General features: G+C 37.2%; 5 protein-coding genes across 11 annotated transcripts in view; 4 read left to right on the top strand and 1 right to left on the bottom strand.

Moving 5' to 3' along the window:
- Positions 1-7,069: 7,069 nt before the first annotated feature.
- On the top strand, positions 7,070-42,537 carry LOC149800129 (uncharacterized). Of its 3 annotated transcripts, none has more exons than XM_089959732.1 (7): positions 7,070-7,138; positions 21,694-22,483; positions 24,727-24,803; positions 27,087-27,209; positions 27,817-27,945; positions 35,353-35,578; positions 39,522-42,537. In XM_089959732.1, the coding sequence occupies exons 2-7, from the start codon at positions 21,710-21,712 to the stop codon at positions 39,684-39,686; spliced, it is 1,494 nt and encodes a 497-aa protein (XP_089815858.1). In that variant the 5' UTR covers positions 7,070-7,138; positions 21,694-21,709; the 3' UTR covers positions 39,687-42,537. The 3 variants fall into 3 exon arrangements, with proteins under 3 accessions (XP_089815858.1, XP_089815860.1, XP_089815859.1); XM_089959734.1 differs by lacking the exon at positions 7,070-7,138 and adding an exon at positions 9,891-9,964; XM_089959733.1 differs by lacking the exon at positions 7,070-7,138 and adding an exon at positions 13,148-13,267.
- A 48,410-nt stretch (positions 42,538-90,947) lies between these two features.
- Positions 90,948-129,208, top strand: LOC149800128 (uncharacterized). The gene is made up of 7 exons (XM_089959731.1): positions 90,948-91,105; positions 108,588-108,717; positions 121,268-121,440; positions 122,373-122,490; positions 124,813-124,940; positions 125,743-125,757; positions 129,039-129,208. The coding sequence occupies exons 1-7, from the start codon at positions 91,072-91,074 to the stop codon at positions 129,071-129,073; spliced, it is 633 nt and encodes a 210-aa protein (XP_089815857.1). The 5' UTR covers positions 90,948-91,071; the 3' UTR covers positions 129,074-129,208.
- Positions 129,209-147,059: 17,851 nt separating this feature from the next.
- On the top strand, positions 147,060-163,754 carry LOC149800127 (uncharacterized). Of its 2 annotated transcripts, XM_089959730.1 has the most exons (8): positions 147,060-147,181; positions 148,694-148,823; positions 150,116-150,282; positions 151,215-151,332; positions 158,744-158,871; positions 160,314-160,328; positions 161,964-162,010; positions 163,584-163,754. In XM_089959730.1, exons 1-7 carry the CDS (start codon positions 147,067-147,069, stop codon positions 161,966-161,968), a joined length of 678 nt encoding a protein of 225 aa, XP_089815856.1. In that variant the 5' UTR covers positions 147,060-147,066; the 3' UTR covers positions 161,969-162,010; positions 163,584-163,754. The 2 variants fall into 2 exon arrangements, with proteins under 2 accessions (XP_089815856.1, XP_089815855.1); XM_089959729.1 differs by lacking the exon at positions 161,964-162,010.
- A 4,433-nt stretch (positions 163,755-168,187) lies between these two features.
- LOC149800126 (uncharacterized) lies at positions 168,188-202,746 on the bottom strand. The gene is made up of 3 exons (XM_089959728.1): positions 202,430-202,746; positions 175,836-175,893; positions 168,188-169,824 (listed from the first exon to the last, which is right to left on the bottom strand). The coding sequence occupies exons 2-3, from the start codon at positions 175,866-175,868 to the stop codon at positions 168,772-168,774; spliced, it is 1,086 nt and encodes a 361-aa protein (XP_089815854.1). The 5' UTR covers positions 175,869-175,893; positions 202,430-202,746; the 3' UTR covers positions 168,188-168,771.
- Positions 202,747-264,244: 61,498 nt separating this feature from the next.
- Positions 264,245-288,358, top strand: part of LOC149800125 (uncharacterized) — a 25,475-nt gene continuing 1,361 nt past the window's right edge. The window contains exons 1-5 of one of the 4 annotated variants that reach the window (XR_016421329.1): positions 264,245-264,420; positions 268,400-269,685; positions 275,674-276,617; positions 280,940-286,093; positions 286,134-288,358. The exon at positions 286,134-288,358 is cut by the window's right edge and continues 1,361 nt beyond it. Coding sequence is in view for 1 of the 4 variants with exons in the window: in XM_089959726.1 (XP_089815852.1) it covers positions 268,407-269,685; positions 275,674-276,617; positions 280,940-281,230 (2,514 nt within the window). In the remaining 3 variants the exon portion in view is untranslated. Of the gene's footprint in view, positions 264,421-268,399; positions 269,686-275,673; positions 276,618-280,939 lie in introns of all 4 variants that reach the window. The other 3 variants (XR_016421331.1, XR_016421330.1, XM_089959726.1) reach the window with 3 other exon arrangements.

Here is a 288,358-nt window from a genome sequence, read left to right as displayed (position 1 = left end):
ATGGAGCTAGGACATCTTGCAATTTTTGCATCTCAGGAATGCCACAGGGTGTGTCTTTGGACAGTCCGGCTTGTTGTAACAGGAGTTCTGCTTCATTTCGTTGTTTGGCTCGGTCGGATTGTTGAATAGTTTTCCAGGTTCTTTTCCATTCTACCGTGTCGTTCTTGTTGGCATAGGTTCGTCCCACCACGATGGCTCGGGCTAAACACATCTGGTCTTGAGAATTGTGAATTTGGACGAGACTCTTTTTGGTGCTGCGAAGGTCGTTCACCAATAACACCTTAATGCGTTGTCCGATCCCTTGAGGAGGAGAGACGTGGGTCATGTCCAGTGTGGCTTTTCCATCGGTGATGTCAAACTGGTCATTAGATTGTTGCACGTGTTGAATCTTGTCCATGACTTTGGAAGCAGTCAATTCTGCGGGTCTGCTAAACTCGATCCAAACAGGGGATTTCAAACCGTCGTGTTGTATGGAAAGTCTCAAGCGATCGTCTTCTTTGGGTTGACATTGTCGCTTGAGTGCGGTAAGCAAAGAATCCCACACCCCAGTGATGAACCCTTCTGCTTTCTATAACGGTACTTCAGCCTTGAAATCTTTAAACTTCACTGAATATTTGTAAGCCGTGGTTCTAAATTTTCTAGAGGAGCGCTTTTCCATCTCTCGAATGGAATAGTACTTTTCAGGGTTGACTAAGGGTGGTGAACTTTGTTTAGAGGGTTCAGATTCTGGTTCACTCATGTCCTCTTCAAAATCACTGGCATGAATTTGTGCCAAGACTTCAGCCCTGGTACGAGGCGATAGATCACGTTTCTGCCTCTTACTTTCTTCTTCTTTCTTCTCGAATGAATAGGATCGTTTCATCTTGAGTGCAAAACGTCAAATGACTCAAGTTTAAACACCATGGGCTAATTTATAGTCATGGCAAACCAGAGGATATAAAAGGGTGTATGTCTTGTCCTTTCACTATTCATTTCACTCTCTAAGCGAGCACAACGATGGAAGAGACTAGCCAAATCGAACGTTTCATCAGAGCTTTGCGAGGGGTCATTAGAAAATTCTCTTCAGACCAGCCCACGGACTACTCTCCTTCCTTTCGAGATAAAAGTGAAGATACTTGCTATATCTGTCAGAAGAAAGGGCATTGGTCTTCAGAGTGTCCAGACCGTCAAAAAAGAAAAAAAGGGGCTAGAAAAGACAAAAGTCAAGATACCTGTTATTATTGTCAAGAAAAAGGACATTGGTCTCCAGATTGCCCAAAAAAGAAACAAAAGGAGTCAGAAGAAGAGAGAGATTCTTCAGAAGAAGAGAGGGATTCTTCAGAGGAAGAAAGCAGACAGGTGAAGAAAAAGAAACAGGAGAAGAAAAGAAGAAGGGAAGAAAGTGAGGAGGAAGAAGAGGAAAAGACTGTGACGGTGAAGAAATTGAAAAAGCAGAGAGAGTAAACAATGAGATAGAAGAAGTCTATGAACTTTTTAAAGTGTTCTGTTGTGAATTGTAAATTGGATTGTAACTATAGAGAAAAGAATACATTAATTATATAAGGTAAGTGTCTTTGAGTTTTGATTGTAAAATAAGAAGCTACACTCACGCACTGATATACACGTACTATAGGGGTAAAATGGTTTTTTTTTTTTAGTTATTGGCAATTGAAAGTGTATCTCTTTTCGAGAGACGTGGGTGGCCCTGAAAAGGGCCTTTTTTGGTGTAGGGATGAGTTTAAGCAATCAACTTTAACTGCCTTAAGCCTTTGCCACGGCCAAGGCCTACTTCTGGACTGCGTACTGTTGATGATGATGATGATGATGATTTGGTTGAAATCACTAAAGGTGGTACGGTAGGCTTAGTCACAGGGTTGACGTGTTTAGCTCGGGAAGGTCGTATTCTCTTCGGTCGTAATAAAGAAGTCTGATACATTTGTTTCAGACTTCTTAACTCCGCTAAAATGTCCAACAGTACCGTGACCGTTTGATTTTCACCCTCTTGTTTCTTTGCTGCTACTTCTTCTTCTTGTTTTTTTTCTTACCTCTTCTTCTTGCTGCTGTTGCTGTAGGAGAAAAGCTTGTTTCGCTTCCTTTTGTCGTTGTATAAATTTCTCCAATTCTTCTTTCTGTCTGTGTCTAAAATTCTCCACGTGTGGTAATGAATAAGGAGACGAAGGTTCCGGAACAAATTCTTGCGAGGTAAGAAAATCCACAAAATCCCAGTTTACCTCTTCTGAAAGTAAGTCCGGGTTCCCTTGGGCGGTCTCCACAGCTGGTGCACCCCAATGAATCGTTTTCTGAGTTTCCGTCATGTTGAATCACTGTCGCATAGATTGACTGCACACAGGCGCTAGCGAATCTATATAGACCACGTGACGTCACAGACTGCTCTCTTAGGATTGGATGAGGGCTGGCTGAATTTTGTAACGCGTGTTTGGATTGGTCAATGAACTCAATCCATTTCAATCCTTCCTACCCCTATAAATAAGCGCAGTTCACTGCATTGATTCACCTGTTCTCGGCGCCTCAAGATGTGGACCACAGTCGAATCATCCACCCTTGTGTCTTCAATGATGTTTAGGACGGACATGCTAATGTATGTCCGATCCAAGTGGACAGTTGTCCACAAGTCAGACACCAGTCTGTGGATACGTAGGATCTACGTAGAAAGACAAGGATGCCTTAAAAGAGCCCTGATTTACGGTCCTACAGTGAGACGCAGCTTAAGGACAAGAAGAAGACCAATGCGGTGCCCCTTATGTTAATGGATACATTAACATAAACCCAAAGGCCCTTTTCAGGGCCAACCACATTTCTCGAAAAGAGATTGACTTTCCATTGCCCACGCCATTTTTTTATTTATTTTTTTTTAAAATAAAAAGAAAAAAATCCCATGTTCAATTTCCCTTGAGGCTATACAGTCCCACCCTGTTTAAATTCCTTTGACGCTATACAGTCCCATCATGTTCAATTTCCATTGTTCAATTCCCCTTGACGCTAAACAGTCCCACGATTTTTCGTCCATGTTAAATTTCCATATTCCCATGTTAATTTCCCTTGACGCTAAACAGTCCCAGGGTTTTTCGTCCATGTTAAATTTACATAGACGCTAAACAGTCCCAGGGTGGTTAATGTTAAATTTCCATTGACGCTAAACAGTCCCAGGGGGGGTCTGTAATGCTAATTCCCATTGACGCTGAATCGTCCCTATTAACTACTTATGTAGCTTCTGTAAGCTGTATTGGTTCTTTCGGGGGAAAAACCCTGCCACTTATCTGCAACGTTTGCTACTTCCAATGTTTCATACACTTTTAAAGAAGTATCACATTCAAGTATTTTGTTTTACTATCTCCTGAACAAATGTTAGTTTGAATAACTCTTTAACTTTCAAGCGAAAAAGCTTTCAAAATTAGCTCTCTCTTTCCTGTACAGACTTCATGTGTTTTAAAACAGATACAGTTTTTATGTTGTCCCTCTTTATTTGGTATTTTTTTCTGTTAGATTCTCAGTAGCTTAATTTTTAATTTCCAAGCGTATTAAAGCTTAGCTCACCGTACTGTATGCTACATATTGGTATGTATTTATATTTTGTTAGATTTTCCAGCAAGGTCGCTTTTGCTGCATAGTGACTTCACTATCCATAAGGAATATGTCCATTAAGACGTTGGGAACATTTTCAGTATTATGTTGTAAGTTTGTCTGTATTGTATTTAAAATATAAAAAACAGCTCATCTTTGTCAGCAATGGTAAGAAAGCCACACAATTATACAAAGGATCGTGGGGGTAGGGGCAGGGGGGTAGCAGAAAGGTCAAGCAAGTGCACTTAACCGAGTTACAAATACCAAGCTCAAATTCGTTGAATTCTCAATAAACAACTTTTAAAAGACTATTTCTTCAGAAACAAATACAAACTTAAATTTGATATCCTCACTAATTTGGATGCAAATAATGGGTCAGTTCCTTTTAATTTGACCTCTGTCGTCGATTCGTTGCAATCTTGTAATATGTGCCTGATGTAAAAAGTTACTAAAATAAAACTAACCGTTTAATAGAAACATTCAGCTATACAGGGGGACATCGTGCTGATTACAAAGTGTGAAGTCAAGTTATAGTTTCTAATGTACGTGAATATAAGCAAGAGTCCCTAAAAGCGACTGACGTTTTTGGGGCTGAAAAGAACGTTTAGGAACTGTAGATAAAACCATTTTTTACTTTTAACTGTTGACAGTCGAAACCATTTGTGGTATTCTTCAGCGATAACAAGATTTACAAATCAGACGCTGCGGTGTACATTTAGAACAGTAAGACATCAAAAGAAGTCTTCTGGTGGAAACGTCATCTTGATAAGACCTTTCGTTTTGGTGGGGTAACAATGCATGCCATGGTGGGGGGCCCCGAGTGGCCGAGTGGTCTAAAGCGCTCTCCGTTACGGATCACTGTCATCTCACCTCTGTCTGCGTGGGTTCGAGTCTCGGATTCGGCTAATGTGGGTAAGTAAGAAAGCTTGCCAGTAGCTTCTCGTGGGTCGGTGGTTCTTTCCGGGGTTTTCCCGGGTTCTTCCTCCACCATTAATACTGGCCGCCATGTATAGCCTATCGTGTGCTGAAAAATGGCGTTAAACCCTACAGCAACAACAAGAACAACAGCATGCCATGGTGGTCATATTCGATATCATATTGGTACCATTTCTATTTAGCACCAAGTCGATGTCAAAACATACCTTATGGTGAACGCTTAATGTTAATTTCACCAGCATTCATCGAGAAGTAGTGATAAAAAGATTGTAAAAATGGTCATTGTGTCAATCATATTATAAGCCAGATTGGTACCAGTTTCATTAGGACCAACTAGACACAATAAGAAGTCATTTGCTAAAGACACCATGATGGCATGACTAATCATTCAGGAGAAATGTTGACAACAGTTTCAAGATAGCCACTGGCAGACAAACTGAATATCTGAATGGGGCCTTTAGAACCAGCAAAACACCTTAAAAAGTTATTTAGTTAAATCCTTCTATTGATATGACCATTAATTCAGTAGTAGTAGTAGTAGTAGTAACGGTATTTTAAGATGGCCGTTATGGTGGCCATATTGGATATCATATTCACACCATTTTCATTTTGGAACAACCAGAAACAAAACGTATGCTGGGGCAATAATGCTTTACATTCAGGGATATTAGCAAAAAACAAGAATTTCACAGATTGCCAACTGGCAGCCATATTGTACATTTTCAATTGAGGATCAAACAGACATCAAAAGAATAGTTCGGGTGAATCCACGTGTCAATATTAGTTTTCGTTCAGGAAGAGCAGCGATAACTGGATTTTCAACATATCATTGCTATTCTTATTTAGGACTAAATAGACATAATAAGACTTCTTCTGGCGAAAACCCCATGGCAATATGACATTTCGTTCAGGAAATGCAGCGACAATTACTTGTTAAGATTAAACTTCTTATTGGCCTCATTTTTACTTAGAACCTACTAGATATCGTCTTTCAGCACAAAAAAAAAACCATGTTGATATGACCATCCATTCAGGAGGAGTCGCAACAAGATGTTCAAGATGGACGCTGTGACGGATATATTGGATATCATGACTAACTAGCCATTATAAAAATCGTTCTGGTTCAGATCATATTTCAATATTACTTTCCTTTCAGGAAGAGCAATGATTACAACATTTATTAGATGGCAAAGGTCGTGGCCATATTGGTCATCAGATTTGACTCATTTTCATTTAGGACCTACTAAATATCATAATAATCTTTTCAGAGAAAACCCCATGTGGACATAGAACACAACTAATTTTACTATATGTTCTCTACATTTGTTTCTCAGTACTGACCTTTCCACTGTGTTACAATCAATACAAATCATATGTTCATCTAAAATACCTTCAAAGATGACTTCACGGTGTAGTTCTCGTCAAAGGTTGACCTGCTCTTTTTTGAGATGCCCGGACTGTCAACATAGCAGCATATAAACAGAACACAGATTTCACTTCCGGATCATCACCAAGGCCTTATTACTCACTGTGCACTGTCGCCGAAATACACACAGACAACAACACCCTGAGCTCATATTCTCAAGAATAAACAATTACCTTTAAATCCCTACCAAAAAAACATAAATAAAACTCTGATATCACCACCAAAATGAGAGAGGAAAAAAACTGTTCTAAAAATAGACTCTAACTACATTCGTGGGTACTGAACTGGAAGTATTAATTGTGACCCGATTCCATGCTGATATGACTATCCCTTCCGGAGTGTTAGCGAAAATCAAAAGAAAATCAAGATGAACACTGTCTGAGTGGCATCATTTACATGTATGACCAACAAGACCATATGAAGACTATGTGTGTGTAACGTTTCATGGCAATCCTCCAGAAAGTTTAGAGAGGATATCATAACAAACTGTATCTAGTCAGATTAAATGGAGGTGGGGGAGAAGCATAAAATAGACATGAAAATGTCTAACTTACATTTTCCTTAAATATAAATTCAAAACTTCCGTCAGATATATACCGTCTTAAACCTGCCAGGAAATTCCGTTAAGAAGAAAGAATTTTTTTAATATTTTTTTTAAATTATTCGTACGAATTGATATAATAAATGTTCCTCCAATGGTGTTTGCAATTGCTTTTGCAAAGACACGATTCAGAAAAAAAGACCGAAATTCAAAGAGTCTATAATAATGTTTCCTCTCTTAAATATTCTCAGCATCTTTTTTAATGTTTTCTAATGTCGTGGTGTTTGTTTTTGTAATCATAGCATTATATGTCTTTTTTTATCTCCCAGGTGTTGTCTAATGTTGTAAAGCGATTAGAGCTTCTAAAGATTATGCGCTATACAAAGTCCTCGTTATTATTATTATTATTATTATTATAAGCCGACATTAACAAGGATTTTTTTACGTAAACAGTATAGCTTGCTTGGTACTAATAAAATAACAACTTTGTGAAATGTACTTTTTGTATATCAGTTTTATTGCAAGTAAAAATAATACTGTAAATGAACTGTCTTAATTACGATAGGGATCCACGTCATCGCCTTTATCCGGAGCGAATCATACCTGTTAAAAACGATACTTGTATTTGGTAGATGATTGGCATCCGGTCAGTTTACTCGTAAAATCTATATCTGGTAAGTTCAAACGTCAACAAGTTAGTGGATTCGTGAACCCAACATTGATATTAATAGAAAAATGCTATGGATGTTGAATTTATTTAAATATTTATTATTTTCTCTGGTCAGGTCAACCGTTTGTATTTTATATGATTATTTTGAAATTCTCGAAAGTAGGGAGCTTCTTTCCTTTCTGTAACAAAATACAACTTCCTCTTTCCTGAAATGTACATATAATGAAATTTATGTTCCCCAATGCAAAAAGCTAACGCATATTTATCAAATTTTAATTAAGCTTTGGATGATAATATAGCTGTAACTCACATTCACCATATTAGTTTCCCCAGAATCATGTGCCTGTGATGTAACTCGAGTCCATAATCTCTCTCTCTCTTTCTCTCTTTCTCTCTCTCTCTCCGGAACGCACCGAAACGCCGTAACGCAACGAAAACACCGAAACTCAATATCGTATGTACCATAGCTGGAAATTGTGTAGTTCTACATGTAAGACATAACACATTTTGATTTTGTTTAGGTGCTATGTCTTACTATCCAAATAACGGCCTTGTACAGTGTGTTCCGTTGTCGTTGACATCGGAATGAGTAATCAAAGTTTCAGGAACATCACACACACTTGGCAGCCAATATCGACATTTTCCCACTAATTTATGTGTAATTAATATACTTACTGTGCTTTCTTTATCCTTGTGGAATGAAAATATGACACTACCAAATGGATGCATTTTCACGTTCCTTTGACATACATTTGAATTTGTTGCAATGCGATGGTAGTCGAGGTATGCCGAAGTAAGTTCAAGTGGGTTCATGTTGGGGACCTGTTTCTTGAACGAAACGAACCGTTGCTTACAGTTCCAATAGGCATAATATATTTTTTATTCATTTCATTAAAAATTAATATCTCAACTTTATCTGATTTCGGCATTCTCGGCTTTCATCGCTTTTGAGCCAACTCAAATGTAGGCCAAAGAAACTTGAAAACGGGTCCATTTCTTTAGTGAGAATTTGAATTTATTCGAGAAAAGGCATCATAGTAAGTAAAGTCTGACTAAAACATTATAACTTTACTTTGTATTAAAGCGTCGTTATTTTAGTTGTCAGTTGTTTGAAATATTCCTGAAAATGTGACTTTCGTAACGATGTTAGTCGACATCAAAACACACTACACAGAGCCGTTAGTTAGGATGTAAGACCCTAATGCCCACAAGATAAATATTAGTGTCAGGTCTTACAGGTAGGACTAGAAATTGTGAAATCTGCAACATTCTTGAAAGTATATAACATTTACTGTTAATAGTGTCTAATACAATTTTTACATAAGTTTAATGCTTAATTTATTACTAATAAATACATATTAGTAATGATTTATTAATAATGCCAAGATGTATGAACTTTGTGAAAATCAGCAATTTAAATAGCCGTACAGTGTAAGTGTAACTATCAAGAATTATGGGCGGACAATTATTTTAATGATCGCAATACCAGACAGTGACATACCAATGAATAACAACCATCGCATGAATCCAGTCCAGTTGAATTAACCTTTATTTTCACCATTACAGTCATAAACCCATTCTGCTTATGTAAATCATAATCAAAATTTTATTTCACTCTGCTGTAACCAGTACATGTATATTGATGTGCCATTATTGTTTCTTTCTTTTTTAAGAGATTATGATAATTAATCGTTTTGCGTCATCTGAAATACCGAATATTTACTGGGGTTTTTTATGATACCCTTTTGAAATGCTTTTAACCATTCAACTGAGGATACATATTAATGCAGCATAAAGAACATGAAACACTTCTTTCATTCATGCAACTTTGTCATTTTTATTCCTTTTATTGTAATTTTTGTATTTTTCCTTCATATAACTAACTTATTAATTGTTAATAAATATAGATAAAATGTATCAGCAATCATAAAAGTACTTGGTTTTTTATTCATGTCTGACAATTATACAATTATGATATAAATTTAACAAGTGTGAATACATAACAAAAACTTTATTTTAAATTTTATAAAAAGATTGCTTAAGTCAGTCAAGAAATCCTGATTTAGTTAATGAACATACCCAACTTTTCAAGAACAGAAAAATTTATTTTGCCCTCTTCTAGTGAGATGTCTAGTTAAAATTTATGAGTATGTTCTTTCCCAGATTGCTAGCAGCATGTAGCAACTTTAAGTTGATTTTGCCATGGAAAATCCAAATTTCATAAATATATCAACACATGTTCTGGTAGATTCTTGCAGTCGGTAGAAAAGTTTTAGAAACAACGTTTGGAATATTTTTAAATGAATCTGTGGTTGAGGCTACTGAATCTGCTATTTTGACAATAACTTGTGACTCAGAGCAATGGTAACTTGGTAGATTTATCATTTGATAGCAGAACTATGCATTGCAGCTGAAAGCAAAAATTTTGAAAGTTTGCTGGATTGAGCCATGTGTCATTTTGTCTCAGAGAGGCACAATTTATATTGATAAATTATCCAACAATGTCAACCATGTGCATTTCCAAAATAATTTTAGCTCACTACTTAAGGAGGAGTACCAAAGTAAAACGTTATGAGGACTAATAGAATTTTAAACTAATTAATCCTTGTTGCCACCAAAATAATCATGCAGACTTTCAACCCGTGATAAGTTAGGTCCCTCAGTCATATGAGACATCTTGCATCCAGGATCTTGACTTTAATTTTTTTTAAATGATCGACATATTTCTGTATACTGGACTAGAATTTCTTTTATAGACCATCTGCTTCTAGAATCCTACTGAGCGGTCATTGAACAGAGGAAGCTCTAGTTACTGTCATAGCATAGTGAGGTCTGGATCACAGTTCTTTTTGTAATGTTTACAAGGGTTATTAAAATTATAGATGAGCATTATATTCTTATTATGTGTCGTCATTTAGTTTCAAAAAGAATTATTTGAACAAAGTGCACAGTAAACGAACAGCTCATTAAAATATCACTTCCCATCTTGTAACGACAAGAAAATGTTTATATTATCTATTTGCAAAGTACTTTGTATGTATATATGTATGTGTGTGTGTGTGTGTGTATATATATATATATATATATATATATATGTGTGTGTGTGTGTGTGTGTGTGTGTATGGATATGTATATATATATATATATATGTGTGTGTGTGTGTGTGTATGTACTTGCTTATAATTGGAATCTAACTGCAATCTTCAGATATTGTTGGGAGTATTAAGTAGAAGAAACAACTCGGACAATTTGCAATAGCAGATAAGGTTCTGTTTTACTTGTAAGAAAATGTAAATGGTACATGTAATTTTCAGAATAAGAAATCATGTAACCTGACATGAGAGATTAGTGTAGGATCAAGACAGAATGATATGATTAACAAACAAAATACTTTATACCTGGATATAGTAGGGGGAAATGTTGGTACACTGTATATATGGGGAAGAAAGATGTAGGAATAAAACTTTTAATTTTTCATTTTATTAAACTGAAAATTTCTTTCAGCCAAATATGAATTGGTGGACAAATTTAAATATTTTGAATTTTCCTCTTAGACTGTAATTGGGAACATAATAAATGTAGATTGTAATATGGAATATTCTCATTGTAGATTGTAATATGGAATATTTTCATTGTATATTGTAAGAGGGAACATTATCATTGTATATTGTAATGTGGAATATTATCATTGTAGATTGTAATATGGAATATTATCATTGTATATTGTAAGGTGGAACATTATCATTATGATGTGTTTTACTAAATGTAGCATTTTTCATTATCTGCTTATATAAAGAGCATAATTAAGTCAACTATATCCCATGATGAGTCGAGCATCCAAGATTTGAACATGGCAAGTGTCTTTGTTGAAAATATTTAGGAATATTATTTAATTCTTTACATAAGTAATGTTTGAACATGCTGAGTATGGACAGTATTTGATTTTATCAGGGATAAAATTCCAGTTACAGCTGTCAGCATGAAAGCTTATTGATGCAAATTTCTTTTCTACAAGACCTTACCTGCAAACTATTATTTTTTCAATTGGTTACCATTCATACTTGCTTATAAGTCGAGTCAAACTGCAAACAACAGAGATCCATATCTTCCATAGCATACTGTGCCTGCAGATTAGAGTCTGTGTTGATTGTTTTACTGATTAGTCTTTGTAAACTGTACAGAACTAGATCTGCTGGTGTATTATGCGATGACAGATCTGGATCTCTGCAATTTGCAGATGGACTCGTCAGAAAAATGAGTATATATGGTATTTTGTTAGGAGGTAAGACATGGACATCTGTTTTGATCCGTTTTGAGCACTCACTGTTCTGGATCACTGACTTCTCAGCTCTGTCTGTGTAGGTTTGAGACTCAGGCTTGGCTAGTTAAGGTGTGTGAGAAAGCTTGCCCAGTAACTTTTTGTGTGTTGGTGGTTCTTCCCAAGTTTCCTTGGGTTCTTCATCCACCATTTACACTGACTGCCATATATAGCCTATCTTATGTTGAAAAATGGCATTAAACCCAATTACAGCAACATTTTAAACCAAAAGAAGACCTTGTGCTGGCACCAGTAAGAATGTGACTTGCTGCAGTTAGTAATTCCTCTATTTCCTCGTTTTTGATACTTCATTTTTACTAGTCAGCATTTTCTGAAACTGGTGTAATAAAAGCAAACTTTCAATCTGAGTTCGTGGAGGTCATTAATTTTTTTTTGTCACACATTTTTACATACACTTGTTTCTGTTATACATGTGTGCAGTGTTATTAAAGTGAACCAAGAAGCTTGTGACAGTCATTGTTCTGTATTTGTATAAACCTGGGGGACATATTTTTTGCTAACAGCATGCTATCAGTTTTGTTAACAGCTGTCTCACACACAGGTATTTGTATTTAGATCATTATTAAGAATTTTGCATCCTTGAAAAAATTTCAAGTACTGTACATAAGGATGAATAATCTGCAACATGTATGATACAAAACTGAATGTCATCAACATTTTACACATCAGGTATCCTGAATTTGTCATATTCAACACACGTGACAAACAAATGAGCTCAAATGGCTAAAAACATAAGGTGACCATAATAATCCTGTTTTCTCTATTGTATAAATACTGTAATGCCACACGGAAAAACCGGTATGAAAGCTTACATGTACCGGACTTTTCAAAACTATGTAGCTGAATGTTTGCCCCAGGGTCCATACTTTGTGGGATAATGCCTTATCACATATAGGCTGTACATGGCAGCCAGTAAATTTGGTGGATGAAGAATCTGGGGGAAACATCATCAACCCATAGGAAGCTGCTGGAAAAATTTTCACATTCCGTGTTAGTCAAGCCAAGACTCTAACCCACGCAGATAGAGTTGTGATGTGTGCAATCTGTAAAGGTGAGCACTCAGCCACCTGGCACCCCCCCACACACACCCCACTGCATACTGTTGCATAAAAAAAACCTATTAAATCTCATACATACATTATCATTATTCTCACCATTTTTGAGGCTTACACTTGATACTGCTTTCGGAAGGTTTTCAGCACCCTCTATCTCTTCAAATGAAGATTCTTATTTAAAAATTTCTTCTTTTTTTAAAACTGTTCATAAAAATGGAGATCTACAAATTTTTGGACAAATGTTTATGGTCATAGTTTTAAAAAATCTATTACTATTGAATATGGAAAATTATACAAGTTGAGCAGACATATTTCCCATTGTACTACAATTTACCTTTTAAACAGATCAGTTGGGACATTTAAGTTAGACAGGCAGTTTTCCTATTTACTATAGTGTAGCAAACCATCTCAGACTACACTGAGTCTGTTATGGAGTTCTCCCATGCACAGTACCATGAGCGTACCTATTACACAAACCAGGAGAGACCTTTGAGTTGAGTCAGTGGTGCATTTTTCCATGTACAGTACTACAGTATATCTATGACACTAAGCAATTTTAGTGGGGGGGGGTCTTTCTTTAGGCAATATGCAGCATGTGGTTGCTCAGTCATGCCCAACTGTTTGTCTCCATCACTGTCAGGATAGTTACATGTAGGTGTGTATGAGGGCTAAAACAACTTGGATCAGGTGTATGTTGAAGTCTGATCAGTAGGTCTAGTTGGATTTCCTGGTTCAACAGGTATGTTTTGAATTGTATGGATATAGATCTGAAAGACTGAAAGATATATATCTAACTCAGTAGCCTTTATACTGTACTTAACATCTCAAAGCTTCTGCCATCTTGACTGACCATATTTATACAGGCCTGCCTTATTGACTGACCATATTTATACAGGCCTGCCTTCTTGACTGACCATATTTATACAGGCCTGCCTTATTGACTGACCATATTCATGCAGGCCTGCCAGATCTCTTTGGTCAGAAGTCCTGAGATTTGTATTTACTAAGTCAGTTAGGAGCACATTTGGCACATTTTGGAGTTTAACAGTGGTCAGCAAATGTAGTTTAAAAAAATTTTTAAAGTTCTAAATTGTGTTAAAAATGTATTAAGTTAAAACAACATTATTGTGGGAAAATATATTACAACTACATAAACTTTGTCATTTTTTGTATTCTTTTCATACAATCACCACATTAAAATATTAAATCTTTAAGGCACATTTAGTTACTGTACTAGGAATGTCTAGTAAGTTGTCATTAAATTTGTTGACAACAGATGGCTTAATAGAGCAGTTTAAAACAGTTTGTTTAGAGATTTTAATTTCTCCATCATACAAAATGCAAATTGTCTGAAATTTTTTATTAAATGTTGTGAAGTTTGTTAAATAGTATGTTAAAAAAAACCAAGTATCTCAATCAATTCATTGTTCATGATGTTTTTTTTATAAATTTAACGATTTTGTCCATTGCCTGTTTTTCTTAACCTATTGCCTTATGTGCCTTCTTCATTCAGTCTTTTCAAGATTTCTTGCATGACCAGTCATCACATGTCAAAAGGTTTCAGTAACTTGTGTCTCATTACTCCACAAAAGTCCTGCATTTTAACGACTTCTTGAAGTAATTAAAGAACTGGAAGCCCATGCATGTATTTTTTAAACACATTTTATTGGAATAATAATAATAATAATAATAATCCTTTATTTATAGAGGGTGACTCATTAGTCAAGGACTATTCTCCCTTGAGGCCCTCTTAAGGAGAGTATAGCAATGCACATTATATGAAGATAGGAATAATTACTGTGTATTTTAACATGTTTAGTATTAAAATACTAAATTCCATTATCTATTAGAAACACATACATGCTCATGATATCTTTTCTTAAATACTCTAATATTTTCAGCAGATTTTACGTGTAGTGGAAGCTTATTCCACAGAACTGTACCAGAGTATTGGAAACTCTTTTTAAATTGCTCTGTTCTTAATTTTGGTGCTAGAAGGTTTCTATGTGATATTGATCTCAACTGGTATTGTGTTGAAAAAGGCCTGAATATGTCCTGAAGATACTCTGGTGCAGTTCCATGCAGACATTTATATAAAATTGTGAAAATCTATCCTGTCATATATTGTGAACCATTTGAGTTCTGTAAACAATGCTTTTGAGGGATGATCAATAGATACATCTAAAATTATGTGTGTTGCTCGTTTCTGAAGTTTTTAAATCCTGTCAAGCTCAGATTTAGCACAGTTTCCCTGTACATTTGAACAATAATCCATTGTTGGAAGAATATATGACTTGTGGTATAGATTGCGAATTTCCATAGGTAAATGTCTTGATTCTGCTGAGCAGAGCAATTTTGGATGACAGTGTTTTACAAAGCTTAACAGTAAGGTCATCCCATAATAAATTATTATCTACAGACGTACCTATAAGCTTTCATGTTTGACATTTTCTAACAGATGATTATTTTATTGCAAGAAATAGTTCTAAGGTTCCTGACTTGTGTAGCTTTTGTGATGTCCCCAAAATCATACATTTTGTTATATCCTTCATTATTGTTGTGCCCAGTTTTGGACTCTACTAAGGTCTGTGTTTAATCTCATTTGGATAACTTCAGTATCAGAACTAGATCTATACAAGGTTGCATCGTCTGCAAACAAATATGTATTTGTGGATTCATTATTTAATGGTAGATCATTGACATAGATAAGGAAGAGGGGAGGGCCTAAAACTGAGCCTTATGGGACTCCTGAATGAATAGTGCGAGTTTGAGAGCTAATATTGCCAATGCTTACTTGTTGAGACCTTTGGTTTAGGTATGATCTAAACCAGTTTAAAGAAGGATTGTCAAACCTGTAACAGTATAACTTTTGCAGAAGAATTTCATTATCAACAAGCTCCAAGGCTTTCTTGAAGTCAAGGAAAACAATCCCAGTCATATGTCCATTATCCATTTCCTTCAGCCAAAGATCAATTAATTTGGTAAGTTCTGTTTGGCACAAGTGGTATTCTCTAAATCCTGATTGTGCTCTATAAAATAGAGGGTAGGTTTCAAAAAATTAATAGACCTGAATGGCTGCATGCTTTTCAAATAATTTTGACAATACAGGTAGAATTGATATTGGTCTGTAATTCCCTGGATCCTCCTTTTCTCTTTCTTAAAGATAGGCGTGACCTTTGCACATTATAGTGTTTCTGGAAAATTATCACTCATCATACTTAAGTTTATGATATGTGTTAATGATTGTTATTACTGATGCAGCAGTTTTATGAATTCATGGACCAATACCATCCAGCCCAGAGGATTTATTAATATTCACCTTAATTAGCATATCAAAAACATCACCTTCACTAACATTAGCTATTAAAAAATAATTATCATCAGGAATTTTAGCTTTTATAAATGACAGAAGAGCATCAAGTTCAATTGGGATGTTAGTCTGGTTCTGAATACTCTTACTGGAGATACTTATGTTGAACACTTCCACAGTGTCTTGTACAAATGTTGCTATATCATCATTTTGCTTAAGTCTAATGGGAAAACAACTGTTCTTGGGTGGGTTCATCTCTTTTAGATGCTTCCACAATGTCTTGGTACTCTTACTTTCATCAGTAGCCTGTTTATAGTAGTTTTCTTTTGCCTTATCTATCAGGTGCTTAGTTTTATCCCTCCACTTTTCTATAGCTTTTCATGTCTTTTTTCTTGTGGAAATTATCTCTTAGGTGCCTAGCCTCATTGATCTCAGGGGTAATCCACTTGAGTCTAATTTGGTGTTTAACCCTTTTTGTTTTAATTGGGGCATACTTGTCAAAGGCTGCATTGAACATCATACCATATGTCTAAGGCAGTGTTGACATCAGCTATATTGCAGACTGATTGGAAGGGTTTGCAAACTAAATCAATTAAAAACATTTCCTCATCAAACTGTTTAAAGTCCCTCTGTTGTATTTCAATGTGTTGATCATATTTAGATGATTTTAGAACATGTCTAGTTATACAGACTGGGTAATGGTCACTCTGCGTACACTGGCACATTAATTTAACTTATGTTTTCAGGTTTATTATTATAGACATGATCAATGATAGTACATGTAGTACTTTTATCTGAAACTCTAGTTGGGGTGTTAATTAATTGAGTAAAGTTTTTTAAGTTTCAGAGTTGTTTATCCATGTTAATGGTGGAGTTTTCATGTAGTCAATGTTAAGATCACCTAATATGATAGTTTCTAAATCTTCCTAAAGTTTAGTAATGCTTTTTGAATTTGCACCTCAGATCTATCAATCCAATCAGCTGTGGAACTAGGTGGCCGTAAACTGAACATTAGAGTATTGGCTTTCATTGGGCAAGGGTTACTTCGATCCAGGTAGTACTGTGGCTATGGTGGCCAAGTAGTTAGAGCATCCACCTCAGATGCAGTAGGTTGTGGTTTCGACCCTCAGCCGAGTCATGCCAAAGACTTACAAAAATGGTACTAACAGCTGCCTCGCTTGACACTCAGCGTTAAGAGGTTAGTGTTAGGATTGGTCGGCCTGGTGTCAGGATAATGTGACTGGGTGGGACATTGTGCTACATGCAGCATGATGCCCCAGTGGTAGACATCGCTATAAACTGTCACGCTGCAGACATCATAGCGATATGACTGAAAAATTGTTCAAGCTACATTGAAAATCAAAATCACTTACACACACATATCAAATCAATCCAGATACTCTCTAACCCAATAGTGTCTAGATAAACACATCTGTTATAACTAATGGAACTGTCTACATACAGAAGAACACCCCCACCCACCCCCATGGATTTCCTATATTTTCTTTCAAAGTTGAACCCCTGTATTTGGAGAGCCAAATCATCAGTATCATGAGAAGAAAGGTTTCACATAGACCTAGAATATTGACTGATCTACTTTGCTTAATATTAATTTAATCTCATTCAGTTTAGGGAGGATGTGTTGAATATTGAGGTTGATTACTTGCAGACCACTTTTGAGGAGGCCAAAATCATGACAATTTTGATAAGAGGATTGATTTTCAGACATGGTAGTATGCAATGTATTGTTTTTAGACTTGACATTTCTTTTCATCACCTTGATTATTTACATAAACACATGAAGAGTGGCCGAGTGGTCTAAAGCGCTCTCCATTACGGATCACTGCTATCTCACTTCTGTCTGCATGGGTTCGAGTCTTCGATTCGGCCAGTGTGGGTATGTACAAAAGCTTGCCAGTAGCTTCTCGTGGGTCGGTCATTCTTTCCTGGATTTTCCCGGGTTCTTCCTCCACCATTAATACTGGTCACCATGCAGTCTGTAAAGCTGTGTTACTGGTGACTGGATTTTGAGATCTGTGGTCTTCAGGGATGGGTTTTAAAGACCTTAATTTCAGACTGGTGTTATCTACCATTTTCTGGCAAGTGCTGATAAAATAATTTACCCATTCTGTATAGTCTGGACTTTTTACATGAATGTTACCAGTTATGTAGAGAGTTACTGTGGCAGAATCTGTATCCATAGATTTATAGATCAGTCCGTCATGTGAGTGTCCCTGCTGGAAGTGTAGATTCTAGTCTGAGATTTTCTTGATTGTCGTAATTTTGTTTGAGTCAGTTGTGTTTGTTATACTCTGCATAGTATTTTAGATTTTAAGAAAATTTGGAACTGAAGAGGAGGAGTCAGCCATGTTTGATTTTGGTGTTACACAATCTTGGTAGGTTGAATCTATTTCAAGTGAATATTTCTCTTCATTATTGAGTGTGTCTATATTTTTTGCATCATTTAAGAGATCCTCTTGGGTAAATCCTGCCAATGAATCTGATGAATCTGATTTGAAATATGAGTAGATCCACTGAGACAGTGAAGAAGTGGCCATATTTGTTTTACTGTTCTTTTGTCTGAACTTGTAAACATGCAAATCTGTACTTATATCCACAGACTGAGCTTACTAAGTTACCCTGACACTTTTTGCACTGCCTAAATTAGTTCATGTAGCACTTAGAACTAGTATATTTTCTTCTGTACAGCAGTATTTCCAAAAGTTTCAGGAGCTGGTTAAGAGTCTTATTGTTGGCCATGTTTTGATCACATATGCACCAAACAGACACTATGTTCAACTGAACAGTCTTCATCCTACCAAATACTCTTCCACTAGTTCTGGTCATGGTATTCACACCATCAGTACCCGTGGCTAGTATATTTTTTATAGGTATATTGTCCAACTACAAAGCATATACTGTCCTGTCAGCTATACTGAACCCAGTGGTCAATGTTAAATTTAAAACTTCATAAATTTCCTGGACAGTTCCAAATGTCTTCTCATATAACCAAACTAAAATACTACAGTGTAGTTACATATGTTTCATCATCACTTAGAAGTTCTAACTTTTCAGTTTTCATTTTATCATTAACTTTTTTGATTCTGATGTGTAATCTAAGCCCAAATAATTGTCCACACTTTGAGAAGATGAAATCAAGACAATTTTATACAAATAGAAAATCCTGTGATGTTGCTAAAAAGCTGGAGAATCTGACTTTTTTCCAGAGATTTGTTTGGCCAGTACATGTAATTTTCAGAGGCTGTGGTGGGGTCTGGGTGTTTCTTTTGACCAACGATATTGTTTTCATTTACCTGAAGACCATTTGTTTTCAACCAATAAATTGCAAAGTATTAGATTTTGTTCCTACAAATCATTGTAAGAGTATGTTTTTTTCTTCCCCAAATCAGTGTAAGAGTATTTTTCAACTAAAATAATGCATAGAATTAGTTCTACAAATCAATGTAATAGTATTGTTTTCTAGCTTTTAGAGGAATGACAATTATTGTGTCTTCAAAACTCATGTTCCCCCAACCCCCAAAAGGGGGCCTGCTTGGCAAGAGTGATCACCTTTACAGATCATTCACATTTCACCTATATTAGCATGGGTTCAGGTCTCAGGTAATCCATCCTGTCATGTGCCAAGAAAAAGGTGTTATACCTCACACACATGCACACACACACACACATGCACACACACAAATGTAATGGCCAGTATCTAATAGATCCCTCAACCTTTAACTACTGTCATTTATTTAGAGCAAGCTAAAATCAGATGGCTTCATGACCAATCTAATCACCCAACTTGGTGTACACCTCATATGTTACTTTAGTATGTCATCAGTCAAATGTCTCTCAGGAGCTAGATGGGTCACCTTCAGTATGCCATCAGTCAACTGTCTGCCTCTCAGGAGCTAGATGGGTCACCTTTAGTATGCCATCACTCAGATGTCTGTCAGGAGCAAGATGGGTCACCTGTATGATATACATGTAACATATACAGTTTTAGATCGTCATAACTTTAACATCTATCTTCCATTTTGCATTACATTTTTACTACATAAAAGAACTCTGCAATCATGAATTTATTCAAAGGAAATATTTATTTTAAAGAATTAGGTGCAATTTAATTGGCAGAGCATTCCTGTTGATTTGTGGTCAATTAAACCAATGTCTAGTATTTTTAACATTCTAGGACAGTCACTCATGTTCCCTGGAAGTCTAGTATTGTTTACATTTCAGACACTGCTTTTCAGTACAGTTGCATGTTTTGTATATTTTTTAGTGTGATTACATTCTCAGTTAATGTATTTGGTTTTGATTAGTGATTAGTGTAACACGACACTGGTTTAATTATCACAAAAATTTAAATATGCTGGAACAGAGCCTTAAAGGATGAAATTTAGTATGTATTGAGTAATTACCTGTACTGGTCATAGACCAGAACAGCGTGCGGGGTGGTTTATTGTCCATTGTCTGTCATCCATCCATCTATTATTATCAGTACTCCTCCTAAACTACTTGGAGGATTGCCTTGAAACTTTACACACACATTTGTCCCATGGTCTAGTTAGTCTTCGATGAAAATTATGCTGCTTTAATGCCCAATATGGTCACTTGGAGTAACAGTGTTGAAAATACTGTTATCACTACTCCTTCTGAATGGATGGTTATATTAACACGTGGTTGTCGCTTAAAGACTTCTTATGATGCCTGCTTGGTCTGAATGAAATCCCTTCTGATCTTATGCCAATATGTCCACCACAGCAGCCATCTAGACAGTATTTTATTGCTACTCTGCATGGTCCTAAATGAAAATGACTAACCATCAACATGGCCACATTGGCCACTATATTAAAAATATTGTTAATTTATATCCCAAATAGATGACTATCAACAAGGGTTTTTTCACCTACAGGCTTCTTTTCATACCTAGTTGGTTCCAAATGAAATTGGTGCCAGTCATACACTGAGCATTTTTGCCATGATGGCTGTCTTGAAAATCTTTTTGTCAGAATGCATCTACAATGGATAACATTGTGACATGTAAGAAATGGTCTTATTTTGAATTCTTGGAACTCCTTTTCATCCAGCGAAGCATCAGTTCCTTCGAGGGACTCTTGTTTGGATGATTAACTTTGAGTGAATACAATGTAGCAGCACTATATATGTGTGGGCTGCATTTTGTTTATGGTTTGTGCCGGACAGCTTTCACTGTATATACATTTTTAGATGCTGTAATTAAGGAATTATTGCAAGATAGATATAAGTGAGACCTATTAACAGTCATAGTATTACAAAGTAGCATTTGTAATTACATGATTAAAGCTTAACATTTTAAATTGTATGATACTGTACATGTATATGTGATTAAATTATTGCCCACTACCATGTCACAAAGCCCTGAGTGGCAGAGTGGTCTAAAGTGCTCTCCGTTACAGATCACTGCCATCTCACCTCTGTCTGCGTGGGTTCAAGTTTTGGAATCGGCCAATGTGGGTATGTGAGAAAGCTTGCCAGTAGCTTCTCGAGGGTCGGTGGTTCTTTCTGGGAATTTTCCGGGTTCTTCCTCCACCATTAATACTGTCCGCCATGTATAGCCTATCTTGTGCTGAAAAATGGCCTCAAACCCTACAACAACAACAACTACCATGTCACATTAGCTAGTTTTTGCTCTTTTAAACTAAACATACCACTGGTTCCTCTTATTATTTACAACACAACTTAAATTCACAGTACATGTATTTTGATTTTATATCATTATTAATGTCTGTTAAAGGGATAAAATAATGGGATAACTTGAAAAAAAAACATTATTCACCTGTCTTAAGATTCAGTCTTATTCTCCTTTATAGATTACATGAAAGGAAAATGTCTTCCAACACAGTCACAGTGACCCCTAAATTAGGGAGGGCCATGTTACCACCTACCACCAGACAGGAAGAAAAACTACCAAAGGAAACTGTTTTAATCCGCAATCCTTTGCCGAAATACAGCTTCCAGGAACAGGCAGAACATAGGAATACCAAGAGGGAGAATAGTTCTGTTAACACAGATAGAAAATCAAAAACTGATCTGACACAACAGAGAGATGTGAGTGTCATCAGATCAGGGTCGTTTCATGAGGGAGAAAGATTGTCTGTTATTTCAAATCTGACAGAGTCTGGTCCTGCAAGGGTTAGATCCGATAGCGACATTCTGAGAGAAAAACCTGTGAACAAAGTCGATCCTCTAAAGAGCAGCCGAGTGGATGATGAAAGGACTTTCGTTTCACATTCAAAACCATGTAGTAATAGTCCTGTCACATCCACTTCTACTTCCATATTAGTATCACAAGTACCATCAAAATGCAATCCAGTGGATACGTCACACCTGGAAAATAGTATTCCACAATTGACAGACAGATATGATGAACTGTTTACTGGTCAGTTTAGCTTGCCAAATACAGCCTCGTTGAACTTAATAGTGAATAATTCTGGTCCACCATGTACCTCTGCAGAAGCAGTCTTCAAGTCAGTGGTTTCTAGTCTAAGTCAGCCATTACAGGTTTCAGTGGCAGCAGTTGCCCAGGACAACAGTGAGCAGATCAGAAGCCTAGAATCCGAGATAAAATCTCTTAAAGCTCAACTTAGTGTTCAGCTGCAGGTATTTATCATTGCTTCAGGTTGGATGAATGGATGTATTGATCATTAAATGGATCATTAGACAGACAGACAAACAGACAGACAGAAAGGCAATGTTATGAGTATAAAGTCTCTTGTCAGAAATTATAGTATAGTATTATTGCTATGGATCATATGGTGTACACATGTTAGGCCCAGAAATATTTTCCCAAGCTTTTGACAGCTTGTCAATATTTTAGTAAGGGATAGTGATTGTAACTGATACAATCAGCACTCTGGAGTTGAGATAAAGAGTTATTGTAACCTTGAAAAGTCAGGAAAAACATGTAGATCATGCTAAGTGGTGGGGGGTGCAGCATTAGAGGACTGTCTCAGGGTTACACTGACAGATAATTTAAGGTCCAAAGCGATGATTATGTAGTTATGCTATTCAGGTTAAATGGGAAAAACATGCAGATGTCACCTTGTGTTTTACTTTCAATATAAATATTTTGTTGATGATGATAACAGATAAGATTGTAAGAAAATAGAAACAAACCGCATAAGATTTTGGTTAATGTTTTTAAACTTTTAGGATATAACCCTTGGGGACTCAATAAATTGTGCAGTAAGGTTTTCCAAAAAATTGAAAGATGTATGTTGTCCAGTTAAACAGGTCAAAGATTAAGGTCACTTGAGTTACATTAATTTTATACTAACCCAATGTGATTTGATCCATGTTTACTTTGTTTGAAAATATTGTCTGTAGAGACTCTAGACATCTAGTCTTTTCTCATTACCCATTCTTAAGTCAGGTATATATTATGGGTGTCTGTCCGTCTGTACACATGTCCATTGGAGAGATTTATTAAATTTTTCCCAAGTACATATCATGACTTGATGTTCAGTCGAATACCATAGCCAGGGCCCTTACCTCAAGGTTAGGGTCGTAACAAGGGAAAACATGATTGTCCATAGTATAATTTTGAATCACAGAAGGTATTTTAATGAAACTTTAGCCACTTGGAGATTATGTATAAACTGTATGTCTCATTTCATAGCCATGGCCCCTGTTGCAAGGTCAGGGTCGTGACAGGTCAAGATGTATATTTTTGGCTTAGGTGGCGCTCTACAGTTTCATGTTTTACATAGGGTTAGAATTTTAAAGAAAAAGAATTTCCCTGGATTTCCTCACTGGTTATATTGGCTATTTAAAAAAGACCTTGTATATCTTAGATGTAGTTCAAAGAACCTTTAATTCCTTTTATTTTGGTGATTGATAGGTGTAATATGGGTTCTAGAGTATACAGTTTGTCCTTACTCCAGATGTGCATCTTTCAAAAAAGTGCTAGCTCCACTTGGTCAGTTTCACTTCCTGAACTTCAGAGGTAAATTGTAAAAAAAGTGCCAATAACTTTTTTTTACATTTTATATATTTGATAATTCATTCATTGCACTTTCAGAAGTTGGTATTGTCTAGTCTGGCAAAATTCATTTTCCCTATTTTAATCGCTGTTAAGGATAGTGTACTTTAGACAAATTTAGGCTGATTTTTGGAGCACAAGGGAGCAGTCATTTTAGTTAGCAGTGTGCTCAAATCATGTACAGTTTCCAAAAGTACAATATCCAAAGAAATGTCAGCCCATATTACATTAAAGTAGCATAGATGTATGCCAGCATTCTCTCCACTGTTAATGTTTTAAATGCAAACAACTTCACCTTACATATGTCACTCTCAAAAGTACATAATAACTGGTGAGCACCGCCTTATATATTTATGTGTCCAAAGTATAAGTTTTTAACTACTAGAGATATTTTTATGAAAGTGTAACCAGTTATATATTATGATTAGACAGTGTGTCTCATGCCATTGCCGTGCCCATTGCCTGTAGGTCAAAGTCATAGTAAGGGAAAATATGATAAATCTTTTTGGGTATCATTATTTTAATGAAACTTCAGCCTTTCACAGCTTGACTTGACACATAACTTAGTCAGATCCTCTGCTTCAAGGTCAAGGTCACAGCATGGGGTAAAGTAAGTCAACATCCTGTATCCTTATCATGCTGTCACTTTTTAACTCTAGTATATACTTTGATGAAACTTGTTCTAGGTAGACACCTTATCATACATTAGACAAGCTTCTAACACAAAGGTCAGGATCATTAGAGGAGTCAGTGTCATGAGACCGGTGTATCATGTGATGTTTGCTGTATGCTTGTTTAATTATTTTTTGGAATATTTCAGCATTAATATCTCATGTTTCAAATGACAAGCTTTCTATTAAAGGTGAACTCAGAACTGAAAAAGCTTCTGGTGGCATCTTTAGGGGAAGATCTTCAGAATAGAGTTGAGAGGCTGGCCAGGTAAGAAGCTGGTAGCTGTATATACTGTGAATTCAAATACTTTTAGCATTTGTTTCAAACTGAGTAATTTAGCATTTATTTCAGTGTAAAATGTAACATGTTTGTGACCTTAAATCTGCATATTTGATATTTCTAAATGTAGACCATGTTGCATGAAGTTTCATGTAAGGACCAGTGTTTTATATGCGTCATGCGTCAAATATGCAAACTTTTCTGATTTGATGCACAAAAATTGTCGCCGCTATGTAAATTGATGCAACCCAATGTTGTTTCTCTTATTAACACAAAACAAAGGTTTGGTCTAACTACTTTAATGGTAAGGTCACAACTCTCCAAAACAGAAAACACGTGCACACCGACTTTCTTTCGTTAATTTTATCATAACACATAGGGTTATAACTGAGTTGACCTTATGTTACCTGTAACTGTCGGATCATTTGTAGAAACAGTATGTTAGAACAGTATATTACCACACCGAAGAAATAGTCAGAAAATAAACACGTGGATTCTCACAAGAAACTTTTATTTTATGCACACCCTTGTCATGCAGTGAAACAACGATTTCCATTTGCTAAATTGTATGCCTTGCATTGTTTTAAAATACTAACAGCATTCGACTGAAAATGGCATCAAAGGCCCCCAAAAAAACTGAAATAGATCTGAAACAAATTAAATTATCTTTCGGACCCCGTTTACAACAAACCAGTAATGTTACCAAACCAATGGAGCCATCATCATCCAAAGATGAGATAATGGTTACTTGTAAGATAAAACATAATTTTGTGCAGCAGTGGTTGAAAACACAAAATATACAGCAGGCTACATTTTCAAAAAGACATCAAGCCTATTATTCTCTGTCCAGAACAGTATATTTACCACCTTTAGGAATAGGGTTGGGATTCAGAAACAGAGAAATCTAATGCTTATCAAGATTGATAGGGAAGACAGAAATACTTCAAATTTTGAGGAAACTTTGGAAAAAAATTGTTGTTATTGTTGTAGGGCTTAGTGCCATTTTTCAGCAAAAGATAGGCTATACATGGTGGCCAGTATAACTGGTGGAGGAAGAACCCTGGAAAACCCCAGGAAGAACGACCAGTCCATGAGAAGCTACTGGCAGGCTTTCTCATGTACCCACATTAGCCAAGCCCGAGACTCGAACCCATTCAGACAGAGGTGAGATGGCTGTGATCCGGAATGGTGAGCACTTTAGACCACTTGGCCACTTGGGGCCCGAAGCTTTGATGAAATGGAAGAAAACAAAAGATAGAAGAATCTGTGAACTTATAAACGTGAAATGATTTGTTGAATTGTGAAGAGTTAACTGAGTCAGAGTTAGATTCAGAAGACTTCCTCATTAAAAACATTGCACGATGTGTAGGATCAGCTTTTCTATGCCAGCTAGTCAGATTAATACATTCAAGTTGCTACTACCAACTAGTGTAATGTTTTCTTGTATAAAAATATTTAGAAAACTTGCCTTGGCTTTAGTACATTATATAACTAATACTTTTGTTGTGTATTTAAACAATATATAATTATTTTTAAAAACTACTGAAGACTGATCATCTGCTTGATGGGTTTGGATTTTTGTTCACAGTTCTTTGCCTTGATGAGTCAAATGATATACATGAAGCCATTTGTAGATAAAACACTGAATGACATCAGAATAATTTGGTGAAAAATTATCACAAACTGCTATTTTGCTATACTCTATCTTAGTCATAATTTTCCCCACAGTAAATACTATATTGGTATGTATTACATTTTTGCTTTCCATATTTAGACCACTCCAGTGGCTTAAGTGGTTAGAGTACCCACCTCAGATGCAGGAGGTTGTGGGGTTCAAACCCTGACCGAGTTATACCAATGACTTTAAAAAATGGCACTGTAACAATGGCTGTCTTGCTTGGCACCCAACATTAAGAAGTTAGGACTGGTCAGCTTGGTGTCAGGATAATGTGACTGGGTGGGATGTGATGCTGTATGTCTAGAAAATAATGCCCCAGTGCTAGACATCACTATAAACGGCCACACTGCAGACTTCGTAGCAATATGACTGAAAAATTATTAAAGTTACGTTGAAAATCTAAATCACACACATACATACACATCAATATTTGCTACGATAGTATTAAGTGAAAAATATTATTAACACTTTTGAAGTTATATCAGTTTGTCTGAATATCATAACAGAATTCAAGAAAACTATCAAATAACTCAACCTTAATGTGTATTCATGTAAGTAATTCATTTTAAATTGGTGTTATTCATACTTTACAGAGACAAGGCTGAATTGTCCCTGGAAGTGGGTGGGTTTGGGAAGAGATTACTTGAGGATTATGAAAATTTTGATAAAATCTCCATCCAGGCAGATATGTGGAGAAGTAAATATTTAACAAGCAGGTAATTGTTTTACTTTTTATTGTTGTTTCAAAACATTAAAGATTGTACTTTTTAAGTTTTTGCTATAGCCATTCTGTTTCTTGTTAAGTACCAACAAGTTTGGAGAAACTACATCTTTAAATCCTTTTGTTTGCCATCTAGTGCTGTTATTGTTAAATTCAGAATGTTGAACATACATTGTTATGAAAAAAGTGAAACTATATAATCATTTAAAATCTAGTTAGTAATTTACGTTTTTGCAAGTTTTTTTGGGCATAACAATTATTCTCAGTAATTTTATCAAAATTCGCATGAAATTGTAATAAATTCAAGGTGTGTACCAGCATGAAATAATCAATGTTCTTACGTCTGAGTGTTCTTTCAATATGGTTTTTTTTAAATGAGTTAAATAAGATATGCCACAAGCAATGAGTGCCATATTGCATTATTCAAGAATTTAACACGCTAAATTTGAAAGGAACATTAGTTAAATATTCTGTTGGTTTTTCTTTTCACATACAAATATGAACCTTTCATTACTCTCTGACATTACTGTCACTTCCTCATAATTATCTTAAGAAGTTGTGTCCTAAAGACTCAGCTTGTCATTTGACTTTCTTTTATCCAGGGTGATGGTAGATGAGCTTGCCAGTGGAAAGGCTTTCTATGCCATGAAGTTCCAGGAATCCCAGAATGCCCTAGAACAGCTGTTGAATGAGAGACATGAACTTAGGGCCAACCTTCTGGAAACCAACAGGTACAAATTGAACTTGCTGGTGACTTGTGTATGCCAAGCTAAAGCTCTTTTTATTGTGATTTATTCTTTAGTTGTTAATTCAGCTTGAAATATTTTTGACATAGCTTAATAAACCTAGACCATATAATACTATACAAATTTTATCTGAAAATATATAAAAATATAAACGTATAAATGACAATTACATTTTATGAGGTTTTTTTCTCTGTCCATATATATTTATTTGTCAATAACAATGAGAAAATGTCCAAATTATTGCCAGTTATAATAGTAATAATATTAATAATAATAATGACCTTATTTAAAGAGGGTAACACAATTAGCTAAGAACTAATCTACCTTGAGGCCCTCATACAACAGAATTTATTTATTTTAGCTGCATCTCTGAAGCCACTGGATATATTGGGTTTGAAAGAAGGAAATAGAGTGGGCATTTCTACTCTCAACTGGAATACTATTCCAGAGCAGAGTTCCAGAGTATCGGAAACTTTTGTTAAATAACTCCTAATTTGGTTTGGGAATTTTATACTGTTTGGTAGACATGGATCGCAGGTGGGGAGTATTACCAGGTAGCCTATACTGGAATAGTGAATGTAAATATTCAGGAGCACTATTGCGAGATATCCTGTACATTAATTTGGCTTTTCTCAAACAGATTCGATCTTTAATAGGTAATATTTGTAACCTACCAGCTAAATTTTCCTTGCTTTCTTTCTGGATTTGATATTAGCCCACATTCTCTTTTTTGAAGATGTGCCAGCTTTGCTGTTTTTATGATTCGAGTTACCCCATTCTGTATTACAGCAGTCTAAATAGGATTGTATGTAACTGTTATAAAATAGTTTTCTGTTCCTTTCAGGGAGAAAATGTCTTATCCTACTGAGAAGCCATACACTTGAATTTACTTTTTTACTGATATGTTTGATATGTTCAGTCCATGATAGGTTATTATCTACCAGAACACCAAGTAGTCTATCATGACAGACCATTTGCAAATTTTTTTCCTTCCATGTCAGACATAGTTCATCACTATCAAGATTTGTCCTTCTTTGCTGTGTTGAGATAAGTAATGTTTTAGTTTTACCAATATTTACCACCATGCCATTGCATGTGCACCAGTTTTCCAGTTTGTTTAGGGCATTCTGTAAAGAAATTTTGAGTTCATGCTTTGTGTTTTGGATGTCTGACAATGTTGTGTCATCTGCATAGAGATCTGTAGATGATATTGAGTCTCTTAGTAAAAGTGGTAGTTCATTAATAAATAAAATGAATAGTAATGGATCTAGAATTGAGATTTGTGGTACTCCATATCTAATTGTTTCAGGTTCAGACAAAACATTGTTTATGTAAACATGTTGTGTTCTCTCACTTAAGTAAGAAGTAAACCATCTAATTGTTCTTTCATCACACACATTTATCAGTTAGGGAGATCAAGGCAGTCTCACAGGAATGTTTCTGTCTAAAGCCTGATTGATTAGGGTGTAACTGCAAGTGTTTGGTTAAATATGACATAAATGAGTCAGGGACATGTTTATCAGTCAGTGTTGACAAGTTTGGTAGTATTGAGATTGGTCGGTAGTTATCAGCATCATCCTTAGAAGAATTGATAGCATATTCCTTAAGAAAGGTCAAATTAATACATTTTTTTTTTTTTAACTGTCCATCATATGGGTTTCTATTTTCCAGGAGTCAGTAGTTTGTTGTGTACAAAGACAAGGAACATAACTCTTCTTAAGCCTACATGCAGCCTCTTAAAATTCTAAAAAGCAGTGAATATAAACTAAATGAGCCAATGTCAATACGTGCAACATAGAATAAAACACTATAACTCATGAGTTAACACCATAATGCTTGTTAAGGGCCAATTGTTGTGTACTTTTGAGAGAGTGACATATGTAAGGTGAAGTTGTTTGCATTTAATACATGCACAGTGGAGAGAATGATGGCATACCTCTATACTACTTTGATGTTCTGTGGTTGACATTTAGTTGGATATTGTACTTATAGAAATTGTACATGATTTAAGCACACAGTAGACCAAAATGGCTGCTCCCATGTGCTTGATAAAATTACCCTGAATTAGTCAAAAGTGCACTAACCTTAGCAGTTACTAAATTAGGGAAAATGAATTTTGACACAGTAGGCAATACCAACTAATGAAAGTGCACTGAATCAATTGCAAAATACCTGAAAAGTAAAAAATGTTATTGGTCTTTATTTAAAAGTTTCATATGAAGTCCTAGTGGTGCTTTTTTTTATACAAGTCCATCTGAAGTCAGCCTAAGCTGTATATTCTAGAACCAAAATTACACCAATTAATCATATACCAAAATAAAGGGAATTAAAAGATATTTTAACAGTGCCTAAGATATACAAGATCTTTAATAAATAGTCCTGTGTTGCATGTTTAGGCTGTAATAGACAGGTACAAAAGAAAGAGTGAAAACAACAAGCTTTGACAAATTTAACAAATAATTTATTTCCTGAAAACACAAAGTAAAAATGAAATAAATAAGAACTTAACAATTTTAAGAATCAAATCCAAAATTAATCCAAGAATAATCCATGAATTAAATTTTAGAAGTCCTAGTAATGAAATGTTCTAAAGAATTCAAGTTCATGTCCCACCAAAAATTCCAAAATAGAAGGCGATGGCATATACTGTAGCTAGTATTCGTGCTGTTGTGTCTACAGCTCTTTGTATATTCACAAACAATATTCCGGTGTTTGATTTTCCGAATAAAATTTAATAAAAATCTTTGTCCAAGAATTCTGTATGAGCACACAAATATTTCCAGGAAAAAGAATTAATCTTTTAGAATCCAAATAGCTTGAATAAAAATTAAAATATAACTCCAAACTGGTCACAAACAAATACTTTCCGTGTCTAAGGTAAAAGCGCAAAATGCCTAATTCCTCTATAAACAAAGGCTATACGGTAACTTGAGACGCAAAACAGATTCCTGGATGAGGGTCAAGTGATCACATTCTAGAATGGTTTAGAAGGTATCGACAAGTGTAATTTCATGTAGTCCAGTACAGCCTTGATTTCATTATTATCATTCACACATTAAAAATTAATTAAAAATAGAAGTTGTTTACTTGATTCTCAATCAAGGCCAGGAATTATGTCAACATAAGATACAAAGTTCGATGTTCACAACTAGCAATCAGGTCAAACTAATTTTCTGGAAAATATCAAATTCCTAGTTTTAAAAAATTACATTACTTTGACATATAATGAAATTAAAAATAAAAAGATTTTTAAACTTGCAAAAAATTAAATTAAATCAAATATACATAACAATAGCCACTATAACCAGTGAAGAGATCTTGGGAAATTATTTTTCTTTAAAAATCTAACTGTATGCAAAATACAAATCTGTAGAGCAACACCTAATTGAGTAAATGTACTTAAATTTCACATTCTTGGGTTTTTTTTGTTGCATTTAACACATTTTTTTTTTACATGGTCTAAATAATTTTATTCCAGCAATCATGAAATTTGGCAAAGGGATGCCCCTAGATGAGTACTATAGCCTCATTGCAAAAGTAGGTTACCATGACCCATATTTCATGCTGCTCTGATTTTGGTTAAATTTTATTTTGATTTTACTTCTCAAGCTCAGTTCATGCTGCAATCATCAAACTAGATGATTGTATCTATCTCTGTCAATACCACAACTTACGATAAAAAAAGGTCTCTGTGTCTCATTTCAGAAGTAGGTCACTATGACCTCTAGTTGACTTAGGTTGAAATTTTGTGTTTTCATGCTTGTCTCATTATATTTGATAATTGTATACATCTCTCTTAGTACCATGCTCATAAAGAAAAGGTTAGTGTGACCTACATTTCATATTTTACTTTTTTTTTTAGGTTACTTTGTTTTGCATTAAGCTCATGTCCACATCAATATTTTGCATGCTTTGTAGATATTATCCTATTTAGACTCATTAAACTTGGTGAGGTATTACTGCCCAATTTTTTTAAATTTGACCAACATGGGTTAAATTGTGTGTTTGATGTTCATTTCTCAGGCACTGTCCATTCTAAAATAATGAAATTGATGATGATATGCATCACTATAACTACAACACATTTACATTAAAAGAAGCTCATTGTGACCTGTATTTCATTTTTACTGGCTTTGTTTAAACATTTGTATTATCCTATGCCCAAATGAATTTTTTACATGCTATATGCATACTGTTCTAACTAGAATTGTGAAACTTGGCAAGTGGGTGCATTTTGATAAGTTCTGCGTGCATTTTTTTAATTTTTATTTTTGTGTGATGTTCATTTATTGAGTGCTGTTTATTATCCATGCATCTCTTAGTATTACACTCTTACAACGAAAGAAGTTACTGTGACCTACATTTTATGACTTTCAAAACATGGGATAAGTATTTATGCTAATGACCATAGATTCATCCTTGATGTATAGGTCCTAACCAAAACAGAAGTTATGTTTGACCAAAGTAACTGGAAGTAGGCAGAAAAAATGTTTTGTTTTTGTCCTTTGCAGGAGAGATTTAGTTATTTAGTAGTACATTTTCTATATTAATGTTTTTACATTGTCTATTGTCACAGGTAGCTAAGTGACTCTCAGCAGAATGACTTTATTGTACAAGTTAATGGCTGTATGAATTAGAGTTCCAATGCTATGGGGAAATCAGAAGAAAGTTGGGAGAAATTATAATTTTTTTCTCTACTGTCAAAAGACCTTGAATTTTGCAAATATTGATGTTAGTTGGGGAAAACCCGGGAATATTCTGCCTGAAACAGTTACGTAATTGAGTCGTAACTGAACTGATCATGAGTTAAATTTATTGAGTTCTGACCAGAATATTCGGAGGTTGCAGTATATTTCATTTGGGTGCTTGCCATAAACACATTTGTTGAATCAGTCCAAATGCTCAGTGGATTAGATTTTTCTAGTAGGCTTTTTTTCTCCCCACATGCAGCATGATATCCATATTTTTTCTTACATGGAAGATATGAAAACCTGTCTAGCCTCACAAGAGGCCAACAAGGTGTCAGCAAAGCATAGTCACTTACCAGATGGACTAGCAAACTTAAACGTTGTTAAATCAAGTCAGACCCACATTAAATTGATATGAAGATTATTTATTTTCTCATAAATTATGGGTAGTAGACTCAGGAGGTCTTTAATCTGCTGAATGATAAAAAAAACAAAAAATTTTACCTGGTACTCACGCTTAGCATTGGTAGTCGTACGAGTACACAAGTTTCACAACCCACCTGTTCATGACCTCATGGATACCATAGTCACATGATATCTAATATCCCATTTTAAATGTTGTAGAATTTTTTTTTTAAATGAAAGTCGCATGCTGGTTGTAATGAAAAATACAAAATCGAAAGAACCCAAAATTATATATATTTATTCCAAGAAAAAATGCCAGGATTATGTTTTCTCACCCATGTGGCAGAGAGATCTAGCTGTTTTGCTAACCTTACCTTTCTTATCTCAGTCTAGTCAACTGAGACCAGTCATCTCAATCAAGGTGTCCATGTGCTCAAAACTACTTTAAGAAAAAGAAAACCTTGTTGTCTTCTGCTGTGTCTGATGTAGTTGTTGTAAAAACGAGCAACAACATAACAAAAAGCATAGTAACATAAGGTCAATCCATCTTTGAGAACATTCAAGAGAGACACACATATGCACATGATGTCGAGTTATGTGGTATTTTGCTGGTTTCACACAGCATAGTCAATTTTATCCTCTATGCAGGCCTAACTAAGTACATTTTCAGGTCAGCATCATTAAAGGTAGCTAAAGCCACCTAACTAAAATACTTCGTGTGAAACATATTATATCCTGTTTGCTACTTTTAAAGACGCTGACCTGAAAACACTCAGGCTGTACAAATTACTGGCCACACAAATCCCAACTCTCAACAACTACAGCAAACTTAGTAACAGCCAGAAATGTGTTATGTCAAACACGCTTTCTTCTAATTTTGTTAAGCATCTGAAATTGTGCCCCATTTCAATCAAATGTATACCTACAATCTTTAATGATAAATAATGCACTTACCAGCCAGATGGACTCATTCATCCGTCCACACATTACTCCATAAGCAAATTTTACAATAGCACTTGCCATATTTCCAAGACAGAAAAAGTCATTTTCATAGACACAGTGAACTTGAAAGTTCAGCACATTGTTATCTGCTAGGGTCCAAATTTGGAGGGTCTTTTGGGGTGTGTGTGTAATTTTGCAATCAATATTAATTACAACACAAGATTGTCACAGAACGTTTTCACCTCCTCCAAAGAAAAGGAGAGTTATATACAATAGTGACACAGGGCTCTAATTACCCATGAATAATCTAATGCAACATGTTACTCTTTGTTACAGCTTGTACTAAATATAACTACAGTAGAGACGTGTACCCAGTATCATTTCATTATATACAATATAAATTTTCAAAAATTGAAACTTATGAAATGAAACATTTTCTTGTAATAAATATTAATTATTTTTTGCTTATTTCATATAACATTCATAAATTAAATGTGATTATACCTCATTACTATGTGATGTTTTATGTTGTTATTTTTCTTTGCTCACACTTATAAAGTGTGTACTTCAAATGCAACGTCACACCACAGTCCTCATTAATATGTTTTTATTAATGAGTTTCATGTAAACATTTGGACATGAACTATATTACACTAGTGAAGATTTCTGAGAAAATAAGTCATTTTCCTATCGATTTCTTGCTGGTATGAATCGATGTAACATCGTTTAAATTTGCAAGGCCTGCTAGTAAGCGACTACCACATGCCACTAGGCCTACCGCATGGTGGTGGCAAATTCCAAATTTTCAATGTGCAATTTCTCTGACCCCACAGTGGGAATATGTGGAGGAAATCTGGATCAGAAAATGGACTGCTATTTGTTTCAAGCCAAATTTGTTGTCTGAAATGTTGGATCTGAGATGAAATTTGTTGAGAAACTATTACAGTGACATGTGGCTGTAAGCACTGGTTTTAGATCTTAAACGGAATGCCAGAGAAATGGGTAAATTATTGTCCCTTGTATTAAAGTAAAAGATGATATGCCGGTATCAATACAAGTTTGGGAACTGGTTTATTGAATAACACGAAGACAAGTTGATTTTACAGAAAATTCAGTTCTTTTTAGTACAGTAATTATAAATTTAAAGGTCTTCTGTCAAAATTTAAATCAACCCTTTTGTAAATGTTTTTGAAATGATGGATGTTTGGCCAAATTTCTTAAGGGGTTTGTTTGCAAAATTTTGTTTGGGATTTTATTGGCACAGAAAAATTCAGGGTTAATCTTTTCCTTACAAGATAAGATTCTAATACTTTGCATTTATTGTTTATTATCTAAGGATTATTCATTTGTACAATAGATGCCTCCAGCAGGTGAAAGGAGCTTTCGACCCTCTGAACAGTGAAAACTCCCATGCCAGTTCTCTCCCATCCACCAATGTCCTTGACCTTGCCCATAGCAACCAGCACCTAGCAGAGGCCATCAAATACAGATTATTACCAGGTCATGTGACAGTTCCAGTCTCTGCACTCAAGGACACGGACTGGCAGGACCAGTTAACCAAGGCAGAGGCTTTTGCAAGAGATGTGAGTACTTTATGTATTTTGTAACTGCATTCTGCAAAGTTCCTGAATTTTCCAGATCACAAGAATGGTTTTCATCCCTTCAGGTGTGAATTTCTTTCCTATGTTTCCACAAAAGTTTGAACTCCTGAATGTATAATCTTATGTAATTTTGTTTCCCATTGAAGATTAACACTACAAGAAAATGCCCCAAAACAACTACAGTCAAACCCACTTATCTCGACCTCGGTTATCTCGACAACCCGCTTATGTCGAGCGTTTTGGTCCGGTCCCGAAAAAATTCTTCTTTGTTATGCTATTTTTTACCCGCTTATCTCGACCTCTGTTAAGTCGATAACCCGGTTATGTCAGGCATAAGTTTCGGTCCGAAGTAACATGTGGACCCGCTTAATTCGACGAAATGCAACTTTTTAACGTCAATCTTACAGAAATTGTACAAGAAATAGTCAGCAAAAGCGATCGATTTTCAGGCACAATTTTGGTCCGTTACGGCAGTAGTCACATGTTTATTTCATATTCTTTCTATTTTTGGTTCGTAAGAGTAGCTTAATGTTTTGGTTTGAAAGCTTTCTCTTTTGGAACATTTTTTTCTCTCTCATGAAACAGCATATACTGTACATGTACTTGTCAACAGAAAATAAACAGAACAGATATATTTCTAGGCAGAATATCACCCTATATATATGCTCGTATATATGCACGCGAATGGATAATCTCAGGCACTTGGCTTCTATACAATGGCAGTCGAGGCCCCATAATTTAGTTCTCATGCTTGAGGTCTTCTTAATTTTGTTTTGTTTTCTTATTTGTAATATATGTTATTTAGGTCTGGCAGAAAAATTGGCTTCCATTGTTTTAATTTATTTTCAAAATTCCTGTGAATACCAGTAAAGGGGAACCCAAGTCGGCAAAAAGAAAAACAGAAAAGAAAATAAGAATCGGCACACTTGAAAGAATCAAAAGTCAGTTTCCAAAGTCGGTTTGCTTTGCAATAAAATAACCTTTGTATTTGATATCCTGCCGGTAAGTTCAAAGAATTAGTTTACTGCTCGCTACCGGATGTGTTTATTCACCACCCGCGCATCTATTTATTTGCCATCTGGAATCATAATTGATACAAACTCGCATTGATGCCTGCGGGGTAAGTAGTCTACTCAACATTAACTTGCTTTAATAAATACTCTTTGTAACCCATGCTAGCGAAAGGAGTGTCATTTGCACTCACAGTCAATGTACATGTACATGTACATGTATTTTCAAAAACATTTATTGATCTTTATCTGCGAAATACTGTCATATATTAACCTGGATATAATACAATCTTGGTTATTTTGCACCTAACACCGCGTTATGCGTGAATGGCGGGTGCCTGAAAGCAATCGGTGGATGTTTCTCTCTCACTCTCTCGTTTGTGATTTTCTTTGATCCATTTTTCAATCTGATAACATATTCAAACCTCTGAGTACAACCAAACATGATTTGTTTTTCAATATTCACATCAATTATAAAAATGCGTCGTGTGTTATCTGACATAAGTGATGCACACTACAGTAATGGATGCATACGCTACATGTGATATAAGGAGTTCATAGATATATTTTTTCTTTAATAAATTACTTATGATGATAAAAAAGGAATAAATGATAACAACACCAGGTTAGTTCATTTCATTTTATTATCAATTAAGCGTTTTGTTTATTTTATTGTAACATGCAGTGGGAGGGGATTCCAGTAAACACCAGCAAGAGACAGGAGTAATGCTCAAGGACATTTTTAAAATTACCGGTTTTTATGAACCCGGATATCTCGGGACCCGGTTATGTCGACGATTTTTTTACACCCCCGACGTAATCGAGATAACCGGGTTTGACTGTACTAACAAAATAACAACTAACCACTCCGGTAGCCTAGTGGTTAGAGTGTCCGCCTTGGATGCAGGAGGTCATGGGTTCAATCCCTGGCTGAGTCATACCAAATACTTACAAAAATGGTACTAACAGCTGCCTCGCCAGTTGTTCAGCATTAAGAGGTTAGTGTTAGGACTGGTCGGCCTGGTGTCAGGATAATGTGACTGGGTGGGGCATCATGCTACATGTCTGCAGCATGATGTCCCAGTGCTAGACATCACTACAAACTGCCACACTGCATACATCGTATTGATATGACAGAAAAATTGTTAAAGCTTAAGTTAAAAATCCAATCATACACACACACAAAACAATTCACAAGGTTGCTTCCCTGCTCTGGATAATTCATGATCATTAGCAATTTCCCACACAAATTTTTCTTACATTGTAGGAGCCCATCCATTTAGTGTGCACACAAAAATCTGGCAAAACTTTACCCCTCCCCTCCCTTCATCATGCACATGCATACTTTTTTACAACAACCCCCTTTTCGTATGTATGCTTGACCCCCCCCCCCCCAATTCTATAGAGCGTACTATATTTAATCTATGCAGAAACAATCAAAGATTAATAATATTAACATGTTTAATAAAACAGATAGTCCATCGACATTGAATATCTGGCTGCATCAAAGAAATAAGCTGCCTAACTTTAAAAAGTTTGCCTAGTGTCCGCTAAAATTCAAATGCAAACTGAACCCAGTCGAACAGGTTACATATTAGGCAAATTATTATCAAGGTTTCAAACACACACACCCCATTTCCTATGCATATGTACATTATCAATAGACCCCCCTCCCCATACGCAAGCATATGCATTTGGGTTAACCCCCCTTCCATGTGTACGTACTAAATGGATGGCCCCTAGATGCTCAGAATTGACATTATGGATGTACCACTAAGCTAGGGACAGTGATATACATTTATTTATATCACCCAGGTATATACTACACTTGTTTATGGTTTTTGGTGTATTTGTCAAGTGTGTCTGTCTTCCATGAGCTAATTTCCAGAGTGTCACTTTGAAACCATTTAGAGTATTACAACCAGACATGATGTACTATGCATGTCAGGTAAGTTGCATAGATGTGGTATTTGATGCTTTTATGTTGCTAGGATATGGTAACTATTGCTATATCTGCGTGATAACCAGGTGCAAGAGGTGTATGATATTGGGCCCATCTTGTGGAATCTATTGGATAAGGTTAGAAGTCAGATACTCAAATAAATATATTACTGTCATATTTTTCAAATATTTTTGCACAAAACATTGTATGCATGTAGTTATAACAAGTAGATACGGTGTAATATATGTGATAATGGATTACATAATGCATTGGGGGAGGTGGTAGGACGAGATCAGCTGGGTAATAAATGTGATGGATTATGACCACTGGTTTAGGGTTGGGGGAAGAGGTACAGAATAATTGGGTGAGTAATGTATGGGATAATGGATTATAACCACTGGTTCATGGAAGGGGGGTAGTCTAAAATTGAGTGGGAAATGTGTGTGATAATGGATTTGACCATTAGTTCATGGTTGAGGGATGTGGTGGAAAGAGATCAGGATATGGGAATATGGAATTAAAAGCGTGGAGATTTGCCATGGTGAGCCAAGGAAAGTAGCTATAGCTTTAAATGAAACATCTTTTATTGGAAATTCCTTGGGAGATTGATTTGTTCTAAATGACAGTAATGTTTATCATTCATTAGGCAAGTTTAATTAAATTTGTCACCAAAAGTCACTTATATCATAAAATATTAGTTACAGTATATAATTATATCATACAATATATAATTATATCATAATATATAATTATATCATACAATATATAATTATATCGTACAGTATTAGTTACAATATATAATTACTGCCCTTTTTGACAAAAGAAAACTTAAAATTCAGTATCAGAGGTTAAAAAAAAAACTTTTATTAGAAAAGCCTTAATACTTCACATAAATATGGCACCTGCCTAGAAGGCTGCATTCAAAATATTTTTGCCTTGATTGATTGTATGTGAACCTTTTTATCACTTTCAGATCCTGTCCAAAAGAGTCAGGCCTGAGAATTTCAAGCATTTTGTTTCCTCACAGCTGCAGGCTCCTTCCAGTCCAACTGTGGATAGATTTCATCCATTCACCAGATTCGATAATCTCACCGTCAATGTTTGTTGCAAATGCAAGGGAGAAATAATTGTTGTTTGACTGTTTAAACAACACTGCCAGTGAGCATTGGAAATGGAAAGGGGAGATAACTTGGATTGTTAGAACCTAACCCTTCGTCAATGAATGTAAATACAAAGGGGAAAATAGTTGTTCTCCATGAGAGAAATATGTTATAGGAGTTTCAGTCAGCAGGATAGAGTTCCAAATTCTGTTCTTGATCAAGGGTAGGCAACAATGAAAGTGTTACAGTGAGAAAATAAAATTGGAAATGCCCATTAAACATTCAGTTACTTGTTGTTTATGGGCCATATCATTTTCCTCATACAGTTTATGTATGACAGGTACTAAACACAAAAATCATAAAAAATTAAATTTAAAAGACAAAAGACTAATCTTACGAATCACTGATCTGAAATATGGATCAGTCCAAGATTTTGTGAACAGGGGATTTAGGCTGGAAACAGTATGTAAACAAACATTTACTCCTGTTATTTCAAATGCTGTTCTTAATACATACTAAATAAGTATGCTACTTACATACTGAAGAATACCACGTCTTCTACTTGCAACAGTTGCACAAATCTATCAGAAGTACATGGGTGCACGTACATAAGCTGTATACATAAGCATTTGATACACATATGGAAAATCTGTTCACCTAATTTATTGGACTATTCCATGCTTGGCTAACATAAATATATACATTTATGACAGACAATATATGTATCTTCTAGTATTTGTAGGTTTGCCCATACAATGTTACAAATTTGATTTTTTGCTTTATGACATTAAGGTTCCATTTCAGTAGGTTATGTTTAGAGGAGTTTAGGGGATTTGTTCTAGTCAAATTGCTACACTTTTCAGTGTAAAACTTTTACCATTTTATATAAGACGATCCATCCCTTTTAAACTTAAATCCCTTTTAGAAATAAATCTTTGACAAGCTTCTGCTTTTGCAATTTACCCATTGAAAAGAGGTTAACAGATTATCTTGTATATATTTATATAGTAGAAAGCATAGAGTTGACCAGGTTGATTATTGTATTAGTACTATCCCCATTTCTTTATAATATGTTTATGAATGTTATTACACTTTGAATCATTTTATACCTCAGCTAATAATCAAGTTATTGGTGTAACCCAGCTCTTATTCATCTCCGAGTGTGTCCCTCTTTTCACCCATTTTGTGAACAAAGCATTGCAAATCATTCATACATAATACCTGATCTAAGCTTTTTGAAACTTGTTGTACCTATATGCTTTGTGACTGCTACTTGTCATGGAAAATGGTTACTTGATGGAGAGATTGTCGCTTCAAATAAACTTATGGTGTAGCACTGTGTCTAGCATCCATTGTCTGCCAGCATTCACTTCTTTGAACTTCTAAAGATAGATACCACTGGGCCATTTCAGTCAAACTTAGTGGGAATGTTTCTGTGAACATACTCTGCCAAAACTGTGTTTATGGTGGCAACCTTGGCAATGGTGTGTGTTCCATATCAGCCATAAGAAAACATATATTTAACTTCGCTAGATAATATTGATCAAGTTTGGTAGGAATGCGTCTCTCTCTCAAAACATTTCCGCCTTTAACTTGTGTTACACCTTTGACACATGTACCACCCTTGACACATGTACCACCCTTGACACATGTACCACCTTTGACACATGTACCACCCTTGACACATGTACCACCCTTGACACATGTACCACCCTTGACATATGTTCTGCCGCATTGTCTCTGCTGAAGTCCCCCTTTAACAGTGTGGCTTCCTTAGTAGCCTGTTGGAAATTTTAATTTGGCTTCTTCCAGAATAGAGGAGACAATTTTGATAAAACTTTGTTCATTAGTAATGTTTTCACAGAAATGCAATATCATAACTTTTCCTTGGGTATCTCCCCTAGCAATGGTTCAGCTTCTTAGCAACCAGATAGGGAAACCTACTTTGAGTTTCTTCAGAATTGATCAGCTAATTTTCATCAGACTTGTTAGACACATTTCTTAAGATGTGCTCTGGTAGTATTTTTATGGAGTGGATCCCTTGACATTGGTGTGGCTTCCATAGCAACCATTAAAAAAATCTGCAAATAATATTCAGCAACCAACAATTATAGACATTATTGCTATTTTACATGACCTTATCAGACTAAATCTGATTGGTAGAGTCCTGGCATGAATCTCTTTTAAATTCATGCAAAGATGACAATGCACCACCAAGTCCAGCTGAAGTTACCCAGAGTATAAACACTTTAACACAATGTTACATAGTTCAAATTTCAAACAAATAGCTGGTTTGTAGGGGTTGTCTTAATACTACAGTGTAGTTGCCTTTTAGACTAGTGTATGTCAGGTGAGTGACATTATTTGTTGAATGCACTTGTAGAATTCAAGTCATAATTGATATTTTGGATTTGCTTTCATTTGCTTCATTTTCCTTTTTTTATATATATTTTGCAACACATTTTACTTAACATATGTGTGTTTGTGAGATGTGCCTTAAAATCAGATATATTTGTAAATTCTAAGTACTAAGTTCTAAGTGGTTTGGGAGTAAATGGATTTTCGGATGAAATTTTGTTGGATCACAATGTTTACCGTAATGACCAATCAACATGTGTTTCTTTTAGTATTTGTCATCTGTGAGAAAAACAACAAATTGTCACATTTAATCTGTCTAGTTTTGATGCAAAGTAAAATTATTAGCCATGTTTTTAATGTGTATGAACTAGAAATTTTTTGTTCTTTATTCATTGTGAAGCTGAAGATTATGTTATAAAAAAACTGCAGAGATTCAGTGCTGATGAATTCATTTTAAGGTCAACAGCTCTTGTTGATAGGGATCTGCATGGGGATATTTGAATATTTTTAAAAATAAAATTTGTATATGCATTTATTTTTATGTTTTTATTTTATTTAGATTCAGATTTAGATCTGTCTTTTGAAAGATTCTTACATGATCCAGTCTTGGGTGTCCCGTAGTACTTAGAATCTCATGACAGATAGACATATGATCCAGTCTTGTGTGTCCTGTAGTACTTAGAATCTCATGACAGATGGACGTATGATCCAGTCTTGGGTGTACCGTAATACTTAGAATCACATAACAGATAGACGTATGATCCAGTCTTGTGTGTCCTGTAGTACTTAGAATCTCATGACAGATACACATATGAACCAGTCTTGGATGTCGTGTAGTACTTAGAATCTCATGACAGATACACATATGATCCAGTCTTGGGTGTCCTGTAGTACTTAGAATCTCATGACAGATACATACATTATCCAGGCTTGGGTGACCATTGTACTTAGAATCTCATGACAGATACACATATGATCCAGTCTTGGGTTCCCATAGTATTTAGAATCTCAGGACAGATACACATATGATCCAGTCTTGGGTGCCCCGTAGTACTTAGAAACACATGACAGATACACACATGATCCGGTCTTGGGTGTCCCGTAGTACTTAGAATCTTATGACAGAGACACACATGATCCAGGCTTGGGTTCCCATAGTACTTTAAAATGTCAGGACAGATTCACACATGATCCAGTCTTGGGCATCCCATAGTACTTAGTATCTCAAGACAGATTCAAACATGTTCCAGTCTTGGATTCCCATAATACTTTAAAATGTCAGGACAGATTCACACATGATCCAGTCTTGAGTGTCATATGGCAGTTTAGAATATAAGGACAGATGCACATATGGGCCAGTCTGTTGTGTCCCATAGTACTTCAGAATCATGTTAAAATCATAGTGAGAAACCTTATAAATGGATATTTTTGTGGAAGTAAAATTTGGCAATCTTTGTTGTAAAATAAGGGAGTTTACATTTTTACTTCTGGCTTCCATATTTACCAATTTATAAGTTAAGTCGAACTGCAGACAACATAGTCCTAGATCTGTCATCCCATAATGTGCCAGCAGAATTATAAGGTTCTGTGTTTGTTTTCTACTCATAACAAACTAGATAAATATCTGCTAGAGGATTTTAATGAGGCAGATTCGGGTCTATGCAGTTTGCAGTTGGACTTGTGAGTAAATACACTAGCTACATTTTAGTGACTGTGGATCTAGACTAGAAATAATATTTAAGGTGCAAGTTTGACATTTCGTTTTGCAATCTCACTCTTTGACCACTAAATTACTAAAATGTGTCCAATGCTCCAGAAAAAATATCTAACATGCATGTCAAAGGCAATTAGCTTTTGAAGATGAATGAATAAATCCAGATGACCTGAAGAGTTTCCTTCTGTTACCTATTATAATTAATTTGCACAAGCGCAAGCAGCACTCAGGAATAGGGGTCCATGCAAGATTTAAACAGGCCAAGTAAGAAAGAGAGTAATTTATTTTCACAGTTAATCCAAGTCCCATTAAAAGTGGTTGCTGCAAGTCCTCTGAGTCAGTCAAAGATTGTTTTCTTTCAGACCTTGCCAAGTATATTTTTGCTGTAGAATGTTGCCCATTTATATCTCTACAGCACTATATAATAAAAAAGCTGACAGGAACTGTTGGTATAATGGCCAAACATTTTTTGTCTCCCTTAGACCAGATGATCATGTGGGATAATTGTTATTCATCATCTGTCTTCCGAAACTACATGGATGATTGATATAAAACATTACATACATTTATCCCAGTCTAATTGGTCCATACATTTATCCCAGTCTAACTGGTCCATACATTTATCCCAGTCTAATTGGTCTATACATTTATCCCAGTCTACTTGGTCCATACATTTATCCCAGTCTAATTGGTCCTAAATAAAAATGGTGCCATTTGCTCCTCACGTATGACCACCACAGTGACCATCTTGAAAATTTTGTCACTACTCTTCCTGAGTGGATGGTCATATCAACATAGTTTTTTCACTAAAAAACTTCTTATGATCTCTGGTTCATCCTAAATGAAAATGGTGCTGATCTTGTAATCATCATGACCACCAATATGAAAATTATGTTATCACTATGCCTTTTGAATGAAAGGTCATATCAGCATTGGGTTTTTGCCAGAATACATTTTATGGTATCTAGTTGGTCCTAAATGCCTATGATGCCAGTCTGACATACAGTATGGCTCCCATGATGATCATCTTGAAAATCTCGTTATCACTTGACCATTTGAATGGCAATACCAATGTTGGGTTTTGACCAACTTGTTATGATATCTAGCTCATCCTAAATGAAAAGGATGTCATGCTCACATTAAAATATGATTGCCATGACAACCATCATGAAAGTCCTGTAATTGCTCCTAAATGCATGGTCATATTGAAGTGTGGTTTTTCAGCCAAAGCATTCTTATGATGTCTCATTGGTTCTAAATAATATTTTCCGATATTGAATTTAATATGGTCATCCCAAGAATCTCGTTATCACAGGAATAGCAGATTTGGATTAACGATAAGGCAGTTAAAAATAAATTGTCTTGGATTTTTTAAAAATTTTGATCAATGTAAAAGTACTTACTGAATGGTTTCCATGCAATACCAAGAAAACATTGGCAGGCTTCAAAGGGAAGCAGTAGGCAGTTGTGTTTCAAAATGGTGGACCAGGGTGATGAAAGAAAATTAGAATAAGTTGAAAAGCCTAGTGCTATCAAGAGTTTCTTAAGAGTTTTACAGATATTTGGCCATTTACACAATAGTCTAAAAAGAGGGAATTCATTATGTTCACTGTTGTGTGTGTGAATGGTGGTAGAAGTGATGGAAGACCACGTGTTGAGTGCAAATCCCACAAGGAATAAGCTTAAATTAATTCCACAAGTAAGTCTCTGTCCTCATTTTGTAAAGTACATTGTCAGACATTGAGAAAATGCACATTATCCATGGTGAACTGATGATGAGTGAGCTTTTTACTATGTTGAACTTGCTGTCAAAAACAGCTGATTCATTAAGCGAGAATTTGAAGATGTTTCAGACGACAAAATCACTACAGGGAATGTAAACTATTTAAGAATTTAGGTAGAAAAGCTAGAGTATTGCTGGTTTTAGAAAAGGTTGTTTTTTATTGGTAAAAGAACATAATTATGTACTTTGTCACTGTCATACAAGACAATAAATGTATTTTAGGATGAAGTTTTTAATATCATTGAACTCTTAGCTTTTTAGCAATATTTCTGACAGTGGTCAAAAACTATTGACAGATGGCTGATGGAGCTGGGAAAGGGTAAATAGGTCTGGATCATATATGTGACAGAGCCAGTACATCAGACTAGTCAATTTAAAAGAGACTTGAAAGAAAGCAACTGGACTCTTGTTTACATTTCTCTAAGTTTTTTTAATACAAGGTCAACTTTTAAACATGAATGGGATACTAATGGAAAATGTTACAGTAATGATAAAAGAATATGTCAGTGTATGAAAGAACAATTAGATGGTTTACTTCTTACTTAAGTGAGAGAACACAACATGTTTACATAAATAATGTTCAGTCTGAACCAGAAACAATTAGATATGGAGTACCACAAGGCTCAATTCTAGGTCAATTACTATTCATTTTATTTATTAATGGCCTACCACTTTTACTAAGAGACTCAATATGATCTACAGATCTCTATGCAGATGACACAACATTGTCAGACATCCAAAACACAAAGCATGAACTCAAAATTTCTTTACAGAATGCCCTAAACAAACTGGAAAACTGGTGCACATGTAATGGTATGGTGGCAAATACTGGTAAAACTAAAACAGTACTTATCTGAACATGGCAAAGAAGGACAAATCTTGATAGTGATGAACTACGTCTGACAAGGAAGGATACAAATTTGCAAATGGTCCGTCACGATAGACTACTTGGTGTTCTGGTAGATAATAACCTATCATGGACTGAACATATCAAACATATCAGTAAAAAAAAGTAAATTCAAGTGTATGGCTTCTCAGTAGGATAAGACATTTTCTCCCTGAAAGGAACAGAAAACTGTTTTATAACAGTTACATACAACCCTATTTAGACTACTGTAATACAGTATGGGGTAATTCAAATGATAAAAACATAGCAAAGCTGGCACATCTTCAAAAAAGAGCATTTGGGCTAATATCAATCCAGAAAGAAAGCAAGGAAAATTTAGCTGGTAGGTTACAAATATTACCTATTAAAGATCGAATCTGTTTGAGAAAAGCCAAATTAATGTACAGGATATCTCGTAATAGTGCTCCTGAATATTTACATTCACTATTCCAGTATAGGCTACCTGGTAATACTCCCCACCTGCGATCCATGTCTACCAAACAGTATTAAATTCCCAAACCAAATAAGGAGTTATTTAAAAAAAAGTTTCCGATACTCTGGAACTCTGCTCTGGAATAGTATTCCAGTTGAAATTAGAAATGCCCACTCTATTTCCTTCTTCCAAACCCAATATATCAGTGGCTTCAGAGATGCAGCTTGAATAAATAAATTCCTTTGTATGAGGGCCTCAAGGTAGATTAGTTTTTAGCTAATTGTGTTACCCTCTTTAAATAAGGTCATTATTATTTATTATTATTATTATACCAGTCAGTGTATTGTCAATTAAATTTTACAATAATAATAGATGAATACCAGTTAGTGTATTGTGAATTAAATTTTACAATAATATCAAATGAATACCAGTCACTGTATTGTCAATTAAGTTTTACAATAATAATAAATGAATACCAGTCACTGTATTTTCAATTAAATGTTATAATATTAGTAAATGAATACCAGTCAGTGTATTGTCAAGTGAATGAAAAAAAATAGAAGAGTTGCATATATTATCGTTCACTGTAAATATACATTGTTTTTTTTTTTATAAAAATCCACAAGCATTTTTAGTTAATTTGATAAGATATGGACTAGTGACCACTAATGTTACTCATCATGATGTTTAGTCCATAGTATTTTAATTGGCAATGACAAAACAACCACACTCAGCCAGCCAAGAAGTTTGTTTTCCCTTTGGCTGGGTTTTTAAGGCTCCTGACTGGTGTCCAATACTTCTCCAAGGTAAAATCAACCAACTGAGGAAGAAAGTTCCTCAGTTCGACTTATATCTATTCCTAGGTCTAATATTTCATAGCGGGGTAGATATTTTAGTATTTGGAGAAAGCGTATGTTTCTTCATTTTGACGTGAAATGTATGAGCTGCCCTAAAATATTTCTCTAAAAACAAACTGAACAATGCTGTAAGGATTAGACGATATAAAAATTCAGAATACTAACTCCAGTGTTTCAGCTGAAACTGAGTTTTAGTAAGTTTCTCCTTGTTGTCTCACCTCCACCAAATGTTAGCCAATTTGTATTCATTGACTTGAAATCCATCATAAACCAACATTGATCCCTTGTTTCATTCACACCTCAAAATAAATTCCATATTTGGCCTTCAACTTCCCAGATTAGGATGATGAGATAATCAAATGACAGCTTGTATATTACACAAGCACATCATTGCACAGGTATATTTCCAGTATGTTAGTTAACACGGGTTGCTGTAATGTGTGAATAGAACTTATAAAAATTCCATTTTCATTAAAGATATGTTTTTTAAGTGGTGGACTTTAACTATAAAATGGTGATTGTGATAGATGGCCATTTAAACTGTATTTTTGTTGTACTTGTCAGTAGAATCTTATGATCTTGTCATACTTGGCATAGATAATTAGGAAATTAAGATAACTCATACTACAACATACATGCTTGCTTCTTTGACTTTCAGGTCAAGGTCAGTCATACAAAAGTTGCATTACAAATTTGGTAAAAGGTTTTGACTCACTTACACCAGTATTTCCAAAACCCTTGGATAGCTTTTTTTCATCTTCAAACTTTGGTTGAATTATTATCAAGCAATAACGATTAATGCTCTGAGCTGTTGAGTTGCCCCTTTTACCTTTTGATCAAGGCCACGGTCCTATAAATATTAGCTGCTGGTATTTTAAACCCCTTGATTTCTTTGCCCTTTTAATAAGAAAGCTGAAACAATTAATTCTGCAACTTGCTAACTCAACCTTTTGACCATTAGACTAGGTCACATGTTTTGTAGCAATTCTTTGATACCTTTTACAGAATTTTAACACCTTTACCTTTTTTTCTTTTAATTTTTGTTGTTGTTGTATGGTTTAACGCCATTTTTCAGCACACGATATGCTATACATGGCGGCCAGTATTAATGGTGGAGGAAGAACCCGTGAAAACCCCAGAAAGAACTACCGACCCACGAGAAGCTACTGGCAAGTTTTCTCACATATCCACATTAGCCGAATCTGAGACTCGAACCCACGCAGGCAGGGGTGAGATGCTAGTGATCCGTAACGGAGAGCGCTTTAGACCACTCGGCCGCTCGGGGCCCCTCTTTATTATTATCATGTAGTAATAGTACTACATCGTTGTGTTATCTGAAGGCTTTATTTTCATAATTTTGGGTTGAGGCAGCGGGCAAGTCTTTACCTTTGCATTTTTAGAACTTTGCTTTTAATTTTTCATTTCCAATTTAGAATGGTTATCATTTCCTTTTTGAGTGAATAACAGGATGAGAGATCAATTTATTGGACATGTTCAGTCCCTAATATCAATATTGACTTGAACACTCGTTAGTATGACATTATTGCAGAACTAAATATATCAGTACTAAAGGAAAATAATGAGAGAAAAAAAAAAGAAGAAAAAAACATACACATTTTGAAATTTATAATTTCATAGACGCCCTCACAGTAATCATGACTTGGTTAATCAGTATTGCTCTTTATATATTTAATCAGAACACCACCAATCCGACCACACTAATCTTGCTCTCTCTCTCTCTCTCTCTCTAAATATATATATATATATATATATATATATATATATATATATATATATATATATATATATATATATATATATATATATATATATATATATATATATATATGTAAGTTAGCAGTCTCTATTTATACACTGTACATACAGTTACATTTTTATATTGTTAATTCATCCATATCCAGAACTATGACGTTCAAAAGAAAACAATAGAAAAGTGTGTCTCTTTTTCTCTATTTATACATGTAAGTTAACATCTACTTTTTGCTATAGTTAATTATCCATGCCCTCATCTATTTAAATCCAATATGAAACATGAAAGTGATATATCTTTATACATATACATACAGGCAGGCAAGTCTCTCTCTCTCTCTCTCTCTCTCTCTCTCTCTCTCTCTCTCTCTGACCACTCTGCTGATGGCCTAGTGGTTAGATCATCCACCTCAGATGCGGGAAGTCGTAGGTTTGAACCCCAGGCCAAGTCACACCAAAGACGTTTAAAAAATGGTACTAACAGCTACCTCGCTTGGCGGTCAGCATTAAGAGGTTAGTGTTCGGACTGGTCGGCCTGGTGTCAGGATAATGTGACCGGGTGGGACATCATGCTACATGTCTGTGGCATGATGCCCCAGTGCTAGATATGACTATAAACTGCTACACTGTAGACATCGTAGTGATATGACTAAAAAATTGTTCAAGCTACATCAAACATTTAAATCACACACACACACACACACATCAGTAGTAAATGGGGCCACCCTAGCGACAAGGGACTTTACCACGCAAAAACGGTCCATGCACTCTGGCGACAATGGGAATTTAACATGGGGCATTTTAACATGGATGGGACTGTAGAGCGTCAAGGGGAATTGAGCATGGAAATTGAACATGGGAATGTCACCTGGGGATCAATGGGAATGAAACATTGGTAACGTCATAGGTTTATAGGGTCAAAACCTTTTATAGGGTGAAATGTATTTGTAGGGACAAAGGGTTGATAGGGACAAACATAGACATACAGAAACAAACAAATACACATTCAAACACACAGAAAAGAGGACAGAAATATTCTAAAGAAAGACTCACAGATAGAATAGAGACTCGATAAAGAAAAGTCTGTTGTATGGGTTCAAAACATTTATTCAAGTACATATATACATGGGCTCTCTGACCTGTGCTTTGGTCTAAGCACTATCCATTAAATACATAAACATTTGAACATAAAAGAAACATATTTACGAGTTGTTTAGTTATTGACTCTAGTAAACTAATGTTTAAAATTAACGTTCACTCCTTTCTAAAATCACTTCATATGCAACGAATTTACATTAAATGTTCGTTTATAAGAAAAAACTAAAACAAAACAAGTAACAAACAATCAAATAAGAGAAAGTTCGTGTTTGTCTCTCTATTCGTCACACACGTTGTTTAAAATCTGGTCAGCTACCACTTGTGTCCCAGCATAGATGTTTCCCATCTCGTATTCCCTGTCAGTCGTAAATCTGCTGTTACGTCCATCGTGCTAGATACACTTATCGGTAAGCAGATCAAGAGCAGTGATCGTCTTCTTCCCATGGAGGTACAACATATGCCATATGAATAGTCACTTTTCCATCGGTGATGTCAAATTTTTCTCTCACCGACCGCACGTCTTCAATAGCCCTCAAAAGTTTGGAAGAAGTTATTTCTGCAGGTGTGCTAAATCCGAGACATACAGGCGAGTTCAAACTGTCGTGATACATAGATAGGCTCAAACGACCTTCATCTTTGACTTGGCAATGACATTTGAGTTCCTCTAACAGCGAGTCAAGTAGATCCGTAATGAAGCCTGATACTTCCTCGGCTGGAGCGTCAGACGCGAAGTCTTTAAATTTCACCGTGTAGGTGTAAGTTTCGTTCTAAATTTTCTCGAGGTCGCTGTCTGGGTCATTTGGATGCTAAAATACTCCTTTAGGTCTATTGAGTCCTTTCTCTTCTTGAACGCACTTTGCTGTGACGGTATGGTGGTGAAAGAGGTCAATGATGTTTGTTCCTTCTCTTTTTTCTTCTGCGTAGAGTTATTCATCTTTCTCGTCGCTTGTCCTCGCAATGAAGTGTCGTTCTTGGAAGTCGTCCCTTTTTATACTGGGTGATATCAGCATGTCCATAAGGTAAAGTTTTGTGGTCTGGAAGTTTCACTGGTTGCACGTAGTTTGTCATGGCATTAGTACAGAACAACTAAGATGTGGTATTGCATTGGTGATGTGATCGTGAGGCATAGAATCACACCCGAGTTTCTCGTTGGACTTGAGTCTTACGCTCTATACTTGCTGTTTGAAAGGATTCATTTTTGTCGATTGGTCCTGGTAGTGACAATGAACTATTGGTCTTGGACGTTGTCCCTTTTTATATGCTGACCAATATCGATGTGACCGTACGGCAACGTAAAGTGATTGGGAAGTCTTATTCGCTTCTGGTACACGATTTGATAGATTTTTTCCAGGGGTCGACTGACGATGTGGTGAGTGGGTAAACGTACTATCTTGTTCGGTTGGTGAGTGGTCACTTTAAAGTTTCCATCCTCTCCCGATTGCAAGGCTTCTTTCAATACCCCAAAGTTGACCACTCGACTGGTACGATAATTCAGAGTCAGTCCTTTCACTTTGCACTCCGTGTGCATTTCTCCTTGTTTGTCCCGGTATTGGTCGCCGTAATTTTTAGGACCGCCACTCGCGAAACTTAGAATCTTGTCGTCAGGGTGTTCGTCTGTCCAGGCTCCTAAACGGTTTTCTTCGATGTTATGGTGTTGCTGACCCGGTCGATCGATGTAGATGCAACTGCCCGTGTCAAAGTACAGGACACGATCCCCTAACAGTTCTAAAGCTTCGTACAATTTTAAGCGAGCATGGGCTGTCACATAAGCCGCAATGATGACATTTCCAAATTCGTCGGCTTCTACAAAGTCCAGATCTTCTTCGTAATTGACCAAGATCAAATCCTCACGAACGAAGTCCACGTGTTTCATGTATTTGGTTTTGTCGTGAATCATCTGGAAGTAGCGGGAAGGTTCTGTCAAATATTCCGTCATGGGTAAACACGGTCGTTGTGCCATTTTACCCCACAAGCAATTTAACATCACTTTGGCAAACGATCGCCTGCCTTCGTTTTTCTCGATGTGATCTAAAGGAATACCTTCTTGTTCATAGTATTTTTCTTTGAATGTCTTTTCGTCTTCGAAAGTGTGACACCAGGAAGGATAGCCGCTGGCTTCTTGTTTCAGTTTCAAAAAAGGCATCCACGTAGTCTGCGAAAATGCCTTTCTGACTGGGGTCACCTTTGTGGTATTGTTGTGTCTTGGGAAAGTGGCAAATTTCGTACACTTCTAACAGTTGGTATCCCATGTCCAGAGCTTTGAACAATTCCACGCTAACCCACGTCCCCGTCAAGGCACGTTCTTCCTGGGTGTGCTGACAAGGCTGATCTTGGTTGCACGTTTCGGCACAAGTACGGCACAAAGGAAACATCAGTTTGCCTTGGCAATGGTGAGGTAGCACGGGATGGTACAAGTCCGTGGGAGGCAAAACTTTGTACTTGATCAGACCTTCGTATTGTCGAATGTTTTTCAGGTCGATGTGTTCCGTCAGCAATTGCGGGTGCCCTGCAGGAAAGTGACAATATTTGCACACGTAAGGATACAGCGAACACACGTCCAAGTATTTGATTTCTTCTCCTTTCTCTTCGTCGGCTTGGTACAGCAAACAGGTGGCATTGGTTCTACCTCCGTACAAACTATTCCTTGGGTTCAGGGGGTCCACCCACTGGTAACTTTCTACAATGCATTTAAATTCGGGATCGATTTTTGCATGTAGCATTGGTGTTTCAAGTCCACGATGTAATGACAAATGTGACATTTGTTTTACTGAACATACGTGTGCCTTGGTACTATTGGTACGTATGCCTTGTCCACACGTAGGGCACAATCTCAGGAGTTGACAAGCACATTTCTGCTGTGAACCTTGCGTCTTCAAATGTTGTTGGTAACAGGTAGGGCTGACAAACGTGCGCAGATAAGTTGAACAAGGCACTGGTCCTTCGCTCAGACAGGGTTGAGAGGCCAAACATCCTGAGCATTTCAATCCACAATGCTTGTGTTGCTCTCGATTATTATAACCATGGTCACATTTCTCACAATAATAAACATATCCCTGGGATGCAAAAATTACAAGATGCCCTAGCTCCACGATACACCTTGAAAGTGCACCCTCAAGAAGTGCGCGGACCTCTGTTATTTCGTGGCCAAGACTTTAAGGACGGAAAATACATTCATGTCTATTATCACGATGAACATTTCGATACCATTACCGCCATCCCCGGATTCCTGTGATACAGCTATTACTGTGAGAAATGTGACCGTGGTTATAATAATCGAGAGCAACACAAGCATTGTGGATCGAAATGCCCAGGATGTTTGGCCTCTCCACCCTGTCTGAACGAAGGGCAAGAACCAATGCATTGTCCTGCTTGTCTGCGCACGTTTGTCAGCCCTGCCTGTTACCAACAACATCTGAAGACGCAAGGTTCACAGCAGAAATGTGCTTGTCAACTCCTGAGATTCTGCCCTACGTGTGGACAAGGCATACGTACCAATAGTACCAAGGCACACGTATGTTCAGGAAAAAAAAATGTCACATTTGTCATCACATCGTGGACTTGGAACACCAATGCTACATGCAAAAATACCAACCCCAACCAGAGAAAGAGGATGGTCACAAGAAGAAAAGCAATTTCATCTTTTTCGATTTCGAATGCATGCAAGAGACTGGCATTCACATTCCTAATTTCTGCGTGGCTCATCGAGCGTGCGAGAAGTGCATTCAAGAACCTATCTTCAGTCATTGCCCTCACTGCAGCAAGATTCCTGGAGGACGTGAAAAAATCTTTCGGGGACCGAACACGCTAGCCGATTTCGCTCGATGAGTCTTAGACCCCATCGACAAGACGTGGAGCCAAGAGGACATCGAACGTTACGGAAATTGTCATCGTCATGCCACGTTGATGGCTCACAATTTCTCCGGATACGATGGACAGTTTCTTCTCAGATACTATACGGAACATGGCACCGAACGTCCTAAAGTGACTTTGAACGGAGCCAAAATCATTTTCATGCAAGTGGGACAAGTACAGTTTAAAGATTCGATGAGCTATTTGGCCATGCCTTTGAGTCGAATGCCTAAAACGTTTGGAATGACAGAAATGGCTAAAGGGTACTTTCCACACTTTTTCAATACGGAAGCCAATCAACACGCCGTTCTACCCCATTTGCCTGAGGCTCACTATTACGACCCCGACAACATGCGTACCGAACAACGAGAAGCTTTCTACGCTTGGTACCAGATTCACGCCTTGGACCCTTTCGACTTTCAGGAAGAAATGCTAAAGTATTGTCGTTCCGACGTGGACATTTTACGGCGTTGCTGTGGAAAATTTCGAGAACTGTTCATGGAACACGGAGGGGTCGATCCTTTGAAAGAAGCTTGCACCATTGCCAAAGCGTGTTCCTTAGTGTATCGACAACGACTCATGCCTGAAAACACCGTGGCTGTCATCAGCCCTCAAACGACCAACTTTGTCAAACGTCAATACTCGGTCAAAGCCCTACGTTGGTTACATTACTTGTGCGACAAGGAAAACAAATGGATTCAGCATGCCCGCAACGGAGGGGGTGAAAAGACCATCGGAACGTATTCGGTAGATGGCTGGGACTTAGAAAACCCCAAGATCGCGTACGAGTTTAACGGTTGCTTATTTCACGGATGTTCCGTCTGTTACCCTGATCGTAGCACTAAAAATCAGTTTTTACAACGAACCATGGAAGACTTGTACCAGGACACTTGTCAGCGACGCCTAAAGTTAGAACAGCAAGGATACCAAGTGGTGGAAATGTGGGAACACGAGTATGATCAACGTTTGAAAATCGATCCCGAATTTAAACGCATCGTAGAAAGTTACCAGTGGGTGGACCCCCTGAACCCAAGGAATAGTTTGTACGGAGGTAGAACCAATGCCACCTGTTTGCTGTACCAAGCCGACGAAGAGAAAGGAGAAGAAATCAAATACTTGGACGTGTGTTCGCTGTATCCTTACGTGTGCAAATATTGTCACTTTCCTGCAGGGCACCCCAATTGCTGACGGAACACATCGACCTGAAAAACATTCGACAATACGAAGGTCTGATCAAGTACAAAGTTTTGCCTCCCACGGACTTGTACCATCCCGTGCTACCTCACCATTGCCAAGGCAAACTGATGTTTCCTTTGTGCCGTACTTGTGCCGAAACGTGCAACCAAGATCAGCCTTGTCAGCACACCCAGGAAGAACGTGCCTTGACGGGGACGTGGGTTAGCGTGGAATTGTTCAAAGCTCTGGACATGGGATACCAACTGTTAGAAGTGTACGAAATTTGCCACTTTTCCAAGACACAACAATACCACAAGGGTGACCCCAGTCAGAAAGGCATTTTCGCAGACTACGTGGATGCCTTTTTTGAAACTGAAACAAGAAGCCAGCGGCTATCCTTCCTGGTGTCACACTTCCGAAGACGAAAAGACATTCAAAGAGAAATACTATGAACAAGAAGGTATTCCTTTAGACCACATCGAGAAAAACGAAGGCAGGCGATCGTTTGCCAAAGTGATGTTAAATTGCTTGTGGGGTAAAATGGCACAACGACCGTGTTTACCCATGACGGAATATTTGACAGAACCTTCCCGCTACTTCCAGATGATTCACGACAAGACCAAATACATGAAACACGTGGACGTCGTTCGTGAGGATTTGATCTTGGTCAATTACGAAGAAGATCTGGACTTTGTAGAAGCCGACGAATTTGGAAATGTCATCATTGCGGCTTATGTGACAGCCCATGCTCGCTTAAAATTGTACGAAGCTTTAGAACTGTTAGGGGATCGTGTCCTGTACTTTGACACGGGCAGTTGCATCTACATCGATCGACCGGGTCAGCAACACCATAACATCGAAGAAAACCGTTTAGGAGCCTGGACAGACGAACACCCTGACGACAAGATTCTAAGTTTCGCGAGTGGCGGTCCTAAAAATTACGGCGACCAATACCGGGACAAACAAGGAGAAATGCACACGGAGTGCAAAGTGAAAGGACTGACTCTGAATTATCGTACCAGTCGAGTGGTCAACTTTGGGGTATTGAAAGAAGCCTTGCAATCGGGAGAGGATGGAAACTTTAAAGTGACCACTCACCAACCGAACAAGATAGTACGTTTACCCACTCACCACATCGTCAGTCGACCCCTGGAAAAAATCTATCAAATCGTGTACCAGAAGCGAATAAGACTTCCCAATCACTTTACGTTGCCGTACGGTCACATCGATATTGGTCAGCATATAAAAAGGGACAACGTCCAAGACCAATAGTTCATTGTCACTACCAGGACCAATCGACAAAAATGAATCCTTTCAAACAGCAAGTATAGAGCGTAAGACTCAAGTCCAACGAGAAACTCGGGTGTGATTCTATGCCTCACGATCACATCACCAATGCAATACCACATCTTAGTTGTTCTGTACTAATGCCATGACAAACTACGTGCAACCAGTGAAACTTCCAGACCACAAAACTTTACCTTATGGACATGCTGATATCACCCAGTATAAAAAGGGACGACTTCCAAGAACGACACTTCATTGCGAGGACAAGCGACGAGAAAGATGAATAACTCTACGCAGAAGAAAAAAGAGAAGGAACAAACATCATTGACCTCTTTCACCACCATACCGTCACAGCAAAGTGCGTTCAAGAAGAGAAAGGACTCAATAGACCTAAAGGAGTATTTTAGCATCCAAATGACCCAGACAGCGACCTCGAGAAAATTTAGAACGAAACTTACACCTACACGGTGAAATTTAAAGACTTCGCGTCTGACGCTCCAGCCGAGGAAGTATCAGGCTTCATTACGGATCTACTTGACTCGCTGTTAGAGGAACTCAAATGTCATTGCCAAGTCAAAGATGAAGGTCGTTTGAGCCTATCTATGTATCACGACAGTTTGAACTCGCCTGTATGTCTCGGATTTAGCACACCTGCAGAAATAACTTCTTCCAAACTTTTGAGGGCTATTGAAGACGTGCGGTCGGTGAGAGAAAAATTTGACATCACCGATGGAAAAGTGACTATTCATATGGCATATGTTGTACCTCCATGGGAAGAAGACGATCACTGCTCTTGATCTGCTTACCGATAAGTGTATCTAGCACGATGGACGTAACAGCAGATTTACGACTGACAGGGAATACGAGATGGGAAACATCTATGCTGGGACACAAGTGGTAGCTGACCAGATTTTAAACAACGTGTGTGACGAATAGAGAGACAAACACGAACTTTCTCTTATTTGATTGTTTGTTACTTGTTTTGTTTTAGTTTTTTCTTATAAACGAACATTTAATGTAAATTCGTTGCATATGAAGTGATTTTAGAAAGGAGTGAACGTTAATTTTAAACATTAGTTTACTAGAGTCAATAACTAAACAACTCGTAAATATGTTTCTTTTATGTTCAAATGTTTATGTATTTAATGGATAGTGCTTAGACCAAAGCACAGGTCAGAGAGCCCATGTATATATGTACTTGAATAAATGTTTTGAACCCATACAACAGACTTTTCTTTATCGAGTCTCTATTCTATCTGTGAGTCTTTCTTTAGAATATTTCTGTCCTCTTTTCTGTGTGTTTGAATGTGTATTTGTTTGTTTCTGTATGTCTATGTTTGTCCCTATCAACCCTTTGTCCCTACAAATACATTTCACCCTATAAAAGGTTTTGACCCTATAAACCTATGACGTTACCAATGTTTCATTCCCATTGATCCCCAGGTGACATTCCCATGTTCAATTTCCATGCTCAATTCCCCTTGACGCTCTACAGTCCCATCCATGTTAAAATGCCCCATGTTAAATTCCCATTATCGCCAGAGTGCATGGACCGTTTTTGCATGGTAAAGTCCCTTGTCGCTAGGGTGGCCACATTTACTACTCACATCTCTCTCTTTCTCTCTCTCTCTCTCTCTCTGTTAACAATTACTTTTTGATATAGTTAAATTTGCTTACCTTTGACTATAAATGTAATAATTGATATGTTGACATATATTTCACCAAAGAATAGTCTATCTCCTAACATTCTCTCTCTCTCTCTCTCTCTCTCTCTCTCTCTCTCTCTCTCTCTCTCTATATATATATATATATATATATATATATATATATATATATATATATATATATATATATATATATATATATATATATAACAGTGTAACCCCCATGGGTGTAAAATTGAGAGTAAAAGAGAACCCTTGGTGTCAGAACTGGGGGTCAAATAAAATAGGTGGGGGTAAAAAAGTATACTGACAAATCTTCATATGACTCACACTTTTTCAGCTTGAAATAGAATATTGCAACTTGCACAATATACTCTCTCTCTCTCTCTCTCTCTCTCTCTCTCTAAATCTAAACATACAAATAAACCAACACAGTCTCCTTTCAATCAGTATGAAGCCATATTATAGCCCAACACATTACATACAACCCAATACAAAAAGCCAAATAAATCTTTTTAACCAAATGGCAGTTAATTTACTGTCTTTCATAAAATTTGTACTATCATCGGTTTCATTGTATTTCCTCCAAAATATAATTAATCAAAAAATTAATGAGGCTAATGATTCATCTTGTTTCTAATAAGTTACACTTGAACTTTAAGCTCTTTCTTTTAATGCAGCAAATTTAAAAACCAACCAAATCTGCAAATGACCCGCTGACTTTGTAATCCAAATAACGCATTTGTCTCTGCAAGTTTACTGATTTCTTTGTTGTGAAAGAATGTCTTGGGTTATAATGTGTTTTCCAGATATATTGTGGCGAACGAGGACAGATTTTTTAAAATTACAAAACCCTGTCACGAAAGGATTATTCACTTTTGCAGTCTTCGCAATCACATGATCAGAAGTCACACCGGTAATCCTAATGATTGTGCCGTATTCCAGTCAAGGGAATTATTTTCTCCATTTTTCATTAAAGTTAGATACACAGTTACTCTTTTGTGTTCTGCTTCTTTCACTTTCTTTGCTAATGATTTTTTTGTGCATAAGGTTTTAATCTGGAGATTACTTTCTAGTGCAACAAGCATTGAGGTTAAACATGAGATATGGGGAAGCTACTCCGTCATAACATTGACTATGCTAGTCTGATTCATTGTATCATATGTTCCTTGCGTTGCACTCTGCTATAAGAAAAGAGTAGTGCAAGTCAGGGAGCAAATAAAGCGGGGAACCAGTCAATGCCATACGATGCCATCCATCGTCCAATGCATTGGGTATTAAATAAATCCTGATCACATTATGAAAATCCTTTGCGTCAAGAAAAACATAAAAAAAAACGCACGGCAACAAAATATGTGCGTCAATTTTCTCCAGCGTGCGCCCCTCACATAAAGGGAAACACTGTTATGAACATGTGCAAGGCTGCGTATCTTGAGCTGAGACGCATCAGCTCCATTCGCAAATATCTTTCAGTTGATGCCACTAAAACACTCGAGTGTTCATTAGTACTTTCAAGTCTGGAATATTGTAACTCAATTCTGTGTGGTTCATCTCAATATCTACTCCAGAAACTTCAAAAAGTTCAAAACACAGCTGATCGGATCATACGTAGAATACCACGATCAGAGCACACCTCCCCGCTGCTCTGTACCCTACACTGGCTATCCATTCGATCCAGAATCAAACACAAAATCGTTTCTCTGTGCTACGTTTCACTGACGGACTCTTGTCCAACATACCTATCCGACCTCACCCATGTGTACACACCAGCAAGATACTTACGCTCCTCTTCTGACAATCGTATACTCATTATTCCCACTATGAAAATAAAGTCATATGGACAGCGTTCTTTTGCATACCAGGGCCTAGCAACGTGGAATGAATTGCCTGCTGAAATTAGACACAAAGACACACTGATCCGATTCAAGAGTGCTCTCAAAACTCACTTATTTCGACTGAAAGAACAAACTTAAAGACCTAATAATGTTTTCTACCTTAAATATTGTCTAATGTTGTAAAGCGCTTAGAGCTTCTAGAGATTAGGCGCTATACAAAGTCCTCATTATGTATATATATATATATATATATATATATATATATATATATATATATATATATATATATATATATATATATATATATATATATATATATATATATATATATATTCATGTTAATTAACATTTACCTTTGATATAGCTGATGATTTATACCCATATATGAATCAATTTTTAGAGATACAAATCTATGTAAAAAAAAAAAGCACCAAAGAAAAAGATCATGAGATACAAGGTTGTGAAAAGTTGCTTTGAAAATGGCACTAAATGTCGAGAGACTTAGAGAATGAGATTCTCTCTATTAAGTTACTTCTGATATGACACGTAATGCTTATTATTTTAATTTCAAAGTAAATCACAAGGTCTTCTGACAAAATAGTTTATAATGCATAGACATTTTAGACTTAAACTAATTTTGAATGAAACTTATCCACTTTGCTTATCCACCAATAAAATCAAATACTGAATGCTTCCTCACCCATTCTGGTTTTTCAGTTTCATTTGAAACAACACTGTCAGAATTCAGACTCACTTGATTTTAAATTGATATTTATATATGCCATCTTTGTTGCTGACATCATCTTTGAAGTAGGTTTTAAATTGATGTTCATATATTCCATCATTTTTGCTGAAATCATACATGAAATAGGTTTTAAATTGATGTTTATATATGCCATCTTTGTTGCTGATATCACACTTGAAGTAGGATTTAAAATGATGTTTATATATGCCATTTTTGTTGCTGAAATCATCCTTGAAGTAGGTTTTAAACTGATGTGTATTTGTGCCATCTTTGTTGCTTAAATCATCCTCGAAGTAGGTTGTAAATTGATATTTATATTGATATTTATATATACCATCTTTGTTGCTGACATCATCCTTAAAGTAGGTTTTAAATTGAAATTTATATATGCCATGTTTTCGTGTGAAATCAGACTTGAAGTAGGTTTTAAATTGAAATTTATATATACGTCTTTGTTGCTAAAGTCACATTTGAAATAGGTTTTAAATTAATGTTTATTTCTGCCATATTTGTTGCTGACATCATCCTTGAAGTAGGATTTAAATTGTTGTTTATATATTCCATCTTCTTTGCTGAAATCACATATGAAGTAGGTTTCAAAAAGGTATTTATATACGCCATCTTTGTTGCTGAAATAACACATGAAATAGGTTTTAAGTTGATTTTTATATTATGCCATCTTTGTTGCTGAAATCATCCTTGAAGTAGGTTTGATATATATATATATATATATATATATATATATATATATATATATATATATCTGTGTGTGTGTGTGTTATGACATGACTTTGTATCATACCCTTCTTCTCATATCTTGCTATGAGAAGGGATTACTCATACGTTGAGAAATGTCTTTGCCCATGTTCACAGAGAGAGAGAGAGAGAGAAAGGGAATTCAGACTCTCTAACAAGGGTATCATCAATAACCGTGATGATACGACTACATCTTGAGGAATGAGTTACGGAATCGCTGTAAGGAAAAGACAGAGCTGCTCTGACTGGAGCATCGAATCAATTCTTTGTAAGCCTGATTCGCTATTTATACAGTTTTTCGTTTGCTCAGTGTTAGTGAGAACATGCCCTTTGAACTTTTCCATTGCGATCGTGTGTACCATCTGCGCAACGTATCCAATACTGATACATTAATAATTTGCATGTTCTGCAGCTTCACTCCAAATCTAAATTGATGACATTTAGATACGAGCGAAATGTACTTTGTGCTTGCAATTGTTGATTTTAAGTTACGAGCAAAATGTACTTTGTGCTGATAAATGTTGACATTTAGTTACGAGCGAAATGTATTCTATTATTGTATGGGTTTCTGCACCTGCTTGTAAAGTGCGATCTTTATAAAATAGCATACATTTATATTTCACAGATATATAAATTTTATCTCCATATATTTTAGTGGAAAATTATTTTCAATATAAATTAATGAAAAAATACTTTTAATACAATTTGGAATAAATTTCAATCGTAATACTTATATATATATATATATATATATATATATATATATATATATATATATATATATATATATATATATATATATATATATATATATATATATATATACCATCTTTGTTGCTAAAATGACACTTGAAATAGGTTTTAAATTGATATTTATATATGCCATATTTGTTAATAAATTCATCCGTGTAAAAGGTTTTAAATTGATGCTTATATTTTCCATCTTTGTTAATGAAATCATCCTCGAAGTAGGTATTAAACTGATATTTACTTACGGCATCTATGTTGCTGAAATCATACTCAAAGTAGGTTTTAAATTGATATTTATATATGCCTTCTTTTTTCCTGAAATCATCCTTGAAGTAGGTTTTAAATTGATATTTTTATATGCCATATTTTTTAATGAAATCATCGTTGAAGTAGGTTTTAAATTGATATTTATATTATGCCATCTTTGTTGCTGAAATCGTCCTTGAAGTAGGTTTTAAATTGATATTTATATATGCCACCTTTGTTAATGAAATCATCCACGAAGTAGGTCTTAAATTGATATTTATATATGCCACCTTTGTTAATGAAATCATCATCAAAGTCGGTTTTAAATTGATATTTATATATGCCATCTTTGTTAATGAAATCATCATCAAAGTCGGCTTTAAATAGATATTTATATATGGCATCGTTGTTGCCAAAATCGCACTTGAAGTAAGTTTCAAATTGATATTTATATATGCCATCGTTGTTAATGAAATCATCCTCGAAGTATTCTTTAAATTTATATTTACATATGCCATCTTTATTAATGAAATCATCATCAAAGTCGGTTTTAAAATGATATTTATGCATGCCATCTTTGTTTCTGAAATCATACTTGAAATAGGTTTTAAATAGTTATTTATATATGGCATCTTTGTTGCTAAAATCGCACTTGAAGTTGGTTTTAAAATGATAATTATCTATGCCTTTCTTTGTTAATGAAATCATCCTCGAAGTAGGTTTTACATTGATGTTTATATATACCATCTTTGTTGCTGAAATCACACATGAAGGAGGATTTAAACTGATATGTATATAAGCCAAATCTTTGTTTCTGAAATCTTCCTTGAAGTAGGTTTTAAATCTAAACAGTCAGATACCGAGTTAAAATATATAACTAACATATCTGGTCAGATTGGTCCTAAATGTGGTTTTAATTCATTTTAATCTAGACGTGCTCAGATTCTGATTTCAATAAGGGTTAGTACTAATTATTATGATCAGAAGTTTTCTCTGGCCTTCCTCGCCCAAGAATTCAGTTTTAGATTTTCACACAGGATTTGTTAAATGGATGACAGCTTTGTTGCCAGTGTCATTTGTCAGCAAAAAGGTTTCTGCAATGTTTTAAAAGGCAAATTTTCAAAGCTCGTAAAAGATTCAGAAGTAATGTATTCAGTTCTTGTCTCTATTTTATTATTTTATTCTTTCTTGAAAACAGTTGTTGACTATATATATATATATATATATATATATATATATATATATATGTATATATATATATATATATATATATATATATAATACAAAAGTTTTTTTAATTTGTTTGTAAAATCATGTTTTTGGCATTCAATTAATGCTTGTTGTTTGTCAGGTTTTTAAATTTGTGGCTTGTGTCAACCATACATCCTCATCAATATTTTTTATTTTACAGTACTGTATATACTTGCTTATATGACGAGTCCAACTGCAAACTGCACAGACCCAGTTCTGCCATCTTATATTGCGCCAGCATACCCAGGTCTGTGCAATTTGTTAGTAGTAAAAAGTAGAACAACATAGACCTGATCTGCAGGCACAGTATATGACGACAGATCAGGATCTTTGTTGTTTGCAGTTTGACAAGACTTACAAGCAAGTACATATTTATTCTTACAAGTATCTAAGTTCACCACAATTTTATAACCCATGTTATATGCATGATCAGCACTAGGGGTCTGTAAAGTGTTTGACAAACTTAGTCACAGTATCCTGTGAAAGCATCAACACATCCTGTGTATGGATATATAATTATTCTTCTACATATCTGAAGCTGTATATCTATCTATTCAATGGTTTTGTTTTCATATAATGTGATTTGATTAGGTAAGTACAATTAACTTTCATTGAGTTCATTATAGAGGTGATAGCGCCCCTATGTGTAGGTCAATTAGGATTTCGTAAATGTAAAATTTAATCTCTGCTCAGTTTAATTTGGTTTTTTAATATGCATCAGATCTGAATTTCTGTTTAGGGTGGAAAGAAATAGTACTGGTCTAGATATACTTGACTAGAGCTGTTTTAGGCACAACATGAGAATTACCTGCTGTTATAAATGCCATACATCCCCTATTTTTTTATTAAAAAAAGATTAATTGATTTCATTTTGTTTCTTATGAAGGTCAGCAATAAAATATCTTTCAACTAATTCTTATTAGCTTTGAATCAAGTATATTTTACTAGGACATTCAGTATTATTTCTTATTAAATAGTGTTTTTTCCCACCTCGATTTATTATAGGTAACTTCACCATTTCACCGCAATTGCACCAGGACCTGCTGAATGTATGCTTTATAATGAATTTCAGAAACAATTTACTCCATTAGAGACTCTAAAAACCTTTTACATTATACATACAAAAGTTCATACAGTAGTTTGTGTGCTTACACCTAAGATGGTAGTATGCCAATGTTTCCCTATAATAAACGTTTTTACATTATGGATCTTTGCTTGACTACTTTATTCTTTAACAAGTATTTATCAATATTTCTTTTAATAATTCTATTTGTTTAGAAGGAAAGACAAAACAAATTTCAATTTCATTATGCATCAAGATGGTATTATTTTTAAATATATTCTTTCAGTCAGTCTTCACTAGGAATGGTTGATCCAGTAGTTGATGAGTATATGAAGACTAAAACATCTGGGTAGATCTATTTTCTTTTCATAATGTATCAAGTCAAAGAACCATAAAGTGCAATATGTATGAAGTCATATGGACAACGTTCTTTTGCATACCAGGGCCCAGCAACGTGTAATGAACTGCCCACTGAACTTAGACACAAACACACAGTGATCCTATTCCAGACTGTTCTTAAAACTCAATTATTTCGACTGAAAGAATAAACTTAAAGACCTAATTATGTTTCCTACCTTAAATATTCTCAGCCTGTTTATTCTATTTTCTGATTTCATGGTGTGTTTTTGTTGCTGTTGTAATCATATCATTATATATGTTTTTATCTTATAGGTGTTGTCTAATATTCTAAAGTGCTTAGAGCTTCTAAAAATCAGGCGCTATACAAAGTCCTCATTATTATTATTATTATTATTATTGAAGAATATTGGCTATGGTTCAAGGCATTGTTGTACAGACAGTTTCTTTCACTGCAAAGGTGCACCTTGCCAGTGTTATATCTGACTCCTCTGCACAATAACTGAAGTGTTTGAGAATGCAGTATTTTTTAAAATTAAAGTTATCTTGTTCCAAGTGAGGTCAAGCCTGACCATTAGATGTTGCCACCAACAAGTCAGAAAAGTACAGTGGGAATAGTGATCAGACTGAATAATAGATGAGATGTTTCTGTTTATTTTTTTAAAATGGTTAAATGCCCAAGGAGATCCAGATTTCTTACATCTTGCTGTTCATGCAGGCAGGGTGATGATGACTCCACTGCCCATGTAGGCAGGGTGCTGATGATTCCACTGTTCATGCAGGCAGGGTGTTGATGACTTCCCTGTTCATGTAGGCAGAGTGCTGAGGACTCCACTGTTCATGTAGGCAGGATGCTGATAACTCAACTGTTCATGTAGGCAGGGTGCTGATGACTCGACTGTTCATGCAGGTAGGATGCTGATGACTCGACTGTTCATGTAGACAAGGTGCTGATGACTCAACTGTTCATGTAGGCAGGGTGCTGATGACTCGATTTTACATGTAGGCAGGGTGCTGATGACTCGACTGTTAATGTAGGCAGATTGCTGATGACTCGACTGTTCATGCAGGTAGGATGCTGATGACTCGACTGTTCATGCAGGCAGGGTGCTGATGACTCGATTGTTCATGTAGACAGGGTGCTGATGACTCGATTATTCATGTAGGCAGGGTGCTGATGACTCGATTGTTCATGTAGGCAAGGTGCTGATGACTCGACTGTTCATGTAATCAGCTGGACCAGCTACAGCAGGAATAACTGCAAACATACTTTCCAAGGCTGGTGTGGATGACTTAAATCTGTGGTTTAGTCAATCTAAAATTAACACAGATGATTTTATATTCTGCTCTCTTTTTTAGCTATCCAAATTAAATTGTCCAGGATGAAATTTTTCTGCGCCATAAATAATAAACAATAATCATTGGTACAAGAGAGCAGCCTAAAATGAACACTGGGGCAGCAAGTTAATGAAATTTAAAAGGAATAGTTGTAGTGACTTATTGCAGATCTTGATACTCAGTTATGAGTAGTCTGATCATGCTTTTTTAGTGTAGAACAGCTCCTGAGACATCATGATAGGTCGTTATAATTCACCAGGTGATTTCTGACATCATACCAGTATAAAAACCAAACTGAATATGTTAACAGCACGTTGATATATGCCACCTCAAACCACTGGGCTAAAAATAAAGATTTAAATTTGTATTGTATTTATGTTAATCATCCGACACAATAAGCACGAGTCGGGCAATGTGCTTTAATTACAAATGAAATCCTCTACTAGTCATTTGACAGACGGGGGCCCCGAGTGGCCGAGTGGTCTAAAGCGCTCTCCATTACGGATCACTGCCATCTCACCTCAGTCTGCGTGGGTTCGAGTCTCGGATTCAGCTTTTGTTGTTGTTGTTGTTGTGGGTTTTAACGCCATTTTTCAGCACACGATAGGCTATACATGGCGGCAAGTATTAATGGTGGAGGAAGAACCCTGGAAAACCCCCGGAAAGAACCACCGACCAACGAGAAGCTACTGGCAGGCTTTCTCACATACCCACATTGGCTGAATCTGAGACTCGAACCCACGCAGACAGAGGTGAGATGGCAGTGATCCGTAACGAAGAGCGCTTTAGACCACTCGGCCACTCGGGGCCCCTCGGATTCAGGCAATGTGGGTATATGAGAAAGCGTGCCAGTAGCTTCTCGTGGGTCGGTGGTTCTTTCCGGGGGTTTTCCAGGGTTCTTCCTCCACCATTAATACTGGCCGCCATGTATAGCCTATCGTGTGCTGAAAAAATGGCGTTAAACCCTACAACAACGACATAAGACAGACTGATAAATTTTTTTAGAACTTTAATTTAATTGGCACCATACAGGCAGTATTGTTTGAACATGATGCTTGACCCTAATACAGGGGTCGGCAACCTTTTGATAATAGTCTGCCAAAGTAGGATTTCTAATTCATTCAGCGTGCCAACAACCTATATTCCTATAAGTCTACCTGCTCTACCATATTTTTATATATTATATAAGTTCTCGTATATATGAAACTACTATTAAAACAAATAAATGTGATCTTGAATTTATTACATTAATGTTAAATTTTCAGCCAAATCAGTTATGCGCCTTTCAACTGATCTTGCAGAAGCTGGCATTTCTAGAATCCGAGACAGTAAAGTATCTTTATTTGGTAAATCGCTGAACATAATTTCAGCGCTGCTCAAAAAGGTTTCTTTGATATGCTCTCCATCTGTAAAAGGTTTGCCTTTCGAAGCCACACACTGAGCAATTTTGTAACTACATTCAGTAGCTTTATTCTTCATTCCAACTGCTTGACTCAAAATACCAGTTTGTTTCTTGAAACCAGAAATAGCCCTTTTGATGGCTTCACTTTTCTCTTCAGAGTTTTTAAACTTGGATTGTTGTTTGGTTTCATAGTGTCTTTGTACACTAGACGTACGACACACAACACTTTCACAACAGAAAGCACAAACAGCACGATCCTTTTGTTGTATTAATCCATATTCGTTTGTTCAATTTTCTTGAAATGGGCATTGATCAAGTTTTTGCCTTTTTTCGGCCATTTTAGAGGTACTGTATTTAATACAAGAACATAAGAAATAGCAGTAAAACTATAAACGTTTATCAAGTTGGCCGCGTCCCTCAGTAGCGGCAGCATGCAGTGACTGGTGTAGCGCCTTCGGAGCCATACTAAATAGCCTGCTGCTAACCAGTGAAAGCGGACATGTGGCGACACCTAGCTACTGCAAGAAATATTAAGAAAATGATATGGCGCCGTCCAGTGCACGCAGCAGCCATTATGCTGACGTACGTTGTTTTGACTTGCATTGAAAACAATCTTTTTTTTCAACTTATTTTTTGGGGGGTCTTCCGCGTGCCATTGAAAATCGCTCTGCGTGCCAAGTCTGGCACGCGTGCCGTAGGTTGCCGACCCCTGCCCTAATACATACATACATACATACATACATACATACTGTAGATAATGTTTATATGTCAAATTAATTATTGATTACAAATGAGAAGTTAATTAAAACATCTTGACTACATGCCAGTTTACTCTGTGATTCCATATAGTTGTCCAATATAATTTGCACTTCATGAATTTATAAAATAAATCACTAACCACAAAACAAGCACACAATATTACCATATAACAAATACAAATCTTGATAACTTTACAAAATTATAATTTAATTTTCAATAAATTGTCAATTATAATAATGAATCATTTGTCAATCACTTGAAATATTTACAAGATCCCAGCATTAAATAAAAAATAGATGTAATAACAAGAGGACAATGTAATTTCCAATTATCCAAGGGATTACTCAGTACAAGGAATATGAGAATATGATTTAACTGCTTTTAAATATTTTCAAGATGGCCACCATTTAAGTTATACTAGATCTCAGAGGATTAAAATTTTAATTTAGGACCAACTGAAACTTCTGAATGAATGTATGTACCGTTGTTCAGCAAAGATTTCCAAACAACATTACTACATAACAAATGAAAATTTTAACTTCCACAATTTGATTCCAATTTTCAATAGATCATCAAATATACTAATCAGTTCTTTGTCCAGCATTGGAACAATTTTCAACAAGATAAAAGATTTTTAAAAATGACTTCTTTGATAAAGTAAAAGAAAATAACCTCATGATAATGCTGGCCAATATATTATAGGTATGGATCCATTACATTGGTTTTTAATTGTTATTGCTACTTCATCTTCAACTTCACTAAATGTTGTTTCTGGCTGATGAGAATCCAATCATAATGTGGTTTTTAATCTTTTTAATATAAAATTTGGAGCCTGAATATCTAGTCCTGTCCTGATAATGTGGTTGAATGTTTTTCTGGCACACACATTAACTTTAATATGATCACACATACTGAATTAGAGACATGCATATATTTATCAATTCTTTAAATTGAAATCATTACTGTAATTATTAAAAAAGAAATATCCAGACCAGGCTGTCTTATTTAGATTTTTTTAAATGCTTGTACAAATAAAGAACCTATTCAAATAACTGCTAAAAACGTACTACAAGAGTAACTTAATTGTTTAATAATAAATTGCATTGCATCCAAGTCAGAAGAAAAGAAACAAGGTAGAGTCACTCTAATACAATGAGAAACTCCTTAAGTCATATACAGATGCATAGAAAAATCCTACTAATTTCAATTTGACTGAGTTCTATCCAGATAACAAGTGATGGATGGGATGGATTGCCATCAGATGATACCATGCTACACTGCAATGGAAGCACAAAAATGAAAACAAGACCCTTCTTGGGAAAGTATCGGGAGTGGGAACAAAGGCAGTTTGCTTTCTCTCATCTTCCAGTGACCATTGCATTACCTTAGGAACTTCAATGTGATCTAAGGAAAACAAATTTCGTTACGTTTCCTGATGTAAGTAAGTAATACTTCTTTGACTATTTTGTCATCACTATTCCACTACCACCTGGTCAACTGTGTAGCATATATACCTGACCTAATTCCAAGATGAAAACGATTTCAAAAGCTTCCAGAATTCATGTAAAAAGCTGATAAATCTGATTAGGTTGGCTTTCAATATATGCACATATAGAAGCCTACTAAAATTCAAATGCAAAACTCAAGTATTTTATGAGAATAAAGCCCTTAAATGGTTTTCACCTAATTCAAAAATATGCCAAAATAGGTAAAGAAATGCAATGGTCTAAATTACATTTTATTAGTTCACATATGTTATACATATAAACATGCTGGTTATATTTAATTGACCTATATCAGGCCACTGGTGGTTGTCCATTAAACATGTAAGCCCCCCTCCCTCCTTTAAAAGTACAGAATATTTTAATTGCTTCATAATCGGGTCAGTACATTTATATGTGAATACAAATGTAACAAAAATAAACTTATTCTGTTCTGGAGAAATTAGGATGCCCCACCCTAACTTGCATCAACAGTAAGAGCATAGAAAGGTTATGAAAGGCTTCACATACATGTAAGTAGTGAAGTGGGCCACTTTAGCGTCAATGGGAATTAGCATTAAAAACCACCTTGGGCCACTTTAGCGTCAGTGGGAAATTTAACATTACGAAAACCCCTGGGACACTTTAGCATCAATGGAAAATTAACATGGGAATATATTTTGGGTCTGTTGAGCGACAAGGGAAATTTAACATGGGAGAAAAAAGCAATTCTAGGGACAAGGGGAATTTAACATGGGATTTTTTTTGTTTTTTTAAAAAATAAAAAAATATAAAAAAGGGGTAGGCAATTAAAATTGGGATAAATTGGGATTTTGTGGATTTTCTTACCTCGCAAGAATTTGTTCCGGAACCTTCGTCACCTTCTCCTTCATTACCGCACGTGGAGAATTTTAGACAGAGACAGAAAGAAGAATTGGAGAAATTTATACAACAGCAAAAGGAAGCGGAACAAGCTTTTCTCCTACAGCAACAACAGCAAGAAGAAGAGGTAAGAAAAAAACAACAAAAAGAAGCAGCAGCAAAGAAACAAGGGTGTGAAAATCAAACGGTCACAGTACTGTTAGACATTCTAGCGGAGTTAAGAAGTCTGAAACAAATTTATCAGACTTCTTTATTACGACCGAAGAGAATACGACCTTCCCGAGCTGAACACTCCAACCCTGTGACTAAGCCTATCGTACCAACCTTAGTGATTTCAACCAAATCATCATCATCAACAGTACGCAATCCAGAAGTAGGCCTTGGCCGTGGCAAAGGCTTAAGACAGTTAAAGTTGATTGCTTGAACTCACCCCTACACCAAAAACCAAAGGCCCTTTTCAGGGCCACCCACGTCTCTCGAAAAGAGATAGACTTTCAATTGCCAATAACTCAAAAAAAAACATTTTACCCCTATAGTACGTGTGTATGAATGTGTGAGTGTACGTTCTTATTTCAAAATCAAAACCCAAAGACACTTACCTTTTTATACCTAATTTATTCTTTTATAAATATTTACAATTCAATTCACAATTCACAACATAACACTTAAAAAAGTTCATAAACTTCTTCTGTCTCATTGTTCACTCTCTGTTTTTTAAATTTCTTCACCGTCACAGTCTTTTCCTCCTCTTCTTCCTCACTTCCTTCCCTTCTTTTCTTCTCCTGTTTCTTTTTCTTCACCTGTCTGCTTTCTTCCTCCTCTTCTTCTTCCTCTGAAGAATCCCTCTCTTCTTCTGACTCCTCTTGTTTCTTTCTTGGGCAATCTGGAGACCAATGTCCTTTTTCTTTACAATTATAACATGTATCTTGACTTTTGTCTTTTCTAACCCCTTTTTCTCTTTTTAGACGGTCTGGACACTCTGAAGACCAATGCCCTTTCTTCTGACAGATATAGCAAGTATCTTGACTTTTATCTCGCAGGGAAGGAGAGTAGTCCGTCGGCTGGTCTGAAGAGAATTTTCTAATGACCCCTCGCAAAACTCTGATGTAACGTTCGATCTGTGTAGTCTCTTCCATCTTTGTGCTCGCTTTGGGAGTGAAATGAATAGTGAAAGGACAAGACACACACCCTTTTATATACGCTGGTCTGCCATGACTATAAATTAGTCCATGCTGTTTAAACTTTAGTCATTTGACGTTTTGCTATCAAGATGAAACGATCCAATTCATTTGAGAAGAAAGGAGAAGAAAGTAAGAGGCAGAAACCTGATCTATCGCCTCGTACCAGGGCTGAAGTCTTGGCACAAATTCATGCCAGTGATTTTGAAGAGGACATGAGTGAACCAGAATCCAAACCCTCTAAACAAAGTTCACCACCCTTAGTCAACCCTGAAAAGTACTATTCCATTCAAGAGACGGAAAAGCGTACCTCTAGAAAATTTAGAACCACGGCTTACAAATACACGGTGAAGTTTAAAGATTTCAAGTCCGAAGTACCGTTAGAGAAAGCAGAAGGGTTCATCACCGAGATGTGGGATTCTTTACTCACCACACTCAAGCGATAATGTCAACCCAAAGAAGACGATCGCTTGAGACTTTCCATACAACACGACGGCTTGAAATCCCCTGTTTGGATCGAGTTTAGCATCCCTGCAGAATTGACCGCTTCCAAAGTCATGGACAAGATTCAACACGTGCAACAATCCAATGACCAGTTTGACATCACCGATGGAAAAGCCACACTGGACATGACCCACGTCTCTCCTCCTCAAGGGACTGGCCGCAAAAAGATCTTATTGGTGAACGACCTTCGCAGCACCAAAAAGAGTCTCGTCCGAATTAACAACCCTCAAGACTAGATGTGTTTAGCCAGGGCTATCGTAGTGGGACGAACCTATGCTAACAAGAACGACACGGCAGAATGGAAAAGAGCCTGCAAAACTATTCAACAATCGGACCGAGCCAAACAACGAAATGAAGCAGAACTCCTGTTACAACAAGCCGGCCTGTCCAAAGACACACCCTGAGGCATTCCTGAAATGCAAACATTGCAAGAAGTCCTAGCTCCACGCTACACCTTGAAAGTGCACCCTCAAGAAATGCGCGGGCCTCTGTTGTTTCGAGGGAAAGACTTTAAGGATGGAAAATACATTCATGTCTATTATCACGATGACCATTTCGATACCATTACCAGTATCACCGGATTCCTGGGATACAGATATTACTGTGAGAAATGTGACTATGGCTATAACAATCGAGAACAACACAAGCATCGTGGATCGAAATGCTCAAGATGTTTGGCCTCTCCACCCTGTCTGAACGAAGGGCAAGAACCAGTGCATTGTTCTGCTTGTCTCCGCACGTTTGTCAGCCCTGCCTGTTACCAACAACATTTGAAGACGCAAGGTTCACAGCAGAAATGTTCTTGTCAACTGCTGAGATTGTGCTCTACCTGTGGACAAGGCATACGTACCAATAATGCCAAGGCACACGTATGTTCAGGAAAGAAAAAATGTCACATTTGTCATTACATCGTGGACTTGGAACACCAATGCTACGTGCAAAAATACCAATCCCAACCAGAGAAAGAGGTTGGACACAGGAAGAAAAGCAATTTCATCTTTTTCGATTTCGAATGCATGCAAGAGACCGGTATTCACATTCCTAATTTCTGCGTGGCTCATCGAGCGTGCGAGAAGTGCATTCAAGAACCTATCTTCAGTCATTTCCCTCACTGCAGTAAGATTCCTGGAGGGCGTGAAAAAATCTTTCGGGGACCGAACACGCTAGCCGATTTTGCCCGATGGGTCTTAGACCCCATCGACAAGACGTGGAGCCAAGAGGACATCGAATGTTACGGAGATTGTCATCGTCATGCCACGTTGATGGCTCACAATTTCTCGGATACGATGGACAGTTTCTTTTGAGATACTATACGGAACAAGGCACCGAGCGTCCTAAAGTGACTTTGAACGGAGCCAAAATCATTTTCATGCAAGTGGGACAAGTACAGTTTAAAGATTCGATGAGTTACTTGGCCATGCCTTTGAGCCGAATGCCTAAAACATTTGGAATGACAGAAATGGCTAAAGGGTATTTTTCCTCACTTTTTCAATACCGAAGCTAATCAACACGCCGTTCTAACCCATTTACCTGAGGCTCACTATTACGACCCTGACAACATGCGTACCGAACAACGAGAAGCTTTCTATGCTTGGTACCAGGCTCACGCCTCAGACCCTTTCGACTTTCAGGAAGAAATGTTAAAGTATTGTCGTTCCGACGTGGACATTTTACGACGATGCTGTCAAAATTTCGAGAACTGTTCATGGAACACGGAGGGGTCGATCCTTTGAAAGAAGCTTGCACCATTATCAAAGCGTGTTCCTTACTCTACCGACAACAATTCATGCCTGAAAATCAGTCCTCAAACGACCAAATATGTCAAACGTCAACACTTGGTCAAAGCCCTACGCTGGTTACATTACTTGTGCGACAAGGAAGACAAATGGATTCAGCATGCCCGCAACGGAGGAGGCGAAAAGACCATCTGAACGCATTCGGTCGATGGGTGGGACTTAGAAAACCCCAAGATCGTGTACGAGTTTAACGGTTGCTTATTTCACGGATGTCCCGTCTGTTACCCTGACCGTGGCACTAAAAATCAGTTTTTACAACGAACCATGGAAGACTTGTACCAGGACACTTGTCAGCGACGCCTAAAGTTAGAACAGCAAGGATACCAAGTGGTGGAAATGTGGGAACACGAATACGATTACTGTTTGAAAACCGATCCCGAGTTTAAACGCCTCGTGGAAAGTTACCAGTTCATGGACCCTCTGAACCCGAGGGACAGTTTGTACGGTGAAAGGACCAATGCCACCTGTTTGCTCTACCAAGCTGACGAAGAGAAAGGAGAAGAAATCAAATACTTGGACGTGTGTTCGCTGTATCCTTACGTGTGCAAATATTGTCGCTTTCCTGCAGGGCACCCGCAATTGTTCACCGAATACATCAACCTGAAAAACATTCGACAATACGAAGGCTTGATCAAGTGCAAAGTTTTGCCTCCCGCGGACTTGTACCATCCCGTGTTACCTCACCATTGTCAAGGCAAACTGATGCTTCTTTTGTGCCGTACTTGTGCCGAAACGTGCAACCAAGACCAGCCTTGTCATCACACCCAGGAAGAACGGGCATTGACGGGGACGTGGGTCAGCGTAGAATTGTTCAAAGCTTTGGACATGGGATACCAACTGTTAGAAGTGTACGAAATTTGCCACTTTCCCAAGAAACAACAATACCACAAGGGTGACCCCAGTCAGAAAGGCATTTTCGCAGACAATGTGGATGCCTTTTTGAAACTAAAGCAAGAAGCCAGCGGCTATCCATCTTGTGTCACACTCCCGAAGACCAAATACAATTCAAAGAGAAATACTGGGTACAAGAAGGCATCACTTTAGACCACATCGAGAAAAACTAAGGCAGGCGATCGTTTGCCAAAGTGATGTTAAATTGCTTGTGGGGTAAAATGGCACAACGATCGTGTTTACCCAAGACGGAATATTTGACAGAACCTTCCCGCTACTTCCAGATGATTCACGACAAAACCAAATTCATGAAACACGTGGACGTCGTTCGCGAGAATTTGATCTTGGTCAATTACGAAGAAGATCTGGACTTCGTACAAGACGACCCCTTTGGAACTGTCATCATTGCGGCTTACGTGACAGCTCATGCTCGCTTAAAATTGTACGAAGCTTTAGAACTGTTAGGGGAACGTGTCCTGTACTTTGACACGGACAGTTGCATTTACATCCATCACCCGAGCCAACATCACCCTAACATCGAAGGAGACCGTTTAGGAGCCTGGACAGACGAGCATCCCGACGACAAGATACCGGAACAAACAAGGAGAAGTGCACATGAAGTGTAAAGTGAAAGGATTGACTCTGAATTATCGTACCAGTCGCGTGGTCAACTTTGGGGTATTGAAAGAAGCCTTGCAATCTGGAGAGGATGAACACTTTAAAGTGACCACTCACCAACCCAACAAGATTGTACGTTTATCCACTCACCACATCGTCAGTCGACCCTTGGAAAAAGTCTATCAAATCGTGTACCAGAAGCGAGTGCGACTTCCCAAGCACTTTACTTTGCCGTATGGACATGTCGGTATAAAACATTGGTTGTAAGAGGATAGCCACCCACCAGAAGGATGACTTCGCCACAGCAAGAATCGAGTGAGAAACCCGATGAGAACTCCGAGTTCAAACCCTACCATTTTCCGGTTTTCTTGCCTGACTATTGTGATTGTGCCCGTCGATTGGACACGTTTCAAAAATGGCCTACGGATAGGAAAGGATTACCTACTTCGCATGTTTTAGCTAGAACAGGATTTGTCTACTTGGGACCTGAGTCAGGATTGGGATACGAAGTACAGTGTTTCCCTTGTGGACTGAAGTTACGAATGGATCTATGTATCTATAAAGATTCAGCTATTCTGGAACATACTTGATGGTCTCCGCCCTGCCCTTACCTTTCTATGGCCTTTCCACCCATTACATTACGGTACAGTTATGACGGCACCTTACAGACGGTACCTTCCAAAACTAAATATAAAAAAAGAACGATGTACAAGCTTGAGACTGCATTGCGACTAGTATAAAAAGGGGCTATGATCAAGATCGATAGTTCATTGTGACTACCAAGACCAAGCGAACAAGATGAATACTTTCAGAGAAACACAAAACAAGTTCAGACAGGCACAATTCAAGTCTGGGGCTTCTGAAGTGGAATGCGATTGTGAGCCTTGCGATGGGAACGATGCTGTACGCTGTGACCTTAGCGATGCCGTAAAGCATCATGGGAACTTTGTTCTCACTACCCCTATCATGGAAAGTGATGCTGTGCGTGTCAAACCTGAGGGATGCGAAAGCGATGCCGCTCGTCCTCTTGGACACTTTACTGGGTTTCGTTTTAAAGGTGAATGTCCACCTTCACGTCTATCCCCCTACGGATGTCATCCAGCCCTGAGTAAACTCCTGTCCATGTCACCCAACCCTCATCGAAACGAACCTGTGAAAGACGAATATTCGTTCCCTGTGCGTTTGTCGGAATACTGCGACTTTGAAAATCGTCTTCAATCGTTCAAAGGAAAATGGCCGTATCTAGGAGGACCGACCCCCGAAGAATTAGCCAGAGCCGGATTTTTCTACTTGGGCGAAGGGGATAAAGTCAAGTGCTTCAGTTGCGGTGCGTCACTTCACCACTGGGAACCATAAGATTCGGCCTACCTAGAACATGCTCGATGGTCACCGAATTGTCATTACTTACCCTTAGTGGGACCGAGACATTGAAGTAATTTACCATGTCGTTGACGAAGAAGAAACCAGATTGGCTAGGAGTCAAATGTTGGACATCACCGAGACCAGTATTTAAACTTCATTTCAAAAACGATATTGAATCATTACCTAAAGAACTGCAAGAGAAGATTTACAAGGAAGTTTGGCAGGGGTTAGCCAGAGTGAAATCTCAATGGGTGACTGTAGAACTTTTATGTCAAGAAATTCACAAGAGGAAAGTGAAAAAAGTCAACCAGTGTGTTAGATTTCTCTGGGTCAAGGGTGCATTCATCCTATTATATTACTCTAAACCGTTTACATCAAAAGAGTTCAATGAGATTCTTGGACGTTACACTGAATGGCAGTGGTCAGAAATTACTATGTGGATTACTTTTGCTCTAGGAGAAGATTGTGAACTGTACGGACTGACCTATTCATGGATACTTTACAAGAGAACATTCGTGCTTTGCCTGTGGAGTTGAGAGAACGCATTTACCGACAGCTGGTCAAAATACAAGTCAAACCTAAAGAACAGTTGCATCCGTTACGTCACCAGATGTTTAACCACTGGTACCTGAATGGTATAAGAGAACTGATTCGTCAGAAATTGTTTCAGTGGTCAGACCTTGTTCAATACTTCCAAGCCACCGATGATCCACGTGTTGATAATTTTGGTTACTTCGAGATTCACGTAAAGCAACGCATTGAGGAAGACAAGTTAAAGGATTACCAACATATTTTACGTGGAATCTACTTAGCGGAAGAGGAAACTTCTGATCGAAGTTTGAAGTTTAGGTTACAGTTTGGAGCATTTAGTTTCCCCACAGGAGAACGAAGATCTCTGGCTAGAAAGTACGTGTATTCTTTCCGAAACAAACAGAATATAAAAACAGGTTGCCATGCCACGACTTTTATCACATGTGATTGAACAGATTCCGTGGCAGGAACTCAATGACCATATTCAAACCGTGGATCATTACCATCAATTATTACAAGAACTGTATCCAATCAATTTGGGACCACGCATAGTGTGTGTCTTAGTGACTTGTTTTCTGGGATTTCGTTTACCAGCCGATTCCTTGTGGACTCTTTACGAACAGTACTTACCACCCAAATGGCCTTAAATGGTCACGAAAGACTCCTTTTGCTCAAAGCCTTGCGTTTTCATCTCGATACTTCTCGACCTCAACGGTAAAAAAGATCGTCAACTTTTAGCTACCGAAGACGTGTATGACGATGTGTGTGTAGCTTGTGACTCACACCCCCATTGGACAGATGTCCGTGCCTGGAAAAAGGGGGGTTTTAGGCTTGGACCCAAGAAGTGGCCCAGTATGTACGAGAGTTGTTCAAGGAAAAAAGTTACTTTTCAATCTGTGTTAGTGACAGTGCCAGAAGAAGAACCATTCACCCAGGACAGGACTGTCGTGGACAGGCCTGAAAGACCCTTTCGGGAAGACACTTGTGTGACCTTACCCCCTATAGAACTGGTCAGAACATTCCCCAAAACATGTTGTACAGACACTTGTTTTTATTCCACGTTGATGGTTTTCATGTGCCTTTTATCCTTGTACTTAAGCCTTTGGCTTTTATGTATTTTTGTCTTTCGTGTTCATGTTTAAAACATTCAATAAACGTGTCCTGAAAAAAGTATATAAACTCTCGTCTTGTCTGTTTTCGTGTCACAAGTGACATTCCTAACACTATGGCTACCTCTGCTGTCTCTGCTCCCTCTTCCTCTACTGTCAGAGTCATCGGCGAACACTTAGATCGTGCCAGTTGGGAGGCTTTGTATCTTCGCCATCCCTTTAACATGCTCATTGCTGGACCTAGCGGTTCAGGCAAAACCGAATTCGTCAAACGTTTCATCGAACATAAATATGATGTGATCGATCGACCACCTCAACGCATCGTGTGATGTTACAAAGAATGGCAATCGGCGTACAGCATCTTGCGAGAAAGTCAAGGCGATTCCATCGTGTTTTTGGAAGACATTCCTAAAGAAGACGACGGCATCGTCTCTGACTCCCGTCAAACCCATTTGGTCATTTTCGACGACATGTTAGGAGAAGACGAAGAAGAAATTAAACTGTGGTTCACGCGCAAAGGGCATCACCGTAATGCCAGTGTCGTTTACATCACCCAAAATTTGTTTCAACAAAGTAAAGCCCATCGCACCATCAATCTCAATGCGCATTACGTGGTCTTGTTTAAAAGCCCTCGAGATAAATAGCAAGTGCAAGTCTTAGCCAAACAGTTAGGAACGCCTTGGCTGACTTAGGTGTACGACGATGCCACTCAAACTCCACACGCCTATTTACTCGTTGATTTGAAACCTACGACCCCCGATGATTTGCGATTTCGTACCCACTTGTTTCACCACTGGTACCAGGACGGAGGGCCTGTCCTGTACACGTCTCCGTCCTCGACTTCACCGCACCAAAAAAATCTATAAAAACTAAAACACTTTTCGTCTGTCTCACACAGCGTCAACATGACGTCCCGTCAGTCGCATCTTCCCGTCAAATTGATTCGTGCCTTGTATGGCATCAGTCGAGAAAAAAATCCACAAATACGGGCTCGTGTCTTAGTAGCTAGTCTCAAAGAAGTCTTACGATGGTTCACGGTGACAGCACGTCAATTACTACAAGGGATCATTCAAATTCCTCATCAAACCAAACGCTTTTTTGATCGAAACAAAGTCGCTTTGACCCAACTGGCCGATCCTCGCATCGACACTCAAACCAAAAAACAAATCATTTTGAAACCTGGAGGGAGCGGTACTCTAGGAGGGGTCATCATTCGCTCTCTCTTAAGATGGGATCCTAATGCTCCCAAACTTCTCCCCAAGAAAAAAGTCAAACGAAGCTCCAAGAAGAAAAAGAGCCACGTTGCCAACACCAAGTCCCCAAGGAGACCCGTGTCTCCAAGAACTTCTCCAGTAGCGGGACCCTCCTCTTACCAGACACCACCCCGGAAAAAGAAAAGCCCCCAGAAAAAGAAACAGAGAAAAATTCCCAGAAAAAGAAAACTCCACAGAAGAAAACTAGTCGCAAGAGAGGCACTTCAGCCAGGGCGCAACCTTACACTCGCAAACCACGACCTGCAACGGCGGTGATCGCGTCTCCGGTAGCCTCAGGTTCATTCACTTCCCCGTTGATGACACCAAAAACTGAAGAGTACTTGGAGACGTTGATCACACCAAGAACTTCTCCGTTAATGACCCCAAGAACTTCCCCAGTGGCAGGACCCTCCAATTTAGTGGCAATGGCCGCTGCTCACAAAGTACCTTCTCCCAAAATCAAAGTCCAAGAGAGATTGGGCATGTTAGAAAGTTTACTGGATTTGTCCAAGTAAGAACTGGCTCGATTTAGTCCGTTGCGTACCCCTGCACGACGTGTCATGCCTGTCCTGAAGTTGACACGACGTAAAGACAATCAGTGGCGACGCGTTCCAGTATAAAAAAGGTGTGTAACCAAGAAGGGTATCAGTATTTTTTGGTGCTGAAGACTCAAAGATGTCACCCTCCAAAAAACATCCCTCTTCTAAAACCCAAGGAAAGAAGAGGAAAGGACTGCCTCTTCGTTTAGTCAAACATGGGACATGTTATCTGTCCTGTCGAAAGCTTCTCCACCCCTACGAAAAAACTCATTCAATCAGCTTCCAAAGAGGTCATCGATACCGTGTGCGAATGTTGTTTGAACGTCTTGAAAGACACGATCCCTTTGTCCAAACACCAGAAACAATGCTTAGGCAAACATCGTCACGTTCTTCGCCAAATGGTTCAAAAGAAAATCCCCATTCGTCAAAAAAAGATGTTGGTCCAACGTGGAGGAATTTTACCCCTCTTGTTAGGTCCATTGCTGAAAGGAGTCTTGGGAACCATGTTGGGAGGACTGGTGGGAGCAAGATAAAAAGGCCCTCTGGAGTCCCAAGATCTCAGAATCGACCCCTGACATCCCACGGAAGGACGAAAACTAGCTTTAGTGCCTTACAAACGATGGATGGAATACCATTGCTATAAAAGGAGATCTGGGACAAAATATTCCATTCACCAAAGGAAAAGTCACGGTGAAACTCCATTTTCGAAAACGGTTCTCTCACGAGTTGTAGGTTATGTATCCAGTGTACCAAGGGGTTGCTCGACAGCGAGGACACGGTTTAGGAGATATGTTAAAATCGGCTTTTCGTTCGGTGGCTCCGGTGTTGAAACCGATGGTGACACGCGGATTGCACGCCTTGAAAGATGCCGCACTGACACAAGGCAAAGAATTTCTCCAAAATGTCATCATCGACAAACAAAACCCCAAAGAAGCCTTCTTGAGGACAGGCAAAAATGTCTTGTTGCAAACGAGTAAAGACCTTTTGAGCCGACGAGACACACCAATAAATGCCCTGCACGCTACCGAATCAGGCATTCAGCAAGGACAAGGCAGAAAGAGACGACGAAGAAAACACCCTTTCACCAGACTTCACACGTCTAAACCTAGAAAGGCAAAGAAAAGAAGAACCGTTCGAGACTTAGACGTTTTCGATTATTGAGAAATAGAAAAAAATGATGCACCGAGAATCTTGCGCTTGTTCCAAGTCGGAACTGGAACTGTTTGTCATGCCCCCCACCATGATGACCATGCAAGAATCCCAATGGGTGGAATTTCATCCCGTCTCCTCTTTGACGGATTCCGCTCCTATCGAGTTTGAAATCAAAGGACAACCCGAAGATTACATCGATCTGAATAGCAGTTACCTGTATTTGAAAGTCAAAGTGATCAAACACCAATCCAGGAGGCGATGCTAGAGTAGCTCCTGTCAACAATTTCATGCATTCCTTGTTCAGCGAAGTGGACTTGTACTTGAATAACAAACTGGTCAGCAGCAACATGGATACTTATCCGTATCGTACCTACCTGGAAAATCTCTTGACGTACGGAAAAGAAGCCAAGAATACTCATCTGGATGCTTGCGTGGTATGGAAACCTGACACGGCAGGTGTAGCCACGTTTAACGACACAGCCCTGACAGAAGATGACAATCCTCACAATGTGGGGTTTAACGACCTTCGTAAGAAAATTCTGCAAGGGCGAAGTTTAGAACTGATGGATCGGTTGCTTTTGGACATATGGTTACAAGAAAAGTATTTGCTAAACAGGGTGGATGTCCGCCTGAGACTGAATCGTAGCAGTGCTGCTTTCCATTTGATGGCCCATGTCAATGAATACAAAACCATCATTCAAGAAGCCCGACTTTACGTGCGTCGTGTGGAAGTGTTACCCAAAGTGGGAAACGACGTAAGTCAGACGTTGAGCAGAACGACCGCCAAGTATCCGATACGACGCGTGGAAGTGAAAATGTTCACCATTCCTGCTGGACAGTGATCTATGATCGAAGATCATCTGTTCCAATGACAGTTACCCAAGCGTTTGATTGTTGGCATCGTCAGGAATTCAGCTTTCAACGGAACCCTCCAACAAAATCCTTTTGAGTTTCAACACTTTGGCGTGTCTAAGATCGAAGTCAGTCGCAACGGCAAGACCTTGTGTACCCGACCCTTTGAACCTAACTTTGGTGCCGCGAAGAATTACTTGAGATCGTACTTGTCCTTGTACGAAGCTACCGGACAGTTAGGAACCAACACCAGTCACGGTATTACGTACGACGATTATGTAGGAGGTTATGCTTTGTGGGGTTTTGATTTCACTCCAGACCAAGGCAGCGACGAGGGACATATTTCCACCCTATAAAATCTGGTCAGATTAGTGTGGAACTTCAGTTTGCAAACCGAGACCTTGATGTAACGGTGAACTTCATCCTGTATGCAGAATTCGATAATACGATAGAAATCAACAGTTGGAGAGAAGTCATTCTAGATTATTAGAAGCCATGGAAGACTGTTATCCTTCTTTACCTACTGGAGAAACTTTGGACATGGAATGTGAGGAGACTGTGGAAGAAGAAGAATCCCAAGACGAAGAAGTTATCATGATGAAGTCAAGATGACCAGAACAAGAAGCCCATTTAGTCTCTTGTTTTGCTACAGTCCTGGCAGATATAATGAAAGAATTGATCAAGGAAGAGTGCTATGGATGTCACAACGATCATCCCAGTCAAATTCAGCACGACAAATGTCTGATGTTGAGTCAAGAAGAAAAATTGGACGAATATCTGGACAAAGCTTGGGATCACATCGAGATAGAATTCGTGTTGAATGAGTGGTATGAAAGCTTGGATAAACATTCTTCTCCTCCATTAACGTCTCTGGAGTGCCGTCGCATCGAATCTCTCTTTGACTAGAGTAAGAAGTCGGATCTAAACGCCTTTTACTTGTCAGACATTTTCAAGCAAAAAGTCAGGATCGAATTGATCACTTATCATTACCTGTGAAGAAAAAACACACAAATCAATGGATACCTGGGAACTTTATTATCTTTTGAACCACAGTTCGTACACGGCTTCTTGGAATCCTGTCGTCTGTGCTAAAGATGAACTCCCTCATCGCAAACCTCAAGAGCATTTAGCTTATATGATCAACACGGACGACAGTCATCACCCAGGAACCCACTGGGTAGCCGTCTACTTTCCTCAAGAAGGATGTGTGGAATATTTCGATTCGTATGGATTGCCCCCTTTGGAAGACGATATCATCGACTTTATGCGAAGAAATGCTCAAACCACCCGATTCAATAATGTGAAATTACAAGGCACAGATTCCTTGGTGTGTGGACAATATTGTGTGTATTTTCTGCATCATCGCAGCCTGGGCTATTCCTTAGAACATTTAGTGACTCGTTTTGATCCTCGTTCTTCTTCTAGAAATGATGTAAAAGTAGATCAATGGTTTTGTGACCATTATGCTTATCTTTTGTCTCAAGCTAGGAAACGTAGTGTCCATCAATGGCCTAATGACTTCTAGCAGTGGAAATCACAATTTCATTCACAACGTTGTCAGCCTTGTCCAAAATAATGTGCAAGTTGGAAAAAAATGTTTGTTATTTGAAAAAATGTTGTTTGATGTTATATTGTTTGGTTATTGTTAAAAATGTTAGAGTTGTTTGTTAGTGTTAAGTGATTTTGAATAAAAAATGTTGTGTTTTGAAGAAAAGGCCTTTGTGGTTTGTTTGGCTATAGGAATCTTGATTCATGCTCTTTGACTTCTTACTATCCCTCTCATGATACTCACTGAACGTTCCGGCTCGAAAACCGTGGAGGGATGTTTTCGTTCACGTCCGCGCTCTGACTTTAAAGCCGGGGTAGCCTCCAGTCTAACCATCCATTGTTGACTCATCCTCCTACGAAGATGAACGAAGATGTGCCCCAAACTAGCTAAGCTAAACGAAGCCTACGTGAATTTGCATAGGGTCAGACACAGTCTGATACCGAAGCCAGTAAAGATAGAGAATGTGAGAATCTTAAAAGTCACTGAAGACCTGATAGAAGAGCTCTTCAGAGAAGAAGTGAACAGGGAGAAAGAAGAATGGACAGAGAAGTGCAGACTTCAGAAACAGCAGAGAGAGCAGCAACAGCAACAACAACAACAACAACAGCAGCAACCTGAACCTGACAGAGGCTTTGTCGATTGTCGTATCGACACCAAAGAGTTCTTCTTCTCTTTCCGAAGAAGCAGACCTATCTTCAGAAAGTCTATCGTCAGAGGACGTCGCATTCTTAGAAACTAAAAGATTGCCATAGCAAACAAAATAAACCAGCCCTTTTCAGGGCTACCCATACCTCTAGAAAAGAAATAACAATCGATTTGCCAATGTGTGTATGTAGAGTAGTATGAATATAAACAATCACTCTTTTCTGGTGTGATTGTATATGTTTGTGTGTGTGGGTGATTGTAAGAGCTCAAGTACGTTTGTGTGAATAGTAGATTATGATCATGTTTTTTTGCTGTTTGACGTGCCTGGAGAGTAGATTTGGGGTTTGATTTGACTGCTTTGCGTATGTGGATAGTATATTATTTGTTTAATGAAATGTTTTTAGAATAGTGATAGTTAGTATAAAAAAGTCAGTGAGTGTTTCTTTTAAGTCCGCGCGTTGTTTGGTCATGATCTAGGTAATATAAATTTTGTTTTAGGGGATGTTTTCCTTTACGTCCGCGCTTTTAGTATAAATTGAAAATTAATCGTCGGTTGGGCTACCCATCGTCGACCTGTTAACAGCAAGACAATGAATACAAGGATTGTGAAACTGCTAGAACTCCAGATGCACCTGGAATATGCCAGGCGCATAGTAAATGAACTGGTTGCGGAGGCCATAGTAGAAGAGGAAAGAATAAAGAAGGAAGAGGAGGAGAGAAGAAAGAGGGAAGAGGAGGAAAAGAGAATAGGAGAGAGGATGGCTTACAAGATACCAGAGACAGAGGATTGGGGTGCTGAAGCCAATCATCCTCCCTCTGCGCTCTCAAGAAAAAAAGTAAAAGGAGACTGGGGAAGAAGATGTGTGTGTGGTGCCAGGCCTGGAAGGTGCCATCATTAACCAGGTGTCACTGGAGTTCAAAAACAAACAGCCCTTTTCAGGGCTACCCAAACATTTAAAAAAGAAATAGTAATCGATTTGCCAATGTGTGTATGTACAGTAGTGTGAATATAAACACTGACTCTTTTTTCCTTGTGTGTGTGTGTGTGTGTGTGTGTGTGTGTGTGTGTGTGTGTGTGTGTGTGTTTGTAAGCGCTCACGTACGTTTGTGTGGATAGTAGATTATTGGGTTTCATTATAATGCTTTGCGTGTGTGGATAGTAGATTTGGGGTTTGTTAATTGCTGCTTCACTTATGTGGATAGTATATTATATGAAATGAGAAAAGTAGGGGATGTTTTCCTTCACGTCCGCGCTTTAACTATAAGAACCCACAAGGTTCAATGTTAGAACCATTATACGGAATAACCAAAACGAAGATGGAGGTGTCACAACTGTTTAATGATTTAAGGCATGTTTATTTTTGGATGGTGGATGGGGAATATGGAGTTGAAAGGATTGAAAGAGATTGGAGGTTAAGAACAAGTCTGCACTACGTGAACGAACTAAAAATAGCCAGGGAGATGATAGAGGGATTAATTGAAGAAGAAGTGAAGAGATTGAGAGGTCTGATAAATCCCCCTTATGTCAGAGTGGGGACAATAAAAGAGGCCATGGAGAAGGTAAAAGAAGAAAGAAGGTTCTTGGAAGAGATAGAACAAAGGTCAGAGTGGAACTTTGTCAAAAGGAGTGTTAAACAATTGAAAAAAGGGGAAGAAAAGATGAGAAAGGTGATAGATGAAGAAGTGCAGAAAATCAAGGGCAGGTGGGCAAAAGATAGGAAAGAAGAAGAAAATAGAAAGAAAAAGGAAGAACTAGAGAAACTAAACGCTAACGGGATGAAAATCCAACAGAAGTTCCGAGCCATGGGTCACCCGGACTGGATACCGGAAACAGAAAAGAAGAAGAAGAAGAAAGGAATGATGGAAAAAATAAGGGGATGGATAAAGAAGTTAAGGAGTTAGTTAAAGAAGAAGAAGAAACCCAAAGGCCCTTTTCAGGGCCACCCACATCTCTCGAAAAGAGATAGACTTTCAATTGCCTACCCCTTTTTTATATTTTTTTATTTTTTAAAAAAAACAAAAAGAAATCCCATGTTAAATTCCCCTTGTCCCTAGAATTTCTTTTTTTCTCCCATGTTAAATTTCCCTTGTCGCTCAACAGACCCAAAATATATTCCCATGTTAATTTCCCATTGACGCTAAAGTGGCCCAGGGGTTTTCGTAATGTTAAATTTCCCATTGACGCTAACGTGGCCCAGGGTGGTTTTTAATGCTAATTCCCACTGACGTTAAAGTTGCCCACTTCACTACTCATGTACACTACAAGTAAAACATACATGCCAGACACGCATTAGAGATGAACACCCAAAAAGCTATCTACCAATTTCATGGCATCAAGTACATATTTATCTTTATGCAAGGTTACTTGTTGATGCCTAGAAGTGTCTGCTCCTGAGCTGTTTGTTGATATTTGGCTTTTTCTGAAACAGACATGTTTCCATTCAGTTGGACACTGAACAAATGTTGGTCCCGAGGATGATGGCTCTAAAAAAGTAATGATTTCAAAGAATGCAAATACTTTCATAAAGTTAAATAGTAAAAACATAATTATGTCGATTCATGCACCTAATTTGATTTTTCGTGACACTTAGAGAATATCATGGACATATCAAAAAGTAGCGTGGGAAAATGGTCTAGCATTCTTTAAAGATAGCAAGCCAAACATCTTGATACGAATACAAAGTCGAATGCCTGAGCTAAACATCGGTACCAAATTTATTACGCTACGCGAAATGTAGCTTGAAATATCAGAGTTTATTCTTAAATAGGTCTCGCGAGAAAGAAAAGAAGTGTTTTTCCTTGTAGTTATTATATAGTACATGTGTGACAGGTAAATTGTAAGGAACGACACGATCCCCTGTGCATGTGACGGGAAGAGCACCTCCGAGATTGTCGCTGAAAATGGACCACCAACATGAGCATGAAAGTACACCTTGACAGACTGTTTAACATTACCGATTATTCCAATGAAAAATAATTAATCGTGTACAACAACTTTTTAAAGTCAACGCATGTCATTTGCGAAAGCCACCAGAAAACAACAACGACCACCTCACATAATGACTTATTTTCTACCAAAGATTCGATCTCTTGGTTCTTGACAAATCCATCATTGACATTAGCAGACTGGTTAACTAATTTGTTACAGTGATATCGATTTTAGGAAGATATCAATAGCATATACTGAAATTTAATAATAAAACAAACAAAAAAACAAACAATGAAAATTAAATATACATACTAGTACATAAGTATACCATATGGCTCTATAGTTACTAATATTCTGAGGTGCTTCTTTTGTTATTATAATTTGTGGACATAATTGTCTGATATACGTAACTAACACAGCCTCTTGTATATTATTTTCTTTCTTAAATTGGTTGGATTTTCTAATTCATGAGCAATCTTACTTTAACAGTAAATTTTCAATCAGCCTTAAGGAGAATGCCGATATTTAACTTATTTTGACCCATTATTATTACAAATTGGTTTGATAATGGTAAGAATTATAATAAATAAAAATAAAATCTCCTGTAAAAATAGTATTTCTGTTTCTGATTATTCGCACTAATAAATACATAATTATGAGTGATGCAAACGAGTTGAAAGTTCAATAAACAGTACATTCAGAGATTGCGGAAAACAGTCATACACTAAATCTATTTTTAATCATATGTAAATATTGTTATCATAATGCTAACATGATTTTTCCCGATTTGATTATTTTAGCATTTGCGATAACATTTGTTCCAAAACGAAGATTATGGTAAATATAAGAAAGACTTCAGGAATGATAAATTATTCTTTAATGTAATTTTCCAATTCATTTGAATTTTCTATGTTGTATTGCTATTTTTCTGTAATACATGACTTTCTTTGGAGCACGAGTACAATGGTGGACAGGATGAACTAGATTTATCTGTGGAGGTGCGTCAAAATTGGTGACGTAATATATGATATTGATGACATGGGGTTGTCTAATTGAAAGCTCGTTAAGAAGAGTACGAGGGAATATATCATTGTCATTTGTGATCCATACTTCGTTAAATAACTAATATTTCTAAATTAATGGAGATATCACTAGGGGAAAAAAAACTACTTCTGAAAAGGTGAAAGTAAGTGCCTAAGGGGCCGTCCATTTAGTACCTACGCATGGAGGGGGGAGGGAGGGTAACCCAAATGTATACGCTTGCGTATGGGGGGGGGGGGGTCTAATGCTAATGTATGTACGCATAGGAAACGGAGTGGGTGGGTGGGTGAAACCTCGATAGTAATTTGTCTAATATGTAACCTGTTCGACTGGGTTCAGTCGGCGTTTGAATTTTAGCGGACACTAGACGAACTGTTTAAAGTTACGCAGCTTATTTATTCTATGCAGACAGACATTCAACGTTGGTGGACTATCTGTTTTATTAAACACGCTAATATTATTAATCCTTTGTGGTTTCTGCGTGGATCAAAAGTAGGCCGTTCTATAGAATTCGGGGTGGGAGGTGCATCAAAAATACATACGCGGGGTGGATGGGTAAAAAGAACGCAGCAGTACAGGCAGAGGGATGGTCAAGCTTTGCCAGATTTTGCGTACGTACTAAATGGATGGCCCCTAAGTGCGTCAAAAACGGGGAGTCTTGGATGCTATAGTATTATCAGCAACTTGGAAGGTGAGGGACTCACGGTACTAATTCAGTTCCCATAGTAAACCTGTGCAATTACCATGATATTAAAAATTCAATAACTTAAAATTTCCGAGCGCTCATGATCAAACCAATATTTATCAGTATAGATGAAACATGGATGTCAGCTTCTGTGTAGAGGAAAGGATAGGAACCGCGGCATTTTCTGTACCTGCATGTTTTTTGAAACATGTGCTTTCAGTTCCGCACCAAAGAGTCGGGTGCTAATTTTAGTAATTAGTTTCCCAAACTCAAGACTGAAATTCCATCAATAAAACAATGTCTTTATTATTTTGTTTCACTTACAGCTAGGATAAGCTCTCAAAACATTCATTTTCCTAAAACATAACTTACATTATTAACCAATGCTGGTCAGCCAAACCCATATATACTCTATTTTTCGTTCACCGATTTCCAGGCTGCTTCCTATTTTTCCATACTATTAGTACCGTGTGTCCTGAGTTGGTTAATTATTCAGCGTTTCAGCATATTGACAAAAAATCATTTTTATATAATTTTTCAAGGGTCTGAGTCGACATATTCACCATTTCCTGTTCGTAACCATCTATTAAGGCCTACTTGAAATTACGGCCAGCTTCTGCAACCGCATGTATAACTCGGCAAATGAGAAATCGGACGCCCGTTCCTATCCAATTACCACTTTCCTGTTTACGTCTACAAATTGTCTTGGCTCTCGAAGGAAACGTCATTTTTTGGGGCTCATCGCTTTATTCTACAACGTACGATAAAAGACAACGTTAAAACTGATAAACAATATTCGTAAACTTATTATGTTTATTATTTCTAAAGTTTTTTTCTTCTTCACCCATTAACTTCTTACCGGTGGTCAAATTAAGTACTGTAAATTTTGTTATCCGTTTGTTATAGGCATTTGTTCTTATGAAAAAGCTTTCCTCCATATCCACCCCCTCCTGCACTTGCACTTATAAATAATTGTGCCTATTGGTAATTTATTCTGTATCCTCGAGATCACTTATTTGTATTTGGAACGTGTAGCATACCCGGAATAGATGACGGTTAAAGTTTTTCTTTGTGTGATTTTAGGTAAGTGTACTCATCCGTTTTTCCTTTTCTTTCTGTTTCTTTCATCTCTCAAACTGCAGCATACTGGGTCAAATCACTGACTGACTGACAGTGAACTTGGCCATAAAGAGACATAGTTTGATGCTGCAAACGCCTACTTGTGGTATATTAGATTTAAGTGAAAATTCTTGCCCAAAAGTGTTCAGTTTAACCCACAGTGCGCCATTTTTTTCCAAGTTTGCTTAGCCTTGATCTGATCCAGTGGCATCAATTTATAACATGCTTGCTTCCTAAGTTGTCGCGGGTTATTTGATATCGCGCTATTCAAGGGGGCGTAACCACCATTTAGCAAGACATCTTCGCAGGCCCCTGTTCTGATATGTTAATCCTATATACAGTTAATATATCGGAACATTGGCTAGTGAATATTATAACAGAGTATGCAAAATCATAGGGCCCACGAATTAAGTTTCCAACATTAGGACAAGTATATGCCATTATACAAATATTATTTTTGTCGGTATTACCGCGGTATCCGAGTAACTACCCTTGCATCACCAAGAATCTAACGGAACATCGTTAGTGGCCATCATTTTACTACGTACGCAAAAATTGGGCAAAGCTTGACCCCTCCCTGTACACATATGTACTTTTTTACTCCCACCCACTCACCCCCCTGCGTACGTATGCTTGACGCACCCCTCCCCCAATTCTATAGAACGACCTATATTCAATTCACGCAGAAACGATCAAGAATTAATAATATTAACGTGTTTAATAAAACAGATAGTCCACCAACGTTGAATGTCTGGCTGCGTCAGAGAAATAAGCTGCGTAACTTTAAACAGTTTGCCTAGTGTCCGTTAAAATTCAAACGCATTAGACAAATTATTATCGAGGTTCACTCCCACCCCACCCCACCACACCCGTTTCCTATGCGTACGTACATTATCAGCAGACCACACACACACATACGCAAGCGTGTGTATTTGAGTTACCCCCCTCCTCCCTTCATACTACATACTAAAGGGACGGCCCCTTAGCCATTTCCGTCAGGTCGTGAACGCGTTTGCCAGCTTTTATTTGACGACCTGATAGAAATGGCCGAGTGCTACACAGCATCTGTTTAACTGAAATATAATGCATTTTAATACAGAGCAAAGAGCAACGAATAGACGGATACAGTATCTTGAAGACCATTGTTTTTATTTAGTTTCTCGCCAATCACCTAACTTTAAGACCCGCGAGATCATAGCACTCCGGGATGACAATAATAATAATAATAATAATAATAATTTAGTAGTAGTAGTAGTAGTAGTAGTACGTCTTTCCACCACCTTCCCTTGCAATATTAATATATTCATATATGTGTTTTTGGTAATGGGAATTATATGTTGAATGTAAACCTACAAACGAAAATTAATGAACCTACGAAACATAATTTACTCGCGGTGGTGGTTTTAGGGCTGTGTGGGCCCTCCACAATCTAATTTCTATATCACTGAGGAAATTATGTGAAATATTCATAGCTAAATACGTGATTGTTTTCAAAATCAAATTTATTTTTAAATAATCTTCTTTAATTATAATCTATTTTGAACAAACTGCAAACATTTTCGCCGCCTCCTCTCCCCCACCCCCTTCAACTTGCGGGCACGTTTCGCTAAGGCCGTTAGTGTTACTTGCACCGACGTAAGTAACTATGTGCATCGAAACTTGTTGGCTTTATTCAAGGATAATAGATAACTTTCTAAACATGATATGTTGTGCTTTTTATTTATTTTAGTCGTCTTTATTATTCTGAACATCTTATCTATGCCAAAATGTAAATATTTATTATTTAAGTGTGTTCTCTGTGTATTTTGTTTATTGTACCAGATGGAGACCTTGCTTTACGTCAAAACGTGGGGAAACTTTATTTTCTATACTGGTCGTTTTGCAAAGTGTGTGTGTGTGTGTGTTTTCCTGTATCGGTATCCTGTCTGTGTGTGTGTGTGTGTGTGTGTAAGTGTGCAAGTTATACGAATACATTTCAAACAAAACTGGGTAACCTTTGCAATACACCGGATATATCAATCTTGTTTGATAGTTACATTACAAAATTTAAAAAAAAAGAAAGTTACTAGTCCTTAAACCGGTAGAGTTCTTTGGATTTACTTTATTTAAATTACAAGACTCTTTTTAGAATTAATGTCAATACTGACCTCTGATGAAGTTTGCACAAGTTGTGCAAACCTTGAAATGGTGGAGCCCTGGTAATCTTCCTTTTGACTAAATTTTGCATCAGTATTATCGTACTCTTTTATTCATAGGTCCATTTTTGATATTGTCAGAGAGCAGCAGGGAGGGCGAACCCTACAAATTTTAGAAGGTTCCAAATGTTAAAATAAGCCCTCCACAGAAAAGATTAATGACGAAAAACAAACAGCTAACTTTTCTATGGCCCGAAAAAGAGTATCTCTAAGAGCCCTCTCCGAGTTAGTTGTTTGTTTTTCCGATGGAAATAGATCAAGTGTGTGAATACGATTTATGAAAAATGAACCGATTCCTTGTCGTCGCCCTCCCTGCTGCTATCAATTAAAAATTGTTATATCATGATATGGTGCATCCGGAATCTTATATAGCTAAACCAGCCAGAGAGCGACTAGAAGCAATCAAAAAAATTATCCCTCTCAGAGATGAGTTCAGAAAAAACTTGCAGTCGCAACAGCAAGCACAAGTTGAGTACGCAGCGGAAACGGAAGTTATTTAAACCGTTCACAGCGGTTACTGGAGAGGTTTTAACTGCTATTAGGGGACCTAAAAAGGAAGAGGGTGAGAAGGAAGAGAGCTTTATTCAAGTATTAAAACAAACTGCTGAACAAATATCTGCAGCTCAGCCTCAACTTGAAGGTGCTGCTGTTGAAGAACCAAAAAAGGGGAAAAAAGGGAATCGATTTTAGGAAGAAATTTACAGAAAAAGGCATAACAACAATTAAAAAAATTAAACCACTAAAATACAATGAAAAAGTCGAGTTTGGTGCGTTTGCTGCTGCTGGTTATAATTCAAAAGAAAGTTTTTTAAAACCTGAATATGTTAAAACTGCAGCTCGTGATGAATGGATTGATTGGGTGTTTAAAATAAACCAAGATATTGGTCGAATAAACGAACGAGCACAATCTTACAAGGCCTATTTATCAGGAATAGACAAACATGGTGAAATGATGTAGGAACAAGAAGAACAAAAGAGACAAAGAGGGCAAGAAAAACAACAAATACAACAACGACAAGACGGGAAAAAACGACAGGAAGATCCCTCCCTGCTGTTTCCTCCGCCTCTGCAACAAATAGAACGACAACAAACTCAACCCGAATCTCGCTTTGATCCCAGAATACCATTGCACGCTACAGCCGTTCTTACTAATGAAGGTCTTAATGCTCTTAGTGCTGCTAGCTGATGAATTAGTCGATATTGCTGCACAAATTATGAGTCTGGAACAAAATATATAAAACCTGATTACGTTGGATCAATAGATCCCAGACACTGGCCTGCTTTATTATATTCTGCTTCTAAACAAAAGAATGCTAGTTCACAAACTCACAAGTACCGGTCATTTAGAGTAGATGTGGGGATAGCGCAACGACAACGACAACAACAACCTGCAAAAGAAATGTCCGGCGCTACTGGCAGTGGTTTGGGAGATAATTTTGTTTGTCCTGATAATATTTTCAATGACGTGCAGCGGTTAGAAGTTCTCATGGGATGGAAACGAGCTGGAAATAACTCACCAGAAATAATTAATGAAGCAGCTGATATCTGTCGGCGATTATTTCAAGGTGGTATCATGAACACTAGTATCTACCAAGAACTCATTGATGAACTCGATGATTACCACAGTGACTAGATGTTAAACAATAACAAATAGAATAGCATGGTCATGTACAATAGACACTATACATCCGTGCCGGTCAGAGCAGTAAACTCACGATTGCCAATCTATAGAGCAACTTACGGAGATGGACTCGGTGATGTTGTTCAGGGGTTATTCGCGGGGGTTAGCGCCAAAACAATTATCAATGAAAGCTATTAATGTTGTTGGTGAAAAAGCTCCTGATGCAATCGTCGATGTTGCTGGTTAGGAGTTCTCGGCAATCAAAGAAAGACTAGCATGATTAATAAGACGAAAATCATCACCAGTAAAACTGGCAAGCACTGAAATTATGTCCGCGAATGTCAGAAAGGTAATGAATCAGGCTGCAAATCAGAAACTAGATGTGTTGGTAACTCAGGGCAAATATAACAGCGAATTTGATAGGAGGAAGTGGACTTCGTGTACGGCTGGGGCCCCGAGTGGCCGAGTGCTCTAAAGCGCTGTCCGTTACGGATCACTGCCATCTCACCTCTGACTGCGTGGGTTCGAGTCTCGGATTCGGCCAATGTGGGTATGTGAGAAAGCTTGCCAGTAGCTTCTCGTGGGTCGGTGGTTCTTTCCGGGGTTTTCCTGGGTTCTTCCTCCACCATTGATACTGGCCGCCATGTATAGCCTATCGTGTGCTGAAAAATGGCGTTAAACCCTACAACAACAACAACAACAACTTCGTGTACGGCGACGATAATTACCAATTGGAAAATATGCAATTTTATAAAACGTTCAAACGCATATCCGACCCAGCATTCAACATAGATGAGCCGGCCCAGCAAGATAAATCAGTGCGTGTTTATCAATTTTATTCCTATGACGCGCGACTACCAAATCAACGAGGGCGCATCGAACTTCAAGTTCATCATACAAGTAGATATTTCTTGCCCGCTGAGGCGTTTATTGAAGTAGAAGGTGAACTTATAAGGGCAAATAATGCTGCACACGATGCCAATACGCGAGTTGGTTTCGTCAATAATGGGATTATGGCGTTGTTTAGTAGCGCCACATACATGATTGATGGAAAAAAATATCGAATCGATTCAGAGTGATTTCGATGTTGCTACAACAATAATTGGCCTAGCAAGATATTCTGATCATTACACAAGATCAGCTGGTCCATCAATCATGTTTGCTAAAGATATTACCGACAACGCCGATCATGTTCAGTATATTAAGTTACAAACACCACGAAATACTGCATCTGATGCACAACCAGCTGACCCTGGATACGAAGATAGACCAGCTGGTACATTTGATATTATAAAAGGTGTTAGTGCGACTCACAACTTGGGATTTGCAACACGTCAAGCAATGTTGTCAGGAGATAGAAGAAGGTTTTCGTGTGCGATTCCACTTTCTCACATCTTTGGATTTTGCAGGGATGTTAGAACGGTCATCTTTGGAGCTAAACACACAGTTGTGCTCGTGAGTAAAGGTGAGGATAATGATGCAATCTGGCGAGGGGCTGACGTCGATGCCGGTAAAGTAGATATAACAAAACTCTCACTATGATGCCGGTATTAATTCCATCGGTCACGGAAGAACCGCGATTGCTCTCATTTATGAATCAAGACAGCATATCATTGCTATCATGGTTAACAGTAACCACAGACTCTTTTCCAAGTTCCGTCAAAGATATATTTACTTGCCATATAGCATCACAGCTGGCTGTTTCTGCGTCAAGACATATTTTATTGCGCTGCAAGATAATCGGCGGTTTAACAGTCAGGAGCGTTCTCATATGATATTTGACAAACTCAACGTTACCGAGGTTTCGTTGAGAATAAACGGACAGCAAGAACCGTCTGAAGATATATCATTAAGTTTTACACATAATCATGTGGCGCGCGCATATTATCGCTGGCTGACGTTTCTGGCGCGTAATATAAATATAGATACTGGGACGCAAATATCACAGTTAGATTTTACAAATCTGTACCCGATTTATTACTTTTCGCTGGAACATCTTGATTTATCCAAGCAATCTGTCGTTGATATACACTTCCGAGCTCGTTTTGGTACCCCAGTTCTCGCGGCTGGTCCACCAGTTGTTTATGGTTCTTACAGAGCAATCGCGGTCATACTCAGTGAAAAAGCAATGTTACTTGAAGGTGCTAGTGGTCGAATGAGAGTCGTTGATGCACCAGTGGAAAACATGTAGACAATTAGATCAATTGCGTTAATTATAAAAAATGTCATACAATCACGTTAATGTCACTCTGACTCCTGGTCAGTTGAAAAAATTACAATCGAAAAACGCAAGCGTGTGTGGGACAACGATAACACTAACGCGGGATCAAATTGCTAGTGGTGGTCCAAACAAGTTATCGTTGACTAAAACACTACTAAATCACCTCAACAAAGCGAAGAAAGCAAAAACTTGAGTTCAACTTAGTTTCGCTCCAAAGGCCATCAGCGACATGATTAAAACCAGTGGTATATTTCCTCTTCTCCGCCCTCATGGTACGGAAAGGGTCTAAGACTTCCAAGAACTCCGCCCTCATGGTGTGTCAAATTTTGATTTACTCGATGCCGCTAAACAATTAAATATAAAAAATTTCAGAGGTGTTTTTATGAGACATCAGTTACCGAGACAACCGAATAATCCAGAAAATGGAATTATTAATCTCGATAACAGCGATAGTCCAGGAACTCACTGGGTTGCTTACGCGATACATTCACGTGGAATTGTTTATTTCGATTCGTATGGGTTAGCACCGCCAGTTGAATTTCTAAAATACGTACATAGAGTACGAAGTACTCCCGCTCCCATTCCAGTCTTGTACTCAACGCTACCAACACAAACATTAACCGATCAACCAATATGCGGACGTGAAGTATTAAATGTACTTGACACGTTATCAAAATCAACCAAACCGCCTCACAAAGTCGTGCACGAGTATACCGTGGACCGATTTAACATTTTAAATAATCCCTAAAGAATAATGGTTGATATTTACGGAAGATGTCTCATCGAAGCAAAGACAAAAAAAAACGCGGCGATGTAGATTTATCAAAATATGCGAGCAAAGATGAAATTGACAATCTTTTAACGTTATCCGAGATAGACCCAGATGAGGTTGTTATTTTTCAGGACCGACATGGCAAGTTAAACACCAGCAATATCAAATGGAATGACATAGTTCGCAGGGTTCTTGGAGCTACCCCGGAAAACATTCCTGTATTTACTGACGGCGGAAAAATCAGGGATTCAAGTATATCGTTTACAATCATCAGAGATGAAATCATACAGAGAGTTGCTAATCGCCAAGAAAATAACGGTGACACAATGACAGGTGAACTCAACATGAACGGGAACAAAATAGTGGTTTTAAGAGATCCAACATCCGACGAAGATACCGCGACAAAAAAGTATGTTGACATTAACTATGGCACCGTTGACGATAAAGTATCCACCTTGCGGGCCGAGTATGACGTTCACGCAAACGCTTTTGCAAGACTTCGCAGAAATTTTCAAAAAACCCATGAGGTATAGATAAATTCTTTGGTACCCAATTGACCGTTGACATAAAACTTTCCGATATCAAACTAACATTGACACAACCAAAAAACACTGGAAGATGTTGTAAGTGGAATTCCTGAGATCGTTAACAAAATTAATCCGATTGAAATTCCGCCTGGAGTTACTCCCGGGCACACTACCAACATTGTATACACGGTATCATTTGGATTTGCAACATGGTCAAAACAAAATAATACTATCAAATATATCGCAACAGTCACTGGAGTGTATAGACTGTATATGTTCAGTGCTGAAAAATTTGAGATTTTCACAACATATCCCTGGCGACATTCCACCGACAAGTTTTCTGGGGTTGTGACTATGATATTAAATAGCGGAACCGAAGAAACATTTATACTGGAAGCAGCTGATAAGAAATTAACCGCAACATCTTACTGTGGTGTTTGGAATTTGTAGCTGAAACACTTCATTTGGTTACTGCGTAAAAACATAAATGGTGTTGACAAAGTCAATGACAGCGTCAACAACAACATTAAATGCGCAACAATATAGATACGATCAAGTACGCGAATAGCAATCAGAGTTAAAAACCATCGTCGACACGTATACAACAAAAATAAAAAAATATCAGCGACGTGTATTTATCTTGGATGCGTTAGTTTACTCAGTATCCGCGTTAGTTGCATCCACTGGAGTAATATTATCAGCGCTAACGCCAGTAACAACTGCAATCGCAGTAACAATATGCGTTTCGTCATCAGCGGCAGCGGCTGGTGTTTTTAATATAATCACGAAAAAGATATCAACGTGCACAAGCACAAAATTGCACGATTATGTCACGCGGCTAAACACAGCAACAGCAGCATACTTGAAATTGTCGTCGTTGATATAATCAAGCCTCAACGACGAAACAATATCAGATTCCGAATTCACGAACATGGCAAAGTTATATGAAGACTATAAACAAGTCCGCCATTTGAAAACAACGAATATGAATAATGACAAAATTACTTCAGCAGATAGCCGCAAATACAAGCCCCGTGAAAACTCAATGATAACAGTAAGCTCGACAATACCTGAATTCAGTATTAATATTCCAACTGCGATTTCGGTAAGTGAAATCGCACTAGCACAGTTGCGGGAATATCACAGCTGGCCCAATATCAGATCAAAATCATTTGGTGGATTACCAGCAAATAATTCGTTTGTGTTTACAAATAAAAACCGACGGGATGATACACCCGACTGGAACGTCATTGGGATACCATCCGGGTCTTTTCCAATTGATGAAATCAGTGAGGAATTACAACGTCGAATAAAAAATATAAAGGAATCTAAAATAGCAATAACCGTTCATGAGCCAACACTGTCTTCTGCAATTAAGATAAACTCTCCAGACTACGCCGTGGATATATATCAAAGTTCAATCAGAACAGTGTTAGGATGGCCTGAAATTCAACCACCAATACCACCAGAACCTAAAAAGTATGATTATGTCATGGATAAGACTTCATATCACGGAATTGAACCATCATACAAAGATCGTTAACTTGGGATAAAAAGTGCAAGGTTCACTGATAGATTTTTATTCTTCAGCAAGGACAGTATGAAATAGCGTTTCGTTTCTGAGAAAACTCTCATAGGAGAAGAAAGTTTTGCTTTTGACTCAAGTCAAATCGTTGAATATTTTAAAATCATTAATCAAGAATATAAAACACAACGAGAAAAACTACGCCAGAGTTTTCATGAGCATCTTTTTGATTTGTCATCGTCACGCAGCGAAATCATTACGCGAATTGAGATATTAAATCAGCTTGCATCCGACATGGAATATATTAACCGACGATTAATTCAATTAATAATTGCCGACGTCTTCTACGACAACGATAAACAGAAATTTTTAACTGCATATTCGTTAACAGAAGCTGATTTACCGAATTTTAAATTTCCCGGGTATAACGCAGACGAACTAAAAAAATCCACCACCAAAATCATTGGTGAGTTCTTCGATGACATACTCGCACAGTACAAAAAGACACTACCGACGGCAACTATTCTCCGGCACAACAATGACCCGTTTTCTTCTAATTTTTTAATAGCAACAATTACATCATTGGTATTTTCGTAATTCATTATATTGAATATTATATATTTAAAAGAAAAATATTTTAGACCAAAAATAAACAGTAGCGGCTATCTTTCATGGGTCCCTGCACTGGCCTGTGTGTCTTTCATGGGAGTCCTTTGTTTGAGACTTTTGTCTTTGTTTGAGACTTTTGTCTGAGATCTTTTTTTATCTTCTCGGCTCCCATGACCGTTTCTTTTAGCCAAACATTCTTTCTGTGTGGTACCCATGTGACTTAGAGCTTATGCATCCACGCTACTTTTTATTTTGGGGCGCCAACGAAACGAAATGTCTGTGCACGTACCCTACTCCACCCAAGACCAAATCCCGGGTGAGAAAAACGTACTCATCACGGTATTTGACGTGATGAGAGGGGGTATATGGGGCTGCTGCTGCTGGCGCCCCATTTATATAGGAAAAAATCTATAAATCGGTACCGTCGAAAATAAGCCCGTTACGAGATTCGAACCGCCGACCCCTTGACAAAGTCAAAGAATGAGAGTCAGCTGCGCTATCCACTGCGCCACGGCTCTAATCTACTGATACAGGATTTGAAAATTATTATATGGCTAACTGTTGACACTTCGCTGAATTTTATTTCTGAACTGGATTTTAATTCTAAATTCTAAACATTACCCGTAAAAAAGAAAAGCCTACCTGTACAATTCTTGATTTTATCAACAGGGAAGTGTTAACCGTACTGGCATAGTGTGTATACAATAAGACGGTTACGCCACGAAACTATATGTCTGTTAAAAAATAACTATACATTTCTGCCGCGCTGGATGCCATATTATCTGTAAAATAGGTAATAATGTGTGTTGCACAATCTCAAGAGTATTGCGCAATCTCAGGAAGGTAATTGCATCATTGACTTTTACACAATCGCTGCAGAGTTATCTCTGTTATCTGTAAAAAGAAATGAAATCCAGTTACCAGCTTGGTATGAAAACGTTGATTTGATTATATTTTCTGCAACACGTTGGACTGACATCGAGTGATTATCGAAACACTTGCCAGTATCGGTCATTGACTGAAATATTTTCTCTTCACCAGTATCTATGTTGAAAGATCTGACAGCTCTCCTTGTAATGCTCTTAAACCGACCAGTATTTCCTCGTATTTTCTCTCGGCGTGATGGCCCGAAGGTTAGATAAACTATTATTAAGTTTATTGTTATCTATATCATCGATCACAAGACCATCCTTGATCTTCCCAAAGAAACATTGGAATATGAAACGATGACAGTAATAACTTTTCTTCCCAACGGTAAATCTAAGATAACAAGCATTATCAGCAACACCAAGTGGTTTCTTCAGCCTGCAATTTCTAACTATTTCATCACGAGACGCTTCTTAATTTTTAATGGTGGAGTGTACAACAAATTCTTGATTCATTTATACAATAATATATTTGTCTAATTTATAATTTGTCTGAAACCTTCTTTAAATAATCCTATTCACACGCTATTATTCTACCCCTGACTTTGTCAGGGACAGAGTTAGGGTCTTTTTATCATAATATATTTTGAGTTCCCTGTATCGCTTACCGCCACACTCGCTTATAACTGTGTCGTTTCCCTGACTCCGACACCACATCGGAGACATGATATTTGTCCCAAGCTTCCATCACGAACACATTGTGAATATTGCCAGCATAATTCGTTTACGCAGGATTTGCCGCATGGAGTCACAGATCCTACCTTAAGCCACTTACATTGATTTCTTGTTTGAGACATTTTATATATAATATTTGTTATTTAAATGTTAGTCTTAATTATATATGGATGAGTTTGAGAGATTATCCAGAATCAAGCCCTGGAAAGCTTCTAGATTCGATCTTGACAGACTAACCCCTGACTCGCAAAGGAGAGCTCTGACTGATCTGATTGATATTATCAGAGGTTCCAACAAGAATTTCGTGATGATGGAGCATCTCACGTGTGGTCTACATTCAAAATTATACGCGACGACGATGTCAAGGACGCTACAATGAGCGATACACGAGCGGAAACCATTATCGATTACCTCCCCCTTGATCAAAAATATCTTTTCAGAGTAAAATTTATCGTGCTAGCAGAAACAGATAATTGGATTACCCGTGACAAACGTGACCCTGTTCTTGCTAATGGAAAAACTGTCATACTGAGTAAGAATTCCAAACCAGGAGCGCTGACTGGGATTGATAAACCATATTATGAGCGAGCGTATCTTGTAACAGCAGTCATTTATGGAATCCATCCGATAGAAAAACCCAGTGTTGATAAACTGGCGCAGATGAAATTATCAAAAAAAATTGTGTAGCTGAACGGGTAACAGAACATTTTACAAATGCGATGCGTGGAAACGGTCTAACGGCGTTACGACGTGAAAAAATAAACAAATGGGCTGAACGGGTCAAGGACACCGGAGCTACAATAAACTATGTTGCCGAGTTAGAAAAAACGCTAAGATTCCCAATAACCGTAGCAACGATAACAGGGGAAGTATTATGCGAATCGAAATATAATCGGAACGGAGCTCCAATAAATATCATTGATCATAACATTCACGCTTGGACCAGCGCAGTCACAATATTTCCACGAGATCGAACTGTAAGATTTTACCCAGAGAACTCTGGGAGAAACATGTTTGATTTTATTAATGAGATAGGTAAAAACGATCCTTTGTCAGTGCGGTTATTTAAAAGTTCAGATGATGAAAAATATGATCAATTTGTACGCGTTAACGGTGAAATATACCGTAAACAATCTCTTCATGAAACAATGAGAAAACTTGGGCAGAGATGCTCAAAAGATACTGACCGATTACTAACTGATTGTTTCACTGTTGCATCAGTTGCAGCCCACGCTGCCATAGAAAAAAATTCGTGGAAGCCAACCCGAAGTGAGTTTCTCGAAGATGTACAATTAAGTTGTTGTGAATACGGACACGGCGGATTGTGGAATACCAAGTATAATTACAAGGAAATGATATCAGTTGATATGGTTGCGTGTTATCCAGGAAGATTTCTCAAGATGGGAGAATGCTCTGGATACTTTCAAAGATTTAGACACCCCATGAACGCGAGTGGCTATCAATAAACCATTACCCGATTTTGACATGACAGGATTCGCTCGTGTAGTGTCATTCGAAATGGCTAAGGGTCTTCATGTTATTTGTTGTTTGGTTTGGTCGGCATTTTAGTGAAAAGCGCTGGGCACCAATAGTGTTGTAACGATATATGCTTGATTGTAAAATACTGATATCGCTGACGGTCAGTGAGGCAATTATATCATATCGGGCACATACTGAAGTTTGGTTACCAACGCCTGAACTGGTTGATTGCGAAAGTGACGATTACAGTACATTAATCGCCAACCTCGAAGAGAAAAGAACCGCTAAGGATCTCGGTAGAAGAATAATTGGTAAGTTTACTCATAAACGACATTATGCACGACTAATTATGGACGATGCTGAATACGATTTTATAATCGCTGATGCAACTGCGAGAGATATATTTGTAAGTCGAGAAAACGCTTATTTATCTGACGGAACTCGGCTGGGTACAATTGTAAGTTATACTGATGGTGAGTGACCTCAGTATACTCATTTAAGATCTTCAATGCTAGCTTATGTTTCCATCAATTTGCTATCGATGATAAATAGATTCTCTGACACTGCAGTTAGAGTTGCAACGGATTCGTTTTACATCAACAAGGAATACCTGAATTCGGGAACTCGTTTTACAACTGATGATGCATCATGGGGTTCATGGAGAATAAAAGAAGAAATGGTATATGATTATTCCGAATCCACAGATGTTGAGATCTTCGAGTGCGCCATCTGTGTACGATCCAGTATCCAGACACAAGACTGTATCTCAATGGGCCGGGAGGGTCTGGTAAGACGACTCGAGCGATTTAATTATTTCGGAATTCAGATATGATCGTGTTAACACCTACACACATACTCGCGCGAGAGATGAAACAACGAGGGGTTAACTCATGCACTTATCACAGCTTTTTCAGATACAAGGGCGACGCATGGACTCCTGATCGAATGGGAGAGAAATATATTCCAAGGATTATAATTTGGGATGAAATATGTACGGTACCGTTAGAAACATTAAAATATAGTTCTCGATTGGTTATTAACAAAATATACAGCTGTTATAATGTGTGGCGATCATGGTCAACCACCGCCATTTGTTGGACCATCTCCACATTTGTGGTTTAAAGATTTTGTTGATTATTATGAAGAAATAAATGATGATTATAGAGCGCTTGATGCAGAATTAAACGAGTCCAAGAAATTAATCAGACTACAACCGAATAAAATTCAATGCGAAATAACGCGTAAAATAATTTCAGAGAGTTCAATGAGCGACTTTCTGCAAGCGTGGAGACCATACGACTTGATAGTGGCAAGTAGAAAGATAGTTAAAGACACTCTTCAACAGCGGTTGTTTCAGTTACAACGGGACCAGTTTCCAACGTTGCCAGTGCCGATGTGTTATAGACCAGCTGATACACGACTACAAAATATTGACGTTGATGTACCAGGACAGACCAAAAACAAAATCTCGCATTAAATGATATTGTCGCAGTTGATGTCAATGTTGCTGAAGATGCACTACGCACTGATAAATCCCCGTGGACGCTAGGATACGCAATGACGATATACATTCATCTCAAGGACTGACTGTCTCTAATACAGTTGTTTGGATCATTGATGATCGTATCGAGTGGTCAAACTTAGTTTACTTGTCAGTTGCCAGAATCAGAGGAATATCTCAACTGCGGAGAATTGCCTTGGACGAGTCAGTGATCGATGACAACGATAAATGTCTAGTCGATATAATAAGAAAAAAATTGGCCGGTTATAAACAAAGTGACAGAAAAAATAATCGCGATGTTGATCTTGACACTGATTTCATCAGCGCACTGAAACAACAGCAGAATAATCACTGTGCAAGCTGTATTTGTGTAATGTTGTGGCAGTATTCGAGTAATAATCCAAGAAAATTTACCGTAGACAGAAAAGATAATAGTCGCGGTCATACACGAGAAAATGTGATGCTGACCTGTCATGAATGTAATCGACGTCGGAGTGCTAGTTAAGTGATCTGAGCGGTAATTGTGTGTCTTCGGGAATTACTTGCAATTGCTCACATGCAAATCCAGGTTGAGGAGCAGTTGAATCCAGCCTGTAGATTGCTGGTCTACCAGTAGATCTAGTTATACCAGATATCTTGTGCGTAGTGATGCTCCAGATAGGATCAGTCGCTCTTTTTTTACCACCTTCAAGTTCACCTGGTTCATATAAATATCTCAGTGTCATTACCCAGCACTGGCTGTGTTGAAAAATCACGTCGTCGTACGGGTATATTTTTTTTGGTAATTGCGTTAATAGGTTTCATGTTGGTTGTTCGAGTTATTTCATTATTCAATGCAGCTATCACACCTGGTAATCTTGCAACCCACTCGCGTGATCTAATGTCCTGAATAAATTCTTTCGCGTATTCATATCCAAATAAACGCTCAGCAAGTGTTCGATTAAATCGCTCAACAATTGCCTGATCACGATGAATCTCAGTATGCCCTCGTCTGATGGTTACGTTATGTTGTTTCATCAACGATGATACTGGACCAAGAAATTCTTTGCCAGGATCAACCTGTAATAGATGTGGCCATCGTAGACAACCTCGTTGATAAATTCGTTCAAAAGCAGAAGCAACCTCATCAGCCGTCTTCGTTGACAACGGTTCTGCATCTTTGTATCTACTTGCAACATCAACTACAGATAACACATACTTGTATGTTGTTTGACGTCTTTGTATTTTAACAGTATCATGAGGTAAAAATAAAATATCAGCCTGGTGAACTTCATTAGGAACCCTAACATCAAAATGTGCAAAGTGAATTTGTTTAGGAGGAGGCTGGTAGATTTGCCATATTGCTTGTCGGGATAACCAATTTTTAGCAGTAACACGTGTAACTTTTGCTGCTTCAGCGAGTTTACTAATTGCTGCGTTACCCCTCCAGAATCCTCTTGAAGAATAATAAATCGATTCCATGAAAATTAATTAACAGCACCTAGCGCTAATTTACCTTTCATTGCGGATTTTATTAACCAACTAGCTAACCTCTCCTTGAAAGATTTATTAGTAATGGAATTTAGCGCGTGAATTAATTTCACATCTGCGATATGCCTATCTTGTAGATTTTTACTTTTATAAGCTACATCATGAGCATGACACGCTTTATCAATAGCGTTTATCGGATACTCACCTGGTTTTGGTTGATCTTGGTTGTCAAGTCTGAGATCAAGTCGGGTTCCAGGACCACAGTAATTATATCCTGGAAGATGTTTTTCTCCTGGGTATTTAGCTCACGGAGTTCCGGGTAATTTTGTTAATTTTGCTGCAATATCACCTCCTGTTTTTTTTTTTAAAACCCGACTTAGGAATAAATTTAAATTTCTTTGTACCACATCGTTCACACTTACCCGTAACCGCTGATCTGTTATTTTTTGTTGTAATAGATGTTATATCACTTGTTGGGGTGCGCGTCCTCCATTTCACACAATATAAATCCATAATTACTTTATATATAACATGAATCTAATTGATTTTTCTGCAACACTAAAGCAAGAACCGGTCAAGCATCATGCTGCGTTGCCAAATTCTGTTCGTATGATCATAATTGGACCATCTGGATCGGGTAAGACAATTGCTTCTTAACCTGATAATGAGATGGCCCAAGTGGGATAAGTTGTATTTGGTAGCACCATCAGTCGATGACCAGCGGTGTTACGAAGTGTTAAAAGATTTTAATGAAAACGCAAGATCGTTAAATAAAAACGGCGACGAGGTCATTGAATTTATAACCGACATCAATGATGCGCCGAGTGTTGATGATCTTTATTGGTTCATTAACAATTTAGTAGTGTACGATGATGTCATGCTGGACAAACAGTCCAATCATGCTAGGATTTATGTTACTCAACGGTATACACAAATTCCTAAAGTGATCAGAGATAATTGTAATATTCTTGCTGTCTTTAACGGAGTCGATACATACACATTAAGAAATATTCACCAAACTTGGTGTAGCGGTAATATGGGCATAATTAAGTTTAGAAATTTATTTAGTCAAGCTCAGTCAACCCCGCATGGATTTATCACGATAAACTTGCATGATCCTGGAACACGGTATCGAGTTGGTCTTGATAAAAAATTTGGATAATAGCAGCAGGGAGGGCGACGACAACGAATTGGTTCATTTTTCAATAATCGTATTCGCACACTTGATCTATTTCCATCGGAAAAACAAACAACTTACTCGGAGAGGGCTCTCAGAGATGCTCTTTTTGGGGCCCAAAAATAAGTTAGCTGTTTGTTTATTCATTAATTATTTTTTTGTGGAGGGCTTATTTTAACATTTGGAACCTTCTAAAGTTTCTAGGGTTCGCCCTCCCTGCTGCTCAGGGATATTGTTGTTCTTATTGTTGTTGTTGTTGCTCCGTGTTTAACGCTACTTTTCATCACATGATAGGTTTAATAAAGCGGCCGGTATTACTGGTAGAGGAAGAACCATTGAAAACCCATGTGAAAACGAACGAACCACGGGAACCTACTGGCAAGCTTTCTCACATATCCACAATGGCCGAGCCCGAGACTTGAAGCCACGCGGACTGAAGTGAGATGGCAATGATCGGTAAAGGTGTTCGCCTTAGATCACTTAGACCACTGACAGGGATTTTGGATTAAGTTACAAATCCTTAACATGCGATAGTTAATCTTTAGGTTTTCAATAAATTTTTAATATTATTTACAGTTCAAATATACCATTAAATCATATGGGGGTTCTTTATGTCACTTATTTACATAGCTATTTAAAAAAATCTGGCCTTCCATCCTTTATGTCATTCAATGTAGAACAAAATTTTCATTATTCTTTAAACAGAATAGGACTGCGTCTTCGAATTATTCATTTTCTTCCATTTCAGGGTTGAGCGCACAGCATGGGGCGGAAAGCTGTGACAACGAGACTGTAACCGAAATCAGAACTCTACTGGATCCTCTCTACAGACGTAATACGTACCACAGCATTACTGAAATGTACTCTGTTATATGCAGGTTAGATATCATTGTGTGTAAGCCATGTATATGTTACCGCACTTGCCTTCTACTCATTGGTGAGAAGATACAAGTCCAGTGTTTTGTTCAGTATTGGATTTATTATGCCTTATTGGGTTCATAGGTGGAGATTGGGACATTTCTCCTTGCTTTGTAACATAAACCCTACAAATACAATAAAAAATACATTTAGTACAATAATAAATATCGTCATCAGTGCATTATTGTTCTGCATGTTTACATTGATTCTCTTACAGTAAATTCGATACGAATAACTTATAACTCCATATAGTTATTAATTATCCATCTAGAGAGATAGTGGATCAACTAAACCTAAACAACAGTCAGTGTTTAGAGCAAAAGTAGGGAACAGACAGACAGACAAACAAAGGTATGGACAGAACGATACGCTAATAATAAAATGCAGGTTGATAACCTATTAAAATGTAATAAAATACAGCAACATGCATTCCCGAGAAATATGCAGAGTACATATAAAATAAACTATTACATTAATTATATTATAAATCTATTTACCTTATCATATGGGACAAAGGCCAATTTACTCTTGCAAGCACAAGAATCATCAGGCACTATAATTCAATGCCATGACCAGCACCCTTCAGAAACTCTAATGGACTGACCACTAATATGCTGTTCGTACTATGTTGTTTATACAGACAAGTAGCAAACTAACCAATCAGAAAGTTGTTTACCACTTGTCATACAGTAGAACACCCCAGCATGACCAGCAATCAGGGTAGTTGCATTGCTCAGTGAACAAAACTCTTAACAGGTGATCCTGGTTCAAGGTTACCTAAATGGCTAAATATGTGTAAAATAAAAATAACACACTAATTGCAACTGATGACTGTATTTCACTCAGTAATACACATTAACTCATAAAAGAATAAAATACCTATTTCTGAATAATTAAAACATGACTATAAAATTATAAAACATATGCTCCTGCTACATATACATACATACATATTGTTACGACTCAATGGTCTTAAACTAAGTAACAGAAAATAGCGAAAACCATCAAGTTTTGTAAAGTTCAAATAATAATTTATTTCCCTAGAATACAAAGTGAAATTTTAAATAGGGATTACAATATTGTTAATAAAATCCCCAAAAGTCATAAAAGTTTTGGGGGCCCCGAGTGGCCGAGTGGTCTAAAGCGCTCACCGTTCCGGATCACTGCCATCTCACCTCTGTCTGCGTGGGCTCGAGTCCAAGGCTCGGCTAGCGTGGGTACGTGGGAAAGCCAGCCAGTAGCTTCTCGTGGGTCGGTGGTTCTTCCCTGGGTTTTCCAGGGTTCTTCCTCCACCAGTTATACTGGCCGCCATGTATAGCCTATCTTGTGCTGAAAAACGGCGTTAAACCCTAGAACAGCAACAACAACAACAACATAAAAGTTTTATCACAAGTCCAACTGTTTGAAGTTCCAGTTGAATTCCAGTGGCACTATAAATAAGTTCCGATATTGGAAAAATGTTGATGTGCTTGTAGTCTCAAATGTGTTAATGTAACAGTGAGAGTATGCTAACAGTCATTTGAAATATCACAAATATATAATCCAAAATTTCCTTGTCTGAATTCACTATAATTCCAAATTAATGCTTCTGTCCAAGAATGTTATTGAGCATATTGCAGTTCCAGTGAATAATAATTTCAATAATAATTCCACCCAAATTAAGAACAGAACACAACAATAAGAATGATTCTGCTTCGGATGTTAAGGCAAGAATGAATATTTCTAATGTAAACAAGATTATATACTCTTTACTTGACATATATCGGAATTACCATTTTCTAAAAATAGTCTGACAACTTATAGGAAATGTTCATTCTGAAAGCTTCTAAGATAAGAATCAAGACTGTATCTTTAACTCAAATCGAAGCAAACATTTTTAGTATTAATAATGATCCGAATATTTAATATATCATCTAAGATAAATATTTGCTATGTATTATTTGTTTACAAATAAATTACACTAGTCCTACATACATACATACATACATACATACATACATACATACATACATTCAGTGAGTGAATGATGGCCAAAGTATGATGGATTAATGCGCAGTAATACGTAGTTGCTACACGCATACACGTTCTCGCGGCTGTATACGGTATGGTTAACTACATAGCAGTACTGTATCGATAGATACTCCCAAGCTCTATAAAAGTTTGCTGATTTAATGTAGCAATGTAGTGATATTTTGACGTTGTTGTTGTTGGGTTGTTGTTGGGTTTAACGCCATTTTTCAGCACACGATAGGCTATACATGGCGGCCAGTAATAATGGTTGAGGAAGAACCCGGGAAAACACCGGAAAGAACCACCGACCCACGAGAAGCTACTGGCAAGCTTTCTCACATTACCACATTGGCTGAATCCTAGACTCGAACCGCCGCAGACAGAGGTGAGATGGCAGTGATCCGTAACGAAGAGCGCTTTAGACCACTCGGCCACTCAGGGCCCGATATTTTGACGTGCTAAAAATCAAAACAAATTTAATATAATCCGTGTTGTTAATATGGACATGTACGTGGAATATTTCTAGTGATCGTGCTGGCTAAAACTCTGGTTGACCTAAAATTACTATTTTATTGCTATACATGCTTACTATTACGCGAGGCTGTGGATATGTATAATACTGTTGTGAGATAGTAATTTCAAATTGCGTGATTAGCTGCTAAGGAGAGGATTCACTTTCATGCTCTCCAAAAACGTTTAGCTTGAAGTAAGGGGATTTTTATATATCATCGTAACACAGACATTGGCTATGAAAGCTAAACCGTCGTGAAATTAAGCACAACATTGCCACTTTATGTAAATATTTTGGAGTAACGTTTTTCTTCAATAATTGGGAAGACCTATCAGCCTAAGCTGGTAAAATATGAAAAAAGAAATTTCAATTTGATGCTGTAAAGTAGCGCAAAAAACCCAAACAAAGACGGACATGAACCCTCTGCCCCAACACTTACATCATGTATCTATATAGAAATAGCCTTTACGAATGAGCAATGATGCAACCGTTACTGGTTGGTGAGTTTTGGTGGATTAATCCTAGATACACTGATATACAAAAACCATATTGGGTCAGTATCACGACGCTATCCACCTTCGAATTCTTCAGATGACACAGATACCGAACGCGGTTGTTTTTCTAGTGGTTGCATCAGCGCCAGCTCTGAAACAATTTTCTGTGTTCATGTAACAGTCTTTTGTTGAATCGCATTAGTTGATTTTAGTCCAATCTTCGTGCACCCATTCGTGAGATCGCTCTAGGAGGGGAACACTTTAGTACTAGCACTTTGAGTCCAAGATTGCCACGCACTCGGAGATCTCATTAATAATTCTTCTGCATACTTATGTCCTAAAAGTTGTTCTGCAGGTTTTACAATTAAATCGCTCCACAACAACTTGGTCACGATGTATTTTAACATGTCCAACACGAACTTGCACATGGTGTTTGGTCAAGAACGCAGCAACAGATCCAAGAAATTCTTTACCTGGATCGACCTGTTACATTCGTGGCCATGTTAGTGGCGAACGGTTATAAATGTGTCTCGAGTGCATCTGCTACATTGCAGAATCGTTTGGCGTCAACGGCTCATCTTATTTATATATGCTTGCAACATCAACTATGTTTAGTGCGTACTTGTATGTGTGCAAATGACCTTGTCGATCACATCCACGATCATCTGGAAGAAATACAAAATCAGTCTGATAAATTTCATTAGGTGTTTGGACATCAAATCAGAAGAAAAAAATCTTTCTTGGAACTAGTAAGTAAATTTGCCATAACGCTTGTCTGGCCGACCATGTTCGAGAAATCCCACGAGTGAACATTACCACATTTGCTAAAGTTTTTCTCGGCGGCTTGACCTCTCCAATATCCACGCGGACTGTAGTATATTTTGGACAATATCCGACTTTTTGTATCCATTGTTTGTTTGTATTAATATAGTTTACTTTAATGGTCACCGTCCAAAACAATCCTGGTCTTCATATCTCCTTTAGTGATCCATCTTTCGATTCGTTCGTTAACACCTGGTCACGAAATTGCATTGAAGTCATGGATCAGATTCACGTCGGCACGTAGACGTACATGAATATAAGCAAGGTCATGTTCATAAAACTCAGCCTCAACACGATTCACTGGGGCTTCAGTAGGCGTTGCTTGGTTGTTAGAATCAAGTTGTATATCAAGCCGTGTACCAGACCCACAGGAATCGAATCCAGGTATATATTTTTCACCAGAGTATTACTCGATGATGCTCCTGCTAATTTTGCTAATTCAGCAGCGATATCACCGGCAATAATTTTTTTGTGATAAATGTACATTTCTTTGCTCCACACCAAACACATGTTCAAGTAATCGAAGCTCGTCCATTACATGTTTAATTCGAGTTAGATTTCCAGTACGTGCTTTTACGCGACAACGCATATAAAATGAAGACATGATTAGATGACGTACTGTATTATTCATCTTGGAAAAGAAAATTCATAGATGTTTTCAGAAAAAAAAACAATAATTTTTTCGTCATTGATTTTTCTGCATAAGCATAACATACACAGTCCAAGTATGAAAATATATTTTCAAACTCATTTCAGGCACAAATAATTAGCCCAGCTGGATCAGTAAAAGCTCGGCTGTTGCTGAATATGATTTTACGATGCCGAAAGTGAGATTTGTTTTACCTGGTTACGCCATCGGCTGATTATCAACCGCGTTATGATGTTCACAAACAGTTTTAAATTCAGTGAGTGACAAGAGTGTCAACTCCACCGTCGATTTCTTTTCCACCATTGATGAATCTCCTACCAATGATGATCTGGATGCAAACAAAAATAATTTTGTAGTATAGGACGATGTGACGCTTGAGCACCAAGACGATTCCCGCAGATATTCTCACGACGTCGAAATAAAAATACAGACGTGATCTGTTTGACTCAGTGATACGCATATGTACCTAAGGTAACTCATGACAAATGAAACCTGTTGAGATTTCTTGGCATTGATCTAGCAAATGTTTATTTCACGTGATGTTTCACCGACCATTCGAGAGGCCCCGAGTGACCGAGTCGTCTAAAGCGCTCTTTGTAATGATCACTGCAATCTGACCTCTGTCTGCGTGGGTTCGAGTCTCAGATTCGGCCAATGTGGATATGTGAGATAGCTTGCCAGTAGCTTCTCGTAGGTTGGTGGTTCTTTCCGGGGTCTTTCCCGGGTTCTTCCGTCACTTGCCGCCATGTATAGAATATCGTGTACTGAAAAATGGCGTTAAACCCTACAACAACAACAATTGGCTATTCGTAGGTTTAATTACATGACATTATTGCGCAGATCGCTAAGCACCCATACAGTTTTCTCACGGTTCGTTTAAACAGAACATGCAGTCGTGTTGATAACTATTGAGAGGGTTTTTTTACAAGCCTTTAATACAACAATTTAACAATCATAACAATCATATTAAATGTCTGTCAGTGTTTACATAGAAGAGTACGAAAAACGCCTGACATTTTGAGGAATATCTCAACAAAGCAGATCAATTTAACATTGAAAATAATATGTGATGTGATGTGATTTTGATGTTTAACGTAGCTTTTACAATTTTTCAGTCATATTGCTACGATGTCTGCAATGTGGCAGTTTATAGTGATGTCTAGCACTGGGGCATCATGCCGCAGACATAAAGCATGATGTCCCACCCAGTCACATTATCCTGACTCCAGGCCGACCAGTCCTAACACTAACCTCTTAATGCTGAACGCCAAGCGAGGCAGCTGTTAGTACCATTTTTGTAAGTCTTTGGTATGACTCGGCCGGGATCAAACCCACGACCTCCCGCATCCGAGGCGAACGCTCTAACCACTAGGCCATCGGAGCGGTTTTGAAAATAATATAACAAAATGATGATGTTTAACAAGTTAGAAGTGATTGAAGTTTCATTGCAGCTTCGCGGTCATCAAGAAACTTCTGAAGAAATTCGGCTTCACTTTGAAACTAAGTATACTGTACGTGTTTACCACAATTTGCACCGGCATCAAAACAATGTCACTTGTTTGCAGATTTATCATTATGACTTTATGGCACTGTATCAGATTTATTACTGTTCACTGGAACACATGGAATCGTTCAGGCGATATGTTGTTGACAAGTATTTCGTGCATGGTTATATAACGCTGGTTATCAATGTTATGCTGTGATACATTCTGACAAGACCATAATGTTGGAGGGTCCTGGTGGTTGAATGAGGCCCTTGGAAAATAAATAATTATACCTGCTACATATGTAAATAATAATGTCCTATCACGAAGAGTAGGTCGCCTTAGTGAAACACAACTTGAGAAAATACAAGAATGCCATAAAATCCATGGCGGAGTCACATTAAATCTTTCTTCAACAAAATTGACTGGAGATTTCCCGTCCATTTGACCCAAACAAATCGCTGAGCTCAATGCGGCCCAACACAATAACACCTCGGTGACATTACAAGTATTCAAGTCAGAGGCGACACAAATGCAAAAGACTGGTAGTATATTTCCATTCCTTGCAGCTATTCCAGCATTGTTAGCATCAGTGGCTCCGGCAGTTGCAAACGGTGTGGCATTAGGTACTGTCAGAACTGCATCTGGAACGGCGCTAAAAAACGGCTGATGTCGGTCACTTAGCGCATTGTTTACGTCGTTGGTCTATAAAATGGAAAATGCCTTAAATTACCAAGAACAAATTGCTCGATACCATCGGGAAGAGGTCTTCCATCACCCGGTACAACACGCAAAAGATTACGTGTCCATTGATCAATCTTGATTTACTCGCGATAGTAAAATCAGTGAACGATTTTCCTGGTATCTTTATGGGAAATGAACTTGCACTGATGGTGCCACGCACGCATAAAGCCGGTATTTTCAACCTGCATTGGACAACTGACCTGGCACTCATTGGGTCGCATGCGTAGTGGCACCTCAAAATTGTTTTGATTTTGACCAGGATGACCTTATACCACCATTTGAAGTTGTTGATTATTTAGCGAAGAGCGCTAGCGTCCATGGTGGTACTGGACGACAAGTACTGTTTTATTCGACTATACCAGACCAGTAAACACTCGTTTGGATGGACCAATATGTGGTCATCTTGTTCTTGAAGTTTTGCACGCACTTGAGCGTTCACCAACACTTCAAGCACTTTATTTCACATTGAAGTACGTTTAATACGATATACAATTTATATTAACATTTATAAACGTTACTTAGCCCAACGACACGGTGCTGATGTGGATCTAAGCAGGTGTACCGCCAAAGTGGATTTGACTGAGTTTTACTAGTCGTGTTGTTGTTGACGTCGACCCAGATGAGTTTAGATTTTTCAAGATCAAAATGGTCAGTTACAAACGTCTGATGCTGACATTCAAGATATTATTGTCAAGTTGAAGATAAGATTTATTATTATATAAGTGATGGATTCTGACCATGGTGATGAGGTTGAGGAATATACAGACGGGTGTTGGATCAGCTGCCAGTTTATGCTAATATCGATAACAATTTCGTTACTTCCCGATGAATATCTGCTTCAAAGTCATGTTTCCAAGCCCTCTTATAACAATTTTGTTCATGGCCATGCATAAAGTGGCTGCTGAAATCACCCCGATGTACCACAACAAACTCCTGATCACAAATGCAAAAGCCCAAAAGGTAACTGCATCACTAGGTGTCAGTATACACTCTGGGGTTGGTTCTACAACGGCGAAGTGGTATTCACAAATGTGTCCGTCTTGGATACGTTTAAATATTCCCCAGGAAGATATTTTCTATGATTGTATGACAGTTGTGCCAGCTAAAAAGATAATTGGTTAGAGGTTCGTTTTTGTCTTTGACCTGGACGTGATGACTCTGGGTAGGGTCTGTCAGTTGTCCAATTTTACTATGCAATTAAAAAGTAATCGAAACGAAGCAATAGCTGCGTCATTGGTTCTAGATGCTATTGTGGACTTCCTGCGGAAACATGTGTTGGTCTTCGTGTAACTGGAATTGCTACCACAACAACCATCATAGGTGCAACATTTGGAATTATTGTCGGAGTTATATCCAAAGTAACTGGTGTCTCTGGGGTGCTAGCAAAATAATTTACATACGATTACAATCAAGAATACGTATCTATGCAGAACTGCTTGCAGCGGTAGAAAGTATTCTCATCCATGCGACACAGAAATCTGGCTGTTTTTTGCTACCCTTACGTTTCTTATCTCAGTCTGGTTGTCTAAGTCCGGTCGTCTAAGTCATGGTGTCTACGCGCTGTGAACTACTTGTAAAAAAAGAAGTCTCTATTGTCTTCTCTGTGCCTGACGCTGTTATTATAAAATCAAACAACAACAACAAATATATGACAAAACGAAATTCACTTATAAGCAACTTAAGGACTCTCCAGCTTTGATAACACAACATAGAAAACATTTTGAGACACACACACACACACACACACACATGAAGTTGAGTTATTTTGTATTATGCTAGAAATTATGCACTACATGAAGATATTTAATTTATCTGTGACTTAGTCAAATTTTAGGTCAGCGTCATAGAATGTAACTAAAAGAATCTAATTAGTTTTACATACATCGTGTGAAACGAATTAGGTATTTTTAGCTAGATTTAATGACGCTGACCGGAAAATTTACTGAGCTACATCAGGATAAAATTCATGATGCTGTGTAGAACAAACGTACTGGTCCAGACACACGGGCAATACACATCACTAGCTATACAAAAATCCAACATCTCTCAAGAAGATCCGCAAAGCTGGCAACAACCAGAAATGCATTCTTCAAACTTTGTCAAACACCGTCAACCAGCCCTAATTTAAAAAAAAAAAAACATTGTAAACAAATAAAACTTCCTGCACTTACCAATCAAAGTGGTTCATTCATCAGTCTACACGTTATTCCATAAGAAAATTTCCATGTAGCGTATCATTGTACCAGTAGTCGCAACACTTGCCATATTTCCAGGACAGAAAATATAAATTTAAGTATATCATGAGTTAAAAATCTCAACACAGTTATCACACACGTTAGTCATAACTGTGTAATTTGTTGTACCGTTGCCTACCATAGAACTTTTTCCAAATTAGAACTAGTGAAAGTTAAACGTTATTCGTATAAAACTTATTAATTACTTCTTATTTTCACATAACATCCATCGATTAAATATGATAATACAGTAAGAAAATCAAATGATTTTATGTTTATATTTTCTCATGCGTAGAACTTGTGTACTTAGAGTCGACTGGGCACCCCATTGCCGTTATTAAAATAATCATATTAATGCGCGTTTACAAAAACTACAATTAGGTGGCGCGAGACGCACATGATGCAATAATGATGCACGTAACAATTATAAATTTTTCTTACTTTTGTTTTTTGATTCCTTTTCAAAGAGCGGCATATAATCTGCCTGGAAACCTATACAGATTTTCACAAAAGAGTATCAAACCCGAAAACCTCTAAACAGAGTGAGAGGCAACAACAGTACCTAATGAAAACTGTATTTTGAATCTGCTAACTATATTGCATAAATACATGGCATTTTCATTTAAATGGAGAAATAAATGGGTGGGATAAATAATCTGTGTCGGTGTTTTGTACCAAGACAAGGAAACCCAGTTGCGGGATTACAAAGTCTCGAGGGGAGACAAAGAATGTAACACTTTGACTGAGTTTTCCTTGTCTCGGTGCAAACCCCAACATAGAATCTCTTTGTCTCAACAAGATTAGTAAACTGTATTTATTGTCAGTGGGGTATAACATAATTATCGTTGCCGAATTCGAGACAGTGTTGGCGGAAATTTCTTACTTATGTTGATTTAAAGTGGTTTTCGCACAGCAGTTCATGTTTTATGCCTGCACAACAGGCTGTTTAATTACTCCTAAGGAAAGGAATTCGAGCCACTTCCTCCAGGCTTTTATGTGCTCAAGGAGCACTGTTTAATTGAAGCCGTCAAGCAGTGGGACTTATAGAGGTCCATAACTGTCTGAATGGAGGGCTTGTTGGCGAGTGGGAATAGACCCAGCACACACTCAGTTTTCCAGTCTGTATCTACCGAGCAGCGCAAGGTGTGAATGATTGGGAATTAACCCATCACACGCTCATACGTATGATATGATTGTGCTGAAGTTTCAGTATCACTAAGGGCGTGCACTGCACGCTAACCGATTTTGATGTCCGGCCGAGGCAAGGGACGAGAGGGTGGAAAGGACGGATCCCAGTTCACAGGTTGGTGCTCCTAGACTCCAGTGTATATAGTCTAAATTTGTCGTCTGACACAATTTTGAATAAAAACTCTGTTCTGTCTTTAATTTAGAGTTATGCTGAAGAGAGGTACCTTGGGTGTCATCTTTTTGAGTCAAGTTTGCCACCTTATATGGCTGGTCCTGATGGTCTTGGACTTTTTATGCCACCTTATATGTTGGATTAAATTTTGGGTCATATGAACTGAGTGATTTTAATTTTGTTTAAAGCCTTGTGGTGCTGAGCCTGGTGGTTTCTGGTGTTTAGACCATCTTATAAGAGCTAATGTAGGGTCTTACTTTCCTAGAATTATTTATTAGATTGCCACTTTGTGCGGCGGGGCCTGATGGTCTTGGTTGTTAGACCACCTTATATGTTCTAGTTTAGGGACTGTTTGGTTGTTTAAGTGATCTGAAACCCTTGCATGAATTATAGCTGTCACCTTCGTCTAGAGTGTGTTGTTTTCTCAAAGGTATTATGGTATTAGTGTACATGCAGGGTTGTTGGTTAGGTTTAGGAAGAATTGGGGTGAAGGATTAAAGAGAATAATATAAGGAAGTGTTAAGTATACATTTTTTTTTAATAAAAAGAACACAGTTAGAGAGTTGGGAGGTGCAGTTGTTCCCCCTTTCCCATGGTGGGTCCGACTTCGCGCACAGGTGATAACCATGTCCTAGTGACATGCATACCCTCGCCCCTCGCCTGTAGTTCGCACTCTGCTCTCCCTGCAAGTCCTTCTGTGTTTACTCTCCCCCCCCCCCCCATTTACAGCAATAGCTTTACGTAATTTGTTAAGACAGACATCTTTGCCTATTGTTCGGGTCTCGATGACATTTCAAAGACGTCTGGTCTTATTTTGTTTCCTAGTTTTGTTGGTGGTTTAGATTTATATTTTGTTTATCCCTAACTCATGCTTAAGGTTAAATGTGTGGTGTTATTAAAGTTTCTAGTTAAACATATTTTGGTAAGACATATATCTTTGCCGAGTGTTTGGGTCTCTATGACATTTCAGAAACATCTGGTCTTATTTTGTTTCCTAATTTTGTAAATAGTTTATTTTATTTGTTAGCTTTAACTCATGGATGTAGTTAAGTGTGTGATGTTTATTTAAGCCCCTAGCGAAGCATTTCTGTTAAGACAGACATCTTTACCGAGTTTTCGGGTCACTTATGACATTTCAAAGATGTCTGGTCTTATTTGTTTCCTAATTGTTATTTGATAGATTTATATTGTGTGTGTTAGCCCTGCTTGGCGGAAATGGACAATTACCAACAACTCCGAGCATACATGAGGAACCGCGCCGCGAATTTACAAACAGTAAAAGTCGAATAAAACGTCTACCGTAGTAGTAGTATCGGCGGTTTTTACCGGTCCATGGTCTGCTTCACTGCATGGCTAGCTACTTCTTTAGATCACGGATTATTAGTACTAACAGTCCACGAGTTGCACAGCGTGTGTGGTTTGCATGCTAAATAAGTAAAAGTCAAAGAGGCTTTGACCTAGAAAGTAATACAAGAAAAAAACTAGCATAATAACATTACTTACGTCTTCAGGCCTGTAGATAGATTATAGATAAAATTATTAGGTAATCAGATTGGTTACTCAGATGTGAAGGAATGAAAACCGTTTTGCTTCATTGACCAAATTGTAGCTTGACAAACACATTGATCGGTCAACTAATTGTTTAAGAAATTAACACAGAGATAATATATAGTGCAAACTCATATTTATTTTGACTCTCTTATTTAAAAATCAAAGTTAGTCCTATGGTCGGTTTATTTGTCCAATGAGTTCTGTACGCTCTAATTTTTTTCTCTAATTACAACTACTATAATTTGAATAAATACGCACATTTTCGTTAAATTCAAGAATAAGAAGAAAATAAATGAAACATACATAATAAGTACTTCGTTCCTAAAAGAACAACGTTTTTAAACAAAAATTATATTTCATAAAGAAATGTGTGCATTAGGATTAAGTAAAAAATATTAACAAATGAATGCCATTCATTTTATAATATAAACGTTTTCAAATAATTCTAATATAGCCAGGATATGCATTAGTCTATCATTCTACTTTACGTCCGTCTTTTATCAGTGCGTTTTTCTACCATCTGTTGGTATCAGTCTATATGTTTGTCAACCCTTGCCTCCACCTCGTGTCCGTAAGTGCATCTGTACGTTTTACGATCATTCTTGTTCAGTTTAAATAATAAATGAAGAAATTTTTCTGTTAACTTTTCAGTGACAAGATACAGCAGGATCTGGTGAAAGGCGCCTCGAAACTGGAACCTTGCCTGGAAGTTTATATGGATGATTACGACCCGATAGCATGCAGTGTGTTTGTTCCCTACACGAGACGAGTCCTGAAAAGACTGTCTCAGCAATATATTACTGATGTCTGCCAGACTTTTCAGGGTGCATGTTCTGTCGTAGATTTTCCTAAAAGAACTTTAAGTTTGAACATAAAGTCTTAATTCCACAGATCTGATTGTAACTTAAATTTCACTTTACCACTGGTGGCCTAGTGGTTAGAGCGTCCGCCTCGGATAAGGAAGGTCGCGGGTTCGAACTCAAGACAAGTCATACCAAAGACTTATAAAAATGGTATAACAGCTGCCTTGCTAGGCGCTCAGCTTTAAGAGGTTATTGTTAGGACTGGTCCGCCTGGTGTCAGGATGATGTGACTGAGAGGAACATTATGCTACGTGTCTGCGACATGGTGCCCCAGTGATAGACATCGCTATAAACTGTCACACTGCATACATCGTGTCGATGTGACTGGATTATTGTTCAACTATGTTAAAACTCCAATTACACACACACACACACATACACAGCGCTGATTGGTCAGTGATGTTTGATTGTTTTTGTTTTACTTGATCCTGAATAACTTTATAAATATTAGGTTATGGAGTCATCTATTTTCAAACATACTATTTGTGTCAAGTCCTTCTTTGATATTATGTATTTTTGTAAGTAATTTGTAATAATCTTTTTTTTTCAACATTCGCCCAGGATAAGGAAAATTAACCATTTTCCTAAGATGGAACATTTTAGGGACGCACTCTGGAAGAGTGAAACCTATGTATAACATTCTTTCCTTGTCCTACAGAAAGTGTTTGAGTTTGATCGCAAACTGTATATGACCCATGCAATTTTCTACGTGTTAATTAGAAGTTTATCCCTTCAAGCAACAGCTTGATTTTGTTAGAGACTGCGAGAATCGCTTTGGTTTTACATCAGGAACAAAAAAACCAAAACACTTAATGTACATTAAAATAGTCACATATTTTCCTTTGGAGGGATTTTTCTTGGCTGAGTTTTTCATGTTTTATTTCTTTCATTAGATGTGTTACCGCATATGAAATGCATTGAAAACTTATTGGAGAGTGTGCCGACGAGGCCAGAATTACTGAAGTCGATGTCGACTTGTTGGTGGACCCGACCGTCGGAGAAACCATGCAGGTGATTGTATTAATCGTTTTCAATTGCAGTGAAGAACGTCTATAACGTACAGTTGAAGGACAGTAAATTATTGTTTCGTGAAGATAGATTAACCGTTTTATGAAGGGTCTCTTGAATAAAAGAAAGGTTTATGATGGGGTGCCTTTAAGTGTACATTAGTAGTATCATTATGGGGCTTTTGGATATATATTACGGTTGAATCTCACACAAGTGCATTAGTTACAACAGCACATGCAAACCCGTATAATGGCAAACAAATTCACATGTTGATGCATATATTATTTTGAAAGGATTTATCAGTGTATCTTAACGAGGGAATCACATTGCCAGAACAATGGAATGTTCTTGACATCACAGAAAAGATTTAAACGCTCTTTTGTTTAAATACATCATTCAAATTTCTCAGAGAGGATGAAAAGATTAAGATTATGATTTTCCAAATACTCATACTTTCGCTTCTTGATAAATTAAACGACTTAGGAATTATTTTGGAACAACAGCAATCTAAACTTGATCAAGCTTATGAGAAAAAGCATGAAAGGTCATTGTATGTTATCATGCACACAAAAATTTAAGTCGCTGATGTTGATTAGACCACCCATCGGAGTGAAACAAGCAGTGAGTACGTCTGTGATGACTTTGAAACAGTACGAAAATCGGCAGAGATACATTAATTAGATAGATGCTTTCAGCAATTTAGTATAACAATGGCATCCACACTCGAGTTCTATTAGGAAATGTACGCCACTGCAGAAGTAGAGCAGCGCAAACATTGGAAGAAATTATAATGAGCTGTTGCCAGAAACAAATGAAGCTAATACTCCCGCGGAAATTTTTCAGTGCGTTTGTTGTGGTTGCATTTAAACGTACAAAGTCATTTGAGCTCATTTGGGCCGACACCAACTTGGAAGAAACTCAGTTCAAGTTACAAGCTAATTTTATGATCCTAGAAAGACTGTATTATTGGTTAGGGAAATTCTGACCGTAACACTTAATAAAGCAAACATTATCCTATAAAATAGTACTGCTAATACTCACCCAACATTAGGCAGGGGAGACAATTCACTCTTATATTTACAGAAAAATGAGCCGTTACGTTTGTTTTTCACATCTCTTTTATAAAATATATATCAGTGATATAGCTGATGATGTCCTTAGACTCGTCATAATTTTAGTTCTCTCTCTCTCTCTCTCTCTCTCTCTCTCTCTCTCTCTCTCTCTCTCTCTCTCACGCTTCTACAACTATCTAATATATAATCTAGGCTGACTCAGAATTTTACATTAAACTTTAACCCAGCAAAAGCTGACGTCATGTTTTTTCAAGTTTCAAAATGAATCACTTGCATTTCTATTCAATCATTTGGGTCGTACACTTAGTAATACATGCACTTGGAGTATGCATAGTGGAAATATGCTTTTTACAAACATTTAATGGTTAAATATTATAATATCAAGATGAGTAGAAAATCCTAAGTTGTTAACTTTCGTTTCACGTATTATGCCTATATTTATCAGGAACGCGTCTGGTCCCCTCTATCAGAAAGAAGAAAATCCCACAAATTCTGCCCTTTTCGTATAATTATTTATAATGATTGACGAAGTTGTTCAGAAGAACTGCTTCCTCCTTTTGATTTTCACAAACGTCAAGTTACAATTTATATAGTCCACAAAACTCCTCTAGATTAAGAGCCAAATAACAAACTAAATATTTCCTTACCTCTTCTAATCTCATACCCTACCTGGCAATGTCAAAATGGAAAATTATCTCTTCTAATCTCATACTCTACCTGGCAATGTCAAAATGGAAAAGTATCTCTTCTAATCTCATACCCTACCTGGCAATGTCAAAATGGAAAATTATCTCTTCTAATCTCATACCCTACCTGGCAATGTCAAAATGGAAAATTATCTCTTCATATTTAAAACAAAAGCGTTTCTTATTATTATCTTTCTGATGATTGCAGATACTCTATCATCATTGCTAGGATCGTAAAAGAACGTGTTGCGATCTAAACCCTTGATTACTTGCCTTAGTTATCTTTTCTTCCATGTTCCAGATGTTATCCTTTATTTAACGGCACATTGTATCTGTTTTGTGGATTTTGTTTTGCTGTTTTCTTTCGTAGTTATTCTCTTTTGCCGCTTGCTATGTTTGATTAATTTTTACCACTGTGTATTGGGACGGGCTATCTGTTGTAGTGAGAACTTGCAGCCGGAGAGTGAGAGAAAGAGGGGGAGAGAGAACGACTATGCAAGTCAAACTTGATGTCATATTGTAAGTATTTATAAAAGCACGTCCTGAAGTAGAAATTTTATTTGCAGTATCATAAACGTCGTGGTAGATGTAACAGCAAGTTGTATTTTAGACCTGGTTGAAATGGAATGTCCGAATGCCAATGACACAGCGCCGGCTTTTCTGGACGCTGTCCTGAAAATAATGCCAAGGGATTGTAAGTACTAATTAATTAATAATATGATCGTGGGATTGGGTTCAATCTGGGATCGGGTCAGAACCTAAAATTCTTCACACACACGCGCGCGCAAAAACACACACACACGAACACACACAAAGCACTGGGTGCCGTAAGCATCGAACCCACTCTTCGAATCTGTTCGAATGTCCATAACGTACGAATTAAAATTATCGGACCTGTATGTTACTATTATTTATTCGTATCTAAAAATGTTATTACAGCTTTAAGCATTCTCCTGTAGTGTCAAGGTGGGGGTGGTCGCTCTGTCTGGGATACATACATACATACATACATACATACATACATACATACATACATGCATGCATGCATGCATGCATGCATACATACATACATACATACATACATACATACATACATACATACTAATTGTTGTCGTGGCCTTGACGCCACTTTTCAGTACGAAATAGGCCAAACATGGCGGTGAGTACATCTGGTGGAGGAAGCAGCTGGAAAAATCACGGGAAGAACCACCGACCCACGGGAAACTACTGGCACGCTTTCTCATTTACCCACGTTGAAAAAGCCAAAGACTCGAGTCCAAGCGGATAAAGTTGAGGTGGGTATAATCTGTCAAGGCTTGAACATTAGACCATTCAGCCACACGGGGCTTTAAACTACTCGAAGATTTGGGGCTCCAAACATACTGTTATTATTTATTGTAAATATAATGTTTCCCTGCAGCATCGTGATCGCGCTCGTTGTTAAAGCATTGTTTTCAAGGAACCTAAAGATAATATTCACTCTCGTATCTTTACAGGTGCACTTCACCAGGGTATGTTGAAATCTCTCTCTCTCTCTCTCTCTCTCTCTCTCTCTCTCTCTCTCTCTTGTATCACTTGTTGTTATTCAAATCTTGTCAATATTTACCAACTATTAAAGAGGAGGCAGGTAATTTGTATCATATTTAAAGCTGAATACAATGAATAAAGAATTAAACGCTTCTTGCAAATGATTAAACTCTCACATTTCTGTTTTTGAACTTTGTGAAGTTAGGATAGAAGGTACGTAATACTTGTAACCAGTTCTGTAAATCAAATATTAGTTGCATGAAATGCGAAAGTTACAGACCCGCATTTTTTCTTTCTTTAATGAAACACACGTTTTCTACTAGATATATGTACATCTGGTTGTGGTTAGAGATAGACACAAAGTGTTCATATATATATATATATATATATATATATATATATATATATATATATATATATATATATATATATATATATATATATATATATATGTATATATATATGTGTGTGTGTGTGTGTGTGTGTGTGTGTCTTTGTGTGTCTTTGTAAAGTTTATTCTTAACTATGTTTCAGCAAAAATATAAATTTATAAAAATAAAACGTAACTGTCTCTTTTTGTATAGGATGCAGATTATCAATTTATTCTTGAGGCTTTGTTCCAAAATTTTGATATAAATCTTAATTCTCTTGATCTAATTGAGCTTCATTTCCTGTTATTCTGGAAAACGGTAAATATCAAAATAAAGATGACAAATTGAGGTACTGGTATAGCAAAACAAGATATGTCGGCAACAGTTTCTGAAGCTTTTAGTTCAACTTGCAACATGAATATCTTCGGATCCCTAAGAAAATCAGTCCGTGTCATTCATTATGCCAAAAACGTATCGAACAAGAATCTCGACGGCAAGGTCAAGGACTAAAATCTTCAGCGCATTTAAAGTCAAATAAAATAAAAGCTGTCGGACTTTCGATCTTTTCTGATTGCATCTAAATATATTTGAACAAGCTTGACAATTTTCAGATTTTTAGCTTAAAAAATTCAGTTAGAGTTTCATGTTCGAAACATACCATCGTATCAGTACGCAACAAATCTATTTTTGACCTTTAAGTCTGGCAACGACGATATGGGAGAAATGTTCTCATTCTTTGATTATTTTTCCCCTGCATTTCCCGTTGCAAACATTGGGACGCTTACATGGATTTTAACTTTCCCAACAATGATATTTAATTGTCGATGTAAACTGAGGTGGCGAATAATCGTATTTTTCCCTTCACATGATTTATTTTTCGTCCATTTGAATGTTTTTCATATCACTTCAACGTTTATATTCAATAGCGTCTTTGAAGCGATCTGGCATGGGGGTTTCATCGCCAAATTCTACTTCCTATTTACATTTAATATAGGATATTTTATTTTTCCGGGTGAACATTATATATATTTGTATCGAGTGGGTGAAAACAGTAAGAAAACGACTAAAAGTGGTTGATCGATATGTAACTCAATTTGTTATTAGCGCGCAAAATGATATCAAACAAGTTCAACATTGGTTAAATTGGAAAGCGAAACGCCATTGTTACCACTCCAATCAGCAAGAAAGAAGGACTGGAAACTGCTGAATTTGGCTTTTAAGGAAAACGAGAATATGTAAACAAATAAAACATGCGTGTAGATCATGTGGTGAAGACTTTAACTGTAGTAGTCAATAACAATGACACAAAAAGGAAGGCGTGTCGATTTCCCTGGAGGTGAAATATGTTCTTATATATATATATATATATATATATATATATATATATATATATATATATATATATATATCAGAGTTATTCCGCTCAAACATCGTTATCACTCAAATTTATAACATTCAGCGATGGTTCAAATAGTTCAGACGCTTAATATAATGCAAACACTGCAGTCGCCATATTTTCAAGTACATTTCAATTTGCAGGTGTTTATTACAACAGCCATAAAGGATGCCCTAGGTTATTTGACAATGAGGCAGTGTGCTAAGCAAGTAGTTTCGAATAAACAAGTATAACGTTTTCTAAAAAGCTTTCAGTCTTTAAACTGAAAGAATATGATGCCAGTGCGAAACCATCTGAGGTCATACCGAACGTAAAGAACGTTCTGGAAAGTATGCTTAAGTATTTTTGCAAGTATGATATATGCTTAATTAAACAAATTGTTGGATGAAGACTTGATGACACAAATCCTTGAGCATGTATATTCCACTGTTATTATAACATTTTAAGAAAATTTAAAACAAGATAACAATCTATCAACGAAAAGCCTACGAATGCCATAGAGGAGTGGAAACAGCTGTACATAACGAGGATATGGTAATGTTATACAATAATAGAACGTTATGATGAGTTCGTTCATTTGGATTCAAGTTCTGTCATCCTAACAATATGTACTCCAAAAAAAAAAACAGTGTAAAAATCAATAACAACCCATAGTATCAATTTGCGGATGTATTCAGTTGGGAAAGCTGCTTGATAGCAGGTTGTTTAAAGAATACACTGAAAAATAAAACCACTGGCACATTTAGCATTGTTTAAGACCTCGGAGACAATATTAAAGATGGGAGTGACACCAATATACTTTCCATGGAAGATAATCGCCGTTGTTTCTGGCGGAAAATAAACAAAACAGAATTGACAAGTTTCGAGTGACCAGTGACGTGAACATTTCCACCAATCCACAGATTATATATCAAACCAGGATTTATATACACTACTGGAAAAATGTGCGATATTACACAAGAGAAGTGCGAGAAACATTAAAGCCAGTTTTCCAAGTGGTATGGAGGTAAATTGTTGTTGGCTACTAATCACGCAAGCTGTCTTCCGGAAAAGTCGGCAGCAAAGCAGTTTCTTTACACGCAACAAAACACGACACCAGGCAGTGTAAAATGTTTTCTTTTTTGACACAATATTCAAACAATCATGAATGTTTTTCGAATTTAATGTATATCACTTATAGTTCAAAAGGGTCTTGACTTACAAAGGCGATCAAAAAATACACGCACATTGAATTGCTCAAGACACATTTCAGTCGGGATAAATGACTGTATATATCCATCCAGATCTCTGTTAAGGACAATTTGATTAAAGTTTTCTTTCTCTTGTTTTCTAAGTAGCTATACCCCTGAACATACACAAAACTTATTGTTTAAATTCCCGCTTCATCAACAGGGGTTTCGGAAACAAATACGACAAGCATATTCTTCTGTTTGTTTACGTTGAGCTAAGTTAACAATGCGTTTTTTTTTTTCTTTCTTTTCTTATTCTTTTCTTACAGAGAATAACGCAGTAGATGTAGGAGAACAAGGCTGATGGAAACGGTCATCGGAATGGAAACGGTCATCGGAATCCTGATTCCAGCTTGGATATAGCTACCAACCGCTCTGGATTTACTTAGCTAAATTGTAACTAAAATGCTAAATAAAAAATATTGGAGTATGAAAACAATTTCTGTATAGCTTTTTTACTCCCATCCCACTTTTCGATTTTCCATTTGTTTATCTAGTTGTGCGCCTGGATACTAAACGCCGCTTCATAAATTGTTTTTCCAGTAGTTCAATAATCGAACATGACTTTTAAAGTGTTGGTATAAAGCAATTGGATATGCAAAGAATATTGATATATCAAACTGCCACCCACCCATGACACATTCATACGCATCTATAATCATTGTTCCAACTGAATACTATCGATTCTATAGATCGATGATGAATTTTCACTGATTAATTATTAGTGACGTAAAGACATAACGATAAATATTAATAATCCCTTTTTCTAAAATGAATTTAACTTGTTGCACATTTCATCACAATTCTTTCTGCTTTCCTCTTCGTCTTCCCACCCCACCCCATCCTCTCTCTCTCTCTCTCTCTCTCTCTCTCTCTCTCTCTCTCTCTCTCTCATGCATAAGGGACAACATGCGCAGAAATATGGAGTGAGAGAGAAAACGGAGTTGGACTTTGATGAAACACTTGAAATTGTCCTTGCACCAAACACCCGACAAGAACCTTGTTCGTAGTAACGGTGTCTGTACCCATTTCTTTGAATTTATTAACAATGTTCATAATATCACTGATACAAAGATGTAATAGCCTGTCGATGCTATATACGATAAATGTTTTGGTTCGGATGCACCTATACCGTAATTTATTTAATGCTTTTGTTTCTTGTTATAGTGGGGGTTTTATTTCTTAAATATATAATAAGGTTTTCTAAAAACAGATTTTTTTTTAAAATACGAAAATGTCCAAATGCCGCCGCCTTGATCAGGTATATGTCAGTTGATGAAGTGATTGTACTGACATTGGTCTACTTTTCCTAATCGCACCAAAATTTCTCGTAAAGGTGAATTGCCTCACATATGCGACAAGTTCAAGGATGAGGTACTACGTGAAAGCTTTCAAACGAAGGCCACATATATCGTTATGGGGGATGTTGGAGAGAAGGGTCTAAACAAGTAGGGGAGGGTTTTGTGGGATAGAAGCTATGGTGGGTGCCTATGGGACTAAGCCAGCAGAAGTTTCTGCATTTTAAGCGTTTCCAGGACGTATTTTAACCGTCTAACTGTAAATCAAATTTACTCTGGAAAACGTTGTAACTGTTTAGCAATACTTTTTTGTTTTGTTTATTTTGCTGTGATTGTTTTGTTTAGGATTTTATTCAGTCGTTCTTGTTTCATTTGTTTGTTTGGATTTTCTTTTGTTATGTGGTTTGTTTGTTGTTGTAGCTTTGGACTATGATACCGCCCTTTCAGCGTTGGTTGAGCAGGGTGACAATAAACAGGTGAAAGTAACATCGATACATATAATGATATGTAAAAGCAAGCGCCTTAAACCATTCCGCCCCATTAAAAAGACGAAGCAAATAATGTGGATGACAGTAAAACAAAAGTGAAATTGAAAAGTAGAAGTTCAGACAGTGTTCTGGTATATGTTTTCTTGACTGTAATATTCGTGCCGTGCTTTTTCTATTAAACACATTTCAATCTAAACTGTTGATCTAGGAGATAAAAGTAGATAAAACCTATAGTAGAGGAGGTGAATTTCAAATGTCCACAATACAATCAATACAATTCAGACTAAGTTTCATCAGAAACAACTCTATTTATATCCGCTGTGTTTACCTACCCATTCTCTCTCTCTCTCTCTCTCTCTCTCTCTCTCTCTGATCCACTGATCAACCTGAGCGCGAACTATAAACCTCGGTATCTTTAACAATGAGAGACTTTAATACTGATTTCAGATCTGGTATTAACACTAATTGCTGCATATGATACAACTGTACGACTTCACATAAGTAATTAATATTCCGAAGAGTATCAGTCCCTTTTGCTACCATCATCAGTCACATCTACACTACCCACTCTGATTAATTCTTAGAAATTAACGTAGCTTGTATCTCCATTAGCGACGCAGGTTATGACTTATCGGTCGGGAACCACCATTTTCCTACTATTTTAACTAAACACACTAACCTCTACACGTTAAAAGAGTTAATAAAATCAACCAGTTTGGTATGCTAGAAAACTCGCAGAGCCGTAACGTTAAGGATAATATTTTCTTAAATACAAAGACTTTGCCACCTATCCCTCATTATAAAATATAAACGCACGTATGGCAAGGTACGTCACTGCATCAAGCTCTGACTCACCAATTGGAATTCATATCTACGAAAGCAGTACATTAAAGCGCACTTGAAATTATAATTAATGGCACTAATTTCACCAGCGATCACTACATTGCAAACGAACTGAACATTTTTATCGTCATACCTAAAATGTCCGTATGTGTGTTTGTGTTAAAGAGGGAGAGAGGAGAATGGAGAGAGATTAATATATGGAAATACAACACATTCATACTATCATCCTGATAAAGAAAGCAAGTTACATTCCAATAACATAATTATATAATACAATTACATGCAGTTGATATCAATACGTCATCTAAAGGTCTTAATTACAGGTTATGGAAAAGATTATTTCTCATTACCGTCTCTAATTATTGAGCCATACAACATCTAGGGCGTGCATTATATATATATATATATATATATATATATATATGACAAACCTACATCTATGATCACGTGATGTTATCCTGACCTCCATTCAAACTAATGCAAGGCGTACTTTCAACGAAATAGTTGTTGACTTGAACTTGGCAGTGGGCCTTGATTTATTAATGAAACTTTCAGTGTTTTGTACATGTACGTTTACTATAATGCAAGCCATCTACTGAAATTTAAGAATTTAAATATAAATATCATAAACCCAAATGACTTAAATACACTATATTTTAAATTAATATATAATACAGATATCTGTAACAATGTAAGAAATCTTTGACTTTTAAAATCGAATTTACTCGAACGGCTTCATCAAGTTTCACTTGCTTTTTTATATTTTGCAACGAACATGAGATTTTTTCTTGTCAGTTTTATCCACTACCTAAAACATTTTGTGAAGTATTGGATACATGAAGAATATAATCCACATTCACCACTGCAAAATGCATAAGAATATTCTTCAGTAATTTTCAATAACTGGTGTTAAGAAAAAATGATTATCATGGGCATTATCCACACAATTCTGACCTTCAGCCTAAAATTTTATTGTCAATACTTTTAAAGAAATAAGAAAATGACAGAATTCCAATTTTATTGTGAATCTCATTGTTCGTAATTACTGCTTTTCTTAATTTTGATGCCAAACATTGTTATGCCTTAGTCTAGAAGTGTTTATGTAAAGGGTATATACTGATCCAGTTTTAATTTTCTGACCAGGAAAGTACCACTACACGTTGTTTCTAAGAAAACTTCCGCATCTGAAAGGAATAATTTTAGTTTTATTAAGATTATTCCTCGTCCCCATTTCATAGTAAAATTCCTTCACAGTCTATATGCACAATTAGAAACAATATCAGCATTCAAAGGGGCAAAACTTTCATAAATATTTCATATCTACATTATATATCTTAATTTAGTAATAAAATCGTTTAGAACTAAATTCAAAATCAGATATTGTCTGGTTCAGTGGTTCCAATGTTCCTATACAGTCTGGTTATATGTTCAATAAGTTTGAAGCGATCTGTTTCCTCAAATGCATTGGGAAAATAATAAAAAGACAATAAAATTGACCACGAGGTCTATAACATTATTTTTGTACATAATGTTTGAAGAATGTACGTGTTATCTACGGGAGAATACCCCTTTGGAAGTCATAGTAAGCTTTATCGATTACTTCCCTTTCAATTTTCTATGTCCGTCAAACATGCCAGTGAATCCGTTATTAGTATATCAATGAGTACAATAAGTCAGGTGCCTGTTCTTAAGTGCGTGTGTTTATTTTTCTCTCCACTCCATTATGTTCAAGTCTATAGAAAGCTGCTCTTTTTCCTTTTCGTTCACTTTCAGTCTTCTATTATTGCCAGGATAAGCTTTGTTTAAACGGGTATGGTAGAGGGGAGAGGAGTTGGGATTTACTTTGTTTATAAGTGGATAATAAGGAGAACGGGGAAGATGGATTTTTAATGTTTTGTTTTTATAAGAAGTGTAGATTCTATTTATGATACACCTTTCCCTTACATCTTACCCCTGCCTTATGCTAATGAGTAACTATGAGTGTTGTTCAGTCATAAAGGTGTGTGGGTATTGGATAGATTTAGTGGGGATGTGGAGTATGAGTAGTGGGTCAATGGGTATTGGTCAAAACAAATGTATGTTAATTCTATGGATGTTTTTACTTTACGTTTCCTGTTAGAGGCTAGAGATACCCGTGTATTTTAAACCTAAGTTGTAATGTCAATTCCCGCTAAAAGCTAGAGGGCCGTCTCAATGTTCAGTTTCTATTCAGAGAAAACCACCACCACCACCATGCTTAATTCATATTTGAGTCCATAGTGCCATTCACAAGTTAAATTTACAATATGCTCCAGACAGAACTGAGGTTGATAAACCTACCGACATTTTTATCATATGATTTCCATATTTAGGCCAGACAGACCCGAAGTGTTACAATGTTACAAAAAACCCTCTAAACCTCTATGGTGGCCTAATGTTATTTCCGCAGTACATTTTCACATACAATTCTCTTTATAAGTTAAGTCGTATACTACATTATTGCCCTTCTTCGTACTGCAGTGTTTAAACCATCTTGCTATCAATAGCTGCTCCTGCTGATCTCCGTGTTTTCATCACTTAAATACTTGTGAAACTGCATCTTTCCTGAAACATTGGAGCACAACTAGTTTGTTGTTTGGAATTAACAGATCAACATCTCTATTTTCTTGAATGGTATTCTTCAACGCAGCTTTGGTCACATTTTTCCCGTCCAGTCTTGTAAATAAATACGCATTCTTCTCCAAAACAACTAGTTTTGACCATGCTTTTATCTTGTAAACAAATAAGTGTTATCTCGACATACATTGTTGCCATCGTATTAAACTTGTGAAATATCGGTACTATAGAATTTTGGAACATTGTTTATTTGTGTAAAGAACTGAAAATTATAATTTTATGATGGCGTATGTCTATGGTCTTCCTGATTGTTGTTGTTGTTGTAGGGTTAAACGCATTTTTCAGCACATGATAGGCTATACATGGCGGCCAGTATTAATGGTGGAGGAAGAACCCGGGAAAACCCCGGAAAGAACCACCGACCCACGAGAAGCTACTGGAAAGCTTTCTCACATACCCACATTGGCCGAACCCGAGACTCGAACCTACGCAGAAGTGAGATGTCAGTGATCCGTAACGAAGAGCGCTTTAGACCTCTAGGCCACTCGGGGCCCCGGTCTGCCTCGTATTTTATTGTTTTGCTTGAATTGTGAAATAGCAGCAACAAATGTGTCCAGTACAATAGTTATTAGAGTAGCTGACATATAGCCAGGACGGGGTTTTAAATTTCTTGACCTTTCTCTATCCTTTTAACTGTTACGCACATGCTTAGCCCATTCAAACAAATTCACTATTTACATTATTGCCATCATCACTTTCAGTTGATCAAAACATACGAGATCTGTGTTGTTATTCTGAAATTCGATCCCTGTGAAGGATCTCAATATTTAAAAACACGAGACTGGACTGTATTTGAACGCTGTGTTTTTGGTCCTCGGTAATTTTAGACTCAATTGTAACATGAGAGAAATCGTTTGTATAACGAGCAGGCGATATCAATATTACCTCGAATAAACATGTATGGTCGTTCCACGAGCGTATTCGAGCGGAAAACCGATCGATGATGGTTGTCGATTATTCATTTCTTTTTAACAATAACAACTAAAATAAGATCCAACTTGAATTTTCTTGCTACAGGAACAAAATTTAAAAAGTAACTTCAAATCCAAAGTCAGTTTGAATTTCTTTAAATAATTGTAACTTAGTAGCTACCAGATGAATGAGGCACATGCATAAGGCTAGCACATACAATAACGTATTACAAAAGCATAACTACTGTCACAAAATGTGTGTGTGTGTGTGTTCTCTTCTATTCCGGGAACTGGAAAACAATTTATGGAGAGCGGTTGGAGCATTTTTGGGGTCTTATCATTTTATTCATCTACATGTCGTCTCTTCTCTCATTCTGGCTGTATAAAATAATTTAAGGTGTTCTCTATAATGGATTTTACCAGATTTACTCTCCTTTTTCTAAAAAAAAAACTCTCTTTATCTGTGTGCAAACATAAAAACATTGACCCCTTCCTTTGTAATCTCTGTTGAAGAGTAAATAAAATCAGTGAGTCAGTCAGTCATACATACATACATACATACGAGCCCTTGTATCATAAATGTGTGTGTGTGTGTGTGTGTGTGTGTGTGTGTGTGTGTGTGTTTATATACATGGGAGGATGCTGCTCAAACAACAGAAAAGCAAAAAACACCATAGCTTTTTACCAGTCTACATTTCTGACGATATTATATCATTTTTTTCTCATATGCCTTCCCTAACACTTTGTAAATGTTCATGTTCTTGTGATTTGATAATAACATACTGAATATATTGAGACGGAATAGTCTTAAACATTTGACATCAATGGTGGTATTTTCTGACGTAAAAGCTGGATTGATTCAATCTCTTAGGATTAACACATGGCGGGTCCTCATATTGGGTGGAGGGAGAAAGCTAGATAAGATCCTTGGGAGAACCATCGACCCACAGGAATCTACTTGCAGGCTTACACACATAGGCCTACTCACTTTGGTCGAGCAGAGACTTGAACACATTCTGATAGAAGTAAGATGTATGAAAGATATCTGAAAGTGAGCGCCTTAGACCACTTAAGGTCTCACTGGATAGTTTCGTATTTTCACACCTCCCTAAGTTTTAAGGTAGAAGGCATGAACCTAATAATCAAAAGCCTAGCATTTATAAATTCACACAGAAGCTAAATCTGTAATGTGGTTTAGTTACTTTGAGTTAGGCTTGGAAATGGGTTGGCTTGTTGGTGACTGCCTGTCACAGTTAGACAAGCATCGGAGACCAAATGCGTAACTTGGGCTGCAAATGAACAGCCAACATTGCTAATGTATTTACGTGTGTCTGCTGCAGAGGTAAAGATCTAAAAATCTAGATGGTTGAGGGGTGATGAAAGGTATGCCAGTTTGTTATAGTACTAATGAACTTTATTCATGCATAAGGCACATAACTGATTCTTTTAGCTGCCTTGTCACAGGAAAATATTCAAAATAGCTCTTTGCTGTCAAAAATGAATGTAAAATTTAGGAGCTGGTGGCAGTGTTGGTTCAGTATAAAAACCACCAGTTGCATCAGGAATTAACCTGATTGCCGCAGTCAAAATCGAACATGCATGCTTTCTACAAAAATCATTATTTTGTTTTTATTTGTATCTTCAGTATAAAATTATCCTCATTTTTCTGCAATAAGTCATTGTCGGATGAAAATTCACCAGATAAACTGTCCAGTGAGGCCTCAGCCCAACCGACCCACCCACCCACCGGCGCCCGCCGATGGTATGAAAAGTAGAGGACGAACAGTGCTATTCTTAAGATTGTGTGTTGAAAACTATGCTTAGTATAAAATGTGTATTGTGTCAACATAAAAAGACTGGTTACAGCAGTTTTATTCTTTACGTTGTTTTTTATGTCCGTTTGCTCTGAAAATTAATGACAGCATTTGCTGTTGGTGCTGTAATTGTTTTATAAATATTTAAATATCCAATCATAATCTCTACAAAGAAAAGTTTAATTCTATATACATGATAAAAAATTAAACTTTTCTTTCTGGAAATTATGATTGGATATTTAAATATAGACATCAGACGGACATATGTTTGATCCATATGTTTCATCGCAGCCAAAAATATGAAACTAAAACAAAAAAGTAACTTTCAAAAAAAACTTAGAAAAACTCAACTAAATTAGACTTTCTTGTAAGTAAAATTATTAAAAATCAGACAATAAGATCAATCGCCAAATAAAACAAACGAGGCAAAATTGAAAAATAAACCAACAAAACAAGAATGGAACAAGAAAACGTCAAATGAAATATACGACATTTAAAACAGTAAGATCAGTACTCACAAACGAGACATAAATTAAACAGGCATATGTCAAAAGAAACAAATAAAATACAAACGAAAAAAGCAAACGAAAAACTAAATAGAATATATTAAAAACATTAAGATCAATACTCAAATATAGCAAATGAGGCACCCACGACACAGACAAATGGCAAAAGAAAAAAGAAATACAATGAAACAAGCAAATGCCACATAAAATAAACATAATTTAAATAAAACAGAGAAACCTCAAGCTGGTTAACCTAACGTGAAATGAAACATAGTAACAACAGAAAATGTAAAGAAACACACAAATACAACACCCATGGGCAAAAACTTCTGACAAATGCTAGTCATAAATCAGCTTTATTAAACAGAGGGCACCCCTGCATTGTAAGGGTAGATCTCCTTCATTGAACCTCACTTGTGCCTCGTTTGTTTTCTTTTAATATTAATCTTATTTTCTGAGCTTTAAAAAAAAACATTCTTTACAAACATGATTGTTTTATTTCAGTTTTTCTTAATTTCTTTTACAGTTACTTTTTTGTTTTAATTTCTTATTTTTGGCGGCGATAGCTCTCCATAGCATTCGACAACACGAGGCGTACGACACACGATAACTGGAGAACCTGTTCACATGACCTAGTTTGCTGGGATTTTTTTATATGACAAAAAAGCCGTTGTTCGCCCAGCTTTTCATCCATGAAAGTAAATATAAATATTTGACCTTTAGGTCGTATTCCCTTTAAGTTAATAAGACGACCTCAAAGGGTTTGATTGTTGGGCGAGCTTTGATGAATACAATAGTGTTAAATTAGTTTCGCTAGCGGTCTATATTAAATATTCCATCAACTGATACAAACTGGCACGTCTGGTCTTCTATTTGAATGTAGTTACTAACTGATGAATGTTATAAAATATTATCTCCAGTATCACTACCTTGAGAAATGAATGTTTTTGTTATTTGAAGAAAACTTGAAGCAAATATTGTAAGTTCAAGTTGAGTGAGTTCACGTCGGAAAGCATGCCGGTTTTGATGAGCTTGCAGTTGCTTTCTGCAGCTTTCAGTGCTAGAACTGATCAGATGTAAAAATAATTATATTAGCAAAATAACCAAAAGGCTTCGAGTTACACATAATTGAATGACAGCCTATATATCAGAGGGCAAAACTTGGGCGGATATTGAACCCGCGACGCTTGATTTACGAGTCTGATGCTCTACTAACTTAGGTGAACTGTTCACTAAAGAAGATTACAAATACCCAAAAATGTATAGGTGGAATTTGACCCCATTTATCATATAATTATTGTCCGTTGCGATGGATTTAGACATGTCATACCTTTCTAACCTTATCTTAGGTGGAAAATAAAATCACTAAAATTGAATGAATTTCTATAATATCATCTTGCGGTCGTAAAACATTATCTTTTTGTGGTCACTGGCACTCTTCATCAATCTAAAAATGTAGTATCGGGAAGGATTCGGATCAAATTAAACCAGATTAGTTCATTTAAAAAACGAATGTACATACTGTCATGATACGATCTATTGAAACCTGTATATAAACAATATTGGACTGCGACCGACAAACAAACAACAGTTACAACAGGTTTCTACCACAGAACACTCGACTGTCAAATGCATCTGTACTCAGCACATTTAAACCAGTCAATGCGAAAACCTTGTGGAAAATGGCCTTTACTTGATCAGTGAAGTGAAAAATAGGCTCAGATCGGCAAATTTCGACGAATGGGGTAATTGGGAATACTGACTTAACTGAATGCTACTACGAAGAACTATTGCATGATAACTACAGGCAAAATACCAAGTCTCTTTGAACACAAATACATAAATGAGGTAAAGATCAATTCTAGAACATAGACTGAGAACATTAACTGAAAATTTCCAAATGTAAATGACATCATCTCACTTGCTTCTCTTATGTCACTTGGAAGCGTGCACATATGCCTATATGATCCGAGTGCACATTCATAAACTCTTAATTGCTATTTTTAATAATGTATCAACAATATTTAACAAAAATAACAAAACAGGACAATTTCATTTCAAGATTACAGTTCTGGTCGGACCCCCCACCCCGTTAATCATATGTACCAGCTGGGCTATTCCGACCACTCTGGAACACTAGTGAGCCAAAAAGAAGAATCATGACCAAAAATGTGCAGTTTAGCTTCAGATCTAAAATAGAAACTTCAAAGACATCAATTCATATTTATCTCAAGAATTTACAATTTACATTAAGTTTTATGTTTAAACTTTTTATATTTCTTTTCACTTGTTCCCTGCCTTTCTCTATATGTCTCTCATATCTTCAGTGCATGCACTATGAACTACACAAACAGTACATGCATTGCACACACACACACACACACACACACACACACACACACATATATATATATATATATATATATATATATATATATATATATATATATATATATATATATATATATATATATATATATATATATATATATATATATATTTATATATTTATATAAGTGACCATTAATAAATTGCCTGGCCATTTATTCTTATTTCAGAACAGAAACTCGTGATAAGCCTACGGAATACCAGTCTTAAGAATGTTAACAGAAAAGCATTCCGATATTTCTACTTTGTGCAAGCCATGCTGATTATGATTGAATATTGCTGCTAGTAATACAGTTATAGAAACAGAATGGTTCTGTAAACTTGTTACCTGATTAGTATCTAATTTAACTCTTAGCTTTTCATGGTATCAAGATCCTTCAAGTATGTCATTAGGAAATAAATCATGGTCATAATTATATTATTGATGAATAAAATTTCATCATAATTAAACAACAATGATCCCATTCTGGGGTCGTTTCTATTTAAGCAGTAAAGTATGGTCTGCCCTCAAGTAAGGTCAATTTTAATATAAATATTACACAAGCTGAAACTTTTTATAGTACATAAAAAAATAAATTGGATAATTCGAACTAAATTTTATAAAGTAAATCCTGTGTCGGGTTTCCAAATTGTACAAAGTTTCCAATCCGCCAATAAAATATGACCCCTATTTTTATAACCAGATGAAAGCGGAAAAAGCCCGTGATATATTTATTAGTAACCTGTGAGCGTTTTCTACCGACATTTGCATGTAGCAGCCTAATATATTTTATTGTCATTTAGTTAAGCATAGGACAGTTGTGCAATCTCATACCACCTTGCATTTTTTATTAATGGTCTCAATGATGATTACTCCATTGTTGACCGCGTACGTTTCTTTTTGTGTGTATGTATTGGTCTTTGTTTGTCCCTATAAAACTCCCTTTGTCCCAATCAAATTGATTTCACCTACCTATCTTCCTACAGTAGCGCGTATTCAGGTCAGCCAGTTGCAACGCTGTTGCCATTATTCCCCTAGCGTCCAGTACAGTGACGTCATTGAAGCTGGAAATTTTGAGATTATAAATATAGACTTGGGTTTTTCCACAGGTTGTAGCTATAAATAGATACTAGGGTTTTTAAACAGGAACGTCACACAAGTTGAGTTTATAAATAGATAGTTGGTTTTTCCAAAGGAAATTCCCATAAGTTGAAGCTAAAAATAAATACTAAGTTTTTTCCAAAGAAATTTTCTGTCATTGGTGACCATAAGTAGATACTAGCGTTTTTCCACATAATATTTTTAGCAGTGTAAGAGTTAGTCTATTTTGTGAGATTTGTATCTCCTTCTCTTACATTTTAAGTTAACACATAACGGCTGTGCAACCCCAATATTCCCATATTCAATTCCCCTTAACGCCAAAGTAGCCCATTCAATTTCTCCATGTTAAATTCCCCTTGACGCTATAGTGGCCCACAACCATTCAATAACCCTTGACGTTATAGTGGCCCATAACCTTTTAGACTAAGTTTTCCAATATACGCTTTGTTTGTTTCTGTATGTCTATGTTTGTACCTGTTAACCCTATGTCCCTACAAATACATTTCACACTATAAATATTTTTGACCCTATAAACCCCATGACGTCACCCGTATTCAATTCTCATTGACCTTCAGGTGGCATTCCCATGTGAAATTCGCATTGTTCCCAACGTGCAAACTACCTCTTTTATCATAGAAGTCTACGTGAGGCTATAAATCCGGAGGCTATAGTGCAAACGACCAAATTTAACATAGAAGTCTACGTGAGGCTATATTGTCCCCATATACTACTAACACATACGCATTAGCATAATCTATCAAAAGTACATTTTTTCACACATATACTATATTACTCTTTTTCAACATTATAGCGTTGAAAAAAAAAATCTTTTCAAATGGTGGAAGTCTCTTGAATTGTAACAGTCAGCAGCTGGGTGTCGGACTTCAAACGTGAATGCCCTCTAAGCTTTCAATGAGCTTTTGCACACATAATGCCTGACACTTTTACCACTGTAGAAGTGGTCCGAGTTCCATCGGTATCGACAAATGTCAAGTGTTATAGTAACATATAACGATAGGTTAAATTAGAACTGGAAAAACATGATTGCAGGTTGTACCAACATAAAATGCATGCCTGTTCTTAAATAACATTTTAAAGAGTTCACAAAGAAAATTTCTTTTGATTCCTTTATGTTAATAATTCGTGCCTACGTATAACATAAAACATCTCATTTTCGTCACCAAAGTATTCTTGAACAACATATACGATGTAAATTAACATGTTCCACGAGTAATGGTAAGTTTCTCATTTAACTAATGCTACTACTACTACTACTACTAATAATAATAATAATAATAATAATAATAATAATAAATTATTATTATTATTATTATTATTGTTATTATTATTATTATTATTATTATTAGTTTTGTTGAAAAAACTACACCAAAATATTTAATTCAAAATGTCGTGTACATGTTCCAATAAATCTTACTGATGTACAGAAAACCTTCTAAATGAGGAACACCTACCTGTACGTAATTACACATCTTTCGTTCTTTTTAACGATCTATACCGACAGATTTCATTTTATTGCGTATACATTTTGTGAACTTGGTCAATCTTCGTTGCATCAATAAACTTTGAGTGAAGTAGGAAAGACGCATACTCAAGTCCTCCTAGGGTAATATCGACCCTTTGATGCATGTATTAGGACCAGGGAAGTCTTAACAACGTTGTAGGCTCTGGGCAAAGCAATGCACTGGGGCCCCCTACCGGCCCTACCCACCCACAAGAATTCCGCTAGATGTCACTATTTTTTAAAATTGGGAAACGTGCTTCCCACTGCACTTTTAAAGCATATTAAATTGCCAAACGATCTTTCAATATTCATTAACATTATTGGCAGCATGATGCCCCTAGAAGCGTGAGGCCCTGGGCAAATGCCCAGTGTGCCCATGCTTTAAGACGGCACTGAATTCAGGACACTGATTCAGGACACAGTCGGGAGTTGACGCTTTCAATTCCGGAATCCAAGCTTACGGAAGTTGACAGCTTGAACTGTTGACCTTACTTAAGAGTCGTGTACTGATATTGATCGTCACCCTACATTATCATATTGATCTGTGGTCAGAGTATTGTACAAATAGCAAAATCTTAATATAGTAGACCCTCGTTATTACAAATTTATTGATATCACGAACACCTATAACGGACCTCAAAGAGCACTAATGCTTTCTTTGTGACGAATTCCTCGCTATAACGAACGTATCATAAAATAATAAAATTTTTAATAATAATGAAGGACTACAGTTCAATATTACATGTAATTTTGAATCTATTCGTCTGTTGTGCAAGCATCATCGAATTATTTTGAGCAAGTTTAAATATTTAATGCAAAAACTGGATACGATACTTTGAAAACATCTGTAATTCTATATCACTGAATTGTGCATGCTAGTTAATTAGGTAAACTAAGGTCTTGAAACTTTACAGCAAAGAAATTTATAAGGCATGAAACTTTGTCTTTTATTGGGGTCCTAAGTTGGAGTTATATAACGTTTTTGGCGCCATGCTCTTACACTCAAGAGCCCTCTAAGTCGTCTATGAGAAAGAAGAATACAATACTTTATGGGTGAAAAAGCGACAATTTGAAAACTGCACATTCGCAACCTTTTCATTAATGGCTTCTAGGTAACCAATATATATATATATATATATATATATATATATATATATATATATATATATATATATATATATATATATATATATATATATATATATATATATATATATATATATATAATATTTTTTCTTAAGCTGAAACATTAATAATTTTGTTGTTCAATTCGTTTCCTCTTTGTGTTTTTAAAAGGGCTGTGTTTTGAAGTATTGTATAAAGATTGATCAGATGAGACCAAGTTTGAATATAGGAACTATATGTTGGCACACCGAAAGCACAAGTGTATATAGATCTTTCTATAAACCTTTCCGGAAATTAGGTTACTCCCTTGAATCGGAACTTATCTGTCAAATCAGTGCGCATGTACACATTGGCACCTCAACTTCCGGGAAATACAAACTTCACAAGTTCTCGTATGTTTCGAAACCAATTAATTATATCTAGGCGTCATGGGATTGCGAACTAGAAGCAAGATTTACTTACATTCAACCGCTCTGGTGACCTAGTAGTTAGAACGTCCGCCTCGGACGCGGGAGGTCGTCGGTTCGATTCCAGGCCGAATCATACCTAAGACTTATAAAAATGGTACTAACAGCTGCCACGTTAGGCCCTCAGAGAGAGACATCGTGCTACATAGTTACGGCATGATGCCCCAGTGCTAGATATACTATAAACTGCCACACTAGAGACGTCGTAGCGGTATGACTGAGAAATAGTTAAAGCTACGTTAAAACTCCAATTCTCGCTCTCTCTCTCTCTCTCTCTCTCTCTCTCTCTCTCTCTCTCTCACGCACACACACACACACACACGCGCGCGCACACACACACACACTCACATACTTACTTCCGAAAGAGTGAAGAAATTTATTTTATACCGTGCAAAACTACGCATCTCCGAAAATGAAGATTTCACAACGGAAATATTCCAAAAGCATTGTCAATTTTACGCTTTGCAAAAACTTATTAACACACTTTTTTGAAAAGGATCTTGATTAGTTTAAAATTACTTCCAAGAGATATATTAAACTAACTTCAGCATGTCCTGAAAATTAACAAAGTTATGGAACCACGTGTTTAGAACTAATTTGTTGCTTTTAACATACAGATGTGACCTCAGAATTGGTCTGCGGAGGGATAATATCTAAAATTAGTAAATCTCCAGATAGCAGAATTCGCTTATTTAGCAACTATGGCGCCAGGGACTATCGATGCCCGTAATCTGTTACAATGGTAACGTAATGAAGTTGTAAAACTTTAAATATGCTAATTAAAACCTGCCCAACAAGTTGAGTTTCGGACATGTACTATTTTATTTCTGTATATCAGTAGATACTATTTCTCCGTAAGATGTGAATAGGTATGTCTGGTTTTGGATTGATTTTCTGTCATATGTTTATACAAGATAGATTCAATATTGTAAAAACATTTTGATATGGAGACCTTTTACAATAATTGTCGGTCTGCACGCAGTGTTATTATAATTGGACTTCTCGCAAAGATCAAAGCAATGCTTGCGAAGAAGTAATGATATTGGCAACGTTGTGTATACGCGGATCAAATGCTGAGACAGTTAGCTACTCAAAAGTTACCGAAACGAATAAGCACTACGACTTATATAGGATTTCGGTGTATTTTACAGAGGTTTGTTATATCTCTCCAGTTCACTTGTCGCTAAGCTCTAATCAGATTAAAATTTTAAAAAATTGTAGAACTACCGAACATAACAGATTAGAATAAGATACAATGGAAAATTCGTACTCGGGCAATATATACATGGTTTATGAGTGAAGTACAATTAAAGTTATATTATATATGAAGCCATCGTGATGGAATTTAACAAGAGGGAGAAGTGAGAAAACAATAGGAGACAGGAAGTGAGAGATAATAAATTATATAGATAATACAAGCTATGAAAATACCTATCGAAATGTGATCAATGATTCAAATTAAAACGTATTGATAATTTTCACTTACGATTTGAAAGAGTCACAAACGGTTGGAATGTGAAATCAGCATAGATAGCAACACAATCCTTCATAATGTTTTTAAATCCTTCGGAATGTTTCTAACCTACATTTTTTTACTAGTATTTTTTTTCTTCTTATTTTCATTAAATATTTCAAAATATTCTGTCATACTATGTCTTAATTACACCCAATCTAACCTCCTTGAAGAATTCACATTCAGAAAGGTAATGGATTTCGTCACCCAGGACATTATTTTAACGTTTGATACATTTCCTTTTTTCATATGGAATTTAATTCCATTTACGAGTTTCACCAAGTAATTGATGATTTGACATCCTAAACTGCAAGATAGTTAAGGACGCTTTATAAAAGAAATTTGTTCAGAATATGTTTTTAAATATTCTTCTAATTGGATATCCATTTTATAAATTTTAAAACTTTGTCCTTTGGAGGATTTTTATCTACAACAGATAAACAATCTTGCCAAAGGCTCACCTGCATTATTTTGAGAGGCTAGACTGTAAACAAAGCAACATGCACTGGAAGACAAATTTCACTTCCGGATCATCACGAAGACCTTATTACTCACTGGGCACTGTCGCCGAAATACACACAGACAACCACACTATAAGCTCACATTCTTAAGTATAGACAATTACCTTTAAATCCATACCAAAAATGTATAAATATAACTCTTCTATCACCACCAAAATGAGACAGGAAGAAATGTTCTAAAAATAGACTAGAACTACATTATATGGTACTGAGCTGGAGGTACTAATTGTGACCCGATTCCAGATGCGTTATGGTTACAGAGTCCCTGGAAGTGATTGTCGGCTCTGAAGAGCTTCCATCTCAAGGGAGATAAATCAGTTTCCGACCTTCAGTATTTTTCAACACAATAAACCCAAGATTTATTACTGGCAAAAACTTTAATCAGGATTCTCCCTATGATATTTTAAAATATTGACGAGATTACTGATTTAATTAGGCATTGAAAATGTAAGCAATCGTCGAGTATCCAGAACCGAATGTTGGATCATTGAGGTATTGTGCAAACTCGTATAAAAAAAACTAATAGTGAACCTCAAACCCTTCTCTCATTTATGTTGCAAGTAGCATCTTTGATTTAATGGACAGAATACTGGAAGTGCTCCATGGCCTAAAATATTGTTTCGAGTTTTTAAGTGTAACAAGCAAGAAAAGTACCCGTAGTAGTCGTTCGAGTTGTACCAAATATCCGTGTAACTCGGGAGAAATGGCATTTCTGCCAAGAATGAAAACTTCAGCAATGTTCAAAAACTAAAGTGTCTGGGCAAATGTAGTATTATCTTCAGTCAAACCAATACGTTTGATGCATCCTGGACTAAATCGGAAATCCTTCCCCGTCCATTGACCATTTTCCTGTTTACGTGTACGAATTATCTTCATCCAGTCATGTATTATCGAGGCCTATCAGAGGGAACGATATTTATTGTGTATCATAACTGTTTATACAACTTACGATAAAAACAATTTTGAAATTGATGAAAAATATTCGTAAAGTTTTTCTGTGTATTGTGCCTTAAGCCGTTTTTTAACCATTAACTTTTTAACTGTGAACAAATTGATGTGAAATTCTGTACGGATGTTAGTGGTAGTTTTGTAAGTTACACATTTGTTTTATGCACTTTATTTTAATATAAAGCTTTCCCTACATCCACCCCTCGAAAACTCACACATGATTGTACCTATTAGCTATTTATTCTGTATCCTCGCAATCGCTTCCTCATATTTAGAACGTGTAGCATACAGGGAAAAGATGGCATTTAACATTTTTCTTTGTGTGATTTTAGGTAAGTGTGCTCATCTGTTTTCTTTCTTTTCCTTTCATCTTTCGAAATGCAGTATTCTGAGTCAAATCACAGATTGACCGACGTTGAACTTGGCCATAAAGAGGGATATTTGTCTACTCGAGGTATATTAGGTTTAAACGAAATATTCTTGTCCATAAATGGTCAGTTTAACCCACAGTGCGCTATTTTTTCCAAGTTTGCTCAGCATAGCTCTCATCTAGAAACAACAGATTATTGTTTTTATTATTAGTAGTATTATTAGTATTATTATTATTATTGGTAATTACATGCTGAATGTAAAACTACAAACGAAAAATAAAGTCCTGACGAAACACGATCTACTGGCATTGACGTGCGTAACTATGTGCTGATAATTGCATCAAAACGTGATTGCTTTATTCGGGGATAATAGATCCCTTTCTAGACATGATCTTTTGTGCTTTTTCCTTTTGTTAGGGCGTCTTCATTATTCTGGATAGTTTTTCTTCTCTTGGCAAAATATAAATATTTATTGTTTAAGTGTGTTCTATGTGTTTGTCTTTATTGTGCCATATGAAGACATTGTTTTACTGGTCGTTTTGCAAAATGTGTGTGTGTGTGTGTGTGTGTGTGTGTGTGTGTGTGTTTTCTCTTGTGTTTATATCCCTATATGCGATTGTCTGTATAAGTGTTCTAGTTATACGAATAAATTTCATGCTAAACTGCATAACATTTTCAATGCACGGATGCATGAATCGGATAGGTACTTTACAAAGTTAAAAAAAGAAAGAAAACATACTTTTTAAATATTTACTGATCCTTCAACCGCTAGAGTTCTTTGGATTTATTTTATTTAAATTACAAAACTCCTTATATCTGCTCTTTAGAATTAATGTCATTATTTACCTCTGATGAAGTTTACAGTTTACACTTGAATTTAAAAAGGTGATAATCTTGACCATGACTAAATTTGACATCAGCGTCTTCTTTTATTCAAAGGTCCAGTTTTGATCCTGTCACAGATATTGTCGCTATTGATTTGGGTTTAACGCCATTTTTGAGTACACTATGTGCTATATATAGCGGCCGCTATAATTGGTAGAGGACGAACCTGTGAAAACCCCTGGAAGAACCAACAATCTAGGGGAATCAACTGGTAATATTTCTCACATACCCACATTAGACGAGCCAAAGACTCGAACACAAGAGGACAGAGGTGAGATGGCAGTTATCGATAAAGGAGAGCACTTTATATAACTTGGCAACCGGGGGCCCCTGTCAGGGATATTGGATTTAGTTGCAAATCCTTAGCATAAAATTGCTAATCTTTAGGTGTTCAACGAAATTTGTAACTGTACCATTAAATTATATTGGGGTGGGTGATATACTCCTTTCTTTTTGTCACTGACCTAGCTACTAAAATGTGTCTTACCTACCACCCTTTTTTTTGTTCAATGTAGGACACAATTTTCATCATTCTTTAAAAGGAATAGGAATGCATAATTGAATTTTTCCCAATTTTTTCCATTTCAGGGTTGAGCGTACAGCGTGTGGTGGGAAGCTGTGACAATGCGACCTTAAATGAAGTCCTAACTCTACTGAATTCTCTCCCCATAAATAATATGTACCACAACTTTACTGAAGCTTACTCTATTATATGCAGGTTAGATATAAATTTGTGTAAGGCATGCACACGTACATACATACATACATACATACATACATACATACATACATACATACATACATACATACATGCCATACATACATACATACATACATACATACATACATACATGCCATGCATACATACATACATGCCATACATACATACATACATACATACATACATACATACATACATGCCATACATACATACATAAATACATACATACATACATGCCATACATACATACATGCCATACATACATACATACATGCCATACATACATACATACATACATACATACATACATACATACATACATACATACATGCCATACATACATACATACATACATACATACATACATACATACATACATACATACATACATGCCATATATACATACATACATACATACATACATGCCATACATACATACATACATACATGCCATACATACATACATGCATGCATGCATGCATGCATGCATGCATGCATACATACATACATACATACATGCATGCATGCATGCATGCATGCATGCATGCATGCATACATACATACATACATACATACATACATACATACATACATACATACATACATACATACATACATACATACATAATAGTGAAAGAATTATGCATCAATAAGTAGTAATATGTTTACAGTACTATAGACTATCAATAAAATTATTCAGTAATCAAATTGATTAATCAGATGTGAAGGAGTGAAATCTTGTTTCCTTCATTGACGTAATTGTTGAATTAAATAATCCAGATATAATATTTGGTGCAAAATGATATTTTTTCAATCGCTTGTTATAAAAAATTATGTCCCTAGGGGGTCAATGTATTTGTCCAATGAGATCAGTACGCACTTACGTGTTTCCAATATTTACAACAAATATAATTTGAAAATGATGCACACTTTCGTGAAACCCAAGAAAATGAAGAAAATACATGTAACATGCATAATTACTTCGTTCTTAAAACAACGACTTTGTTTAAACAAAACAAAAATGTAGGATAGTAGATAATTACCATCAGAATGCCTTTCATTCTATGATATAAACATTTTAAAATACTGTAACCAGGATATGCGTCAGTCTATCTCTCGGCTTTACGTCCGTCTTTGATATGTGCATGTTTATACAATCTATTGGTATCAGTCTACATGTGTATCAACTCTTGCCTCCACACAGTGCCTCTGTGTGCGTGTGTACGTTTTATGAATATTCTTATTTAAGAGGAATAATAAATGAAGAACTGTTTCTGGTAACTTTTCAGTGACAAGACACAGCAGGATCTGGTGAAAAACGCCTCGAAACTAGAACCTTGCCTGGAAGTTTATATGGATAAGCCGTTATTGCGCGGTTTGGCGGTTCCATACATGAGACGAGTGCTGAAAAAAGTATCTCAGCAATATATGACGGATGTCTGCCAGGCTTTTCAGGGTGTCCTAGATTTCTCCAAAACAACTTTAAGTCTTAATTCCACATATCTGATGTCTGTAACCTAAATTTCACTTTACAAGAAAATTATCACATTTTGTAAAATCCATATTTAACTTGAATAATTGTATAAGTATCAGTGAGGCATTATCGTTTACCTACCGTATGTAACCCCTTTTAAGTCGATTCCAAGTGTTCCCCTGATTAATGCAGCCCTGGGTAAAATTTGTTCCTGTAACTATTTATCATTTCGACAATGCCTATGACACTGGTTTGGCATCTCGTCCATTAATTATGTTTCGTTTTCTTATGATTGGATATATAAATATCTGCTATGAAAAATGCACATGTATCTCGAAATAACGGCATCATCCCATGGAAATCATTGTCATTAGCCCTTAAAGCGCAATTAGTTCTTAGATTTCTAAGAGTCTCTGCTTTGTAGACACACTAGCAATGTAAGGACATCAGTGGTAGCCACAATTTATCTCTAAGAGTCTCCCTTTGTAGTTACACCTGCTATGTAAGGACCTCAATGGTAACCACAATTTATCTCTAATAGTCTCTTTTTGAAAGCTACACCTGTTGTCCAACAGCCTCTCAGTACGGATTAGGATCATAAACCATTTTTACTAAGATGAAACATTTTAATTACGCACTCGGGAAGAACCAAACCTTGGTCTAATATTATTCCCTTGTCCTACAGGACTTGTTTGAATGTAATTGCAAGCCGTCAATGATTGATCTATGTAGTGAACTGTGTTCTTTATACACACACACACAGATATATATATATATATATATATATATATATATATATATATATATATATATATATATATATATATATATATATATATATATATATATATATATATATATATATATATATATATATATATATATATATATATATATATATATATTTGAATTAGATGTGTTACCACATATGGGATGCATTTGGAACATGCTGGTGAGTTTGCAGAATAAGTCGGAGTTACTACAGTCACTGTCGACCTGCTTGTGGACCCAACCGTCGGAGGAACCATGCAGGTAATTTTCTTTTTTCTTTTCAATTGCATAGAAGACCGTGTATAAGGGACATCTGAAGGACAGTGAATTATTGGTAGGTTACACATTAAATGGAGTGTCTCTTAAATAAATTAAATGGGTTTCATACTGTTGTTTGGTCTTTTAAGTGACAGTGTACATTAGTAGTAATATTGTGAAGGATTTAAAATTATGCTATCGTCGAGTCACATGCAAGTGCATTATTTACGCTAGTGCATGGGAATCCATATAATGGCAGAAAGCACACAGGTTGATGTGCATTTTATTTTGAAAGCATATGAGCGTATCTAATTTTGGAACCACATTGCCCGAACAATGGAGTGTTTCAAAAGTCACAGAAAAAACTGAAACTGCTGTTTTGCTTAAATGCATCATACAAATTTCTAAATAAATATATGCATGATTTTTCAAATATTTGTCTGGAACTTCTTAATAAATTAATCGACTTAGGAATTATTTTGGAACGACAACAATCTAAACTTGATCAAGCTCATGAGAAAAGCGTGAAAAATCTTTGTATAATATTGTACAGGAAAAACTGAAGCTGCTATTTTTTAGTAGACCACCCAGTGGAGATTTGAAACGATTAGTGAATATTCAGTGATAACATCGAACCAATTATTGAATATAATGGCAACAGCGAAGATCGCCAGTGATACATTAATTAGATAGCTGCTTTTCACATTATAATTTAACAATGGATTCCATACTCGACTTCTATTACAATATGTTTTGCAACAATTTCTCAGCTATATCAAGATTCCTTTGCAGACCAAGCGTGCGAAAATTGTTCATTCAAGACGGTGATACACTTAGGCGTGTTGGTGACAACAACCGACCCCGTAAAAATCAAAGTTGGGCATACAAATTCAAACATTTTCTGAGAGGCACAGCTAAAGATCTTTACAAATCCTCTAGGATATGCCTCTAGAAAACTCGCTAATTGAGAAGAATTTATACTGAGGGGTAAAATGTCAAAGGATACGCACCGGAAACGTGTCAAGAGCGAATGGCCTAGATGAGTATTTATATAGTGGATTGGAATCTATATGTTAACCTGTAAAAATCGAAGCTGTTGGAAGAATTACAAGAATTTGTTGTAAAACATAATTATTCTAAGCAATATATAATACCATGCTGGAATCACTATGTGATCTTGCAAGAAGTCTATAGGATTGATTATCTGAGGCCAGTAAAAGAGGGTTATGTCTCCCGATGAAGAAGAATATATATCCCTATATGAGTAGGAACAAACGAAATATGGAAAATGTGTCAGTTGTCACAACTGTGGACGGCAACGTGGGATGGTAACCAAAGGTTCCTTGACTTTCAAATGGTTCAGATATGTATCTCTGAATCAGCAATGGATCCATGAACTCTGGGTCGGTTGTAAACAGTAGTGGAGCCAGGTTGCGCGGGCATCAACGGACTTTAAGTTGTTAATGAAGGCGTATCGATTAGTTGATGCACGAACTCATTGAAGACATCAAGGATACATATAGCGACACTGATTATGAATTCTTAAGCGCTTTCCATTGAAACACTTTGATACCGCTGAGTGTTGTTGATGCAAGAAACACGCAAATGGTCTTGGCGATATTACCCAGAGAGTATTAACAGGAACAACAAAATTGCTTGAGGACTTGTCTTCGCGTGCTCGGCCAATCACTACATATACTTTGTTGTTGTTGAGTTTAATTATAGTAGCGTTCGCACAATTGTGCATGTGCCACTTTTTTCTGACTGCACCGCAGCCTGCTAGTTGTTCCTGGGGAAGGGGATGGTGCCACCTCCCCCAGGCTTTTATGGATTCAAGTAACCCTGATAGTTTGGCCTCAATGTGTGGGTCCATAAAGGTCCCTACAGTTGAATGACTGGCTGTCATTAGTGGGAAGGAGAGCTCGGGAACGGTCCTGCTTGCTTTACATCGATGGTTTCTTGTTGCATATATATATATATATATATATATATATATATATATATATATATATATATATATATATATATATATATATATTGCAATCCGAGTCATTGATAGCTTCAAAAACGTTACTGCGGATTGGTCGAAAAATCTGTGATTGCGAGTAGCATAATCAATTTGAGATCGTCTACGACATTATTGACTTGAACACTGTGGGTAGAACCAAAGGCAATTACACTTTCATTAACAGATACAATGCCCGAACCAGTCAGGAATATCATCAGTGAAGCAGCTTAACAGCTCATAACGAATTCGGTGATTTCATATGAGCCATTGGAAATAGATTTTGGTTGAGGACTTGGCCTGGACGTCAAAAAGGTTTTAGACCAAACCGATAGTGAACGGCAGTTACAAAAGCATTGCTGTAATTTTCTGTGATAAGACGTTGTTGTTGGAAAACAAGTTTGAAACAACAGGTATAGTACAGTTTCTTTTACCTCGTTCCATGAGAATGATGTTGAAGTGGAATGAAGCTCAGGGTTGCAGACTAAACCCCATGGTATTCAATCTTCAAACTGATGATTCGGACAATTCAAAAAGATGATTCGGACCACGTCGGCTACTTTGTGCGAAACAAAATAAATTGAATGCACCGGATATATATTTCCTTTTAGTAACATTTATTCTGCACAATTGCCGCTATGCAAGCACGTCTGTTATCTGCTTATTTTCTATATAATTTTGGATATTATCGATACGCCTACTAACTCCTGGGACGTTTACATATATTAAGATCAACATAATAGTTCAAAATATTTTACCCAATACTTTGTTTATTATCATGAAGTGCTAAGGTCAATCTAAGATATGTCTTAAGTGTAATTAAGCAAAGTAAAATTCTTCGTTATTAATGTGTTAACTTGACTTTTGCGAAACACTTTAGCTTTAGTTGTCACATCTGCACTTTCGAAGATGGGTAGTTTTGCACGTTGTCAAGCTCTTCAGTTTCAGAGGTAAGGAAACTCTGGATGTAGCCCGCAATCCCCAAAATGTTTATATATAAGTGATTGGTTTTGAAACACACTTGAACTTTTGAAGTTTCAATAACTTAAAGAAAGAAAATCATACATTATGTTCGCCGAAAATAGTTGGATACATTCGCAACTTTTCGATCAGTCCTTGTTTTGTATAAGGCACGTGTGATCCGAATGGTAGCCAACGGCATATATTTTAGGCTTGATACTTGGGAGTGACATGGATGCTGTCATTGCAAATGGATGTTATGGCAATCGATACATCCTTTTGCCATGTCTGTGAAGTCAAGAAATAACCCCGGAAGTAGTTGTAGAAATACACATATTTTTATGGGTTTGGTGACTCGTCTATGTTGCGAAAAAAAGGCCGAAAATGCATCAATAGGGACTTTGTCTCCTGCCGTACTTGGTACAAAGTTACAAATTTGTTCTGACTATAGTCCTCCATGGCGAATTACATCCGAAAATTCTTTCTCCACTTGATGGAAAAGGTCGAGGATGTTCCAATGGATATTCTGGGCGAGTAGTGTCAACTCGACAGCTGTAATTGTAACGGGTCAATTCTGGCTTTAAATATAAATGTTAATGATTTGGCATTATGGGGAGGGATCAGAAACTACCCACAAAGGAATTGTTTTATTTGCATTTGATTAAATAAGCCTACATATTTGTAATTACCATAACGTAATATATGTACTACTGTCAGTAAGAATTAATTACGACGTTAAGTCCTGATAGGCTGATTTGAAATCTATTGCCCGATATGCATGTGGTATTTGAAGGCAGAGTGAATAGGAACTTCAAATATAGATACATTAAGCTTATAATTTTTTACAGTTCATTTTTATTGATTCAAAACAGGGGAAAGGTCGCAACTTTTAGAGAGCAATAATCTTCTGCAAATATTTTTTTTTACGCTCGAAAATTGCAGACATTGCCTTTTCAAAGTCTTTAAAAAATCTAAATCCGTATTGAAGCACAGCTTGAATCCAGATCAGTACTGAAAAACAACCTGAATATAGGTCCGTATTGGAACACAACGTGAATCCAGATATGTATTGTAAAACAACTTGAATATAGGTCCGTATTGGAATACAGCGTGAATCCAGATATGTATTGAAAAACAGCTTGAATATAGGTCCGTATTGGAACACAGCGTGAATCCAGATATGTATTGAAAAACAACCTGAATATAGGTCCGTATTGGAACACAACGTGAATCCAGATATGTATTGTAAAACAACTTGAATATAGGTCCGTATTGGAACACAGCGTGAATCCAGATATGTATTGAAAAACAGCTTGAATATAGGTCCGTATTGGAACACAGCGTGAATCCAGATATGTATTGAAAAACAACCTGAATATAGGTCCGTATTGGAACACAACGTTAATCCAGATATGTATTGTAAAACAACTTGAATATAGGTCCGTATTGGAACACAGCGTGAATCCAGATATGTATTGAAAAACAGCTTGAATATAGGTCCGTATTGGAACACAACGTGAATCCAGATATGTATTGTAAAACAACTTGAATATAGGTCCGTATTGGAACACAGCGTGAATCCAGATATGTATTGAAAAACAGCTTGAATATAGGTCCGTATTGGAACACAGCGTGAAAATATGTATTGAAAAACAACCTGAATATAGGTCCGTATTGGAACACAGCGTGAATCCAGATATGTATTGAAAAACAACCTGAATATAGGTCCGTATTGGAACACAACGTGAATCCAGATCAGTACTGAAAAACAACCTGAATATAGGTCCGTATTGGAACACAACGTGATTCCAGATATGTATTGTAAAACAACTTGAATATAGGTCCGTATTGGAACACAGCGTGAATCCAGATATGTATTGAAAAACAACCTGAATATAGGTCCGTATTGGAACACAGCGTGAATCCAGATATGTATTGAAAAACAACCTGAATATAGGTCCGTATTGGAACACAACGTGAATCCAGATATGTATTGTAAAACAACCTGAATATAGGTCCGTATTGGAACACAGCGTGAATCCAGATATGTATTGAAAAACAACCTGAATATAGGTCCGTATTGGAACACAACGTGAATCCAGATATGTATTGTAAAACAACTTGAATATAGGTCCGTATTGGAACACAGCGTGAATCCAGATATGTATTGAAAAACAACCTGAATATAGGTCCGTATTGGAACACAACGTGAATCCAGATATGTATTGTAAAACAACTTGAATATAGGTCCGTATTGGAACACAGCGTGAATCCAGATATGTATTGAAAAACAGCTTGAATATAGGTCCGTATTGGAACACAACGTGAATCCAGATATGTATTGTAAAACAACTTGAATATAGGTCCGTATTGGAACACAGCGTGAATCCAGATATGTATTGAAAAACAGCTTGAATATAGGTCCGTATTGGAACACAGCGTGAAAATATGTATTGAAAAACAACCTGAATATAGGTCCGTATTGGAACACAGCGTGAATCCAGATCAGTACTGAAAAACAACTTGAGTATAGGTCCGTATTGGAACACAACGTGATTCCAGATATGTATTGTAAAACAACTTGAATATAGGTCCGTATTGCAACACAGCGTGAATTCAGATCAGTATTGTAAAACAACTTGAATATAAGTCCGTATTGGAACACAGCGTGAATCTAGTACTTCAATCCTATCCAAAATGACACGCGTATTGATACAATAAGCATGTTTATTCATTTCTGCTTATATCTGCACATCGTTTGGTAAACTAATGCTCTCTCTGTCTCTGTCTGTCTGTCACTCTCTCTCTCTCTCTCTCTATAAATATATATATATATATATATATATATATATATATATATATATATATATATATATATATACGTTTTCCTGCTGACACTTGTCCCTTTCATTTTCAAAATTAACAATTACTCGTTTCATATATTAAGGTTACAAAAAAGTAAATTTTTCGTCTATGCTTCTATATTACCGATGCAATAAATTTACTTACACCCACCTTAGCAGATATGGCAGTCATGTACATCCCAACAAGGCTTGTAATTTTTCGACCTTCCATTACAACTTAGTGTTGATAGCTTCCTACGAAGAAACACTAAAACCAGGGATCCGCTGAGAAAGAATGCGATCAGAACAAAAACCCTAGAGACAGGTGTAAATGTACGAAATTTCGTGATACAGTAAACAATCAAGATAAATGCAAAGGAAATTGTTTAAAGGTTACGCAAATGGGGACACCATCAGAACCAATTCAAAACATTTTTGGCGGCTCACACGACACTTTATTGAGCAAATATTATCCTCTAATTTCCAACAGTATTTTTCACCCAATACGATGTCACGTTAAACACTGAATTCTAAGACTTAGAAAAGGCTGAGTATTTACGTATTTCACATCTGTTTATAAAATCAACGACACTGTTGTAACTCTTCGGGAAGTACCACTTCGTACAATTAGTAAATGGACAAGTATTGTAACAAGTTAACAGGAAATAATTTTTACAGTTTTATAGGTTTTTTTATAGGTTTTTTAATAGTTTTTGCAAGAACAATGCCTCTAAATAAAAATCGTGTCTTTAATTAGATAAGTTACGCTCTTCTGAAACGTGCAGTAACAGCAATTATATGACCTCTATGTATCTTATTCAACAGCTGACTTATTGACAACAAATTTCATGATCTATGGAACAAGCGGTAGTATTAATAACATACAAGAAAGATAGCGAAAATGATCGCACCAATTACAGACACATTTCTTAATTGAGCAAATCCATGATCATTTTCAAGACATTATACACTCAATACTGACTTAGAAACTTTACATTACTGGTCAAATCAATGTTTCGTACACTTTAACCCAGCAAAAGGTGAAACCATGTTTTTAGTGAAGATCATTTCCCACTGCTTCCCAAAATGATGTTTCAAAATGAATCTAAAAGTGTATTACCCCACAAAAATTATATAGTTTCTTCTTACGCTCTCTATCATTATCGCAATACCCTGCAATCCGTCCTACGATGAGGAAAACAATGTGTTGCAACCTTAATAAGGCTATCCTTCACGACGTTTGGTAAAACTCTTGATTACTTGCTTTGGTTATTCCTTATTACTTTGTTCGAACCGTTATCCTTTATTTAAGAGTACATCTTATTTTGGTTGGGTTTCTTTCGTTTTGCTTTTGTTTTGTGTTTTCTTTTTGTTCTTGTTTTGTATTATATTCTTGCCTTTTCTTTCTTATGTATGCTTTTCTGCCGCTTGGTATGTATATTTAAATTATACCACTATATTTGTATGAGGAAGGGCTATCCATTGTTGTGTGTATGTTCACCCACAGCGAGAGAGGGATAGAGAGGAGAGGGCCGGTAAGACAATACACAGTTACACTAAATGACATGTAATAAGAACACGTCTTTAATTAGAAACTTTTTTACAGTATAATTAACGTCGTCGTAGATGTGACAGCAACTTGCATTCTAAACATTATTGATGTGGAATGTCCGGAAGCCAAGGACGAAGCTCCGGCTTTTCTGGATGCTGTCCTGAAAATAATGCCGAAGGATTGTAAGTATAAATAAATAAATAAATAAATACGATCAATGCAAATTGATACACATGGCAAATCCCCACGATTTTTTTTTCTTATATACACGCTAACCTCCTCTTCCTCTCTCGATTTCCAACCCACACTCCCAAACTCATCACCCTATTTCTAGCAACCGTTCTGCGGTCGGGTCAGAACCTAAAGTTTTTCAATGTCATTGTTATAGTAGTAATTACGGGCTATTAAGCAAATTCAGAGAATTATTCAATAGAAAATGTGTCGGCTTCAAATGATAATATCATTTGTGCATGGCTATTTTTTGCTAGTCTTCTTAGTTTAAAGCGCATGGTTTCGATGTTCTATATAAAAAAGCCATTTTCAACGCACTTGAAAGAAATTAGCGTGCTGCGTTTACATACATACATACATACATACATACATACATACATACATACATACATACATACATACATACATATATATATATATATATATATATATATATATATATATATATATATATATATATATATATATATATATATATATATATATATATATATATATATATATATAATTTCACTTTTTCCATTTGGACATTTTTCGTATTGAAAAAGCCGCAGTCTTCACGTCTTGAATTTTTAAACACCATATCAAACTTTAGAATTGTATTAATATAACTATAACAAATACCAAAATCTTTAAAAACAATTTAATGCAATAAGTGCATTTGGCAACTTTTTTATATTATTAGGAACAAATAAAAACTGTTCAAGATGTAAATAGATTAGAAATCGTTTGGTATTTATTTGTTTCATCTTGTTATTTTTTATTTTGAAATGTCTTTTATATTTAATATATTATTAAATTCAACTCATAGCTCATTCAAATTACATTAAATTACATAAAATTACATCGAATTACATCAAATTACATCAGATTACATCATTAGCTATACAAGAATCTTCATTAAAATGTTTAAATAAAATATTAAGATTATACAGTTTCTTATATCTCTTAATAGTTTAAGCTTGTTTTCACTCTTGATAGTGCTGTGTATTTGTATTTAGTTTATAATCTCTAGATCGATTGGTCGATCGATGGAGGAAAAAGCCGGTATAACCACGGGAAGAACCAGCTATCCACGGGCAGCTGCTAGCAAGCTTTCTCACGTACCGACGTTAGACAAGCAGTGACTCCAGCACAAGCGGGCAGAGCTGAGATGTGTGTCATCTGTAGAGGCTAGTGCACCCGGGTCCTTAGACTACTCGGACTAAGGGGACCTTAGACCACACAGCCACCAGGAACCTTAGAACAATCGGGCAAACAGGACCCCAAAAATGTTAGCACTGACCATAGCAGAATGCAGACTTTACGATCGTGATTTCTAATGCACGTTCGACGTTCTAAAGCATTTTTATTCCAAGGAAACCTAAATATAATATCTTCTCACTTTTTACAGGTGCTCCTCGCCAGGGTATGTTAAAATATCTCTCTCTCTCTCTCTCTCTCTCTCTCTCTCTCTCTCTCTCTTATATCACTATATTGTTTCCCGAATTGTCTCAATATTTATAAACTATTCATGACGAGATAGGTAATTTCTATCATATATAATGCTGAATACAATGAATACAGAATTGAACGCTTCTTGCAAATAATGCGCATTTCAAATTTCTATTTTTTAACGTTTATAATCAATAGTAGAAGGCGGGAAATACTTGTAACACTTCTGTAAATTAAATGTTGATTCCATGAAATGCGATAGTCGCATTTGTTTTGTTTATGAAACACAAGTTTTCTAGATATATACAAGGGCAAACGCATAAGTAGTTTAAGGGAGTTCGTTGAGATGTGTACCTGTAGTGGTCAGCTTTTAGTTTTAAGAATGTAGGCCAATGCATGTTTAATGGTGCAATCGGGGGTGGGGGGTGGGTGGGTAGGTACCCCCTTACCCCTATATGCGGGCAACCATAAATATATGTGTATGAGATTAGAGATAGGTACAAAGTGCTGCATGTTGCAAATTGTATATAGAATTGTGAAAAGTTATTCCTAACCTTGTTTCAGCAAAAATTAAATTTATAAAAATGGAAAAGTAGCTGCTTCTGTTGCTTATGATAAAGCTTATTACTTTATTTGTGAGGCTCTGTTTCAACATTTTGATATAAATGTTAGCGCTCATGATGTAGCAGAGCTTCTTTTTCATTCTGGGGATCCGGTAAATATTAAAATTAAAATGTAAACTTCAGGCACTGTTGTAGCAAAACACAGTTATATGTCGGCAATAGTTATGTCAGTCATTTTGTCAACATGTAACATGAATTCTGGCATCCACAAATAATCAGTCCGAGTCATTCGTTATCCCAATATCGAACAAGGAGTTCGACGTCAAGGTTAAGGACTAAACTCCTCAACGCATTTAAATTAAACTAAAATGAAAGTTATAGGATTTTCGAATTTTTTTCTGATTGCACTAGATATCATTGAACAAGATTGATTATTTTCAGAATTTTAGCATACGAACTGCAATTAAAGTTTCACGTTCCAAACATGTCGACGACCATGGCCAGCACAGTGGGCGACAATTCCAATTTTTACCTTCAAGTCTGGCAAGAAGGATATGGGGGAAATGGTCTCTAAAATAGATATTTCTGTATTGTCCGATGCAAAAATTAGGATACTTACATGGAATTTATCTTTCCCAATAACGATCTTTAATTGTCGAAGTAAGTTATCGATCTATTAGCGAGCAATAAAATAACAAACAAGTTCGACCGTGGTTAAACCGGTGAGACGTCAATGTTAACATTACCTTCAGCGAACAAGGATGATAAATTTGGCTTTTAAGGAAACGGAGTATATATAAACAAAATAAACAACGTGTGTAAATCATGTGACTAATAATCAATTCCGGCATCAATAGAAAGAATTGTCTATTTCCTCGGCGGTGAAGTAGGCCGGACATATATTTGAAAATCCGCTCATTTACGGAGTCACATAAAATAATAATTTATCATAGTACAAAAATTTCAAGAAATAACAAAGAAAAGCAGACATATCGACATACTTAAATGGGTTAATGGCTAAATATGTAATAATGCTTTCGTTGCAGGTTAAGGAAAAGATAAATCGGTCCAGATTACTGTACAGCTGCATAAGGTAAAAAGAAAAACTAGGTTTTAATTTCCTTGAAGGTATTCCAGAATGAAAATCGCCGTCAACATAGGAGTAAATAAAGCCGGTTCTCTCTCATTTAAGAATTCTTCCACTCAACACGGATATCACTAAAGATTTTAATTTTAAGAAATGGTTTAAATAGTTCACACCCTTGATACAGTGCAAACACTGCAGCTGCGAAATTTGCAAAGACATTTTTCAAACATTCAACATAGGTAAATAAATCAGTTTGCAGGTGTTTATTACAAAAGCCAGAACCGAAGTCCTAGTTTTCAAGATGAGGCAGTGCACTTGCAAAACGTTACGAGTAAACAAGTATTACTTTTTCTGAAAGCTTTTCAGTCTATAAAGTCAACCAATACAATTTTGAAACCCACTGACGTGCAGGATAATACCCAACAGGGGAAACGTTTCCGGAAAAGTCTGCTTTATATTTGTAAGTTAAGATTTAGTTTTCGCTTTGACTGATGCACAGTCTCCACATATGCCTCGTTAAAAACAAAACTGTTGGAAGAAGACTGATGACATGCATTTTCAAATGTTGAAACATTTTAAGAACATATAAAATAAAATAATCAATGCAAAGACTAGGGATGCCATTGAGTAGTGGAAAAGGCTTTGCATAGTGCAAAAATAAATAAAAACCCATTGTATTAATGGGTGGATATACATTGGTACCAAGATGGTCAAGCTGCTTGATAATAAGATGTTTAAAGAAAACACAACACACACACACACACACACACACAAAACCACTGGTATGTTTAGCATTTTTTTTAAAATTCCGATATGATTTTAAAGGACGGAGTGACATGAGTGTATCTGAAATGGGAGGTAAGCACCTTTGTTTCTGGCGGAGAAACCAGAATCGACGAGTTTTTAGTGAAAATGACGTGAATATTTACATCAATCTACAAATTATATATCAAAGTAGGAGTCATGTACACTACCGGAAAAATGAGCGATATTACCCAAAAGAAGTGTTAGTATAGATAAAGCCCGTTTTGCAAGTGGTATTGAGGTAAATTGACGTGTTCGCTGATAATCATGCAGTCTGTCTTCCGGTCAAGGCGGCAGAAAATGGCTTCCTTATTCGAAACAAAAGACGGCACTAGGCGTGCGCAGTACGGAAGTGTAAAACGCTTTCTTTTATGACACTTTATTCATATGATCCAGGATGGTTCTCGAACGTAATGTTTATCATTAATCGTGCAGACGTTCTTGACTTAAAAAGGCGAACTAAAAATACCCTCGCATAATGCACGATCACGCTGAAGACACAACACATTTCTTTCGGGATAAGTTACCATGGATTATCTATATCCATCCCGATCCCTTTTAAGGACACTTTTATTCAAGTTTTCTTTTTCATAGTTTTCTTTCTAAATATTTATACCCCTTATTCACTTAATATTACATGGTTCTTACTAACATAAAGCCACACAACTTTATTGTTTGAATTCCCGCTTCATCAACACCAACAACTGGGGTTTTGCAAACTAAAACCGCGAGCGTATTCTTCTGTGCTAATTTACACAATGTATTTTTCTTACAGTTAAGAATGCCGTCGATGCTGTAATGAGGACAAGGCTGATTGCAATGGTCATCGGAATCCTAATACCAGCTTGGATATAGTTACCATCCTCTCTGGATTTACTTAGCTAACTTGTAACAATAATGCTAAATAAAAATTATTTTGTTGAAGTATAAATACAGTTTTTCTCTTTATACTCTTACCTGCTCTCTTATTCCCATCCTACGTCCTGATTTTTTTCCATGTTTTAACCATGATTAATCTCGAATTATATCTGAACATAACAGTAAATGATTCCACAGACTGAAAAAATTGGAATATATACAAACTTAACTTTCCTAAGACACACTACAATGCCCAATGTGGACGATTTAAAATGAAAAAAAATTCACCTATTTGCAAACAAGGACAGGTCTTGAACTTAAATTCAAGTAAACATCTTTTTAAAAGATGACAAACGTCAGATAGACACAATCCGCAGCCGGGACAATAGTTTGGTTGGCCAAATCGCTACCTCAATCACAGGCATACTATAATATGCAAAACAATAGTTACGTGCATGAATACGAAACACGATGAAATGCATCGCTTCAGAACTTGTGTTTTCCCGTATTAGAAGAATCCCAACCACAACAACGATTTATAAAGTTTTGGATACAGGTCACAAAGATGACAAAGAAAATAAATGCACTATGCACATGTCTAAAACAAAATTAAATAACGGGCCTAGCACAGTACAAACAAGCAAATTAATTAACTCTATCGATATCTGCCATGTCTTGGAAATGCACACACTACAACACAGTTAGGAAGACTAGCCGTCTACCGCTTTAACAGCGAGTTTCTCTCTATTGTATGCGAATACCGTTGATGTGCATCCTGTTGTCTGGTCTGATTCAAACCTAACACGTGCATATAGAAGCTGTGACATTCATACTGTAACAATGAAAACAGATCCAGACGTGGAGTTACGAGAAAGCAATGTATCAGTTATCAGTGATCTTTCACTGGATGAATTAAACTGCTTTAATAAAATTCATTACTGAAATGTGATCTGTGCCGACTTGTATCCTCATTTAACCAATCGCAACAAATTTCTTTTGAAAGCGAATGGTATTATATCAGCACTGTACTCTAGAATAAGGTTATACGTGTGAAAGCTTTTAAACGGATGGTAGATTTATCGTTATTGGGGGGGGGGGGGGTTAAACAATTACAGAGAGGTCTGCGGGATAGAACCTGAGGTGAGGCCCAAGGTGTTAAACCCCAATATTTTAAGCGTTTCTATACATAATTTTAGTCATCTGTCTGTAAAACGAAAACAAATTACTTTGGGAAATATTCAGGTTGTTGAGCGCTAACTGTTGGGTTGTGTGTCTTTTTTTTTTTTTTTTTTTTTTTGGGTTTGTCTTTGGGAGGAGGGATGATATTGATACTGCTCTCTCGTAGCTGAATCAAACTTTCTGAATATAAAATGGCCAAATATAGATCATCACAAAACGAATTGTTGTATATGAAGAATCGACAATAATGCAGGAAAAGTCAAACAGCAGACATTAGCTATCAAATTTTAAAAAAATAAGAAATCCGACCCTCTTACTGAATAAAACGCAAAATGTGCTTGGAACATGAAACAGTAACTATCACGCCAGATAAATCAGAGACTCTTGACAAAACACCAGTCTTGCACAAAATGTTTCTTCTCTTTCCCGAAAAAAGCAACTTTCGAGACAGTGCGATGTATATGTCAAGTCATACCCTGAAACCAACATTTATAATCTCAAAACAGATTTGAACAAACTTGGTATAGCAAATACCTCACAATAATTGTCCAAGTAGCAGCAAAGAACTTTCATAGAATCTGAACACAAGTCACTTTGGGATCGAGCGCAAGTCCCTATCAACCAGCTAGTCGTTCAGGTTAAGATAATCGTTGAATTTGACTTTTTCCAAGATACGACATGGATATGACGATATAGGATGATATACTGGGAAATATATGCCGGTCGTTCGACCTAACTTACACAGCAAAACCGTTACCTTCTTGATATCGTTGGGTCAGCTACCGTTCGCTTTATATCACACTGACCAGATTCTTCATCTGATACGTACAGGCCCAGCGAACCCATTGTAACGCATGCACAAAGTTACTCATGTGCTGAAACATAAAGACATGCAACACATGAAGTAATAACTGTTCAGGTACACAATACCAACACAGGCAACAAAATAACCAACAGACGCATAATAAAACTTAGTCACAAGCGGGAAGAAAAATCAAATGCACAAAACACATGGTGTCATCACAGATACGGACTCGATCACAAAGTTCGGAAAACTTGACAGGCAGACAAGACAACAGTACTTACATGACATATGTTGATATACCTATCTGTAATTATAAGCAGTATGTATCTCAGTCTCCGTATAATGCTACTGAGTGTGCCTCAGTCAAAATAGGTATGTTCTCAGCGATTTTTCTTCTGATATTTGTTACCATCCAAAGTACTAATCCCTACCGATATGCCCAAGTTTAAGTGTCCTATCCTGTAACTCTCAGGAAGAAAATATATCTCCCCTTGATTCTGCTTCGACTCGAAGACGCGTACCCTGTTGACACTTGGCCACATAAAACAAAGGGTTGTCGTGTATCACACACCGCCGTGGTGGCCTAGTGGTTAGAGCGTCCGCCTCGGATGTGGAAGGTCGCGGGTTCGAACCCCGGCTGAGTCATACCAAATGCTTTAAAAAATGGTACTTGCAGATGCCACACTTGGTGCTCATAAGTACGAGGTTAGTGTTAGGACCTGTCAGCCTGGTGTCAGGATAATGTGAATGGGTGGAACATTATGTTACATATCTGCGACATGGTGCTAGACATCACTATAAGCTGTCACAGTGCAGACATCGTAGAGATGTAACTGAAAATTTTTAAAGCAAAATCCAAAACTCACACACACAAAATGTATCACATGTCATCAAAAACTGATGAGCTAAGACTTACGATACAACATGAATCCAGCCCTTCAGTACTTTGTGCGAACATGTTCTTGACTGTTTTACTTATCTGACTGATATTTGTATATACATCTTTCATTCTAAATACGAGAGCGACACGACAGAATGGGAGAAGGGATATTCTTGTATGTCTCAAACAATTCAACCTATAAGAAAAGAGTTTATTTTTAAATATACACAATATAATCAATATAGATCAAATAAAGTTTCCTCAAAAGCAAATCTTTTTATATCCGCTCAGCTTACCAACCTCTCTCTCTCTCTCTCTCTCTCTCTCTCTCTCTCTCAGTCATGCACTGATAGGTTTGACCGCCATTTTGAGGCCTCTGTAGCTTTTAAGAATAAAGTAATTATCATGAGAGACTTTAAAATTGATTTCATTAATACTAATCTTTCCATATGATGCAACTCTGCGACTTCGCATAGGTAATTAATGTTCCGAAAAGAGTAACAGCCCCTTCTGGTTCCCTTATAAACCACATCTACACTACCAACCCTGATAACCTCTTCGAGATTAACGTAGCTGGTGTTATGTATAGTTAGTTTAATTGTTTCTTTGTTTGTTTAATTTGTTTTGTTTCATTACATGCTATAGTAATGTAACATTGTATGGTGGTCTTGACCTTGTTCAAAACTGAGTTTTTTTTTCCTGCTTGACCTTATTGACTTTTTATGTCATTTATGTAAACAACTAGTAATAGCGTCATTATTATCTATGTGTATGAGCTAATTGTCAGGAATATTATTCATGTAAACAAGAAGGAGTAACTATGTTGATTTGGGTCATATGTTTATGGATTCCTAAGTGAATTGTGCAGGTTAGTGTACATTCATTGTAATTTATACTGAATTCAAACCTGGAATAGTATTTATGTGATTCAACAAGACAATTTTGATACATCAGCACTCCGTAGGCTTTAACAGACACATTATCGCCTTCAGTTTTGGAATTTTTGCGGGACTTTTACTTAATTTTTTTCAGGATTTTAAATTACCATGACTTGTATCTTTAAATCTTGGATTATTTTAGGATTTAATTTGCAATTCCGTCAGTTCTTTTTTCTCATTTTCACTTTGCATTCTAGTGAAATAAATTATTTGTTAAATTGTACAGAGCTTGTTGTCTTTCACTCTTTTCTGTTACATATTTTAATAGCACATACTCATAATACATGAATCTCTATTAATAAGCACAATCTCATTTGTGTAACTCGTGTTCCCATAGCAATAATGATACTTTTAAAAAACGAGTCACGAAAATATAGTTCTCCGAACTGCCTCAGTATTTTAGCTAATTAACCATTTCGAATAGGGCTCACTAAAAATTATTAGTCTACAAGTTTTCTTTAAACTTAATGTATTGGTTTAGATTTTATCTCTCTAATATATTATTTCCTGTTTTCAGGGGGAAAATATCAGATCTGTCATACCATAAGTTCTGTTCCTCAGGCCTCTATATTAAAGCATCATATTTTGATAATGTTTAGCGATGAAGTAACCTTGTAGCCACTCCACTCTAATACTGATATCTTGGTTGACGGTTCTACAACAAACACATCTGTTGGTTATCTCAACTCCATTGCACACAAACTTCAAATCAACATCAATAATGTTGGGGTTTCTTTGGTGTAAACAAAACAAAATGTATATAAATGCATCTAAACCAAAATGTGTGGTACTTAGAATTAGGCAGTCCCTATCCACTGACAGAAATAATTCTCACTGAAAATGCTTCAAACTGTCTCGTGTTAAACAAATAAAAATACCTAAATTGAAATTCACATATCCATCGTATATGTGCCATGGCCTTAAAATAAAACCGTACTTTTCTGAACATTTGTTCAAATTTCTACATCCCCAGTCGCTTGAGCTTTTGTTTCCAGAGTATATTCTCCCACTGGCAGATTATGCCTATACCATATGGGAAAACATCAAGTTATATTCTATCCAGAATTTATAAACTTCCTGTGATGTTGTGTTACAATGGCTACCAATACAAGAACGTAATCTTGACTTTAAAGGAATCATGACATATAAGTCTCTAAAGAACCTTTCTCCAGACTATATCTCCTACCTGTCTGAACTATATTGATTGAAATCAGGTCATGTTATTGACGTAACGTTTATTCTAATATCGAATTCAGATACAATTTTCGAGGTTCACGTTAAATATACCATAGTCCCACAAATACTACAGTACATAATCGTGCAGCTCATGCAAAACTTCCATTCTGCAAGGAAATACTCGTTCCTTGAAGAAGCAATGTAATCCTTTGTTTGTGTCTCTCATAAAGGCAGCAATTAAACCAAGGCTGCTTCGTGTCAGCACCAGGATATCACATCTCGTAAGGATTTGCTGCTCAACGATTACCCTTCTGAATACCTCACAGTCCCGTACTCTTTCCATCTGGTCGATGAGTCCCACCGTATCAACAAACTGCTCTCGAAAGAGCTTCTTCGCTTCCAGTTTTGTCTCGTTTGAATCGGTGGCTACGTAGATACTGTATTTGGATACGTCATTATACTTCTGCAGAAATTCCCAGATGGCATGCATTTCATTTTTTGCAGTCCTCTCTGCGTCTACGCCTTTGATTCCCATCCTAATGTGAGCACACACTAGAGAGCGGCCTTTCACCTGCTTTGAAAAGACATCCTCCATCTGTTTCTTCGTGTAATTGTTCAGGACAAAGAGATGCCTCATGACATAACCATACACCTGACCAAGGGTGTAATTATGCAGCCATGGCATCACGTCTGCCGTCAACTTGTTTCTTCTGATGGAAGTCACGTAATCCTGGGCAGTGTGAAAGTAAATAACATCCTCTGGAAATAGTTTGTCGAAGTATGCCCATTCAATCATCTGATGTTGACGAAAGTTTTCGGCCAAGTCGTTGTACATATAGAAATCCCTAGCGCACAAGCCATCTAGTTCCTCCTCTTTAACTATCCAGTTGACATTGTTGGGAGCAAGAAAACTTTCCAGCCGACAGGGATTGTTCATTAAAATGCCGTATGATCTGTTGGACAAAACAGAAATTAGATACGTTGTAACAATGGCTCTTTGTCTGTCTCCCCAGCCGAAGCATTGATCAGCATCTACACAAGTATTTATGAGGTAACGTCCAGGGTTAGTGATCAGAGTGCCGTCAGACCTATATCTTGGTTGGTGGTAACACTTGGGCATCAAGAACAGTAATCCTACATACGACAAGGTAATCGTCAGGAGGCCCACGATAACAAGGATCTGTGAAAAAGAAAACAAACATATCTGTAAAAATGGACTTAGGTAATCTTCATATTTTTTTCCTGGGAAAATTGGGAAACTGCGTTATCACCACGGACATTGTATTCGTAATAACGATCTTTGATTTTCATCATGACTTCAACACATTTTTGTAAAGTCCTTAGTCCATTTTGTTTTAGTCATATATATATGTTAAGCTCTAATACATCGTACGTGGACATATTGTAAATGTAGTAAAATGAACGAATTATTACATTGCAAGTTCATGTCTGGTGTATGATGGACGACAATATAGGCACTATACTGAGAATGGGAAAAGACAAATAAGAGAAGGAATAACTAATGTGTTTCTGTTTCTCTCGGTTGTGTACATGTTACCATAGAAACATTAAGTATGACTATCATTGCTACCATCAAGAAGTGCTTAATATCATTAACTCGAGTCGGGTTGGTTTTATCTTCCGAAAGATTTTAGTAAGTGTGTTTAAGATTGCTTTTAATAATTTCATTGTTTTATTTAATGATTTTCTTTAACTCGGCACTATATATCTAGGAGTGTGTTACATAGGCACACTCGGCACTGTATATGTAGGATTGTGATATATAGGCATATTCGGCACTATATATCTAGGACTGTGCTACAAAGGCATATTAAGCACTATCGCCGACTCTGCCCTATATATCTAGGATTATGTAATATAGGAATACGTGGCATTGCATATGTAGGAATATGCATTATAGGCATACTCGGCACCATAAATATAGGATTATGCAATACAGGCATATTCGGCACTATATATCTTGGATTATGCAATATATCATACTCGGCACTCTATATCTAGGAGTGTTCAATACATGCTTACTCTGCCCTATATATCTAGGATTATGCGATGTATGCATATGTAGGATTATGCAGTATAGGCATACTCGGCACTATATATCAAGGATTATGCAATGTATGCATATTCGGCAGTATATATCTAGGATTGTGCAATATAGGCATACTCGGCATTATATATCTAGGGTTGTGCTATATAGGCACACTCGGCACAGTATAGCTAGGATTGTGCTCTATAGTCAATACTCGGCACTGTATAAGAATTCTTTATTTCAGACTACAAAGTTCATACTTCTAAATTAAAATATATAATATTCGGCACTATATATCTAGGACTGTGCTGCATAGGCATACTCGGCACTATCGCCGACCCTGCCCTATATATCTAGGATTATGCAATATAGGAATACGTGGCATTACATATGTAGGATTATGCAATATAGCATACTCGGCACTATAAATATAGGATTATGCAATATAGGCTAGGATTATGCTATATAGTCATACTCGGCACTGTATAGCTAGGATTGTGCTATATATGCATACTATATCATGTGAATGACTGACGGAGTCATAAGCTGTAGAGGAAACGAATACAATTTGGTCCACTGATGTTTGCTTTCTGTTAGTACGCTAATTGCTTCAATGGCTAGATCAAAGAATTAGGCATCGCACTGTTTACGCTTGTCTTAATAACAGCATGTCCTGTCAAGTGTATGAAGGTAGGTAGGCAGGAGCGATAGGCCTTGAAAATATTTCATTACTATATAAAGCCGCCATGATGAGCGCCATCCCTTGTCTAAAATTTAGAAAACATTCCGTCATTTTATGCGACTGCAAGCATGGTTTTGTCGCCAGATTATTGTCAAAAAGGTAATAATATTTACTATAGTTCGTTTAAATGGATAATACAGCTTTCAAACTTGTTATCTCTGTATTCATTTCTGTTAAATTATATGCTATTTCGCCTATGTCGAAGTTGTGGCTAATCAGACAATTAAGATATAAACCGACATTTTTTATTGTCACAGAAAAGCGCCATGTTAATCCAATTCCAGTATTAAGAAACAAAATTGGAACATCCCCGGCATTATTCCTCTAGTCGGACATGAAACAAGGATAGAACTTGACATTTGACATGATTAATATTTCTCGTCGTACGTTCTTCACAGCACGTGACATACTCTTTTTAATGATCCAAGGCATTTTAAATTAGATTAAATGTGAGGGTAACATAAGCTGGTTATTTAAGCATGGTTTTTCTCCTTTTTTCTCTCAATAAAACCTTTTATCCCATAATTTGCACGTGAGAATGCAGTGAGATCACTTATTGGCATATGCAATGTTCTCTCTCTCTCTCTCTCTCTCTCTCTCTCTCTCTCCATACGCATACACACACGACGATCGGGTCGATGTTGTCGTTCTGACAGCGTTACGCGGCAATTACTGCTAGCGCCGGTCACAGCACAAATGCATTGCTCTCAATAGCAAACCTACTGTATCAGAAACGTTTTCAATTTAGAGGTTGATTTCTCCTGAAATTCTTTGGATCAGTTGTGTTCATTTGTTACAGATATGATAATGAAAATAAACTCTCTCTCTTAAGTGAATAGTATTCATTATACTGTAAATTGACTTTAATAAGTATTTCAAACCCTTTACAACACTTTACACCATTCAAACCCTTTACGACACCTTCCACCGTGATGCCGAGGCATTTTATATATGAGCAAATTAAAATGAAAATCAACTGACGCAGTATCCATCCTCATTTGGAAGACCTTTTTAAAAGAATGGTTTGGTTTCTTTATCAAACAAGTCAATGATCAAACAAATCAAAATTGATTTAATCAGTAGGTTTCTTCTCTGTTTATTTTTCAGCTATCTGTCAAATAGTTTTCGTTATATTTCACAAGATATTTAACTTAGGCTGTTTTAATCTGTCAACATCGTTATGATGTTTATTTCGTTCAGCAATGAATTGCCATTTAAACCAGGGCTACACCATGTGTGTGTGTGTGTGTGTTATAAACCTCACCGTCAAAGACAAAAATGAATAAATCTTTCTATCTATCTATTTATCTATCTATCTAGCTAGTAGCTATCTCGCACGTTGAATAGCCATACATAAATTACAATATTTACTTAACATTTGATTAATTATCTTGAAACATTATCTTTACAATTGACATAGTGCGAGAGGCATTTTTCTTCACAATGCGATCTTTTATTATCACTTGGTGAATATCCATGATGTTTCATGTTAATGCTACGAATAATAGGTTTAGTTTCGTTTATTTTCGGGGGTTTTTTTTGTTGTTGTTTATGTTTGTGTGGTGGTGTTGTAATTTACTTTCGCAGTTGCCCTCAACACTTTAATTTTAATGGATTACGTGTGTCATCTACTTTGCTCTGGTCAATTTTAATCGATTACATGTGTCATCTACTTTGCTGTGGTCAGTTTTAATGGATTACGTGTGTCATCTACTTTGCTTCGGTCAATTTTAATCGATTACGTGTGTCATCTACTTTACTCTGGTCAATTTTAATCGATTAGGTGTGTCATCTACTTTGCTCTGATGAATTTTGCGCTCTTAACAATTATACATGAACAAGATTCAGATGCGTTTATGCTTTTCACATAATTCGGCTAACGACAGATGGTCACATGTAAAAATACGTTTACTCGTGGGCATCTCTAAACATGATTATAAGGAAGACTAGTTTGCCTACTATTTGGTAGACTCCAAGAATGACCTAGATGTTGTCTTATTACATCTTTTTGATACTGTTAGGTAGTCAAATGCACATACTCCACTGCTCATAATTCATATGTAACATATTTTCCCTTTACAAGCGATAAACCAACAATTCAGCAATACTATGGACAGTTCTATTTTTCAAAGTGTGATATTAGTGGAACACATATTTTATTTTGAGAGAAGTCTTTCGACAATGAGAGACAAAAATAAATAGAAAAAAAACTGGAAGCCATTTTTTATTTTCTATGACAACTTTTCTTTAGTATTTGGCAATGCCAACTTTTATTTATTATTATCCGACAATGACAACTTATTTATTATTCGACAATGACAACTTATTTATTATTCGACAATGACAACTTATTTATTATTCGACAAAGACAACTTTTTTTAGTATTCGACAATGACAACTTGTATTTAGTACTTGACGATGACAAATTGTGTTTATTATTCGACAATGATAACTTTAATTTAGTATTTGACAATGACAACTCTTATTTAGTATTTGACAATGAAAACTAATTCTTAGTAGCAAACGCCAGTGGCCCATACACAAGTCATATTATGAATTATATAACACAAAAGTATTTCAGAATGTATTAGAATGTATCGGTGTAATGATAAAACTACACCGTCATGCATAAAATATCCCTACGTGGGTATGTGTGTGTGATAAAGAGACGGAGAATAATATATGAAAATACAACACATTGATATGGACATTACAGATGTATTCTATCAGATTAATCAATTTTCCAGAACGTACTTTTTGAAATTCCTGATAAAGTCAATAAAGTACTACTAGCCAATTTAATCTATAGAAACGAGAAGAAATAAAACGTCTCTTCTCTAGGAAAAGACTGGCAACATGATGGGAGAAATTTTGATCTTAAGTCCGAATAAGATAAGATTGCCAGTCCATGACCATCTGATAAGCATATTCAAATTTGCACAGTATCATATCAGTTAATGGTTCTGGTATTTTATTGTGTCTTCCACTTTCGATCATTAAAATTATGGGCAGAACATTTGTCTGAATTTCAACTGGAGGCCAATATTAAATCAATATTCAACAATTAGCTGAAATTCAACATGATGAGACTTTTTTATAATAATATATCATTTTTTCCCGACGAATCATACATAAACATACTGTTGTGAATGTTGAATGTCACCAGTGGTACGGTCTTAAAGATAATGAAACATATGGCATATTGCTTGCAATATTTTTGGTGAGAAGAACGAAAAGGTTTAGCACACCGACATATTTTCTACCTTCATGACCCCACTGTGAATTTGACATAAGAGATTCATATCTCACATTTGGGTCATAATAAGAAATGTTTCAATGTTATGCATATATCTTGTAATTTCTAGGTTCAGTTAACAAAGGGGGAAAAGATTAAAATTAAGTGGCAGTTTCATGCATTTGACAATACACATAAAGTTTCTCCTCTGAGATTGTTGTTGTTCTGGGTTTAACGCCATTTTTCAGCACAAGATAGGCTATACATGGCGGCCAGTATAACTGGTGGAGGAAGAACCCTGGAAAACCCAGGGAAGAACCACCGACCCACGAGAAGCTACTGGCAGGCTTTCCCACGTACCAACGCTAGCCTAGCCTTGGACTCGAACCCACGCAGGCAGAGGTGAGATGGCAGTGATCCGTAACGGTGAGCGCTTTAGACCACTCGGCCACTCGGGGCCCCCGGCTTTTTGTATAAAGTGAATAATTAATTAAATGAGTAACTTCTCTTTGTTTTAAGAAGAAATAAATCCAATATATGTTATATTTGCAACGCCTGCGCCGTCAGAATGATATACCATGTTATAATCATAGAAAACGGTGTCCATGTGCGATATATCATGGTCTAATCTTGGAAAAGGACGCATAGGTTTTAATTCAAGCGTATTATTCTATTGTTGTTGTTGTTGTTGTATGGTTTAACGCCATTTTTCAGCACACCATAGGCTATACATGGTGGCCAGTATTAATGGTGGAGGAAGAACCCTGGAAAACCCCAGAAAGAACCACCGACCCACGAGAAGCTACTGGCAAGCTTTCTCACATACCCACATTGGCCGAATGCGAGACTCGAACCCACGCAGACAGAGGTGAAATGGCAGTGATCCGTAACGGAGAGTGCTTTAGACCACTCGGTCTCTCGGGGCCCCTATTCTATTGATACTAAGTTTAAATTGTTATGCAAGAAAGTTTTGTAATTTTTTTATAAAAAAATTTTGAACTACGACATTAAAAGAATAAAAGAAACAACTTCATTTACAGTGACTCTTAATAAAATACAGGAAATGTTGGAACGATACAGAAATACGGGTTGAACATCCGTATCAAACGAATGCATCAAAGGTATGATAACAGACTGGCGTGCAGAAAACATGTATTGACTTACCACAAAGAAAAGAAATCTTCTCGAAAACCTCATTTTCTTCAGCAGGGTCTTTTTAAGGCTGCAAAATAGATTATAGACTATAATAAAAACTGGAAGAATGAAGATCAACAGTAGTATTAAAGGAAAATATAAATAGAGATATATAATTGTGCAAACATTTTAGCAAGAGTGAATACATATGTGTGGGCTAGCGGGCGGGTGGGTGAGAGGATGGATATTACCTACCTACATACATACATACGAGAAATAATTCTCACAACGGGTCGGTAATTTATTTGGTCACAGTCAGTAATCTAAATAAGATAGCAGAATGATGAACTTGCCCTATTTGTTTGCAAAATCGGCATCGGGTAACTGTTGTGGAATGAACAAAATAAATGCATTAGATAAACATATGTAATAATAATAATAATAATAATAATAATAATAATAATAATACATGTAGGAGAAATAGCAATACTAGTAGTAGTAGCACTTCTGAATTGTTAATGATGAAATGAAAATCATATCCTATTTTTCTATAACTCTAGCGCAACTCGTATTATAGGATGAGGTTAGTTAGATGTAGAATAGTCACATGAAGGAAATCAACCCATAACAAGAACAACAAAGGTAACTTATGGCACTATTTTACTAGCGGAGACTGAAAGGTAAGGGATGATGGTGGGAATAACGATAACCGTGTATCTTTGACATACTCTAGTCATTTTAAACCACATTTACTGTTTTAATTCGTTTGCAGACTATATTTTATTCTTGTATTGACAATCTTGAACTCTGACAAACATCATCAGAATATGAATTAATATGAAAATACTGAAATCAGATTCGAATAAATTTAAAATGCAATATGCTTAGTATAATTATACATTTGTTTCGCATTTGATGAATTACTTCAGTACACAACTTCACAGTATCCTTCTTGCAGCTGACTGCAACACGCAGGAAAAAAATTGATTACAGCAGTTGTCGATGAAGTATTTACGGAAAAATGCATGTTCGCTAGCCAAGGTTCCGATAAACCTATCTACACCTTGGCGGATCGAACAGCTATACTGGTGCTTTGTCCAAGCGACATCTATTGGATTTCATGCGTTCCTCCTTTAATATGTAATGCCAACTAACCAATAGCGCGGTGCTTTGTACATCGGCCGAAAACGGTGGTGGCAATTGACCTAGAAAGGATACTTTGTAAGTTTAACATCAAAAGTATGACTATGTACAAGAGCTAAGCCATTACAGGTGTATTTGAGTGAAAAGTATTGTGCAAACACTGACCGGCACTGGAAAATTACTTATTTATCAGTCCATTCAAGCTGTGTGTTCCCCTTATCTCGATCATGTAGGAACAGTGTTCAAAGTTGAAAAACTTAATTTTGATTGGATGCGGTGGCTTGCCGCCGCATCGAATGAAATTCACAGACCCGAAGCACAGAAATATCTGTTCGATATGCCAAGGTGAAGATAGGGTTATTAGAACCTTAGCTGGCGAAGATGGAAAGAAAGGGACTCTATTGTATTATTTATTAATTTTTATTCTGTTTTAATGCAAAGGCATGTAAAAAGTATTCTGTTTTCCTAAAGAGCAAACAAATATGTTTGGACATATTGAATACTAGCCGATTGAACCTCACAATGCCGATCTAAACATCCATGCAGAAGACGTCGTCATATTAAAATTTTCGGGATGGCCGTCAAGGCAGCCATTTTTTAAGTTAGATCATCATCCTTTTATCAGAAAAAACTATACGAATTCGGAGAAACTAGAATTGGCAACATTTTTTATATTTTATTTTTAATATTGATATAGCCATCGTTTAGGAGGTTTATGTATATTTGATTTAATTATATCTGATTTAATATATATTTATTTCAATTTAATTGTTTGTTAGTTTTTTTTAAAAAATATTTTTCATTACATGATATTGTAATGTAAATTTATTCACTAGAGATGATACTTTGTTTAGAAAATAGTTTGACCTTGACTGTTAGTTTATAAACACCAGGTGCTAATCTAAATCCTGACCTTGTTTCACAATCTATAGCAACCTTCGTAAACATGTTCTATTTTATTTTAAAATGATCGGTTGTTTCCAAGGTCATGATGGAACTTTATCTTTAAGATATGAACAATTTTTTTATTTTTTATTTTTTTAGAGTAAAAATTATTGGTTTTCATCAGGGTCACACTGGGTAAACGTGATCTGTAATAAGTACTTGCTTCTATAAACTTCCAGCAGATGATCACGTGACCCTTGTTTACATTTTAGAAAGCCCATATAACCCATGTTTTGGAGAATTAATCTCAGTAGAAGCTGGGCTGATAAACTGTTATTTGCATGTTGTGCTGTCTGAAGTTATTTCATATTACTTCGTTTGGAATTATTTCAGATTACTTGGATTCAAAAGGATTGATAACATTATTTTTCTGGAAAATACATGTGCTCATGTAATATTGTGGAACAAGGACAGTTGTTTTATAAAAATGTATTCAGCTATCAGAAACCGGAGTGATAAAATTTATTTCTACAAGGAACCTAGAACTTCAACACTACATATTGCAGCATACGTCATCGTTTTCCATCTTGGATTCTTCGTCGGGATTCGAACGTGAAATCAGTAGAACATTTTGTTATTAGGACTACTCAAATTTTATTCTCGGATTATTTTTGAATTATTTTTGGATTTGATTCTATAAAACCGAGGTTCATATTTTTTTCATTTTTACAGAATATTTCAAGGGAAATAAATTACTGTATTTTTCAAAGCTTGTTGTTTTCACTCTTTTTTGTGTTAATGTTATTTCGAGCCTAAACAAGTGACATAAGAGGAGAAGCTGCTATGTGATTGTCACTTTTGGGAGTCATATTGGCATCATTTTGATATTGGACCATCTACATACGGTGAGAAGTGTCTTAGTTGAAACCCCATGTCGATACGATCACCCTTTGCACAGGACCAGTGATAGCATGATTTTCAAACGACCACCATTAATCTGCAACATTTTCAACTAGGACCTACTAGACATCACAAAAAGGTGAAAAACCCTATTTGCACACAACAATCTGCCCAAGAGGAATAAAGACAACAAGATGGACACCATAATAGATATCCAAGACGCAACATTTTCCTTTTGAATAACTCGATGCTATAAGAAGTCTTTAGTTCATAACCCAATGTTGTTATGATGGTCAATCAGAATATAAAAGACTATGTTGCAATGTAGATAATTCAACCAATATTACCTATTAAAAAGCAAAATCACAACAGTTTTAAACCAATTAAAGTTTAGTAAGTTATTTGTAGTGATTTTAAAAAGCATCATAATGTCACATGCAGAAACATATGCTCAACAGTCATGCCATAGGCAATGTTTACCGGAGTTACACTCTGTCACATTCTGACAATCAAACAGCCAGCAAAATTCATTCTGATTTTATTTGTTCTTTCAGTCAATCCACAAGAAATATAAACTAACGGTTAAACGAGAAAAGGATTGTATTCAGGTAGTATTTCACGCTTTGATTAAAATAGCAAAACTAATTAAGAATAAATGCAAAATATATGTTGTTCAAATACGACGATGGTTGGAAAATATATATGTTAGATCTGCGCGAATAGAATAACAAATAATAACGCTGGAGACCATGATTACTTAGGTATTTAAATATAAAGGTAGAGTACACACAGAATATTATTTGAATTGCAAGTATATAAATTAGTATCATTGTTTATTCATATTTTCTACGCTATGACAGTTAGTTATCTCTTAAAACATTTTGATTAAAGTGAACAAAATAAAAGGGTATAGGAAAACAATAAAGATTATCGACGTGAAATATATTTGGTCAGAAATGATTCATAGTTGTTAGGTTCATGAAATAATGAAAAGAAATATTAGTGAACAGCACAATCACGTTTGCAGATTTATTGGATAGTATATAGATATATGGCTAAAACTGTAAGTGATGCAATATTTACATAGAGACTTTATTGACCTAATTTGTTAGGAAAAACGCACTCATATGAATACATGCTCAGCTTTGAAGAGTTTAAGGAAACAGCTATAATGTTGTATTCATTCTCAAATGATTCAAATATCAAATAACGATTATCAGCATTTTCATGATTTCATGGAACTTTGTGTCCTAGACATTTAAAAATTCAAATGTCAAATAACGATTATCAGCATTTTCATGATTTCGTGGAACTTTGTATCCTAGTCATTTAAAAATTCAAATATCAAATAACGATTATCAGCATTTTCATGATTTCATGGAACTTTGTATCCTAGTCATTTAAAAATTCAAATGTCAAATAACGATTATCAGCATTTTCATGATTTCATGGAACTTTGTATCCTAGACATTTAAAAATTCAAATGTCAAATAACGATTATCAGCATTTTCATGATTTCATGGAACTTTGTATCCTAGTCATTTAAAAATTCAAATATCAAATAACGATTATCAGCATTTTCATGATTTCATGGAACTTTGTATCCTAGACATTTAAAAATCCTCATGACTAAGACGTAAAAAAACAATATACAGATGTTGATTCAAATGTTTGTAAGCAGTTTAGCAATGTCTCTGTGAACAGTTATTAACAAGGCCATGCTCATAATTTTAGTGCACAAGAACAGTAAAACAAGGTACACTAAGCCACTAAATATTTCAAATGTCAGGAAGGTATAAGATATGCCAGGAAAGAAATTATTGATTATAACTGAGTGTTTAGTACGTCCATTTTCTTCTTTAAAGTCTAATACATAAGAGAGAGAGAGAGAGAGAGAGAGAGAGAGAGAGAGAGAGAGAGAGTGTGTGTGTGTGTGTGTGTGTGTGTGTGTGTGTAACATAGCTTTAACCATTTTTCAGTCATATCTCTACGATGTCTGCAGTTTAGCAGTTTATAGTGATGTCTAGCACTGGGGCATCATGCCGCAGACATGTAGCATGATGTCACACCCAGTCACATTATCCTGACACCAGGCCAACCAGTCCTAACACTAACCTCTTAATGCTGAGCGCCTAGCGAGGCAGCTGTTAGTACCATTTTTGTAACTCGTACGTATGGCTTGGCATGGGATCGAACCCACGATCTCCCGCTTCCGAGGCGAACGCTCTAACCACTATGCCACCGGAGCGATCTAATAAATAATAAACACGTTTACAATCCACCTCAAACTGAATGTAAAAATCAATGAAAGGGAATAAAATCTTCCAGATTATTCTAAAAATGAATGTAAAAATCAATGAAAGGGAATAAAATCTTCCAGATTATTCTAAAACTTAATGTAAAAATCAATGAAACGAAATGAAATCTTCCAGATTACATAAATATTGGTATGAAGCATTGTAATTTATACTCAACAAAACGTGGTAGAGAATAGATATTAGATAACTGTTTAGTAATCGTGTAACTTTAATTTTAAGATTGACAATGTTTAAAATTCTTGTTATATATTTATATTCAATACCAGTTATTCTCGTTGTAGCACTCTTAACAAGATTACTTCCTTTTCTAATTCAACCACTAATCATCTAATTAACGAATCTTTAGGTACAATTCCATGTTCAGAACAGTATTAGATGGCTCTCTGGTTTCGTTTATTTTCGATTTTTATCAATGCAGCAACTTAATCTTTGCTTTGACTGTTTCAATTTTAAATGCATATCTCTATTGTAAAAGCTTCTCACTCTTTCTCACTCATTTGATCTCTAATTTGTCTTTACTACTTTGTACCATATCCGTAATTTTAACCACTTTTCGGTTAAAACAGTTTATTGTATATGTGTTTGATTTTTAACTATCAATTTATTGGAAAATTCAGTAACAGGAAATCTTGTATCACACTGAGCTTTAAACACAATTCAGATCAGTAATAGATTAATCGTAAGGTGACTTCATTGCTTTTACCGTAAACATTTTGTTTGTATATGACGAATACTATCTATATGACGAATACTATATGACGAATACTATCTATATGACGAATACTGTCTATATGACGAATACTATCTATTTGGTTATTTAAATTTAATTATGTTTTTCTGAACATCTGATGGTGCATCCATGTTAGCTGTTATTTTGTGTTCAAGGCAGTAATAGTTTGTGCTAAAAGCAGTCATTATCTTTTAAATAACTTGATACTTTTTTGGATTTCATTGTCAAGATCTCTTTGTTCCAGTGGAGACTGTAAAATGTTTGTCTTCCAGAGATTTATTTTCTCACATTCTCCATGTCACTCTAAAAAGTATCTAACTCACTCGTAAGCTCTGTTTGGTTATCTCCAACCGTTACTTGCCGGATATTACATATTTCCTCGGTAAATTAAGGAAGGTATAAGGTTTTAAAATATTACTTTATAACATAAAATTCCAACTGCTTGGCATTATTTAAACTTAGGTGTTGCTGATATATCAATAGTCAATTACCGAAATAGATTGATCCATACCTTTGATCTGTTTTACTTCACTGCTTCAACTTTGGTCACGTATATTGACCTGTGATGAGTTGTGTTGTATCTCTCAATCTGCATTGGTAATACGTTAACCAATTTTCAGGATTCAATTTGAATAAAAGACTTTCACATTCTGGTCTTCGAAGTTCTCCTTAGCCTATCCATAACGTATCCTTTGCTTTATTTCAAGTTTGAAATTATTCCATGTTTTCTAACAAATTCATTCACTTTTGAAACAAACAGTTCCCTCATCAAACTTTATCTTTCTAATTTTCTTTCTTTGAATAGTACTCTGACAGCATTGTGTATGTCAGCTTCATTTTAGTTTCTCTGTTTGCAGCTCAAGATTATTTTCGAAAACCTGTATAGCAATGAACATTTAGGAAAATGACTTTTACTGCATTGGTAACGCCCATTTTAGGGAGTTTACTTTTACTGTATTGGTATCGCCCATATTAGGAAAAATTATTTTTACTGTATTGGTATCGCCCATTTTAGGAAAAATGACTTTTCCGCTGTTGGTATCGGTATTGACCATTTTAGGAAAAAGCTGAATTTACAGCTGTTACAGTACGACCATTTTGGTGAAACAAACTGACCTTTACTGTAGCAGCACACATTTTAGTGAAGAAGCTCACTTGTTCTTTTGCGGGTGCAACCAATTTAGTGCAGATATTGGGTTTGTAAAGTTGGACAGAGTAGCGGTATGAATAGTAGGTCATTGTGTATTGGTTAATCAAAGTGTCTGTTAATCGTATGGATATTTTTACCTTATGTTTCCTAATAAAGGCTAGATATACGCATATATTTTAAAACATAAGTCCTAACGTTTCTTCCCCTAGAGACTAGAATACCATCTCCAGTGTTCAATTCCTGTTAGAGTCCAGAGAAAAAAATACATACACCACCGCCACCATATGTGCGTCCTGAGTGCCATTCGCATGCCAAAGTTCCATTATGCTCGAGACAGACCCACAATTGAAAACCTCACTGACATTTTAACATAGGATTCTGATTGCAGCTAAACAGACTGTCCCTGTTACAATTCACCATCCAAAACTCTGTGGCGGTTAAATGTTAATTTTCCCAAGAATCACTGACCCTTTTTAATAAATGAGAAGCTACGTGGTATACTATATTATTACCCTTCTTCATACTGCAATGAGTCAACCATCTTGATTTTAGAAATGGACTTACTTATCTCAGAGTTATCATCATTGAAAACCTGTGAAACTCCATCATTTCTGAGACATTGGAGTATATCTATTTTGATGTTTTAAATCAACAGGTCAACATGTCTATTTTCTCGAATATTATTCTTCAACGCAGCTTTGGCCACAGTTTTCTCCTGTCCATATTTTGTAAATAAATACGCATTATCCAAAAATACTTACATTGATGTTTCCATGTTAAATTCGATGTTTACTGTGTTTGTTTGGGGATGCTATATGATGGAAAATATTAGAGCAGATGGATCTTTTCAAATTTCCAAACATGTCAGATCAGAAAAAGAGAGAAATCAATACCGCTTTATAAATTTTAAAAGAAGAATATGTGAATAATGTAAATATACTATGAGTATATCCCCATGATCATTTCACGATCATTCAGCAAACGTTACACATATAGACTAGTTAAAGCGAATGCGGAAGATGAATAATATTTCAGTATATTCTGTATTTGTATTCTGGTTCTAATCCATATGGATTTTGCCCTTTGTGACAAGAACCAGGTTAGCAGTAAAGACGTATCTTTTTCATTCGAGCTGTCATTCTGGCATGTAAGATTGAGATTATATTTTTACGCCCAATTTACGCTCTTTTTCCACTTATAGTATCAATAACTATGCCTATACTTTGTCGGGGATTGGCATGTATCATGATAAAATATGAGACTGAATCATATTCTGTAATTGAACGCCATGTTTAAGTCCTCTGCTACACTGGTCAACAGTGAAATCATTACTGACTTGAAAAGGCCCTAATCTGTAGTATTTTGGTGTGCCGAACACGAATATAACCGTGAAAAATTTGTATTGGCTCTCGTTTTGAAGATATTCATATACCTCATTTTCTATGTTTCACTGTGTAAATTTCTCCAGTAGGACTGCAGCAACATCCGGAATAATGATGTAACATTGCATAATACCATCATGCTCACATCATCCACAGTTGATTGCATCATTTTCTGATGCAATGCAATACTAATGCCATGCGGCTGCTGAAGTAAGTTGACGTCAGCAGTGTACTATACATGTGTAGGCCTATTATACTAATGCCAGGCGGCTGCTGAAGCTGACGTAAGCAGTGTACTATATAAAGTCCAATCAGATAGGTTCAGCATTTAAAATATTTTAGACGTTGTGCGAGACAGTTCAAGCTACTGTTACATAAAACTTATTATTTCATCCATTTACGTACAATAAAGAACAGTAATGCCTCGAAAGTGTGTTAATACCGCGGACAATTTTTGCTATATTTGTGGGGAAGTGACATTTGCCAACCAGAAGAAAAGTATCAATTCTCAAGTGAAGAAGGCATATCATCTTTACTTCGGATGCAAGGTTGGTGACCAAGACAAGCCTTGGGTTCCGCATATATGCTGTGCTACATGTACAACACAGCTTTCACAGTGGTTGAATTGCAAAAGGTCATCAATGCCATTTGCAGTCCCAATGGTGTGGAGAGAGCCAAGCAACCACCTAAATGACTGTTACTTCTGCTTGGTTCCTCCTCTTTCCGGCGGAATAACGAAGCGAAAGAAGTCGAGAATAGTCTACCCAAACATTCCGTCTGCATTGAGACCAGTTCCACATGGTGAGGGACTTCCTATTCCAGAACCTCCAGCAGAATATTCTCTTGATTCATCTGACGAAGACAAAGGTGAGTCGACCTGTTCTTCTCCTGGTCCATCAGCATGCAGTGATCCAGATTTTCACTGTGGTGCATCATCAACCCCACACAGAATAACACAGGAAGAACTAAATGACCTGATTCGTGATTTGGACTTATCAAAGAACAAGGCAGAATTGCTAGGATCAAGACTCCAACAATGGAATCTTCTAGAAGAAGATGTCACAATTACTGCATATCGAAAGTGCCACCAGCAATTGGAGCCTTTCTTCAGAAAGGAAAGTAATCTGATATTCTGTTCCGATATTGAGGGCCTCATGAATGCTTTAAAAATCACTCATGACCCACAAGAATGGAGACTATTTGTGGACTCTTCGAAACTGAGTCTCAAGGCTGTGCTTTTGCACAATGGAAACATTCTTCCATCTATTCCAGTAGCGTATGCTGTCCACATGAAAGAGACATACGATAACTTAAGGCAGCTACTGAATTCCATTGAGTATAACAAGTACAGCTGGCACCTCTGTGGTGATTTGAAGGTAGTTGCCCTTTTAATGGGACTGCAGCAAGGATATACAAAATACATGTGTTTCTTATGCGAGTGGGATAGCCGAGCAAGGGAAATGCACTACATGAGGAAGGAATGGACTCACAGGCAGAATGTAGCCATTGGAGAGAAGAATATCCAATACCCAGCTCTGGTTGAGGCTCAGAAAATCTTGCTACCACCCCTTCACATCAAACTAGGTTTGATGAAGAACTTCGTGAAAGCCATTGACCGGACTTTGCCAGCATTCTGATACCTGCATGAAAAATTCCCTTGACTCAGCGAAGCAAAGATTAAAGAGGGAGTTTTTGTGGGTCCTCAGATTTGAGAGCTTTTCAAAGATGACCGGTTCAACAACTTGCTGGAAGGTGACGCGAAACAAGCATGGAATGCTTTTCGCCTAGTTTCTACAAACTTCCTCGGAAATGTTAGGGCAGAAAACTATAAGGAACTAGTAGAAGACATGTTGATGAAGTATAAGAAACTTGGCTGCAATATGTCTCTAAAGATTCACTTCCTTCATTCCCATTTGGATTTCTTTCCTAGCAACTGTGGTATTGTTAGTGATGAACACGGCGAAGGTTTTCATCAAGATATCGCAACAATGGAACAAAGATACCAGGGAAAATGGTCCACTACAATGCTGGCTGACTACTGCTGGACACTCCTCAGAGATGCTCCCGAACAGCTGTACAAGAGACAGGCGAAGAAATCTAAGATGTAGTCAATGACTTGATTTTTTTATAGGTAGGCTATTACAGTTGACCTTTTACTATTGGAATGCATTTCGTTATGTAAACATTAATTTCTTGCAGATTACAAAAAAACTAGAGCCAATTTTGCAATTTGACTGTCATATTCGTGTTCAGCACATAAAAATTGATAAGAATTGACTAATTTTATTTCAGTAACATGACTTTTGTAAAAATTTGTTGTCCAGTGCTATTAGTGAAATTTCAGACTGAATTGTAACATGAGAGAAATCTTTTGTATGGTGACCAGTCGATATATATACTGCCATGAATAAACATCAAACATTCGTGTTCCTTCCATAAGCATATTCAAGCAGGAACGGATCGATGACGGTTGTCAAGTACTCTATTATTTTTAACAATAACAACGAAAACAAGACTGGACGTGCATTTCCGTGCTAAGTAAAAAGCACTTCAGCAGTGGCTTTAAGTCCAAAAGGAAGGTGAATTTCTTAAAAGAATTGCAACTTAGTAACGAGCGGATGGAGGAGGCAAATGCATAAGTCTGTATGCCAAAGACATGTCATACATACAGGAATGTATTACAAAGCTCTGTCAAAAATTATGTCTGTGTGCCTTTCTATTCCTTGAACTGGAAGACGTTTATGTTTCAGATGCAGTGAAGGGACTTTTTGAGGAAGGAAGTGATGGGGAAGGGAGTATTTTGGGGATCTGTTTTTCCATTGTTCTACCAGTCTTCTCTTTTCTTATAAATGGCTAGACAACAATAATTTGAGGTGCTCTCTAGAATGGATTTTACCAGATCGCCTTCCTTTTTCTAAGACCCTCTCTTTATCGGTGTGCAAACATAAAATTGTTAACTCCTCCTCATACGTAATGTCCTCTCTTTTCTGGATTATGATATACATATATGCGTTCATACAACTGTCCCTTGTATAAGATACCTCTGTGTGTGTGTGTGTGTGTGTGTGTGTGTGTGTGTGTGTGTGTGTGTTGATATGTACGTATAAGAGGGCTAAGACAAGAGAAAAACAAAATATCATATTACACGCTGAATATGTTTACACGGAATAGTCTTAAACTATTGATTACAGTGGCAGTATGTCTGACGTAATGTTGCATTATGTCAATAACCTCTTGCGATTGACACCTAACGAAATCTTTCGTATTTTGCATCCTCGCCATTTCTATCATTAGTATCGACTTCTCTTCAAATACTAACAGATCGTATGATACGGTTTGTTTGTTGGTATTTTCTTGTAACACAATAACACTTTGAGATTATATAGTGACATTGTTAACTGGATTAAAGTCCTTTGCCCAAGGATACGCCCAATAGCCGATCCAGTTTCATCCGATTTATATTATTTATTTTGTGTGTTGGTTTGATTATTTTCTTTTGTTGGGTTTAACGCCATTTTTCAGAACATGAAAGGCTATCCTTTGCGTCAAGTATATTCGGTAGTGGAAGAAGCCGAGAAGACCCAGGGTAGAATCACACTGACCCACGAGAAGCTACTGGCGAGCTTTCTCAAGTACCCACGTTTGTAGAGCCGAGACTCGATCTCACGCGGGATAAGCGGTGAGATGTGTGAGTGATCTGTAATACCTAGACCACTCGCCCCTCTTGCCACCCACCCTCATGGTATGGAAAGAAGGGAATGAACAGTGTTATTTTTAAAATTGCCTTTTAACAATATACTTAGTATAAGATGTGTAATGTGTCAACATGCAGAAGACTGGTTACAGCAGTTTTTTTCGTTTTGTTGTTATTATTTAATTTTGTTCGGAAAATTTAAGACAGCATTTTTTCTGCTGTTCATATGTCACATGGTGGCTGTAGAACCTTTTCACTTAGTCTAGTTTGCTGGGATTTTTTAAAAATTCCATTGTACGCCCTTCTTTTGATAAAAGAAAAGAAGAAAAAAGTTTGAACTGGAGATCGTATTTGCCGACAGGCAAAGGGAGTTTTATTGTAGAACATGCTTTGATGAATAAAAGAGTATCGTCGCTGACGGTCGGTATTAATAATGTCATCAAAAGGACACAAAAGAGATCAGCACTCCTGTTCGCCTATTTGAAAGTGAAATTTTAGACTAAATTGTAACATGAGAGAAATTTTTTGTATGGTGACCAGTCGACATATATACTGCCATGAATAAACGTCAGACATGCGTGTTCCTTCCATAAGCATATTCAAGCAGGAACGGATCGATGACGGTTGTCAAGTACTCTATTATTTTTAACAATAACAACAAAAACAAGACTGGACGTGCATTTCCGTGCTAAATAAAGAGGATTTCTGCAATGGCTTTAAGTCCAAAACTAAGGCGAATTTCTTAAAAGAATTGCAACTTAGTAACGAGCGGATGGAGGAGGCAAATGCATAAGTCTGTATGCCAAAGATATGTCATACATACAGGAATGTATTACAAAGCACTGTCAAAAATTATGTGTGCTTTTCTATTCCTTGAACTGGAAGACGTTTATGTTCCAGGTGCAATGAAGGGACTTTTAGAGAAAGGAAGTGTAGGGGAAGGGGGTATTTTGGGGATCTGTTTTTCCATTGTTCTACCAGTCTTCTCTTTTCTTATAAATAGCTAGATAACAATAATTTGAGGTGCTCTCTAGAATGGATTTTACCAGATCGACTTTCCATTTTCTAAGACTCTCTCTATATCCGTGTGTAAGCATAAAACTATTAACCCCTCCTCATACGTAATGTCCTCTCTTTTCTGTATTATGACATACATATATGCATTCATACAACTGTCCCTTGTATACAATACATCTGTCTGTGTGTCTGTGTGTGTGTGTGTTTTGATATGTACGTATAAGAGGGCTAAGACAAGAGAAAAACAAAATATCATATTACACGCTGAATATGTTTACACGGAATAGTCTTAAACTATTGATTACAGTGGCAGTATGTCTGACGTAATGTTGCATTATGTCAATAACCTCTTGCGATTGACACCTAACGAAATCTTTCGTATTTTGCATCCTCGCCATTTCTATCATTAGTATCGACTTCTCTTCAAATACTAACAGATCGTATGATACGGTTTGTTTGTTGGTATTTTCTTGTAACACAATAACACTTTGAGATTATATAGTGACATTGTTAACTGGATTAAAGTCCTTTGCCCAAGGATACGCCCAATAGCCGATCCGGTTTCATCCGATTTATATTATTTATTTTTTGTGTTGGTTTGATTTTCTTTTTGTTGGGTTTAAAGCCATTTTTCAGGACATGAAAGGATATCCTTTGCGTCAAGTATATTCGGTAATGGAAGAAGCCGGGAAGACCCAGGGTAGAATCACTGACCCACGAGAAGCTACTGGCGAGCTTTCTCAAGTACCCACGTTAGTAGAGCCGAGACTCGATCTCACGCGGGACAGAGGTATGATGTGTGAGTGATCTGTAATACCGAGACCACTCGCCCCTCTTGCCACCCACCCTCATGGCATGGAAAGAAGGGGATGAACAGTGTTATTCATAAGATTGTCTTTTAACAATATACTTAGTATAAGATGTGCAATATGCCAACATGCAAAGGACTGGTTACATCAATTTTTTTTCCGTTTTGTTGTTATTATGTAATTTTGTTCGGAAAATTTATGACAGCATCTTTTTCTGCTGTTCGTATGCCACATGGTGGCCGTAGATCCGTTTCACTTAACCTAGTTAGCTGGGATCTTTTTTAAAATGCCGTTGTACGCCCTGCTTTTGATAAAAGAAAATAAATGAAAAAGTTTGAACTTGAGATCGTATTTGCCTACACGCAAAGTGCGTTTTATTGTAGAACAATCTTTGATGAATAACAGAGTATCGTCGCCGAGGGTCGGTATTAATAATGTTATCAAAAAGACACAAAAGATATCAACACTACTGTTCGCCTATTTGAAAGTGGGTACTACATCATGACTATTCTGGAATGTTACCTCCATTATCAATATCTTGAGAAATGAATGGTAGTTTTATTTGAAAGAAAAAGCAAATATTGCAATTTTAAGTTCAAGTTCTCGTTTCAGTTTGTCGCTGGGCCAGCAAAAGAAGAACAAAAGCCTGTATCAGATATGATTCACATTTTATCAGTTTTTTAAACGGGTTTCGTAAAGACACTCGATACAGCAAATGCGAAATATAATGTATCACTGTTCAACAGACGTGCATCAACTATCTGGTGTTAATGTCCATAGTTTAATCTACTCAACAACTCTAGCACACCAAGTAAAACTGTGTGTCAACTTGAACAGTATCAGCTACAGATAATGACATTTCAGTCCTCTTTCCCAAAAACATTTAACGTCCGTATAAAATAGAGAGTGGTCATTAAATTAACTACTACAAACATACTGATTACTTCAAAAAAGATGGTATGCGACTCATACGTTTTTTTATTTTATTTTTTAAACTCTATAATATCGCTGACATTCACTTGAAAAGTAAGTAATTTAAACATTGTACTAAAGCTAAACCATTGTAACATGGATTTGAAAGCCGAGCAAAATATGGCTTTGATGTGTATAGCTGTACCAAACTTTGATTGAGAATTACAACAGTAATTCAAATAAAAAAACGGTTGTTAATGCTAAAGATCTTTTCAAGCAATATTTGAAAATAAATATCTCTGTTATATAAGATAAATGTTAGTTTTATGGTTTTGTGATAAGTAAGTTTCTTGCAAGCAGAGTAATCTAAGAATATTATCTTGAAACGATAGCGGTAGAAATTTTGGACAGCATCAATCAACGCAAACGTGCTGTCACTTCACTTTTAAGACAACAGCCTGTTTCGATGCTTCTTAAGTATTAAATGTCACTATTATTTACCTTGAGAAGCAACCGCGAGTCATATGAATAAAGTTTACACACAGATTACAAGTTCAAGTTACGGGTCTTATTGACTTAAAGAAATACATTAACTTAAAGAAACACATTATGATGTCCGTCACACACACACACACACACACACACACACACACACACAGTGAGTGATTGACAGACAGACAGATATTGTCTCCTTATGTTATACTGAGTGGAGATGGTTTGAGCTGAGTGAATTTGTTTCAAGAGTCATTTTTGATATGTTACATAGTACTTTCAACTTTGAATGACTTACACAGGAATTTAGCTTAATTTCCGAATTAATTGTTTGCAATCCAAGCAAATTGATATATAATTGCTTACGTCAAACATATATTGACAAAAGTCTTTTGAATAAATTTCTATTATGTCATAAAATTACTGTATGCTTTATGTTGAAAGTGGTACTCTTTTCTTTAACTCGTTCGATTGAAACCAGTGATTTCTGATAGATTATTAGGAGAAGCAGCATAATATAATTTTAAAACAAATATGCTCAAAGAGTCACAAAAAAATTAATTGGTCATAATAAAGCGGAAATATTTGTGGTGTTTACTCCTTTCAATTATTTTATTATCTTTTTAAAAGTTTCTTCTTTGTTGTTTTGGTTAGGGGACAGGCGCACCTGTTCATGAGTTCACGTTCTCCGCGTAAAAGAGAGAGACAGAGAGAGGTGGGATGGAGGTAGGGAAGTGGTTTTCATTTAATAATTACAAATAAACCCATGAATTTATCCAAATAAATGCGTTGTTCAATTTATGTTTTAAAATTAGATCGTGGTGATGTAGATAAACAAAGAACGACTCATTCAAGTAAAATGGACCACTAGAACTTACTAATGGTTTATTTTGTGGCGATTATATGGAATACAACTTTAAAAGCAAACTAAACATTCAGGATATTTTCTCGTTCGTTGTCTTGACCCACGACATCATCTCTATATGTATGTTTGTATGTATGTATGTATGTATGTATGTATGTATGTATGTATGCATGCATGCATGCATGCATGTATGTATGTATGTATGTATGTATGTTAGTTAGTTACTGGTAGTCAAGGACGACTGCGTGTGACATGTACATGTGATTAATACAAGACTTAACCTCGCTTTTGTGAAATGGTCTAGATTTTATGTAGTCTCTTGTTCAAATACAGTCGAGTACATCCATTTAAGTTCCATTACAGTCCTCGCCACTAAAAGCAGTATGACGCCAGACTAGGTCAAATGGTATACCGCCTTCACATTCTATTGACAAGGGGGTGGGTGGCAATAATTGAATACTGTGGATACCGAAAGGTATGAAATACAAGCCGAATGACCGACATCGGGGTTTAACACTATTACTCTCAGCTTGAAGGGAGATTAATATAGAGGGCACAAAAGATTCCAACATACACAATTGTACATGTTTCAGGAAATAAAAAAGATCTGAACTCGTATCCTATGCGCTATTACGACCACTGTTCTTTTAAATATTAGTGAAGACCCAAAAGATCTGTAACTAAGTAGTCTGTTGTTTCGCTCGGTTCGTATTATGATATTATACTAAGAAATATGGGTTTGAGACAAATATGGAAGTCAGTAAACGTTTTTGTGATGAGAGTTATTGACCAATAGCAACTCTAAATAAATGGAGTGCGAATGAACAGTTCAAGATTAATGGCGACCTAATGACTGCTTGCCTCGTACAAATTAGCAAGCATAATCAACTGACAAAACCAACATTTCATCTTCTTTCGAGAGATCGTTGTTGTGCAAATTCCCATGGAATTTTTCAACCGAATTCAGTGGAACATATTGTCCACAGTTCGAAAATCGAACAATATTTTTCCGCGCATCGAAACCACTTACAATTTGTCCACCCCACCCCCAACCCCTCACATCTGTAACATTGTGTTATAGATGTTTCTGGCTTTTGGCATACAAAAGCAGACAAGTTGAAGAGACCAGTTGCACAGATCGATTATACTAATGTCGGTTTTCTGCAAACAGTCTTTTCTCATTTCGAGTTTCATTCAAAGGGTCTCTTGCATAATCTAAAAATATATTTACAAACTCCTCCTGTATCTACCGACACCAGATTCCGCTATTAAACAATGAGTGGGTTTTCATCACTCTGTGATTCGATTCCCAAAACCGTAATGAGACACCCTGTCACATGATGCAATAACGTCAGAGAAGGAGTTTACAAAATCATCGTATATGGAATTTAATATGTCATATTTTGATAGCATACCAATCAAGAAATACCAATGCCGTGTTTATTTTAGAGATCGGTGATACTAATGAGTTTAGCTGGGTATGTATTGTGTAGTATAATAATTCTTTCCCTTGGTCATTTGAGCACTTGGCTCTTATGTGATTTAAAGTTAATATAATATCAATATAATAATTTGCAATTTTGTTTGAAATTCTCTTTATTCAATAACAATAATAATAATAATAATAATAATAATAATAATAATAATAATAATAATTACATTTATACCTTAACAGTTATTATCATCATCATGTATGATATCTTGATTACACATAACCCACTTGGTGGCTGTGGTGGCTTGATGGCTAACGTGCCTGACTCATGGCCGAAAGAGTGCGGGTTCGAATCCTACCATCGGGCCAGCCTGTGCCAGCTGATGTGGCGTGTCCCTGGGCAAGCCACTTTATTCCAATTGCCATGGCATGAAATAATCTACGTGTGATGATGTGCCGTAACGCACCAAACTAAACCCAAAGCAAAACCAAAATTGATTTTAATATACTGTTCATATCAGTATTAGTTGCCATGGAAGCGTTGGAAGCGTGCATCTAAGTTAGCTTACAAGTTGTTGACATTGAAGCTTGTATTAAGTTAGTTGAGAAGTGTCGATTTTCCCTGTCCTTCCAACAGTTTCTTTTCAACATTAACTCGATATAATTCTCAAACTAGCACGCTCCTGAAAAAGCATAATAAAACCATGAAGTATGCGTATTTATCCATTTAAAAATGAAAATTAATTTGCACTAATGCCATCTATACGAAACAGCGACGTGTCCACAACTATAAAGGGAGAGGGGTCAATGAGCGAAGTTTAATTAAGCTCCTGCATTATAAACGTTTCAAGAGCATACTTTTAACCATTTAACTATAAATAAAATTTACCCTAGAAACGCTCGCTCCGGTTTCTCAACCCACTCTACCCCGCCCCTGATTTTATCGTTTACCTCTGAGAGGGGGCAACGGGTATAATCAAACTACATTAGTTCTTCCCAACAAAGTTTGTAACTAGTCAATAACCCTCGTTGTGAGATTCAGTTATAAAAAGATATTAAAACAATAAACAATTATTGTACTTTTTTCTTAGAGGATGCGGAAATACCAAGTTGTTTTCATAAACAAAATTCGCACACGTCGCTGTCTTTTTAACGTGGAAAGCTTTTTGCCTATGAAATTATCTTTGTGGTATGGCAGAATTCTAGACTGGTACTACATAATACAGCCAGAGAAAATGATTTCATTAATTAAGTTTGATGTTAGGTCAAGGCAATTCTTAAATACATACTCGCATACTCGACTAATGAAGGCAGTGTGAAGAGGACAACGCTTCTGATATCACACGCTCTGGGTTTGCGAAGGATTACAGACGCTGTATTTATAGTACACACCAATTTTAGAAAAACTTGAAGCATTTTATGACCGTGATTTTTGCAGTTGCTTTGGTAGGTTACGGTTACGGTATTGCAAATGATCAAAATGATTTTAAATCAACCCCTTTACCCAAGAAGACTACATAAACCAAAATATGTGCAGACGGATCTTTACCCCATTTATCATATAATTATTGTCCGCTTCGCTGGCTTTAGAAATAATGGCATACCTTTCAAATCTTCTCTTAGGTGAATAAATCAAAAAAATTGAATGAATTTCTATGACGACAACATCTGGTCGTAAAACATGAATCTTCTTGTAATTGCGAACTCAAAATTAATCGCAAAATTTTGCATCAGGTAGGATTCGAATCAAATGAAACTGGGTTATTATACTGAAAAAACGAATGTATATGCTGCCGCAATAAGATCTATTGAAACCTGTATTTCAATAAGTTTAGGCGACAGCCGACAGAAAAAAAGCAGGTTTTCCGCCGGAGAGCACTCGACTGTGAAAATCATATGTAATCATCAGATTATTTCAAAAGCCTGAACATGTCGATGCAGAAACCTTGCGCAAGCTTTAGAACTTGTGGAAAATGGTCTTTATCTAATCAGTGAAGTGAAAAGTAGGTTAAGATCGAACAGTAGGTAATTGCAAATCCTAACATAAGGAACGCTAAGGCGACAAACTCTTGCATGGTACCTAAATGCAAAATTCCATATCTCTTTGTACATGAATATGTACAGGAGGTAAGAGGTTAATTCTAACACCAAGGAGTATTCTTAAAATACAAATAACGTCATCGCAAAATCACTTGCTTCTCTGCTATCATACGGAAGAGCCAGTTTTGAAGGTAATAAGCGACTAGCATGACTGCGGAAACATATTTGCCAGGTCTTGAGGACAGTTATACACAGGTCTCAATGATAAGCTCCTTATTATTGTTCGTAAAAAAATATATATATGTAAAAACAGAAAAGACAAAGCAGACAAATATTATTTTAAACTTAAAATTGTGGTCGGATCCGCCCTCTATCATAATACTATACACAAGTTGGACTATTCTGACCACAGAGGAAGACTAATGAGCCAAACTGAATATTCATCACTAAAAATTATGTTTAGGTTTAGAGCGAAAATAGAAACTTCAAAGTCATCAGTTCAGATGTATCTCGAGAATTTATAGGAAATTCTATGTTCAAACGTTTTATTTTGTCCTTATTTCATTATTTTCTCTCTCTCTCTTTCTCATATCTTACATACTTGGACTGAATTACACAAACACCTTCACTCCGTAATAAATTGCTTCTTAATCAATGCAAAATGAGAACGAAACTTAAAAGAAAATCAGATGTGATTTATCAATACATGTACTGTATTGGTCTGAATTACCCACTTGGTGTCCGGAATTAGCCAGTTTGATTTGATTGGATAAAAATAACATTTCTTCTCTTCTTATTGTTCCACATGACATTCATAGTCCAAATAATTGATTTAGTTATTACTTTTCAAAATTGTACCTGTTTGCATGGAGTTAATCGCCAGATACTCATATGTATGTATGTATGTATGTATGTATGTAATAAATACAATATGCAGACTCCATTTCATGATCGTACAGCTATCCACTATCACTTTCAAATGTTCATGTTGTGAAAAGATTTTTCTCAAAACCTTCTTCACATTTCTTGCTATGATAAGGAATTACTCATGACTTAAAAAATACCTTTCTCATTGATTGAGAGAGAGAGAGAAAGAAAAGAGTCAGGTTCTCTTGAAAGAGGTGTCACTCCTAGCGGTGTAGATACAGCTAAAAACTCTTGAGGGAAAATGGCGACGCGAGAGGTAACGGAGTCGCTGTAAGGAAAGACAGAGTCTTCTGATTCTCGATGAATGAACTGATTTTGCGCAAGCTTGTTTTCAGTTTATACGCAATTTCGAACGTAACCTTGCGGACAAATAAGGTCATTCGTCTAGGTACTTGGTGTACATTCATTTCGAATCAGAACGAGGCTCCCGTCTTATTGAAACTGTTTGCGTCTGTTTACGTCATCAGACAGACAATTCTGCTGTATCGGCTTATTCGTTTATAAGAAACATGTGTTTCTCCGAGCTTAGGATTTCGTCTGTTTCGCATAACTTACAACCGAGTCTAAAAATTGCTGACTTTTGGATGCAGGAGTAATATATTTATAGTACAAAGGGATTTTTCACTTGCTCATAAAGGAGCAATCTTTATTAAAATAATATACAGCTGTAGTACAGAAATAAATAAAATTAATCTCAATATATGTTAGTGGAAAATTGATTTCAATACAATTACATGAAAATTTACTTTTAATACAATTTAGAGAAAATGTCAGTCTTAATTCTTTTACTCAAAAACTCTGTCCCAATAATACCCTCCGGGTCATTTGAGCCGAGTCTTCAAGGCTTGATAGAGATGAAGAAAAACAATTGCATTAGCAAAAGAAGGTAAAATATAAAAGATCATAACTACATGAATAACATTGTTGAGATAGTCGATTAAAGTTATACAAAAAAAAAATACAATGAAAGAAACATTACCAGACGTTCAGTAAAATTTTTAAAAAAATGCAAATGAAAAGAACTTTGCACGACATCCAATAAAATTAAAAAATACAATGAAAAGAACTTTGCAAGACATCCAATAAAATTAAAAAATACAATGAAAAGAACTTTGCAAGACATCCAATAAAATTAAAAAATACAATGAAAAGAACTTTGCAAGACATCCAATAAAATTAAAAAATACAATGAAAAGAACTTTGCAAGACATCCAATAAAATTAAAAAATACAATGAAAAGAACATTGCAAGACATCCAATAAAATTAAAAAATACAATGAAAAGAACATTGCAAGACATCCAATAAAATTAAAAAATACAATGAAAAGAACATTGCAAGACATCCAATAAAATTAAAAAATACAATGAAAAGAACTTTGCAAGACATCCAATAAAATTAAAAAATACAATGAAAAAAACATTGCAAGACATCCAATAAAATTAAAAAATACAATGAAAAGAACATTGCAAGACATCCAATAAAATTAAAAAATACAATGAAAAGAACATTGCAAGACATCCAATAAAATTAAAAAATACAATGAAAAGAACTTTGCAAGACATCCAATAAAACCGAAAGATACAATGATCAAAAGGTTTTAAGTTATTGAATACAATTTTACGTAATCTAATTATACGACTAGCCTTGTCAAAATATTATAAGCATCCAGTTCTTGATTACTCTGTTGTTTTTTTTATATGTTAGTTTACTCTTTTTTGTTATTATGTTTTATTTATTTTGTATAACATCAGCAGAACATATTTATGGGTGACTACAGTTATTATTTTGCTTTAGCGAAGTGTAGTGAAACAAATTCTCATTCCTATGGATAGTACTAGTAAGCCGATATTGAGTTTATCTTCCTATTGCATACATAATATCAACATAAAAATACCAGCAACATTGAAGTAAAAATGTTTGCGAAGAGAATGGCGTCAGAATTTGGATTAACCAAGAGTTAGGAAAGTGAAAATTTTAGTGTTGTGTTAGTTCTACCCTAATAACCATGACGTCTGTTCGCTTGCAATCAAACTTTGACCTGCGCGTGTATGAAATAGAGCTCGCATTTTAACTAACCTAAGAGCAGTAAGTGAAAAATCATCGTAATCATAAAACTGGTTCAGTATGGTCTAGTGTAACCGTGAAATGGGCCTGTATTACCGACGTTACCTGTGACGCGTGAAAGAGAATGTATTGCCATAATCGTTCAAACAAATTTTACTCAGAAGTTGGCGGTATGTTGTCCAAAAGCTGCCCATGTCTTATCAGAGCCATGCAACACACAGAAAACTCGGTGTCGAGCATTTGCTCGGACACTGTGACTATTTTATCATTTCAGCATACATATATAATGAACAACACGACAACATGTTGCCAAACCAGGGAAGGAATCACCTCTTCTGACTGGTCTGAAGGCATTAGAGCCGTTTCTATGGGATTATCGCCGAGACACGAGACCATAAGGTACACATTCATATGACTCATATGAAAACGTGGGAGAAAAACCTCATTGAAGTTATCAAACACCGTTGGGCTGACAAAGCAAAACATCATCTGCGTCAATATGTTTGGGATGGCTAGGCGAAAATTACAATTCTCCCTAAGATGGGTAAATACGGTGAGACTTTGTGAAATGTGTTGGTAGTGAAACATTATATGATGGTGACAAATATCAGTACGAACAGGTTTATATGTAAAAGCTTAGTCTATGGAACGCAAGTTAAAGTCAGTAGGTTCATTCACACTCTCTGTAGCATATACATTAGCAACTGTGATGAATGTTACTGCAGTAGGTATTGAAAAAAGTTATTTTTGCTGAATACAAAATTAAATACAGCATTGATTAGATCATTTATTTGGAAATATTTTGAAACTGACGCACTAACCTTGTAATTTTATATTTCAAGAAACAAAATATGGTATATGAAAAACATACCTGCGTGAGAATTACCACAGTCCAGTAATATGCTTTATATGAAACGAATTATGTATTAAATGAATAGTAAACAATACACTTATTGTCTGTAATAAATAAAGAGTTCCAATTGTAAAGTTTAAAGTCACTATCACTGGAAAGGAAGCTGTCAGTGTGGCTGTTGTTGACTTGGGGCATGGTAGAGATGTGGCTGTTGGAATTCTCTGTTTATGGCATGGATAGATGTATTTCAGCCTGATTTGCAGGTTGCTCGAATTCGTTGCTGGTCTAAGTACTGTATGCATTCGACATGTTGAGAATTTTAGGTGTTACTGCAAGAAGAATTCTCACCGGTGATGTATACATTTTATGCTGTAAATATTCTCAGTTGTAATTGTGTTCGTTCCCGTTGTGATGTTTCTAGTGCTGATGTTTCAGAAGAGATCCTTCTTGTGTGCGAACAGTTCGAAAGTCACAGAAGAGTTGATCAGTCTTTACGGAGTGATACCTTTCTCCATGATATTCGTCCACAACTTATTATGAAAAAATATTGATCATAACTTAAGTAAAGGTGTCACTCCTGACGGTGCAGATACCGCTACATCTTAGGGAAAATTGCGACGCGAGAGGTAACGGAGTCGCTGTAAGGAAAGGCAGAGTCTTCTGATTCTCGATGAATAAGCTGATTTTGCGCAAGCTTGGTCTCAATTTATACGCAATTTCGAACGTAACCTTGCGGACAAATAAGGTCATTCGTCTAGGTACTTGGTGTACATTCATTTCGAATCAGAACGAGGCTCCCGTCTTTCTTATTGAAACTGTCTACGTCTGTTTACGTCATCAGACAGACAATTCTGCTGCATCGGCTTATTCGTTTTTAAGGAACGTGTGAACAGGAGAAATATCCTTTATAGTACAAAAGGGTTTTGCACTTGCTCGGTAAAGCGCAATCTTTATTAAAATATACAGTTCTAGTACAGAAATAAATAAAATTAATCTCAATATATTTTAGTGGAAAATTAATTTCAATATAATTTAATCAAAAATTACTTTTAATACAATTTAGAGAAAATTTCAATCAATACCTTTACTTACAAATTCTTTCCGAATATTTGCAAATAACTTGTAAGTTTGATTGAAAGAGCTTGTCTGGCGTTCACTGAAGGTTAAGGAAAAATGGGTCTATTAATCTTATCTTTTTCAACAAAGAACCCTGTTCGGTTTGTTTTGTATTTCTTGTAAAGGAAAATATGGTTAAATTTAAATCGTGGGAAAGTTTTAATCTAAACATCATGCTATATAATATTGAACAAGCTTACGATATTTTCGCATATCCCACGTTCTTTCCAGCTTTGGTGTCTTAAAATCAATCGAAACATCGCTCAGATATTCCTATAGCATCGAATGCTGTTGCAGGAATACAAGTTAGGAAGAAGTAGGTCAATTAATATTTTCTTCTTCAACAAAGGGTCCAGTTGGGTTTGTTTTGATATGAAAACAGTTATTATTCTGGTGAAAATCCAACTTTATTCTCCCTCTCTCTCCTCATCCGCCTCATCTTCTTCCCCTCCTCTTTTTTCTTCTTCCGAATTGGTCAGCCTGTCCATTAATGGTCACTTTTGAATTAATTTGTATTGTCAGGACCCACAATGTTTTGTTTTTGCAAGGATGACAGCGTTCGGGTTACAGCGGGAAATAGTTAACAATAGAAAAATGCGTGATCTCAAACAGCAGAAAACGATAGTTTCTACTCGTCTTGTAGTAGAAACCCTAGATTAAATTCGATAATGGTGTATGCTAGAGCTGCAGTTAAATGAATATATTGATTTCTTTTGTAGAGAGTTTCATACGAATTTGAATTTAGAGTGATACATATGCTCACATAGCTCTCTGAGGTCAGAAAACAATGCATATTATTCAAAGATGGGACCTATAACGATTTTAACTCACACACAAACACACACACACACACACACACACACACACACGGACATGTTGTTAGACATATACTGTAATTGTATTTGCTCCTCTAAGGTACTTTGAATAACCACCTTATACATTTATCTGAGTTTGAATTTTCAATTCGTCTGCTTGTATATGCTGACTGTAGAGAGGTTACGGTCAAGCAGTTCAAGGTAACAAGAGTCAGAATGTCCCCACAATGGCGCTTACATGAATGCCAGGACATGTGTCCTGCTTGGGTTTGTTTGTGTAGAGATTTATACATATTTAATTATACCATGGCAATATATACTAGAACATCGCTCTTAAACATTTCAATCTGCTAACAAAAAAGAAGCCAAATGAAATATAGGTATATATTTCAAGGTCAGGTAGGACTAATTTCAGTGGCTATTTTGGGGGCATAAGTGTTTGACATGCACGTTCTTTCTTATCAGTTCTTCTAATACGTATAACTTGTTGACAAATTTTACAAAAATATATCATCTTTTATTTAATTTTATAACATAATCTCTGTTTTCATGGTAGAGATTAAAAGTATATACACTTCTGTCGGTAAGGCAAAGAAAGTACATTTTAAACATAAGTCGCTTGTTATATTTTAACATTTACGCGATGTACAGAGAATTACAATTAGATAGATAAGTATTGATAAATAATCCAAAAATCATCGATTATTAAGGATTTGTATATTTATACAGTTTTTTTTATAACAATAATATTTATTCCTTTATGATTAAAGACCATACAGTTGTGTATATGTATATGAACTTGGCTTATGTAACTCTGATATTATAACATTGTAAGATTTAATCATCATATGTATAGGATTGTTATAAATCTTTGACCTGCTAAAACAACTATTAACAACAACTGTGGATGGCTTTTAGTAAGAGATTTCATACATCCACCATTAATTCATTCATTATAACGCTACGTTCATGAAATTCCAGTTTAGAAAAGTGTCCCTGCGTGTTCAGTAACATTATATATAATTGATAGACGCTTGAAAATGCGATTCAAAGTAAATATTACAAATTAAGAAACTTACCTTTGTTCAAATCGTGAAAAGCCAACGTATTTTGACCCGTACTCTCTAAAGTGGTAAAAATGGATAAATAGTCGTATGTTTCCAGGTTTTACGAAGCTATTGAAGGAAAAGAAGTGTAATATCAAAAATCACTTTGACAAAAAAGCACTCCTACGGAACGATCTACACAATGAATCACATAAACATGCAATATGGAGTCCAAACATTTGTGTATTTTAGATTAGACCAAGCAACCAAACTGGTTATTTGACTGGTTAATAGGATGATTCCAGGTAGCGTCACTTGCCTAGTCTGGCAAATGAATGCAAGATCAGTCATGCAGCATTCAACCTCGGTCAGCCAAGTACAGTAACAGGTATGGAGTTAAAGATAACGAACTCTAATTTTAATATTTACCATTAATAAATATATTTAATGAAACGAAATATGTGCAAAAATGTTATTCAAATCAGTTGAGCAGTTTATTTTATATAGATATGGTCGATTAATTTAATATATTCCCGTGGATACACTCAAAAAAGAGAAGTTGTAAAAATCGATAAGCCTGTGTTGGACTAAGAATGCCACGGTCTAAATGGGAATTGAACTGTTCATAGTTATACGGCCCCGATCCTAATTTTGTTCGAGGGGTCTAAACCGACAACGAATGCAAAAAATTGATTGAGACTGTCTAGTATTTTTTTTCTAACTCTGTGTTGTTTTGTCTTGGATACTAAGATATATTTGCAGTACAAGATCACGGGATAGATGTATATTTTAGGTGGTCCTTGATTTTTCATTCATGCATATGAACAGTTCTCTCTGTATTCCTTATGTCGCGCCGATATAATACGAAATAAACTTTTAAATTTCGCTGAATTTTATGAAACTAAAAAAAAACTCATTCATTCATTTTTCAGGCGTTAGAAGGCAATATCTATGTCATTAAAAATAGTTATTAGAAAATCACAGAAAATAAAAGGAGATTAAATTGTGTTGCAACATATATTCATCAATCGCTGTGTAACATCTTTCAAAAGATGCAACTCTGAAATTAGCTTCAGTTTTAAAATAAAACAAACAAATACAATTCTGTAATGAGGATAAGAACCGTTATTTGCAACTTCTTCATTCTTCCAGTGTGCCGTGAACTACAAAATTAACAATCGAATCGATCAATTTAATGTAAGAGCGACACGTTGCTAAGCCAGTACAACACTTGATAGCATTGTAAGTAACGGTTCCATCCACTGAATGATAATCCCTTCGAATTTTTATCTCTTGCTGTACACGCCAGATAAGTGTTCGGTAAAGGATTCGGGGTCGTGCCGGTAAACGATTAGGGTAAATGGGTGTTAGTGAAATTATGACGATTAGAAAGTGTTATTTTAGTAAACGCCCGACCGCATCTCCAGTATGATACTGCAAAATTAACATCTATTTTATTTAAAGTAGATGTTCATTATTAAAATTATTTTAAAGGAAAACATATTTTATAAGTAATTCATGATTTGCAATTCATATCTTATATTCGTGACTTGCTAAATAGATTCTGGTGACAAGATACTAAAATGTCGACTGTTAAACGTTGTAAGTAACCGTTGATTTCATATAATCATGTAATTTCACGATTGAAAAGTGTGCAATGTATCTATTTCATCGTTCTTATGGTCAGAGGTAGTTGTAAATTACTGACAATATAGTGGACACTATTCAGGAAAGCGCTGACCAGTGCACAACACACGAGAAAGCTTGTTGTTATTGTTGTAGTCTTAACGCCATTTTCAGAACAAGGTAGGCAATACATGGCCGCCAACATAAATGGTGGAGGAAAAACCCGGGAAAACCCCGGAAAGAACCACCGACCCACGAGAAACTACTGGCAAACTTTCTCACATACCCACATTGGCCGAATCCATGACTCGAACCCACGCTGACAAAGGTGAGATGGCAGTGATCCGTAACAGTGAGCGCTTTAGACCACTCAGCCCCTCTGCGAGATTGCTTTTACATTATTGTATCATTGCTCTTCGAAATGATTGTAAGTTATTATAATCTGAAAGAAGAAGAAGAAAAAGAAAAAGAAAAAAAGGAAAAAAGAAAAAGAAAAAGAAGAACAAAAAGAAGAAGAAAAAGTAGGAGAAAAACAAAAACAAAAACAAAGAAAAAAGAAGGAAAACGAAGGAACAATAAGGAAAAAGAAAACGAAAAAAAGAAAAAAGAAGAAAAGAAGATGAAGAGAAGAGCTAACTATGTGTAAAGTAAACAGTAAAAATAGCTCAGAGAATTCAAACAACCTATAACGGCCACACAATCAATTCTCGTAACTATGTTAGATATTTAGATCTCGGGTGAAAACATAATCAACGGCGTACTGAAAAAGCAAACGACAGGTCAATATTTATCTCTAAAATATAGACAACCCTTATGTTCTGCTTCAGTCCAGATCCTTTTGAATATTTCTGTTCATCGTGGTATGATTGATTAAAAAAAACCAAAACACAGTATCAATCTGTCAAATTTTAAATAACCTTTTAAAAAAAACACCTGATCAAGCATCAGAGAAGAGAGTATGAACTTGAAAGTATGAGAATGCTAAAAGAGATTGAAACAATTCAGACTTAGTCGTGCTCATAAATTATGTTAACCAGAAAACTTTTATGAGCCATAGTTTGAAGAAGAAAAAAAAATTGGGATCGTCACAGTTTGTCAGTAGTTAGAGTATATTCGGCTTTGTTAATAACAGGTGTTAGTGACGTATCTTCAACAGTTCTTTTCAATATAACACCATAAACGACTGGAACCCAGTATTACCCAGTTTCATCGAAAGAATGTCAAATATAATTCGCATTAAATTGTCAGTTAAGTCATGCCTTCAAATCAAATCAGATCAAGAGAACATAATTTTTGCTTTATTAGTTTGAATTCATTTTAGTGTTATATTTAATTATTCTGATTATGACATTTTAATGCATTAAAGTAATTTCTTATTTTAGTCTAATACTGGTTTCTAAATTTGAATTTTGTACTCCGCACAAATCTTGGTTCATCAGGACCCCTTGGTGGATACAAATATTTTCTTTTTCTTTTTATTATATTTATAATTGTAATGTCAATTCTTTTAAGGTGGAAAGCGAGAATAGTGTGTATTCTGGTCTTAATAAACGTAAAGTGCCGAGTCATGTTCTCGTGTTGTTGGTATACCGCTTTTGTCTTGTTTTATGAAACGTTTTTATTATAATTGTTTTATGTGATATTTGTGTCACATGCTGTTTGGTATATTTGGATTTGTTATATGCATTACTATATGTGTTATATACGTTAATCATACCTGGATTATGATTATTATTATTATTATTATTATTATTATTATTATTAGGTGCATGTATATGCAATGGCCGACATTGTAGCACCAATAGTAACATAGCTCGGAGTTTTCCGTCAAATCGAGAAATAACATCGGAAGTAGGTGCTGGTATACGCATCAATTTGATGGATTTGGTGATTCTCATCCAGCGTAGTGCACCAGATTTATTTCGACAAACAATTTAAGAATCTTCAATATAAAACTGTTAGTAGTTCATTGTAAGATCAACAAATATATCGTACATAAAACACAATAGAGTTCTTCTTGATTTGCCAGAAATAATAATAAGAAAACTTTGCAAAATAAAAACTAAACCCACCAGTTATTGTTAAATAATTCGCCATTTTCTTTCTACTAACTGTACAAAACTTCTACCGCAGTTAAGACGCAAAAATTTAAGAATGTATTAAGTTGACGAATATTTTGATTTCTTTTTATTCTTTAATTTTGCAGAACATGCCAAAAATTTACGGAGTGAGGCCTTACACTAAAATCTAACCTAAAATCTGAACAACTGTGTAATTCCCATCTAGACTGGTTTAGTTTTTGGGTGCATTTTATCTCAATTAACAAAATTGCTTCAATTTATTAACTAAATTAAACCCTGAAAAAGGATTTGGCATCAAAGGAACCTATACTGTTTAGACTTATTTGTGCTATTCACATCTTTAGATTCCAGCCTTTTACAAAGTGAATTATTAAAATTATCGGCATGCTATCGTACTTGCTAGATATCGATTACCTATTTTTACATACTTCTCTCGAAAACTAGAGTTGTTAGTGAGCGGGAGATCACAAAATACGCCCACTTATTTGATCTGAGTCGGTATTTTTGAGTGGACAGTTAATCACAGAATGTAGGCCACAAAAAAAAGGTTTAGTTATTTGTCACATATTATGTAAATTTAATTTGGTTTATTTTTTTCTTAGTTTTTAAAATTCATAATATGCTACGGATACTTGTATTTCTGACTTGACCTTGTCCAAAATCAAGTTCTTGTTGTTCCTGACTAGAGACACTGATGTTTATGTTTTGGTAAGCAAATTATACATAGCTAACATTTTCTCTAGAGAGTGGGTTTAATATTATGATCATTATTAATTTGGTGTAAATCTATCAGGGTCTGGGCCATGGTTATTGAAAATCCCCCATAAACATACCTAGCCTACCTGATGGTTACCATATTCTATATTATACTTTTAGTTACAGATTTTTCTAGAAGTGAAAAATTCCATTGAGACATGGTATTTCCAGAAAATGATAATTGTGACCAGGGTCAGTAGAAGATTCTAAAATATTGTTTACTTGTACAATTTATCCCTGCAATTACATCTGAAGCAAAAATCAGTGTTATTTGTTGTGTTTGGTATTTCATTTGTATTTCTTAATTTAATCAAAAATATTATTCACCCGAAATACAAAGTGCTCATATATAATATTCTTGACAGAATAATTATTTTAGAATTACAGTGAATTCAAACAAGGATATATTAGATTATGTTATTGTGATTCAACAAAAGGCTTGACACATCGTTACACTTCAGGCCACTGGTACATTAATCCATTTGAGACTACAAACAAACACATTCAGCGTTGGTGCATATTTGGAATATCACTGGAATTTAATTTGAATTTTATTCTTTAGGACTGGTTATTGAATTTTATTCTTTAGGACTGGTTATAAAATTGCTTGGACTATTTGAGATTTAAATGACGTTACTGTTCGTTTTAAATCTTCATTTTGTATTCTCGGGAAATCAATTATTTGTTGAATTTAAGACCATAGAGAGGTGATACTTAACTGAATCTTCACATGTACTCGATATACGTGCTTAGTATTAGTGTTATAATCGGTGATCAGAGACACCATCTTTAAAAATTAGTATTACAAATCCTGTAAAAGAGGCGTGAAACGTTTTAAGTCAGTGATACATTCTTAATGCAATTTTATATCGATATGTAGAAAGTTATTAGAATGGCAAGACTTAATTGCAACCACATTTTATTAAGTACTGAAAGTTGGTCACGATGATCCTTTTGGGGTGCACGAGATTTTTTGATCAAAATAGTGCAACAGGACAGACCTGAATGGATGCTTGGATCAAATGACAACACAAAACAGTGAAGAAAGATGAAAATGTATTAAATGAATTAATAAAATATACACTCTTCAAATGCAGTGATTTTGTCATGCTCTAAACATACGACTCGTTCAAGTTGTTGTTGTTGTTGTTGTGGGGTTTAACGCCACTTTTCAGCACACGATAGGCCATACATGGCGACCAGTATTAATGGTGGAGGAAGAACCCGGGAAAACCCCCGGAAAGAACCACCGACACATGAGAAGCTACTGGCAAGCACTCATTCAAGTACTTTACACAAACATTCACAAATAGGAAAACAAAAATGTGATTTATATATTCAAATGTATGAAGGTAAGATTCAAATAATCTCACATAATGAAAGTAAGATTCAAATAATCTCAGGGAATGAAAATACGATTCAAATAATCTCATGGAATGAAAATGACTCAAATTGTACTTAACTGAAACAACAATCACTTATATGTATGTAGATACATATTACTAAATTGAACTTCTAATAGCAACTTGTAACAATTCAAAAGTTCACAACGTTTCAAATCTGCATAGTAGTAAAGGCATCATTTCACGATACGACATTGAAAACTAAATATGCTTCGCATATTAAATAAAATACAATTGTAACACTTACCCCTATGGCTGCAGAACAAAAATCGAGAACGTTCACTCATTGATAAGATCTTAAAGACCAGTGTGTCAGTTAGGAAAGAAACTTGCCTTAAATCTACAGAAGAGTGAGTATTTGTAAGGGTAAAATACCCATGCATACCGTGATTTTAGTGTCACTCACCGCAAGCGATCTACGACGAGATACATGCTAGTTCAGTTGCTTACCTGGAAAAACCATTATCCACCCTAGGTAAAGTTGCACTCATTTAAGACGAAAAATGATCTAATCGTTCTAAGGCAAAACCAAGTTATTTCTTGCCTTATTTTGTGACAGATAGACATAATGGTGAGTTTAATGTCAATAGACATAGTGGTATAGAAATGCAGCACCTTTTAAAAACGTCTGATAAACACTTACATTGACTCCGTTTTGGTTTGAAACATGCTCATCCTAAGTTGAGCTCTTAATAGACTTTTTGGATACAATATATTCGGTATTGATATTATGTCAGTTATGCAGTTTTTTTATGGAGTTATTGACACATTTAGGAAAGTAAGGTTCAGTCACCCAGCATATCTTCATTCCCAAATGCACACACACAGCACGCTTTGTGTATATATATATATATATATATATATATATATATATATATATATATATATATATATATATATATATATATATATATATATATATATATATATATATATATATATATAAAGAGTTACAGCCCATACAGGGAAGATTGACACACTATATGAACAATATTAACTGCTTCCTGGAAAGGGTTAAAGCAATTTAGTTCTGGTGAGCAATGCCTATCTATCATAACATGCACATTTAGAGAAACTTTGGTGGCAACATGTCAAAAGATAGCAGAGTTATAATCCTGACACACTTTTTAACCATTTTGTTCTAAATAAATCTTGGAAAGTAGGTCACAGTGACCCAGTTTTGAGCACAACTCGTGTTCATATAATTTTCACTCATAGTGCAAGTTTCGTACTAATAAACGAAGCAGTATGAACTATAACCTCTCCAGGGAAGACATAAGATGGACAAGATAACGAGAATAAATTGTTCTGCTGATTTAGTGACGTGACGGAACGAAAAGAAATTATTTTGAAAATGATGCAAATTTTGAATAATTGCGTTACTTCCTTTTAGGGTATGAAGTGAACGGTATGAGGTTACTGAAATATACAAATTTTAATATAAAAAAAAGAAAGCAAGAATAAGAAGCCAGTAATGGGAACGAGCTAGCTGACTAGGTTTACATTAGACTAAAACCCAAATATAACCACTCAGTATGTAGGTCAGCTAGCTTGCTACTGGGTGACTCGAGAAAGCACCAGGAGTCTCGTTTTCGATTTCAGTAAAGAGTATCAACAAAGGACAACTCTGAATTTGCCCGTGCCGTGAACCCTGTGTATAAGGCTAATTAAACTTCTTACTGTTTGCATTGAACTTATCAAACAGACTGTAGACGTCCAGATGTAAAACGAATATAGAAATGTATTTAAAAATCACACCTGGTTGACGCAAGAAGTAAATGGTGCACAAGGCTGTTGTGGAGGTTACAAAAAAACACAACAAAAAAAACACAAGAACGACCAGAACGTCTCATAAAGACCAATTCCTAAAGTTAGGTAACAATAAATGAAATGTACAGGGAGAAGATGTCAAAAATATGTGACTCAAAATATTCCTGAAAATTTCCCGCCAACCCCCAAGCTCTTTGACGGGTGGTTTGAGCCCTAAGTTCATGCAGGATAAATGATGAATAAATAATTATGTTGCATATGACATGTCTCACTTTTTTTTTGTTGGGTCCTTACAGTAGAATCACAACCATGTTTTGAGCATATTTCGCAAAACATTTCACATGAAACATTGTTAAGGTCTTTGTGTAATACCAAACTTACGGAAAGCCGTTTTAAGTATAAATCTTCAAAACGGCAGCTTGTTCGGGTGCCGTTCTTACTGAGGCATTCCATACCACATACCTCATCCACAGACAGTGAAAGAAAAATCCATAATAAAGGAGGTAATTGCAAGCCTGTTGAAAACACCCCAAACATCACTCATACCTCATATGGATTGAAGATACCATCTATATTTGTTCAAATAAATATACAAAAGTTATATCCATACATTGATAGAGGTAACTCATTTTTACTTTTCCTTCTCGTGACCTTGACCTTGAGACGGGGCATGGCTGTAGTACGTAATAAAGTTATAGTAGAAAATTGGGCCACGTCTTACTAAATAATCTTCAACGATTAAAATAGATATACACCCGACAAGGATATAAATAAAAGTATTACCCGTTTCCTTGTCATGATCTTGCATTGGAGGTGGGGCAGGGGGCATTGGCACGTAGTACATACTGCTTCAAATATGGCAAAGTTTTATTAAAATTCAATAATTGGTCAAAACGTTACTCATCCGACAATTTACAAGACAGAGTTAAATTTTGTCGGTAAATGGAAAGCATTTCAGCCCAATTCATCTATGTTTTGATGTTCCACAGGATTTTTTCTTGGATACGTTCTCATCAGTCGTTCAGTCATTCAACCCATTTCAAGTGTCATAGATCGTCATCCTGTGTCTCACCAGCTGTACTATTATGACACACAAATATACAAATCTAGTCATCCAAATGAAGTGGATACTACTATCCAAGTCATGGAGGTACATTTCCGATGTGAAGTCATGGATGACATATAACTAACTGCAGATGCATAATGATTAAACCGATGCCATGTTATCACAACATCTATCTTTTACCTCAAACAATAAGTATCTGCAATACCAACATTAAATTCAGACAATCAGTACGAAACCGTTTTGTCATTCTCGACAGTAATACCTCATTACACCAACATGCTATGAACATTTGCAACGCTGCACGCATATAGAGCTGAGGCACATCGGCTCCATTCGCAATTTTCTTTCTGTTGATGCCACTGAAACACTTGTGTTCCTTGGTAGACTTGACTATTGTACGTCGCTCTTGTCTGATTAATGTCGTTGTCTATAAGAGAAACTTCAAAAAGTTTAAAATACGGCTCTTAGATATTCCTTAGAATACCAATAACTGCTTTTGTACCTTTCACAGGCTGGCCGTCTGCTCCAGAATCAAACATAAAATGTGTTCTCTGTGTTATATTTCGTTTCCAAGTCCTAATATATATATATATATATATATATATATATATATATATATATATATATGTGTGTGTGTGTGTGTGTGTGTGTGTGTGTGTGTGTGTGCCCTTGTATGTTAAGCGTTAACTAATACCTCAAGGCGCTTAGAGCTTTTAAAGATTAAGCGCTATACGTTCTTTCTGTTATTATTAGTATTAGGTCCCCTTAGGGCCTTGTTATGCCCTGAAACAATCTATTCATCCCAGATATGTACTTGGGCAAGTAAAGTTTCATGAACATTTCTTAAGCCGTTACAAATGTATGGATCGGAGAGGCAAATGTTAATGGAATAATCGAGCTGGGTACCACGAAACATTTTGTACCGCGGTTTTCCGGAACGTACCGCTATCAAGTACCACGGTACCGCAGTTATGTTAAGGACCAACAATATGAAGCCTACAATTTTCTAGCTACACTACTGATATAATAGGCAGCGAAACTTTCAGCGGGATGCCAACGCCCGGGCAGGACATTGATCGGAGAGCGAGTAAACATTAAACACGCTCAGCAAACGAGAACATATTTAGTGGACTTTAGAAATTACGGAAATTTCAGACACAAAACAAGTGCGCTAATTTAAAAGTTTTGGTTGATTCGCCGTCTTATGATGAAATACACATACTTACCACATTCATACACACGGGTAAATAACTACTAGACGATAGGGAGGGGGCTTTCCGAAATTTTTCCGAAAGTTGAATTTGACCCGAATATGTTTCACAATATTCTATTTGGCCACCATCTTGGAATATGTGACACTTGTCAGACATGTGCTTAAAGGATAATAAACATAATTATATTTCAAATATTCATCACTAATTTGTGACAGATACAACATTTGGGTAAAAAAGGATATTTTTAAAACTATTCTGTCATGAATATTGAAAACTCCCTTTTAATATCATTTAAGTTGTAACAGGATTTCTCGGTAATTTTCGACCAGTCTTTACTGACGGAAACTACCGACGTACCGGTACAGTGAAGAAGTACGATGATACGCACCGCCAGAAAAACACACGAAATAGTAAAACTCTCTTTCCCGTCCCCCAGTCTCGCCGTACGTAATTTTTGCTGCAAAAGCAAATTTTAACAATTTGGTCTCTGCCAATCTTTGGGTGAAGTTAAAAAGACACACAAAGGCAAGGTATATTGCGCAAAAGCGAGAGCGGAGGTTTGGAGATATATTTTTCATTCTGAAAATAAATAGCGACGACATCATAATGCAGTTTCTGGGCATGTATATATCATGTAATCATGCACACAACTTAAAATTAAAAAAATACTGATAATGAATGAAATAAGATTTGATCCCCGTGTTGATTCCAATTTAATGATAAATTAGTTGATTTCAATTGTGTGGTGACAGTGATGTTTCGAAGAGAAAGCGAGAGTGCCACCTGAGATTAGATTGAGCTTTCCGATCCATTGTAACGTCGCTCACACAAGTCGTAACTTCGAGGTCAATCCCACGGATAATTATTCGGCGTATTTTTGTCTCGTAGAAATAGAAGATCTGATTCGAATGGTAGATAAAGAAACTGGACCTAATGGAATCACTTCCATTCGTATCTGGAATTGCGCATCACATTAAACATTATTTTTAAGCAAATTACTGCTCTGGACTGCTTTGTATCCTGAAATGATGTTGGTGAAAAGAGACAAGTCATTAAAAGGGACAATATCTGCATTTGCTCTCGACACAAATGTGATGCATTTCACCCGAGGCGAATGACCAACGGATGTATTCCAAAACAAAAGGCTGATGCGCTCGATTGTCATATCCATCTTTCTGTATGCTTGTGAAATATGGACGCTCACATCAGATCAACAAAGAAGGATTCAAACCTTCGAAATGAAATGCTGCCGCAAGTTCTAGGGCATCCCATACATTGACCATGTAACCAACGAAGAAGTCCAAAACAGGATCTAACGAGCCATCGGATCCTATGAAGACCTCTTGTCCACTGTAAGAAAACGCAAACTGAAGAGGTACGGTCATGTCTCAATATCATCTGGACTAGCAAAAGCAATCTTGTAAGGCACAGTGCGAGGGTGCAGAAGAAGAGGCAGACAGAAAAAGAGGTGGGCAGACATCATTTAGGAGTGAACAGGCATGGGATTTGTAGATTTCCAAAGGGCAGTAAAGAACAGGAAAAGATGGAGAGAACTGGTTGAAAAGTCATATGTGGTGCCCCAACGACCTCAGTAGTGCGGGGAGGGGGCGCACTTTAGCCTCACGTAGATTTCTATGTTAAAAGGGGCCCGGGCACTATAGCCTCAAACTGGAATTGAACATGGGCCTGTTTAGACTCAATAGGAATTAACGTTACGGTAGTGAACACTGCCAAAAATGTTGCAAGTGGTTGACCTCAGTTGGGAGGAATACTGCCAACAATGTTGCAAATGGTTGACCTCATTTGGGAGGAATATTGCCAACAATGTTGAAAGTGGTTGACCTCAATTGGGAGGAATACTGGCAACAATGTTGCAAGTGGTTGACTTGAATACGCTCTACCCTAGGTAGAATCAAATGCAATAGTGACATAGACATGAATAACACTTATACATAGATTGACGAACATCAATCTATCACACAAATAACTACACAACCGACTAAAAAAATTAGGCAAGAAAGCAAATGTTTTCGAGTCATATGAGTGGTCTTCAAAAATGGCCTTTGGATTTCTTCTATTTTCGTACAAACTCCAAATATACTATCCACACAAACATACATGCACACAAACAAACACACACTCTACTATCCACACAGAAGGGAGGGGTAAAATACCCAATATTACTATCAAAAATATCCAATATTTACTATCAATAAACCCAATATCTACTATCCATACAAACGTACACGCACGCATACAAACACACATTCTACTATCCACACAGATGAGAAGGGTAAAAAGGGAATATTTACTATAAAAATACCCCAATATTTACTATTTTAAAAAAATACTATCCACACCAACGTACGCGCACGCATGCAAACACGATCTACTATCCAGACAGAAGAAAAGTGTAAACAAAACCCACAAAAAACAGTATCTACTATATATATAAAAACAATATTTACTATCGAAAACCCCCAATATCTACTATCCACACAAACGTACGCGCACGTACACACACATACACCACAGAGGGAAGAAGAAAAATCAAACCCAAATATACTATCCACACAACATACGCGAACGCATACAAACCCCAAATATACTATTCACACGGGAAGAACAAACAAAAACTCAAAACAAAATCACAAACCCAAATATACTATCCACAAAAACGTACGCGAACGCATACAAACCATAAATATATTATCCACACAAACGTACGCGAACGCATACAACTACACACTCTACTATCCAAACAAACGTTCGCGAACGCATACAAACCCCAAATATACTATCCACACACGGAAAGGAGAAAAAACAAACACAATATCTACTATCCACACATGGGAATGGGAAAAATCACAATATTTACTATCCACACAAACGTACACACATACACACACAAGTGTTAGCGCATTGGGTGACAGTAGAACGGGCAGTACTTTAGTCTGGAGCGTTTTGAGAGATGGGCAGACATATAACATTACACTGGAGAGAAAAAGAAAGAATGTTAAAGAAATCAACAAGCGTAGGGCACTATTTTAGGTTGTTATTTATTGCGGTAGTATATTACAAAGGTAATTAGGACAAATACACATTATATGTCAGAAATATTCATTGTTTTTATTCATTCATAAATTTTATAAAAAGGTAGCGTGATATTTATTGTCGGCTGACTGCTTAACATTTTGCTGTATATCCAAAATTTAAGAGATGCCCTGTGTTTCACAGCACACCCTACCAATGTTGCAAAGTTTTCACAAATCTAAGGGCGGGAAAAAAAAGTAGCATCAAAACGCGATTTGTTCCATCGACAGTCTAAACTGAGAGAAAATAGGTCGAATATTGTCGCTTTTTTTTCTCAACGCATATTTTGGTCTTGGTATTAAGAGTTAACCATAAACAGGGTTATATAGGTCACATAGTTCAAGTTTAAGGTTTCTAAACTATTTTAGAGAGCAGAACAACTCATATTTTCCAGAGGATTGTGAATGTCACTCGCGTCATTCTCTAAATAAGTCGTGCGTTTATTGCCTTTCTCAACAAAAAAAAAAAAACCGTAGATCTAATGTTATAATTTTTTCAGTGACACATTGCAGTGACAATATAAAGATAAAGCTATGATACCTGAATTGTACAAGCTCGTCAGCTCGAGATTTTATTTCATCCAACGATTTACTGATAGAAGGAAAACATCGTTCTACGGTTGTTATGATGTAAGGTTTTGAAATAAAATTACATGACAAACGGTACAGTTCACATTATTATGGTAATTACTGATCACATTTTTGAAGAGGCATCTTCAAACGGAACAAATACCATTAGGATTTCAATAAAAACTACTATGACGGAGACAGAGAGACAGACAGACAGACAGAGAGACTGTGCTATTCCTAATTTTAAAAAGTATCACGACACTTACGTTTGTTTTTATGGTATATTTTCCCTAAGAAAGTTTCAAGGAAACACATTCCACTTAGAAAATCAAATCCATAGGAAAAATCCACTATTGTAAAATAACATCAGAGTGAACTGATGTCGAATGAAACAAAAACCTTCTCACAGAGTAGTATAATTAAACATTCCTTGATGTATTTTGCAATAAAATTATACAACTTCAATGGGATCATCCATGGTACGATTCTTCGAGCATTAGTTTATTTTGTATTTTTTTAAAAAAAACATTTTTGTAAATCTCCTATCGGCGAGACCCAGAATAGCATCGCATATCGCGTCGCTGTGTGAAGAACTACTAAAGTCAATTCGAAGCTGATGTGGTAAGAAAATAAGTCTAGCCAATGAAATGGCTTACAACGGGTGATGCATTGTTTCTTTTCTAATGCAGTGTGGCAAAATAATGCCTACGCTCTTGCGTTGTTACCATAGCAGCAGCAGAGGGGCTGTACAGACCGAAACTTTTTGCACAATAAACCCCTCCAGGAAACTATTCCTCGATAGAGGGCTTATTTCGACGAAATAAACCCTTCTATTCAGAATACAGGACAAAAAAAAATGTCCCCCGAAAACTCGAAGAGTTTCCAGGGACAAACTCGTTGAGTTTGCACTGACAACTTGGGTTACTTCAATAAATCTGAAACAGTTTCCGTGGCGGGGTCGTTATTGAAAAATCCATGGGTCGGGTCCATCCCCTCTGCTGCTCTGGGAAATGAGTTTCCAAAGAAAAACATTTTTATGTTAGCGGAATTAAATCATTGACAAATAAATAATGGCAAATATTGGAGAAGCACATACGACTAGATTAGCTCGAGAACGTCTCGAAGCAATTCAGAAATTTCTTCCTGTCCGTGATAGTGTCAGACAAAAATTACAACTAAGACAGCAAGCACGGGAAGGCTTTGCAGAGACTACGGAGGAATCATTTAAACCCGTGACCAAAGCTACTGAAAAATCTGCAGCTGTTACCAAAGAGGCTTTAATAGAGCAAAGGAAAATTTTACAGGATATTTCAGCTGGACTTAAACCCCCGCCTCCACCCGATGAAGTTGTTGTGTCAGTACCTGCTGGTAAGCGAGTAACAGGGAGAATTACTGACCCCGCCAAAAGATTTACGCCGGATTATATTGAACTTCTTAAAAATGTACCAGAAGAGAAATTACCTGAGACAATACTGTTAGGATTGATTAGAAGAGATGTGTCTTTAAACCCAGAACACGGTTCTATGACAGATGATAATTTTATCAAATATTCGTATCGTATACGTGAAAATAAAAAACAAATCAGCAGGGACGATACAAAATACGATAGACTTGTAGATGCTATACGTAAACTTGAAATTCCACCATCGCAACCTCAAGAAGAAAAATCACCGTTGCAACACACAGAACGACAACAATATCCTTCACGGCGAAGAGCAATAGATCCTGACCTAACTCCGTTAAGTGAATACGAGGCTGCATCTGAAGGAAGTCCGCGGGGCCAAAAATTCAAACAAACTAGGTCGCCGATAATTAGCTTAACAACATCTTCTGAAAGTTTGCCTCAAGACATTTTATCCCCAAGAATTGTACCATCAACAGGGGAGGGTTTAGGATCCGGTTTTATTGCCTGCCCTAATAATATCATCGATGATGTATCACGGTTGGAAGTTCTCATCGGAGGAAGACGTGCCGGAAACAATTCTCCGGAAATTATAAATGAAGCCGCAGATATCTGTCAGAGACTATTTCAGCGTGGCATCATGGATATCAGCATCTACCGGGGGCTCATTGATGAACTCGCAGACGGTTACCACAGCGACTAATAATTAAATTTGCTAGCAAATTCAGTTAGATAAACAATAATTAAATAAAATGATACTACACGATTCTTTTCGCAGACCAAGAAGTGTCAGAGTAGTAAACTCACGATTACCAGTATACGAGGTTGTTTACGGAGATGGAGTCGGTGATGTTGTTAGGGATTTAGTCACAAGAATCGCTCCGAAAGCTGGACCGTTAGCAAAACAATTCGCGATGAAAGCCGCTGATGTTGTCAAGGATAAAGCCATTGGCACTGTTGGTAGTCTTGCCGGGAAAGCATTTCAATCAATCAAGGATCGACTAGCACAGCTGATACGAAAAAAAAACCCAGTCGAGAGGTTGGTGCCAGTAAAACTACCATCCACTGAAGCTATGCCGGCAAATGTTAGTAGCGTAGTAAATAAGGCCGTAAATCAGAAATTAGCTGAGATCGCAACAGCAGGAATTACCTCCAAAGCGTTGCAAGATAGTGTAACTGCTAATTTGATAGCTGGTAGTGGTTTCCGGTGACGATAACATTTTAATTAGATCATCACAAATAATAATAATGTTTGCACGAAAATCCAATGACGCGTTTGATATGTCCAAACCAGTACTTAAAGATGATTCTGTACGTGATTTTCAATATTATTCTTATGAAGCACGTGATCCTAACCAACGCGGAAGAATTGAACTACAGGTCCAGGATACAAGTAGATACTTCTTGCCCGCTGAGGCCTTCATCGAAGTTGAAGGTAGGCTTTTAAAGAATGATAACACTAACTACGGAATCGGCGACCGAGTTGGATTTGTTAACAACGGCATCATGGCGTTATTTAAATCCGCTATTTACATGATAGATGGAAAAGAAATTGAAACAATTCATGATAACGTCGACGTTGCCACAACAATTCTCGGGTTGGCGAGATACTCGGATGATTACACCAGATCAGCCGGACCATCAATGATGTTTGCAAAGGATATAACCGACAGCCCCGAGAACAGGAATGTAACAATGAATAATGCCGGTGACGCAGTTGCATCGATGAACGAAAATTTTAATTTGGGTTTTGCAACACGTAGATCGATGTTAAGTGGAGATGAAGAGTTCTCAGGTGTGATTCCATTGTCTCACATCTTTGGATTCTGCAGAGATGTCCACAAGGTCATATTCGGTGCCAAACACACAGTTGTACTTGTGCGAAAACCTGATGATAATGACGCTATCTGGCGAGATGCTGCTGTTGCCCCTGGTCAGGTAATACTAACTAAACTGTGGTTGTGGATGCCAGTGTTGTCTCCGTCAATCACCGAAGAACAACGACTGTTGTCTTTCATGGACACGGGCGGTAAATCACTGCTATCCTGGAAAACAACAACCACAGACGTTATTCAGGGTGATAATGGTGGGTTGTTTACATGGCATATATCATCGCAACAAGGAGTATCAGCACCACGACATATTTTCATTGCATTTCAATACCGTGCTAGAACAGATAGCCAGGAAAGAAATCCAATGGTATTTGATACACTTGGAGTTTCTGAAGTTTCGTTGAGAATAAATGGGCATCAGGAGCCATCTGAGGATATATTAATAGATTTCGAACATCATCGTGTCGCACGCGCGTATCATCGTCTGATGTCATTTATGGGGCGCGACCTTAATGTAGACACTGGCCTGCAAATATCACAGCGAGACTTTATGAGTTTATATCCGATTTATTACTTTTCGCTGGAACATCTTGATCTGGTTAAACAATCTGTTGTCGACCTACATTTCCGAGCTCGTGTAGGTGTTCCTGCTGGTGGTTACAGAGCGATTGCTGTCATACTCTCCGATAAAGCAATGCTGCTTGAAGGTGTTGGCGGACGAATGAGGGTCATCGACGCTCCAATCGAGAATATGTAACGCAATTAAAATCAAACTTAGGATATAATGTCATACAGTCATGTTAATGTCACCTTGACTTCCGGTCAAACGAAGAAATTGCAATCAAAGAACGCAAGCACGTGCGGGACATCAATAACACTAAAACGAGATCAGATTACTGGTGGTCCAAACAAATTGTCGTTGACTAATACTCAGCTTAAACATTTTAATAAGGCACTAACAGCAAAAACCGGTGTCCGACTTGATTTCTCTGCTGCAGCTATCAAGGACATGACTAAAACCGGTGGAATATTTCCTCTTCTCGCAGCAATACCGGCGTTGATTGCCGCGGCAGCACCAGCCGTAGCAAAAGCCGCAGCACTCGGTGCAGTTGGAACTGCAGCTGGAATGGCACTAAAAAAGGCAACGGGAAAAGGATACAAGAAAAAAAAGGGACGCGGTCTAAGACTACCAGGAACTCCACCATCATGGTATCCAAAAAAATTCTAACGCCGTTGAGCAATTTTGATTTACTCGATGCTGTTAAAAAATTGCGTGTAAAACATTTCAGAGGCGTATTTATGCGAGATCAATTACCGCAACGACCGAATAATCCAGAAACTGGCATTATCAATCTCGACAACAAAGATGGTCCGGGAACTCACTGGGTTGCTTACGCGATCGATCCACGTGGAATTATCTATTTTGATTCGTACGGTTTAGCACCGCCAGTTGAGTTTCTCAAGTATGTCAGCAGATTTTCTAATGTTCCAGTGTGGCAGTCGACGTTACCAACACAAACATTAATTGATCCGCCCATTTGTGGGAGGGAGGTTTTAAATGTTCTTGATGCAATCTCAAGAAATCCAGCAACTCCTCCTCATAAAGTAGTGTATGAATATACCGCATCGAGAAATGCTAGCATTTGAAAAACAGCAATAAGAATAATGGTGGATATTTACGGAAGACCTTTCACACGAGGAGGTAAACCAAGCACAGATGCTGATCTCTCAAAATATGCGACCAAAGATGAAGTCGATAATCTTTTGAATATAGCTGGAGTTGACCCAGATGAAGTTGCTATTTTCCAAGACAGGCAAGGAAAACTAAGAACGAGCAACATTAAGTGGAATGATATAATTCGCAGAGTTCTTGGAGCTACCAAGGATAACTTCGTTGCATTTAGTGATGGCGGCCGGATCAAGGACTCGAATATATCAATCGCAAGCATCAAAGACAGTATTGATAAAGGTGTTGATAAATGTGTGAAAAAAGCCGGTGACACGATGACAGGCGAACTCAGCATGAGCGGCAACAAAATAACCGCGTTAGCGAATCCCGAATCCGACCAGGATGCGTCAAACAAACAATACGTGGACATCGTCAACGGTAAACTAAATACGCTGCGTGCAGAGCATGATGTTCACGTGGGCGCGTTTACAAGATTTCGAAGAAACTTCGTAAAAACTGATGAGGTCGTGGATAAGTTCTTTGGGACTCCTCCAGTCGTCGATGTAAAACTCGCTGATGTAAAGACCGACATTAACACGATCAAACAAACACAGCAGGATATCGTATCGGGTATTCCTGATATCGTTAACAAAACCAGTTTGATTAAAGTTCCCACTGGAGTTACTCCGGGGCATATCACCAACATCGTATTCACGGTATCATCGGGATTCGCAACATGGTCACGACAAAATAACACTATCAAATATACAGCAACAGCCACCGGTGTTTACAGGTTGTCTGTGTTTTCAGCCGCTAAATTTGAAATCTTCACAACATATCCTTGGAGACATTCCACCGATAAGTATTCCGGGGTTTGCACTGTAATACTAAACAGCGGAACCGAGGAAACATTTATGCTTGAAGCCGAGGACGATAGTTTAACAGCAACATCTTACTGGTTTTGTTTGGAATTCGTCGCTGCAACGCCTCAATTGGTTACCGCGTAATTGAATAATGTCAACGACGCCAGATGCTCAACAATATCGATACAATCAAGTCCGTGAGTGGCAATCTGAGTTAAAAACTGTCATCGAAGTAACTAGTCAAAAAGTAAAAAAATACAAGCGCCGCATAACAGTGCTGGATATTATGGTTTATTCAGTATCTGCCGTTGTTGCATCTGCCGGAGCAATACTATCAGCGGTCACTCCGGTAACTGCAGCAGTCGCCGCCACGATCTGTGTTTCCGCGGCCACAACAACAGCTGGAGTTTTCGGCATCATAGCAAAAAAAATATCATCATGTGCTAACACAAAATTACACGATTACACGACAAAATTAAATACAGCCACGACCGCATATCAGAAATTATCATCGCTGATATCATCATCGTTAGACGTGCAAAGTAGCGACGCTACGATATCAGATTCTGAATTCAAACTAATGTCAGATGCGTACAATGACTATTTGAAAACTAAACAAATAAATAATGTCAATAGAACTGCTTCAACAAATAGTCACAAACACAACACCGGTAAGGACCACAATGATCTCAGTGTCCTCGACGACACCAGAATTCGGTATTAATTTTCGAACTCCAATTCCAGTGAGTGAAATCGCGTTAGCAAAGCTCAGTGTGTATCACAGCTGGCCCAATGTTAGGTCGGCATCATTTGGTGGTCTGCAGCCAAATAATTCATTCGTGTTCGGGAAAAGCAAAGCCGACTCCGGCGAACAGGGTGAACTTGACTGGAATACAATTACACTTCCCACTGGGAGTTATCAGATCGAAGAAATCAATAATGAGATACAACGCCAAATAAAACGAATCACCGGCAAGGAAGCCAAAATATCTATAACAGCTCATGAACCAACGCTGTCTGCGGTCATTGAAATCTCAACGCCAGGATACGCCGTGGATATTTATAACAGCTCAATCCGAACATTATTAGGATGGCCAAAGGCCCCCGAGGTTAAACCTCGTCCACCAAAACCTGAAAAATCGGATTTTATGACCTATAAAGAAGCACTACACGACCTCGAGTACAATTATTATTTACTCCTTGCAGATCAATTACTAGCAAGAAAAAGTACTTTAATGCCCGATACTTGGAGTATAGAAGCTCCACGTGTTAAGGGGGGGCAGGAGCTCCGTGTTTACCGTCTAGATGATATAGAATCTGAATTATTTATTCCGATCAATCTAGTACATAAACAACAGCTACAACTCCTGCGAGTATATTTCCAAGATATATTTCTGATTTAACAAGTCCGCGTGATAATATTATCACAACCATAGAAAAACTAAACAAACTCGCATCGGCCATGGAAACTATAAATCTAAGAATAATTCAGGCTTTACTGGATCTTAAAGACTATATCGATGATAATTATAGACAGATAGCCAGAGCAGATTTTGCAATTAAATATGGTATTCAAGTGAATGATATTTCAGATTTTAAATTTCCTGGATATAACGTGCCCGAGCTGAGAAAATCAGTCTCTGATCTCATCGATCAATCTTTCGAAGATATTCTTGCCGCGTACGAACGAATAAAACCACAACCTGTTATTCTCAAGCACGACAACAGTACAGCATCCGATGGCAGACACATCTCACCCGGGATCGTAAATATCACAGATGTTATTGCGGTCAATCTTGTATGTGACGTCATCGATGGCAGTTACAGCGCATCAGATACTACGACGGCACAACAGGGGTTTATCCTGTATACGTTCACACCAAGAGACCCCCCTGGTTTTCTGATTGTGCAAGAACCAATCAATCCGGTCTATCTACGGTGTCATAACCCGTGGTTGTCAACGATAAATTTCAAACTCACCGACCAGAGGGGGAATTTGTTGGACCTGCGTGACGAGACTGTTAGTATAAACTTACTGGTGAAGTCCTAAGTCAAGGGATCCATAATATTTATAATAGTTTTTTTTTCTGCACTGATCCATTTTCGTCATTTTATCGTGCAAATACCCTATCAAAACCAGCATAAGTTATCGTTGAAAGTGCTAGCACGCATTTAAAAAAAAACGGTTGTGTATAATGTATCAACCCGAGTACATTCATGCACGAGTTCATATTCATGATAAGCAAATTCTTTACGAGGCAATAAAAACCGCATTTCAAATACAGACATTCCCAGAACAGTATTTCCCCGTTAAAATAGTTATTGACGTGTATGGTGACGAAGACTTCTTGTTAACTCCGTCACAATTAACAGAGCTACAGCAAAATCATATGATCATAGTTTGGTGTCAACGAGAACAGATTATGAACTATTCTCATTCCTGTATTGATGTTGAAACGCTTAAGCAAATCCTGAAAATCTGAAAGCGCCCTTCACTTGAGAAACTCTTTGAGTTTCCAAGGGCAAAAAAAATAATACACTTTTTTTTTTACCCGTGGAAATGTGCTTTACACTCCAAGCGGGGGGGGGGGGGGGCGCTAGCGTTCTCAGGTTCTACTTTCACTTTGTGCTGTGAGTCACACGCTATGCGGTTTATACTTCCTTGTCGGCCTCGTAGTCAGAAACACTAGTATTTTTGTCAGAAATGCAAGGCATTTCCGTGTCTAGATTCTTTATATAACCTTTTAACCGTCTCACCCTGGTGCTAATTAATTTTCGAGTCTCATACTCTTGTGACAATCCAAGACGAATCTTCTCAACTGCACGGCACAGTGGAATAAATTCAGATACCTGATTTTCAGTTATCCCGGCAAGTGATCTGTAAACACGATCTTGCAAACCCTTAATGAACCTATAACGAGCAGGGAGATTGTTCTTCCCCAAGCGTGATAGCTCATTCAAGGATTCAAAATCTGACATAATTGTTTCAGTGTCTAGTAAAATATTAAAACCTCGCTGTTGTAATTCTTTAATTTCAACAAGTATGGTATTTATATTTTCGTGATTCATATTATTATATATTTTTATATTTTTAATAGAAACACTTTGCATGAGAAACGCTAGCTTTCCAAAACAAAACGAGACAGTCGGAAACATTTATCCCCTGCAAGGGCCTAGATCGTCAAATAACGTTCTAGAACCCCACGAGGACTGCTTCCGACATGACAATACAACATGTAACACGAAACACTTTATCCCCTGCAAGAGCCTCTAGATCGTCAAATAACGTTCTATAGGCTCAAGAGGACGTGTTTAGTGAATTGACAAGGACAAACATATAACACGTAACTTATCCTAAGGACGGACCCCTCTGACTGCCAAGTGACTCAGAGGCACATTTATTTACAAGACGAGACAGCCCTGGCTTCTAGGATCGAGTTCTCTAGCAGGCCCGGCAAACATTTATTTGACAACACAAACAACCTTTACCTCTGATTCGAGTATCACAGCAAGCAAAGGTACAATGAACATGTAATCTTATCCTAAGAGACGGTACAGAACAGACAACCTTTACCTCTGATTCGAGTATCACAGCAAGCAAAGGTACAATGAACATGTAATCTTATCCTAAGAGACGGTACAGAACAGACAACCTTTAACCTCTGATTCGAGTATGACAGCAAGTAAAGGCACAATGAACATGTAATCTTATCCTAACTTATCCTAAGACCTTATCCTATGACGACACAAACATACACAGGTGGGTCATTTTCTACGGTCAGCAGCAGAGCAAAACCATCCATTGAATCGACCATTGGATGGTGCACAAAAGACACCCGCCATTGGCGGATTAAATTTATGGTTTTGCTTGCGCGTGCTGACTTTCGATCGACCCAAAGGTCTTAGGGAGCGATTTCGTATATAACCCAACTGTTACTTGCGAGTTGGAAATTCGCTCTAGCAGTGGGCGGGACTTGTTTAAAATATTTTAATTGTATGTTTTCTTAAGCGCGGTCATATAACAAGCACAGAAGAGCAAAACAGTCGGATATATTCAGTAAAACGAGGATATTGTTTGTAAAAAAATATATATTCTACGGTAAATAAATGATTACATGTTATGAACTCGATAAAATATTTTATCAAGGTGGCTTTCTTAGGGGGAGCAAATCCTCTGACCAGCAACGACAACTCTGCAAAGCGTTACACACTCTCGGAGGAGTTATCGTCGTTTGTGTCAACGATAAGAGTTATATAACAGAATGAAATCTTCTGTTTGAGCTTCTTTGAAAATGCTGTTTTGTAGATCCCATCTGCGACATGCTGTACAGAAGGTGGACAAATACCGAAATACCTACCGGCTGCGCTCATTGATTGAAATATTATTTCTTCACGAGTCTCAACATTCACAGATTTCACTGCTCTTCTTATAGCTGTTTTACATTTAACTCTTCCTCGTATGGTATTCTTGCTCTGAGTGATCGCTTGAAGGTTTTCAATACTGTTATCAAGTCTGTTCCCGTTAATATGATCAATGACAAGGCCTTTAGGGATCTCTCCGTTAAAAACCTCATAGACGAAACGATGACATAAATACCTCCCTTTCCTAACAGTAAATCTTAAATAACCAGCATTATCAACTGTACCAACTTGTTTCCTCAGCCTGTAGTTTCTCACTATACCATCTCGGTTTGCCTCATAATTTGGAATAGTTGGATGTCGGACGAATTCTTGATTCATTATACTATAAGCAAATCATTGTCTAATTCATAATTTGTCTGAAAACTTATTTATGTAATCACGCTCGCATTTGAGAGCGTTATCACAGTCTGGATTTTTTTTATCATAATACCGTTTTAGTTCTCGATAGCGTTTTCCACCACACGCTGAACATAATTGCGTTTTTCCTCGTACTCCAATGCCGCATCTGATACACGGTATCGGTCCTAGACTCCCACCGCGGACCTGTTGAGCATGTTGTCCACAGTATTCGCCTCTGCAGGGTTTGCTACACGGCGCTGATGAATTTAGTTTGATCCACTTGCATTGGTTCATCATATAATATATTTGTCTATTTAAATATTTGTCTTAATTATAATAATGGGTTTTGAAAGACTATCCAGAATAAAACCCATATCAGGTTCTAGATTCGATCTTGACCGGTTAACCGCTGATCCACGACGAAGAGAGTTAGCAGAGGTAATTGGTGTTATCAAGAATGCCAAAGAAGAGTTTCGTCGTGATGGTGCCGCACACACGTGGTCTTCGTATAAAATTATCCTCGGAAACGCGAGCATTTCTCGTGACCGTATCATTGATGCTACCATGAACGATACAATCGCGCGTAACATAATTGGGTATCTCGACGATAGAAGATATTTCGTACAGATAAAATTTATTGTTGGAGTCGGCGAGGGAACGTGGATTATCAGAGACAAACTAGACCCTGTTCTTGATGCCAGAGGCGTTCGTGGAAAAACCGTTCTGTTAAGTAAAGACTCAAAACCGGGAGTACTTGTTGGGATTGATATACCATATTATGCCAGAGCGTATCCTGTGACCGCAGTTGTTTATGGAATTTATCCGATGAAGAAACCACGCGTTGATAAACTCAAACCGATGAAGGTGTCGGTGTTGAATTGTGTAGCTGAGCGAGTAATGGAACATTTTAAAAATGCAATGCGAGGAAACGGCCTAACACCGCTAAGACAAACTAAAATAACAGCGTGGGCGACACGAGTAGCGGATAAAGGAGCGTCAATAAATGATGTTGCTGAGCTAGAGCGATTACTAAAATTTCCTATAACGGTTTCATCGTTAACCGGTGAGGTATTGTATGAGTGTAAATACAATTCCCGTGGAACACCAATAACTATTATCGATCATAACAGTCACGCCTGGACTGACTCGGTTAGGATATTTCCGCAAGACCGTGTTGTGAAGTATTATCCGGAATTGCAAAGCAATTCTGGGAGCATGTTTGATTTTATTTATCAGATAAGTAAAACCGATCCAGTGTCTGTGTGGTTATTCAGAAGTAGCGAAGATGGAGAATATGATCAGTTTGTGAGACCCAACGGGGAAATATACAGAACAATGGCGTTACAGCAGGAAATGAAAAAACTCGCAGAAAAATATCATGCTGGCAACACTGATACGTTACTGACACACTGTTTTACTGTCCCGGGTGTTGTCGCGCATGTAGCCCGGGAACGAAATTCATGGAGACCAACTCCGAAAAGTTTTCTTGCTGATATCCAGCAGAGCTGTGTCGAATACGGACACGGCGGTTTGTGGAATACTCAGTATGATCACCGCGGTATGATATCCGTGGACATGACGGCGTGTTATCCAGGAAGTTTCCTTGGGCGTGGAGAATGCAGCGAATATTTTAAACGGTTTGGCCACGCTGGCAATACCATGACAAGAGTAGCTGTCAACGGTGTTTTACCCGATTTTGACTTGACCGGATTTGCTTGTGTGTCGTCGTTTAAATTCGCTAAGGATTTACATCCTGTGTGTTATGTTTGGTTTGGCAGACATTTCGTTGAGAAGCGATGGGCACCGATAGTGTTATTGCGATACATGCTTGACAGTCGAATACTGTTGTCGCTGACGGTCAGCGAAGCGATTATATGTTATTGTCGTCAAACCGAAGTTTGGTTGCCAACTCCAACGCCGGTTACGTTAGAAGAAGTCATCGAAGATTGGTCACGAGAATATCCAGAAACTTCTATCGACGCTATCATCAAGAAAGCTCCTGAAGTACTTAAAAGCAAACTCAGAAATGATGAAAGCACAGCAAAAGATCTAGGACGAAGAATAATAGGGAAATTCACTCAAGGTGGAGCGTATGATCATAAACAACATCACAGTCGATTAATCATGGACAAGACTGAATTGGATCTTATTGTCGCTGATGCAGCCACGAACAACATGTTCTGTAACCGCAAAGATGTGTTTCTGTCAAACGGGGAAAAACTAGGGACTGTTTTTAGTTATATTGACGGAGAATCATCTCAGTACATACATTTGAGATCTTCGATGCTGGCTTATGTATCCATAAATTTGTTGTCGATGATCAATAGATTCCCTGTTGCCGCAGTGAGAGTTGCAACGGATTCATTTTATATTGATAAAAAACACTCAGCGCTGTTGGATAATGTTATATCGGATGATCCATCGTGGGGCTCGTGGAGAATAAAGAATGAAATGTTACACGGATATTGTAAATCGGCTGATGTTGAAATCGAGGATGAGTATCGCAGCGCAGAAATATCTTCGATGGTTTCGTCGGGGGCAACTTCGTTGTTGCCGCCGGTGCACGATCCTGTTACAAGACACAAAACAGTTTATCTGAACGGTCCTGGTGGTTCTGGTAAAACAACTCGAGCGATTGAATTATTTAGAAACTCTGACATGATTGTGCTAACACCCACACACAGACTTGCCAGGGAGATGAGACAACGGGATGTTAACGCGTGCACGTATCACAGTTTTTTCAAATACAGCGGCGGCACGTGGACACCTGAACGAATGGGAACGAAATATATTCCCGAGAAAATCATCTGGGATGAGATAGACACTGTGCCGTTGGATACATTAAAACAGTTTCTGGATTGGCTGCTAAAGAAAAATACCGCAGTGGTGATGTGCGGCGATCATGGTCAACCACCCATTTACAGGTGAATCTCCACACGAGTGGCTGAAAACTTTTGTAGATTATTATGAGGAAATAACTAACGATGTTAGAGCACTCGATGAAACGCTGAAAGAGTTTAAGGCACTGATCAGGCTACAAACCAATAAAGTCCAGTGTGAGATAATGCGTGAAATAATTCCAGAGACTTCGCTGAGCGACTTTTGGGAAACGTGGAAACCAGGTGATTTAATTGTGGCAAGTAGAAAGATAGTCAGGGACACACTTCAACAGCGGTTATTTCAGTTACATCAGAAGAAATTTCCCATGTTGCCAGTGCCGTTGTGTTATAGACCAGCTGATACGCGATTGCAGAATATTGATGTTGATATTCCAGGGCGCCTGACTGCGTCGGGTCCGGAGAAACAGAATTTAGTATTAAATGATATTGTCACAGTTGATGTTGATGCTGTTGAACAGGCACTGAAAATGAGCAAATCCCCGTGGACGCTAGGATACGCTATGACCATCCACAGTTCGCAGGGACTAACTATTTCAAATACAACAGTTTGGATTGTTGATGATCGCATCGAGTGGTCAAATTTAGTTTATTTAGCCGTGTCAAGAGTAAGAAGGATAGGTCAGTTACGAAGAATTGTATTAGATGATGTTGTCAACGACAGCTCAATCGCTGATGACACAATAAGAAAGAAATTAGCCGGTTACAAACAGAGCGACAAAAAAAATGGTAGAGAGTTTGATCCCAAACAAAGTTTGGATGTTGAATTTGTAATACAATTACAACAACAGCAGAATAATCACTGTGCGAGTTGTAATTGTTTATTGCTGTGGCAGTATTCGAAAAACGACCCAAGGCAATTCACCGTAGATAGAATAGATAGCAGTCGCGGTCATACACGTGAAAATGTGATGTTGACCTGTCTTGAGTGTAACCGACGCAGAGGTGTTGCTGCAGTTATTTAAATGATTGAATCACTTCAGTGCGGATCACTTTAGTGATCGGGGTGGTAATTGTGTATCCTCGGGAATCACCTGAAGTTGCTCGCGTTTAAATCCGCGTTGAGGAGCAGTCGAATCTAATCTGTAGATTGCGTTTCTCCCAGTTGATCTGGTTATGCTGGATATCTTATGTGTAGTAACACTCCATGTGGGATCGGTTGCTCTTTTTTTTCCTCCTTCTAGTTCGCCTGGTTCGTATAAATACCTAACGGTGACATTACCCAGCAGTGGGGACGCTAGCGTCCCTGGCTGCGTTGAAACATTTTGTTGCTGTTGTCCGCGTTCACTGACGCGGGGTATATATTTTTTTGTGATTGCATTTACAGGTCTCATGTTTGTTGTTCTGGTAATTTCATTATTCAGTGCGGCTATCACGTTTGGCAGTCTTGCAACCCATTCACGAGATCTCGTATCGTAAATGAATTCCCTCGCGTACTGGTATCCGAATAATCTCTCAGCGAGTGTTCTATTAAATCGCTCAACAATTGCCTGATCCCGATGAATTTCAGTATGTCCTCGTCGTATGGTAACGTTATGCTGCTTTGTCAGTGATGACACCGCGCCCTGAAATTCCTTGCCAGGATCAACTTGTAATAATCGTGGCCAGTTTAGAGGTCCTCGTTGATAAATTCGTTTAAACGCAGAGGCGACTTCGGACGCTGTTTTAGTCGCTAACGGTTCTGCTTCTTTGTATCTACTGGCAACATCAACTACTGTTAGCGCGTATTTGTATATTTTTCTACGGACAGTATCATGAGGCAGGAATAGTATGTCAGCCTGATGAACTTCATTGGGCACACTAACATCAAAATGTGCAAAGTTGATTTGTCGAGGTGGTGGTAAGTAGATTTGCCATATTGCTTGTTTTGATAGCCAATTTTTGGCAACCTCGCGTGTTACTGATGCCGCGTTGGCGAGTTTATTAATTGCTGAGTTACCTCTCCAGTATCCGATTGGGGAATAATAAATCGCTTGCATTTTTATTTAATTATCCAGCGCCTAATACTAATTTAGATTTCATCGCTGATCTTACTAACCAATTAGCGAGTGACTCCTTAAATGATTTATTTTTTATGGCGCTTAGTGCATGAATTAATTTCACATCCGCGATATGCCTGTCTTGTAGATCTTTACTTCGATAAGCAACATCATGTATGTGACACGCTGCGTCGATAGCGTTTATCGGATACTCTCCCGGTTTTGGTTTAGATTGTTCATCAAGTCTGATATCTAGTCGGGTCCCTGGACCGCAGTAATTGTATCCTGGGAGATGTTTTTCTCCGGGATACTTTGCCCAGGGAGTTCCGGGGAGCTTTCCAAGTTTGGCTGCAATGTCACCTCCGCTAAATTCTCGCTTTTTTTTTGAAATCTAAATTTTTTTGTGCCACATCGCGTACACTTACCAGAAAGTGCTTGTCTGTTATTTTTTGTTGTAATGGTTGTTAGATCATTCGTAGGGGTTCGTGCCTTACACTTCACACAATATAGATCCATAATTATTATTCCTTATATACAAATGGAAATTACAGATTTTTCTGCGACAAAAAAGAAAGAGCCAGTTAAGCATAATTCAGTGCTACCAAACTCTATCCGCGCGATTATAATTGGGCCATCCGGTTCAGGTAAAACACAGCTGTTGCTGAACTTGATAATGAAGTGGATGAAATGGGATAAACTGTATTTGATAGCTCCATCTGTAGATGATCAACGATGCTATAACGTTATAAAAGATTTTAATGAGAGTGCAAGCGCGCTGAGTAAAGACGGTGAGGATGTTGTTGAATTTATCACTGATATCGAAGAAGCCCCCAGCGTCGAGGATCTTGATGAATCAATTAACAACCTAGTAGTGTATGATGATGTTATGTTGGACAAGCAAAAAAATCCCGCAAGAATATTTTCCCGGGGACGTCACAAAAACACTGATGTGATTTATGTTACTCAGCGTTATACACAAATTCCTAAAGTAATCAGGGATAATTGTAATCTTCTTGCGATATTCAATGGAGTTGATACACATACACTGAGAAATATTCATCAAACCTGGTGTGGTGGCGATATGGATTTAAATAAATTTAAAAATTTCTTCAGTCATGCTCAAAGAAAACCTCACGGATTTGTGACAATAAATTTACACGATCCCAGAACAAGATACCGTATTGGACTTGATACACTATTTGCAACATAAAAATGTTTTTCCTTGGAAACTCATTTCCCAGAGCAGCAGAGGGGATGGACCCGACCCATGGATTTTTCAATAACGACCCCGCCACGGAAACTGTTTCAGATTTATTGAAGTAACCCAAGTTGTCAGTGCAAACTCAACGAGTTTGTCCCTGGAAACTCTTCGAGTTTTCGGGGGACATTTTTTTTTGTCCTGTATTCTGAATAGAAGGGTTTATTTCGTCGAAATAAGCCCTCTATCGAGGAATAGTTTCCTGGAGGGGTTTATTGTGCAAAAAGTTTCGGTCTGTACAGCCCCTCTGCTGCTATTGCTGTGCAGACAGACTGGAATGTGAACTTAAATCCCTCTGTTGTGTATTTTACCGCATCTTCTGACCACAACAAATACTCAGCCGTCACAGTATTTGTTTGCGTTTCCAAGCTGACAATTTGTTTTTATCTCATTTAAACATTATGACATAAACACTCAGACACACATCGGTAGAGTCAGAAGTGCTGCAGTACTGAGTGCATGGTTTGTTCTTCTTGGTTTTCTTTCTTCAAACTAGTGAATTTGCCGTTTGTACGAAGTAAAGAAGCGAAAGTACAGTGAACCTCAATGATGATGACCCAAGCTGTCTGCCTATTGATGTGTGTATTTACTTAAAAAGAAATATGACCTCTAAAACACAAAGATATACGGTAAGCATGATTAGAATGACCACAACGACAGCTAGCTGTAGTAATAAAATGTTTTTTACCTTACTGTCCGTGTAACTTACAGTTTCAATCTTCTTTCAAGACGAACTTTGTATCCTTTTGTAGGGCTTAAATTAAATTTCAAAAAATGAACAAACTTAAGCCCTTTGCTATAGATAATTTCAGCAACAGATAAAACAACATAAATAACGTTACAACAATAAAAAGCTTTAAATCTTCTATCAAAAAGAAATGCATCAAAAATAAAAATTAAAGATTAACGATGACTAACCAATAAAACCGAATTTAACCAATGTAATGACATATGTAGATAAGACTCTCACTTTGAGAAGGTACGCGGATGTAATTTGTCAGGAGAGCATGTCCTTTACTTTGACACGGACATTGCCATCAACATCGCATCCTGATGATCCTCATTACCCTGAAATCGAGGGAAGCCTGGACGGACGAGCACCCCGACGACAAGATACTAAGTTTTGCTAGCGTCAGTCCCAAACAGTTCGGCTACGAATACCGGGACCCACTAGGAGAAGAGCACACCGAGTGTAAAATGAAAGGACTGACACTGAGTCATCGCACGAGTCAATTAGTGAACTTTAGCGTACTGAAAAAAACGTTGTAGTCTGGAGAGAATCGAAATATTAGAGTGACCACTTACGAGCCGCACAAACGTGGAAATTTAGTCATTCACTAAAACGTCAGTCGACCTTCGAAAAACTGTATCAAATCATGTACCACAAGTGTATCACTATCCCACCACTTCACTATGCCTTCCGGACTTGGCGGTATAAAAAAAAATGGTTCCAAGACGATAGTCACCAACAAGAAGTATGACTTCGACACAGCAAGAATCGAGTGAGAGACCCACTAAGTTCAAACCATGACTATTGTGATTGTGCCCATCGATTGAAATCGTTTCAAAAATGGCCCACGGATAGGGAAGGATTACCTGCTTCAAACGTTTTGCCTAGAACAGGGTTTGTCTACTTGGGACGTAAGACTGGATTGGGATACAAAGTACAATGTTTCAGGTGTGGTTTGAAGTTGCGAATGGATCGTTGTATTTATAAAGATTCAGCTATTCTGGAACATACTCGATGGTCTCCGCACTGTCCTTACCTTTATATGGCCTATCGACCCATCACACTATGGTATAGGTATGACGATACCTTAGAGAAAGTAGACCTTTGTCCAGGAAGACAAAAAGAAAGACGTCCAAATCTAGACATAAGAAAGGAACGATGTACAAGCTCGCGACTTCATTACGACTAGTATAAAAAAGAAAACGTCCAAGACATATAGTTCATTGTAACTACAAAGACCAAGTGTGAAAGATGAATACTTTTAAACAGTCAGCACTCAAGCTCGGGGATTGTAAGACAAAATTACCTCCCCTAGTGTGACTAGTAGTGGATGGATAAGACACGTGCATTGCAACGGAAGTTTTCCGGAAAGAAACTGTAAGTGCGCATGCGGTTTCCACTGTAATTGCGTAGCGGACTTTGGAGTGGAGTGCGATGCTGTACATTGTGATGCGGTGCGCTGTAACCGCAGTGTTTCAGTACCACATCATGGGATCTTTGTTATGACTACCTCAGCGGGACATCTTGGAAACTTTGCTATGAATACCACTACCACTACTACCATACCTACCGTGGAAAGTGATGTTGTGCGTATCAAACCTGACCGATACGATGCCACTCGCTAACGTGGACACTTTACCAGCTTTCTTTGTCAATGTCATCCTCTACATGTAACCATGCGTTTTCCACCCTACGGATTTCATCCAACACTAATTACACTTCTGCGGATTTCACCGTACCCTCATCGAAATGAGCCTGTGAAAGACGAATATTCGTTCCCTGTGTGTTTACCTGAATACTACAACTTTGAAAGTCGATTCCAAAATGGCCTAAATATCTGGCAGAACCCTAAATAATTAGTCAGAGCCGGATTTATCTACTTGGACACAGGGGATAAAGTCAAGTGCTTCAGTTGTGGTGTGTCACTTCACGAGTGGGAGCAGAAATATTCGGTTACCTGGAACATGCTAGATGGTCTCCGCATTGTCACTAACTACGTTTAGGGGCAGCCTAGTCATTGAAGTGGCATACCATGTCGTTTAAGAAACTAGCTTGGATAGGAATCAAACGTTGGACAACACCTAGACAAGTATTTAAACCCCGTTTAAAAAATAACATTCAAGTATTACCAAACGAATTGCAAAAGAATATCTACAAGGAAGTTTGGCAGGGACATGCCGGAGCGAAATCTCAATTGGTGACTGAGGAACATATGTGTCGAGAATTTCACAAGAGGAAATTGGCAAAAATCAACAAACTCGTCAGATTGTTCTGGATAAAGTCTGCGTTCATCCGATTATTCCTCTTTAGACCATTTACATCAGAAAATTTTATTACCATTCTTGACCGTTACCCTGAATAGCAGTGGTCAAAAACTACTCCCTATGTCCACTACTGTTGCTGTAGGAGAAGATTTTAAATAAAATAAGGACAATTAGAAAAGACCTCAACATGGGTATAAATACTGACTGACATGATCATGGATACTTTTCAAGAAAACATTCGTGGTTTCACTATGGAGTTCAGAGTACGCATTTACTGACAGCTGATCAAAATACAAGTGAACGCAAAAAACAATTGCATCCACGTCCTTTATCAGTGGTGACACAACTTATTCCGTGGAAGGAAATCAATGAGAGTATTCAAAAGGTGGAGGATCACCGACACTCATTACGATAACTGCGTCCCAAGAATTGGGGTCGTCGTGTGGTGTGTTTCTTAATGACTTTTTTCTGGGATTCCGTTGACCAGCCGATTCCTTGTGGGCTCTTTACGAACAGTACTTACCACAAAATAAAACATGAAAGTGGTCCCTTTAAGTGTCCACGAGAGACCCGTTCTGTTAAAAGCTTTGCGCTGTATTATGGATATTTTCTCGACCTCTACGGGAATAAATGAATCGTCAACGTTTAGGTAGTGAAGATGTGGACGACGATGTGTGTGCGTGTAGCTTATGACTTACACCTTCAATGGACAGATGTATGTGATTGGAAGAGTTGGTATTTCAAGGCTTGGACCAAAGAAGTGGCCAATTATGCCCAACATTTGTGATCCTAAATTCAAACGTCCAGTGAAATAAGTAACTTTTGAACCTGTGTTAATTACAGTGTCAGAAGAAGAAGAACCCGACACCGAGGAAAACCACTCCCTTCAGGACAGGACTGTCATGGATATTCCCGAAAGACCATTCCGGGAGGACACCTGTTTGACTGTACCCAATGTAGAGACATTAATAACATTAGACACTGTCTCTAGGACACATTTGTTACAGTGACTTGTTTATATTCCACATTGATCGTTGTGATGTGTCTCTTATCGCTGTACTTAACCATTTGGCTTTAACTTTGTATTTCGTGTTACTCCATTTTAAACATGAGTTGAAATAAACGTGTCCTGAAGAAAGTATAAAAACTACTGTTTTGTTTGTCTTCGTGGTAAACGTGACATTCCCTGCACTATAGCTACCTCTGCTGACTCTGCTCCCTCTTCATCTACTTTCAAAGTCACTGACGAACACTTAAATCGTTCCATCTGGGAGGACCTGTACCTTTGCCATCTCTTTTACATGTTAATTGCCGGACCTAGTGGTTTAGGCAAAACCGAATTTGTCAAACGTTTGATCGAACATAAACATCATTTGATCGATCGTCCACCTCAACGGATCGTGTGGTGTTACAAAGAGTGACAATCGGTGTACAGTCTCTTGCGAAAAAGTCAAGGGGTCGTGTTTATGGAAGGCATTCCTGGCGAAGACGAAGGGATCGTGTATAACCCCAATCAAATCCATCTGGTCATTTTGTACGACATTTTAGGAGAAGGCGAAGAAGAAATTAAAATGTGGTTTACACGCAAAGGACATCATCGTAATGCCAGTGTCATTTACATCACCCAAAATTTGCTTCAACAAAGTAAAGCCCATCGCACCATCAGTCTCAATCCTAATAAATCACAAGTGCATGTCTTAGCCAAACAGTTATGAACGCCTTGGCTGACTCATGCGTGCGACGATGACGCTCACACCCCACACGCCTATTTACTCGTGGATTTAAAACATTCTACCCCCAATTATTTGCGATTTCGTACCCATTTGTTTTATCACTGGTGCCAAGATGCAGGGCCTGTCGTGTACACGTCCGCGTGGTCGACTTAACAACAACAAAACATCGACAAAAACCTCGGACACTTTGGGGTGAAAAAAAAAACAAGAAAAAAAAAACAACAACACAAACAAGGTATACCTGAGAGCTTTATTACCTACTGAACTACAGTTCTTAGAATCCAGTGGTGTGTGCTAAAGATGAACTGACTCATCGCAAACCTCAAGACTATCAAGCTTATGTGATCACCATGGACGACAATAATCTCCTAAAAATTCACTCGGTAGCCGTCTACTTCCCTAAAGAGGGTTGTGTGGAGTATTTTGATTCGTATGGATTACTTCTTTTGGAAGACAATATCGTCGACTTTATGAGAAGAAATGCCCCGACGACACGATTCAATATTGTGAAATTACAAGGCACAGATTCCATGGTGTGTGAACATTATTGTGTGTATTGTCTTCATCAATGCAGTCTTGGATATTCTTTAGAAATTTAGTGACTTATTTTAATCGTCACTCTTCTAGTAACGATGACAAAGTAGATCGATGGTTTTGTGACCATTATGGCTATCTCTTGTCTATAGCTAGGAAATGTAGTGTACAGCAATGGCCAAATGACTTTCATTAGTGGAAATCTCACTTAACTTCTCAACGTTGTCAACCTTGCCAAAAATAGTTTATTTCTTTGAAAAGTTGTTTATTTGTTTGTTTGAAGAAAAAAAATGTTTTCTGGTTAATTGTTGGTTGTTAGTTGTTTAAATAAAAAAATGTTGTGTTTTTTGAAAAAATTTGTCGTTTGTTTCAATTTGTATCATTATACATGCTCTTTCACTTATGTCTATCTCTTACCCTAAAGTCAACTCCATAGCATTCCGACCCAATACAAATCGTAGGGATGTTTTCTATCGCGTCCGCGCTTGAACCATACAAAGCGAGACATTCTTCAGTCTGGCCATCATCAATCAATCATTCACAATTCAGGTGGTAAACACAGAGAAGGCCGAACCGGAGTATCAGAGGCTCGTGAATGGGTGCGGGCGAAAAAGCAGGCAAAGCGTGCAGCACACAGGACCACAACACAACGTGGCCATAACGTATTAACCTCCTGCTTATGTCTAGCATCTCATCATAGAAATTAAACAGCTGCTGAAGTCTCTGGACAACTGCAACGGAAAAATGGAGGAGGGCCATAACACGAAGCAGCGGAAAGGGAGATAGCCAGTGTGAGTCCCCACAGAAAAAACAAAACAATGGTAGACACCAGTGACAAAGAATTAGGCTGCCAGATGAAACAATATTGCACCAAAAGAGTTAAATGGAAAGGCACCAGACACGAGGTTATCCCGAGCCAGTGTTGAGTTGTCGCCAGAGAAACAAACATGAGTAGCCGTTGTAAACCGGAGCAGCCTTCCATTCCGGATGATGCCTTGAGAAGCAGAAACAGAAGAAGCAAGATTTACTGTCATATTGCCTGAATGTATACGGTTTTCATTTGGCTGAAAACTGTTTTTGATAATATCACTATTGTTAATATCCTAATTTGATCTTTTCCATTACCACCATCCAAATGTGTATCCTCCCATTTACATCATACAAATTATTAATAAGTCATTCTGACTTTAATGATTTCTTTTTAATTAGCTTATCGTATATACACTTTGTACACTAAATTCCAACTTCATAAATGAATCATTTTCAAATTGATTTGACTTGGTTGATTTGATAATTGCATAGGTGGCTTAAACACAATTGGCACTTTTATTGCCCACTAAAAGAACTGAACTAGATTTGGTTAAGTACAGACTGGCGTTTCAGGGCCCTGTACGTTGGCGTCTGCTGACGGTATCTCTCCTCCCTTGCTTCGCCCGGACATCCTGTACCGTGACAGAGATCTGGAATCATTTTCACCCGTCCAAATCCAGGTGTCCCGATGTGACGTCATAGTGGCGACCAATCGCTACGGGCGTCACATGCTTCTTTGGTAGACTCATGGCTCACTTGATAACAGACTGAAATAACATATTTTAACGTGACTGTGTGTTGGGTCTATTCCCACTCATGAAAGCCCTTCAGTCAGGTCGATAGGGACATTTAGTTCCACCACCTGTAGGCTAAATTAATAGTGCTCTGTGAGCATATAAACGCCTGAGGGATGAGGAACTAATTCCTTCCCCCAAAATCAATGTATAATCCGTCCGTGCAGGCATAAACAAGTGGCACATGTACATATGTACGCAAACCACTATAATTCAAACAGTCAGTCAGTCTGACCATCATTCAGTCTGCAGCCAAGAGAGCAGCAGAGCAACACAGAAATTGAGCTAACGATGGAACGATTGATTCCCGCCCAGGTGTTGAATGCAATAAAAGGCTTAGGTCTCTTAGTTGTCTCCGGCTGAAGTTTAACAGAGCAGCAGGAAAACAACTACGTTATTCTTAATATGGGAAAATAAAGAAGAAACACGAAGAAGGCCCAGGAGTCGTCGTAGTGGGGGAACATTACAACAACAGAAGGAGTAATCACTGCAGACCGAGTTAGTGTGCAGCCCACCAGTCACGACTCAGCAAACATACAGCAACCAGCAGCCGACAAAGCCAACTAAAGAAATACTCCACACAAAAGAGTAGTAGAACAACAAGGGGCCAGGCCTAAAGTCGTGACTGCACTGCAACAAAATAAAACACAGGAAACATTTGTGAGAGTATCAGCCAATGTTCCTGTAAGTAAGGCAATATCAGGAAGCTACTCGTGAAACAGGGGATGCAGCGGACCTGGATATGACATAATCTTCAAATGAAAGTCCAGAAGAACATGATACTGGAAACAAAGAACGTAAAAAAGAAGAAATATGAGTGGGGGTAGAAGAGGAAGAAACTGACCCCGACATCAAAAGGTACAAGGCAATGGGACTAGAACCAGCGTTTAATTATGTAAAGAAAGCAGGCCACTTATAAACGCTGTATCTTGCCTGGAGATCAATAGAGACCTACAAACCTAGACTAGCTCAATGCTATTACGGGATCAGAATTCTCTCACAATTTTATCGACATGCCTACAACCAATATCGACTCTGGCAACTGGTGGAAGCTGCAGAGTACTTATCCCGAATACACGGATATGCATTCCCGGACATCACCGGACAAGTCACACGAAGTGCCTAAAGTGTAAGAATGCGGATGACCGCCGTGGCACTTTCTAGCCATAAACAAAAACAGCCATTTTAAGGCTCCAAATTGCCGATTGTTATAGGGATATCATTTTGGCTTGAAATCCCAATTCGATAAAACCACTACACTGACCTGATCCTTTTATCCACCGCCTCAAAATTAAAACTCTGCTTAACCTAATAGTGGCCACACTTTTTTATGTCGCTTGGACATATTATCAATTAGACATTTGTAGGGCACTTATAATGTACAATATGTACAAGAATTATTAGATTTGTTATGACGAAGGAAAATTTTAAGACTTCTTTGATCTGATCAAATTGCACACGTGGCTTACACATTATTGGCATTTGTTATAGTAAATTAAAATAACTGGACTAAATTTGATTAAATATGGGCTGGCTTTTCAGGGCTCTGTGCTTTTGTGCCTGCTGCCGGGTACCTTTCCTTCCTTGCCTCCCCCGGACCTCCTGTACCATCATGGAGATGTGGAACCATTTTCACCCGTTAAACCCAGGTGTCCCGATGTGACGTTATAGTATCGACAAATTGCGACGGGCGTCAAATACTGCATTGCTTGACCCCTGGACCAGTAGATGTCAGACTGAAATTCATCGATTTTTAACACGAGTGCGTGTTGGGTCACACACACTCATGAAAGCCCTACATTCAGATCGTTAGGGACTTTAATTAATCCCACGACCTGACGGCTAAATTAAATAGTGCTCTGTGAGCACATAAATGCCTGGGGATGAGGTGGCACAAATTTCTTGCACCAGAATTAATTAAATAGCCTGCATTGCATGCAGAAATCAGTGGTACATGTACGAAAACCACTTAAATTAAATTGGTCAGTCAGTCAGTCTGACCATCCATTGTTGACTCTTTCACCTATGAAGATGTCTTCTAATTTAGTTAAACTAAACGAAGCCTACGTGCATTTGCATCGAGTCAGGCAAAGACTGATACCCAAACCTGAAGATATAGAGAATGTCGGGATGCTGAAAGTGGCCGAAGACCTGATAGAACAGGTCTTCAGAGAGGAAATCAAGAAGGTGAAATAACAGAGGACGGACAAGAAAAGACTTCAGGAGCAGAAAGAAAGAGAGAGAACAGCAGCAACAACAGCAGTAACCAGAAGAGGATTTGTCGACTGCCGTGTATACACAAAAGAGTTCTCCTTCTCTTTCCGAAGAAGCAGACCCTATCCTGTGGGAAAGTCTGCTACCAGACGGGGATGCAATCTTATACGATAAAATATTGCCATAACTCCTCGTCCAAAAAACAGCCCTTTGCAGGGCTACCCCAATACTCTAGAAAAGAGATACTAATACAATTGTCAATCTTATTATTTTGTGTGTCTATAAACACTTCGTTTCTTTGTTTTATGTCCAACAAAATAGAAGTGTGTCTATCAACACTTTCTTTCTCTGTCGTGTCAAATAGTCAGTGGTTTTTTGTCTGTATTTTGTGAGTGTAGGTAAAAAGTGAGTGAGTGTTCCTTTTATATTCGCGCTTCCATATTTGTTTTGGTAAAGATATGGGTTTTGCAAGCTTTGGTATCAGGAGGATGTTTTCCTTCACGTCCGTGCTTGAGAATAGGGAAGCGCTCGTCAGTCTGGCTACCGATTGTTGATTCAACAACTTTAAAAATGAGTAGAATCGGAAAAGTCTTGGAACTTCAGATGCACCTGGATGAACCGGCCATGGATGATATAGCAGAAAGTATTAGGATAGAGGAGGAGAAAGAGAAGAGAAAGAACAAAAAGGAGAATGAAAATTAAAGAACCATCCTGCCTCACCTCATACTGAGACCTCTGTGTGAGGTCAAGCCTGAGGTGAGGACGCCTCCACCACAAAAACCGACACGACAACCAGCACCACAACCACAACAACGTCAACTAAATCCACCAGTACCAGTGCCAGAGATAAGGATACCTCATCATGCCCGACCACAAAAAAGAAGACGGAGGGAAGTCTTCACTATCCCACAAAGTGAAGACTGGGATGATGAAGCCACTCAACCCACCTTGGCGCTCCCAAGAACAAATATCAATTGGGAACAGGATCCAGTAGACGTCACGTGTGTGTGGGTCAGGTCTGAGAGATGTCAGCATTAAGCAGGTGTATCTGAAGCTTTAAGAAAACAGCCCTTCTCAAGGCTAACTAAATCTCTAGAAAAGAGACTATTCACGTTGCCAATTGGCGTGAATGTGGATTAGTGTGATTATAAACACTCACTCTTTTCCTGATGTGATTGTGTGTGTGTGTGTGTGTGTGTGTGTGTGCTTGTATGTGTTCGCGTACGTTTGTGTGGATAGTAGAGTGTGTGTTTGTATGCGTTCGCGTACGTTTGTGTGGATATTATATTTGGGCTTGCTGTTTCTCTCTTCCCTCTGTGTGGATAGTATATTTTAGGTTTGTTTTTTTCTTCCTCGGTCTGTTGTGTGTGTGTGTGTTTGTGTGTATGTTTGCGCGCGTACGTTTGTTTGTATGTGTATATATTGGTCTTTGTTTGCCCCTATATCTCTAACAAAATCATTTAATCTACCTACCTACCAACAGCAGAGCGCATTCAGGTTAGCCACTTGTAACATTGTCGCCATTTCTCCCATAATTTCCAGTACAGTGACTTCACTGGAGCTAGAAATGTAGACTTCGGGTTTTTAATTGGAATTTCAACAAGCTGTAGCTATAACTAAATACTAGAGTTTTCAAACAGGATAGTTACACAAGTTGTGGCTATAAATAGTGGGATTTTCATAGCAATTTCCCACAGGTTGGAGCTATAAATAGACAGTCTGATTTCATATGAATTTCAAGAGGTTATAGTTATAAATAGATACATGGATGTTTATCCACGATCGTCATCTATAGCAACGTGCTTAAGTTTGTTCAGTTTCTTTTATTACAAGCCCTACAAAAGGATACCAAGTTTGTCTTGAAAAAAGGATTGAATCTCTAAGTTAACGGGACGTAAGAAAAACACCACCTTTGTTAATACAGTTAGCTGTCGTTGTGTTCATTCAAATCAAGCTTGCCGTATATATTTGTGTTTTAGAGGCCATATTTCTTCTTAAGTAAATACATGCATCAATAGACAGACACTTTGGGTCACCATCCTTGAGGTTCACTGTATGTTCGCTTCTTTACTTCATACAAACCCGAAATTCACCAGTTTGAAGAAAGAAACAAAAACAACAACAAAACATGCAACTCAGTACTGTAACACTTCTGACTCTACCGATGTGAGTGTGGTTGTTTATGTCAAAATATTTAAGTGAGACATAAAAGAAAATCTCACTTGGACAGGCAAACCAATACTGTGACCGCTCAGTATTTGATATGGTAAGAAGAAATGGTACAATATACAACAGAGATATTGCATGTTCACATTCCAGTCTGTCGTGCAATGGTAGCAATACAAGATATTAGGCATTAGTTTGTCACACTGCCTTAGAACACAACAATGCATCACCCGTTGTAATCCATTTCATTGGCTAGACTTATTTTCTTACCGCGTCCGCTTCGAATTGACTTTAGTAGTTCTTCACACAGTGACGAGATAGGTCATGTTATTCTAGATCTCGCCGCTAGGAGACTTACAAAAAGAATATTTACAAAAATTAAACAAATGCACGAACAATGGGTGCTCCCATGGAAATTGTGTTAATCTTATTGCAAAATACATCAAGTAATTTAAAATTGTACTATTCTGTGAGAAGGTTGTAGTCGCAGTCGTCATCAGTTTACTCTAGTGTTATTTTACAATGGTGGATTTTTCCTATGGATTTGATTTTCTAAGTGGAATCTGTGTTTCCTTGAAACTTTCTTAGGGAAAATATACCATAAAAAAGTGAAGTGTTGTGATACTTTTTCAACGTAGGAATAACATAGTCTCTCTCTCTCTCTCTCTCTCTCTCTCTCTCTCTCTCTCTCTCTCTGTCTCCGTCATAGTAGTTTTTATTGAAATCCTAATGGCATTTGTTCCGTTTGAAGATGCCTCTCCAAAAATGTGATCAGTAGTTGCCATAAATATGTGAACTGTTCCGTTTGTCATGTAATTTTATTTCAAAAACCTACACTATAACAATTGTAAGTAGTAAGGTGGGGTACATTAGCGACAATGGGAATTAGCATTACAGAGACGCCTGGGTCAGATTAGCGACAAGGGAAATTTAACATGGCGAAAAATCGTGGGTCAGATTAGCGACAAGGGAAATTAACATGGAGAAAAATCGTGGGTCACTCTAGCGACAAAGGGAATTTAACATGGAACTATAGTGTGGGTCTGTCTAGCGACAAGGGGAAATTAACATGGGGAATAGAGTTTGGGCTTTTGGGATTTTTTTTTTTAAATTTTTTTAAATTTAAATTTAAATTTAAATTTAAATTTTAAAAAAGGGTAGGCAATGGAAAGGCTATCTCTTTTCGAGAAATATGGCTGGCCCTGAAAAGGGCCTTTGGGTTTATGTTAATGTATTCATTAACATAAATGGTACCGCATTGGTCTTCTTCTTGTCCTTAGGCTACGTCTCACTGTTGGTCCGTAAATCAGCACTCTTTTCAGGCATCCTTGTCTTTCAACGTAGATCCTACGTATCCACAGGCTGGTGTTTGTCCTGTGGACAACGGTCCACTTGGCTCGGACATACATGAGCATGTCCGTCCGGAACATCATGGAAGACACAAGCGTAGAAGATTGCACATCGGTCCACATCTTGAAGCGACGAGAACAAGTGAATCAATGCAGTGAACTGCGCTTATTTATAGGTACAGGAAGGATTCAAACGGATTGAATTCATTTACCAATCCGAACACGCGTTACAAAATTCAGTCAGCTCGCATCCAATCCGAAGAGAGAAGTCTGTGACGTCACGTGGTCTATATAGATTCGTTAGCGCTTGTGTGCAGTCAATCTATGCGACAGTGATTCAACATGACGGAAACTCAGAAAACGATCCATTGGGGTGCACCAGCAGGGGAGACTGCCCAAGGGAATCCGGACTTACTTTCAGAAGAGGTACATTGGGATTTTGTGGATTTTCTTACCAGGCAAGAATTTGTTCCGGAACCTTCGTTACCTTCTTCATTACCGCAAGTGGAGAATTTTAGACAGAGACAGAAAGAAGAATTGGAGAAATTTATGCAACGACAAAAGGAAGCGGAACAAGCTTTTCTCCTACAGCAACAGCAACAGCAACAAGAAGAGGTAAGAAAAAAACAACAGCAACAACAGCAAGAAGAAGTAGCAGCAAAGAAACAAGAGGGTGAAAATCAAACGGCTACGGTACTGTTGGACATTTTAGCGGAGTTAAGAAGTCTGAAACAAATGTATCAGACTTCTTTATCACGACCGAAGAGAATACGACCTTCCCGAGCTAAACACGCCAACCCTGTGACTAAGCCTGTCGTACCACCCTTAGTGATTTCAACCCAATCATCAGAAGTAGGCCTTGGCCGTGGCAAAGGCTTAAGGCAGTTAAAGTTGATTGGTTAAACTCACCCCTACACCAAAATAAAAAGGCCCTTTTCAGGGCCACCCACATTTCTCGAAAAGAAATACAATTTCAATTTGCCAATAACTCAAAAATAAACCCCACTCATTTTACCTTATAGTACGTGTCTGTGTATGAGTGCGTGAGTGTAGCTTCTTATTTTAAAATCAAAACTCAAAGACACTTACCTTATATCATTCATGTATTCTTTTATCCATTTTTTTACAATCCAATTCACAATTCACCACAGAACACTTTAATTAAAAGTTCATTGACTTCTTCTTTCTCCTTGTTTAGTCTCTTTGTTTTTTTAATTTCTTCACCGTTTTTTCCTCATTTTCTTCCTTTCTTCTTTTCTTCTCCTGTTTCTTTGCTTCTTTTAAATAGAATTGTCTTCTTTCTTCCTCTTCTTCCTCTGAAGAATCCCTCTCTTCTTTCGAAGAATCCCTCTCTTCTTCCGAAGAATCCCTCTCTTCTTCTGAAGAATCCTTCTTTTCTTCTGACTCCTCTTGTTTCTTTTTTGGGCAATCTGGAGACCAATGTCCTTTTTCTTTACAATAATAACAGGTATCTTGACTTTTGTCTTTTTTAGCCCCTGTTTTTTTTTTCTTTTTTGACGGTCTGGACACTCTGAAGACCAATGCCCTTTCTTCTGACAGATATAGCAAGTATCTTGACTTTTATCTCGAAAGGAAGGAGAGTAGTCCGTCGGCTGGTCTGAAGAGAATTTTCTAATGACCCCTCGCAAAGCTCTGACGAAACGTTCCATCTGGGTAGTCTCTTCCATTGTTGTGCTCGGCTTGAGAGTGAAATGAATAGTGAAAGGACAAGACACACACCCTTTTTATATACGCTGGTTTGCCAAGACTATAAATTAGTCTATGGTGTTTAAACTTGAGTCATTTGACGTTTTGCACTCAAGATGAAACGATCCCATTCATTCGAGAAGAAAGAAGAAGAAGAAAGTAAGAGGCAGAAACGTAATCTATCGCCTCGTACCAGGGCTGAAATCTTGGCACAAATTCATGCCAGTGATTTTGAAGAGGACATGAGTGAACCAGAATCTGAACCCTCTAAACCAAGTTCACCACCCTTAGTCAACCCTGAAAAGTACTATTCCATTCGAGAGACGGAAAAGCGCTCCTCTAGAAAATTTAGAACCACGGCTTACACCTACACGGTGAAGTTTAAAGATTTCAAGGCCGACGTACCATTGGAGAAAGCAGAAGGGTTTATCACCGAGATGTGGGATTCTTTGCTCACCGCACTCAAGCGACAATGTCAAGCCAAAGAAGACGATCGCTTGACACTATCCATAGATCACGACGGTTTGAAATCCCCTGTTTGGATCGAGTTTAGCAGACCCGCAGAACTGACCCCTTCCAAAGTCATGGACAAGATACAACAGGTGCAACAATCTAATGACCAGTTTGACATCACCGATGGTAAAGCCACACAGAAAATGGCCCACGTCTCTCCTCCTCAAGGAACTGGATGCAAAAAGATGTTATTGGTGGACGACCTTCGCAACACCAAAAAGAGTCTCGTCCGAATTAACAACCCTCAAGACCAGATGTGTTTAGCCCGTGCCATCGTGGTGGGACGAACCTATGCCAACAAGAACGACACGACAGAATGGAAAAGAACCTGGAAAACTATTCAACGATGCGATCGAGCCAAACAACGAAATGAAGCAGAACTCCTGTTGCAACAAGCCGGACTGTCCAAAGACACACCCTGTGGCATTCCTGAGATGCAAAAATTGCAAGATGCCCTAGCTCCACGCTACACGTTGAAAGTGCACCCTCAAGAAATGCGTGGAACTCTGTTGTTTCGAGGCCAAGATTTTAAGGACGGAAAATACATTCATGTCTATCATCACGATGACCATTTCGATACCATTACCAGTATCACTGGATTCCTGGGATACAGTTATTATTGTGAGAAATGTGACTATGGTTATAACAATCGAGAGCAACACAAGCATTGTGGAATGAAATGCTCAGGATGTTTGGCCTCTCCACCCTGTCTGAGCGAAGGACCAGTGCCTTGTTCGACTTGTTTGCGCACGTTTGTCAGTCCTACCTGTTACCAACAACATTTGAAAACACAAGGTTCACAGAAGAAATGTGCTTGTCAACTCCTGAGATTGTGCCCTACCTGTGGACAAGGCATACTTACCAATAATGCCAAGGCACACGTATGTCGAGGAAAGAAAAAATGTCACATTTGTCACCACATCGTGGACTTGGAACACGAATGCTACGTGCAAAAATACCAACCCCCACCAGAGAAAGAGGACGGTCACAAGAAGAAAGGCAATTTCATCTTTTTCGATTTCGAATGCATGCAAGAGACCGGCATTCACATTCCTAATTTCTGCGTGGCTCATCGAGCGTGCGAGAAGTGCATTCAAGAACCTATCTGCAGTCATTGCCCTCACTGCAGCAAGATTCCTGGAGGACGTGAAAAAATCTTTCGGGGACCAAACACGTTAGCCGATTTTGCCCAATGGGTCTTAGACCCCATCGACAAGACGTGGAGCCAAGAGGACATCGAACGTTACGGAGATTGTCATCGTCATGCCACGGTGATGGCTCACAATTTCTCCGGATACGATGGACAGTTTCTTTTGAGGTACTATGCGGAACAAGGCACCGAACGTCCTAAAGTGACTTTGAAAGGAGCCAAAATCATTTTCATGCAAGTGGGACAAGTACAGTTTAAAGATTCGATGAGTTACTTGGCCATGCCTTTGAGCCGAATGCCTAAAACGTTTGGAATGACAGAAATGGCTAAAGGGTACTTTCCACACTTTTTCAATACGGAAGCCAATCAACATGCCGTTCTACCCCATTTGCCTGAGGCTCACTATTACGACCCCGACAACATGCGTACCGAACAACGAGAAGCTTTCTACGCTTGGTACCAGGCTCATGCCTCTGACCCTTTCGACTTTCAGGAAGAAATGTTAAAGTATTGTCGTTCCGACGTGGACATTTTACGGCGTTGCTGTGGAAAATTTCGAGAACTGTTCATGGAACACGGAGGGGTCGATCCTTTGAAAGAAGCTTGCACCATTGCCAAAGCGTGTTCCTTAGTGTACCGCCAACGATTCATGCCTGAAAACACCGTGGCTGTCATCAGTCCTCAAACGACCCACTATGTCAAGCGTCAATACTCGGTCAAAGCCCTACGTTGGTTACATTACTTGTGCGACAAGGAAGGCAAATGGATTCAGCATGCCCGCAACGGAGGAGGCGAAAAGACCATCGGAACGTATTCGGTCGATGGCTGGGACTTAGAAAACCCCAAGATCGTGTACGAGTTTAACGGTTGCTTATTTCACGGATGTCCCGTCTGCTACCCTGACCGTGACACTAAAAATCAGTTTTTGCAACGAACCATGGAAGACTTGTACCAGGACACTTGTCAGCGACGCCTAAAGTTAGAACAGCAAGGATACCAAGTGGTGGAAATGTGGGAACACGAGTACGATCACCGTTTGAAAACCGATCCCGAGTTTAAACGCCTCGTGGAAAGTTACCAGTTCATGGACCCGCTGAACCCGAGGGATAGTTTATACGGAGGAAGGACCAATGCCACCTGTTTGCTGTACCAAGCCGACGAAGAGAAAGGAGAAGAAATCAAATACTTGGACGTGTGTTCGCTGTATCCCTACGTGTGCAAATATTGTCGCTTTCCTGTAGAGCACCCGCAATTGTTGACGGAACACATCGACCTGAAAAACATTCGACAATACGAAGGCTTGATCAAGTGTAAAGTTTTGCCTCCCACGAACCTATAACATCCCGTCTTACCTCACCATTGTCAAGGCAAACTGATGTTTCCCTTGTGCCGTACTTGTGCCGAAACGTGCAACCAGGACCAACCTTGCCATCTCAGCCAGGAAGAACGTGCCTTGACGGGAACCTGGGTCAGCGTGGAATTGTTCAAAGCTCTGGACATGGGATACCAACTGTTAGAAGTGTACGAAATTTGCCACTTTCCCAAGACACAACAGTACCACAAGGGTGACCCTACTCAGAAAGGCATTTTCGCCGACTACGTGGATGCCTTTTTGAAACTGAAACAAGAAGCCAGCGGCTATCCTTCCTGGTGTCACACTCCCGAAGACCAAATACATTTCAAAGAGAAATACTATGCACAAGAAGGCATCTCTTTAGACCACATCGAAAAAAACGAAGGCAGGCGATCGTTTGCCAAAGTGATGTTAAATTGCTTGTGGGGTAAAATGGCACAACGACCGTGTTTACCCAAGACGGAATATTTGACAGAACCTTCCCGCTACTTCCAGATGATTCACGACAAAACCAAATACATGAAACACGTGAACGTCGTTCGAGAGGATTTGATCTTGGTCAATTACGAAGAAGATCTGGACTTTGTACAAGACGACCCTTTTGGAAATATCATTGCGGCTTACGTGACAGCTCATGCTCGCTTAAAATTGTACTAAGCTTTAGAACTGTTAGAAGAACGCGTCCTGTACTTTGACACGGACAGTTGCATTTACATCCATCACCCGATTCAACAGCACCCTGACATCGAAGGAGACCGTTTAGGAGCCTGGACAGACGAGCATCCCGAAGACAAGATTCTAAGTTTCGTCAGTGGTGGTCCCAAAAATTACGGCTACGAATACCGGGACAAACAAGGAGAAGTGCACACGACGTGCAAAGTGAAAGGACTGACTCTGAATCATCGTACCAGTCGAGTGGTCAACTTTGGGGTATTGAAAGAAGCCTTGCAATCGGGAGAGGATGGAAACTTTAAAGTGACCACCTATCAACTGAACAAGATTGTACGTTTACCCACTCACCACATCGTCAGTCGACCCTTGGAAAAAGTCTATCAAATTGTATACCAGAAGCGAGTGCGACTTCCCAATCACTTCACCTTACCGTACGGTCACGTCGGTATTGGTCTGTATATGAAAAGGAACCCTAGGCAAGATCGATAGTTCATTGTTCATTGAAGTAACTTACCATGTCGTTGACGAAGAAGAAACCAGATTGGTTAGGAGTCAAATGTTGGACATCACCGAGACCAGGGTTTTGAGGCTTGGACACAAGAGGTGGCCCAGTATGCACGAGAGTTATTCAAGGAAAAAAGTTACTTTTCAACCTGTGTTAGTGACGGTGCCAGAAGAACCCGTCACCCAGGACAGGACTGTCGTGGACAGGCCTGAAAGACCCTTTCGGGAGGACACTTGTGTGACCTTACCCCCTACTATAGAACTGGTTAGAACTTTACCCAAAACATGTTGTACAGACACTTGTGTTTATTCCACGTTCATGGTTATCATGTGCCTTTTATTCTTGTACTTAAGCCTTTGGCTTTTATGTATTTTTGTCTTTCGTATTCATGTTTGAAAAAAAAACATTCAATAAACGTGTTCTGAAAAAGTATATAAACTCTTGTCTTGTTTGTTTTTCGTGTCACAAGTGACATTTCTTACACCATGGCTACCTCTGCTGTCTCTGCTCCCTCTTCCTCTACTGTCAAAGTCATCGACGAACACTTAGATCGTGCCAGTTGGGAGGCTTTGTATCTTCGCCATCCCTTTAACATGCTCATTGCTGGACCTAGCGGTTCAGGCAAAACCGAATTCGTCAAACGTTTGATCGAACATAAACATCATTTGATCGATCGACCCCCTCAACGAATCGTGTGGTGTTACAAAGAGTGGCAATCGGCGTACAGCCTCTTGCGAGAAAGTCAAGGCGATTCCATCGTGTTTGTGGAAGGCATTCCTAAAGAAGACGATAGCATCGTCTCTGACTCCCGTCTAACCCATTTGGTCATTTTTGACGACATGTTAGGAGAAGACGAAGAAGAAATTAAACTGTGGTTCACGCGCAAAGGGCATCACCGTAATGCCAGTGTCGTTTACATCACCCAAAATTTGTTTCAACAAAGTAAAGCCCATCGCACCATCAGTCTCAATGCGCATTACGTGGTCTTGTTTAAAAGCCCTCGAGATAAATCGCAAGTGCAAGTCTTAGCCAAACAGTTAGGAACGCCTTGGCTGACTCAGGTGTACGACGATGCCACTCAAACGCCACACGCCTATTTACTCGTCGATTTGAAACCTACGACCCCCGAGGATTTGCGATTTCGTGGTGCCAAGACGGAGGGCCTGTCCTGTACACGTCTCCGTCCTCGACTTCATTTCACTCCCCATAAAAAAAATCTATAAAAACGTCAGACCCTTTTTCGTCTGTCTCACTCTCAGTGCGAACATGACGTCCCTTCAGTCGCATCTTCCCGTCAAATTGATTCGTGCCTTGTATGGCATCAGTCGAGAAAAAGATCCACAAACACGAGCTCGTGTCTTAGAAGCTAGTCTCAAAGAAGTCTTACGATGGTTCACGGTGACGGCACGTCAATTACTCCAAGGAATCATTCAGATTCCTCATCAAACCAAACGCTTTTTCGATCGAAACAAAGTCGCTTTGGTCCAACTGGCCGATCCCCGCATCGACACTCAAACCAAAAAACAAATCATTTTGAAACCTGGAGGGAGCGGTACTCTAGGAGGGGTCATCATTCGCTCACTCTTAAGATGGGATCCTAATGCCCCCAAAGTTATACCCATGACAAAAGTCCAACGAAGCCCCAAGAAGAAAAAGACCAGGTCCCCAAGGAGAACTTCTCCAGTGGCAGGACCCTCCTCTGACCAGACACCACCCCGGAAAAAGAAAAGAAGCCCCAAGAAAAAGAAAAGTCCACAGAAAACTAGTCGCAAGAGAGGCACTTCGGCCAGGACGCAACCTTACACTCGCAAACCACGACCTGTAACAGCGGTGACTGCGTCTCCGGCAGCTTCACGTTTGTCCACTTCTCCGTTAATGACACCCAGAACTGAAGAGTACTTGGAGACGTTGATCACACCAAGAACTTCTCTGTTGATGACCCCCAAAAGAACTTCCCCAGTGGCAGGACCTTCCAATTTAGTGGCAGTGGCTGCTGCTCACAAAGTACCTTCTCCCAAAATCAAAGTTCAAGAAAGATCGGGCATGTTACAAAGTTTACTGGATTTGTCCAAGCAAGAACTGGCTCGATTTAGTCCGTTGCGTACCCCTGCACGACGTGTCATGCCTGTCCTCAAACTGATACGACGTAAAGACAATCAGTGGCGACGCGTTCCAGTATAAAAAAGGCCTGTGACCAAGTCGGGTATCAGTGTTTTTTTGGTGCTCCTGAAGACTCAAAGATGTCACCGTCCAGAAAACCCCAAGCAAAGAAAAGGAAAGGACTGCCACCACGTTTAGCCAAACATGGGGACATGTTATCTGTCCTGTCCAAAGCTTCTCCACCCCTACGAAAAAAACTCATTCAAACAGCCTCCAAAGAGGTCATCGATACCGTGTGCGAATGTTGTTTGAACGTTTTGAAAGGCACGATCCCTTTGTCCAAACACCAGAAACAATGCTTAGGCAAACATCGTCACGTTCTTCGCCAAATGGTTCAAAAGAAAATTCCCATTCGTCAAAAAAAGAAGATGTTAGTGCAACGTGGAGGTATTTTGCCTCTCTTGTTAGGCCCCATACTGAAAGGAGTCTTGGGAACCATGTTGGGAGGACTGGTGGGAGCAAGATAAAAAGGCCTCGGAAGTTCCAAGATCTCAGAATCGACCCCTGACAACCCCATGGAAGGACGAAAACTAGCTTTAGTGCCTTACAAACGATGGATGGAATACCATCGGTGGCAAGAACAACACACCCCGCATTTACCTCCCAATCCCCATTTGAGCGAGATGTCCCAGTTACAACACGAATTGCAGTCCTTGATGGATCGCCAAGATTTGTCCGAAACAGAAAAATCGCAAAAGTACGGTCAACTCTTGCAACGACTGCAACTCTTTCACCAGAAAGCTTTAGACGAAACAGCTCTACCCACTCTGAAAGATTTTAAGACCTTGATGAAAAGTCCAGCACCATCACCAGTACCAGTACCAGTACCAGTACCACCAGTACCAGTGACCAAGACAGAAAAAGGAGAAGAAGAAGAAGGGTTTCAAACTCCACCAGAAAAAGTACGCAAGTTAACAACACCACCTACCGCCAGAATTGGATGGATTAAAAAGATGATGGCCACCCCTTCTTCATCACAAGAGAAAAAGAAAGTGAAGACAAAAGTGAAGACAGAAGTGAAACAAGAACCGATATCCCCCGCTCAGACATCCTCCTCCTCTTCAACACCTATTGCCGGTCGCACACGCAAAGCATTGCAATCCAAGAAAGTACCCCAAGAGAAAAAGAGTAACATCCTCCAAGAGTGGGTGTCTTATTAACACACCAACCAACATAAAAAAATGGAAAAAGTCTTAGCCAGCATTTACTACGATCCCTCCCATCCTGCAGGTTACGCAGGAGTTCAAAAATTGTATCGTGCTGCCAAAACGCGACTGAAAAGTCTCCGTTTACCTCAAGTGCAACGATGGTTACAAGAACAAGTTACCTACACTTTACACAAACCCATTCGACGCAAGTTTGCCAGAAGTCGCACCCGAGTGGAAGGCATCGATCATCAATGGCAAGCCGATTTAGCCGATGTCTCTCATTTGGCCAGCTACAATCGTGGTTACAAATATTTGTTTTGTGTCATCGACGTCTTTTCCAAATTTGCCTGGGTCGTGCCCTTGACTTCCAAATCGAGCAGCGAGTTAGTACGAGCCCTGCAACGAGTGTTGAAACAAAGCGGTCGTCACCCTCTTCGATGGCAAACGGACAAAGGCACCGAATTTCTGAACCAAGCTTTCCAAAAAGAATTAAAGAAACGTGACATTCATTTTTTTACCATCGAGAATCCCGAAACCAAAGCCAGCATCGTGGAACGTTTTCAACGCACTTTGAAAGAACGCATGTGGAAATATTTTACGCATCACCACACTCTGAAGTACATCGACATCTTACCGCACCTGGTGCAAGCGTACAACCAATCTTACCATCGAAACATAGGACGTGCCCCGCAAGACGTGACTCCCGACAACGAAGTGTTGGTGTTTGAGCGCCTGTTTGGTACGTCCCCGACGAGGGCTGTCCCCAAGAAAAGTGGAGACTTGGCCGTAGGAGATTGGGTGCGCATTGGCAAAACCAAACGCACTTTCGACAAAGGTTACTTACCTAACTGGACCACCGAATTGTTTCGCGTCACTGGACGAGTGCATGGCCGTCATCCTGCCGTCTATAAATTGGAAGACATGAACGGAGAAGTGCTCAAAGGAACGTTTTATTTGCCCGAGTTACAACGTGTGACCAAAAAAGAAGACGACGTGTACGACATCGAAAGCATTCTCGAACGCAGAACCCGTAAAGTGGGCAAACGACGTGTCAAAGAAGTCAAAGTACGTTGGAAAGGATATCCGCCCAGTTTTGATTCTTGGATCGACGCTTCGCAAGTCATCGACTATAAAAAGAAGTGACCATCATGCCTTTTCACACAGCAGACGCAGCTACGTCGACCACTCCTCCTTCCCCTAGTTCTTCTGTGCAAGATTTACAAAAACAACCCTTGTGGGTGTGGTGTGGAGAACGTGTGCCTAAAACGCAAATCGTCTTTTTCTGCCAAATCTTCGTGGTGTATTGTGTCATCGGGGCAGCCATCGCCAATTTGAGTTTGCAACAAGGAGACAAACAATTGTGGACCATTTTATTGAGCAGTTGCATCGGTTACCTGCTTCCTAATCCCTCCCTGAAATTCACCTCGAACGGGAACCCCGGGAACCTTGTGTCCAGTGCCAGTGCCAGTCACCACTTCAATCACAACCAGAACCCCATTTTAGACGGAGACACGCCTCTGACGTCCAGTAACCCCTCGGACAGCCACAGAACACTGGAATTATGAGTCACCAAAACCAATTTTACTTAACTTTACCCAGTGACAGTTCCATGGAGGTGTTTCCCATGAACACGTTGTGCTGTTACACGGCCAAATTACCTCAGGCCATCCAGTTGGATCACGAAGCCCATTGGGAAGTGGCTTTAGTAGAAATGATTCACCCGACCCAAGTCCTCAATGTCCTTCCCAATCAAAATTTTTTTGATGTGGAAGTTCATGACGAGCAAATGCAACAGTGGATGGATAGCAATGTCAAATATGACAAGAAAACCCGTACACAAAAGTACACCACCTATCACTTGTTCATTCCCCCAGGCTATTACTTTAGTGGTCAACATTTGGTCAGCACCATAACCTCCAGGTTTAATGTCGTGTTTCTGAAAGCTTTGGAGCATGTCAACAAAAATGTCACCATGGAGTACCACAAAGCAGCTCGTCGTTTCTTGATGAAATTTGAACGGAGTAAAATCATGTCCATTTTATTTTGTCCTGAATTGTTTGACATGTTGGGCGGAGACATGGACATGAGAAAGACCATGATCAAGAAAAACGAATTACCCATCGTTTACGACAACGAGTCTTTTAGCAAGTTATTTCGTGCCCCGGTAGAACTGAACCAAGGACTGAATTTGATGTTCGTGTATTCCGATGTGGTGGAGTACAACGTGGTGGGACACACCTCCGTACCGTTACTGCGCGTCATTCCTTTCAAAGTGGATTCTGCCACGAACACTGACGAGGAAGGTGGAAACACTTACCACGTCCACCGCGAATTTGTCCATCCTCACTATTTGCCTGTCAGTAAGTCGTATTTGGACACGGTCAACATTGCTATAAAAGGAGATTTGGGACAAAATATTCCATTCACCAAAGGAAAAGTCACGGTGAAACTCCATTTTCGAAAACGGTTCTCTCACGACTCTTAAGTCATGTATCCAGTGTACCGAGGGGTTGCTCGACAGCGAGGACACGGCTTAGGAGATATGTTAAAATCGGCCTTTCGTTCGGTGGCCCCGGTGTTGAACCGATGGTGACACGCGGATTGCACGCCTTGAAAGATGCGGCACTGACGCAAGGCAAAGAATTTCTCCAAAATGTCATCATCGACAAACAAAACCCTAAAGAAGCCTTCATGAGGGCAGGCAAAAATGTCTTGCTGCAAACGGGCAAAGACATTTTAGGCCAACGAGAAACACCTATAAATACCCTGCACGCTACCGAGTCAGGCATTCAGCAAGGACAAGGCAGAAAGAGACGACGAAGAAAACACCCTTTCACCAGACTTCAAGCGAGAAAGGCCAAGAAAAGAAGAACCGTTCGAGACTTAGGCGTTTTCGATTATTGATAAAAAGAGACAAAAAAAATGATGCACCGAGAATCTTGCGCTTGTTCCAAGACGGAACTGGATCTGTTTGCCATGCCCCCCACGATGATGACGATGCAAGAATCCCAGTGGGTGGAATTTCACCCCGTCTCCTCACTGACCGATTCCGCTCCCATCGAGTTTGAAATCAAAGGACAGCCCGAAGATTACATCGATCTGAATAGCAGTTACTTGTACCTGAAAGTCAAAATTCTAGATAAGACTGGAGGTGCTATAGACGATGAAGCAGTAGCTCCCGTCAACAATTTCATGCATTCCTTGTTCAGTGGAGTGGACTTGTATTTGAATAACAAACTGGTCAGTAGCAGCATGGATACTTACCCTTATCGTGCCTACCTGGAAAATCTCTTGACGTACGGAATAGATGCCAAGAACACTCATCTCAATGCCTGTGTGGTATGGGAAGCTGACGAACCTACCAAGTTTGAAATATTGGAAACTGATGAAAAGAAAGACAACAATGATGGAGTTGTAGAACGAAGAAAGAGAATCACGGGAGCCGACACAAGTTTAGAACTGATGGATCGTTTGCATTTGGACATGTGGTTGCAAGAAAAGTATTTGCTGAACGGAGTGGATGTCCGCCTGAGACTGAATCGTAGCAGTGCCGCTTTCCATTTGATGGCTGATAGTGACTGTTACAAAACCAAAATCCTAGAAGCCAGACTCTACGTACGCCGTGTGGAAGTGTTACCTAAAGTGGGAAACGACATCAGTCAGACGTTGAGCAGAACGACCGCCAAGTATCCCATACGACGCGTGGAAGTGAAAACCTTCACCATTCCCAAGGGACAGCGATCCATGATCGAAGATCATCTGTTCCAAGGACAGTTACCCAAACGTTTGATCGTTGGTATCGTCGAGAATACAGCCTTCAACGGAGCTGCCGAAAAAAATCCTTTCTACTTTCAACACTTTGGTGTGTCCAAAATCGAAGTCAGTCGCGATGGCAAGACCTTGTGTACCCGACCTTTCGAACCTGACTTTAAAAAGAAGAATTACTTGAGATCGTACTTGTCCTTGTACGAAGCCACCGGACAGTTAGGAACCAATACCAGTCACGGTATTACGTACGAGGATTATGCAGGAGGCTACGCTTTGTGGGCTTTCGATTTCACTCCAGACCAAGGCAGCGACGAGGGACATTTCCACCCTTTAAAATCCGGCCAGATTCGTGTGGAAATTCAGTTTAAAGACCGAGACCCTGATGAAACGGTGAACGTCATCCTGTATGCAGAATTCGATAATACCATAGAAATCAACAGTTTGAGAGAAGTCATCCTAGATTACTAGAAACCATGGAAGACTGTTATCCCTCTTTACCTAGTGGAGAAACTTTTAGTGTTGCATTGTTGTTAAAAAATGTTAGAGTTGTTGTTGTTTAATGTTAAGTGATTTTTGAATAAAAAATGTTGTGTTTTGAAAAAATTGTTTGATGTTATATTGTTGGATTATTGTTAAAAATGTTAGAGTTGTTGTTTAGTGTTAAGTGATTTTTGAATAAAAAATGTTGTGTTTTGAAAAAAATGCCTTTGTCTTTTGTTTAGCTATAAGAATGTTGGATTGACGCTCTTTCATTTCTTACTATCCCTCTCATGACACTCACTAAACGTTGCGACTCAAAAACCGTGTGGGGGATGTTTTCCTTCACGTCCGCGCTTTGACTTTAAGAACCGGGTTGTTTCCAGTCTAACCATCCATTGTCGACTCATCCTCCTAAGAAGATGTGCTCCAAACTAGCTAAACTCAACGAAGCCTACGTGAATTTGCATAGGGTCAGACACAGTCTGATACCGAAGCCAGAAGAAATAGAGAATGTGAGAATGTTAAAAGTCACTGAAGACCTGATAGAAGAGCTCTTCAGAGAAGAAATGAACAGGGAAAAAGAAGAATGGACAGAGAAGTACAGACTTCAGAGACAGCAGCAACAACAACAACAAGAGCAGCAGCAGCAACCTGAAGCTGACAGAGGCTTTGTCGATTGTCGTATCGACACCAAAGAGTTCTTCTTCTCTTTCCGAAGAAGCAGACCTATCGCCAGAAAGTCTATCCTCAGAGGACATCGCATTCTTAGAAACTAAAAAAATGCCATAGCAAACAAACAAAAAAACAGCCCTTTTCAGGGCTACCCAATACTCTAGAAAAGAAATAACAATCGATTTGCCAATGTGTGTAGGTAGAGTAGTGTGAAAATAAACACTAACTCTTTATTGATAGTGAGAGTGTATGTGTTTGTGTGTTTGTGTTTGTAAGTGGTTAAGTAAGTTGGTATGGATAGTAGAATAAAATGATGTCCTTTTTTTTGGTGTTTGAGGTGTAAATTTGGGGTTAGATTGGATTGCTTTGCGGATGTGGATAGTCTATTGAAGTGATTTATAAAAAATTTTAAAATAGTGATGGGTAGCATAAAAAGTGAGTGAGTGTTTCTTTTAGGTCCGCGCGTTGTTGTTTTTTGGTCATGATGTAGGTAAGATCAATTTTATGTTTTTAGGGGATGTTTTCCTTCACGTCCGCGCTTTCGCTATAAATTGAAACTCGTTCGGCAGTCCAGCTGCCCTTGTTGATTGATCAACACCAAAAATGAACACGAGACTGGAGAAACTGTTGGAACTTCATGTGCATCTGGAATATGCCAGGCGCATATTAAATGAACTGGCCGCGGAAGCCATTGTGGAGGAGGGAAGGATAAGAGAGGAGGAGGAAAGAAGAAACAAAGAAGAGGAGGAGAGAAGATATAAAGAAGAAGAGGAAAGAAGATACAAAGAGGAGGAGAGAAGATACAAAGAAGAGGAGGAGGAGGAAAAGGAGAGAAGAAGAAGAAATTTCAGAATCCCAGAGAGCGAAAATTGGGATTCTGAAGCGACATATCCTGCCTCTGCTCTCTCCCCCAAAAAGGTAAAAAGTAACTGGGGGACAAGATGTGTATGTGGCGCCAGGCCTGGAAGGTGCCACCATTAACCAGGTGTCCATGAAGTTCAAAAAAAACAGCCCTTTTCAGGGCTACCCAATACTCTAGAAAAGAAATAACTATTAATTTGCCAATGTGTGTAGGTAGAGTAGTGTGATTATAAACACTAACTCTTTTTTAAGATAGTGTGAGGGTATGTGTTTGTGTGTTGGTGCTTGTAAGAGCTAAGGTATGTTTGTGGGAATAGTAGATTATGGGTTTCTTTATTGTTTCTTAGCGTAGGTGAAGAGTATAGTTAGGGTTCTGTAAGCGCTCACGTACGATTGTGTGGATAGTAGATTATGGATTAGTTTATTGTTCTTAGCGTATGTGGAGAGTATAGTTTGGGTTTTGTAACCGCTCACGTACGATTGTGTGGATAGTAGATTATGGATTTTGTTTATTGTTTCTTAGCGTATGTGTTTGTGTGTTTGTGTTTGTGTTTATGTGTTTGTGTTTGTACCCGCTCACGTACGATTGTGTGAATAGTAGATTATGGATTTGTTTATTGTTCTTAGCGTATGTGAAGAGTATAGTTTGGGTTTTGTAAGCGCTCACGTAAGATTGTGTGGATAGTAGATTATGGATTTTGTTTATTGTTTCTTAGCGTATGTGGAGAGTATAGTTTGGGTTTTTATTATATGAAATGAGAAAGTATAGTTTGGGTTTTATTATATGAAATGAAAAAGTAGGGGGATGTTTTCCTTCACGTTCGCGCGTTGTTTGGTCATGATCTAGGTAAGATCAATTTTACGTTTTAGGGGGATGTTTTCCTTCACGTACGCGCTTTAAGTATAAGAACCCACAGTATTCGTCGTTCAAACCATTCTGCAAAGAATAAAAAAAGAAGATGGCTTCTAACCAAATTGACAAAATACAAACATTACAAGACGTTTTAGACAACTTAGGAATGATGGAGCAGATGTTAATAAGACTGGTTGAAGACCATTATTCCTATAGTCCCCATCGTGTAAAGATGGAAATTAATAACTTAAAAAAGGTAAAGGACAAGATTAGTGGTGTCATGAAAGAGATAAAGGAGGAGAAGGAGGATGAAGAGGAAAGAATAAGAATAAGCAAATGGAACGAAAAGATTGAAAAAGAAGAAGAAAATGAGAAGAGGAAGAAAGAAGAGGAGGAAGAGAAGAAGAAGAAAGAAGAGCAGGAGAAAAAGAAAGAGAAGAAGAGAAAGAGTGTTGGAGATAAAATAAGAACTTGGTGGAGAAAAAGAAGAAATTAGAAGCAGAAGAAGAAGAAAACCCAAAGGCCCTTTTCAGGGCCAGCCATATTTCTCGAAAAGAGATAGCCTTTCCATTGCCTACCCTTTTTTAAAATTTAAATTTAAATTTAAATTTAAATTTAAAAAAATTTTTTAAAAAAATCCCAAAAGCCCAAACTCTATTCCCCATGTTAATTTCCCCTTGTCGCTAGACAGACCCACACTATAGTTCCATGTTAAATTCCCTTTGTCGCTAGAGTGACCCACGATTTTTCTCCATGTTAATTTCCCTTGTCGCTAATCTGACCCACGATTTTTCGCCATGTTAAATTTCCCTTGTCGCTAATCTGACCCAGGGGTCTCTGTAATGCTAATTCCCATTGTCGCTAATGTACCCCACCTTACTACTATTGTAGAACGATGTTTTCGTTCTATCAGTAAATCGTTGGATGAAATAAAATCTTGAACTGAAGAGCTTGTACAATTCAAGTATCTTAGCTTTATCCTTATTTTGGCACTGCAATGTGTCACGGAAAAAATTAAAACATTAGATCTACGGGTTTGTATCTTCATAAAGGCAACAAACACGACTTTTTCGAGAATGACGCGAGTGACATTGCACTGTATAACCATGCCAAAACATGAGTTCAGAAAAAGGAACAATGTTCGACCTATTTTCTCTCAGTTAAGACTGTCGATAGAACAAGTTGCATTTTGATGCTGCTTTTTTTTCCTGCCCTTAGATTTGTGAAAACTTTGCAACATTGTTGCTAGCATGTGCCGTGAAAGACAGGACATCTCTTGAATTTGGGATATACAGTAAACTGATAAGCAGTCAGCCGACAAAAAATATCACACTAACTTTTTATAAAATTGATGAATGAATGAAAACAATGAATATTTCTCACATAGAATGTTTGTTTGTCTTAATTATCTTTGTCCTATAATACCGCAAAAATAACAACACAAAATTGTGTCCTACGTTGTTTGTTTTGTTTACCATTCTTTCTTTCTCTCTCCAGTGTAATGTTAAGTCTGTCTGCCCACCTCTCAAAACACTCCAGACTAAAGTACTGCCCGTTCTAGTGTCACCCAACGCAGTAACACTTGTGTGTGTGTGTGTGTGTGTGTGTGTGTGTGTGTGCGCGCGCGCGTGCCTTTGGGTACGTTTGTGTGGATAGTAGATATTGTGGGTATTTTTCCCCTTCCCGTGTGTGGAAAGTAGATATTGTGTTTATTTTTTCTACTTCCCGTGTGCGGATAGTATATGTGGAGTTTGTATGCGTTCGCGTACGTTTGTGTGGATAGTATATTTGGGTTTGTATAAGTTCGCTTACGTTGTGTGGGTAGTATATTTGGGTTTGTTTTTTCTTCTTCCCTTTGTGGTGTGTGTGTGTGTGTGAGAGAGAGTGTGCGTATGTGTATGTTTGTGTGTATGCATGCACGTATGTTGGTATGGATAGTAGATATTGTTTTGGGGGGATGTTAGTATATATTAAGGTATTTTTGACAGAAGATATTGTTTGTTTTTTTTACCCATCCCTTCTGTGTGGATAGTAGAGTGTGAGCTTGTATGCGTGCGTGTACATTTGTATGGAGAGTATATTTGGGGGTTTTGATAATAAATATTGGGGTATTTTTTATATAGATATTGTGCTTTTTACCCTTCCCTTCTGTGTGGATAGTAGAATGTGTGTGTTTGTAAGCGTTTGTTTGTGTGGATAGTATATATTGGGTTTTTCGATAGTAAATATTGGGGTATTTTTGATAGTAGATATTGATGTTTTTTCCCTTCCCTTCTGTGTGGATAGTAGAAAGTGTGTTTGTACGTGTACGTTGGTGTGGATAGTAGATATTTGGCTTTTTATTGGGATATTTTTTATAGTAAATATTGTAGGTTTTTTCTTCCTTCCCTTCTGTGTGGATAGTAGTGTGTTTGTATGCGTGCACGTACGTTTGTGCAGATAGTATATTTGGGATTTGTATGAAAATAGAAGAAACCTAAATGTCATTTTTAAGGACCACTTATATGCCTTGAAAAGATTTGCTTTCTTGCCCATTTTGTTTAGTCGGTTGTAAAGTTGTTTGTGTGATAGACTGATGTTCATCAATCTATGTCTATGTTTGTGTGATAGACTGATGTTCATCAATCTACGTCTATTTGTTATATATGTCTATGTCTCTACTGTATTTGTCTCTATATAGGGTAGCGCGTATTCAGGTCAGCCACTTGCAACATTATTGCCAGTGTTCCGCCCAACTGAAGTCAACCATTTCCAGCATTGTTGGCAGTGTCCAGTACCGTAATGTAAATTCCTATTTAGTCTAAAACATGCCCATGTTCAATTCCAGTTTGAGGCTATAGTGTCGGGACCCTTTATTAATACAGAGGTCTACGTGACGCTATAAATCTTGAGGCTATAGTGCTGAGACCCTTTTAAATCATAGAAGACTGAGTGACGCTAAGGTGCCACCCTACACTACTGTCCTCTTGGTTTAAGGGATGATGATTATAATCCCTTACCATGTTATTTCAAGATGTGATTGAAGTGGCCGAGCGATTTTCCGATCGATAATCGATGTATGATCCGTAGGACTGACCTCGAAAATACGGAAAAAATTTTGCCGAGAATTTTAGAGGTATCCCCATTGCTCCTCAAAATGTAAGAGTGACCTCCCTTAAATGTGAATCTCAAAATTGCGTATATTATGCTTAAAACCGTGTCTTTAATTATGCACAATGCGCTCAGTGCATGGAATGTCATTGCTTTGAAGCGTTAAGACTGAAACTAAAGTTTTATTTTTCACTTTCGCTACGAGTAACAGTTTACACCCATCATTCAGCCAGTCATTACTCGAACATTGTATGTCAGGTATATATGCCAGAGAGATGATATGTAATATTTTTTATCGGACTAGTTTTCTCGTCTACAATAAGAAATAAGGAATTTTCATGTTTTAAAATTGATGATATTCATTTGGGAAGGTATTTGTAAGTGTCTGGGTCAATGCTTTGTTACACACACGCGTGACCAAACGTACATCCTTGTCACCTGCACTAATCCTGCTTTTATCTAAATGTTGCTGTCAGATTGGGATAAGCAAAGAAATTAAAAATTGTGTGAGCTGAATGGCTGTAATTGAATTATATGCATGGTTTTTAATAACTTCAGAGTGATCCCTCATTTGGCTGAGTTAAACACTGTATCATTCATGCAGTCAGCAAGTTATGACCTAGTCCTACAACGTAAGATAGACCAGCACTTGCTGGTCTAAACGTAAGACACATCACCCGATAGTCTTTTTTTCTTGGGGGTGAGAGCACTAAAACAAAAACAACAATATGCTACGTCTTGCATTGTAGGACTAATTGTGACCTAATTTTGCAATACTAACCCAATTATATGCTTATATAATGTTGTGAATATATTGTTGGTCTTTTCTTTCAAAATTTCAGTAAGCACAGGTATTGGGACTTGAATTTTCTGTCAAAATTGTTGTGTTATGCTTATATTTGTAAACAGTATCATTCACTGCATAAAATGAAGCCATCCTTATAATGGAAATAGCTCTTAATGTAATAATAAATTAGCCTTTTGAAAGATTTGTATGATATAATGAACCAGTTTTTGTTGTTGTCTTCCAAGTGAGAACCTAACTATGGTGATAATAACTAAACCAATTGTACAGGATATTTGAAGGAAAATTAAACTGAATTGATATAATCAATGTACGTGCACATGTATTATTTCATAAGTAGATTTCCTTTAGGATGAATATCATGACAATATGCAATCATGACAATATGTAATCATGACAATATGCAATCATGACAATATGTAATCATGACAATATGCAATCATGACAATATGCAATCATGACAATGTGTAATTATGACAATATGCAATCATGACAATATGCAATCATAAAAATATGGTCCATAAAATTTGTGATGACATAGAGGATAAATTAAGAACGACAAGGTTTTCACCTCAACTGAATGAGGTTTCTTTTTTATATTACCGGATGAAGAAAAAAAACTGTTCCTCTAAGCCACTGAAGATGAATATTTGCTAAGGAGTCAGAAGTTTTACTCTTGGAAAAAGCTAAGATAAAGTGAAAATGCATAAGACCAGATCATTTTCTGGCTTAGTGGTTAGAGCATCCATCTTGGAAGTGGGAGGTTGTGGGTTCGATCCCCGGCCGAATCATACCAACGACAAATAATGGTACTAACAGCTGCCTCACTTGGTGCTCAGCATTAAGAGGAAATTGTTAGCACTGGTCGGCCTGGTGTCAAGATAATTTGACTAGGTGGGACATCATGCTACATGTCTGCGGCATGATGCCCCAATGCTGGACATCACTATAAACTGCCAAACAACAGCAGACATTGTAGGGATATGACTGAAAAATTGTTAAAGCTACATTAAAAATCCTAATCACACACGTAACGCACAGGTATGACTACATAACACAGAAACAAATTGGTATGACCATATAATACATAAGCAACTTGGTATGATCATAGTAACAACTTAGTATGACCATAGAGCACACGCTTTTTCTGGGTTTTATGTCTAGTAAATCAATTCAAACTGCAAACTACAGACTCTGATCTGCCACTGCATAATGTGCCTGCAGATTAGAGTCTGTGTTGATTGCTTTACTGATTACTCCTAACAAACTGTACAGAACTGCTGGCACATAATGCAGTGGCAGATCAGAGTCTTGTTTTGACTCAAGACTGGGTATACATGTATATGGTAAAATATAGTTATGGTTGGGTAAAAATTTAATGTGTGAAATTGTTGATTAAAATATGAATAAAAAATGTATTACTCAAATCCACAGAAAGTTTAAAGTTTCATCATCATCTTCACGGTTACATTGTTGTGTCTGTCATCTCAAATATTATTATTATTATTATTATTATTGTTGACTTAATGTTGTAATTTTATCAAATTAATACTTCACTTGGCATTCCATTTAGTAATGAATTCTTGGTAGAACACTTGCATTAAATGCCTGTGTACTTCACTGGATCCCTGAGGACACCTAGAAGTGATTAAGTCGGTATTGTTTATTGTTTCATTCTATACTTAAATCTAGTCACACATACATTAAAAAATTTCAAGATTAAAACAAATATTCTGCATAACACCATGTTTCAAGATTATGTTTCATTGATCAGCAGTGTTAGGTATATTTAATTTATATTGTATTCATGACCTTTGTTATCAAGGGTAAAGTTCTGGCCTACCTGACTGTTATCATTTTTGGGGGGAAAGATGTTTATAAAAAATTGAGTTCAAGACCTTGCTTTGATTACTACCTTACATTGTTCTGGAAGTGAACTTGATGACAATATTTTATGAAATTTTCCATTGAAAATTATACACATCTTGGGCATTTTGTTGTATCAATGGTCAGGTGACAGTCTGTATATAATGGACTTGGTAAAGAATTATTAATTCCTGTTTTAATATCAGTCAGTTGACTCATTTTTAGTTGTGTTCAGAGAAATTATTTATTTAAATTATTCATTGGAATTGCAAAGTGCTCACTGGCATTTTGTACTAAAACACCATTTTGGGATTATTGAGGACTCATTCAAAGACATTCTGGATTGTATCATTGTGGTACAGGTGACACTCGATTTGTGCTATTGACGCATTCCATAGGTTTTGGCATGAATTGAAACGGGTCTAAATCAAAAGTAATTTAAATGCACATCTGTGATCTGCATTCAAGTCACAGCATCTAGGATAATAGCACAGATTGAATAGTATTTCTTCATTATAAATGGCATTGAAATGAAAATGCATAAATTGAATTGGCATAAATCAAGCATCACCTGTACATCAAGACTATTGGTTCATCAATTCATTCAAGACTGTTGGTACCTCAGCACATTCAAGACTATTTGCATTCACTCTGAATATTCTATACTTTTGGACTTTTTTTAGAATATTTAGGATTTAATTTACAATGCTGTAAGTTCCTATTAAATTTTCACTTTAAATTCTAAGTTAATAAATTGATTGTTGAATTGTACAAAATTTGTTTGCTTCTTTCTGTTTTATAGCTTAAGGCGATTTAGTTGTAACGCAGGGAGATGGTTATAACTTACAGATTTAAAGTGTGTTCTGTCACTTATTCAAATTCTACTTCCTTTAAACCAATTTCATTCAGTTTTTTTAATCCCTTACTGAACCCCACATTATACAATCATTAAATGTGTGCAGGTCATTGAATATTAGGAATTAGCTTGATGTATACAGTAAAATAAAACTGTCTGGAGCTGAGTCGTTTCGAGATTGTCATTGAGAAATATATAAACTGAAAGGTTATTCATTATTTATTGAAGAATGATGGACATTTTCTATGCTGTAGTCAATGCTCTTTGCATGTTTATAGTCATGTGATTTGGTGTCATAATTTCACTCCCAAAATCAATTATAATTATGTAGCCTTCCTGATGGAAATCCTCATTTTGAGGCATGCACACTGTTGACCTGGATAGTCTTAGAATTGGAAATATCTGACTCTAGTCAGTTTTTTTACATTTAACAGGAATATTGGTAGTGCCTCATTAAATAATGACAGTAATGTTAATTGGCACCAGCATTATAAATGAAAGTCCTTTGAATTCCTTTATTTTTAATTTCTTGGAATGGCAATATGTATGTATGCACTAGTAATTTGGATTTTATTAAAATTGTCCTGAAGGTCAGCAATACACAACCATATGGACATTTTTGAGATTTTTAAAACAATGTGAAACAACTTTGTGGCAAGTTTGGGGTGGTAGATGTGTCTAATCTTGCAAATTATTTTTTCTTCTTGTAGATTCAAAATGTTGCTGAAATCCAACATTTGCAAGTTCCTGTCCAGAGGGTCATATGTCTCTTGGAGGAAGAGAAAGATCATTGTGTTGCTTTTCTTCTTGCTCATATTGCTTTTTATCTTAAACATAAGGCTTCTTGATAACCTTGATGGACCAACGTGTCTTTTAAATGACTCACAATTGGCATTTGGTATAAAATGCTACCAGTCCAACTCATCACATCCTTTGTTTCATACTTTTAGAATGAAGCGTGTGATCCATGATTTATTTGACACAAAAAAAAAGATTGTTAGTCAAATTAGAAGTCAGGAACTTGTTTGCAACCGACCAAACTTTGACCTCAAGCATGACACTGTAAAATATGCATTTAAAAAAATGGGCAAACTGAATTGCAGCAGTGAAAGGTTGTTTTATCTTACACAAGTTGGAGTTCTGAAATTAAACAAAACTGTTCTGAAAAAGAGAAAACTGAAGAAGTGTAAATATGTTGGAATTGAAAGAGTAAATGACGATCATCCAACTTACACAGAAACTTTGACAAAAACAGAAGAGCCTTTTGATCTTAAAATTGAGCATGACTTCATTAGAGTACAGTGTTTTCTGAATACAGATGAGGAGAAGAAGGATGAAGAAAATTCACAACAGACTGATGATGAAACATCACATGTTCATGAAATTCAAGATGGTAGAATCTTTTTTAAAAATAATGGAAAACCAAAATTGCATGCTGATAGTGTACAAAAGATCAAGGACGGAAATTTCAAAGATTCATTAAATAATGCAACGAATGATACCCATACAGATGTTCAGTTCATTCTAAGGGAGGAAATGAAGAGACTGAAACAAAAAGACAAATTTATTAATGATAAATTTATGAATCAAGCACAGAGGGTAATTGGTGATGTACATGTATCGTTTCTTAATAATTCCCAGGATGAAAATGTGCCTGTGCTAAGTGATGAGAAAGAAGATGAAGAGTACAATAAAGAAATTACCCAAAATGATGACTATTACCATTGGAATATGGATATGTCCGATACTCTTGCAGATTTTGATCAATTTTTTGTGCAAGTTTCCCCTAAAGAAGATATATTGAAAGAATCTGCATCCAGGGTCATGGGGTTAAATGTCCTTATCTTTGGACTGGATTCTATGTCTCATTTGGCATGGCAAAGAAAACTGCCCAAGACATACTCGTATTTGAAGGACAGTCTGGGTTCTGTAATTCTTAATGGTTATAATATAGTTGGAGATGCCACTACAGCAGCCCTCATTCCAATGTTAACAGGTACGTTTTTGAGGAGCACAGCTTGGATGTATTTTCTCATGTCTAGTATACTTCCTTTTGTGAACATCTTAGACCTGCATCTGCCAGAGCATTATCTTATGGTAGTAGACCTGCATCTGCCAGAGCATTATCTTATGGTAGTAGAACTGGGTCTGTGCTGTTTGAATTCGGATATTAATTAGTACAGTATGCATTACCTTTTTTAACAGACAAGAAATACTTTGTTTTAGAAGAACACTGAGTTGAGGTATCTACTTCATTATATAAATACTATTGCTCCAGAATTGTCATACGTATGAGGTATCTACTTCATTATGTAAATACTATTGCTCCAGAATTGTCATACGTACTTGTTTGTAAGTCGAGTCCAACTGTAAACAACTCAGACCATGATCTGCTAGCACATTATGTGACTGTCGTCTGAGTAAGCGCAGTTTGCAGTTGACCTATAAGTGAGTACATATATACAGTATACAAAATGTTACCTCATTGTAAACATAATTATATTTTGGAATAAATATTTCTTTTAAAGTAATTGTTTCCATTCTTATCCCCAAAAAAGTAAAATGTGATATGTAGAAGCATCAATTTTGCATCCATTGTTACTTTGTACTATTTTGACATTGAACTTTAACCTATGAATGACTTGCTACAGACATTGGAAAATTATATCGTGGTGACTTGCCACATCTTCAAAAGAAGTATCTATTGTCCAAGATAGACTGCTCTGGTGGCCTAAGTGGCTAGAGTGTCCACCTTGGATGGGGGAAAGTTGCAGGTTCGAACCCCAGTGAGTCATGCCAAAGACTTACAAGAATGAAATGGTACAAGCAGCTGCCTTGCTTGGTGCAAAGCATTAAGAGGTTAGTGCTAGGACTGGTCAGCCTGTTGTCAGGATAATGTGACTGGGTGGGACAAGATGCTACATGTCTGCAGCATGATCCTGTGGTGCTTGACGTCAGTATAAACTGCCTCAATGCAGGCATCATAACAATGTGACTGATTTTTTTAAAAAAAAGATACATTAAAAATCCAAATTACACACACACACATTAAAGATTAAGGGAGACACATTTTCTTTTAAATAAGTCTCTAAATTTGCTTATTGGTCACCAATATCCCATAATTACTACTATAACAATAAAATATCTGGGATATAATTTATGGTTAGATACATATACATAAAATAATAGATGGCAATATGACTCCTCTAGTTTTAGGTCGGTATACAAATTTTCAGCATCCGCATCAAGTTAAACTAAACTAATTGAAACAAAAAAATTTCAAGCTTTTATTCCTGTAGAAATAGTTGTGTAAAGTTTTGTAACTTCAGTGGTTTTTTGTTTTGTTTGTTTGTCTTGTCTGTTTTGTATTTGCCTTCAAAAAAGACTCATTTACAGTTTAAAGCACTCAGGCTAGTTAGATACTAGTTTTGTACTGTTCGATGTCAGTTTATTGCATTTATCTTAATCATTCCCTGACACACGTGATCCCATGCTGCATCCAGTGCACTTAAGAGGACTTTTAATTATCTTGTGATTTGGATTTTTAACGTAGCTTTAACAATTTTTCAGTCATATCACTACAATGTCTGCAGTGTGGCAGTTTATAGTGATGTCTAACACTGGGAGGGCATCATGCCGCAGACATGTAGCATGATGTCACACCCAGTCACATTATCCTGACACCAGGCCGACCAGCCCTAATGCTAACCTCTTACTGCTGAGCGCCAAGCGAGGCATCTGTTAGTACCATTTTTGTAAGTCTTTGGTATGACTCAGTCGGGGATCGAACCCACAACCTCCCGCATCCAAGGTGGACGCACTAACCACTAGGCCACCGGAGCGGTCCCCATATGATTTGTATTATATATATATAGAGAGAGAGATAGATAGACAGACATATGAACACATTGATTGTGGTAAAATTTGTAAAAATGCAATTGTTTTATTTTCAGAGCATTGATTTTACCAATTTAGCAATTGATTTGAATTATTTTGCTGTTTCTAAATTGATTTTTGTATAAAAAATTTGATAGTTCAGTGTTTGAGACATCCATTCTTCTCATAGAGATTGGAATTACATAAATTTGACAGTTCATTGCTTGAGATAGCCATTTTTCTCATCGAGATTGGAATTACATAAATTTGATAGTTCAATGCTTGATATATCCATTCTTCTCATTGAGATTGAAATTACATAAATTTGATAGTTCAATGCTTGAGATATCCATTCTTCTCATCGAGATTGGAATTACATAAATTTGATAGTTCATTGCTTGAGATAACCATTCTTCTCATTGAGATGGGAATTACATAAATTTGATAGTTCAGTGCTTGAGATAGCCATTCTTCTCATCGAGATTGGAATTACATAAATTTGATAGTTCAATGCTTGAGATATCCATTCTTCTCATTGAGATTGGAATTACATAAATTTGATAGTTCAATGCTTGAGATATCCATTCTTCTCATTGAGATTGGAATTACATAAATTTGATAGTTCAATGCTTGAGATATCCATTCTTCTCATCGAGATTAGAATTACATAAATTTGATAGTTCATTGCTTGAGATAACCATTCTTCTCATTGAGATGGGAATTACATAAATTTGATAGTTCAGTGCTTGAGATAGCCATTCTTCTCATCAAGATTGGAATTACATAAATTTGATAGTTCAGTGCTTGAGATAGCCATTCTTCTCATCGAGATTGGAATTACATAAATTTGATAGTTCAATGCTTGAGATATCCATTCTTCTCATTGAGATTGGAATTACATAAATTTGATAGTTCAGTGTTTGAGATATCCATTCTTCTCATTGAGATTGGAATTACATAAATTTGATAGTTCAATGCTTGAGATAGCCATTCTTCTCATTGAGATTGGAATTATATAAATTTGATAGTTCAATGCTTGAGATATCCATTCTTCTCATCGAGATTGGAATTACATAAATTTGATAGTTCAATGCTTGAGATATCCATTTTTCTCATTGAGAATGTAATTACATAAATTTGATAGTTCAATGCTTGAGATATCCATTCTTCTCATTGAGATTGGAATTACATAAATTTGATAGTTCAGTGTATGAGATATCCATTCTTCTCATTGAGATTGGAATTACATAAATTTGATAGTTCAGTGCTTGAGATAGCCATTCTTCTCATCGAGATTGGAATTACATAAATTTGATAGTTCAGTGTTTGAGATATCCATTCTTCTCATTGAGATTGGAATTACATAAATTTGATAGTTCAGTGTTTGAGATATCCATTCTTCTCATTGAGATTGGAATTACATAAATTTGATAGTTCAGTGCTTGAGATAGCCATTCTTCTCATCGAGATTGGAATTACATAAATTTGATAGTTCAATGCTTGAGATAGCCATTCTTCTCATCAAGATTGGAATTACATAAATTTGATAGTTCAATGCTTGAGATATCCATTCTTCTCATTGAGATTGGAATTACATAAATTTGATAGTTCAATGCTTGAGGTAGCCATTCTTCTCATTGAGATTGGAATTACATAAATTTGATAGTTCAGTGCTTGAGATATCCATTCTTCTCATCGAGAATGGAATTACATAAATTTGATAGTTCAGTGCTTGAGATATCCATTCTTCTCATCGAGAATGGAATTACATAAATTTGATAGTTCAGTGCTTGAGATATCCATTCTTCTCATCGAGATTGGAATTACATAAATTTGATAGTTCAGTGCTTGAGATATCCATTCTTCTCATTGAGATGGGAATTACATAAATTTGATAGTTCATTGCTTGAGATAACCATTCTTCTCATTGAGATGGGAATTACATAAATTTGATAGTTCAGTGCTTGAGATAGCCATTCTTCTCATCGAGATTGGAATTACATAAATTTGATAGTTCAATGCTTGAGATATCCATTCTTCTCATTGAGATTGGAATTACATAAATTTGATAGTTCAATGCTTGAGATATCCATTCTTCTCATTGAGATTGGAATTACATAAATTTGATAGTTCAATGCTTGAGATATCCATTCTTCTCATCGAGATTAGAATTACATAAATTTGATAGTTCATTGCTTGAGATAACCATTCTTCTCATTGAGATGGGAATTACATAAATTTGATAGTTCAGTGCTTGAGATAGCCATTCTTCTCATCAAGATTGGAATTACATAAATTTGATAGTTCAGTGCTTGAGATAGCCATTCTTCTCATCGAGATTGGAATTACATAAATTTGATAGTTCAATGCTTGAGATATCCATTCTTCTCATTGAGATTGGAATTACATAAATTTGATAGTTCAGTGTTTGAGATATCCATTCTTCTCATTGAGATTGGAATTACATAAATTTGATAGTTCAATGCTTGAGATAGCCATTCTTCTCATTGAGATTGGAATTATATAAATTTGATAGTTCAATGCTTGAGATATCCATTCTTCTCATCGAGATTGGAATTACATAAATTTGATAGTTCAATGCTTGAGATATCCATTTTTCTCATTGAGAATGTAATTACATAAATTTGATAGTTCAATGCTTGAGATATCCATTCTTCTCATTGAGATTGGAATTACATAAATTTGATAGTTCAGTGTATGAGATATCCATTCTTCTCATTGAGATTGGAATTACATAAATTTGATAGTTCAGTGCTTGAGATAGCCATTCTTCTCATCGAGATTGGAATTACATAAATTTGATAGTTCAGTGTTTGAGATATCCATTCTTCTCATTGAGATTGGAATTACATAAATTTGATAGTTCAGTGTTTGAGATATCCATTCTTCTCATTGAGATTGGAATTACATAAATTTGATAGTTCAGTGCTTGAGATAGCCATTCTTCTCATCGAGATTGGAATTACATAAATTTGATAGTTCAATGCTTGAGATAGCCATTCTTCTCATTGAGATTGGAATTACATAAATTTGATAGTTCAGAGCTTGAGATAGCCATTCTTCTCATCAAGATTGGAATTACATAAATTTGATAGTTCAATGCTTGAGATATCCATTCTTCTCATTGAGATTGGAATTACATAAATTTGATAGTTCAATGCTTGAGGTAGCCATTCTTCTCATTGAGATTGGAATTACATAAATTTGATAGTTCAGTGCTTGAGATATCCATTCTTCTCATCGAGAATGGAATTACATAAATTTGATAGTTCAGTGCTTGAGATATCCATTCTTCTCATCGAGAATGGAATTACATAAATTTGATAGTTCAGTGCTTGAGATATCCATTCTTCTCATCGAGATTGGAATTACATAAATTTGATAGTTCAGTGCTTGAGATATCCATTCTTCTCATCGAGAATGGAATTACATAAATTTGATAGTTCAATGCTTGAGATATCCATTCTTCTCATTGAGATTGGAATTACATAAATTTGATAGTTCAGTGTTTGAGATATCCATTCTTCTCATTGAGATTGGAATTACATAAATTTGATAGTTCAGTGCTTGAGATATCCATTCTTCTCATTGAGATTGGAATTACATAAATTTGATAGTTCAGTGTTTGAGATATCCATTCTTCTCATTGAGATTGGAATTACATAAATTTGATAGTTCAGTGTTTGAGATATCCATTCTTCTCATTGAGATTGGAATTACATAAATTTGATAGTTCAATGCTTGAGATAGCCATTCTTCTCATTGAGATTGGAATTACATAAATTTGATAGTTCAGTGCTTGAGATATCCATTCTTCTTATCGAGATTGGAATTAGTTCAGTGTTTGAGATATCCATTCTTCTCATTGAGATTGGAATTACATAAATTTGATAGTTCAGTGCTTGAGATATCTATTCTTCTCATTGAGATTGGAATTACATAAATTTGATGTATTATTAGGTGCATTATGCTGGAGCAGATCAAGATTTTTGTAGTTTTACTTTTAGTTCTTAAGAGATTCTGCTTAAGTATCTTGTTAAAATACATTACAAACTGCTGAATATATTTTATTTTACATTTGTGATAGGTAGAACAGAGACTGAATTGCCGGATGTTCGGAAGAAGGCCATGGGGTCTGGCCCAGTGGATCAATACCCTCTTATTTGGAAAGATTTCAGACACCATGGATATGCAACCATGTTTGCAGAAGATGAGCCATCTATTGGAGCTTTTAATCTGAGACTAAATGGTTTTGAAAATCAGCCTACTGATCACTACATGCGGCAGTTTTGGCAGGCTTTGTGGGATTCTGAGATACGACATGAAAGTCAACGCTACTGCACAGGACCTGATCCACATCACAGGTTTTTACTGCAGTACGCTCAAGACTTTTTTCTTAAATACCAAAATATTCCTAAATTTGCTTTTGTATTTGGTAGTGAGCTAACACACTGGGATAACAACCCTGGCGAATTTATGGATGAAGATTTCAGAGATTTTCTGCACCGCATGAAAATATTGGGTCTTCTTGGCAATACAGTGCTGATTGTGATGGCTGATCATGGTGCACGATACAGTAGAGTACGTAAAACTGTACAAGGCAAAATGGAGGAGCGACTCCCTTTCATGTCCCTTCTTTTCCCAGACTGGTTCAAGAAAAAATATCCAAAACAGATAGAGAATCTCATTCAGAATTCCAACAGACTGGCAACACCGTTTGACATTCATGAAACATTGCTAGATATACTTTATCTTGGGAGAGAAAAGAGTTTTAACAGAAAGAACAAGCGTGGTATAAGCCTGTTAAAAGAGATTCCTGAAAACCGTACATGTGCCAGTGCTCATATAGACATCCATTGGTGTACATGCCTACAGCAGATTGAGCTACAGACAACAGATACATATGTATTGCAGTCGGCTAATAAATTAATCTGGCTTATCAACAAGCTTCTAATACCAGTACACAAGTTTTGTGCCACACTCAGTATTAAGAAGATAATACAAGCCTACATCCTTGTTCCAAATGAGAAGGTAAAAGTAGTTAATTGTCTTATCTGTGAAACACAGTAAAGACTTTTGCATCACTTGTGTGACACCAGTTTTGTTGGTGGTGGTGATGGTATTATTCTTGTCTTTGGCATAAAAGATTAGTTTTATCATTGGACTCCATTTCCTTCATTTATTTCTTCCTTTTAAATAGAAAGTGATGACATTGCATTCATCAAGTAGAACTTGCCGCTTGTAAAAGTAGGTCACAATAAGATATTTGTCGGGATACCATTATGGCCTGGGTTAGGGATCCTGTAGGCAGGTGTAGAATAACACTAAGGTCAAGGTTAGGGTCACACTGTAAGTTCAGGGCTAGGGTCACACTATGGTCAGTTGTTGTTGTTGTTGTTGTTGTTGTTGTGGGGTTTAACACCATTTTTCAGCACACAATAGGCTATACATGGCAGCCAGTATTAATGGTAGAGAAGAACCTGGAAAGAACCACCGACCCACGAAAAGCTACTGGCAAGCTTTCTCACATACCCACATTGGCTGAATCCAAGACTCAAACTGGTGCAGACAGAGGTGAGGTGGCAGTGAGCTGTAATGGAGAGTGCTTTAGACCACTCGGCCACTCGGGGCTCCCACTATGGTCAGAGTTAGAGTCACAATGTAAGGTCAGGATTAGGGTCACATTGTATGGTCAGGCTTAGGGTCACACTGTAGTCCAGGTTAGAGTCAGTGTAAAGTCAGGGTTAAGGTCACACTGTAAAGTCAGGGCTTGGGTCATATTGTAAGGTCAGGGTTAAGGTCACACTGTACAGAGTCAGAATTAGGATTACACTAAGGTTGGGGTTTGGGTCATTGTAAAGTCATGGTTAGGATTTACTTGGAGGCAGGTGTCAAGAATTCATTTTAGCATATGATTTTGGTCCATTATAATAGAATATTCATAAACTTGTTTGCATTATTTGGCCAGTTCTCTACTGGATACTCAGACCACCATATGCTTGATAAACAACATTTATATATAAGGAAAACTTTTAATAAAAAGAACAGAAGAATTAATTGTAAACAAACTCCTAGTAAGTCTAGAATGTTTTATTCCTATGAAGAGAAACATGTCAAAGTGAATGTGTGATAAAATCCAAGAGGTGACCAGAGAGCTTGTAGTTTTACTGTTTGACATGGGACAATTATGAATTGTCTGAAATAATTTGCTTCCAGTGATATGTATTTCCTATTTCAAAAATATTTTCATCAACGACAGTGAAATACATGTATATATTTTTCAGTTTACCTTGCTACCTCTGATAATAATTTTGGTCAAGATTTTAAGAGTAAATTTTATGTGTATCATTCAGAGTTAGATGCAGGGCAGTATGCTATAATTTGTTTGCTGTATTTTACAGGTCTTGTCACTCGTTTCATATATACTGACATTAAATTCAGTGATTAATCAACATTACAAGTAGGATCTGATCAGGTAGTGAGGGAAGGAGGAAGCCATACTTTCTACTATTGTACACAAAAAATTATATTTGCTGCCGATTTATTTTACAGTGTAGTTATTTGAGAAGTTTTCAAATGACATTACTGCTTCTATTTCACTTCAAAGCATTTATAATTACTGACAAGTCTTTAAATTGTTAAAATATTACCTTATAATTGTGTTATATATTGAGAAAAATTCTATACTTGTCTATATTTTTTAAAGAAAATGTGTTAGTCTTGTATTTTCCATTTTTAAAAATGCAGATATTTATATTTATTTTTGATCTAAAATCTGACAGTTGTCCAGTATACAGAAAAATAGACCCAATTTTGAAAACCAAGAGTTCAGGACCAGAAACTGGAATTTCTGAATACAGGAACTCCTACTAGAGTAAGCCCTGATGACAGCAAAGTTTGGATTGACCATAGTAAAAATCTGACCCCTTGTAATATGTGGTCTCTTAAAAAAAAAAAAATCGTACAGCATGCAGCAAGGCATTATAACTTGGTGTTCAGTAGAACCTCTCATTATTTTTTAATTTGCCTGCAATAAATTAGAGGTGGGGAGGAATATAGAAGTTCATATTTCTGGAGGCTTGCATGATCTTTTAATCAATAACTTTGTAGGAGGTAGGTGTGCATGTCAGCACAATATTTAAACTAGTTAAAAGTTTAAGTTCAAAAAATGCAAGTTGGACTTGGCTTGTATGTTTAATTGAGAAACAAAAGGATTCTTTATAATACATGCATCAAAAGGTCAAAGATCAGAATGTTGCAAGATATTGAAATGGTAGTGTACTCACTCTGTGCACTTGCAGTACCAAATTCGTCCTTTCTTTTCAAAACCTACATCGTTATAAGAATTAATTAGTTACCTAGGTTAATATATACGGTAATTATTTCTTTAGATTTTGTTGTTTCATGCACCTCAAGCTTCAGTTCTAATTGCAAATAGTGGGATGGTGAAGACCACTTGATATATTTGTACAGTAAATTGAAACTATATTATGCACTGATCTGTGATGGGGGAATCACACCCTTGGGATCAGAATGTAGGCTAGTGGGATTTCCCTGTCTCAGATCAACATATAGGATCGATTATTTTTTTCTTATTTTCTCGCAAGGTAACGGTGTTGGAAACAAAAAGATGGTGTATCATCAGTATACAAAATACCATATGTATTTGCTTATAATTCAAGTCCAACTGCAACCAACATAGACCATGATCTGCCATTGCACGTGAAAACAGGTCAGAGTCTGTGTTGTTTGTTCTGATTGCTCGCTAACAAAAAGCACAGACCCAGATCTGCTATTGCCTTATTCAGTCAGATCTGGTTTTATGTAGTTTGTAACTGTACTTGACTTATAAGCAAGTATATACAGTAGCTTTTGAAATTAAGAGTAATTTCTGAAGTTTAAATGTTGTTGGAAAGATCATAAATGAAGACTTGGTCGTAAACTTATGTTATAGTTTGTAGGCTTGCAGAATTCATTCTTTCAAATCTAAAACCACAAGAAACAAAGCAACACTATTGACATCATCAGCATAATGTTGTCATCTACAGCAGAGGTGGGCAAATTTCCAGTGTAAGTGCCACATACACAAATTTACACCTTGTCACGAGCCGCATAGTTCATTAAGTAAAATAATTAATATTTGAAATAGGAAAAACAAAAGGTTTTTCTAAATAACATCTAATTAATTTTCAGTTGTTAATATGTTGTTAATATTTGAAAACTTAAACTGAAACTTCAAAAGAAGCACATTTATTTGATAAACAGAGTAATATAAACAGAGTGCGAATGATGACTTGTTCCTAGGCCACATGAAAACCCTTGGCAGGCTGCATGTGGCCCGTGGGCCGTAGTTTGCCCACCCCTGATCTACAGTGTCATTAGGTACGCTCTTGTGGGACAGGCATATCCAGTGTGACTTTGTGGACTGTGTGACACATATATAGAGATGAAATAATTCTTTTTACCTCTAAATAGTTTCCAGCATCTTCAGTGTTTAAAGTGAGTCAAAACAAGCCAGGCATGAAACCAGTCTGGTAGGTAGGAAAAAATAGGTTTTGCATCATACATTGGTAAGCTGTGTGAGATAGAAATTAGATAATTGTTTTTACTCAACCATGTATTTTCATTAGTCAGAGTGCATCAATAAAGAAAAAACCTGGTATGACTTTATGTTATGGATGATGTTATTTGGTTATGAAGTAGTTCAATATTTTCCAACTATCATATACAATGATATGAATATAATGTGAAAAAGAGATTGTTTGGGTTATTGTTGTGGTAAATTTGTTGCATGGTTTGTTAGTGATCTCATATGGAATGATAACAAGTCTGTTGAAAACTTGCCTGAGTTTGTTACATGTGTCTCACCTGCTAAGATTAGTACAGACTTGATATCATTCAGCCACAGTACCGCTCCGGTGGCCTAGTGGTTAGAGTGTCCACCTTGGATGCGGGAGGATGTGAGTTCGACCTCCAGCTGAGTCGTACCAAAGACATAAAAATGGTACTAACAGCTGCCTCACTTGGTGCTCAGCAGTCAGAGGTTAGTGTTAGGACTGATCAGCCTGGTGTCAGGATAATGTGACGGTGGGACATTATGCCTCAGTGCTAGACATCACTATAAACTATCACACTGTGGACATCGTAGTGATATGACTGAAGCTTTGTTAAAATTGCAAATCACACACACACACACATATCATTCAGCATTCGTCACACATCAACTGTGTAAATAATTATAAAACTGACAAGAAAGCTATATATTTTGAAGATCAAGATAATAGGGAATTACCAATATTATTCCAAGTTGAACTGATAAATAAAGGTAATGTTTTTGTTTTCTTGGTGGTCAGGTTCTGAGATTTACCAAGACTGAGGATGAGGACAACCGAGTTGCCAACTTCAGTCGGGACATAAACCTGGATGTGGCTCATCTTCAGCTGACTGTGGAGACAGCCCCAAACAATGGTCTGTATGAAGCCACAGTACAAGTTAATATGACCAAAGGACTCTACAGCATTACAGGGGACATCAGTCGGATTAATATGTATGGGGATCAGCCAGCTTGCATTCAGGACACTTATCCAGACCTCAGGAAGTACTGTTATTGTCTTAAGGGACAAGAAAAAAAGGAGAAATTTTAGTTATTCCTGTTGTACTGTTATGGTCAGTCCATTCTTCATTTTGGCAAAAAATTGTAGTATTACAAGTATTACCATGGGCTTTTCAGCAGAAAAAGACAGTGGTATTGCAAAATTTGAATTTACTTTTTGTTGGTTTTGAAGGCAAGTTCACTTGTTCTTCAGAAACTGAAGACACCCATTTCCCTGTTTGCACACACACACACACACACACACACACACACTCAAACCAGAATCATGATGGGATTAAATCTAGGACAATAAATCATGTTTATATTTATGCTCCTATAATAATATTTATGTATTGTCATCTAAGGCATGGAAATTCAGATGAATATAATCATATTTCTTATCAGTTAACAAACAAATTAGAAATCCAAAAACATAAAATACTATGAATTCATTTATTTTGTGGTTTGTCAAACAAACAAATGTTGAAGTAGGCTAATGACTGCTACTGTATATCCACAGGCTTCAAGCTATACCACTAGATACATGGGGTGGTGGGCAACGTTGCAGGAGGTTCCTGTTTTATTCACAGATGGATCATCATTTGTTGGGTCTCTAAATTTGTTGTTTGTAGCAATTAGAAAAATCCATTAAAATTTGCCCCTGCAAAAAATTCACAGTACCTCCAGAATGTATCTAAAGAATCTATTATGTACCCTTACATATAATGGAAATTCAGTACCTAAATTAAGATATGATATTACTGTCCATTACATTTTCTGTTTCTTTGTCAGGGATAATGGGAAATGCATTTTTCCCATCAAAATTGCACATTAAACGGCTTTCTCTGTCTTTGGTAATTAATTCTTTTAACATATTTTATTGTCACAATAGGATAATTAATATTTTCTCTAGAAGTAGTGTTACTGTTTGGATTGGATGCTCCATCAGTATAAGCATATAACCGTTTTAATGTGTATACATAGTAAAACTTACGCAGATAAGGTCTTAAAGCAGAAAGAAAATGAATGTTGTTTTTGTTGTCGGGTTTAATGCCATTGGTCAGCACAAGATAGGCTATACATGGCGGCCAGTATTAATGGTGGAGGAAGAACCCGGGAAAACCCCGGAAAGAACCACCAACCCATGAGAAGCTACTGGCAAGCTTTCTCACATACCAACATTGGCCAAACCCGCGACTCAAACCCACGCAGACAGAGTTGAGATGGCAGTGATTCGTAATGGTGAGCGCTTTAGACCACTTTGCCACTCAGGGCCCCGAATATGAATGTCAAGATTGGGGGAGGGGGTAAGGTTTGTTCATGTCGCCATTTTAGACTATGGAAGCAGTTTATAGTAGAAGTATGCACTAGATATAGTATAAAACAGTGCCTGTAAAGCTGCTCAAATAGTTATTAGGTAATTTAACTTGAAGTTCCATGTACCAATAATCCTGATATATGTGAAGAAGGAAAAACTTAAAGACACCAAACCATACTGTTATGTATATTTAATTTAATTATATCCGATTTAATGTATATTTTTTTCAATTTAATTGTTTGTCAGTTTTAATTTTTTTATTTTTCATGACATGCTATTGTAAATTTATTCACTAGAGATGATACTTTTTCCAGAAAATAGTTTGACCTTGACTGTTCATTTTATAAACACCAGGTGACGATCTAGATCCTGACCTTGATTCAAAATTAGTTGTTGTTGTGGGGTTTAATGCCATTTTTCAGCACACAATAGGCTATGCATGGCAGCCAGTATTAGTGGTGGAGGAAGAACCTGGGAAAGAACCACCAACCCACAAGAAGCTACTGGCATTCAGAATTAGTAGAACCATGTAAATAAGTTCTATTTTTATTTAAAATGATTGGTTGTTGTCGAGGTCATGATGGGACTACGTGTTTAACCCTTTGCCTCATGCAAACGCCTTTGGACACCTCTACTCCTTTCACATGGAAGCACCTTTAGACACCTCTACTCCATTCGCATGGAAGCGCCTTTAGATGCCTGCTGTAAAGGTCTGCTATTTTTCGCGGGTTTTCGTAGCGACAAATTTGGGGAAAACCCGCTATTAGATACCTAATTTATTGCTGTGAATGATCATAATGATCACATGGTCGCTATTTATGCTTTGGTCAAATTTGCTATTTAAAGTAACTGGGTCGTATTCTCCACTCTCCAAAATGGACGTCGTGGATTTCGTACTTTTCACTATTAGAATCACAACTATGAAAGCTTCGGTAACTTAGGTAAAGGCTCCGATATTGATGTAGGTAGCAATTTTTATAAATTATCAAGTTCAGATGACTTAGTGATGTAGATGCAGACAAAGAACTTGTAAATTTTGAGCTTGAGAAATGGCAGCTATGGTTGGTCATGCAGCTACACTGACTTGATGGTGAACAAGTTCTTTCAAGATTTTAAGTGAAAAATAATTACACAGCTAGATCGATTGGACCTTACATAATAGATGTATACCAAAAATGTAAAATGGTTCAAATTGCTGTTAAATGTAACATACACTACACTGCTTAACCCTTTACCTTATGCAAGCGTCTTTGGACACCTCTACTCCATTCATTCACATGGAAGCGCCTTTTGATGCCTCTACTCTATTCACATGGAATTGCCATTTGACGCCTGCTGTAAACATCAGCCATTTTGAGCTGGATTTCGTAGCGTCACCTTTGGGGAAACCCCCCTTATTAGATACTACATTCATTTCTGCAAATGACAATTACATCAGATCACGTGCTCACTGTTTATGCACTGGTCGATATCTGCTATTTAAAGTAACTTGGTCGTAATCTCCACTCTCCAAAATGGTGGTCGAGGATTTCATTCAGTACTTATGAATTTTTCATGATTAGAATCACAACTATGAAAGATTCAATAACTTAGGTAAAGGCTCTGATATTGATGTAGGAAGCAATTAGTTTTTATAAGTTATCAAATTCAGATGACTTAGTGATGTAGACGCAGACAAAAAACATTTAAATTTCGAGTATGGGAAATGGCAGCTACAGTTAGTCATGCAGCCTCACTGACATGACGGTGAATGAGTTCTCTCAAGATTTTAAAGCACATAAAAAATTCTTCCATGAAAAATAATTTAACAGTTAACAGGCAGACCTATGTGTATGGAGTCAAACAGGTAACAGGTGTTCTATTTATAGTGCACTGCACTGGGTAACTTTGCTACATGTGTATCGGAGGGCTAAACAATTTTCTATTTTTTTTTATTTCTTAGAGTAAAATGATTGGTTTTTGTCAGGGCCACACTGGCAGTACATTTATTTTAACAAGTACCTAATCTCTATTAGCTTCTAGAACATGATTGTGTGACCCCCATTTTACATTTTAGAAGACGATATAACCATTGTTTTGAAGAGTTATTCTCAGTTGAATTTGGGCTGTTACACAATGTTTTTTGTTGTACTGTTTGGAATTATTTCAAATTACTTGGATTGGAGTTATTTTAAATTATTTGGATTCAAAAGGATTAATTCTTTTTTTTCTGGAATATACGTGTGCTCATTTGAAATTGTGGAATAAAGACAGCTTTTATAAAAATGTATTCAGCTATCCCAAACTGGAGTGATAATTCTTGTTTCTTCAAGGAACTGTAGACTTCACTACTACAGATTACAGCATACGTCATTGTCTTCCATCTTAGATTCTTCATCAGGATTCGAACTTGAAATCAGTAGAACATTTTGTTATTAGAACTTCAAAAGTTTTATTTGAGGATTATTTTTGGGTTATATTTGGATTTGATTCTTAAAACCGTAAGTTCATATTTTTTCATTTTTACAGAATTTTTCCACGAAAATAAATTATTATATTTTTTCAAAGCTTGTTGTTTTCACCCTTTCTTGTGTTACTGTTTATTTGAGTCTAAACACGTAACATAATACTGTAACTTCACCACATGAAAAAGGTATTGGATGTTGAATATAAGAGAAAATTATTTTGACTTCTTGGTATTGTGAGAGAGAGTGAGATTCTGGGCAGAGGTTAAAAAAGATTTAAATTACAAATATTAGATTTTTAAAAATGCAGAACTATAAGTTTATTCAACAAAGAAAGCAACAGGTTAACTTAAATATCACAGAACTGGCTTAGAACTGCAAGAACCCAGGTCCTGTCTCCTTAAACTAGAAACTAATCCCAGAATTTTGCAAATTCAATGATTTTAAATTTTCCAATATATTTTTTGTCATGCATTCCAAAGTCTTGTAAATATCTGTGGTCATAAATGACAAGATAGAGGATATTGACTTGAGTCTGTCTTTCATTCTTTTTCATGTCAGATCTAAACAATAATCAGTCTTCTAAATATGTATGATCACAAATGACAAAAGAGAGGATATGGACTTGTGTCTGTCTTTCATACATTTATGTAAAATCTGAAAAAGAATCCAGTGTCTTGTAAATATATATGGTCACATATGACCAGAGAAGAGATGTGGACTTGTGCCTGTCTACCATACCTTGATGTCAGATCTCAACAAAAAGAAAAATATATTGCTGCAGCATCTGTGGAGCAGATATCTGAAATTTCTTTTTACCAAACTTCTTGAATATTTCTCTCCTCATTACATATCAAATATTCATGTGAGCGCAGGCTGTATTTATATTGTATTTCAATTGTATTTATATTGTATTTATATTGGTATTTCTATTTTCCAGATTGTTCTATCATAGTTACTGGTATTACTCATTGCTGACAGATTTAGTAAAATGTTTAGGCCTGTTCTGCTAATTTTTGGTCACAATATTTTCATTAAAGTTAATAATTGCCTTCAAAATGAATTTTCCAAGGTCCTGAATTAATAATCCCACTTCAAATCGAAGTTCCCATGGTCCTGAATTAATATACCACTTAAAATCAAAGTTCCCAAGGTCCTGAATTAATATTCCACTTCAAATTGAAGTTACCAAGGTCCTGAATTAATATTCCACTTCAAATTGAAGTTACCAAAGTCATGATCACTGTTATTGTGCTTCTCAACAATCTGCATCATTGATTCTCACTCTTCATATCTCACAGATTTGAGAAAGCATTGTCTTATCTAAATCACCTTTTCTGTGTAATCCAGAAAGTTAAAATCATCAAAATTAATGGTGATCACTCTGGTGGCCTCACCGGTTAGAGTGAACTCTTCAGATGTAGTAAGGTGCAGGTTCGACCCCGGTTAATCATACCAAAGACTTATAAAATTGGTACTAGCAGCTGCCTTGCTTGGTGCTTGGCATTAAGAGGCAAGTGTTTAGACTGGTCAGTCTGGTTTCAGGATAATGTGACTGGGTGGGACATCATGATACATGTCTGCGGCATGATGTCTAGTGCTAGACATCACTATAAACTGCCACATTTCAGACATTGTAGCAGTAGGACTAAAATTTTTAAAGCTACGTTAAAAATCTAAATCACCCAAAATTAATAGTTGCTCCTATGTCCCCCTTTGAATTACTGGTCCCTAGATCACCTATATTCATGCCTCCAATGCTACATACCAAAGGCAGTTTATAAGTGCAGTCACATGACCTTGGTGACAACAAATGTTGTACATTTGAATGGAGATGAGGTAGTGTGAATTTTGTTGGTTGATAATTTTAGCACTGTTAAATAGTGTGGCACTGATACAAGCAAGTTATTGTGCTGTTAATTGATATAACAATAAAAACCTCTCCAAAATTATTTTGTTCTTTGCAGTATATCAAAAATCAGATTATGATTTTGATGAAATCCTATATGTATTTGCTTTTAAGTCCGTTCATACAGTGCACTGCATATATCAGATCTGGCACTGCATAGTGTGCCAGTAGACCTGGATCCATGCAGATTGTTAGGAGTAATTAGTAGAACAAACAACCTAGACCCATAGCTGCCATTGCATTATGCAGCAACAGGTAAGGGTCTCATTTGTTTGCAACTGGACCAGTCTTGTTTGCAAGCATATATGGCATGTATATCGGCATCATTCAGTACTTTCTCTTCAAAAAATCTTCATGGGAATCACAAAAATGAACGGTGTTGTAAATGAGGAAGCCTTGTACTAAGTTTTGTTCCTACAAAACAGGGCACTGTAGTGCATAGGAATGCACAAACTGGCTATTGAATGTCGGATCACATTATAATTGGTTCTCGTTAATAGCCAATGACTAAGATAAAGTAAATAACGAAAATAGGTAGCAATGAAAAAAGAAAATGTTACCAATATAATGAGCTCTGTGACCATATCTGCATTATGAGACAGCGATATACAGAGAGGCTTTGAAGTGAGGGACAGCTGTGTGCTTTTTAAACACTATATACTTTGTAATATACAAAATATATATTTAATTAGATGCTTTGAACTAAATAATGCTTACTGCATTGCATTACTTCTTGCCTAGTTGTGTACTCTATGGTTGTCCATACCTATAACTATTTTTAACAGTATACTTTTTTCTTTCAATGATAGTGTGTATTTGATTATAATTTTATGATTACCAGGTTCTAATCTCTTTTTCTAAATGATTAGGTTGGTTGATATCCATTCAGTTTTCTGATAGCCACTTTACTAAATGAATAGCTACAATAATCTCTTTTTCTAAATGATTAGGTAGGTTGATATCCATTCAGTTTTCTGATAGCCACTTTACTAAACTAATAGCTACAATAATCTCTTTTTCTAAATGATTAGGTAGATTGATATCCATTCAGTTTTCTGATAGCCACTTTACTAAATGAATAGCTACAATAATGTCTTTTTCTAAATGATTAGGTAGATTGATATCCATTCAGTTTTCTGATAGCCACTTTACTAAATGAATAGCTACAATAATCTCTTTTTCTAAATGATTAGGTAGGTTGATATCCATTCAGTTTTCTGATAGCCACTTTACTAAACTAATAGCTACAAACCTTGGCAACACAGGAACTTGGAGCAGGTAAATGAATTTCAATTCCAGTTAGTAGTAGAGCTTTTAGCATCTTCCCTTGCCAAGGATTGTTCATTTGATTAGTTTCACATCGGCGCTTGATTATTATCAAGCTGAAATGGTGTTTTGCACGAGTGCTCTCTTGCAGATGAAAGAGTCACTGCATCATACGACCAGTTAGAAATTCAATATGGTAATTTCCACTATGTTGACTTGGAATTAAAAGTTGCTAAATATTTA

Source organism: Sinohyriopsis cumingii, chromosome 5 (genome assembly GCF_028554795.1).
Source record: "Sinohyriopsis cumingii isolate HCF-2022 chromosome 5, ASM2855479v2, whole genome shotgun sequence".
Taxonomy (NCBI): Eukaryota; Metazoa; Mollusca; class Bivalvia; order Unionida; family Unionidae; genus Sinohyriopsis; species Sinohyriopsis cumingii.
This window is presented reverse-complemented; position numbering and strand designations above follow the sequence as displayed.

What these genes read in the sequence shown, in the direction of transcription:
- LOC149800129 (XM_089959732.1), top strand. Translation starts at nt 21,710, where the DNA reads ATGTCTTCCAACACAGTCACAGTGACCCCTAAATTAGGGAGGGCCATG. An exon ending in AACCTTCTGGAAACCAACAG is followed by an intron (nt 27,946 to 35,352) that starts GTACAAATTGAA and finishes TTTGTACAATAG; the next exon opens with ATGCCTCCAGCAGGTGAAAG. An exon ending in CAGAGGCTTTTGCAAGAGAT is followed by an intron (nt 35,579 to 39,521) that starts GTGAGTACTTTA and finishes TATCACTTTCAG; the next exon opens with ATCCTGTCCAAAAGAGTCAG.
- LOC149800128 (XM_089959731.1), top strand. Translation starts at nt 91,072, where the DNA reads ATGACGGTTAAAGTTTTTCTTTGTGTGATTTTAG. An exon ending in ATGTACTCTGTTATATGCAG is followed by an intron (nt 108,718 to 121,267) that starts GTTAGATATCAT and finishes TTAACTTTTCAG; the next exon opens with TGACAAGATACAGCAGGATC. An exon ending in TGTCTGCCAGACTTTTCAGG is followed by an intron (nt 121,441 to 122,372) that starts GTGCATGTTCTG and finishes TTCTTTCATTAG; the next exon opens with ATGTGTTACCGCATATGAAA.
- LOC149800127 (XM_089959729.1), top strand. Translation starts at nt 147,067, where the DNA reads ATGATTGTACCTATTAGCTATTTATTCTGTATCCTCGCAATCGCTTCC. An exon ending in TGTCTGCCAGGCTTTTCAGG is followed by an intron (nt 150,283 to 151,214) that starts GTGTCCTAGATT and finishes TATTTGAATTAG; the next exon opens with ATGTGTTACCACATATGGGA. An exon ending in CCGTCGGAGGAACCATGCAG is followed by an intron (nt 151,333 to 158,743) that starts GTAATTTTCTTT and finishes ACTTTTTTACAG; the next exon opens with TATAATTAACGTCGTCGTAG.
- LOC149800126 (XM_089959728.1), bottom strand. Translation starts at nt 175,868, where the DNA reads ATGAGGTTTTCGAGAAGATTTCTTTTCTTTGTG. An exon ending in GAAGATTTCTTTTCTTTGTG is followed by an intron (nt 169,825 to 175,835) that starts GTAAGTCAATAC and finishes TCTTTTTCACAG; the next exon opens with ATCCTTGTTATCGTGGGCCT.